This window comes from Heloderma suspectum, chromosome 5, assembly GCF_057233095.1.
Source record: "Heloderma suspectum isolate Gila_16-S chromosome 5, 16-S_ref, whole genome shotgun sequence".
Taxonomy (NCBI): domain Eukaryota; kingdom Metazoa; phylum Chordata; class Lepidosauria; order Squamata; family Helodermatidae; genus Heloderma; species Heloderma suspectum.
In genome coordinates, this window is record NC_139462.1 from 232,893,891 (window position 1) to 233,102,928 (window position 209,038).

The following is a 209,038-nucleotide window of genomic DNA, read 5'->3' on the forward strand; positions in this document are numbered from 1 at the left end:
TGTAGCAAACCCAGAAAATGTATTAAGGATGGTGAAGGGGGGTTGGGTAGGACAAAGGGAAATGCAAAACACTTGCAAAGCAAAAACAAATGTGTGGTCTTAGTTTTAAGAATGCCGGGGTCACCTGCTCTTGGGACCAGTCTAGGGAGGGTGGGGGGGGGTGCGCACGCATGTGCTGAAGCCTCTTGTGATAACTGAACAGACTGAAGGAGGGGACACCCCAGGGGCCAGAACACAAGACTACTGGAAGTAGGACAGCTGAGGAAATGTTTAATTTAAGCCCAACATGTTTTGGGTTGTAAGAACCCTTTCTCAAGGGCATTTTACAAAAAGAACAAATAAAGAACTCAATAAAATATTCTACATTCAGTAAAACCTAATTATACACAACTTGTATCCAAACAGAACATTGCATCCACACATAGTACAGAAGGGACAAATGCGAAGTAGTATTGACATTCATTTTGACTAGCAAAAAAAAGTCATCTTTGGCACATAAAACCTTTTTAGTGAAAAACCAGCATACTCTAATGCACAAGGAATTCTAAAAAACTGCAAAGAAACATTGAGAAATATGAGGGAAAACAAAAGAACAATAAACAAACTTATAACCTCCCTAGAATCTCCAAGGCTCTCTTGGCAACAGAACAGTTCAGAAACAGCCAAAATACAGCAACACCCTCCTTAAAAATACTGTTGCACTCTTTTCTACAATGGTAAGACGAGTTGCAAAGTAAACATACTGCAAAGGATACTCCACATGGAAAGGTCAGAGATTCTTATATATGTGGCCAAGGCATTCTAGGTGTGGTGAGCTACAGCACTTTTAAAGGACAACTCATTTCTCTTGAATAGCATCAGTAGTTCAGAGTTTACTCATGAGTAAAGAAACCAGGATGTGAAAGATTCTCTGCACTCATTATCATAGGTACTGGATCCTGTTACAGTAAGGCTGTAACTTCCAAATTTTCATTAAGTCCCCTAGGGGACAGGCTCCTTAACTCAAGTATCCAAAACAATTCCCTTCTTAGTAGGAACTTATTACCCATATGATTCATTTTATAGCCCAGAAGATTAAATCACTAGCACTGTCTGCAATCCTGGGAATGTGCCACTAAGGGAGAGCCGACTCTAATACTCCTGATGTTGCTCAAATGTTCACTGATACTTTTTTTTTGGTAAGTCTCTTGGTTTGCCCTATATATCATTTTCTACAGGGGCACTGGGTAGCATAATCACTGATCACTGTTACATGTGGAAAAATGCGGAAGAACATCAACCCTTTTGACAACAGGATTAACAAATGAATGGCACCCATCGATGTATTTGCAGAACATCGACATGGGTGGTGCCCGGTAGGTACAGAGGCCCTGCTTCAGACTTGTTACTGAGATCCAGAGAGAAGGCTGGGATTGATATGAACCAGTCAATCCTTAAGATTTCTGGTTCGTCTAAAAGTGAATAAAGCTTTATTGCACTGAGGGATGTCATTTAATAGGTGCCAACATTTTCTCACACTTGGATACATTTTTTTTGATGGAATCAAAAGGGCGGCTACACACGAGTTTATCGTGTGGGGGGTGGATTCTAGGGATCAAAAGATCTGTTTCTTGGGGTGGCCTTATTTCTAGCTTCCTTCGACACTTCTTTTGCAAATTTGTGTGCAAAATGGAGGCTTTGTATTCAAAATCTCTTTCCAAGGAGCAATAGAAATTGCCCATAAAGAGTATCTTGTATATCGTGGGTGGTGGCTACCGAATGCTAAATAGGAATTCCTGTCAGTGGGCTTCTTACACAAAGAAATACACAAAGAATTATGATACTTGCAACTATAACACCTAGAGAGTTTATATGAGTATTGCCATAATGGATCTCAAATTGAGTATGGCTATTGCAAGAACTGACCCATTCAAAAAACTGGTTCGTAAGAGGCCTCTGTTCCTCTCCCAATGAAAGGCCACCCCCTTCAGTCTGCTCAGTGATTCAGGGCCTTCCCTCTGTTGTGCTTTCTTTGCATCTTATGACAAGAGACTCACTGAAGTGGTCTTGCCCCAGGTGAGTGGCCATGAAGTTGCCTACAGCTTCTGAGCTCTTGTCCCTGAAAACCACACGTCTTCCTCCCCAGGAGTGGCTGTGTGGTTTCTACGTCTCCCGTTGGCCCCGCCTCCTGGAAACCTCCCCGGCCGGACTGCCGCCCCACCCCAAGAGCGGAGTTCACCTTTGCAGCCCTCTTCTTCCAGGACTGAGTTTACATATTGGCAGGACGTTGCCAGGGAGGGTGAGCTACAATATGACTCATGCACTGGCTACTGGTCTGCTCCAGAATCTCATCAGAGAAGAGACTGAGCAAAACTGGTCTACTACTGAGCCGGATTGAGGGTCACGGGGGGGGGGGGGGTCACAACATGGAACTGCTGTGGGGCTTTGTTCCTGTCAAGAGTGCTGCCTGACGCTTAGCATGGCTCAAGGCTGAATGGAGAACGAACCCCTTGGCCTCCTCTGAATTTCTGTTACAGGCCTTGTACAGATCACCTGTGAAATTACTGTAGGCCCAGATCCTGCAGTAATGCTGAGAAGACACTAAAGCAGCTTCCCCCAAACTCTGTACCTCCAGCTGTTTTGGACTACAACTCCCAGGATTCCTGGTCATTGGCCATACTGGCTGGGGCTGATGGGAGTTAAAGTTCAAAACGTTTCGAGGGCTGGGGAAGGCTGCACTAAAACACACGTCCTCCTTCCCAAGGGCCCAAGAATGGGATGCCTGCTTGCTCGCTTTGTCGTTACAGCAGGCAGATGAGCGTGATCTGAGTGAGCTGCCGCGGACTCTGTAGTTCTGCCTCCCACAAGGGCAGCGATTCCACAGAGGGCCTGGGACAGAGCGCTGGCAGGCCCTCAGGGCCCCCTGTTTGCAGCACCGTGTGGCTAATGCGCTGTTTCAGCTCCTGGGAACTGTTCCGCAGTTGGTGGGAATGCAGAAAGGCCGTACGGCCCAGCAAGAGGCTTTGGCAATTGTGGGAATAATGGAGCGCTAAACACTCTTTTACACATAATGAATAACAGAAATCTCTCAGTCTCCTGTGATCATAGCTGCCTATTTTTTTTCCATGCAACTAAAAAACATTTCCATTATCTTGAGACATGCTAAGCCCAGGTATGACCCCCTCCCCGCAAAAATGTGCGTGGAAACTGGATTTCCAGACTGCCAAAGGCTGAAAATGCCCACAAAGCGGTGCTTGTTTGGACCTGTTGCCTTCCTGGCGATTTACCCAGGGTGCCTCCTGCCCCCTTTGCCATCACCTGAGCTAGGAAAGTCTGTTGTGCTCTGGGTCCATCTGAAAAATACGAGGGTGGAACTAAGGATGCGGAGGTAGGCAGTGGAGGCTGGTGGCTCCCATGTCAGTGGGGTGGTGAACGCCTTTAGGCTTCTGACTGAAACCCGGAGCAGATTCACTGTCCCAGGGACAATGGAGCCACCAGCCTCTGCTGGAAATAGGAGAAATGGCCACAAAGAACTGTGCCTCCGTTCTCAACCACCCTATTAACCATTCCTATAACATGAAGCAGCCTTCTGCAGCTGGGTGCCCTCCAGGTGTGTTGGACTGCAGCCCCCATCATGCCCCAGCCAGCAAAGGCCCAGAACTCTTCATTGGTACATAAAAGCCGCGTGCTACTAGGTAATGGGCGCATCTGTTACGGTTTGTCTGTCCTGTAAAGGAGATGCTCTTTCCAGGAAAGCTTATGCCAGAATACACTGGCTCACCTTCAAGGTGCCACGAGATGCCTGGCTGCTCTAAATTCAGATGTCTCTTCGGGCCTCATCCTGCGCCCACTTACACCACTGGACGCTGCCAGACCTGTGGGGGCTGTGGCGTTAACAGTGGCAAGTCGCCGGGGCACATCTGGGGCGGCTTCCCTGAAGAGAGCAATGTGCATGCAGAACATGCATGCCCCATGATCTCCTGATGAGCAAACTAGCTAAAAGTGGGCTAGATGAAACAACGATCCGGTGGATCCACAGTTGGCTACAGAATCGGACTCAAAGAGTGCTCATCAATGGGACCTTCTCCAACTGGGGAGAGGTAATGAGTGGGGTACCGCAGGGCTCAGTCCTGGGCCCAGTGCTCTTCCACATTTTTATGAATGACTTGGAGGAGGAGGTGCAGGCAATGCTGATCAAATTTGCAGATGACACCAAATTGGGCAGGATAGCTAATACTTTGGAAGACAGAAACAAAATTCAAAGTGATCTGGATAGACTGGAGCGCTGGGCAGAAAACAACAGAATGACATTTAATAGGGATAAATGCCAAGTTCTGCACCTAGGAAAAAGAAACCAAATGCACACTTACAAGATGGGGGATACGTGGCTCAACAACACTACAAGCGAGAAGGATCTTGGAATTGTTGTTGATCACAAGCTGAATATGAGCCAACAATGTGATGTGGCTGCAAAAAAGGCCAATGCTCTTTGGGGCTGCATTAATAGAAGCATAGTTTCCAAATCCCAGGAAGTCCTAGTTCCCCTCTACTCAGCAATGGTTAGGCCTCATCTGGAGTACTGTGTCCAGTCTGGGTGCCACACTTTAAGAAGGATGCAGACAAACTGGAGAGGGTTCAGAGGAGGGCAGCAAAGATGATCAGGGGACTGGAAAGAAAGCCCTATGAGGAGAGACAGAAAGAACTGGGCGTGTTAAGCCCTGAGAAGAGAAGACTGAGGGGAGATATGATAGCACTCTCCAAGTACTTGAAAGGTTGTCACAGAGGGGAAGGCCAGGATCTCTCCTTGATCATCCCAGAGTGCAGGACACGGAATCACGGGCTCAAGTGACAGGCAGCCAGATTCCGGCTGAACATCAGGAAAAACGTCCTGACTGTAAGAGCAATACAACAGTGGAACCAATTCCCCAGGGAGGCGGTGGGCTCTCCCACACTGGAGGCCTTCAAGACCTGGACAGCCACCTGCCAGGGATGCTCTGACCTGGATTCCTGCACTGAGCAGGGGGTTGGACTCGATGGCCTTGTAGGCCCCTTCCAACCCTCCTGTTCTGTGGTTCTATGAACTGTGGCAGGGGCCATCCAGTTGAACGCCTTCGCCTGCGCTCGAGCTAAAGCACCAGACTTGGGTTGCGTCCACGCTGGTCTGGCGCCAGTCCCATTCATGTCAATGGGCCTGCTCTAAGTAGGACTACCGTCGGCGACAATGTTGCCAGGGTTCCTGACACTCGCGACCGGAGCGGGGCGCAGAGCGCTTCGGACCCCTCGGGAGGCGGCCGGGCGGGGGGAGGCGAGCGCGCCGCTGCAGGCCGGGCGCGCGGCGGTCGGAGGGCGTCTCCTGGGCTTCGCCTCCGCCGGCCAAGCGGATCCGGTTCAGCAGCTCGCCGTGGCCTTCCGCCCGGGCAGCGGCGCTGATCCGGCGGGGAGGCCTCGGCTGGGCCGGCGAGCGGCCGGGGCGCCCCCGCCCGCCTCGCTGCCTGCCGGCGAGGGCCGCCCCCGCGGCGCGCTCGCCCGCGCCTCTCCAAGCGCCGCCGGCGAGGGAGGCGCCCGCCCGCCCCGGCTCTGCAGCTCCAGCCGCCGCCGCCCAGGCCCGCCGAAGGAGACAGGCGATGCTCGGCGCTGCGGTAGGGCCCCTGCCTGCCCCGACCCGGGCCCTCCCTGCGCGCCTCCCGGGGCCGGAGCCCAGCGCAGCTCCCGCCCGAGGAGGCCGCAGGCTGAGGCCGGCAGCGCGAGGAGGCGCGCCGGGACCGGGGGACGGGAGGCGCGCGGCCAGCGGCGGCCGGGCCCCCTGGGCTGGCGGGGCGGGAGGCAGGGCGGTGCTCGGTGTCCGGGGAGGCTGCCCGAGGAGGCGATCCCGCTGCGCGCGTGCCTGGTTGTGGGCGGACTGTCTGCCCCAAGGGGGCTGGGGACAGGCGGGGGCCGCCGGCGCGCTCGCTCCCGACGCAGGGCCGCCTCTGCATTCCGCCCTGGGAGCCCGGTGGCGGCAGTGGCACAGTAGGGCTGGGGAGCGCTCTGGGGATTGTCAGCGTGAGTTTCGCTCGAAAGTCTGGGATATAAAGGGTGGGTGGGTTGCAGGGGGACGGTGGCTGTTCAGGGGGCTCTCTTCCGTTCCCTGCCCGAGCTGGCTGTGCGCGATCTGCAGGGGGTCCAGAGCAGCAGCCTCTCCAACGCAGGAGCTCTCGTGGGAAGCGCCACCAAAATTTTACGGGCTCGAAATGATGTTTTGCTCTTGCACAATAGTTAGGCATGGGGTGGGAGCATGAACGTATGGAGTGCAGGATTTCTGACTTTGCGTTTTTCCTCTGACCTTTTCTTTTCTAATGTACAGATCTGTGCATGTGTTGTTGTATTGCAATCCACCCTGAGCCCCAGTGATGGCCGGCCGGAAGTTTAATAACATGCATACACTGGCGTTTCCTGGGCGCTGGGCAGGGGCTTTGCTGAGCTGCACTTGCTTTCTTCTTCCAGGCCTCGCAGGTGACGCTGGAGGACGTCACGGTCTATTTCTCCCCGGAAGAGTGGGAGGAACTCGAGGAATGGCAGCAGCAGCTTCACCAGGATGTCATGCAGGAGAACTACGAACTGGTCACTTCACTGGGTAAAGCAGATGCATTTATTGTGGCACACAGCTGTGGCAGGGCGCTCTGGAGCAAACCAGGGGTCCCAGTGAGTGCAGGCTGGGCAGAACCCAAGGCTGATCACAAGTCTGCCCATTGTGATGCCGGACCAGCTCCCACTTTGGCACATTGCCGCAGATGCTCCGGCATCCGGTCCCTCCAAATGAAGGGAAGTTATTTGCTCCCTCTCAACATTTAGAGTTCTCCATCACTGCAGGAAAATTTCCTGGCTTTTAGTTCAGGACTAATCCATTGATTAAAAAAAACCAAACATGTTATTCATTCATTTTGGAACAGCACAAAATGTGTCAAATGCACCAGGCGATGACCACCAGCTCAGAGTGCTCTGAAAAAGGGTTGGACAAATTGAGGATGGGTCCATCACCATAAAGTGGCCATATTAGCAAAATCCGTGTATGCCAGCAAGATGCCTCCAATTATGGGAGAGAGAAAGGACATGGGGGGGGTGTTGCCTTCCCACCCTGCTGAAGGCATGATGGAACATAAGGACATATGAAGAGCCCGGCTGGATCGGACCAAGGGCCCATCTAGTCCAGCATTCTGTTCACACAGTGGCCGACCAGCTGTCAACCAGGGACCCACAAGCAGGGCATGCCCACCCATGTTCCCCAGCTACTGGTGTACATAGGTTCCCTGCCTCTGGTACTGGAGGGAGCACAGAGCCATCAGGACTGGCAGCCATTGATAGCCCTCTCCTCCAGGAATTTGTCCAGCCCCCTTTTTAAAAGCCATCCAAACTGATGGCCATCACCACATCTTGTGGTAGTGAATCCCATAGTTTAACTCTGTGCTGTGTGAAGCTGTCCTTCCTTTTCTCTGTCGTGAATCTCTCACTAATCAGCTTCATGGGACGACCCCGTTGGGTTCAAGTGTTTTGAGAGAGGGGAAAAATGTCTCCCTATCCACATTTTCCACACCAGGCATGATTTTGTGCACCTCTATCATGTCTCCCCTTGGAAGTGTCTGCGTGGCCACTGCGGACTAGATCAGGGGTGCAGAACCTCTTTCAATCTGAGGACTGAATCCAATTTCAGAGAAGCTCTCGGGGCCGCATGCTAGTGGTGGGCAAGGCCAAAGGAGCGGGGCCAAAAATACCAGTGTATTTTATATTACAGCTTTGCTGTCAGTAACTCAGCCCTCAGAGAGGCATTTCAGCCTTTTTGAGTGGGGGAAAAAGGCAGACAAGCCAGGAAGCCACCAAAGGACTGGCAGTGGGGGGGAATGGTGTGGGGCCAGGGGAAGGGGCATGGCCATTGGGGGAACCCTGGATGGCCAGATTGGGACCAGAGGTGGGCCAGATGTGGCCCAGGGGCCTGTGCTTCTGCACTCCTGGACTAGAGGGACCTTTGGTCTGGTTCTTCTGTCATGACAGGTGATGCTGTGTTGTGGGGGGATGCCTTCTGTCCCCTGCCCAGCCGCAAGGGGGGCTCAACTCGAGCAGGTGGAGGAGGGCTTGGTGAGGAATTGAGAGAGCCTCTGCCTAGCAAAACTGCCCTATATAACCTGGACCCGCTCTTTCTTCTTCTTCCTTTCGGCAGGCTGTGATATCAGAGTAAAGGAGGAAGAGGAGACAGTGGCCTGCCACGGCAGGAGATACGTCCAGGCCGTCTTCTTAGAGACGCTTCTCCTGCGGGGCCTGGAGGCCGACAGGGAGGGCATCCACCAGCAACCCGGGAGGCTGGGCGGGGCGCTGGCGGGGCCGGGTGTGGGCCGGGTGAGGCTGGCGCAGCAGCGAGCGGCCGGCGGGGCGCTGGCGGCGGAGGCGTGCCCCCTCACCTGCCCGGAGTGCGGGAAGCGCTTCAAGAGCAGAGCAGCCCGCCTGACGCACCAGCGCATCCACACGGGCGAGCGGCCCTTCGCCTGTGGCGAGTGCGGGCGCCGCTTCACCCAGAGGCAGCACCTGGGCACCCACCTCCGGGTGCACGGTGGGGAGCGGCCGTTTGCCTGCGGCGAGTGCGGCAGTGCCTTCCGCCTGCAGAAGCTGCTCCTGACGCACCAGCGGAGGGCCCACTCCGGGGAGCTGCCCTTGGCGTGCGCCGACTGCGGCAAGCTGTTCAGCCACAAGCACCACCTGATGACCCACCGGCGCGTGCACACGGGCGAGCGCCCCTTCCCCTGCCCCGACTGCGGCAAGCGCTTCACCCAGAAGCACCACCTGCAGACCCACCGGCGCGGCCACTCGGGAGACCGCCCCTTCCCCTGCCCCGAGTGCGGGAAGGCCTTCAAGGACCGGGCCGGCGTGCTGATGCACCAGGTCGTGCACACCGGCGCCAGGCCCTTCGCCTGCCAGAGCTGCGGCAAGATCTTCAGCCACAAGCACCACCTAGTGATCCACCGGCGTGTGCACACGGGTGAGAAGCCCTTCTCATGCGAGGTGTGCCGCAAGCGCTTCACCCAGAAGCACCACCTGCTGAGCCACGCGCGCATCCACACGGGCGAGCGCCCCTACCGCTGCGAGGGCTGTCCCCGCAGCTTCAAGGACAGGGTCACCCTCAAGCTGCACGCGCGGCTGCACACGGGGGAGAAGCCCTTCTCCTGCGCCCGCTGCGGGGCGCGCTTCCGCCTGCGGAAGGCGCTGCTCTCCCACCAGCGGGCGCACGACGCCCCCGCCCAGCTCATCTGCGCCGAGTGCGGGGGGAGCTTCCCGCGCATGCGTAGCCTGGCTGCCCACAGGCGGCGGGCGCACCCCTCCACGCCCCAGGGAACGGCTGCCCGGCCCAGATCGGAGCCGCAGCCTGACGCGGGGCAGGCCCCAGCTGGCCAGCCCAAGGACAGCGAGGCTGGGCTTCAGTCGCCTCGCTCGGGGTGTGGAGGAGCAGCCCAGCCGGGCAAGGGCTGCCTGGGAGTCGCCCCGGACCTCCAGGGGCCCACAGCTGTAAAGATGCCAACGCCGTGAATCGGACCACGCCAACATCACTCGACCGGGCTCCCGCATTTTCCCCGTTGGCTGTTTGGTTCCAGAAACTGCGAGAGACGCATCTCGCACTTCCATTTCAGGTCTTTTTCGTAGAACCTGAAGACTTCCCATTTCCTGGCCTCTCATTTCGATGATTGCAGCACTCACTGTATGGGGCTGCCCAGTTACCGCAGAGCCAACCAAACCAATTAAAATGGAGTGATGGAGACCCCGTGACGGATTCCGGTGGGAACTGACCAGATCCGCCAAGATTCTCAGTGAGAGCCAACACAGATTCCAGGGCTGGGGACAGAGACCCCGGTGCTGCCACCCACCAGGTGGGATGGATTCCTTGCAGGCTCCTGTGCCCCTTTCCATCACTAGTAAGAAGCAGGCCCGGAGCATGTCCCCCTCCAGCTGCAAAGGAGCCTTCTGGTGACTCATGGGAAGTTAGGGAGCTTAATTTGGGCCTGGTTTGGATGAGTTCATGCTCCAGAGCGACACCCAGAGCCCCTGATTTTCACCGCACCAGATTGGGGTGGAGCAGCTGTGCCTCCGCCCTTATCCTCTTGTCAGCTGCTTAATTCATGTTCCTTCCTTGCAGGCCAAACTGTACACTACGTTAAGTACATAGCATGCAGCTCATCCACACTCTTGTATTTACTTCCATGTAAGTCTCCAATCTGGATTGGGGCCCCTGTACATGGGGTGGGGAGGTTTAAACTTTCCCACCCAACTGCTTCCTTCCTTTAAATTGATGACCCCTGACACACACACACCCCGCCCCTGTGCGCATGTGCAAGAGCTGAAAATCGAAACCGATCTCAATTGATGCCAGTTGAGTTTTTTCTTTTTCTTCTTTTAGCCCCCATAGTGGTAGTGGATGGTGAATTTAAATGGAAAAAGCAACTTGGTGGGAAGGTTTAAACCTCCACCACCTGTGCACAGTGATCGCAATCCACGGAAGTGAATAAGAGAGTGTGATTGAGCTGCATGCTACATGTTTGACATAGCAGGTAGTTTTGCCCTGCGAAGCAACGTGAGAGTCCTGTTAAGAAAATGGTTGGGGAAGAGGCAGCATATCCTAGGGTGTGTCTAGATAAGGTTTTTATCAGCTTTCCCCAACCTGGTGCCCTCCGGATGTGTTGAACTACAGCTGGAGGATGATGGGAGTTGTAGTCCAACACATCTGGAGGGCGCCAGGTTGGGGAAAGCTGTTTTATTGTGCAAGCGCCCTGCCTCATTCATGTCTGTTTTATGCGGGGATCCGACTGATGTCGTCTTCTATCTGTAATCCTCGTGTGTTTTCCACTGCTGCTGCTGTCTTTTTTCTTACCAAAAAAATATCCCTTAGGGTGGCAAAGATGGACGAGCCGCACAAGGCCTTTTGGTTAGTAAGTACTAGGAGCTCTCTGTCCAGAAGCAACCCTAGAGAGAGAAGGGATGTTGTTCCCCCGGGGCCCTAGAGAGTGCAGGGTTTGCTGGGTAGGACCCCAAGAAGGTGAGACACCAAAGCAACCCCAGGCAGCGTTGCTACTCAGAATAGTTCCCGCATTAAAGGGGGACCCCCCTCGTCAGTACAGAGGGAATTTGGAGAGGAAGGAAACAGGCAGCTTTTCCCTTTCGAATTTTCCAGAGGGCCCCCCCACATCTTGTCCAGTGCCCCAGTTTGGGACTGGCAGCCTTCTAGCGCTATATGCCACCCCAAGTGGACTGGCAGGTGGGAGAAAACAAGATATTCTTTTATCTCTTCCCCACTCTTGAAAGCAGCCTGGATGAGAAGGTTCCTGTCCCAGACATGCTGGGGCATTGAACAGGACTGCCCCCCTTTGGGCTGGGGGGCAACATTATTGTGGCGGCCTCCTTTCGTTTCAGTCATACGTCACATGTGTATCCCAGTCTTCCTTCCTCTAGAGCAGGGCTGGGCAGATGGTGGATCTCCAGATGTTTTGGACTTCAGCTCATTCCTGATCGCTGGCCATGCTTGGCAGGGGCTTCTGGGAGTTAAAGTCCAAAACATCTGGAGAGCTACCATCTGCCCAGCCCTGTTGGGGAGCCCAGCGGGTTGCCGCCCAGGGTTCTCTACAGGCTGAAGCAGAGCAGGGGTGAGAACTTCCAGCCACATCAGTCAGGCGCACACCTGCAGCGCCAGTTGGGGCCGGTGGAGGGCTGGGCCCAGGAGCTGCTTATATGGGCTCCTCTCTTGGCCTGAGCTGGTCCCCATGACGGGCCCGTTTGTAGTGTAGCTACGCCCTCAACATTGTCTCCTCCTGTCCTAACCAGCTTCAGTCACTAGTTGCCGCGTTCCGTCCTCCGCTATTTTGTCGATGTGTTGAGAAAGTGAGATGCGGGAGGAAGAAACCATTTTGATGACGATCTGGTGGCTGGCTTCATCATTTTGCTGCAAGTGACTTCCTTTAGCTGAGCTGGTCGCCGTCACCCCCCCAAACGCGTTTCTCCCAGAAAGCATTTGACGGAAGGATATGGAGAGGGTGGGTAGTGGCTGCAGCAGCCTCTCCTCCCACATACGTAAACCATGGTGTTGGGAACAAACTGCTCTGGTGCGCTCTTCCCCCTTTCCCGCTCTGCCTCCACCTGTGGAGGTCTTGCTCTAGAGTCCCATATAATAATAAAAGAGGATGGGTGTCTGTCTGTCCATCTGTGCCATAGCACCAAGATGGTGAATCCCAGACACCAACTTGGCATGCACACTAAGGGAACCCTAGGGGTATGCACCCGGGTTTATTTTGTTTTTAAAATGCATGCATTAATTTTAATTAATTTAAATGTGTTGATGTGATCGAAGCCTGCAGTAACATCTTCAGCCACCAGCAGCAGACTTCCTTAGCCAGCACATCGCTTTGCAGCCCATACAGTTTGAAGCCAGGGGAGATTAGGAGGCCGAGGGAGAGAGTTCTATGCCTGCCCCATCTCTTCTGCAGGGCAGCAGCTCCCTCTAAGGGGAATGGAGTGGACAGACCCCTCCCATAGGGGGCTTGGGGGTGGCAGGCACAATTTGCTTCATTCAGCCAGGGCAGGCACAATTTGACAGCTGTGTAAGTTTGCTCAAAGGCTTCACTGCATCAGACTAAGGCCTATTCCAGCCCTTGCAAAGCCAGGTCTGTTTGCTAGTGAAAATGAATAAAATGAGCCCCGTGTGAAGCTGTTGGCTGATTTTATTGCATTGCAATTTTTTTAAAAAAAATCCATGCAGAGGAGTGGGGGTTGAGAGGCAGGATCCAGAGAGGAAACTTGCAGGGGGCAGAGCTGCATTAGGAAAAGAGAAGTTCCATTCCAACGCGAAGGGGCGTGGTCTTGCACCTGCAGGGGTGTCGTCAGCGCTTGGAGAGGTCGCCGCCTGCAGCAGAGAAGAAAGGAAACCAGGAGGGTGGTGAGACCAGGAGACTGGGAGATGGACAGCAAATTTGGTTTCATGGAATTGGAAAGCAGCTTTCTCCCAACCTGGTGCCTTCCAGATGTGTCAAACTACAACTCCCAGCAGCCCCCAGCGGGCCATGTATAGCTGGCTGGGGGCTGCTGGGAGTTATAGTCCAACACATCTGGAGGGCACCAGGTTGGGAGAAGGCTGGTATAAAGTAATGCATATTGAAACATAAGATCCTAACATCACATATTCGCTGATGTGATCTCAGGAAAAGGGTCTTGGGGTCATGGTGGGAAGTTCAATGAAAACGTCATTCCATGCCAGCGATCATTAGAAAGCAATTCTGAGTATGAAAACGGTGAATTCCACAGCAGGCATCATTGGAAAGGGCCTGAAAATGAACCTGCCAGGGCTGTGGGACCCTTATGCAGATCTATGGGGCAGCCACATTTGGAACGGCGTGCACAGTTCTGCTGTGCCCCACCTCCCAACGGTTACTGAAGAGAGAGGGAGAGAAATCAGTCTGTGGCTTGAAAGAGTGGCACGTATTGTAGAAGATGGAGCCAGGGCTGCTGCCGCTCCTCAGAAGTAGAGGCCCCGTCATGGCAAAATGGGCAGGCTGGAAATAGGGAGGAGGCGTCGGCTGCCGGATCTCATCCTCCGCTGAGGGAGAGCACATCACTCACCCAAGGAACTTGCTGCCGCAAGATGTGGGGATGGCCACTGGCTGAGGTGGCTTTGAAAGGGGATTAGGCACAGTCACAGAGGACACGTCTGTCCACAGGATAGCCAAGGAGAACCCCCAGGCACAGGAGTAGTGTAGCTCTGAACATCAGTTGCTGGGGACAGGAGGGCTAGTGCTTGCCTGTGCTGCTTAGGGTCTCCGCAGAGCCTTCTGGCTGGTCAGTGTGGAAACGGCAGTGGGCGGGCGGGCCTTCAGCCTGGTTCAGCAGGGCTCCTTTTATGTCAGCTTGGGGAGTTGGCCTTCAGGCCGTGAGTCAAATTGGGTCCCTTGGGGTCCCAATCCAGGGCCCCCCAAAGTTCCCCAGAAGGCCACACCCCGGCTCTGCCCAAACCCCCTTCTTCCACCGCTGTTGTGAAAGGTGGTTATCCTGATTCAGTTCAGTGCCACGCAGCTGCTGTTGCTGCAGGTGCTGTTAGTTCCAGGCATCGAGCGCTTCAGGCTAAAAGAGGCTGGTGCCTTGTCTCCTCCCCTCCTGCCTCCGGCCCTTCTCACCCTGGATGCGGCCCTCAGGAGCGCCTCTGGAATGGGGCCCGGCCCTCAGGCGGAACGAGGCTTGGGCCCAGCCCCCCCAGGGCCCGCGCATTCGTCTCACTTTGGCAGCTGCTGCACTCGCAGCCGTGGATGACGGGCAGCACCACGGGCTCCGTCTCGCCGCCTTCACACTGCAGGTTCAGGATGCGGACGGGGCTGACCGGGTCCAGGCGGTAGCTGCAGCAGTCGCAGAAGGTCTGCAGGTACGGCTCCTGCAAGGGGACGGGCGCCATCCAGCAATCGCTCCCGGTTCTGGGAGAGGGGAGCGGGCATTGCTGGGAGGCAAGACGGGCCACGCGGGGAGACCTGAGGCCCGGGCTGGGAGGGACGGGATCTTGGTTGAAAACGGGTCTTGAACCTCAGGCCTGTGGGCCAAATTCAGCCCGCCTGCGGTCCTAATCCCCCCAGGATGCCCCAGATGGCCACGCCCCCTTCTGCGGACCCCACCCCATTTCCCCCAGCCACCGATCATTGGTGGTTTCCAGGCTTCTGCAGAATTCCCCCTCCCCTTTCTAAAAGGTGAAATGCCTCTCCTAGGACTTGGTTACGCTTTAGGCTGAAATAGGCAGGTGTTTCTGGCCCCGCCCCATCACGGGCAGGCAGCCCACCCCGCAAGTGCATCTCTGGATTTTAATCCGGCCCTTGAGCTGAATGAGGTCCCACACCCCTGATTTAAAAGAGATGCACGGCAGGGGCAGCGTCAAGGGTAGGCACAGCTGGGTATCTGCCGGGGGCCCACACCCCAGCAGAGCCCCCCGGAGTCGCTCCTCCTTTTCCTTGCTGCAACTTGCTAGTTCACCTCCCTCTCGCCTTGGCCCAGGCGACAGTGGTGGGGAGGAGGAGGAGCAGTCGGCACGGCCTGTTTGCTCTCTGTCTCTCTGCCTGCCCTGATACGTAGACCCAGCAGGGACTTATCTGAGATGGGCCTGAACGAGGGAGGCCAGGGAGGGGAGGCCCAGGAGGGTTCTTGGTGTCGCCCTGACTTACCTCAGGGATGACGTTGGTGTGGGAGGCGCACCGCCCGCTGCAGTAGCTCACCTCCACGTCGGCCAGGAAGCAAGGCCCCTTGGAGATGTTGCGCAGCTCTGTGTAGTGCTGGCAGTCAGGCCGCGGCTCCTCTGCATGGGAACAGGAGGACAATGGGATGATCCCAGCCAGGCCGACTGGGGCGCAGGGGACACGGCCAGCAGCAGGGGGGAGAGAGGGGCCACGAGCAGGAGGGTGTGAGGACCCGCCAGCTCCGCTCAGCTTCATCACCTCCAAACGCTTTCCCGGGAAGGGCCCTGCCGTTACTGAGACGCACAGAGAACCAAGGTCTGATTTGGGGGAAGGGGCCCTTGCTTGGGGTGGGCGGAAAGGAGATCTGGATCTGCTGGGAGATCTCTGGTTGATCGGCAAGGGATCCGGACTCCCAATCAGTGGAAGCTGGTGGCTCCGCTGTCAGTGGGGCGGTGCATCCGCTCCGGGTTTCAGTCAGAACGCTAAAGGAGCTCTCCAAGGTGCTTCTGCACCTTGGAGAGCTCCTTTAGCGTTCTGACTGAAACCCGGAGCGGATCCACCGCCCCACTGACAGCGGAGCCACCAGCTTCCACTGCTCCCAATTATTTAACAGCAGCAGCAGCAGCAGCAAAACGACCCCTTGTCTGCCTGAAAGTATACTGCTGAAATGAAGAAAACTTGGGGTAATCAGGAGTGTGTTTTTACGTAGAAGGACTGAGGTTCCATTCAGTTCTCAGTCCAAACAAACGCCTGCCATCATCATTCCCTAATTCCGTGTGTGCGCCTTTTGAGCAGTTGGTGGATCTTGGGGCTCAAAAACACAGACAGAGATCCCATCATTCTGCCAGCCTGAAGGCCCCCCCACGCACACAGTGTTGGCAGTAAAGGCACAAGGTCCTCGCAGCCTGGAGAGTGAGCTGCCTCCTGCGGGAAGCCGGCTTTGGCTCTGTGGGGCACAGCAGCCCTGCGCCTCCCACAAACGCACGTACCAGGCAGCTCCTTCTGGCAGACAGGGCAGCAACTGCCGGGCTCCTGCACTTTCGCTTCTCCCTGAGGAGAGAGAGAACAGATGCGGGACTTGATGTGGGGCAGGACTCAGGCCAAGCCCCGGTTCTAAATTCCGGCGACACACTGGTGCCACTGAACATGTGCAAACTGCGTTTCCCCCCACTCTTCAAGCAGCCACAGCCAGCCCCGAACACCCCATGTTAGGGGACGGGTGTTTGGTGCCAAAAGGCGCAACTTCCGCTCGGCGTCGGTTCCCCCCACCCGCTGCTTTGGCTTCCCATGGATTAATTTCCGTGCGCTGCAGGGCCCTTTAGGAGCGGTACCTCCAGGCAGGTGAGCGTGGGGCAGCCGGCCTCGCACACGGCCCTCCCGTTCAGGCAGCGGCAAGATTCACAGCCATCGCGCCATTCAGCACCGGCCTGCGGGGTGGGGGAAGGAGGAACAATGCTGGAGGGGCTGGGCTCTCTGAGGGCGGAGGCTGCAGCAGCCCTCCTGGAGCACAGGGGAAGTGGCGGGTGGGGATCTGAGGCAGAATTCCCCAAGCGGGCACCCTCCAGAAGGGTTGGACTACAACTCCCATCCTCCCCAAAGGAATGGGGAAAAGTGGGCTTGGAGGAGGGATCTAAAGGGAGTCAGAAAGGTGGCCGCAGGCCGGTGTTCTGGGAAGCAGTTCCAGGCGGTCTGTGGCTCTGACAGGTAGCCTTGGGAAAGCACAGGGCTCCTGGCTGGGTTGATGGGAGCTGTAGTCCTATCCATCTGGCAGGCACGGGTTTGGGCAGGCTGGGCTGGGGCATTCGGCTGTGTTTAAGCTCCCCTCCCGCTCCGCCACAAAAGCGGCCAGTGCTCACACTCACCAGGTACACCTGGCCTCCGTGCTCACACTCGCAGTGAGCGGCCAGGACGCAGCGGCCACTGCTGTTCCGGTAGTGGCCCAGCTGGCACACGCAGCCCTGGGCTGCCCCCGCGCTGCAGTTCTCTGGCGGGTCCTCATAGATCTGGTGGCAGCTGCGCTCGCAGGGGGCCGAGGAGCCAGCTCGGAGCCAGTGTTCGCCGCCAGGGCAGGCTGGGCCAGGAGAGAGCGTGTGAGGCCAGTCAGCACCCCGGCCTGCCCAGCTGCTAATCAGAGAGAGGAAGGGGGCTCCTCTCCCCGCCTGCTCGCAAAGCCTCCAGGCCAGGAGGCAGGACGGGGGGCGGTCTGCCCAGGGAGCCCACGCCTCCGTGGGCCAGGTGGCTTGTCTCAAGGGCCAGAGGTTGCCGGCCCATGCGCCACAGCCCTGCGTCGATGCCCTCCCAGCACGCACTTGTGCAGGCTTCCCTGGCCCGGCAGGCCTCCCATCTTCCCTCCGGGATAGCTCTGCTCTGCAGCTGCCCCTCCGCCTCCTTTCCGGAGGGCAGGAGTGGGGCTGGGAGGGAACTGCTGCGGGTGGGAGGGCTGCGAAAGTCACTCTGTCTCACCACAGTCCGGGAGGGCGCAGGGCGTCTGGCGCACCGCAGGCCCCTCGCATTCTGCCCCACCGTACAGCCGCAGCTGGAGCCGGTGCCGCCAGGAGCGCTGCTCTCCCATGCCACAGCTCACGGAGCAGGGCGACCAGGGCGACCAGGGCGACCAGGCACACGGCACTGCGGGAGGGAGAGCGCCTGGCTGAGGAGGGCTGGCCAGCACGGAGGGGGAGGTTGAGCCCAGGGCCCGCAGGGAGCCCAAGATGGCAGAAGAAAGCAGGGGTGGGTGGGAAGGAAAAGCCCAGATACTGCCCGAATGGGGACAGCACCCATGGCCCGGCCCTGGGGGGCAAGTCCTAAAACGAGAGATTCCAGAGGTCAAGGCAGCTCTCTAATCTTAGAGAAGGAAATTGGCTAAAGGTTCGGGGACAAGAGAAATGCACTCTGCACATGTTCAGAGGCAGTGTTTGCATGCCTCAGAGCTTTGCACGGAAAGCAGGCTTGCTGAGAGGAGCCCTCCCTTCAGCCTGGCTTGCCTGCTCTGCAGCTGGGCCGAGCCAGGTGGAGGGAGGGCGGCAGCGGCAGAAAAGAGCCAAGAGTCCCGCCCGCCGTTGCTCCCTCAAGCTCCCAGCTCCCTTCCGGGACCTGTGGGTGTGCGAGGGCCACAGCCTCTTCCTCGGGGCGCCTCCCTCATCCTCTACAGCGGGGGTGCGGGGAAAAGGAAAAGGGGGCGGAGGGTCACAGCAGGATGGAGGCCCCAAATGCGCAGCCCCTGCAGAGAGAGTGTTCGGGGAGCGGCTGGCCCACCGCCTGCCTACAGGTCTGGAAGGGAAGCCCAGCAGGCCGTGGGGAGGCAGGGAGGGCCCTGGCGGCCTCTTACCGTCACAGTCCTCCTGGGTGCACCTGAAGACTCCCCCCCGGCAGACACTGTGGAGCCAAAGACAAGTGCAAGCGGAAGAGAGCCGGGGCAGACCAGCGATCAGTGTGCGGGACTAGGGCCAGGGAGACCCAGGTTCGAATCCCTGTTCCGTCACTGGCTGACCCTGGGCCAGTAGCTCTCTCTCAGCCTGACCTTCCTTACAGGGTTGTTGAGAGGAAAAGCGCAGGGGAGGAGAACGACATACTGAGCTCCTCAGAGGAATGGTGGGATGTAAATGTATCAAACACCTTAAAAGCTGGCCTCCCCACAAAAAACAGACGCTCATCCCGCAGTCCTGAGCGGAGGGATTGGACAGGCACCCCCAAAGAGAGACGGACCCTGCTCCAAGTCAAGATCTCCCAGCCTTTTCGCAGCTGGGATGGAGTCCTGGGGCCAAAGCTCCTTTAATGGGAGGTTTAACCCTTTTTTTTTTACATGCAACCAGCCTCTAAGCTCCAGCCTCTCCTTTTGGGTTGTCACCCCCGCCCCTCTGCTCGCCTCTCATTTCTGATCCCCCAAGCCGACTTGTTCAGGGATACGGCCCCTCCCTCCCAGCTCACCAGCTATTGCACTCGTGCCGAATGAGGCTGCCAGGCGGATACTCGTGGGCCCACTCCTCTCGGGACATGTTGGCAGCCCAGGGCGTGGCTGGTCCCGGGCCGAGCGAGCAGCGGCACTCTTCCGGGGGGACGCACGTCCCATCCTGCAGCACCTGTTGGCCGAGAGGAGGCTCAGGCGCAGCAGACCCAGAGTGGGGCAAGAAAGACCCCCCAGGAGAGATGTTTGGGCTGGGGGGGGGGCACAGGCACGCCACTCACCTGGCCAGAGGGACAGGTGCAGCCAGGCTGGCATTCCTCCTGCAGGCACTGGGTTTGCGGGCGGAGGTCAGAGCACGCCTGAGGGCAGGAGTTGGCGCAGTCGCTGTGGACTTGGGCACCTGGGCATTCTGGCATGGGGAGCGGGGAAGAGGGATAGAGGAACACGTCACGATACAAGGAGTGTCCCATGGCCCAGATTCACTCCTCCTTGCAAGCGCCTGGGCAAGGCCCGGTGGCGGAGGTGCCGAGGCCTTCCCCTCCCCTCCTCCATCACTGCAGACTCCAGACCCCCCTGCCCCCCCGTTCACACATTGTGAAAAGCATGGAGCGACATGCCAAAGCCACCAGCATTGGGACTGGTCCTGTGACCGTAGGTTCATGTGATCCTGGGCTCACATGGAATTGGGCCCCAAAATGGCGTTTGTGTGCGCAGCCCTTGAGCACGCGAAGGAAAGAAAATATGCAAGAGCTGCAAATTCTAAACCAAGGGTATTGAACCTCAGGCCTGCAGGCAAAATCTGGCCCTCCTGGGGTCTCAGTCTGGCCCTCTGGGGTTCCCTACAGGCCACGCCCCTTCCCACGCCCCCTCCCACCCACCCAGTTTGGTGGTTTCCTGGCTTGTAGTAACTGGCGATAAGAGCTTTACGCTAAAACATGCTGGTGTTTTGGGAATGTGGGCCCCACCCCTTTTAATTTGGCCTTGCACATTTTGCCTTCTGCTCCACCCACCCCTGAAATGTGGCCCCCGAGAGCTTCCCTGAGATGGAATCTGGCCCCCGGGCTGAAAGAGGTTGAGCGCCCCCACTTCAAGCGGACGGCAGCCCCGGGGCCGCAGCGCAGCCGGGACCCCCGGCGTCTCACCTGGGGTGCAGTTCTGGGGGCTGCAGATGTGGTGCTGCAGCAGGGGGGCAGGGCACGGCTCCCCTGGCGGGGACAGCAGGCTGCGGCTCCTCTCGGACACGCCTCCCCCGCAGCTGGCGCTGCAGGGGCTCCAGGGGGCCCACTGGCTCAGCAGGCAGCCGGCTGTGCAGAGGGTGGGAAGGCGTTAGTGGCGCAGCCGGGGTGGGGAGCGGGAGAGACGCCCCAGCACGAGTCCTGGGAGAAAGGGGGATTCGGAAGCGGAGGGCTGTCCTGGCCGCAAACGGGGCGCAGCGCTGAGGCGGTGCGGGTGAGCCTTGCTGCGGAGGAACAGAACGATGGCCCAAGGTGGCTGCAGCAGGGGCTGGCATTCACTGGGACACACCCAGGGCGGATGGAATCGTGATTCTGGGCCTTTGCATAGTGGGTGTGGGATTATTATAGGCTGCAGCACAGGGCGAAGGCGAAGGGACATCGGTCGCGGCCGCCAACCCTCGGCTGTGGGCTGTGTTGCCCCCACCCAGTGAGATTAGCAGGGCAGGGACAGCCATCTAGATATAGGCCACGGGGGCGGGGGGGCTGTCTTCGGCCCTAAGCAGGGAAACTCCATTTCTATCAATATGCAGCTGGAGATAAGAAGGATTTAAGGGCATTTGAAAGCTAAGGGAGCGGCTTTGCAAAGACCTTTACATGTGAAACGTATTTAAAGAGCAGCATCATGGAACTGGTCCCGCAAAGGGAAGGCCTGGAAGTAAGAGGCCTGTGCGTTAGAAATCTGTCCCCCCGCCCATCGTATTCCGTGTCGGTTCCTTCTGAACAGGTCTGGAACTGAGCTGTGCTTTGTGCGCTTGGTGGGAAAACGTCCCAACTGGTCAGACGGCGCTGGTGTCTGTGGGCGCGGCTATCTGTGCGTGCGCCCCCTGCCCTCACATGGGGCCCTCTGGGCCGAAGATGCTGTGCAGCCCTGCTCTCCAAGCCAGTTCGCCGGTCCTCCTCCACATCGAGCAGGTGCCGCCGGCCCACAGGCTCCGCCCCCACCGCCAGCACCATCCAGGGGTTCAATAAGGCAGCAGGAGGGGAGGGTGCAGCGGGAATTCGCACAGGGCTGCCCTCCTCGGCAGGCGTGACTCTCCTCAGAGCTGGGGGTCCCTCGGGAATTACAAGCCTGCGGGCTCCCACCAGCGGGGTAGCTGGGAGCAGGGCTGGGGGGGCATTCGGGGGCTGGCACTCACCGGGACAGGGCTGCGGGTTGCACTGCACAATTTCCTCCATGGCGTCAGCAGCACAGGGGGCTCCAGCAGGGCTCTCGCGGCAGGGGCGGTGTCGCAGGGCGCTGCCCCCTCCGCAGCTGGCTGAGCAGGGGCTCCAAGCGGACCACTCCCCATAGGATGGGCACTCCTGCTCCGGACACGCAAAGGTGCCGTTCACACAGGTGCTGCAGAAGGAGAGGGGCAGGAGCCTGGAATGGCGCAGGGCATCCATGCGCCTTGGCCCACCTGGCAGGGGGGCCTTCGGTTGTGATTCGTGGATTAAAGGTGCCATCACAGGTGACGAAAAGCAGAATTCCCTGGCTTAGGGCCAGCCCAAGACATGGCTGACATTTGTGGTGGTGGAAAACCTGAGCCCGGCCTCAATCCCCTTTATGATGGGGCACTGTCCCCAGGCCTGCCTCTCCCTCTCCAACCCTTTATGGAGAGCAATACCCCTTTTTTATTCTGTTTTAAACTTTTAAAGCTTTTCCATTATGTTTTGCTTGTCCATAAAAAGGGAATTCAACGTGCCAAAATCCAAATTCAGCCTTCCCCAACCTGGCATCCTCCAGGTCTGTTGGACTATAATCCCCATGATCCTGAGCCAACACTCACATTGGCCATGGGGACTGGAGATGTTGGGAGTTGTAGTTAAGCACATCTGGAAGATGCCTTGTTTGGGAACGCTGAATTAACTGAATAAGAGCTGAACACTTAACTAGCTTAATGTTTCTAATTTTTAAACATTTCAAAAAAAGATCTAGGGGGTGGATCCAGGAACTGCCTTCTGCGAGAGAAAGGCCCCTCTGCCCAATTTTGGGGGATCCCACCCTCCCCCCATACCACAGCTCCCCCCATTCAGCAGGGCCTCCTGACTCTCCACGTAGCATTTGCAGGGAGCTGGGGGTGGGGGCTGCTGTGTGAAGGAGGGGCTAGGGACATCCCCTTCCGTCAGTGGAACTCTGGACCCAACCCGGAGATTGTTCAGGGCATTCCTTTGTCCAGGAACACAGTCCTCTCCCTGGACGGATCCCTTACCAGTTGTGGCAATCCAGTTCCACTGACTCCCCGGGTGCAAACTCCAGGGTGCTGTTGGCTGTGGGGAGCCCGCAAGGGCAAGCTGGGATCGGCACGCACGCCCCGTCCTGCGAGAGCTGCCCGTCGGGACACCGGCACCCTGGGGGGGGGGGAGAAGCCCATGGGGCGAAAGGAGAACATTGCTTTACCTGGTCTTCCCCAGCCTGGGTCTCCCCAGATGTTTTGGACTCCAATTCCCATCAGCCCCAGCCAGCACAGCCAATGGTCAATGTTGATGGGAGTTGTACTCCAAAACATCTGGAGGGCACAACATGTTGCCCCCCTCCTCCTGAAATTGGTTGGCGAGAAGCCTGACTCACTTCTTCAGATACCTCACCAGTACCCTGTGGAACTCATTGACGCAAGATGCTTCGATGGCACCAGCAACAAAGACTTTTGGGTGGATGTGCAGGGATGGGTGGGGCATGCCAGCTGGTGGCTCCTAGCCAAGGCGGTCTGAAGAATGGCCTCCTAGGAAGGTTATCCACCTCTAGCTACGGGATGGGGAGGACAGCAAGCTACCCAGGGGTGACAGCCCACACAGGAGACCTCTGGGCTGCTCAGGAGGGCGCTCCTTCAGAGCGTGCACGTATGGATGCACAGATTTCGCTAAACCGTTCTGCCTGCGTTTCATGAGTAGTCAGGCATCTTTCGTTTTGCCACTGGATCATTGACCGAATCAGATTTTGCTTTACCAGGATTTTGTTCTAGCGTCAACCCACATTAGCGCGAATGCGCACTTGCACAAATGCACGAATCCACATTAGTGCGCATTAATGCCAATGAGCAGTAGCTAATGTGGATTAGCGCATTTGTGCAAGTGCACATTCGCGCTAATGCTCATATGCACTAATGTGAATTAATGCAAATCCCGCCCCAAAGTTAGAAACCGGTCCACGGAGTCTATGCGACTCAGGAAAAGGATTCGTAGAAATCTGAACTCATTTGAATCAGTTGATTCCTCCGACAACCCCACCTGCACGGAGGCGAGGAGCAGTCTGGGTGGCTGCCGAAGGACAGGGTGAACAGGAGCGATGGGCCTGGGGCCCCGGAAGGGGAACTGTGCCAGCTCTGGGGCTGCATGTCTACGAGGATGGTGAGCGCCCCTCTCCTGCTGTGAGGGCCAGATGGGGCAGAGGCTGGGAAGAGACCAGCGCATGGGCGGGCAGGGCCTGGCAGGGCAGAATGTCGGGGGGGGGGCATTACCTTGCTGGCACTCTCCGTGCAGGCACTCCACGTGTTCCCAGAGGTCCACGCAGGTGCGTGGGCAGCCGTTGGCGCAGGTGGGGGCGCGCACCTTGCCTCGATCCTCACACTCTTCTCCTAGGAGAGAGAGAGAGAGAGACAGAGGCCTGTGAGGAAGGGTAACTCCTGGTGTCACATCTGGGAGACGACGGCCACCATCCGCGCCATCCGTCAACCCTGAGCTGCTCAGACACGCGCCGGCCGGCCGCCTAAGCGCAGAATTCGGCATTCTGAAAACCATCCACCCACCCATCTGCTGAATTCTTCACGTCTGTCCTTTCCCTCCATCGCTCTCTTGGGCACAGGAAGCTGACAGCATCAGACCACTGGTTCCTCTAACCCAGTATTGTCGACACTGGCTGGCAGCAGCAGCTCTCCAGGGTTTCAAGCCAGGATCTTCCCAGCCCTGCCTGGAGTTACAGCCCCTGCCTTTTCATGCAAAGCCGGTGCTCTACCACTGAGCTATGGCCCTTCTCCCTCTTACCCCACAAAGCCCAACTTATTTGATGCCTCCCCATTGTGGAAGCGGAGAAAGTTATTCAGAACTAAGCAAAGCCATACAAATATTTTTCATGAGTCATTCATATAACAGAATTTAGAACATAAGAGCATAGGAAGAGCCATGCTGGATCAGACCCAGGGTCCATCTAGTCCAGCATTCTGTTGACACAGTGGCCATCCAGCTGCCCATGGGAAACCCACAAGCAGGATATGAGTGCAACAGCACCCTCCCGCCTATGTTCCCCAGCAATTGGTATAATAGGCGTACAACTTCTGGTACTGGAGGCAGCACACAGCCATCAGGACTAGTAGCCATTGATAGCCCTGTCCTCCAGGAATTTGTCCATTCCCTTTTTAAAGCCATCCAAACTGGTGGCCATCACTACATCCTGCAGTAGCGAGTTCCATAGTTTAACTATGTGCCGTGTGAAGAAGTCCTTCCTTCTCTCTCTCCTGAATCTCCCACCAGTCAGCTTCATGGGACGGGTTATGGGAGAGGGAGAAAAATGTCTCCCTCTCCACCTTCTCCACACCAGGCATCCTTTGAGCTTCCTAGCTGCAGAATTTGGCAGGGGGGTGAGAGGAGATGCACAGAACAGACCACAGTCAAGTCAAGGACTAAAACAGATGCACCTCAACTGGTCAGGATTCAACATCCATCTGACTTATGCCTATAGTAGCCCCATAATCACAGGGGGAGGAGCGTGACTGTGGGGCAATGCTTGAATTACCGGGTGGCCAGAAGGGACTTGGTTCCCTTACCTTTTCTGACAGCCCCTTGCCTACTATTTTTTAAGTAAGCGCAGGGGAGAGGGTATGGTTTGGCTAGAATTGTGGGGAGGAGTCGGGATGGGCTTGTGGATATCATTAAGGACCTCCCTACGTTTCCTGCCCCTTAACTCGAGCACTGCTGTGGGGCACCCAGATTGTGCTCCACCAGGCCTCACCTGAATGGGTCAGGGAAAAGGCCGTAGGGTGGTTAAACCCAACATCAAGCAGAGAAAACCCAGGGAGAGGCCACGGGGTGAGTTGGTCTGCCATGTCAGAGGGACCCACGGGGCATGGCACTGAGCCCCCTGAGGATCCTGAGCTGCGGACAGGGAAGGGGGCAGTTGCAGTCAGCTCCAGCAGGTTTACCTGGGCAGGCGGCCATGTTGCAGCTCTCGGACTGGGATTGTGGCCCACGGCAGCGAGGCTCCCCTGCCGGGTGGTGGGGGAAACGCCGACGCACTCGGAAGCCCCCACTGCAGGGCTCGCGGCACGGGCTCCAGGGCCCCCAGTTGCTCCACAGGCAGAAATCTGGAAAGGTGGAGTAAAGCACGGGGAGAGAGGGAGCTCAAGACAGCTGCGTGGGGGGTGGGCAGCCCCACAAGCCCCCCCCTCCCGACATCAGGGTCCTGTTGCCCTCCAGCTGCCTTGGGCTCCAACTCCCACCATTCCTGACCACTGCCACGCTGTTCCATTGCGAGCCACCCTCCCCACGTCCATCAGGAACTGGGGGGCAAGAAAAGGAAGGGAGGGACGCCTTGAGCCATGACAGAACAAAGGAGATGATGTGGGCCAGAAAATCTTTCACGGGAAATATTCCCAAACGGAAAATCTTCCAGTGCTTAATTCTGTTGTGGAACATTTTGCGTTGCAGAAGTTCATTAGCAAGAATGAATGGATGCCAACTGCACATACAATGTTTAGGCGAGCTCGGCCCTTTCAGAGTTCTAGATGAGCGGCTGTCCGCATATCACGCACAGCTGTCTGGTTTGCTAAAATGCGTCCATGTGTCACCAGTTTTCAGCACCTTATTTTTTCCCCTTAAATGTAAACAACGTAAGGGAACGACATGCTGTTGTCCTTACAATTTTAGTTCTACAAAATAGAACATCTCAATCAGATTAAGTGATGAATGTGATTAATTAATGTTGCTACATACAAGTAGCAAAGTAAACATACTCTATTAGATCAATCTTTAGGGAAACAGGAAATTTTCTAATGCAGAACATTTTCCCATTCAAAATTTCCCAGGAAACCCACATCGCCAAATGTAGGCACTGTCAGTGATTCAGATGGGAGGGGTCCCCTGCTGGGACCTTCCCCCTGGCCATGTCCCTCCATGTTGCCCCCACAAGAGCCAACCCACCTTGGCAAGCGTGAGGATCCGGGCACAGCCGCTCCTGCTGCAGCTCGGCTGAGCAGAGGCCTGCCCGGCCTGCCCAGGGCTTGCCTGTCTGGGGGTCCAGACACACCCGGTAGCGATGCTGCACGGACACCAGGGCAGGAGGCGAAGGGCCTGCTCCGGGCCAGCCATCGTGCGGAGCCAGGAGGACGGAGGGCGCGCTGGTGCCGAGGGCCATCAAGGGCAGGCAAGGGGAGCAGGGCGTCCACTCCGACCAGGCGCTTAGCGGAAGCAGCCCTGGTGGGGACAAAACCCAGACTGAGCCCAGCCCTGAGAAAGGGGCCCCCTTTGGTGCAAGGACATTCTCCTGGGGAAACAAGGGTTCCAGCCCCGTTACGGGCTTGCCTTGCATAAGGTTTCTTAATGTGCAAGAGGGGGCTGCTATGGAAGTGCAATTGCTCTCTGGCTGAAACACCACATATTCCAGCCTTTTCCAACCTGGTGTCTCCAGATGTGATGGACTACCACTCCCAGAACCCCCCAGCCAGCTATTGTAGTCCAACACATCTGGAGGGCACCAGTTTGGGAAAGACTGGCATAATCGATACCATTCATGAAGACAGAACTCAACTGAACTGGAATAAATGGACAATGGGAGATTTTCTCCCATCACAAAGAGCAGGCGTCCTCTATCCACATCCGATTTGGAGTGGGACCATGGCTTGAGCAAAGTATTAAAGCCCCCCCTAAGCCCACTACGATCCTGATCCTGTTTGCTCCCCCCCCCCAAGTCCTGCACTGTAATAAAAAGGGAAAAACCATTTGGCAAGGGCTAAATTTCACTTCTGGTCTGGCTCTTGTGCATATGCAGAGTACCTTTTCTTTGCCCGCCCCCAACACCAACACCCACTTTTCCAGGATTAGGAGGCAGAGCCTGAGCCCCAGAACCTCTCATCTGAGGAACTGCGCCCTCAGTGTAGGGGTACAGGGCCTCAGGTCTGCCCTCCCAAGCCGCCCTCCGGGGTTTCCCCTGGCTATGCCCTGTTGGGTGGCTTCCTGGCTGCTGTGCAGTTTTCCCCCCACCCTGAAAGCTGAACTGCCCCTCCTGATGCTTCCTTACTGGCAGGAAGAGCTTTACGCTAAAAGAAGCTGGGGTGTTTTGGTCCCCTTCTGCCTTTGGCCCCACCCACCTCTGGAATGCGGCCCCCCGAGACCTGCTCCAAAATGGAGTTTGGCCCTGGGCTTTAAGAGATTCAAGACCCTCGTCCTCGTGCCAGGCCAGACGCCAGAAGGATCCCCTTTCATCCCCATTTAAAGAGGAACAACGGGAGGCAAAGCAACTATTCCTTGGAGCTGTCCTGAACCAGTACGAGGGTCAGAGCCCCCATGTGCACTACGCACGGGACCTGTGCATGCCTCTGGCCCCTGAGCTCAGCCCCTCCCTGGCCACGAGCAGGCTGTCCCAGGCCCGTGGCCGTGCTGTGGAGCGGGGGGGCGTTTCCCTAGCCAGAATGGCAGCTACTCACCCTGGCAGCCCTCGCTGCTGCATTGGAGCACTCCCTGCCGGCACACGCTGCGGAGAGAAAGCTGCAGGTTAAATCTGGCTCTGTGGCACTGCTGGGGGGGGGGGTTGTCTCCCCAGAAGTGCCTCCCCACTGGTGGCAGGGACTGCTGTGGGCTGCCTGACAAGCCAGGGGGGCTCCCAGCATCCCTGCTCTGTCATTGGGACCCTTTAACATTGGAATAGTTTGGAGTACACAGAGCACTCGGCTCGGCGCTGGACGGACACCAGAAGGGACAGGGTTCCCCCTCAGAGGGACAGAGAGAGACCAGCTGGATCAGACCGACGGCTCTGCCTCATTCATGGATTTTTACAATGGAATTTGTCATCCACCCATGTTTTCCCACCGCTTCTTCCGTCTTTTTTATTAGAAAAAAAAATCTGTTAAGGAGGAGAAGACGGAAGAGCTGTGCAAGGGCTTTGGACTGGGCGTGTGGGAGCCACGCCACCTGCACGCAGCCCCCGCCCCCATCAGCCTGCGTGGAGTCAGGGGGCGCGGGGACTTTTTTATCAGCAGGGACGCTGCTGACGTCATCTGCCTCCCCCCTCAGGCTCCCCTGCTCCCCCTGAGCTTTGCTGCGCTCCTCAGAATAGCTGAGAGGAAACGGATTTTCCCAGCAATGATGCATGGGTCCCAGTTGTAAGGAAAGCATTAAGGTGCCACAAGACGCTTAAGTATTCGGGGTGGCTTAGTCTCGAACAGGCAATTAAGGCCATTCACTTTACAGAAGACCTGCTCCCAGAACTGGCTTGTCAATATGGATCAAGACAGCTCCCAGAATTTCTGGACTGCCCGTGAGGTTGTGGCTATGGGGCCCATCCTGAGGGGGGGGCTGCACTTCCGAATTCACCACACCGCCACGGATCGGAGCACCACTGCTCCATTGCCATATGGATCTGAAGAACCTCCTGAGGCCACTTCAGTCTCGCCCTCAGTCCTTCCCTTTCACTGCCTGCTCCTGGGAGTAGAGCCCCTCCCCAGGACAGAGCCCCCTCCCCACAGGGGCTGCTGGCCCTTGACTCACCACTCCTTGCAACCGATCCACACGGTCTCTCCTGCTGCCAGGTACATGGTGCCTTCGGACTGGCTGAGGTGCAGGCAGCCACAGTGTGAGGGCCGGACACAGGCCCCATTCTGCTCCACCAGGCCCTGGAAGAAGGGAAAAAGATGGAATCCTGAGCAGCTTCCCCATGGCATCCGTGCCCACAGAGCAGTCAGTGGCTCAGTGGGAGCTGAGCTCAGTGGCTTAGTAGGAGTTTCTGCAGGGAGGAAGGGTCTGCTTTCGACAAAGTGCCCCATGATCTCCTGATGAGCAAACTAGCTCAAAGTGGGCTAGATGAAACAATGATCCGGTGGATCCACAGTTGGCTACAGAATCGGACTCAAAGAGTGCTTATCAATGGGACCTTCTCAAACTAGGGTGAGGTAACGAGTGGGGTACCGCAGGACTCAGTCCTGGGCCCAGTGCTCTTCAACATTTTTATGAATGACTTGGAGGAGGAGGTGCAGGGAATGCTGATCAGATTTGCAGATGACACCAAATTGGGCGGGATAACTAATACTTTGGAAGACAGAAACAAAATTCAAAGTGATCTGGATAGACTGGAGTGCTGGGCAGAAAACAACAGAATGACATTTAATAGGGATCAATGCCAAGTTCTGCACCTAGGAAAAAGAAACCAAATGCACAGTTACAAGATGGGGGATATGTGGCTCAACAACACTACAAGCGAGAAGGATCTTGGAATTGTTGTCGATCACAAGCTGAATATGAGCCAACAATGTGATGTGGCTGCAAAAAAGGCCAATGCTCTTTTGGGCTGCATTAATAGAAGTATAGCTTCCAAATCCCGGGAAGTCCTAGTTCCCTTCTACTCAGCACTGGTTAGGCCTCATCTGGAGTACTGTGTCCGGTTCTGGGCACCACACTTTAAGAAGGATGCAGACAAGCCGGAGAGGTTCAGAGGAGGGCAACAAAGATGATCAGGGGACTGGAAACAAAGTCCTATGAAGAGAGACTGAAAGAGCTGGGCATGTTTAGCCTTGAGAAGAGAAGACTGAGGGGAGATATGATAGCACTCTTCAAGTCCTTGAAAGGCTGTCACAGAGAGGAAGGCCAGGATCTCTTCTTGATCATCCCAGAGTGCAGGACACGGAATCATGGACTCAAGTGACAGGCAGCCAGATTACAGCTGAACATCAGGAAAAACTTCCTGACTGTTAGAGCAATACGACAATGGAGCCAATTCCCTAGGGAGGTGGTGGGCTCTCCCACACTGGAGGCCTTCAAGACGAGGCTGGACAGCCACCTGTCAGGGATGCTCTGACTTGGATTCCTGCATTGAGCAGGGGGTTGGACTCGATGGCCTTGTAGGCCCCTTCCAACCCTACTCTTCTATGATTCAACCTGGCGCCCTTGAGATGTGTTGGACTACAACTCCCATGCTGGGTGATGGGTATGGTAGTCCAACACATCTCAAGGGCACCGAGTTGGGGAAGGCTGGTTTAGGACTCTAGGATGCAACCAGCCAATGCCAGGCACAAAGATGTTCTGGGGCATTGCAGGCACTGAAAAGATTTGGGGCCCAGGCCCATAGGATGCAAATCTGCATAAAATGTGCACATGTTGATTTATATCTAGGCGTGCAAATGTAGAAATAATTCCCAGGATTTATTTACATTTCACAGGAGGCAAAGAGAGCCAATTCATTTCTCATCCAAATCATCGCAAAGAAGAAACATTCTTTAGTTAATTTGCACCCTGCCCCAGATCATCTGAAACTAATGGCAAAAGTTCTTGAACTCAAAAAGTTCTTTTGTAAGCTTAATTGCCATCCAGGGAGAGATCTTTGTTGGCAGGGGCGGGGTGGGGGTGGGTCAGTGTTAAGAACATAGGAAAAGTCCTGATGCTGGATCAGACCCAGGGTCCATCTAGTCCAGCATTCTGTTGACACGTGGCCATCCAGCCCCCGCCCACGTTCCCCAGCAACAGGTGCACACAGGCATACTGCCTCTGATACTGGAGGTAGTCTTGAGGACTAGTAGCCACTGATAGCCTTCTCTTCCTCCATGAATTTGTCCAATCCCATTTTAAAGCCACCCAAACTGGTGGTTCTGACTACGACTTGTGGAAGCGAATGCCATAGTTTAACTACACGCTGTGTGAAGACTTGGGAAGGGGAGAGTTAACCCTTCCCTCCCCAGCTGCAGACCCCCTTGAAAATCATCCCCTGCATGGCAATTAAGCTAAGATAAAGAACCTTCCACTGGCACCAACGGGTTCTCTGGGCTCTGAGAAACAGATCTGGCGCCAGGGCGCCAGGAGCCCAGGCCTAGCAACGCTCCTGGCTGGCCGTTTGGAGTATTGGGTCTAGGCAGGCTGCCCTTTGAGCCTGAGCCTGACTCCAGAACCTCTTCCCCATCTGATTACTCAACAAAATAAGAACAGAATTCTCCTGAGCATGAGCAGCGTGTGCCTGTCCCTCACAATGCTCCTGAAAGTAGGAGACCGGGCTTCGGGGGCTCCGTTTGCAGGCAAGACCTGGGCCCCAGGTCCTCTCTGTCTAGAAAACCAGCAGCAGGGCTTATGGCTGGCAGGCCTGCCTTTGCTTCACCCAAATCCTGCAGCAGAGAGTTCCAGAACGCCGGCCTCCTCCAGAAGCATGACGATGGCTCTCACCTTTGGGCAGTAGCAGCCAGGCAGGCACCGGGGAATGTCCTTGCACAGCTCCGGGTGCCGCAGCGTGGAGCAGAGGCTGTCGCAGGGGGAGCCGCACTCCTGGAACTCAAAGGGCGCCTCGCAGCTGGACTCTGGAACGAGTGGGGTGGGGGCGGTGGAGCAGGTCAGCCCTGGGTCGTCAGGGGGAGGTGCTGTTCCCGGAATGCTAAGGGCAGGGCAGGGGCGGAGATTGGGGAAGAAGGCCCCGCCCACATACCACGACTAGGCAAAAGAAGCAAACCGACAGACCAGCTTTCCCCAACCGGGTGACCTCCAGATGTGCTGGACTGCAGGTTGGCTCTTCTTTGTACAAGAAACTGCTTACATTATGCTCCCCCCTCTTTGGGCCTGCCATAGGGGTAGCTGCACAGAGGGACCTCCACACCGGAGGGGCACTCATCTCCTTGACTCACCTGAGCACTGGGAATAGTCGCACATGCGGAACTGCCCATCCAGACCCACACAAGGCTCCCCGTCAGCCCCTGCGCCCTGCTGGTTCCGGTATCGCTGCTGCACCAGAAAACTGCACGAACACCTGGTCCAATGTGTCCAGGGACTCCAGGGACACTCTGGAGGAGAGGAAGAGGAGGGCTGAGAGCAGAGGATCAGTGTGCCAGTCTGGAAGCACCACTTCTGTTAACAGCAAACTCGGGCGATGAGTGCCAACAGAAATGATGCCAGAACAGGGCCACGGAGAAGCAACAAGGCGGTATCAATGCACTTAGAGGGACTCTGAGTCTTGCAGAGTTAAAAAGAAGTGCTTAAAAAATACCGACGGGAGCAAAAAAACCCCAAACAAACAAAAACATCCAGCCAAGTGAGGATGGAGCGTGATCAGGAGCCACAGAATTTTGAATGACAGTTGAGAAAAAACCCAGAAAATGAGGGAGAGATCGGAATATTTTGCTTGGAGGGATTGGCTGGCTAAAATCCTGCGAAAGATTACTCCTGTGAGGAGCTGAGGATTCACCAGCACGTTCTGCTGCAGGTCCCACATGGTGCTGTTCTTAAAATTATGGTTTTAAGAGTACAGCTTTCTGTCTCAAGCAATTGATTGAGACATTTAAAGTAAAGTAAGACAGTTGATTAAGACATGTAGTGTATTGCATTAAAAATCCAAATGGAACAATAAACCCTCATAGAGCCACAAATGTCCCAAGACAGTCAACAACTGTCCCAGACTTCCCCAACTGGCACCCTCCAGTTGGACTACAAATCCCGTCATCCTCAGCCACCTCTGATTTGTAGTCCAACACATCTGGAGGGTGCCAGGTTGGGGAAGCTGCCACAGCCAGTTGACAAACACCTCAAATATCTGGAAGGCCTGCCAAGGCTGCCTGAGAGACCGGCACGCCCTCAACTCTGGGAGAGCTCAGAGTCCCCCGTCCCTTGCCTGCATGCAACACCCCACCTGCCCCATAGGAGGTGCGACATCCCCACCTTTGCAAGCCTGAAGGTAGCAGGCCTCCACCTGCTGGCGGTGGCTGGGGTTGCAAGGGGCCCCGCCCGCGGGCGTCGGGCAAGCGCAGCTCCCTGTCCGGGTGGCCAACCCAGTTCCGCAGGATCGCGAACACGGGCCCCAGGGGGACCAGAGGCAGAGCTCATCCCCTGTGTGGGAAGACAAGAGGGAATGGGATGCAAAGAGAAATGGGCACTCGTGCTGTGTAAATGGAAAGTCCTGATCATTTGTCATTTAAGGAGAATTGGCCAAGTTTCACACAGCTCCCCAAACCTTCGGCTTTGTCTCTTGGTCTCAATCCCCAGGACCTGCTAGACTGCTTCTGAATGTGGCGGTTCCATTTTTAGAAATTATCGGCAAATTTTGCCATCGGCAGACCTGGACTTCATGAACTGGTCTACCACTTCATCTTTCCATTTTTAAAGCCACTTACATTACTGGCCGCTACCATCACCTGCTGGCAATGAATCCAGCAAGTTGAATCCAACTGCGTCCTTAGCCCCGCCTCCCCCAACCTGGTGTAGTGTTGGACTACGACTCCCATCACTCCACCAGCCAGCACAATGGGAGTTGTAGTCCAACACAGGGCATCAGGGAAGGGAAGACTGCCTCAGCCTATCAGGCATCCATTTGTTGGAATGCCTCTTGCGTTTTAGCCTTTGCAGAGAAGCGGTCTGCCTGTTCTCAGAGGACTTTCCTGGATTGTCACATCCACACAAGAGTCCTCCAATCCACTGTGGTCATCATGAGGCCACCTTGGGTGGGTGGAACTAGGGGCACAACTGTTTTTTAAACGGTTTTTGGAGGCAAGGAGTAAGAGGGGGTAAAACAGAAAGATTTGGGGAGGGGCACAGCGACACACAAGAAAAAAGTAAGGGGGGAAAGGGAGAACACGGCAGTGGAAGGAAGAACGGAAGAAAGACAGAGAGACAGAGAGAGACAGAGTAAAAATTAAAAATGTGTCCCATCTAGCAGCTGGAGGTTAATGGACAGACCCGGTTGAATCTGACTGCTAATTATAGCACCCGGGCCTCCCTCCCCATCCCCGGACTGTAAGCCCTCTGGCCTTGACTTCTAGTTTCCAACACACTGTGGCACTAGATAAATGCTACAGGGAAATATGCAACAGCAACAGGGGTAATTGCATGGATGCCCTGAGATGCCCTTACCTGGGCAGCGCGAGGTGGAGCAGTTCTGGGCCTGTGCCTCGGGGCCCGCACAGGGCAAGCCTCCGTTGCGTGGCGGTGGGTTGACGCAGGCCCGGGTGCGGATCTGAGTGCCATGGCCACAGGTGGCAGGGCAGTCAGACCAAGGGGACCAGGGGGTCCAGGCACCGTTCACTGTCAGCAAGGAGGGCAACAGAAGAAAGAACCCAAGTCAGAAGATCCAAACAGCGGACCCCATTGGTGCTACATTCATCCTGACTTAACACTTGTCAAAAAGATATTTGAACTGGAGAGAGTTGCATGCAAAGTCTTCAATGCTGACTTCAGATCAAGATGTGAGGTTCAGTTTCCTTCCATCACTGCTTCCTTGGCCTTCCTGCCTTATTGGCGTCCGAGCATTGAACTTCCCTATCTCTCCAACACCTTCGCCTCTTTTCCCCTCATTATCCTGCTAAAATTACACTAACCCTCTCTCATTTTTAGGTCCTGTGTGACGTTTTCCTCTTGAAAACTGACTCAGTACACAACCAATACTGTTGATCAATATTCTATGACTGGCTCTTATTCCTCACCAGTTAACAAACGAATGTTCGTTTGTGAACACTCCATGACACCATGATGTCAGGTTAGGAAAGATGGGTTGGCTCACCTGCGCATGTGACACCCAGGCAGAAGATGCCCTCCGGAGTGCAAATGCTGGGGAAAGCGGCAGAGAAAGGCATCAGTGCTGCCCACAGGTTGCCCAGCCTTGTTCTGGCTTCCAGTCCCTCCCCAGCCCAGGAGCTCAGCTTGTCCTGCAGGTTCTAGAGAGCAGCCAAGAAGGGTTGCAAGGCCTGGCCAAAGGCATTATGCCGGGTCAGACACCTGGTCCATTTAGCTCAGTATCGTCTATTCTGATTGGCTGTGCTTCTCCAGGGCCACCAGCAGAGAAGGGTTCCAACCCCTGTGATCTGATCCTGTTAACTGGAGATGCCAGGGACTGAATCTGGGACCTTCTGCCTGCAAAACAGGTACTCTGCCAGCAAAGTTTAGTCCTTCCCACATCCTCTAGGTTCTAGAAACTGGGAACCACCAAACAAGTGGCAGTTGAGGAAAAGGGGTGGATCCAGGGGAAAGGGGTGTTGCCATATGGGGAACCTGGGAGGGCCGGACTGGGAACCCGGGGGCGGGGCGGATTTGGCCCGTAGGCCTGAGGTTCAGCGCCCCTTCTCTAGAATAAAGGGTGCTAGAATAGTTTGCCTAACACAGTTTCTCCTAAACACCAAGGAGATTTTAAAAGGGGAGCCATTCCGACTGAGCTTCTGTGGCCGTTCTGTGCTGCCCCAGGCCTGACCCTTGATGGTGGTGTAAACGAGCCCTCTGGGGCAGGCACTCACCATTGCTGGCATTCCCCCAGGAGCCAGGCGCTGCCCAGCTCCATCTCTCGGCCCTCGTGCAAGCACAGAGGGGGGCAAACGCCCGGGCTGCAGGGGCGGGTCTGCAGCTGCTCCTTCAGGCATTCAGGGCTCCATGAGCCAGATGTGGGTGTCCTGGGGTGGGGTGGGGGGAGAATGAACATACGGATGTCATTTCATGCTAGGCTAGAGGGCAGCAGTTTGCCACAGCAACCAATCAAACGAAGTATGCATTCCACATGAAATAACGTATGCACTCCACATGAAATAAAGAATGCATTCCACACAAAATAAAGCAGGGAGAGAGAGCGAGAGAGCAAAGCTAAAGCGTACTGCTGAACATGGGCTGGGAGCATACGCCGTGCTGGATCAGACCAAATGCCTATCTAGTCCAGCAGTCTGTTCCTGCAGTGGCCAACGGGATGCCCACAGGAAGCCCCCAAGCTGCCTGCTGCCCATGGTCCACAGCAACCCATGTTGGGAGGCACGGTGCCTCTGACTGTGGAGGGAACGTAGGGCTACCCTGATGACTGGCAGCCTCATCTGCCCTACATTTCTTTCGCCCCTTCTCAAAGACGCCTAGGCTGGTGGCCGTCGCCCCACCTTGGGGCAGCAAGTTCCACAGACACGCTATGTGCTGTGTGAACTCTCAAATCATCCCCACTAAGATGTCCCCAAATCAACACAGAAAAGCCCTGGTAAAGCCAATCTTACCCACCGTGCCCCTTTCCCAGCCCGGCACCACTCTCTGGACTCAGGAAAGAGCCTCTGCCCACCAACCCAACTCTCCCCATGGTTCAGCCTTCCCCAACCAGGTGCTCTCCAGATGGCTGGACTACAGCTCCCAGCGTCCACCAGCTAGCCATTCTAGGGGGCGCTGGGAGTTGGAGTCCAACCCGTCTGGAGGGCACGGGGTTGGGGAAGGCTACAGGTCATCCTCCTTCCATGTACAGAGGGTCCCTAGTGCCGTCTCCGCTTTGCTCCCCAAAGAGGCCGTCACTGCCTTCACCCGTAACACGCCCCGCTAACCCCAGGGGCTAAAAGGACGGCCTGCCCACCCAGCCGTCCTGGGCCCAGGTTCCGGGTCTTCCCGTGGCCCTTGGTTGCCCAGCGGCACCCGCCCCTGCTCTCCGACCTCAGCCTTACCTGAAGCGGGTGCTCAGCCCGTTCCCACAGGTGGCGCTGCACTGGGACCAGCGGGACCAGAGGCTCCAGGTGCACTCGCCGGCCGCGCAGGTGTGGTTGGTGCAGAGGAGTGTCCCGTTGGCACAGGTGCAGTTGTTGCAGCCGTCGTCCCGGAGGCTGCCTGGCGCCCAGCTGTGCCCCTGGGCGTCTGTGCACTCGCAGTGGGCAGGGGAGACGCAGGTGCCGTCCTGCTCCAGGGTCCCTGCATGAGGAGGCAGGGAAGGCCTTATGGCACCGGCAGCAAGAGCTTCAGACCAAAACATGCTGGTAGTTTTGCCTGCCCGCTTTGCCTTTGGCCCTGCCACCACTGGAGTGCGGCCCCCGAGAGCGACACTGGAAGGGAACTTGGCCCTTGGGCTGAGAGGGGCGCAACACCCTTGCTGTACAGCGAGGGCAAGGCTCAGCCGTGGCAAATTCAGAATTAGTCAACCTGGATTTCTCCCTTCATTTGTGTCGATTTCCCCCTTTTGATGCTTTTTCTCTGCCCTGCATAAATACTTCCACTCTATCTGTGCTTAGGGACATCAGGGAAATCCACAACAGAACCAAATGAGTTTGGATTTTCATGAATCTGATCTAGGGATTCTGCAGCGGACCGGCTTTGCCCCCATTGGGTGGATTCCGTGGACTTGCGGGCCGATTTTCTAGCTTTCCCCAATTTTGCACGTATTTCTTTATAGAAATCACTTAAAATAAAAAGGTGCATTTCCCCCATAGGCCAAAGTGTGAAAATGTCCATTTCAGGGAATGTGCGCACTTTTACACGCGACCATTTGCGCAATTGTGCCTTTGCGCAAATGTGGATTTCCAAAAATTTGGAGACAAAAAAAATCCGATTCCATAGATGGGCAGACGATGGAAGGAAAGGTGCCTGACAATAAGCAAAACGCAGACGGAACGGGTTTTACACAATCGGTACATCCCAAATGTTTGGTGCTGATCCATCAAGGATGACCCAGTCATGGGCAAAGCAGCCCCTCTGACTTCCTTAACCGCTCACAGGAGACCCTCTCTAGACCCTAAAAGGAGGGGGGGCTTGACTGCTTTCAGGGGGTCTGTGAGCAGTTCTGTGAGTTTGTTTTAATTCATCCACAAGCAAAACGCACACAGAGACACAGACGCAGTGGTGCTGTGGCAAAGGTGGACATGCCAGCACCCATCCTGGCAGGCCCCGTAGACACACCCCAAAGGAGAGTCCAAACATGCAGGCCACTGTAGTGGCTCTATCTATATATACACACAGCAAAGAGCAGCAACACAGCGCGTAATACCCGATCCATCATCATCAGCTGGCAGTCACAGAAGAGTTTGCTGGCAAAGGGCAGCGTGAGGGTGAGCAGGTTGGACTTGGGCTGGAGAGAGCTGAGACTGCATGCGACGGGATGCAACATGTCCCCAAACAGCACTGGGGAGAAACCGTTTATTTCAAAGTCCGCAAACCAGTCCTAGCAGTTCTCACCTCCACCAGGAGCAGGCCTTTTGTCACACTCATGGGTCTTAATTGCCCATTCAAGAGCCATCCTGAAATGCTTTGCATTACAAAAGGAAACAATATATTGTTGCTGGGGCAATCCATCTTCTCCCCAGCTCCCGCAGGATTGCAGCTAAGCTGGGAGGGAACAGGGAGCAGGGCAGGGGGTGGGGGGGTGGACTGGGGAGACAAGGTCACTGTCCTCGCTGGTCAGGCAGTCCCGCCCTGGTTCCACCACACCGCTGCCCAGAAGCCTCCCTTACCATCCGGGCATCGACAGCCAGGCTCACAGGCCTCCCCGTCTTGGCACACGATGCCTTCCTGGAGGTCCCAGCAGTGGCGCGGACAGGCGTTGGCGCAGTCCACCAGGTGCATGGCGGGGGGGCAGCCCTCCTCTGCTGGAAAAGAGCGGCTGGTTATCTAACACTACAGTAGCCCTGGGCCTGCAAGGGCTGGCATTGGGGTGGGACTCACCCACGGTGCACGGCCATGCAGGCCCGGTGCAGCTGGGGAGCGGCTGGCTGGTAATGTCACCTCCCCCTGGGCCCTGGCAAAGCCCCGTCCGTCTCTCCACTCACCGCAAGGCTGGGGGTTGCAGACATGCACGTGGTACTTCTCACCAAGGCAGTGGCGCCCCCCGTTCTTGGGTGGAGGGCTGGTGCACGTCCTCGTGCGTGCTGAGCGCCCCCCACCACAGAGGCGGTCGCACCACGACCACGGGCTCCACTTGGACCAGGCGCCATCCACTGCAGCAGGGACACGAGAGAGAGGAAGCATCATGTGGGGTGCCCGGGGTGGGCCACTTCTCTTCCTTGCCACCTGCCTTTGCCCGGGGAGTGCCAAGGAGCTGTCTTCTTCACGCCCAAAAGACAGTTCACCTCTGGAACCCCCTGCCACAGGGGATGTAGAATCATAGAACAGTAGGGTTGGAAGGGGCCTACAAGGCCATCGAGTCCAACCCCCTGCTCAGTGCAGGAATCCAAGTCAGAGCATCCCTGACAGGTGGCTGTCCAGCCTCATCTTGAACACCTCCAGTGTGGGAGAGCCCACCACCTCCCTGGGTAATTGGTTCCATTGTTGCATTGCTCTAACAGTCAGGAAGTTTTTCCTGATGTTCAGCCGGAATCTGGCTGCCTGTCACTTGAGCCCATGATTCCGTGTCCTGCACTCTGGGATGATCAAGAAGAGATCCTGGCCTTCCTCTCTGTGACAGCCTTTCAAGGACTTGAAGAGTGCTATCATATCTCCCCTCAGTCTTCTCTTCTCAAGGCTAAACATGCCCATTCCTTTCAGTCTCTCTTCATAGGGCTTTGTTTCCAGTCCCCTGATCATCTTTGCTGCCCTCCTCTGAACCCTCTGAATCCTCTCCAGTTTGTCTGCATCCTTCTTAAAGTGTGGTGCCCAGAACTGGACACAGTACTCCAGATGAGGCCTAACCAGTGCTGAGTAGAGGGGAACTAGTACTTTCTGGGATTTGGAAGCTATGCTTCTATTAATACAGCCCAAAAGAGCATTGGCCTTTTTTTGCAGCCACATCACATTGTTGGCTCATATTCAGCTTGTGATCGACAACCATTCCAATATCCTTCTTGCTTGTCGTGTGGTTGAGTCACATACCTCCCATCTTGTAACTGTGCATTTGGTTTCTTTTTCGTAGGTGCAGAACTTGGCATTTGTCCCTGTTAAATGCCATTCTGTTGTTCTCTGCCCAGCGCTCCAGTCTATCCAGATCACTTTGAATTTTGTTTCTGTCTTCCAAAGTATTAGCTATCCCGCCCAATTTTGTGTCATCTGCAAATCTGATCAGCATTCCCTGCACCTCCTCCTCCAAGTCATTCATAAAAATGTTGAAGAGCACTGGGCCCAGGACTGAGCCCTGCGGTACCCCGCTCGTTACCTCTCCCCAGTTTGAGAAGGTCCCATTGATAAGCACTCTTTGAGTCCGATTCTGTAGCCAACTGTGGATCCATCGGATCGTTGTTTCATCTAGCCCACTTTGAGCTAGTTTGCTCATCAGGATATCATGGGACACTTTGTCGAAAGCGTTGCTGAAGTCGAGGTATATGATGTCTACAGCATTCCCACGGTCCACAAGGGAGATGACTTGATCAAAAAATGAGATCAGATTAATCTGGCAGGACTTGTTCTTGACAAATCCATGTTGGCTTTGAGTAATCGCTGCATTGTTTTCAAGGTGCTTCCAGATGGATTGCTTTATCATCTGCTCCAGAATTTTCCCAGGGATTGATGTCAGACTGACTGGTCTGTAGTTCCCAGGTTCCTCCTTTTTACCCCTTTTTGAAGATAGGGACCACATTAGCCCTCCTCCAGTCATCTGGCACTTCCCCCGTCCTCCATGATTTCTCGAAGAGAATAGACAGCAGTTCTGAAAGTTCTTCTGCCAGTTCCTTTATTACTCTAGGATGCAGTTCATCTGGCCCTGGAGATTTGAACTCATTCCAAGTCATTAGGTGTTCCTTGACCATATGCCTATCGATCTCAAGCTGCAATCCTGCCAGTTCAGCCTGTACTTCGCCTTTGCCAGTGGGGTCATAGACCCTCTTTTGGGAGAAGAATGAGCCAAAGTAGGAATTGAGCACCTCTGCCTTTTCTTTGTCATCTGTTATCGTTTTGCCATCCTTATTTAATAGCTGAACCACCATTTCTTTCCTCTGCCTTTAACTATGCACGTAGCTGAAGAAAGCCTTGTTGTTGCTTTTAGCATCCCTCGCTAACCTCAGCTCATTCTCAGCTTTAGCCTTCCTGACACCATCCCTGCAATTCTGTGCTACCTGCCTGTACTCTTCCTTTGTTACTTGGCCTTCTTTCCACTTCCTGTATGTGTCCTTTTTTGTTTTCAGGTCATCCCTAAGCTTTTTGTGAAGCCACACTGGCTTCTTCTGTTGTCTTCCACCTTTCCTTCTTGTTGGAAATGTTCAGGGCCACAGGCGTGAGTGGGCTGAGACAAAGACTGGGCAAATGCATGGAGGGACACGACTGTGGGCTATTCCTTTTTAAAGACATGTGACCTCTAACGGCTGGCAGGGGGCACCTAAGGCAGGGATATAGAACCTCAGGCCTGGGGGCTAAATCCAGCCTGCCTCAGGTCCCACTCTGGCCTTCCGGGGTTGCCGAGAGAGCCACGCCCCTGGACCAACCCTCCTTTCCCCAACCACCGATTGCTTACTGATTTCTCAGCTTTTGTGTCCTTTCCCTGCCCCGTTCTAAAATCCTGCAGTGCCTCTCCCAAGGCTGCGTCACTGGCAGTATGAGCTTTACCCTAAAACAGGCTGGCATTTGGCTGCCCCTTTGGCCTTTGGTCCTGCCCCTTTGGCCCGCCCCCAGAATGCGGCCCCCAAGGACTCCTCCGATGTGGAATGCTGCCGTCGGGTTGGCACAGGTTCAGCACCCCACTCTAGGGGAGGCTGGGGTGGGTCCTGCTCTTTTGCTCTGCTCATGAACTTCCCAGGGGAGGGAAGCTGGCTGGGACCCGAGCTCGCCGTCACTTGTCAGGAGAGAGCAGGACCTCCCATCTGCCTGGAAGCCCCCTCTCCAGGGGGTTGGACTCGATGGCCTTGTTGGCCCCTTCCAACCCTACTATTCTATGATTCTATGATTCTCATTGGCCTCAGCCAGGGCCAGATGGCCGGGTGCCCTGCAGATATTTTTGGACTACAAGCTCCATAATCCTTGGCCACTGGCGATGCTGGTTAGGGCTTATGAGATTTGCTGGCCCAAAACATCTGGAGGTCCCCAGGTTGCCTAGCCCTGACCTCGACGCACCTGGTCCGGCTGTAGCTGGCCAAGGGGAAGACATGGCCCAGTCAGCGCCAGCCAGGGTGTGTGTGCGTGTGCGAATCCTACCTTTGCAGGCCTGCAGGTTGCAGAAGCGCCTCTCAGTGTTGGCCGTCAGGATGTCCGGGCACCAGCGCCCTCCTTGCCCAGGGGGGTGATAGGTGCGCAGGCGCTGCTGCTGTCCGACCCCGCAGCTGCGGGAACATGCGCTCCATGGGGCCCAGGCATTCCAGGTGCAGTTCAGACCCACGCACGCCTCACCCTCGCACACCGGGGTGTCTGGGGGGCACCAGAGGAAGGAAGAGACGGAGATGCAGAATGGCTCTGTGGGTCACTTTAGGGCAGGGGTGCGAAACCTCAGGCCTGGGGGCCAAATCTGGCCTGTTGGGGTTCCCAGATGGCCACGCCCCCTTCCCCAGGCCCCACCACTTTCCCCGGCCACTGACTGTTTTGTCACTTCCTGGCTTTGGCACAACTTTCCCCCTTCTAAAAGGCTGAAATGCCTCTCCGAAGGCTGAGTCACTCGCAGCAGAAGCTTTAAGCTGATACTTTGTCTCTGCCCATTTTGCCTTTGGCCCCGCCCACCCCTGGAATGTGGCCCCCAGAAGCTTCTCCCAAACAGAATTTGGCCCTTGGACTGAAAGCGGTTCGACACCCCTACTTTAGGGAGTCAGGAAGCCCTGCAGCTGGGAGGAGGTGCTGGGCCTTCATTTGTGCCCAATGGAGGGCGGGGGCTTCACCCACTTTGGAAGCCCCTGAAGCCCAGATGCATGGAGAGACAGGCGTGGCTAAGGGGAAGGCACTCTGTACATGCCAAGAGACACCCTCTTCTTGAGAATCAGTACAAGTATTCCAGGGCTGAATCGAGATACCCCGTGTGGGCTCTTTCTCTAACCACTTTTGCTCCATTGGCCACATTGCTGAATTGTTCCTGTGGCCTGTTAAACACAGACTGCTCTACTCAGCCTTTCATGCCTGGGGCAATGTCAGAGTCAAAGTCATGCATTTAATGCCTGAAAACATTTGTGCCCTCCTCTTCTTTAGGAAACTAACACAGCGTGCGATGGCACTTATTACATGTCAGACATTGTCATTATCATTATTTCTTAGATTTCTTAGATGCTTTTCTCAAAAAAGACTCAAGGCAACTTAGAAGAAAATTAAAACATACAAAGTTTAAAACAGTTAAAACAATTATCTGCTAAGAATCCAACCACCCCATAATAGATGGACAGGCACAACCTCTGGAAACCATTTCTCACCTGTGCACTGTGGCAAATTGCATTCGCGCTCCTGGAACGAGTCTCCCGTGCAGTTGGCCCCTCCCTGGCAAAAGCGCAGGCGGGTCTTTATGGCTGGGAGGGCTGGATCAGTGCAGGTTTTAGAGCAGGGTGTCCAAGGAGACCAGGGGCTGAAGCTGTCCTCCTCAGAGACTGGGGAGTGGGAGGAAAAAGGTAGGAGAAGTAGGCACCCAGTGGAGGCTAACTTCCTAGGCTACATGGGTTTGATCTAGGGATGGGGGAGAAATTAACCTAATTTCGCTCATTTAAACCAATACACAGCCTGAAACTCAGTTATCCTTTGGCCTTCACCAAAATTCTCACTTCCCCAAATTTTGCAGTGCAGTTCTCCAATCAAACTATACATGCAGAAATATGAGAAACTGAAAATAATGCTCAAAAAGGCATTATGTTAGAAAAATGGGTTGCAAAAACTATATATTTGGCAAAAGCAGGGACAAAAATGCCTGTCTTAGGAGAAATGTGCTCAAAATATTATGAATTTTCATACAAATTTTAAAAAATACATTCTCAGTGTTTGGGAAGAACCAAACCTGAGACTGGAAAAATTGAGAAGCTGAGAAAAGCCAAAATGGACAGATTTGTCTGTCCCTCCACACCCCCCATGCCCCCCCCCCCAGGGAACATGAATCAGGCAGAAGGGGAGGCTTCTAAACCAGACTTCCTCCTCCAGGAGTTCCTGCCCCTTACCTGCGATGCCAGAGACAGGCTCCTTTGTGGGTCCAGCCACTGCTGTGAAGAAAAAAGACATGGATGGACTGGGCTCAGCAGATTGCAGCAGGCTGGGAGTGCCCCCTTCTGCCATCAAGGCCGGCCTCCCTGGGCTCAGCCACCGGCTGGGGACAAGCCCCCCATCACTAGAGGTGGGCAGGAGCCTTTGGGGGCCTTTATGGCTTTGTTGAGCCTCAGTTTTCCTTGCAGAGGGCAGGAGAACTCAAGGATCGTGGGGATTAGCCCACCTGACGTGAACCCTATGCTGCACATATGGGTGGTGGTGGTATGGGAGAGGGCCTGGGACCACTTTCCCACTGTGTGTGTGTGTGCGTGTGTGTATTTTCCCCCAGATCTAGGGTGGTGACGTCCAGGCTTGGTAGGCTGTATGCTCACTGGCGGCCACAGATTGCATCGCTTGTATCAGCCGTAGATCACGCTCATCATCCCCAGCCAGCATGGCCATTGGGCATGCTGGCTTGGGACAATGGGACTTGTATTCCACACATTTGGAAGGCCCCAGGTTGGCGAAGGCTGGCTCGTGTATGCCTTAGAACAGGGGTGGGCAGAAAGCAGACCTCCAGATGTTTTGGACTTCAACTCCCAGCATTCTTGACCACTGGCCATGCTGGCAGGGGCCTCTGGGAATTGAAGTCCCAAACATCTGGAGATCGGCCTTCGGCCCACCCAAGCTTTATAAGATCACTTAGTACACTGTAGGCATTCAATGACCACTGGAGAGAAAGAACGGCAGACAGACACTCGCTGATGGCGCCCTTGGGCAGAGCGCAGGGTCATGGTGCCCACCGCTGCCTCTTACCTTTGCAGTCCAGTGCCTGGCAGTACTTGAGGTCAACCCGAGGGCCGAGGCATTCCTTCCCCCCATTGGCGGGTGCAGGACTGGTGCAGTCGCGTAACCTGGTCATGTTCCCCAGCCCGCCACAGGTCAAAGAGCAGGGCGCCCACGGGCTCCAGGGTGTGAAGCCCCCATCCACGGGGCAGAGGGAGAAAGTGCAGGCCAGCTGTCCATTGTGACAGGAGCTGCATGGAGGAGATGAAAGAGCAGGATGCCGGGTGGTTCCTCCAAGCCCCAAGTCCCAAACTGGGTCCAGGCCTCTCACACTATCGGATTTAGGATTCAAATTCTGGCTGCTCTTAAGGGAGGCTCAACACAGGATTCTCAACTGCTGGACAGGAAAGATCCAGGAATGGGCCCAAGGAATTACCCTTTGCTGGCCAGCAATTCAGAGAGGTGGGAAGATGGTCAGGTGCCTCAAAGCAGGGGAGGGACCCAGGAAGCAGCCTGATACCACCAGTCCGTCTAGCCCAGTATTGTGGACACTGACAGGCAGCGGCTCTTCAGGGTTTCAGGAAGGGGTTTTTCCTGCCCTACCCGGAGATGCTGCACGGGATTGAACTTGGGACTTCCTGCAAGCAAAGCAAGCGCACGGCCGCTGAACTACAGCCCTTCCCCTAAATACACCAAAATATGTTAAAAATCACATATGTTATTTCTGCTCAGCTGTGATGGCCAAGCCATGTGACTCCCATATTTCTACAGGAGGGCAAAAAAGCTCCACCTTTTGGAAAACCAGGGAATGGAAGCTAGGGAGGTTACCAGCTTCAGGAGCAAAAGGGGAGAAGACCCCAGAAAAGGTGCACAGGGGTCAGCTATTGTCCAGCATGTATCATGTCTCCTTGAGACTCTGATTTAGTTCTTTCAAAGAGAAAGCAAAACAGTCTTCCTCACCATCTCAGAAAAACCAGGACCAAGAAAAAAAACAAAGGTTTACTCCAGGCGAGATGCACTGAAGTGGGACCAGAGGACGAGAAGATCCAGGTGTGTAGGCAGATGCCAAACCTGGACCCAATGGAGACTATAAAGCTGATGTGCCACTGCTCTGCATGCCAGGAGCTGCACGCGGGTAAGACGCTGTGAATATGGCTCTCCTTCCCAGCACCACTGGCACAAGTAAGGGCTTCTCTGCAGCCTGTTCCTGGATGAAAGCACCCTGAGATCAGGATGGACGCTCACCAATTGCTGCAGGCGGAATAGATGGTGCTGTCTGGGGCTACCTCCGCCCCTGGGAAGAGCCGCTGGCCCTCAGTGGTGAGGCTGGGCAGAGTGCGGCTGGGATCGGAGGAGTAGTTCTGCAGCATCTTGAGGTCCTCCTCGTTCAGGACGCAGGGGCACTCCTGAGCCAGAGACAGCGAGAGCGCGCGCACGTGAAGGTGTGCATGCGTGGGGCCATGTTAGTGCTTCCTCTGTCCCCCCCCCCAGGGGACAGCTGTTCTTTTATTTTATTATTACATTTATCAATCGCCCATCTGGCTCGTCACCCAGCCACTCTGGGCGATGTACATAACACTGCTGCCCGTTTTGTCCTAGACTGTAGAATATTTATGTATTTAATTTATGCACCATCTTTCTGCCAAAAATGGGTGCTCAAGGTGGCTAACAATAAAATACAGATTAAAAATAAAACCTTAATTAAAACACAACATAAGAAGAATTAAAAAGTATAAAAGAAACAAGCATTGCCTAAGCCATTAAGCCCCCCTTCAGCAAGAGACCAGCTTAGAGGCCAAAGGCCTGCCTGAACAGAAACGCCTCTGCCAGCCAGCAGGACAGGAGAGAGAGAGTGAACCCAGCCTCCCATGGGAGGGAGTTCCACAGCCTGGGAGCCGCCACCAAGAAGGCCCTCTCTCAGGTCTCCACCAAACGTGCCTCTGAAAGCAGCAGTCTTGAAAGAAGGGCCTCTCCAGAAGGTCTTAAGGACCGGGCAGGCTCATATGGGAGAATTTATTTATTTATTTATTGCATTTATACCCCACCTTTTTTCCTCTTGCAAGGAACCCAAGGCGGCTTATATTATCCTCCTCCTCTCCATCTTATCCTCACAACAACAACCCTGTGAGGAGGGTTGAGCTGAGAGTGTGTGACTGGCCTAAAGTCACCCAGTGAGCTTCCATGGCCGAGTGGGGACTAGAACCCGGATCTCCCAGCTCCTAGTCCAACACTCTTGCCACTACTTCATAGATCACAACCAGGACTTCATAGATCACAACCAGCACTTTAAATTGTGCCCGGAAACAGCCCAGTAGCCAGTGAAGCGGTTGTAACAAGGGAGTCACGTGCTCCATGTAAACGACCGCGGTCAACAGTCTGGCCACACAGCATTCTGGACCAGATGAGGTTTCTGAACAGTTTCCAAAGGCAGCCCCATGCAGAGCACACTACAGTAGTCTAAATGGGATGGAGCTAAGGCAAATGTGGCCATGGCCAGATCGGACATCCCGCCGTGTTACAACAGGCCCTGGGAGCATCTAGTCCCCGCTTTCGGAGTCGGGATATCCCACCCCTAAAGCTTCCTTCTCCCTAGGCCAGCCCTTCCTTCAGTGCTTCCAGTGACAGGAGGTTCTGCTGCACACTCACTGCAACCCACCTGAGGAGGAATGGTTCTTCCAGCATGGAAATTATTCTTAAAGGGCTGGCAGGTGGAGATGTGGCACAACTGCCTCCTGCACATGGGCATGAACTCTGATGCAATATTTGCCTTCCCAAGAGCTCTGAGCTTTCTCATTACAAGAGCAAGTTTCAAGTCCTCATGATTCTGAAGGTATTTGGCAAAAGCTGCAGGTTGCTGGGGGGGGGGGGAAAGCTTTCATACCTTGACCAGCTCCTAGCCAGTCCCTGCTCCTGCCTCTAACTCCCCAACCAGATGAGACACAGAGGTGGGTCCCAAAGGTGAAATCAGGTATGTCCCAGCTTAAGACCTCCACATGCATTCAGAAATGCCACCCCAGAGCAGCCGAGGGACAGAGGCCCGGAGCTCCAACCTGGACACAGGCTCCATTGTGCTGGTAGGTGCCCGCCGGGCAGTGGCACCCCTCCTCACAGCCATCGGAGAAGCAGTCCATCTGGTGGGTGAGGTGGGCGCAGCTGTAGGGACACCCCTCTTCCTTCAGGCACTCCCGGTACAAGCGCCCCGCCGGGCAGCCCACCTCTGACAGTGGAGAAGACGGCAGCATAAGACTCAGATCACAGCCAGGTGAGGTTCACAACAGGAGGAAGCATCACTCAATGGGAGGTCCCAGAATATCACACACACACACACACACACACACACAGACCAGCCCACTCCAGGTGGAACTACTAGGTCCATTCAAGGGATGGATCTCCCTCGCGCGTTTATGGCTCCTCGCCTGTGCCCCTCAAAATCCGTAAGATCGACTTCGCCACTGCCCCTGCAAGGCCTGCCGTGTGTGCTGCAAGGTTGGAAACCCCAGCTCTTCTCCAGACCCCAAGTCAGCGTGGTTCCTTGGGATGCTCCCATAGCCCAAACCACAGTGCCCACACGAGCCTTTACAGCAGGGGTCCCCAACCTTTTTGGACCCGTGGGCACATTTGGAAATTTGAGAAACTGCTGTGGGCACCACCACAAAGTGGCTACCATGATGGATGTGGCTAGTCACATTGTGGCCGTTGTGGGTGGCCTGGCTAGTCAAAAGTGAACTAAAGAGGTGTGTTTGTGGGGAGGAGAGAAACAGTGAGGCTAGAGGTTGGGAGGGAGGGGGAAACAGCAAGGCAAAGGGGTAGACGGGAGAGAAAGAGCAAGGCTACAGGCTGGGAGGGGGGAAGAAACAGCAAGGTAAAGGGATGAGTGGGAGAGAAAGAGCAAGGCTGGGGCTAGGAAGCGGAGGAACAGTGAGCTAAAGAGGTGGGGGAGAGAAATAGTGAGCCTAGAGGCTGGGAGGGAGGAGAAATAATAGGGCCAAGGGGAGAGGAGAGAGAAAGAGCAAGGCTAGGGGCTAGAAAGGGAGAGGAAGAGGACAGCCCTAATGTTTTCCAAGGTTTTTATTAAATAATCATCTTTTTGAAAGGGGGAGGGAGCAGAGAGCTCCCTGGGCATGCTGGAGGTCCCTGCCATCCATGAGCACCACGCTGGGGACCCCTGCTTTACATCATCCACTAGCTCAGCCTTCCTCAGCCCCGTGCTCTCGGGACGTGCTGGATGACAACTCCCATCTTCCCCAGCCAGCTGGCTGCTGGCCACGCTGGCTGGGGATGATGGGAGTTTTAGCCCAACACATTTAGAGGGCGCCGGGGTGGGGAAGGCTGCCTTCGCTCACGTATCCCCATGACAACACCTTCCCCAGGGCCACGCAAGCCTCTGGACCCGGGTCCCTCAGGATCCCCCTAGACTCTTGGCAACACAGCAGATCACATGGCAGTGCGAGAAGAGGGCCCTGGGGAGTGGAGGGACGGGGCGGCTGGTTTCCTCTGGCCTCTTCAGACCAGGGAAAAAGTTTTGCAGCAGCGGCAGCTGACTCACCGAGGCAGACTTGGGTGTTGCACATCTTGCTCTGGGCGGCCAAGCCCTGGCAGGCTGGCTGGCGACACTGGCGGCTGCGCACCTGCTCTCCCCCACCGCAGGACACGCTGCAGGGCGCCCATGCTGCCCATGTGCCCCACGCTTCCTCCTCTGCGGGAGACCGGGAAGGAAGGACTCGAGTACACGCCACAGGGTAGAAAGCCCACTCTCTTTTCCTCCCCACCCACCATTAATTTGCACACGTCAATGCACTGGCCCTGACACTGGCTGGGCTAAGGCCTCGTTCGGAGGCGAGGCAGCACAGCCTCTGGGGTGCGGGGCCAGACGTTGTGTCCTGCGCAAACGCTCTGTTGCCTCGAAGCAGGCAGGACTAGGAACTGGGCGAGGCCCCTCCCACCAGAGTTATTTGCATAGCCCTGCCTCTGAAGCAAGTGGGAGGAGTCAGCCCCCCCCTGCACTGCAGAAGTATTCCCTGCCAATAGAAAAGAAGCACCGCAAGGAGAAAAGGCCTCGCCTCTTCCCTGACACGCTAGCTTTCTAGGTGGAAGAAATTCCTTTGTATGGCAGTACATCCAGTCGCGTGAGGACTCGGCCTCTGAGAAAAGGCAGGCCCGCTAATCCTGGCTTATGGCTTCTTGCCACGAAGACAACACAGCCTAAAGCACAGGTGCAGAACCCCTGGGCTGCAGGCCTAATCCGGCCTGCTGGACTTCCCAGTCTGGCCCACAGAGCCACGGGCTCCTCCAGGGTGTGGGGCTGTTCCCTCCGATCCAAGATCTGTTTCCCCCACAGGACACCTCAGTTCTTCCCCATCGCCGCTCCCTTCAGCCCCGCCTCGGCAGCCCCCCCTTCCCACCCACCCCTCCTCACCTGGGCAATCCTGCTGGGCTGGGCAGGGCCGCCGCTGCTCAGTGCCACCCGCACAGCCCCGGCCTCCGTTCTGGGGGGCCGGGTTGCTGCACTCCCGGAAACGGAACTGTGCCCCCTCCCCACAGCTCTGGGTGCAGGGTGACCACGGCCCCCAGGTGCCCCAGCCGCCGTCCAGGCGACACGAGGGCTCCACGTGACACTGCAGGAGGCCAGCCACGCACGTGCTGGGGAAGAAGAGCGGGAGGAGGTTTGCTCACGGTGGCACTTCTCCATTCAGGGAGACGTTTATTTCAGGCCAAGAGCATTTTAAAGGCTTGTAGAGAGACCAGGGAGCCAGGAGACGGCACACGCGCAGCCAGGGGTGGTGTGGAGGAGGCTCAGGTGGTAACGGGGGTGGGGAGGCGCTTTGCTGACCAAATGGGTGTTGAGGAGGGCTTGAAAAGAGAGGGAAGCAGTTCAGGGTGTGGGCAATGGAGAGGAGGGGGCTGGCGTGTGAGGGGCTGTCCTGGCACGGAGTGAAACTTGACCAAAGGCATGGGACTGCCGCAGGGCTGGGGAATCTCCAGCTGCAGGACTGTCCAGCCTGCAGAAGTTCCCCATCTGGCCCATGGAGTCCTGGGTTATCCCCGTAGGCCCCTCCCCTGAGCCCCAGCCCCTGGCCTGGAGGCTTCCGGGGGCTTGGGGAGGAGGCGGAGAGAGGAATCCCCGTTCTCTCCCATCTGGGAGCAGAGGATTCCTGCAGAAGGCTGGAGGGGACATCCAGCCCCCCACCCAAAAACAGTTCCCCATCCCTGAGTGAGAAAATTAAAGGCCTCAGGGGACAGGGGAATCTGTGGCCTAGGCCTGTCGCCAAGCTCCGCGCCCGCTCACCCCGGCCACACTCCTCACCAGTTCTGGCAGGGCCCGTTCACCGTCTCCCCCGGCTGGGCATACTCCCACGGAGGCAGGACCGGCCAGGAAGAGAGATTCCGTCCTTCGGGGGCACCTGGGGGAAAAGAGGAGACCGTCCAGCGGGCCGCCAACTTCTCCCCTGCCCACGCTGAGCAAGGCCGCACCGCCCATGTGGCCCTTTCCTGCTCTAAAACGTTGTCCCACAGCTGCCTCTCCAAGGTCAAGTGCTCCCTGGAATTATGACCCCCACCCCCAAAGACACCGTGACTGAGGCAGACTCCCCCCACTGGGCACTCTCCAGATGGATGATGGGAGTTGTAGTCCAATACATCTGGAGGGGGCCAGGCTGGGGGAAGTTGGACGGAAGGGACGAGGGAGGACCAGGCCAAGCCCGGCGTGAGAAGATGCTCCACCTGGCCAGCCCTTGCGTTGCCTGGCAGGTCCCACAGGGCTCAGCACCCGCCCCAGGATGCTGTGGAGGGGAGGCGCCTGGCAGAACTGCCTTGACCCAGCCTCCCTGCACTCAGCACAGCCTGCCTCACTAGCTGGTCCTCCCACGAAGCCGGCCCACAGGAGGCAGCAGCCATCCTGCCGCAGGGCAGGGGCACGGAGGCCTCACTCACTCGCTCGGGCCTCTTCTTATCCTGGGACTGGGCCACACTCACCCAGCCAGCTGTTCTGGTACTTGCAGCGGCACCGGGCCGGACTAACGCACGCACTGTCCTGGAGCAGCTGTCCGTCTGGGCAGGCACACGCAAACTGGCACTGCAGGCTGTCCAAGCAGGTCGTATCCGGGTGCAGGTCCTCACAGGTGCGCGGGCAGGCCTTACCGCAGGGGAAAGACACCTGGCCCCCGCCACAGTCTGGGGAGAGGCGAGGAGGCACTCAGACCCCTTTGCACACCTCTGGACGAGTGTCCCCTCCACGTCTTCCCTCACTGGTGCCTCCCTGATCCTGGCGGAGGAGTCACGTCACCCCTTCCAGAGCAACCAAGTTTGGATTTAGAACCACTCTTCCCTGAGTTCTAAGCCCACTGCTCCCCAAGCAGCACCACAGGGCCATGGCATTTTCCAATGCGGGGGCCACCTCTGGGTAGGAATTTGTGTGACTGCCATGCATTATAACATGCAATGACGATCCTGCAAACAGTTGATTTTAGCACCTGTAGGATCGTCATACAGCAGAGGTGGGGAACTCTTCAAGCCGCGGGGCCGGATTTGCTTCCTAGTCAGTCCCCAGGGGCCGGGTGATGCCAGGGGCCGGGCCCCTCCCTCCCTAGGCCCTGCCTCCTTTCCTGACCCCCTCCCTGACCTCATGGGGCGACAATCCTACAAGGCTGCTTTTCTCTGGCCTTGGAAGAGGAGCATGCCTGAGAAAGGGGTGGGGCCTGAAAGGAAATCTCCATGGACCAGATGGGGAACTACCATGGGCCGGAGGTTCCCCATCCCTGTCATACAGGCTGTACATGCAGGATTTGTACGGTTTCCTACACAGAAGTGACCTCCGTGCAGGATGTCAGTAATCGCACAAAACAGTCCAAGGGTGACCCAAATTTTGCATTTTGTGATGCAAATAATAAAGTTCAAACGGCGGTCAAAAGTCAGGCTGCCAACTCTGAAACTTGCCAAACTTCTTGCCAAATGAAGCTTTGGAAAAATGCTGTTTCAACTCGAGGTTCCACAGTGTGGAGTCTGTTGGCTCTCTGGCCAGGCCAAGGACAGCAGCTGCTCCAAGTCAACCTGGTGCCCTCCAGATGTGTTGGATTACAACTCCCAGCATGGCTGGCTGGGGATGCTGGGAGTTGTAGTCCAACACATCTGGAGGGTGCCAGGGTGGGGAAGGCTTCTCCAAGTAGTGTCCCCACCCCCTCCTCTGTGGGGGGACGCTCTCTCTGCCCGACGCGGAGCCTCACCTTCGCAGACGGTGTTTCCGTCGTGGCATGGGTGGCTCTGCTGGGCTTCCCCAGGGCAGGGCAGGCCCCCAAAGCGGGCCGGGGGGTTACTGCAGTCCCTGCTCCGCACAGAGTCGCCGGCGCAGGCATCGCAAGGAGACCACGAGCTCCACGTGCTCCAGCCCCCATCCACTGCAAGGGGCAGAACAACAGGGGGTGTGGGTGGGCCCAGTCTGGCTGCAGTCATGGCACAAATGGGGGGGAGCCACAGAACCCCAGCTGTGGCTGGAGCGGGACGGCCTTCCCATGTTGGCAGCCCAGCCCGGGAGACTGCCAAGGGCAGATCGGCACTGCTGCAGCCTGAACATGGTTTAGTCCCACATCTAGAGTTCAGTTGGATCTCTGGATCTGTCATGGTGCCAGGTGTGCCCCCACCCCCCGAAATCTGATGGGGGAGCACCTTGGGACATCTGTCTGGGTGTCAATGCCGCGAACCTCAGCCTATGTGCAGCCCGTATCCTTGTACATAAATGCAAAGATTGCAAAATGAGGTCTCCGGTGGCCTCATTCAAAGGAACCCGAAGCCCAGAGTAAATGCAGGAGCCCCCCGCCCCCCTTCTGAAACTCCAGTGCTCGGGCAATTCAGGGGGGCAGAACACTACCGCTCTCCACTGACAGAGGAGACGCACTGATGGCATGGTGGGAGTTTGCATAACATCTCCTGCTCTCCGCTGGGACAGAAGCCACAGCCCCCCTGCCCCCAGCCCCCCTTGCTCCAGAGGTTGTACCTGGGCAGAAAGCGGCCGTGGGGCAGCCTGCCCTCTGGATCTGCACACCACTGTCGCCGTGATACTCCTGCAACCCCTCGCACGTGGGGCCCCCGTGCTCCGGCTTGGGGCAACTACAGGTCCGGTAGCGGGTGACCATCTCGTTGCCGCACGTCCTGGAGCAGGGACTCCAGGGGGCCCAGTCACACCAGCCGCCCGGGACTAGGAGCAAAAGAGGGCACACGGTCTCCAGAGCAGCCTGCCCCATTTCCACAAGGATGGGCTCAGTGTCTGCCCAGCGAGGGGGCAGAGCTGGAGAAGGGATATCAGGAAAGGTCATTCCTCCAAGTTCCACTGTGGCTTAAGCCCAGCGACTGAGAGTTGGGATTCCTCCCAGCATTTTCGGGAGCCTCCGGCTGTGCGGATGCCAAGGAAGGAGGCGAGGCATTGAGACAGGAGGCCTCCTGGACGAGCACTGAAACACTGTGACGAAGGCAGAAAAGGTGCCCATCTCTGGAGGCAGGTGCCTCTGACTGCAGCCTCCCCAAACTCGGTGCCCTCCAGACCTGTTGGACTTCTACTCCCATCAGCTCCCACAGCCATGGAGTCCAGCACCAGCTGGAGGGCACCAGGTTGGGGAAGGCTGTGTCCTACTGCACACAGGAGGCGAGGAGCAATCTCCCAAGGAAGCAAAGGTTGCAGGTGGAGCACCCTTCCTGGAGGAGCTCTGGTGCAGTGGCAACTGTCCGGCGTGTGCCCGGCCTCCCTCCCTCCCTCCCTCCCTCCCGCAGGGCGCGCCCTCCCCTGCCCCCTGCTCACCCGCACAAGGCTGGCTGGTGCAGATCAGCTTCCCTCCGGCACAGGTGCTGCAGAGAGAGGAAGAGGCAGGCCGTGTGAGACTCCCCTGGCCACAGCTGGGAGGGTCTCCCTGGCGCTCCTGGGACACTGCCAGACCCTCCTCTCCTCCTGGCCGGCCTCACCAGCTGTTGCAGCCGTCAGAGCGAGGGACCCTCTCTCCCGGCAGGTGCCGGCGGCCGGTGAGCAGGTCCAGGCAGGTGCAGTCGCGCGTCTCCACGCAGGCCGTGCTGTTCCCATCCAGGACTTTCCCGCTGGGGCAGTAGCAGCCAGGCTCACAGGTCCACATGCAGTGCTGGGGGGGGGGAGATGAGAGTGATCCACAAGGAGGGGCCACGGAGAGAGACGCGGACACACGGGAGGGAGAGTTATGGGGTTCCTGAGGAAGCACCATGATCTGTGTCAGAGGTGCTGAACCTCTTTCAGCCTGAGGGCCAAACTCCATTTCCGAGAAGATCTTGGGGGCTGCATCCCAGTGGTGGGTGGGGTCAAAGGCAAAAGGGGGCAGGATGGGGCCCAAAATACCAGCAAAACCAAAAACACTAGCGTCTTTTAGCTGAAACTTGTTACTGCTGGAGGCAGGAAGCCCCAGAAAAGGCCTTTCGACCCTTTCGAATGGGGGGAAACTGTGTGAGAGCCAGAAAACTACCAAATGATTGGCAGCCAGCCAAATCCCGCAGGCCACGCCCAGCCTGCCAGGGGCCACGCCCAGCCCTCCGGGAGCCTCCCCTGGCCACGCCCTTCCCCCCAGCCACCGGTGGTTTCCCAGCTTCTGCAGAGATTTCCCCCGTTCTGTGAGGGTGAAACGCCTCTCTGAAGGTGGAGCTGGTGGCAATAAGAGCTTTAAACGGAAATACAGGCCCCTGCCCCTTTTGCCTTCAGCTTCACACACCATTGGAATGCGGCCCCAGACAGCCGCTCTGGAATGGAATTTGGCCCTCGGGCGCAAGGTTCCCCATGCCTGCGATTGGTACCTGTGAAAGCTGGTCCTCAAAGGGGGGGGGGCTATGATGCGGAGAGAAAAGTCCCATTATGATCCTTCCCATCATCCCATCCATCCACCCTCTCTCTGCTAAAGAAAACCGGGGGGGGGGGGTTGGCTCTTTGGGGGTGTCAGAGAACTTGGGCTTTGCCCTCAGAGACAAAAGCCACGGGGTGGGGGCAGGGGTCATGTGCACAGGCATGGGGGGCTCACCACAATGTCGTCACAAGAGCGAGGGCACGGGGGGCCACAGTGGCTGTAGGCGGAGCCCTCCACGGCAGAGCAGTTCGGAGCTGCACAGAGAGGCGCAAGGTGAAGGCAGGAAAGGCTTAGAGGCACACCGTGAACCAGCCGCCCTCTCGCTGCAGGTTGTTTCCGGACTCTGGGCAGGAGATTGTTCATCGAAGGAGACCCCCCCCCAAGGGAGCACTTCCTCTCATTACAGTTACGGGAAGGGGGCAGACATACACCTTGTCCAGCTCCCTGGCCCTGCAGGCCATTAATTCCCAGAGACAGAGTGGTTAAAAACATGTGCTGCAGAGATCTGGGTTCAAATCTCCATTGAGCCATGGTTCACTGGGTGACCTTGGGCCGGACACAAACTCTCAGCCTAACCTACCTCACAGGGTTGTTGTGAGGATAACAGGGGGGGTGAAGGGGGGAGTGTTCTAAATGCCACTTTTGAGAAACATGGACAAGGAAGGGTGAAAGAGGAATGTAAGAGATCCGACTTCTCCAACATGGTGCTCTCCAGATGTGTCGGACTACAGGTCCCATCATTCCAAGTCAGCATGGCCATGGTGGCTGGGAATGATGGAGGTTGCAGTCTGACACATCTGGAGGCCGCTGGGTTGGAGAAGGCTGTAACAGAGAAAGAATACATGAAACTGACCGACCGCCCCCGTGGGGTAGCAACAACCCCCACCCCAACACACTTCCCCAAAGCTGTGGGAGCTGTTCTCCGTCCAGGTGGTGCTTCCAGCTGAGGGGGTGGGAGAGAATATGGCCCCCAGCCAAGGGTGGCAGAAGCATTTTTACTGCACAACTTACACATCTCCCACCAAGTTCGGGATCTCCTTGCCCCTCCGCCAACTCACCTGGGCACGGGTTCAAGCTGCAGGCCTCCACCTGGGTGGGGGGCCCCTCGCAGTAGTCCCCACCCCCTTGTGGGGCGGGACTGTCGCAGGCTCTCGCCCGGCTCCGCATGCCTCCCCCGCAGCTGACGGTGCAGCCAGTCCACAGGCTCCATTCCCCCCAGCCCCCACTTCCTGCAAAAAATGAGCGGGGGGGGGGAATCAGCACACCCACTCGGACCTGCAGTAGCGCTCTGGGCGGAGTCTCCCTGCCACCTTCTGCCCGATCCTTCCTCACTGGAGATGCTGGTGGGAGTGAGCTGGGGACCCTCTGGGGGCAAAGCAGGGGTCCCCCCCACAGCAATGTCCCCTCCCTAAAATGGCAAGTTCCTGGAGCCTCCGGACTGGTGGCAAGTGAAGTGCCATTTTAGGATTTCACAGAGGGTGCCCACAAATGTTCTTGGAAGGGAACACACAGATATCCCGCTACTTTCAGCTGTTTTAAGTGTTGTACATTTTTAATCCTGTTGTAAGACGCCTTGAGTCTTTTTTGAGAAAGGCATCTGAGAAACCTAAAGAGTAATCAGCGTCGTCGGTGTCAGCGTCACCATCACATAAAAGACCCTCTCTGGAATTCTCTGGTGGCAACGAAGACACTAGCCCAGAGACTCCTGCCTTTTTGGGAATGCCCGTCTTTGGGGCCTGTTTCCTAGTGACCGCCACTTCCCACACCACAAGGCCCAGAGGGCCAGCCACAGGTTCCATTTGGTTTTGCAGCAGGTGCATCAAATCCGTCTGCTTGAGTCCGGGACAAACCCACCCCAGGGGATGCCCACGACAGGCCCTGTCCGTCCACAGGGAGGGCTTCCTGGGCCAAGGTGCCCTGGCTTGGTGCCTCTGAGACCCACGATTCCCCGCGGGCTGTGCTTGTACAGGCAGGGGGTGAGTGAGGTCAGGGCACCGTGGAAGGAAGGGCCCGCTGCACCAAGCAGGCATGCACCCCGCACCCCATTTCTGGCCGGTCTCCACGCTCTGAAGTGGCACAAGTAACACTTACTGGTGCATGGCTGGACGTGGCAGGGCTTCTCCTCATGCTCAGGCCCCAGGCAGGGCACTCCCAGGCCAGATGGAGGGGGCTCCGTGCAAAAGTGGTACCGGTTCTGGAGTCCCAACCCGCAGGAAGCTGAACACTCGCTCCAAGGTGTCCATTCGGACCAGTGGCCATTCACTGAGAAGGGAGGAACACGTACGACAGGGGTGTTGAAGCCCTTTTGGTCCAAGGGCCGAATTCTGTTTCGGGGATGCTCTAGGGGGCTGCATTCCAGAGTCTGAAGGTGGAGGATGGGGCAGCAAAGCCCCCAGAGAGGGGGAGGAGCCCTTGATGTTAAATATTTATGCATCTCTTTGAGTCCACCCCATTCTGGGGCTGCTGGGGACAAACCGGGGCGGGGGGATCCTTTCCATGCCCTGCTTGTGAGTCTTCCACATTGCGATCCTGGGCACCCAGACGGGCAGAAATTCATTGGACAGCCCACTGTGAAAGCCCACGCTGGCACCGCCGGTACTACAGTTGAACCAGACCCTTGCACAGCACCTGCTTTTCCGCTCTGAGAAGCAGCTGGATTTGCACATGCTGATCAGCTAGTCTTGTGCCAGTCCCAAGGGCACCTCCCTCCCTCCTGGTGCCAAATTTAACGGGTAAAAAGAGAGTGTGGGGGGCTAAGACTTATTGTTCTTATCCTACCCAAAATAGTCTCCAAGGGTGTGTTTCCAGCTATCAGCTTCACTTTGTTCGCAACTTTGTTGCGATGTTTCCCCAATCACATCCTCTCCTTTTCCCGTTTCCACAGTGCTTAAAGCCCGGCTCATCATTGCTGTAGCCTGGGGGTCTGTGCTGTTTCCACTGAGCTCTAACTGAATTACTTTCTTGATGGCTGGGTGGCGTCTGGGTTGGGTCTGATGATCTTATCAGTGTTCCCGCCTCCCCGCCCCCGCTGATGTTGCTCTTCCCCCTTATTCTGCCTTCCCAACGACCCTGCAAGGTGGGCTAGAAGAAGGAGTAGCTGGCTGGCTTCCCAACTGAAGGCACTTTTAATACCCATTGAAATCCTAACTGTCAAGCCTTTCTCCTGTGTGGCTGAGAAGGGAGACCCCAAGTAAATGCACTGAAGAGGATGCACTCCTATGCATGCCTACGCAGAAGCAAACCACACAGATTTCAGTTGCACTTACTCCCAGGAAAGGAAAGCTGTACAGCCAGTGAGTTTACTCAGAAATAACACCCCCAACACATGCCCACACAAAGTGGGACAAGGTGCTAAAGGGGAAATACACAGGGAGGAAATAGCGAACAGGGCCAGTGGATGGTAGGCTAGTCGTGCATCTCTTCATCCCTTCTGCTCTGCTCCAGCCCTTTTGTTTGTTTTCCCCTTTAAAGTGAAAAAGGGAAAGTTTCCCCCGTTTAAATAAATAAATAAATAAATAAATAAAATAAGTGGATTTTAAAGTGTATTTTCGCTTTAACGAAGAAGCAAAAAAGCTGTGTGCAGCATCTCCTCCCCTTTTAAACCCTTTCTTCCCCTAAAGTGGGGATGCGACTTCAGGGCTCTGACTCTCCATCAAGGAATACAATAATTTCAGCAAGCCCTTCAGAGAACCTTCCATAACCTGATGCCCTCCAGTTGGACTAGAACTGCCATGATTCCATCAGAATGGCCATGCTGGCTGAGAATGATGGAAGTTGTAGTCCAACACATCTGGAAGCCACCAGATTGGGGAAGGCTGCCTTGGAGTATGAAGAGTGCACTGAAAGCTGGGCCTTACCGTCACCACAGGCTGCATGGGAGCAGTTGCCCACCTGGCCAAAGATGCAGGAGCTGTAGAAGGAGAAAAGCGCATGGTGAAGGGTGGGGATCAGCTGGCAGTCTGGGAACGGAAAGGGCCAGGCATGCGGGGTAATCAGAGAAGAACGCACTGACCAGTTCTCACAGCCTTTGGGTATGACATCTCCCGGGGCATAGAGCATTCCATCTTCAGCACATGGGCACTGCTCCCTCGGCACACAGAGACTGTTCTACAAGTAGAGAAGTAGGGCATCAGCATTAGAGGCAGAAAAGCCCCATCTCCCTGCCCCCCATATGCTTAAGCAGCTCATCCACTGTGCTCTACGTTCTTTGTCCCCCGCTCACCCCATCCCGGTAACCAAATCCAGCACCTGGGAATGGGAAAAGCCACATTCCACAGCCAATAGAAAGCCTGCAGATTCAACACACGTGCTTAGCTCCATATCACTGATGCAATTTGGGTTTCCAGTTGTTTCAACTGCAAGAGCAGTGGGCAAGGAAGAAAACATCTGGGTAGAACAGAGGGACATTTGCCATGCTCACCAGCAGGACGGCGCCGCTGGGGCAAAAACAGCCAGGTTGGCAGGTCCTGTTAGCCGCACTGGGTTCCATGCTGAGCTCTGCACAGGAGGCCGGTCCATCAGCACATTCCTGCCACACTTTCCCCTCTGGGCAGACACCGGGCACCTCACCTGGTTGAAGAGGATGAGGCAGAGGTGGGAGTGTCTCGAGGTATCAGAGTCAGAACCGGCAGCCTGCTACTGTAATGCGCTGAGGTTCGCAGTTACAAGAAGAAGCTTTGGGCTTGTGCACTCCCCGCCCTGGCCCCCCCACCCTCGTTACCTCCTATCCTCAATCGCAGCAAACCAAAATCATGTCTGAACAGGCATACTCTGGTCTGCGTTTCCACGCAAAGCTGGATTGCAAGCCACCTTTCTGTTCACTAAGGACCCGTAGTCTAACTCCTGCAGCCAAAGAACTGCGCCAGGAATTACTGTGGCATCCAAGGGTGTGTGTGTAGAATTGTCTCTCTCAAACTGCAGCGCTCTCTGAGCCCCAGCCAAGTGAGTAACTGTCTTGTGGGTGGGGAGGACAGGGGTCAAACGGTGGCAGTGGCAGCAGCAGCGGCAGGAAGGGGTGAGGATAACTCGTCACTTGCCAGGCCCTGATGCCACCTGTCCTCCGTGTCTTGATAGTCCCCCAGAGGCACCGCGGCTTCTGAACACAGAGGATGCCGCTTTTCATTAGAAAACTGACTACTTTTCGGATCATCACAATGTCCAGTATTTGCCTGCCAAGCCTGCTGTGATGGTTTCCATGACCAGGCCAAGGGCTCACCTGCACAGGGGTGAAGGTTGCAAGTGGCAAAGTCGATCCTGCGCAAGACGGTCGTGCTGCCTCTTGTGCGGTTCTGGTAGCCACCCCCGCAGGGCACGGAGCACTCTGACCAGGGCCCCCATTCCATGCCGGAACCTGGGGGTGGGTGGGATGAGAAAGGGAGGGAGATTTAGAACGGGTGGGAGACTTAAACCCAGCAGAGCTGAATCGGAAGCTCTGGAAGGGAGCCCAGCAGCCTCACCTGGCAAGTCTCCTGTTGCCAGCCCTCTTGACCCCAAGCCATGCTAAGGCCAGGTCCCTCCAAAGGCATCCTCCTCCTGCTTTGGGAATTCCTTACGGGCTGTGCCCAATTGTCCCCCCACCCACCAATGCCCCCAAACCCTAGCATCCTTGGGGACCACTTGTAAGGCAAGGCTGACTTCTGTTGTCGATCACAAGCTGAATATGAGCCAACAATGTGGCTGCAAAAAAGGCAAATGCTCTTTTGGGCTGCATTCATAGAAGCATCGCTTCCAAATCCTGGGAAGTACTAGTCCCCCTCTACTCAGCACTGGTTAGTCCTCATCTGGAGTACTGTGTCCAGTTCTGGGCACCACACTTTAAGAAGGATGCAGACAAACTGGAGAGGCTTCAGAAGAGGGCAACAAAGATGATCGGGGGATTGGAAACAAAGCCCTATGAAGAGAGACAGAAAGAACTGGGCATGTTTAGCCTTGAGAAGAGAAGACTGAGGGTAGACAGGAAAGTGCTCTTCAAGTCCTTGAAAGGTGGTCACAGAGAGGAAGGCCAGGATCTCTTCTTGATCATCCCAGAGTGCAAGACACAGAATAATGGGCTCAAGTGACAGGAAGCCAGATTCTGGCTGAACATCAGGAAAAACATCCTGACTGTTAGAGCAATACAACAATGGAACCGATTACCTAGGGAGGTGGTGGGCTCTCCCACGCTGGTGGTGTCCAAGACGAGGCTGGACAGCCATCTGTCAGGGATCCTCTGACTTGGATTCCTGCACTGAGCAGGGGGTTGGACTCGATGGCCTTGTAGGCCCCTTCCAACCCTACTATTCTATGATTCTACTATTCTATGATTCTATGTGCAGGTCCAGGGAAATGTCTCCCTGCCCCCTCCCCAAGCCTCAGTAGCCTCCAAGCCAGGGGAGGGAGCCCAAGTCTCTGTGGGCCGGATGGGGAACCTTCCCAGGCCTCATCAGACGTTCCCCACCCATTTGAACGAGGGAGGGGGCCAGCCGCACTCAGAGCTGCTCAGAAGCCCCACCGTATCCTCCCAGTCCTATGCACATGTGGGTCAGGGCAAGGCCGTAGCTCAGTGGTAGAGCCCCTGCTGTGCATGCTGACGGTCCCAGGTTCAATCCCCAGCAGCATCTCCAGGTAGGGCTAGGAAAGACTTCTGCCTGGAACCCTGGAGAGCCATTGCTGCCCATCAGTGTTGACAGTACTGGGCTAGGTGGACCCAGGGTCTGACTCAGTACAAGGCAGCTTCCTATGTTCCTATGGGCTGACATTAATAAGGGAAAAGCACTCTTCACGTACTCAAAGATAGCCTTTCTCAGCTAATTCCTCTGGAATTGAAAACTTGTCTGAGGCTGACCCTGGGCTCAGTGTCAGCTCTGGGCAGGGGGGCGTCTCTCCTCCCCCACTCCCCGAATTTCATCTCCTCCTGATTCTCTCACCCTGGCAGGGCTGCAGGCTGCAAAATTCAATCTCCATATTGGATCCCTGGCAGAGCTGTCCTCCGGCAGTGGCAGGGGGCTCAGAGCCGGAGCGGTAGCGACGCCTGGTGCCGACGTTGCAGGTGCGGCTGCAGGAGCCCCAGGCTGTCCAGGCACTCCAGCCACAGTCAACTGTGGGGGGGCAGGGGAGAGAACTCAGAGGGCTTTGCAGGAGCTGTCCCAGAGCCAGCCTTCCAACCCCTTGTGGTCCTGAGAAGACAGATGTGTCTCCAGAGTAGACCCGGGGTCTTTATTTTACTCACCTCCCCCCCACCCCCCGCATGAGGTCAGGATATCACCCTATCTCACTGCATCCTTACAACAACCGTGTGAGGCAGGACAGGCTGAGAAAGAGGCCGACCCAGCCAGCTTCATGGCTCAACAGGGACTCTAACCTGGGGCTCCTACATCCAAGCCCCACCCCCAGCTATACTCAGAGGAACTTCCAGTTTAAAAAAGGGTCCGGCAGCAGTTCCTACATTACCTGGGCATGGATCGGTGCCACATTCCATCTCCCCGTCAATGCAGGTGCTGGAAAGGAAGCACGAGACGTTCAGAGCGGATCCCCTTTGCCGGGGCGGGGGCGGACAGTCTCAAATGGGCTGGTGAGGGCGAAACTGGTCTTTATAGGGAACAGGCACAGTGGGGATCAAAGAGCACCCAAGGGTGCCTCTCGGGGACTGCTTGGAAACGTCCACTGATGCAGAAGGCTGCCACCCACAACTTGGTTAGGCAGGGCTGACGGAGCCAGGCCTCCCGGAGAACCCCGCCCCTCTGGAGCAGGCAGGGCCAGAATGGGCCTCCTCTGATGGCAGCATCACAGCCTGCATGGACAGACACAGCCCTGCTGACTCAGGACGACCTCCTCTGCTGACGAGGAGTGGCGGCTCCACCACCGCGGCCCCCTCTCTGCCCTGGGAGGCCAACTGCCCCGTACCAGTTGTTGCAGGGGTCCAGGGGGACGGTGCTGCCCCGCGGGTGCAGCTCCCCCTGGTGGTAGCAAGGGCACTCGCTGAGCGGCACGCAGGCGGCGTCCTGCAGGAAGAGCCCGTCGGGGCAGTAGCAGCCCTCGCGGCAGTGGGATGCACACTCCACGCGGGGGCCCTGGTCCAGGCAGAGGCGTGGGCAGGCACCTCCTTCCCGCCGGCACTCCTCGGCTGTCCGGTACACCATGTTCGCCGGGCACAGCGCTGCAAGCGAGGGAGAGGCAGAGACCTCTGGTGAGACAGCAGCAGGCGAGTGGGGGCCGTGGCCCGGGTGGGAGCGGAGGCGGCAGACGGCAGGGAGGGTGAGAACGGAGGAAAGGGAGTATCTACTGTGGTGGAAACCGGCAACTCCCCGAATGCTGGAGTGCAGCTCCCACCACCCCTGGCCACTGGCCATGCCGCGTGAGGCTGATGGGAAGTGGAGTCCAACCACATCTGGAGGGCCACAGGTTCCTCACTCCTGATTGGTCTGGATTTGTTTCCCAATCTACTGACATGGGAAGGCAGTTGATTTAAGATAAGCAGAAGTCATTTCTGAACATTCTTTGTTCCTTCCTTCCATTTATATCCCACCTTTCCTCCAAGGACCTTCGCCACCATTTTATCCTCCCAGCCATCCTGTGAGGCAGGATAGGCTGAGAGAGAGTAAGTTTCACAGCCAAATGGGGATTTGCACCCAGGTCTCCCAAGTCCTGGTCTGATACTCTAACCACTACACCGTACTTGCTCTAAGAGTCAGCCCGTAGAACACGTTGCCGGGGGGGCGCCCAGACTGTCACCTGCATAAATGGCTTTTTATATCTGTATTCCCTCCCACAATCCAATGCGTGCGCGTGCGTGCACACACACACACACACACCATGGCAAACAGGATCCTTGGGAAGTAGGACTTAGATTGGAAAACAATGCAGGGGAAAGGGTTAAACAACCTCCCCCGCTCCCCGTGCCACTGCTCTGATCAAATGTGGCTCCCCTTTATCCATTTTAAAGTGGAAAGGACAAAGAAGAAGTCGGGAGATGAGGTGGGGGCTCTCCCATGTCACCTGTTTGGCCCTTGGTCACAAAATGTTGTGTCCTCAACCCACAATCCATGAGTGGGCAACCTCTGGCCCACAGGCCTAATCTGGCCAGCGGAGGTTCCCAGTCTAGCCCACAGGAACCATACCTTTGCAGGGCTGAGTGTTGCAATCGCGGGTCTGCATGAGGGGCCCGGAGCACTCTGGTCCCCTGTACGCAGGGTTGGAGCAGGTGCGGTTGCGGGTTTGAACACCAGAGTCACAAAGAGCTGAGCATTTCGACCAGGCTGTCCAGGGAGTCCAGATGCCTTCCACTGGGGACAGGGGAGAGAGGGAAGGACCAGTAGCAAAACAGGGCCAAGGCTAAGCACACGCACCGTCACACCTGGGCAGGGGTCTCTGGGAATGCAGTTCAATTTCCGGAGGGTCACAATCATTTCCAAAACGTATGGTGAGGAATGTGTATTGATACTTAAGCTTTATTTGATGTTAACTTATTAAAGTGCAACAAAATGTTTTCCCTAAAGATTTTTTGTACTTCTGCAGAGGTTGGGGCTCCTCTGAACCTGCTGATACCTCTTCCTTGGGAGTGGATGCTGCCGTTTTGGCCTCAAGGGGACAGGCACCCAGCCCCAGACATCATTAATAGAGGGAAAGATATATTGCCTGCATATCTGCACGCAGCCCTGAGGTGCCCTGCAAAATTAAAACTGCAAACAATGAAACAATTACCCAGTATGTCTCCTGAACAAAAACTAATCACCAGGACCAGAAACATAAAACAACAAACGAATCCACAATTAGGTTTCACTAACAGCTAAGGACAATAGATCAGCCTTCACCATATTATGATCTTTGATTTCCTATTGGACCTCTATTGAGCCAAATGGTGACCACCTTTTGCTCTACTAGAGGTTCAAGGGGAAAGCGAGTTGGATTCACTAAAAGGGAAAAACAAATCTAATTCCCATTTGTTGGTCGTTGTTGTTGTTCAGTCGTTAGTCGTGTCCGACTCTTCGTGACCCCACGGACCATAGCACGCCAGGCCTTCCTGTCCTCCGTCTCTCCCGGAGCGTGCTCAAGTTCATATCCATTGCATCGGTGATGCTATCTAGCCATCTCATCCTCTGCTGTCCCCTTCTCCTTTTGCCTTCAGTCTTCCCCATTACATCACCTCTGGAGTGACTTTCTCCCTCCTCCCTTGGTGTAAAATGGCCAAACTGCACGTGGCATTAAGTGTTTAAGCATTTGTTTTAAGCATTTGTTTTTAAATAATTCTTTAAATACCAGCTTGGGGAGAGACAGCAGGATCAGGATCCTGGCATGCAGGAAGGGTTAACGTTTTACACATGCACACACGCACACTGCTGTCCACTGACACCAATGGAAGCTTTCCTATTGGAGCAAATATCAACTTCCATGCAAGCAACTTTTCTGCAGTATGCAGGGAAAGGGTTAACCCCCACCTTCCCATGCAGCATGGTCCTGATCCTGCCCTCCCCGCACAGCTGATGTTTGAAAAATAAAACACACCCATTTAACATGACATGTAAATTGATCCTCAGGAATCTCTTTGGTGTTTACCAAACATCAAAGACTGGTTCCTGAAAACAGTTTGTTCCTGGGACCGGTGGGCTGCCTCTGTGAGGTTAAGGTTGCTCTTTTGTCCCCCTTGCAACAACCCCTTTGTGAGCAGGGTGGGTGGGGAGCTTAATGGGTAGTGGTCGTTATTCAGGCGCAGTTAGCCAAGTCCTTGATGCAACAGGCAGTTGAATTGAAAACTGTCAAGTGGGGCCCAGATTTGGACTGTCTAGAACCATACCCCCTCCTGCACCCTCTGGCATCAAGCCACCACCAAGGGCCAGCACGGTCAGGTCCCTGCAGAGCGGCCATGCCCCAGCAGGGGCCCACTGACATGGGCCCCCTGGAACTGCTCCTCCTCTTCGCCATGGCCACCTGCTCGTCCACCTGCCTCTTGCTCAGGCCCAGCAAACAGCAGTGCTGAGGAGGAGGAGCAGCAGAAGCTGTGGCCCCCTCTCTCCCTGCCTGTTGAGCAAGCGGCAGCAATGAGGGGAGAGAGGCTGAGGAGCAACGGGGGCGGCGGGTGACAACAGTGGCCGTGAGTCAGACTCTCGGAGGGAGGCTGCCTTGCCCAAGAGCCCTCAGAGACCTGGGCCGGCCCTGCCGAGCCCGGCTGCACCTCTCACCTGGGCAGGGGGGGGTGTCGCAGGGCTCCTCCTGCACGGTCTCCCCGTCGCACGCTGCAGCCTCCGCGGTGCCGTTGCAGCGCCGGAATCGCTTCCTCACCCCCGCCCCATCCGGGGCGTAGAAGCAGGTCTTGGAGCAGGGTGACCAGGGCGTCCAGTCGCTCCAGACAAAGGTGGTCTCTGGGGACAGGCAGGAGAGAGGTTCGGGAAAGGGAACGGTGTGTGTGTGTTTTCACAGGGAGGGGTCTCAGCTGGCATCCTAGCAGACGAGGGCGCAAGGTGCCCTCTGCAAGCAGGAATGCCTGGACCCGGGGACAGCTTCCATGTGGCTGTGCCAAGACCCCTGCTGGCCCCAGGGCTCTCCTCCTGCCTCCGAGACATTTGAAATGACTGCATCGCAGGGAGAGACGTGAGCAGCAGTCACCAGCTCTGCTCAGGACAGTCCGCGGTCCTGGTGCCGCTGCTGGACGCCCCCCTCCTACCTGAGACGCAGGCTGTGTGGCACTCGCGCACCTCCTGGGCATCCCCTTGGCACGGGGCACCGCCGTTGGCAGCCGCTGGGTTGGATGGGGACCTGCGAGAGAGGCCAGAGGATCCTTTTAGGGAGGGGCTGAGCAAGGAGGAAGGGGGCCAAGGGGGAACCTTCTTGGCCGCTCCCAGCTGTACATGGGGATAGTTAGCTCCAATTTGCATCGCCCTGCCGGCTGGACCAAGTGGAGGAGACCGCCTACGCAAGGACACCCTGCGCCGCCGTAGGGAGCTCACACAGAAAAGGTTTACCCCACTCCCTTTGGGCCTCTGGGGGACAGAAAACAATGTGTTTCGTGGGCCACGAATGGCCCACGGGGCCCTAGACGAGCATCGCCGAGCAGGATCATGCCGGGGCCCGTCCATCTCTACGGTTCTTTACCTGAATCTCTCCTGCATCCCAATCCCACAGCTTCGGCCACAGGGTGTCCAGGGAGACCAGGCTGACCAGCCACACTTCACGGGGCAGGCCACGGAGTCACAGGTCACGACACCATCCAGGCAGACGCTGGAGGGGGAGGGAGAAACCAAGCGCAAGGAGGACTGCAGCTGTGCCCCACAACTGACTCCACCCTGCCCCATTTGCAAGCCTCAGCATGGGCCAGTACTGGCCACGCGCATGCACTGCGGACAGGCCGAGACTCCTTTTCATCAGGCCCATCCCAGATCAGGGGTTGCTGTTACCCCTGCAGAAGGGTGGTCACGCGAATCTCTGCGCCAGGTGCACAGTTCCGCTGAAACTAGTTTTTGATGTATCACTGCAAACCACCCTAGGTCCGGGGCGCAAACCATGGGAGGAAAGGTGAGGGGCTTGGCTTCCCCACTCCACCATCACCCAAGTGCTGCCTACATCACGAGAAGCGGACCTGGACCTCGCTTGTCCAAAAGGAATTATGGAATCTATCGTGCGTTGGGCCCCTTGGACAAAGGGGTTCCATGGGATTCTCAACACACAGTAGCTCCAAAGGGCAACAAGATGGGGCACCAGAATCCCCCTGCCCACTTTGTCCTGCAGCCTCCCATCGTTCCAGAAGGTTTGGTTGGCTTTTTATTTTTATTTATTATTAAATTTATTAATCGCCCATCTGGCTGATCACCCAGCCATTCTGGGCGATGTACAACATACAATAAAACAGTTTAAAACCATAAAATTCTACAATAAAAACATTTTCTAAAATACCCTAACCCACCCCAAATGCCTGCCTGAACAACCAGGTTTTTAATGCACGACGGAAGCTCATTAAAGAGGGGGCATGGCGGAGTTCCCTAGGGAGGGAGTTCCACAGAGTGGGGGCCACCACAGAAAAGGCCCTCTCCCTCGTCCCCACCAGTCTAGCTGTCCTGGCTGATGGGACAGAGAGAAGGCCATCCCAGGCTGATCTTGTTAAGTGGCCTGTCTGGTGCTGCTGGAGGCACTCCTTAAGATAGGCTGGGCCGGAACCATATAGGGTTTTAAAGGTCAAAACCAACACCTTGAATTTGGCCCGGAAAACAACTGGTAACCAGTACAACTCCTTCAGCACTGGAGTGATGTGATCTCGCTGGCGGCTGCCTTTAATCAGGCGAGCCGCTGCATTCTGTACCAGCTGCAGCTTCCGAACCGTCTTCAAGGGTAACCCCACGTAGAGCGCATTACAGTAGTCTAAATGAGAGGAGACCAGGGCATGTACTACCGATGGGAGCAGATGGTCGGGAAGGAAGGGGCGCAGCCGCCGTATCAGATGGAGTTGATACAGCGCTGTCTGGCTCACAGCTGACACCTGAGCTTCCATGGACAGCTGGCAGTCCAAAATGACCCCCAGGCTGCGGACCTGGTCTTTCAAGGGTCTCTCTTCAGTTGGCCACCCTCTTCCAAACCCATGGCAGATGGGATGAACGTGGGGTGGGCGGGAAGCAGGGAGTCCTTCCTAGCTCAATGGCAGCCTGGGTGATCTGCAGGGAGGGCAATCCTTGGCATTCCCAGGCGGAGCGCCTTTAGGGGGTGTTCACAGGGCAGGGGGGCCACATCTGCAGCTAATGCAGTCCAGAGACAAGGTGGCGTCCATGAGGCTGTAACCTGAGTCGGCCGGGGGTCAGCCTGGGCACTCAAAGGAGCAGTTGGGGGAGGCTCCGTTGCTGAGTGACAGAGTGAGGCCTGGCATGGCGAACGGGGTTTGAACGTCAGGCCCGTGGATTCAACCCTCTGGGGCTTCCGATCATTTGCTGATTCCCTGACATTTGTGTGGTTCCCACCCGTCCCCGTTCAGAAAGGCTGAGATGCCTCTCCTGAGGCTTAGTTACTGGCAAGAGGGGCTTTCAAGAAAAATATGCTGGTATTTTAGCCCGGCCTGCTTTGCCCCCCCCCCAGAATCCCCCCCCCCACTCTCTGAAATGGAATTTGGCCTTGAGACTGAAGGAGGTTCCACACTCCTCATGCAGAAGTTCCCTGCTTCAGTCTGCAGCGTCTGCAGCTGGAAAGGCAGCGGGGGCAGGAGAGGGCTTGCCCCAGCATGGGGGAGGCTCATTCCTTTACGGACCCACTGAGGGAAACAGAGGCTGTGAGTGCTCTCCCTCCCCCTCAACTGACAGTGCCACCACGGCTCTTACGACCATTTTTAAACCACTGTCTTTTTCTGCAGGCAAAATGTGTTTGCTTTCCCAGCAAAGCCTGCAAGGTAGGCCACTGGGATCCTCACTTTGCAGTGGGGCGCTCAGACCGAGAGGGGTCATTCAGCCAAGGCTGCCCAGTGAGGCTGCAGCAGAGGCGGGACTCAAAGACGGGCCTGGCAGAGCAAAAGCCGACTTTCTAGGCCAGGCTTGGCTCCCGTCTGAGGTTGAGGGGTGGAGAGGCAGGCACCCGCATGTGCTGGACCGCCAACACCTCTCTCCCCGCTTCGGCATCTGACTGCTGGATGGAGCCTGAGATGGTCCCTGTCAGGGGTGGGGGGCGCAGGCAGTGCATGCTGCGCAGTTGCTGTCTGGAGAGTCAGCAGAGGGAACATCCCAGGAAGGAAAGAGCGGCCTTCCAGAAGGCTGGCACAGTGCTGAGCAGACAGCCTGCTCCTCCTGCCCCGGCCCAGGCTGCACCGTGACAGCCTGCGGATGAGCCTTTGCTCGTGTGCCAGAGACCCGTGCAGCAGGGTCAGCGTCCCCGGGAGCAAGAGAGGGGGAGAAGCGAGCCCGGCGCCCGGCTCACCACTGGCTGCAGTTGTCTCGGAGGAACATCTCCCCGGGCAGGCGCCGCTCGCGGTCAAAGAAGCAGTGGCACTGGCTGATGTTCACGCAGCCCCCATCCTGCAGGAAGAGCCCTGGCGGGCAGCGGCATCCTGCGGGAACCAGAGGGATTTGAAGGCAGTGGGGAGTTCAGGCAGGGAGTGTGGGGCCGGGCCCTGCAGATCCCTCCTCTGGGCCCCAAGAGACTCAGAGCTAGGGCAGTGGAGGCCAAAAGGCAGGATGGGCTCCCCTTTGCTGCGAGGACGCTCCAGCTCCACAAAGCCAGCCTACTCCTATCGCAGCAAGAAACACCCGCACTGGCCTGCTGCTGTCCCACGCCCCATCACCATCGCCGTCTCTGTGTGGCCGCCGCCGCCCTCCTGGGGTGAAGCAGAAGTGGCGCTAAACTGCCCCTCCGGGCACTGTCCAGTCTCTTTACCCTGCTGGGAGGAGGCACGGAATGCCCTCAGCACGAGGAGAGATGCGACGTCATGGGGTGGGCCGTGCCCTCGGACATCCCCTGACCCGCGGTGGGCCTGGTGGGAGGGAATGCACCCCCCCAACTGTTCTGCAGCACTGCACAAATGGGTGGCCCCTCCCCGCAAAACCCAGAGCTGGCTGTGGAAGAGTCGATGCCTGGGGAGCAAGCTTGTGATGGTGACAGGAGTGGAGCTGTGGAGTGGGGAAGGGGGCCGGACAGTGGAGGGCTCCATAGCTTGGCCATGGGCAGCGGGAGCGACAGGGGCTGGTTTCCTGCTGAGAGGAAACCACTGGGTGGGTGGCCTGCTTGTAGAAGGACCATCGCTTGGCTTCTGTGGAGAGAGCCCCATTGAAATCACAGTCCCCCCCGCCCCTGCCCCTCAGGACCACACGCTCACCCTCGACGCAGCTGCTGGGACAACTGGTCTGGGTGCTGAGTTGCCGGCATGTCTGGGGACAAGGAGCCACCAGCCCCCGCTCGCAGTGTCCGGCTTGCACGTAGACCATATCCGGGCCACAGTCTGTAGAGGAGACACATTGGGGAAGGGATCAGCACAGGGCAGAGCTAATGATGGAGGATGGCAGGAAGGGAGAGGGCCTTTTTGGTGGTGGCCCCCCTGATCTGGCCACAGCCAGCCCTGCCACTTACCACGGGCATCTCCGCAGGGCTGCTGGTTGCAGGTCTCCATCTGCACAGCGTCCCCGGGACACGGCTGCCCCCCGTTCTTGGGTGGGGGGTCAGCACAGGTCCTGGTGCGGCTCCGCACACCACCCCGGCACTCGGCGTCACAGTCAGACCATTCGCCCCAGGAGGCCCAGGCACCATTCACTGGGCAGAAAGAGGCAGAAAAGAAGAGCCACGATGGAGCAGCCACAGCTCAGCCAGGCTCCCCGTGGCCCATCCTGTGCAGGGGAAGCCCCCACATTCCCCAGCCATGGGGCGTTAGAAGCAGGGCAGCAAGAGCAAGGGCCTGCCCTGCCCCCTTTGTCCCTGTGATCATTTCCTTCCTATTTCCTGATCTACCGGCACTCCAGAAAAGAGTCCTTGATTTATTTACACCAGGGGTGCAGAACCTCACTACTCTGGGCCAGCTCCAGACCACCCAGAAGGCCACGCCCTGACCCCATCCCCCCCCCAACTGGTTGGTGGTCTCCTGGCTGCTGGGCAGTTTCTCCCCCCTCCTAAAAGGCTGAAAGGCCCCTCCGCAGGCTGAGTTCCTGGCAGCAAGAGCTTTACGCTAAAATATGGTGGCAGTTTGGGTATTTTGACCACACCCCGTTTTGCCTGGGGTGCACCCTTTTGCCTTCAGCCCCCCGCCACTGGAATGCACCCCCCCGAGAGCTTCTCCAAAATGGAATTCAGCCCTCGGTCTGAGGGGTTCGCCCCCCGCCCCCATTGACGCAGCGAGGAAGGATTTTTCTCCCCAAAGCATTCGCTAAGGGAGCTCGCCAAGGCCTCTGTGGAGGTTCAAGTACGACGTGTCCACGGGGTCAGCCCAGTCCACGGTCCACAGTCTAAATGACCGAAACCCGCAAAAATGATTTACAACCACACGAAACACGATGAGATATGATTTGCAACCCTGTCGGGTGTCAGTGCTGATTCCCTCCTCCACCCGCAGCCTATTTGTCATGTTTTGTTCTGGTTTACATGTCCTGCTTCTACCGATAGTTTATAATGGAGGGCTCAGCTGACACCCCCCTCCCCACCATTGTACAGCCCACTTGCAGGCAGTGAAACGGAGGGGCCATTTTGGAACTGCGGGGGGATGACTGTGGTTTGGGGAGGGGCAAAATGTGCGAGCAGCTCTGGTCAGCTAGCAGCTGCCATTGTATCCCCCCCCCTCCCCCAATGAGAGCCACCAGCCAAGAGAAGTAGCGATCCTCCACTCTGGGGTGTATCGGGGTCCCAACGGCTGACTCATCCAGCGCTGTCCCCCCTGCCACAATGACCCCCACCAAGGCGTTCTCTCCCCCTGCCCATTTCAGCAGTTTTTATTGAGAAGCATTAAACTTTTCCCTCGATGAAGCCCTCCCTTGAAATGCATTGGGAGCCACATTGATTGTGCAGCCATCTTTTCCCCTGTCTTTCCTCGCCCTACCTGGAAACGCCAGGGATTGAACCCAGGGCCATTTGCATCCAAAGCAAGGTGCCCTACCAGAGGTACAGCCTCGCCCCTCATTGCTCAGCAAGACTCAAGACGTTCTTCTAATGTCTGCTACCATTACATTTTAGTGCAGACTCTGCACTAAAACATTCATTTCAGGATTTTTGGTATTCGGCCAAGTTCCAACATGATGCCAGGGTCTGGATCTCAGTTTTGTCTGAACGGTTCATCTGGAGCCCAGGGCTGGGAAAGCCAACGAAGCGCTCGTGACCTTTTTGCACACAGCCCACTGGGGACCTGCTGCCAGCCCCAGGGAGGTGGGAAGATGCGTCTACCTGGGCAGGCCCGAAGGAAGCAAGAGCGGCTGTCGAATTCATCGCGGTCACACTGGCCCCCGGGAAGGGCGTTGCGGAGCAAGTCCCGGCGGCGGAAGGTCACGCCCAGCCCACACGACCGGCTGCACTCGCTCCACATGCTCCAAGGAGACAAGATGCAGTCCACTGGCGGAGAAGGGAGAGGCTGAGATCAGCGCAGAGCATGACCACGAGCCGCAGACCAGAGCCCACCCGCCGGAAAACAGCCCGTGTCATTACTGTTGTCGCTGTTGAGGGTGTTGTTATTTCAATTTATGAGTCGCCCTACGGCCGAAGGTCTCAGGGCGACAAATATAATCCAGATAAATACATTACAACCAATGATAAAACACATTAAAACAATTTAAAGAAAAGTTTTAAAAGCAGAAACAATAATTTAAAAAACTTTTAAAAGAAGAGAGAGACATCCAAGCAGCTAAAGCATGGGAAAAGACTATTTTAAAATGCACTGTTAAACATATCATTAAAACTAAAAGGAGCAGCTGTTAAAAATCCCTTTAAAAGGCCTGGGAGAATAAAAAGGTCTTTTTGCCTGACACCAGGCAGACCTCTTTAGCGAAGGCACTCCACAATGTGAGGGCCACCACGGAAAAAGCCCTTGGTCTGAAGTGGGGCCCTTTCGCCAGGGCCAAATCCCAGCCACGCCCCTGTTGCTGAGCACACGTTAATCAAATACGGGGGGGGGGGAATTACCCCCCCCATCCCACCGCACAACATACCGCAGTTGGCCTCATCTGATCCATCCTGGCAATCGTGGCGGAGGTCACACTGCCGCTCCAGCGCCAGGCACTCCCCACTGCCGCAGGAGAACTGCTTGGTGGAGCAGGCGCTGGGGGGCCCCACAGGAGGCAGGGGACCCACGGTGGGGATTGTGGGAGCTGTCGGGCCCCCTGCAAAAAGGACAACATGGAAGAGGAAGGTGAGCTCCAGGCTTGCCGAGACACTGAGAGCAGCAGTGGTGAGAGCCAACTTGTCAATGGCCCAGCCTGGTTTCGGATCTGGGCAACAGTGAGACCGAAATGAGTTTTTCTACATTTTCCAGAATTACTCGTGGCCCCGAATCCACTCACCACAGTGCATCTCGTCGGAGCCGTCCAAGCAGTCCTGCTGGCCGTCGCAGACAAAGGCAGCCTCTACGCAGCCAAACACCTCACAGGTGAACTGCCCCTGCGTGCAAAGGATCCTGGGCAACCCGGGGCCGGGGGTGTGCGAGGGCCCTGCCGGAGGAAAACCACAGGCGCGCATGCGTGTGCTGTAGGGGAAGCGCCCCCTGTCCGGCCAAGCTGCCGGCCTTTCTGAGCCAGGGGTGTTGAGCAATTTTGGGTCCGGGGGCTGCATTGCAATTGCTCCCCCCCACCCCCGGACCAATCCAGCAGGCCAGTTTATGTCAGGTGGCGGGGGGGGGCTCCCCCAAAGCCTGTCCCCTCCCCTGACATCGCCCCTCACCCTCTTTGCCTTTCTCTGTGCTGGGAGTGCTCCCCGCGTACTGGCCAGGCTGGGTGCCTCCTTCGTGCGCCGTCTCAATGGGGACACTGGCGGCACACAAAGCAGAATCCCTGATGTGCTCTCGGACTAGAAGTAACACTGGGGGTTCTCTCCTGCAGAGAGGAGGGGAGGGGAGCGGGCGGGGCTTGGGAGGGAAACCTCCACAGGCCGGATGCCAGAACCCCTCCATGCCTGTTCCAAGCCCTGCTAGTCCCCCTGAGGCTCAGTCTTCAGTTGGAGATGCCAGAGACTGACTGAATTGGGGACCGCCTGGGTGGCCCCTCCTCTTTGGGCCCGGGAGGTCTGGGCTTACAGCTGTGGCCACATGAGGCAGCCTTGCAGGACCCACGGCAGGAGGGAACAGCCCTTGGGTGCAAGCTCCGCCCACATCTGCCTGCCCAGATCTCAGGAGCTGCTTTGGGGCAAGATATGCCGAGCTCTGGTTCCCTCCTCCTCCCAGGAAACTGCATCAAAACCCTTCCTGTTAGCAATGCTATTTGGCAAGCTGGATCTTTCCCACTACTCCTGGCTGGATCTGGCTATCTCTCAGCCATGCTGCCCCCACGCCCCCCATCTTCTCTGCTCGCTTTCCCCCTTGCCATGTGGCCTCAGGACTTGCACGGGGTCATGGAACTGGTCTAATTCCCAACTACTTCACAATGGATTGGGCCACTGCCAGTGGGTGGCCAGGCACCAGCCCCCCCCCCCCCCCCCGTGCAGGGCGTGCCTTTTCCTTGCTCCGGCTCCTGGCAGCACTCAGCACCCCTTTGCTGTCCCGCAGAGCTGGCCCCCAAGCCTACCTGGGAGTGTGGGTCTCAAGCCTGGAGTTCCAGGCTGGTATGGGAAGGTATGGACTGCAGGCAGCCCTGTAATGCCAGGGGGTCCAGTTGGCATGACAGGGGCCAGCCGCTGAGCAGTGGGCCAGAAGAAACCAGGAGTCCCTGGGGACAAGCCAGTGGGGGCGGCTGTCTCTTGGGGCGGCTTGGAAGGACTGATCCCGGGCACGCCCGGCGGAATGCCAGTCCCAGGAGCTGGCGTTGCCCCTGGCTTCACGGATGCTACTCCAGGGTACTGGGACTCCTGTGTCCCGGTGGACGTCGGTGGAAGAGACGCTGCCCACATGTGGGGGGGCCCCGTGCTGGCTGTCCCGGGCACTCTGCCGCTGGTGGTGCTGGTGGAGCTTGTCACTCCCGCTGCAGGCTCCCTCTCTGCGTTGAATTGGACACAAGTGGACACATGTGGGGCAGCAGGGGAGCTGCGTCACAAGCAGGGGTGAGGGGGCACCGCCGTGCTCCTGGAGAAGGCCGACCCTGCCACGCCTCAACCCGCTCCTCTCAAGCACGGCACTCCCTGGCAGCAACAGGTAAACGAGCCGTGGAGCACAGCCACCATGCTAGATGGTGGGTCCAGCAAATGGGCCGGCTCTCCATGGCAGAACCCGTGCATCTGACAGGCTCCCAGTGCCCCTGAGTCAAAGCCTGGCCCCCAACTCACTCCAGGGGCAGCCAAATGCCTCCATGCGCAGGGAAAGGCGCCCACGATACTCGGTGGGTGAAAGGCGCAGGACACGTGCCAAGATGGCTGGGCTCAGCTCCTGCCGCGCTGGAGTGGTGCTGTCGGAATTGCCTTCCAGGACCTGGGAGGGGGGAAGAGGGAGGGCGAGATGAAGAGGTGGGGACGACAAGATGGCGGCCTGGAGAGCGTGTGGCCTGGCGGTCCCCTTCCCAGGGGAAGAGGAGCGCATGGAAACAAGGTCCTTAAACACAGATATAAATGTGTAGGCGCGTGTGGGGTGGGGGGTGAACGGGGTAAGAGTAAGATGCAGCTCTCCCAACTTTGCACATGGGGAAAAGACACCATTAGGTCCACTTTCCCCTGCCCCACATCATTTGGGGGGAGCCCACCAGTGGTGTGATGGTAAGCTTTCAAGTGCAGGCGCTCATCACGACAGTCCCCATAGACACCCCACCCTCCCAAGGAAAATCCAACAACGGCAGCAGCCGTGTTGATCCCCATCACCAAAACAGTTCCGGGAATTTCCATCTCCACCAGGAGCAGGTCTTGTGAAAAGCTGAGGGGTCTCAGCTGCCCGTTCCAGAGCAAGCCCCCCCAGAACACTCTGCAGTGCAATGGGGAACCGTATCTTGCTGCTGCTGGGAAGGTTCACCGTGCCCCGCAACTGAGGACGGCAGCGAAGCCCCGAGGGGACAGAGAAGCTGCGGGGGGGATGTCTGCGTCCCCGCTGCTCAAAAGGTCCCTGTGTGTCACCCCTGGGAGCCCTGGATCTGAGGCCCACACCCACGGCATGTATTTGAAAACCCAGGAATGAAATGCAGGCGACAGTGTGTGTGCGACTGACCCCACTGAATGGCTCTGCTTTCTTTGGGGCAGACGGTCCAGAAAGTCTTTGGGGGTGGGAGGCAGGAGGCACTGACTCGGGGCACGGGACCTGCTGCAGGATAGCAGCGGGTGGAGGCCGGTGGCTCTGATGCCGGCAGGGCGGTGAATCCGCTCCGGGGTTCAGCCAGAACCAGCCACAGCTCTAAAGGAGCTCCACCCCGACGGGGGGAGGGGAAGGCAGGCAGTTGCTGTACCTGGGCCGGCAGGGCTGTTGCCGGGCCATGTCCGGCCCTGGTGTGATTCCGAAAGCGGACCCCGTCGTTGCTGTAGACCAGGCGGTACCGGGAGACATAGCCCCGCGACCGGCCCCCACCTTGGGTGACCACAGCAGTGATGAAGGTGGGCTGGAGGAAGTCCACCTGGAAGTAGGGGCTGGGGTCAGACGGGCGCGGGCTCCACCCGGGCTCCATGTTCTGTCTGGGGAGGGAGAAGCATCAAGGTTTGTTCTGTCCACACTCCTGCGGTGTAGCGGCCGTCATGGGTCAGGGCCCTGGCAGGTGGCGAGACCTGCCCCGGAGGGGCCCCCCCCCGTGCCAGGAGATGGGCGCACGCTTTGCCTTCTTGCCTGAGAATCAGCACTAGAGCAGCCAAGGGTTGGGAAGAAGCTCCACCCTTTGCCCTTTGGGGTCCTTTGTCTGTCTGACACCGCCCTCCCGAAATGCGCTTTCTCTCATGGGGGCAGGGGGGTGGAGTACCTCTGAAAAGTGCTCTGCAGGAGCCGGAGTTTATTAGCATGATCAGCCTACACCAGGGCTGCAGAGCAGCAAGCCTGGAACTCCAGATTGGGCCTTCCGGGCTTCCCCCGCCCCCCCGTCACCAGTCGGGGGGTGGTGGCCCAGCTTTCTGCTCTTTCCCTCCCCACTTTTAGAGGGCAGAAACGCCTCTCTGATGGCTTCGGGGCTGGCAGGAGGAGCTGTGGGCTGAAACAGGCTGGGATCCCTGCTCGTTTTGGCTCAGCCGCTTTGCCTTCGGCCCCTGCCCACCACTAGGGATGCGGCCCCCAGGCTGAAAGCGGCTCAGGACGCCTGACCTGCGTGATGCGGGGGCCTCCTCCAGCACCACGGCTGGCATGGGCACTTCCACGGCCACACGGGAGGCGATGGGCCCTGCTCGGGGCTGTGGAGAGCCCCTGACAGTCAGGTAGACCAGGGGTGCGGAGCCTCAGGCCAGCAGGCCCCTGAGGGCCACGCCCTTTCCCCTGGCCGCTGGGTGGTTCCCGCCTTTTGTGCCATTTCCTCTCCCGTTCAAGAAGGCTGAAATGCCCCTCCAAAGGCCCGGAGCCTGGCGGTCAGAGCTCTGAACTCAGAGATGCTGGTACTTGGAGGGTTGCCCTGCTGCTTCTGCCTCTGGCCCCGCCCACCACTGGAAAATGGCCCCTGAGAGCTTCTGTGGAACGGAATTTGGCCCCCGGGTTGAAGGAGGCTCTGCAACCCTGGAGTAGGGAATAGTGGCCCAGATGAACTCGTGGTCTGACGTGGCAGAGGGTGGGTTCACATCCAGCGGCGCCACCGAGAAACAACCAGATCAGATCTCTTGGCTTCCTGCCGACATTTGCCAACATCCCTCCCTGATCACACCCCAGCGCCTCCCCCGCCATCCAGACTCGCCTACCCCACTCCTCGCTGCTTCCGAAAGGGAACCCTTCACCAATCTATCCCTATGCTCCTACACGCAAGGTGGGCCCAGCTCCACACGGCCTGCTGGCCTCCGGCACTTACACGCTGGGAATGAAGTTGAGCCGCCCAGCGCCAGGGGGATTTCTGTCCTGGTAGGAGGAAGCACTCAGCTGCTGGTGGCGAACGCGCCCGTCTTCCAGGCCCAGGGGTTCACTGCAGGGACCTGGGCAAGAGGGTGCACAATCCCAAATAGTTAGGGGGGACCGTTGCTGCACCTCCGCATCCCCGTGGATGGCACAGCTGTCCCCCACTAAGGTCTCTTGGAACAAGCTCTTCTACGAGGACACGGAAAGCCTTAGCACTCCTAGAGCAAAACACTTCGTATACATTATTCTAGTAACCGTTACAACAGCCCTGCGAGGTAGGCCAGGTTTACCACTGCCCCTGTATTACAGGTGGGAGGAAAAGGAAGAGGCAAGACCAAGGTCATCGAGGGAGTCAATTGTTGAGGTGGGATTCGATCCACAGACATCCGGACTCACACTCAGCTGCCACAGCACATCAGCTCATCCACTGAGTCACACGGGGCAGCAGAGACAATATCGGGGAGCCCCTTGGGGAATGAGAGCTGCTTGCTATCGATCTGGGAGGGGTTGCAGAAAGTCCCCTGGGCAGATGAGGGTTGTGGGGAGAGGTGCACAGTACCTGGTGGGGTGGGAGTGAAGCCCTCAGGAAACGGGAACACCTGAACAGATGGAGAAGGAGAGACTGTTTTTATTTATTTTCATTTTAAATGCTTATTTATTGCACATGTTAACTCATTCTCTGGGAGCTTTGCCAAATTTAAAATCATAAGCACTTGAAATCTAAACATCGCACTGATTAAGCCCCACGCCGCGGGATGAACGAAGCGGGGGAAGCAAAAGCAGCAGCAGCCACACAATGCCCACAGCAGAGAACTGAGCGCTGGCTGGTGATTTCAAAAAGTCTGGAAAATGCTCTGAGACGGCCATGCTGGCTGGGAGTGATGGGCATTGCAGTCCAGCAGATTGGGAGGGCGCCAGGTTGGGGAAGGCCGGCTTATCTTACCTGGGCCAATGAGCAGCCCGGGGTGACTGCAGCACAGGTGGCCTCCTGCACCCAGGAAACAGCCAAGCGCAGGGGTTCAGCTGGTGTGACAGCAGGCGGGTTCAGGCTGCCGCCCCCCAGCAGCACCGTCAGTGCAAACTCACGACGACACGGAAATTTACCCCCAGACACCCCCCCCACACACAAAATGACCCGCATGGCTCTTTGGGCCCCCAGCACATGGTGGCATTTGGCCCCTCCCCACCACCGCTGCACGCCAGGCCGCCCCAGAGGTCTGCGCTACTTATTCATGAGACGCATCTCCTTCCTCTCTTCCGAGGGGTTCACGGTGGCAAACATTTTGCCCTCTGAGGAAAGTCAGATGGAGCGGGGGGGCGGGCTGTTCCAAGGTCACTCAGCAGTGCCGGCTACATGTTCTGGGGGCCCTTGGGCAAGACCCCCTCAGGGGCCCCCTCCGTCATGGACGCTGCCTCCATCGTGGTCACCATTGACCACCATTGTCACCAGTGGCTCCTCCTCCTGATCACCTGCTTGGCGTGGCGTGGCTTGCTGTCTGGGCCACAGCAAGAGGTCGGAGGAGAAGCAGGTTGCAAAGACAGAGGAGGAGGAAGCCCAGGACCCTCTTGTCGAGGGGGACCTGGCCTGGCCCATGCCCGACCGTGCCTACTCGTGACATTGCCCTTGGCACCCAGTGAGCTTCCTGGCTAAAGGGAGATTTGAACACAGGTCTCTCCGATCCCGGTCCAACTTTCTAACCACTTCACACCCTCCCACAGCCAGATGTCCCTGGCAAGGTGCGTTCTCAGCCGCCAGCCCGCTCCTCTCCCAGCGCCTGTCCTCGGCAATCTTCTTGCCTGAGTCGTGTGGGGCACTGAAGGTCTCAGCGACGGCTTCTCCGGGCTCCATGGACTGCAAGAAACATTGCAAGGAGTTCTGTTAGTGGCCTTAGAAGTGGGGAAGGGGGAGGGAGAAGCAGGGGAGGCCTCCCTGAGCAAACCAGGGGAGCTCACATCACAAGACAGATGTGCCCCTGGACATGGGGTGGGGGCTTCCCTGCTACTCCTTTCGCATCCTGGGATGAAATAAACGAATCCAGGGTAGAGAAAAGCTGCAGTTTAATTGGCAAGGCTCTGAGTTCCATTCCCTGACATACCACACAAAGGCTGGACCCTGGTACAGAACTGGGCTTCCTAAGAACCTAAGGATTAACAAAACAGGACTCTAGTCCTCATGGATAAGGAAGGCAAAAACTTATATGTGATGCCTACCAAAGGCAGAGCTCAACAGTTTAGTCCTCAGGGAACGTTTGCATGAAAATGGGGCCGCTTCCTCTGACCGCGCAGTACCTGACAGTGCCGGCTGGGGGCGCTTTGCTTGCAGGCACACAGCCGATCTCATCGGAGGCATCGGGGCAGTCGGTGACCCCGTTGCATCTCTGGGACGCCTCGATGCAGACGCTGGATAAAGCACAGCGGAACCGTCCAGGCGGGCACCGCCCCGGGACGGAGGGCTCTGGTGATGGGGCGACTCCTGCCGAGAGGACACAGAGCAGAGATGTGGTCAGGAAGCCATGGGCTGGCAAGCTTCCGCAAAAGGATGTTCCAGCTAAATCTGGGGTGGGGGAGGCTGTGGAGAGGGCAGCCCATGGAGCTCACGCCAGAGGCAACATGGTGGGGCTGCCCCACCAGAGGAAGACTACCAAAACCTGATAGCAAGCAGCCCCCCTGCACTGCCCACTATCCCAGCTTTGTGCCCCAGCGGTGGTGTGTCTAGCAGGGAGCTCTTTTGGCTCTGCTTTCTTCTATGTCAGACAGGGCCATCACTCTGTTTCAAAACAACTTGGTTGATCAGTCGTACAAGTTTCGGCCAACAAACTCAGGGATGGAGAACATCTGGCCCTCCAGATTTTGTTGGGCCATTTCCCCCCTCCCCTTTCCTTTTTTCCTTGTATGTCGTGTCTTGTTAGAATATCAGCCTGCCGGGGTCGGGGGGGAACCGTCCTGTTTTGCTGATCGTTTGTAAGCTGCTCAGGGAGACTTTTTGGCTGAGGAGCAGGATAAAAATACTCCAAAAAATAACGGTACTCCCATCATCCCTCATCATGGGCTGTGCTGGCTGGGGAGTTGATGGGAGTTGAAATCCAACAAAACCAAGAGCGCCACACATCCTTCATCCCTGAATTGATGGATTCATCCAGTGGCATAAATTCACCTCAGTTTTCCTGAAGCAAAAAATAATAATACTATCTTTGTGTTGGGTTCTATCCTGAGAGCCAGTGTGGTGCAGTGGTTAGGGTGTTGGACTGGGACTGGGGAGATGTGGGTTCTAGTCCCCACTCGGCCATGAAGCTCACTGGGGGACTCTGGGCCAGTCACTGACTCTCATCCCAGCCTACCTCACACGGTTGTTGTGAGGATAAAATGGAGAGGAGGAGGGCCATGTAAGCTGCCTTGGGTTCCTTGCAAGAGGGAAAAAGGCAGGATATCAATGTAAATGTCATAAATCTATCTGTACATTCAGCCAGGACCTCTTCCCCAATGGCTTCATATACACTTGCTGTGTGCACTTGCAAACACCTAGCAATTACATTTATATCTTGCTTTTAATTCAAGAAGCTCCTGGTGGTAGACTTCCGGCCGGAGCCATGTCATCCTGGCAGTGACTTCCGGAGCTCCGCAGGTTGCTTATCTCAAACAGCTATGAAAAGGTTGAGAAACCTTTTTATCTTCCCCTGGAATTAAAAGGGGAATCTTACAGTACCATCCGGTTGAAATCTTGGAAGAACAGCTGCCTCTGTGGAGGAGCAGGGGGGCTGGAATCTAAGGTCAGTGGCCGGAGTATCATCTACTGAACGCTGTTTGAAACTCCGACGCAATTAGGAGACTACAAGAATGACGAGTTCTAAAAAGTATTTGTGAATTTAAACTACCAGCAATATCTGGGGACTGGCAATTAAATCTAATTAGGCATTTGTTTTTTCTGTTTCTGCAGTTATACTTGTTTGCTGTGCTTTTGGAAGTGGAGGATGGCAGTATCAAAGGGAAAAAAGAAAGGTCTGGGAACGCCACCTACCCCAATTGCTCCCTCGGCAAAAGTTTCTAGAAATGCCGGAGGTGAAGAGGAGTTGCTTGCTTTGATAAAAACTATGTCTTCTCAGCTATCAGTGCAGTCAAAGAAGCTTGAAACAATCCAGGACTCAATCACTGCCCTTCAAGGGGCAGTGGATTTATTTATTTATTTTATTTATTGCATTTATACCCCACCTTTTTTCCTCTTGCAAGGAACCCAAGGTGGCTTACATTATCCTCCTCCTCTCCATTTTATCCTCACAACAACAACCCTGTGAGGTGGGTTGGGCTGAGAGTGTGTGACTGGCCCAAAGTCACCCAGCGAGCTTCCATGGCCGAATGGGGACTAGAACCCGGATCTCCCAAGTCCCAGTCCAACACTCTTGCCACTACACCACACTGGCTCTCATTAATTAATATCTCCCTTCAAAAGATGGAATTGAAGGTTAATGCTCTCGAAGATCGGATTATTGCTCATGAAACTGCTATGCAAGCGTCTCACAATATTTTGTCTGCTCGAATTTCCCAATTGGAGGCTTTTACATGCAGAGCGAACCTTCGTATTCTTGGTATTAAAGACTTGGCTACTGATATACATATGGCTGAATTTATGGATAAACTCTTGCATGAGTTATTGGTTTTGCCATCTGATTTTCTACTGGATATTGAGCATGCATGTCGTGTTCCTGGCTTAATACATGGCACTAAAGGGACTTGTAGGACTGTTATTGTTCAATTTTCACGAGTTTCTACAAAAAATTATCTTATGCGTCTGGCAAGAGAATGAGGTGAGCTTAGGTGGGGACCAGCAAATGACAAGATTATGCTCTTTCCTGATTATACTACAGAAATTGCTGACAGAAGAAGGCAATTCACCAAAGCCAGAAGTTTGGCAAAGCAAAATAACCTGCAGTATCATATTAAATATCCTGCTACATTTTGCATTCTTTTTGAAGGCCAAATGAAAAAGTTTTTAAATCCTGAGGCGGCGGAATCATTTCTCATTGGTATTAACATTAAAACAAGGGAACCAACTTTCTCAGCCTCCTGAGCTGGAATTTAGCCATTTTTACTGTTCCTCTGAAGCTCTGTTTGGGGTTTAGCTGATAGGATGTCTGGGAAGTTTGCCAGGCTAAATGTTTGCATATTTCTGTTTTCTTTCTCCTTTGTGTGTTGTATTGTATAAATTCTTGTTGGTGTACACATACAAATATATTTTTAGATACGATATTACTTAAAATAAATAAATGGTTTGTTTTTACTTTTTACTTTTATCCTTTTCTTAAACTTTTTTTCTTTTTAATTATCACTAGTATTATTATTACTATCATTATTATGGGATTATGATTATTTCTTGTTGGTTAAACGTTTAGTGTTTACTAATATGTGTCAATGGAATGGTAATATATGGCTAATGGAAATGGACTGTTTGCTTCGGTTTATCTTCTGTATATATAAGTCAAAAATTGTGTGTGGGTTTGTGGCTGGCTGCAGGGCCATCTGTAACGCAGGGAATAAGGGGGAGCTGCCCTGGGTGTAATCACATCTGTGTGAGGTAGGCTAGGGTGAGAGATACTGACTGACTCCAGGTCACCCAGTGAGCTTCATGGCTGAGTGGGGATTTGAACTGGGTCTCACTGGTCCTGGTCCTGCACTCTAACCATTACACCATACTGTCACGCAGAACCGCTGCTCTATGTTCTGAAAGCCATCCTGGTTGGAAGGACAGGACTCCTGGTCCCCCACCCCCGCTGCTACTCACCACAGCGCAGCTCATCGGAGAAGTCCCCGCAGTCGTTGAACCCATCGCAGATGGCACCGTCGGGCCCAGCTGGGACACAGTGCCCATTCTGGCACTGGAACTCGCCCGTCCAGCAAGGCCTCCAACCTGGGGGCGCCGTTGGCATCCCAGGTAGCTCTGGGGACACTGAGGGAGGGGGAAGGTGTTTGGGGGGTCAAAAAGGAAGGCTGTGAAGAAGAAAGCGGAGCAGCACCTTCCAGGGAGTCCGACACGAGGGCCTTTCCTCAGTCTTTCCTTTGATTTCTCCCCTGCCACCAACTACTTGGTCCCGACTCCAGCCCATTGCTTCTCCCCTCATCAAGTCCCTGAGCCAGTCTTACGGGGGTGCCACAAATGCACTATCTGAAGCCAGTCTTAGGGTGGCCCTCAGAGCCACGGTTCTTCATAGCAGCCAGGGACGTACAAAGACAATGGACACGGAAGGGCCACGGAAATACACGGGCTCCTTCTGAATGGACGTAGGGAGGCTGCCTCTTTGTACAGGGCATGGTTAAACTGTGGAATTCGCTACCAGGAGATGTGCTGATGGCCACCAGCTTGGATGGCTTGAAAAGAGGATTCCAGAAATTCATGGAGGAGAAGGCCATCAGTGGCTACTAGTCCTGATGGCGACAGGCTCCCTCCAGTATAGAGGCAAATAAGCCTATGTCCACCTGTTGCTGGGGAACATGGGCAGGAAGGTGCTGTTGCCCTCATATCCTGATGGTGGGTTTCCCATTGAGGCAGCTGGTTGACGGCTGTGGGGACAGAACACTGGACTAGACAGGGCTTTGGTCTGACTCCGCACAGCTCTCCTTCGGTTCTTAAGAAGAGCCCTGCTGGATCGGTCCAAGGGTCTATCTACTCCAGCATGTTTCCTGTTTGCCACAGTGGCCACGATGCCCCCATGGGAAGTCCACGAGTGGGAGATGAATGCACGAGCACCACCTCCTCGTGCTCCCCAGTCACACCTATCCATGCTTGCACAGCTGACAGCAGCATTCGCCTCCTCAGCTAGCCCTCCCTGCCTCAGAGACAAGAGGAGAGTAACAAAGACAAAGAGGCTTCCAGTTTTCTGGCAGGTGAGGTTTTGGCTCCTTGCCTGCTGGCCTACGCCCCTCCACTCTTCCCCCTCAAACCAAGCAGCTGACCAGTGATTAGGGATTACAGCAACAGCTTTGCATGGTATTGTGTATTAAATACACCTCTGCTTTGAATACTTTCTGCCCGGCGTGCGCGTGTGCATGCACGTGCGCGCGCACACACACACACATACACACACACAGCTCCCTTGAACTCAAGCGCTGCCTTCTTGAGCCCTCCTGCAGTGCACCTTGAGTCTGGTACAATCTGACAGTCATACCCCATTCACACACCCCTGAGTCCAGGGCCGGCCCTACCATGAGGCAGAGTGAGCCCACCACCTCAGGCAGCTGATGCTGGGGGGCGGGGGGGGGGAGCAGCTGCAAGACAGTGAAGTGCAGAGCTGTGTGTGTGACTTGCCCTTGTGCCCTGACACTGACTGGCAGCTGACTGAGCTAGCCTGCGGCCTTCAGGTGTGATGGAGGATGCTGTTCTGTCAGCAGTGCTGAGGTAAGTTTCGACTGCCAATCGGGTCAGCTTCAGTACATGGAATGCGGGGTGGGCACCATCTTGTCCTTTAGTGCATGGAATTGGGGGTGGGGAAGGCACCATCTTGTCCTTCACCTCAGGCACAAAAATGCCTTGGGCCGGCCCTGCTTGGCTCCCCAACGCCAACTTCTGTCGCCTTCCGTGCCCCACCAGAATGATACATTCCAAGCCCTACCTTTCCCGCAGCCCAGCATTTCCATGCGCAAGAAGATCCCATTGTGGAAGTCGCGGGGCAGGATGCGGACGTGCTGGGCATGGACCATGCGCTGAAAGGTTCGGACCACAGGGGCTGAGTCATCGGAATTCCCCTGGAAGAGCTAGAGGGAGGGGAGGGAGGGGGAGGGGCAGTTGAAGGAGGCCTGTCATCTGAGGGGGCACGCAAGAGCGCTTTGAAACGACAAAGCCCAGGACGGGGCACACGCCAGGACCTGCATGCTCCAAACATGCTTGTTCACGTGGAGGTCCCCCATTCCGATGGCCTCTGAACGGTCCTGCCCCCTGCCTTAAGAGACCCCAGCCATCACACCCGGACTAGCCAGTGCCAGATTCAGCCAAAACAAAAAGAAAGGAACATCTCTCCAAATGAACTGGGTATGCAAATTGCCCCTCGCTTTCACAATTTACAGCCAGCCTGGTTTTATGACAGGAAATCCTGAGTTTTAGCACAGGGTTGCCTTGCCTCATTGAGCGAGCACCAGAAGCTGCCTTCTCCCAGGTCTGCGTGGGCGTGGGTGTGGGTGTGCACATTCCCGCTAATCTCTGTGGGAGGGATGCATGACATTAAGGCTGTATGAGATTAAGCTGGAGGCCGCACGCAGCCTGTGGGCATCAGGTTCCTACCAGCCAGCTCTAGTCCAATGCTGTCTACTCTCGCCTGGCTCCCCAGTCTCTCAGGCAGAGAAGGATCTCCTTCCCATCACTTGATCCTTTGGACTGGAGCAGCTGCCAGGGACTGACCTGGGACCTGCTGCATGCTACGGTCCCTCGCACAGTTGTATCCACAGAAACTGCAGTCACAGACACAGGTACACCAGAGGCGTGCCTCTGTAACCCTGCCCTCGCCTGGGGGCTTCCATCTCCCTCAGCAGCCCACCCACCCACATTCTCTCGAGACGACATGGGATTGGTACCTTTGGCACAGGCACAGTGCCCGTGGAAGGCACCTCGCGGTAGTCGTGCCACGCCACACCATCCAGGCTGAACTGCAGGAAGAAGCTGGCCACGTAGGCGTCCGAGGATCCAGCCCCTTGAACCACCACTCCTGCAGAAAGACGCAACAAGGCCCTGAGCAGCTGGTTCAGGGAACAGCTCCTGGCCTGCGATGCGTGCAATAACGTGGAGGCGTGCCATCCCAGAGCCCCTGGGTGCGGCCAAAACCTAAGGAAGTGTGTTTTAGGTTCTGTGTCCCCACGGATTTGCCATTTTGTTTAGGGGTCACGGGAGCAGGCACGATGGGGGTGAAGCCGCAAGCGCACAGGCCAATTTGGTCATGCTGTAACTGACCCTTTGCAGCGCGATGGGGAACTCCTGTTGGCAGAAAGCTGGATCTCACACACACGCCCACTCTGCAGGCTGAATGATGTCAGGGAGTCAAGTTTAAAGCCTGCCTTGAATTTCTGGCTGTTCGGACAAGAAGGACCCAAGCAAGAAACTCTGGACAGATGCTAATGACCATACTGGCTGAGAATGATGGGAGGTGTAGTCCAACCATGGAAGAGAATTGGGCGGGGCAGTCAGAAACCGTTGCCATTCCATTGCAAGTCACCTCGAGATCTACCATTGGATCCCAAACCACTTCCTCCCTGCGCTTGAAGTCCACAGCGTGCCACCTCCAGGGCGGCACCTACCTGTCAGGTTTCTGGGCTCCCCCAAATCCACCTGCAGGAAGGGGGGCCGGGAGAGCAGCTCTGGATACACATCCACTTGGGGGCCCCAGCCCTGTAAGTCTGCGTGGGGCAGGAGGCGGTTGAGGCGAGCGGCGTGAGCTGGGTTCTCCGGCTGCTGGGAGGAGGCGCTGAAGCTGGCATCTGGCAAGGAGGCGATGCCCAGGGGGCCGTAGCAAAGGTCTGCGGTGGGCACAGAAGGGTGTGTGTGTCAGGACAGCCTCTGGCATCCTGTCCATCCTATTTTTGAGGTGTCCCCATTTATTAGGATAACTCTTCACCCTTTTCCACTCCACCAAATATCCCATTTGCTCCAGATCTTGTTTGTGAAATCGTCCCCAAACGTATCAGTGACATATTAACAGTTTGGGCTCATTCTTCCTGCCCCTTTTCCTCACTGCCGCTCCATCTTGAGATGAGGTGGCTGAGATATGAATCCTGAAACCCCCAGGTCCAAGGGACGATCTATCACAGCTGGTGCATCCCTGCCCAGCACCTGTCCAGACTCTCTCCATGGCTCAGAGGCTCAAAGAACTAGGATTTTCTTATGGTTGAATCTAAATCCACCTCTCTTTGGTTTAACTGCTTTTTGTCCTGCCCACAGCAAATAGTTCAGTTGATTTCATTTTTATGCTACCTTTTTATTTATTTGGTCACTTTATAGACTGCTTGACTACATCTAGCAAGTGATCCCGAAGTGGTTTACAACGTAAATGTTTAAAATACAAAATGTCCACAGTTAAAACATTTAAAAAGAGAATACAAAATGTCTCTGTTAAAAACATTTATTGGGGGTGGCGGGCGGGGGGAGTCTTTCAATTAAAACATTTAAAATCAGAGAAGTAACAATCAACAAACTGGGCAGCGCAATCAGTCGGGGAAGGCCTGAGCGCAAAAGACTTTTGCCTAACACACACTGCAGTTGGCCCCTCCCGCATGTCCCTTCTCATATAACGCCCCAAGGCAGTTCATACAAAATGCCTGCCATTGCAAAATATGACACAGTCATCAATGCTGCTTAGGAACCTGCCTTATACTGAGTCAGACACCCCCCCCCCCATCTCACCCAGGGTTTGACACTGGAAGAACTGGCAAGGAGTCAGATATGAACGGACACAGTGTCCTATATGCCGTCTGAGTGCATAGAGACATGTTTGGCCTAACCAGCAGCTTCGTAGTTAATTCGGGAGGCCTCTCACACAGGCCAGCAATTTACAGCTTCACCTTGAAGCTGTTTTGGCCAGCTGGAAGATCTCATCCTGGGAGATAAGTTTCACTTCCTGTAGGAAGGAAAGCACCCCCCCCCCCATCCCCTTGTCAGCTCCTTAACTAGAGAGATGCTCGGAAAATCCATCCCGTTGGCTTTGCTTGTTGGTCTCGCTCCAAAGGGAAACGCGCGTGCTACCAGCCTGGAGAATTTGCTGGTTCTAGGGGAGCACCTTGGACTCTGTGGGGGCCCCAGAAATGTGGCAAAGGACTGCTGTGTCAACTGATGGGACTGGAGCTTTCTCTGCATATCCTTTCTGTCGCCATTGATCATCTGTGTGTAACCAATCACCTGTTAAACTGATCCAGCTGAGACTTTGTCTCACTGTAGCACCCACGAATCTGGTTTGATTGGGACCTAAGTAAATCAGGCTCCCAAATCAAGACACCCAGGATTGTCGACACTGACTGGCAGCTGACTGAATTCAGGAAATGAGATCAGGCCCCTTGACACCCCCTCCTTCATCCCGGATTATGCAACGGCAGGGCTGCTGCTACCCCTCGCCTGCCAAAGTGGGTGGAATTCAGAGCTCATCTGCAAACCAAAACTTTGAAGCAGGTAGGACTGGAACGGGGGAGGCTCCTCCCACTGAAGGGGCCAATGGTCAGGGCTTATGGGAGTTGTAGTCCAGAATGCCTGCAGGGCACCAGCTCGCCTGCCCCCGGCATTAGGCACGATGTGTGGAGACTCACCTCCGAGTGGCGGCAGGGGGAAGGTGCTGAGTGGTGGAGCGGTGGTGACGGCAGCTGGGCTGGACACCGAGGGTCCCAGGGGTCTGGCGGCTGGCAAAGTGGGCACTGCGGTTCGGTTCTCACCTGAATATGATGGAAGCAGGAGGCCACATTACAGCAGCAGTGTAGAATCCCTTTCAGCCTGAGGGCGAAATTTCGCCTTGGAGAAGCTCCCTGACCACCACGTCTCCAAAATGGAAAGCAAAAGGGGCAGGGCCAAAAACAGCAACATACTTGAGCTTAACACTCTTCCTGCCAGTGGCCAGGAGAGGCATTTCAACCCTTCAGAATGCAGGAGAAAATTGCAGAAAAGCTGGGAAACCAGCCAATGCTAAGTGGTTGGGGCTAGGGGAAGTGGGTGTGGCCACCTGGAGAACCCCACAGGGTCAGATTGTGACCCCCAGAGGGCCAGACTTGGCCCCTCGGTCTGACGTTCTGCACCCCTGTGTTAGATCCAGCGCCATTGGGTTGTATCTAATGTTAGTCTAACTTAATCCCCATTCATTTCAGTGGGTCAACTCTAAGTAGGACTAATGCTGGATACCACCCATGGAGTTCAATGGGGCTTACACCCAGATAAATACAGCCCCAAGGTTTGCACACACACATGGACACACGGATGTGCACCAGACAAGATGCATCCATCCTCCGCTTGGAGATTTAACTTCTATCCAGATACTGTCAGGGCGGCGCTAAACCCCGCAAAACAAGCAGTCCAGTAATTCACGCAAATAAGAGGTGAACAAGGCATCCCCAAATGGCCAGAGACAGAGATGTACCAGGGACCAGAAAATAGCTCATTAGGGCCAGCCAGAGCATATGGTGTGGGAAGGATGGGGAAATTACACGTATTTACATTCACAGCCCAGCTTATTCTGCACTCAAAGCAACGAACGATTCGAAATCACAGCACACACAAACGCCTAGGCCCCGGAGAAAGTACGCAGCAGGGCCTGGCTGATGGGGGTGGAGGGAGGGATACAGGGTTTGTGTGTCCCCAAGCTTGGGGGGCTCACCGGCCTCCATGCAGTAGCAGCAGATGTCTCCTCGGCCCTCCACCAGGACTCGGCCCTGCAGGAGAGAGGGGCGAGCGTCAGTAAGGCAGTCAGCGCATGCCCAAAGGCCCCCTCCCCACTGGTTCACGGAAGAGGTGGCGGTGGAGAGTGTGCTGTGCTCACCTCAGGGCAGGCCACTGTGCTGTAGGGACAATACTGGGAACACTGCACTGTCAGGTTGGGCAGGCACTGGCACACCTGGCACTGCCCCGAGCGCCAGCGGTCGCCCATGGCGTGGGCTCGGCCATGGTGCTCACACTCCTCGCATGGCTCCGTCTGGCACCTACAAAGGAGAGCGGGGGCGAGGGGAGGTTGGTCCGCGGGAGCTCACAGGCACCACACCAATGGGGAAAAAGGACAGGGGGAGCAAGTAATGGCACAATTCACATCACATCCAGGTCCCATTCCCACTCCTTTCTTGGGCTGGCAGATCTTGGCTATGTCTGTTCTGTAGGGAAGCACGAGAATTTAATTTCTGTTCACAAGTCATGCAAAAATGTCGCGTTCCCATCCCAAAGGCAAGTGTGAGCAGGAGCTCACACTTGCCTTTGACGAGAAATGTTTACAAATTCCCGAATTTGCACTGCGTTCGAAAAATGCATATTTTTAAAAAATGTGCACTTTGAAATGCACATTTTTTCAAAAAGCATGCATTTTCACGGTATAGTTAATGGGAGGAAAGTGTGCACTTTGGAAAAATGTGCACAGAAGTGTGCACTTTTCCTATTTCAACGAGCTGAACACCAGGTTGAAATAAAAAATGGGAGCAAGACAAAATGAGCTTTGACATGATTTTTGGAGAATTTAAGCGAGCTTGAAAATGGCTGGTTCTCTCATCCCTACTATTCTGTCTCCCCAACACAGAAACACCTGATTCTGCATTGGGCAAATATCCCCAGGAAGCTCATTCCAAGCTCTGGAAATGGGACGTGCCTACGTATTCATGCCTGGCTTGGGGCAGGGGGAGACCGGGTCCCACCCCCTCCCAGCCCTCTATGGGTTTTCTGTTTGTTTGCTTTTCCCACGATTTTTTAAAAATAAAGTTAAAAAAATATCGAGGCAACAAAAAAAGAAGAGGATCATGGAATCATGGATCATGGAATCATGGAATAGTAGGGTTGGAAAGGGCCTACAAGGCCATCGAGTCCAACCCCCTGCTCAATGCAGGAATCCAAATCAGAGCATCCCTGACAGATGGCTGTCCAGCCTCGTCTTGAAGGCCTCCAGTGTGGGAGAGCCCACCACCTCCCCAGGTAATGGGTTCCATTGTCGTATTGCTCTTACAGTCAGGATGTTTTTCCTGATGTTCAGCCGGAATCTGGCTTCCTGTAACTTGAGCCCATTGTTCCGTGTCCTGCACTCTGGGATGATCAAGAAGAGATCCTGGCCTTCTTCTCTGTGACAACCTTTCAAGGACTTGAAGAGTGCTATCATATCTCCCCTCAGTCTTCTCTTCTCAAGGCTAAACATGCCCAGTTCTTTCTGTCTCTCTTCATAGGGCTTTGTTTCCAGTCCCCTGATCATCTTTGTTGCCCTCCTCTGAATCCTCTCCAGTTTGTCTGCATCCTTCTTAAAGTGTGGTGCCCAGAACTGGACACAGTACTCCAGATGAGGCCTAACCAGTGCTGAGTAGAGGGGAACTAGGACTTCCCGGGATTTGGAAGCTATGCTTCTATTAATACAGCCCAAAAGAGCATTGGCCTTTTTTGCAGCCACATCACATTGTTGGCTCATATTCAGCTTGTGATCGACAACAATTCCAAGATCCTTCTCGCTTGTAGTGTGGTTGAGCCACGTATCCCCCATCTTGTAACTGTGCATATGGTTTCTTTTTCCTAGATGCAGAACTTGGCATTTGTCCCTATTAAATGCCATTCTGTTGTTTTCTGCCCAGCGCTCCAGTCTATCCAGATCACTTTGAATTTTGTTTCTGTCTTCCAAAGTATTAGCTATCCCGCCCAATTTGGTGTCATCTGCAAATTGGATCAGCATTCCCTGCACCTCCTTCTCCAAGTCATTCATAAAAATGTTGAAGAGCACTGGGCCCAGGACTGAGCCCTGCGGTACCCCACTCGTTACCTCTCCCCAGTTTGAGAAGGTCCCATTGATAAGCACTCTTTGAGTCCGATTCTGTAGCCAACTGTGAATCCACCGGATCGTTGTTTCATCTAGCCCACTTTGAGCTAGTTTGCTCATCAGGAGATCATGGGGCACTTTGTTGAAAGCTTTGCTGAAGTCGAGGTATATGATGTCTACAGCATTCCCACGGTCTACAAGGGAGGTGACTTGATCAAAAAATGAGATCAGATTTGTCTGGCAGGGCTTGTTTTGGATAAATCCATGTTGGCTTCGAGTAATCACGTCATTGTTTTCAAGGTGCTTCCAGATGGATTGCTTTATCATTTGCTCCAGAATTTTCCCAGGGATTGATGTCAGACTGACTGGTCTGTAGTTCCCAGGTTCCTCCTTTTTACCCTTTTTGAAGATAGGGACAACGTTAGCCCTCCTCCAGTCATCTGGCACTTCACCCATCCTCCATGATTTCTCGAAGAGAATAGACAGCAGTTCTGAAAGTTCTTCTGCCAGTTCCTTTATTACTCTAGGATGCAGTTCATCTGGCCCTGGAGATTTGAACTCATTCCAAGTCATTAGGTGTTCCTTGACCATATGCCTGTCGATCTCAAGCTGCAATCCTGCCAGTTCAGCCTGTACTTCGCCTTTGCCAGGGGGGTCATAGACCCTCTTTTAGGAGAAGACCGAGCCAAAGTAGGAATTGAGCACCTCTGCCTTTTCTTTGTCATCTGTTATCGTTTTGCCATCCTTATTTAATAGCTGAACCACCATTTCTTTCCTCTGCCTTTTATGATGCACGTAGCTGAAGAAAGTCTTTTTGTTGTTTTTAGCATCCCTTGCTAACCTCAGCTCATTCTCAGCTAGGGATGGGGGAGAATTTCTCCCCGAAACTTTGGGGGGCTGAGCGCCAACGCATTCGGTCCTCCGAAGGTTGTTCGGGAGAACTTCTCCGCCCCCCCCCCGGGATGGGACTTACCTTTCACGAATCTCCCTCCCGGAGGCGGGTCCTGGCGGCGGTTTTTCCGTTGCCCTTATTTTCGCCGTAGTCTACGTAAATCTTTACGTAGACTACAGGGACCAAATAAGGAACGCGAATGGCGGCTCCCTATGGGGGCCGCCATTTGCGTACGCGTTTTTTTTTTTTAAGTCACCCGTGATAGGCTACGTGACGATTAATGTAGCCTATCACGGCTGACTTTGCAGATCTAGCCGTGATAGGCTACGTAAATCGTCACGTAGCCTATCACGGGGGCGTATTTTTTTTTAAAAAACTTTTAATTTCGCGGCCGGGCGAGGCGAGGAGCCTCCTCCCCCGCCTGAATTTCGGCCGGGCGAGGAGGGAAGCCTCCCCCCCCTCGGCCTGAACTTCGGGGGGAGCAGCGAAGCGCCTCCCCCCCACCGCGAAGCAAGCTGCGAGACCAGGTAAGTGACTTTCGTGCACCCCTATTCTCAGCTTTAGCCTTCCTGATGCCATCCCTGCAATTCTGTGCTATCTGCCTGTACTCTTCCTTTGTTACTTGGCCTTCTTTCCACTTCCTATGTGTGTCCTTTTTTGTTTTCAGGTCATCCCTAAGCTTTTTGTGTAGCCACATTGGCTTCTTCTGTTGTCTTCCACCTTTTCTTCTTGTTGGAATTGTTTGTGATTGTGCCTTGAGAATTTCCTTTTTTAAAAGCTCCCACCCATCTTGGACTGCTTTCTCGTTAGTGTCGCTTGCCATGGGACCTTCTTGATCATCGTTCTGAGTTTATGAAAATCAGCTTTCCTAAAATCCAGGGTACGCGTTTGACTACACTCAGCTTTTGCTTCCCTTAGAACCAAGAACTCAAGTACAACATGGTCGCTTTCCCCCAGAGTTCCTGTAACTGCTACTTTCTCCACTAAGTCATCTCTGTTGGTTAGGATCAAGTCAAGGATAGCCGATCCTCTAGTTCCTTCCTCTACTTTCTGTAGGAGGAAGTTATCCGCCACACAAGTCAGGAATTTCCTGGAGGGGCCATGTTTTGCAGAATTTGTCTCCCAACAAATATCGGGAAATATGAACTTGAGCACGCTCCGGGAGAGAGCGCAGGACAGGAAGGCCTGGCGTGCTGTGGTCCATGGGGTCACGAAGAGTCGGACACGACTGAACGACTGAACAACAACAAATTACTACTACATCATGCTTCCTTAAAACATTGGCTATTTGCTTTTCAAAAGTTTCATCCTTGTCTTCTCCTTGATTGGGTGACCGGTAGTAGACTCCGACCACCAGGTTCCTTTTATTCTTTGCTCCATTTATTTCAACCCAGATGCTCTCGATGGGGCTACCAAGCTCCTCCTCCTGTATTTCTGTGCAGAGATATGTATTTTTCACATACAGTGCAACCCCACCTCCCTTTCTGTTCCTCCTGTTCTTTTTGAACAAGTTATATCCTTCAGTTGCTGTATTCCAGTCATGAGAGTCATCCCACCAAGTCTCAGTTATACCTATCAGGTCATAATTTCCCTCTTGTATTAAGAGTTCAAGTTTGTTCTGTTTGTTTCCCATACTCTGGGCATTAGTATATAGACATCGAAGACCATGTGCTTCATGGTCTGGCTTTCTTCCTACATGTGTGAAGACTATTATTGGGCGCTATCAGAGCTGTTCTCTCTGTTGCAGTGCATGCGCCTACGTCCATTGTTACCCCCAACATTACATCTCCCTTCCCTGTAGGATTCAGTTTAAAGCCCTCCTGATGAAGTTCTTCATGCTGTGGCCAAACATATTCTTCCCATCCTTTGTGAGGTGCAACCCGTCCCTAGCCAATATCACGCATATTAATTCAACAAGGTCATTAAAGAAAGAGAGACTCCCACGGATTATCATTCTTGGTCTATCACCAATATGCTTGTGGAAGAGCTGGCTCAGCCTCCCCCAATCTAGTGCCCTCCAGATGTGTTGGACTACAACTCCCAGCATGCCCCAGCCAGCACTGGGAAAGCACCAGATGGGGGAAGCTGCGCTAGACTAAAATAGCCTAAGTAGAAACTGACCATCTAATGAAAGAATGCAAATACAAGTACACCATATACAAGGCATGTGTTTGTGTTATTGTGCGCGTGTGTGCGTGTATGTATTAGTCAGAAAAAATACAGGCATCTATACTTGGTTGGAATTTGATCAAAGGTTCGCAGGGCTTCCACCATGGAAATAAAGGGAAACCACAGTGCAATAAGAGCTTTCTGAAAGCGAGGATTCCTTGCTGTCTGCGCTTGCTGAGCACATCTGCACATCATCAGAGTCTCCCAGGACTGCATCAGCCCGCTGCCCTTTACCTGCCTGCTGAAGGGACTTGCCGTGGCGTGCGACACAGGACTTTGCCGCTGCATTCCGCGGCTCGGGGGCCTCTGTGGACTCACCGGCGGGCCTTGCGGTAGATGCCTCGGCACTGGCGCCCGTTCCCGTGCTTGCTGGGGTTGTTGGGGCTGCGGAAGGACCACTGGATACTCTGTACCCCGCAGGGACCCAGGCAGTCCCCCCAGGGAGACCAGGTCGACCAGCCACAATTCACTGTGGATACAGGCAAAGGGAGCAGGGAGGGAGTTACGGCAGAGCAGACCCTCTGCACTCCTCCCCCAAGTCCCGGACGTGTGGGTCCAGACAATGGCTGAGTTGAGGTGTAGAAAGACGCAACTGCAGAATCTGGGGTAGAGTCCAAAGGGAAAATGCCAGGTTTGGAGAGGCGGGAAGGGGCGCTGCTCTGCCCACCTGTGCACTCTGGGTTTTGCCGGCAGCGCTTCATCTGTCCATCCTGGCAGGTGCAGATCCGACAGTTGACTTTCACCAGCTGGCCAGGCCAGTAGCGGACACCGTCCAGCTGGCAAGGGCATTCCCGGGCACGCACGCACCGCTGCTCGCTGTCCAGGACCAGCCCATCAGGACACCAACAGCCTGGCAGAAGAGACCGGCAGAGGAGGGGCAAAGTCGTTTGGTGCTGATGTGGTTTTCTCTTCGTTTCTTTCTCTTTTTTTCAGAGCATTTTAACATTTTAATATTTTAATATTTTAGAATTTTACATTTAATGTATTTTTAAACTGAATTGATTGTTGTATTTTTGTTTGACTTGAAGAATTCTTTTGTCTTTTAGTGTGTAATTGCATGGTTTTGATACAGGATTTCTTTGTTTTAATGTTATGCCCACGGCCCAGGGATCCCTGGTGGATGAAGGGTGTTTTAGAAATGTTAGAAATGAATAAATAAACAAACTGGGTTGCACTGGTCTGCTGCTTTGTTAGCAATGAATGCATTAAAAACATGGTTGTTCAGGCAGGCATTTGGGGTGGGCTAGGGTAATTTTAGAAATGTGATGTTTTTAATGTTAAATTTTATTGTATAAACTGTTTTTATTGTTGTACATCGCCCAGAGTAGCTGGGTGACCGGCCAGATGGGTGATTAATAAATTAAATAAACAAACAAATAAATAAATAAGCGCACCGAGTCTCATGTCGCCCAGCAACTGACCTAGACGCTGATCCCCAAAGACTGTTTTGCTCACCTGGCCTGCAGGGCCGGTCTTTCTTGCACCTCGTGCGGCTGGAGAGCTCGGCGCACGACGTGGGGCAGGGCGCGCACTTCCGGCTCACCAACTCTCCAGGGCAGGTGGAGGCGTTGAGGCAATCTTCCCGCTGACACATCTCTGCAAGATGGGGCCAAGAGGGGAGGGAGCATGCTGCAGGGGGTCATCTTGGCTGTGCTGCCATGGGCTTGCAAACTCAGCCGTACATGAGGACCTCCCCCCCTTGCAGCACCAGAGAACAGAAACACCCTGTACTCCAGGAGCCTTAGGCCTGGGAGCCAAATCTTGGCCTCCTGGGGTTTCCCAGCTGGCCATGCCCCCTTCCCCTCACCCCACCCCTTCCCCTCAATCACTGATCTTTTGGGGGTTTCCAGATTTTGCAGTTTTTCCCCCTTTCTAGAAGGTCGAAATGCCTCTCCTAAGGCTCAGTTACTGGCAAGAAGAGTTTTCAGCCAAAACATGCTGGTATTTTTGGTCCCACCCCTTTCACCTTTGGCCCTGCCCCCCTTCCTTCAGCCCCGCCCACCACTGGAATGCAGCCCTCGGGGGCTTTCCAAAACTGATTTCGGCCCTTGGGTCAGGCTGCAAGGGAGAATCTGTCACATGGCAAAGGGCAAGGAGAGCTCCCCCACCCTCTGCTCTTATCACATGGTCCCCATCGCCAGCACCTTCTTTGCTCAGAGAAGGGTCCGGTGCCCGCCACCCAGAACTGACTCACGGATCTCTATCGAGCTGGCCGAAGCATCCCCCATCTCTGTGCAGTGGCGTCCCCCATTCTGGGATGGCAGGCATTCCCGGTGCCGGACCACCACCCCACGGCAGTCCTGGGTGCAGTTCGACCACGTCGCCCACTCGCTCCAAGTGCCGTCCACTGCGGAGGAGAGAGGAACAAAGGCCATGGGGCAGAACAGTCAAACTGGCTTTGTGGGAGGAGCGGGTGAGCGGTCCCAAAGACGTCTCCCAGGAGGAGCGACCACCCCGCCTCCCACAAAGGAGGCACCAGGAGCAGCCACGCGGTTTGTTGCTGTGTGAAAGAGTCCATGTGGAGGCGACATTCTCATTCAATGGGTGGAGTGAAGTCCACATGCTACACCACTCTTGACCATCTGCCATCTTTGGGAGGCAGCCAAGCTGGTTTCCACTTGGGAAAATGTCTCCTCTCCGCACTGAAAACACAGTGAGGCTGCTTCTCCAGCAACTGGCGAGCCCGCCTCCAACCCAGGAAGGACCTCAAAGAAGTGGTGCTTCCCAGGGTGGAGGTCGGACGTGAGCAGGGCTCCTCGGTTGCTACTGTTGATGGGCTCCCTGTGCTGACTGGTTTTGTCCTGGGGTCTCCAATGCGGCACCCATGAACACCAGGATGCCCTCAAACACCTCCCTCTGTTCCCCGGACACCCCCTACCACTCCCTCATGGACTGAACTTTTTTGTAATCTTTTTTTTAAACCTGGCATCTGGGGCAGGCTGCAATAGCAGGGCCAGTCTCCAGCCGCCATCTTGTTCCCCTCGGGAAAATGAAGGTGGCGGCTGGAGGCGGGCCCCTGGCCGCCAGGTGACATGAGAAGTAAAGAAAGATAGAAAAAGCCCCACCGCCACCCTGCTGCCTAGCAAGATTAGGTGATGGCAGGAGCCACACGAGGCGAAGGGCATTTGTAGGGGTGGCGGGGCAATTATGAGGGTGGCAGCTGTGGAGATGGGGCGAGAGTGGGGGCATTGGAAAGGAGACTGTGGGCAAGTTAATTGTCTTTTTGCCTCATCAGTTTGCCTTTCTGTGAAATGGGGGCTGTGTTGGAGCAGAAAATCGTGGGTTCAAAGAAGTAGTTTCGTGTTCTAGGGGCCTGACGCACCTCTGCCTTGGACTCGGGTTCTTGGTTAAGTTGCTTCTCTTATAGCCCCATTGGTTTGCCTTTCTGTTAAACGGGTGTTGTGGCTGGCAGCCATTTCGTGAACGGGCATGCCCCATGGCAGCCATTTTGTGATGGTGCCAACAACACTTTCTCAGCATGCCACATGTATGCACCGATCCAAAACGTCGGTGTTGGGGGCCTGAGGGCTCTAGTCCATCCTCATGACCAGAAAATGGAACCAGGATTGGCAGAATCGCCTTCTGGCTTGCGGGTGATCCCGCTGACCAGTTACTCCCCAAGGCAGGGCTCCCTGCAGTCTCACCTGTCCGCTCACCCGCGTGCAGCTGCTCAGGCCCCGGCTGCCTTACCTGGGCAGGCCACCGAGAAGCACTGCTGGGCCTGCGCCTCCTCTCCGAGGCAGTGGCGCAGCACGTCGTTGGCTCGCCGGGTGCAGCTCCTCCGGCGCACCTGCAGGCCTGTCCCGCACGACCGACTGCAGCTGCTCCAGGGGGCCCAGGGGCTCCAGAGGCCGCAGTCCCGCTCATCCGACGGGAGCCAGCCCGAGGCCTCCGTGCCATCCGGGCAGTCAGCCAGACCATTGCACACCTGCAAGGAAAGGAAAGCGCAGGGCTGGGCAGGAGCAGTGGCCCCAGAAGACGTGGCGGAGGGGAAACGGGGTCTCCAACCATATTGGGTCGGTGGGCACATTTGGAATTTGGGGAGCATGCTATGGGTGCTCTCAGAAAATGGCTGCTATGGGGGGGGCTGCCGGTCACAAAACACCCTTTTCCCAGAAGGCAAACTGGTGAGGCCAAAAGAAAAGCAACTTCCCCAAAGTACAGGACAGAGGTGGGATCTGAGCTCCGAAACATAAAGCTTCTCTTTTGAACCCCAGTAATGATGAAGCTGGAGAGCAGCACGTTGGTTTGAAGCATGCCAGCCCCCCTGCTCAGACAAAGATAATAATTGAAACAGTCTTAAATAAAGGAAAAATCAGAAGGAGCCTGGCAGGCACCAAGAGTGGAGTCCAGGGACCAGACTGCTGCTCGTGGTCACCATGCTGGAGAGCCCAGCTCTGGGAGGTCCACTAGAAGGCTGTGGTCCCGATCAGTAGAGGCTGGAGGCTCCGATGTCCGTGGGGCAGTGCATCCGCTCCGGGTTTCAACCAGAACCAATCGGAACTCTACCCTGGGTGGCTCCTTGAGAGTTCTGACTGGCTCTGACTGAAACCAGCCCCACTGACATCGACTGTCAGACTCCACTGGTCAAGATCCCCTCTTCTCTTTGTTTATCCCAAAATCTGGTAATGAGAGAAGCGCGGCCTCTCGGAACATGGAAATGTGTTTGACGCTAGTCGCTACCGCAACATTCTGCACCAACCGGTTCCACAGATCATTAATTTTGCATTGTGCGACTGTGGCATAGTCACCGCTCGTTTCTTTCTCTTCCTTGCTGCCTATCCATTTCAGCAGATTGTTCTCAGGGTGTTCTGCTTACAGAAAGTGTGAATAATTTCACTCTCTGCGCCGGTCACGAATTTATAGAATTCCACTGCACCCTTCCAACACTACTTTTTTTCTAAGGGGGTGGGGGAAATAACACCAAATGAGCTCCCCATTTTTTATAATGAAGTTGCTCCGTTTCCCAAAATGTCTGAGACGCCTTTTGTTGGGCCTTCTCCAGTTGTCGGCCCTGCAATGACCAGATGGGAAAGCAAGATGGATGGATGACAGGATGAGGCAGGTGATGAGGACAGGTAGAAAGGGACAAAAGCAGCCCAGAGCTTTCAAGGTGGGGAAGACGAGAAGGGAGGCTTGGAGGGCCTTCAGCGGCCCCAGCCCCCCACTGCACCTGTCTGAAGGCAATGCAGGAGCCGTCCCCGCAGGAGTACTCTGCACAAGGTCCCACGGTCTGATTCTTGCCACCTGGAGGGACCACGTGGCTTCCTGAGTGGGTCAGAAGGAGAAGCTGTGAGGAGAACACGAGAGCAGGACAATCCCACAACCCAGCCCACCCAGGTGTATTTGAGGGCACGGGAAGCTCAGGAAAACACCCGTCGTTCTAATCAGCCCTCAGATCCTCCCACACTGTAGGGTGGCCAGTTGTCCTTCTCGAGAGTCCTCAGTTCGATGGTGTCCGCTGTTTGGGAAGTGCCTAGTCAAGTCCAATTTAAGGTCAAAGCAGCATAAGGTGGGAGAGTGGCAGGGGCCTGGGCGCTGCCCATCAACATTGCACATCGGCAAATGTTATGCAAGTTGGTGCCCTCTTTTGCCCTCCTTTTTGATGACGCCTTCCCTCTTTTGTGGCAATGCGTGCGGCCGCCCTACTCCACAGCCACATGCAAGAACAATCCAAATGATGCAGGGAGGTGAGCTGCATCTTACAAGCAGGACAAATCAACCGAGGTGCACACATGATGCGCCCAAGTGCAGCGTTCTGACATATTTGGATTTTTCCAAAGCTGGACACATCTTTGGCAGGAACAGAGGGGGGTGATGCAGGGAGAGGGATCCCCCGCATGACTCAGATAAAGAGCGGAGGGAGGACAGGGAAAGGCTTCAAACATCCCACCTCAACCAAACCCCTGGGACCAGCCCCCCTCCCTGCCCCATTCAGCAACCTTTGCCTGTACCTTTCCAAGACATTTCTTGAGAGGGACAGAGCCACTATAGAAAATGGAAGCGGAGAGTTGCGCTGGGCAGCTTACATGCAACAGATCCCTGGTGCAGTGCTCTGCCTCCCCGCAGCCCAGGAAGAGGGCAGAAGCGGCCATTTCCAGGCTCTCTGCAAGGCTGGCCCCTGCAGGATGGTCTCTGCTCCTCCAACTTCCCTTCCAACTGGGCCGGTGAGCCCCATCGGGTTCTTACCGCAGGCTAGCTCGTCTTCTCCCTGGGAACAGTCTGGGGAGCCGTCGCACACGCGGGAGACGTCAATGCACATGCGATTGTTGCAGATGAAGAACCCCGGGCAGGGCGGGATCTGAGTGGAGCCTGCCCCGGGAAAGAAGGAAGACTCCCTGTGGAACAGCACTGGGGACCACGCAGGGCTTAACATCAACACAGTCCCTTTGGGCGCACAGGTTGATGTCATGACCCCCAACCCTCGGGCCTTCCCACGTGCAGCAGAGATTTCTGATGAGGATGGGGCACAGGCTGCTTCCTTGGGGGTAGGACAGTCAGTGCCTTATTCAGGGCCAGCCAGAAGACACAGCCCTGCTACAGTCCTCTGGCTCAGAGGGTGAGTCCCCAGCAGAACCCCCATCTCCCCAGCCTCACATGTATTTCAGGCTACAAAATCAGGCAAGGGCCCTTTAACAATCCAGTCAGCTCCTCCAGGAGGGTCAGACCTGACCGCTACAGGTCTTGTCAACCTCCATAGGGCTTCAGTTGGCCTTAGCTCCCTGCTGAGACAACATCGTCCTATCATTCTGATGGGAGAGGGTTACAGTTGGCAGGACCCACTGGGAGCTATCCAAGGTCTACTTTCTTCCTGCCTTGATTTTGCTACCAGCTTCCCCTGAGAGCTTCAAGGAATCACAGAATGGGACAGTTAACAGGCATTGCCCTCAAGCTCTGGACTCTTGGTTTAACTGTGATGTCTTCCACCCCACCCCAACACCCTGGGACCTGTAGTCATGTGAAGAGGCTGAAGATTCCGTAAGATGCTTCCATCTTTAGGAGGGGTGCATACTAGGAAGTGGAGACACGACAGCTAAGCTAAGTGTGGGATGTGGGAAGGGCTTCATGCTGCCCTTCTTCACGTCGGAGGGGTGGGAGCCACTCACCACAGGTGTCGATGCTCTCGTCTGACTGGTCCTGGCAGTGGGGGGTGCCATCGCACAGGCGGCTGTAGTGGATGCATTCGCCCCCGAGGGCGCAGGGGAACTGGTCCAGGCCGCACGTCCGATTGCAGTGCAGCTCATCACTGCCATCCAGGCAGTCAGCTTCGCTGTCGCACACCCAGCCCCGTGGCTGGCACTCCCCGCTGTGGCAGTGGAACTCATAGCGACCACAAGGGGGCGCTGCAAGGAGGGAAGGACGTTCAGCTTTGCTCTGCAAGCACCGTCCTGAACGCCGCAGACGTCCTGCCCCCGCATTGTCCTGGAACAACTCCCCTTCTTCGACTCTGCTCTGTGGAAGCTCATGTGCTCTGTGTCCCGCTCCTCTCTCTCCCGCTCCTGTGCCCTCTCTCTTCTGCCATCCTGTTCCTCATGCCTGGAACAGTCTTCCATCCTCTGCCCTCAAATCTTTCTCTCTCTCCAAACCCCAAAGTTTTACCTGGACCACGTGGGTGGTGAGGGTGGGTTCCAGGTACAATAATGCCTAAGTCAGGGGTGTTGAATCTCTTTCAGCCCAGGGCTGAATTCCACTTCAAAGAAGCTCCCAGGGGCCACATTCCAGTGGTGGGTGGAGCTGAGAGCAAAAGGGAGTGGAGCCAAGGTACCAAAAATACCAGCATCTTTTAGCGTGAAGCTCTGTCTGCTGTAACTAAGCCTTTGGAAAGGTATTTCAATTTTTTAGAATGGGGAAAAAGCTCCACAGAAGCTGAGATACCGCCAAATGGTTGGTGGTCAGGAGAAAGGGAGTGATCCCATGGGAAGGGCATGGCCCTCTGGGGGACCTCAGAGGGCCAGATTGAGACCCAAGGAAGGGTGGATTTGGCTTGCGGGTCTGAGGTTCAACCCCCATGCCCAGTAGGGCTGGAAGACTGCATCATGTGCTGGGCCTTTCCAGGCTCTGCCAGTGGTTGGTGGTGTTCCAAACAGGGAAGGAGGTCTGACTTTCTGAGTTCCCTTACCCAAGGTCCTGTTGGCAGGTTGCTGGTGAGTCACAGGAAGCCTTGGGGAGACGGTGGTCACCAGAGGTGTGGGCTGAGTCCCCAGGCACTGAGCTGGTTTCTCGTCGGCACTGTCGGCACAGTCGGGCACACCATCACACACCCGTGTGTGGCTCACACAGGTGCCATCTGGACAAGGCAGCTGCCCGGGGGCACACGTCACTTGTCCTGAAATGAGGTGGAGAATACAGAGAGCTGCACTTTCATGTCTGTCATGAAGGAGAAACCCTCTTTCAGGCAGCACTCGTACGTAAGCCCTGCCTCTAGATCAAGGGTGGGGAACCTTTTCATTCCGAGGGCCAAACTGCACTCTGGGAAAGGACTCGGGGGCTGCTTTCCATCCATGGGCAGAAGCAAAGGCCGAGTGCAAGGGGCCAAAATATGATTCTTACCCCCTTTAAACCTACACAGAAATAAGCAGGGCAGGCCTCTGCACATCTGCTCAGAGGTAAGCAGGATCGAATCCCTCAGCAACACTTTCAAATAGCAGCCCAAACAGCATGTCCTTGTGTGTCTACTCAGAAGGAAGCATGAGCCGCATGCCTACTCACAAGTAAGCAGGGGAAGCATCTATGTGTCTGTTCAGATGTAGGACAAACCTCTAAAGAACAAGCCTCAGAAGAAAGCTGAACCGAATCACTCAGCAGCATCCTCCCCAGGCCTGACCTCCCCTCCCCATCAAGGTAACGCTCTTATCTCCAATCAGCATCCGGTCGGAGATAAGAGGTTTTCCCTGCTAAGCCCTGAGAAAGGGAGCCTTTTTCAGTGCTCAGCTGGGAAAAGCTCTTCTCTTCAATCAGCTGATCTCTGGTCGGGTAAGAGCTTTCCCCGGCTGCGGAGAGGGGGCGAGGTCTCGGGAAGAAGCTGGCGGGCAGATGGGAGAACCCCCATGGGCCATATCTGATCCACAGGCCAGAGGTTCCCCATGCTTGCTCTAGAGCAAGCGGAAAGAGAAAACCCACTCGGCGTACCCTCCTCTACCAATGGAGTTGTGACCAAATACACACCAAACTCAATCCTACACTATGAGCTGTCGGTGGTCTCACCTGGGCAGAAAGCCTCATCCACTCCAGCAGGACAGTCTTGCTTGCCGTCACAAACCAGAGCTTGGGAAAGGCACTGGCCGTTGGGGCACTGGAAATCTCCCATGGGGCACACGCAGCCATGCTCATCGCTGAAGTCCCCGCAGTCATCATGCCCGTCGCAGTGGTGCAGGTATGGCAGACAGTGGCCAACCGCACACTGGAATTCACTCGGCTCACAGGGTGGCCCACAGCCTGCGATGGGGGGAAGGGGGGTGCTTAGACCACTCGTGCCAGTGCAGAACTCTCGGGGCTTGTCTTCCACGGGGAGGCGCAACTCAGCTTAATCCAGATGGCCGAAGGGTTCCAGCCCTTCACTGGGGGCCCACAGGCTGCCCTCCTCTCCCTCACACCCCTTGCTCTCACAACTGGCCCAAGACTTTTCAAGTTGTCCCCTTCGTCAAGAATATCTCCAGATGCACATCGCCCGCTTCCCCATGTCCAGCATGGTTACCTCACCAGTTCCCTCCATCGTGGGAGATCTCTCCCCTTGACTGTGTCTTTGGGAATCCCCAGTCACAGTTTTCTCTGCCAAGATGGAGTCTTCAAAGGGGTCATCCCCATCCTCTCCTTCTATGTTTTGCGCCCGTGTCTTGTTCTCTCTGTAGCTGCTCTTGTTCTGTGCCTGGCCTGGCCTTGGCTTCTCTCTTCGGCCTGGCCCATTTGGATAACCATTCTGACAATCGATGAGACCATCTTGTCTCGTCAAGATTGCTCACCTCATCCGTGCCTTGGTGAGCCTGGAGCAAATATAGCTCCAGCTGGCAGTCTAGAGGAGGGAGTGATCCCACAGAAAGGGGATCCTGTCGTGACCTGTCCTCAGCTTCTCATGGCTGATGGGACATTCAAGATCCCTGAGGCAACAAGTAAGACCACATATTCCCAGCTCACAGAACACCGCCTATCCTGCGTGGCTGTGGCAGTAAGTGCCTGCGGTTCCTCCCCATCATGCGCTCACCTGCCTCATCCGAATGATCTGCAAAGCCGCAGTCCAGCTCTCCGTCACAGACGTGCTGACGAGGGATGCATCGGCCGTTGGCGCAACGGAACTCCTGCAGGGCGCAGGCGGGCAGGGGGCAGTCCTTTTCGTCCGAGTGGTCCAAGCAGTCTGTGGTGCCATCGCAGCGGTACCCCCAGGGCACACACTGCCCGCTGGCGCACTGGTACTGGTGCGGGGCACAGCTCAAGGCACAGAACTCATCCGAGCCGTCCCCACAGTCGTCCTCGTTATCGCACACCCAGGCACTGGGCACACAGCGCCCGCCTGTGTGGCAGGCAAACTCCCCCTCGGCGCAGCGGGAAGGGGTGGCGCAAGGCTCCAGAGGGGCAGTGCACTGCCACAGGCCTGCCTCACAGGAGCTGCGGGAGGAAGGAGTGTCAGAGGGACTCATGCCATGGGGGCAGTTTTCTGACACAGCACTGGTTAGGCCCAGGGACAGGAGGAGGCTGTCACCCAAAGCCTCTCTCTGCCTGTCTGTGAAGCCTCCATCATGTTCCTGCAGGCTCCTTTGCACCAGCCCCCATGTTCCATGCCCCTCTCCTTGTTTTGCTCTCTCAGCCTTCACCAAAGAATCCCACATTAAGGGATCCCAGCAAGGAATCCCACGTTAAGGGATTCCCTGCAGCAGAGATCATCCCAGCCAGGGCTGTGCGCGGGCCACGTTGACGTGCCAAGCTTGGAATCCAGCCCCTGGTGCAGAAAGCAGCATCCAGGGAACCTCACTGTTTAATTTTTAAAGTAAGCTTCTAGCTTTCATGCCAGAGGGAGAACGCTTCAGAACGTGAGAGATCTCAGAAACCACGGAGGGGGCTGAGTGGGAATTCTTGAGATAGCGGGGCAGGGAGGAAGGAAGGTTCTGCTGCCCTGTACAACCCCACACTCTTTCCCTGCCCCTAGAGGCCTCCATTTTCCATGTCCTTCCCTCATCCTCCTCTCTCAGCCCTTGCCCAAAACAGGCCAGGTCAGGGGGTGTGGAGCCCTTGACCAGCGGAGCAGGCTAAATGATGACAACAGATGCAAATGTATTTCATTAACAGCCAAACTGCATGTGGTGCTGAAGTTGATTTGTTTTGAAAAATACAACCAGGCTCCCCTCCTCACTTAATGGCATCATCCAGAAAAGGGGTTGTGTGTGGTGGGAGAAAATACCCACAGGGGCTCCAGACTAGCCTGTAGGACCCAAACTGGGCAGGGCGGGGGTCCCCTAAGGGAAGCTGAACAGCCGTGCCAGCTCCAGGTTTTGGAGGGCCGGCAGGCAAGACACCCTCCATGGCCTCCCCTCGCTCCGTCAGCTGCCTCCCTCGCTGCCACCGGCCACACCTGCTGCAGCTCCACTTCCTCCCCTTTTCCGCTTGCTTGCCCAGCAGAGACCCAGCGGCAGCTGCCGCAACTCCTTCACACTGCTGCCGTTTGCTTGCCGTACCTGCCTTTTTGCCAGCTCCCTCTCGGCCAGAGCGAGAGGTGGGTGAACAAGCAGGCTGCGGTGCTAAGAGAAGGAGCGGTTGGGGGGGCTCTAGCCAGCGGGCTCCTCGTGAGGTGTGGACCCTTTGCAGCTGCCCAACCAAGCCGACCCTTGGCGCCAGCCCCGCTGAACAGCCGGCATTGCCTGGCAAGCGGGGGAGTGACCTGCCTCAGGACCACCTCCTCCACGGAGGGAGAATGTCCTCCTAGCAGCTTCCCTGCCCCCATTTTAGATGCCTTTAAATCAGCTGCATTTTCTTTCTTGCTTTCTTTCTTTCTGCTGCAGTATTTGGGATGGGTGGTTTGGACTCCCATGGGCTGGACTGTAACCAACAGCCCCTCTTCCAATCCTGCTCTCGGCATCACCGCCAGATCCCAGCGCAGGGGAAGGGGCCCATTCCCACATGGGCACATGCACAGACGTGTGTGGGGGGAGGTGTTGACTCCCCCTGGCATGAGGAGTGCCCACAGCCAGCCTCTTGGGACTTACCAGTTCCTGCACTCCTGTACCACCACAGCACCCAGTGGGAACAAGATGCCCTCCCAGTAGCACGGGCACTCGGAGGGGTCGATGCAGTGGCCACCTGGACGGGAAGAAGCAGAAGCTGAGCCGAGGGTCATGATCCATGTGTGCGTCGCACTCCCTGCCCCACATCTGAGTGCACTGTCTGCCCCACCAGGGGGAGGACACAGGGCCCGGGAGGAGAAACACACTCTACCTAGGAAGATTGATCCACTCTGCAGGTCACCCACCAGCTGGGCCAAGCTGCCCGTCCGTGCTTGCTCTCTGCGGCTGCAGCCAGAAGGGCTGCAGGGCAAAACCGGCAGCTCCACCCCCACCTCCCTCCTTCCAGCCTCCCAGCCTCCCCACCTGAACCACTGGCTAAGCGTCACAGCCCAGCAGGGATTTCAAGCTGGCCAGACACATCCCACACCCACGCTGGCCTCCACTCCCTGCCGGGACAACAAGGCACGGGCCTGGTCTGCACAACATGCCATGGCTCGTCCTGAATTATCTCACCAACGATGAGCCACAGCACCCGCGGGTGACACTTTGCATATCCAGACCCCACTTGGGGTTTATCGTGTTGTGCAAACAACCCTTGCATAACACGTGGTCTGTTCTAGGGTTATGCGAGGGTCGTTTAACCTTGCATAGCCCACACTTGCCAGTTTTGCACAATACGACAACCCTCGAGGCAGCATATTCAAAATGGTGGTCACGTGCCCCCTGCACGTGCACCGCAGGCACCACAGCCTCACCATGGGTGAGCCGATTCACGCTGTCTCGTGCGGATTGGCTCGCTGTCTCTTAGGCTGCGTTCACGTGTAATGCTAAGCTGTGGTTGATGTTACCCAGATTTTTTTGTTTTAACATGAATTGTTTTGCAGATGAGCAAACAAACTGTGGACTCTTCCCTATTTCTGTCTTGTTTCTCTCCTGCTCATTTTGCAAGCCGTCACAGCAGTTTCATTTTCAGGCTGCTCTTGCCGGGCAACTTTGTTTCAGGGCAGACAATGGTACAAACATGCCAGGAAGAATCCACAGTTCTGGGTTCAGACATCACAACAAGCCATGGTTTAAACAAGCTGGACTTTCTAAGCAGACAACAAACTATGGCTTGTTTGTGGCTTATAGCTGGTTAACAAACCGTGGTTTGTTTGTGGGGATGGGTTCGGACACCATGGCAAGCTGGATTTCAACAAGCCACACCATGGCTTAGTGTTATGTGTGAACCAGGCCTTATGGATCAAAATGCAGTGGGTGTTCCCCTTAGCCCTTCCCCCAGTCATATTTTGTGTGCCCCATCCCACTCTTTGCTTAGCGCTTCCCCCCATCAGCACAGCATCCCAGAACTGCCTCTCTGCCAGCAACCCCTTTGCAACCTCTGTCCTTCCTCCGCCCAGAGACAGCCCAGGCCCCTCTTCCCTGATCCTGCCCGCCTCTATGCAGCAGCCACCTTCCCTGCCACCCGGTGCCTTACCGTGCAGCACCTTCCCATCTGGGCAGAAGCAGCCCTCCACGCAGGAAACACTGTCACAGTGGTCGGCGGGCTCCAGGCCAAAATTCTTGCAGGTCTGAGGGCAGGCTGGGCCGCAAGGGTCATACTCCAGCCCGTAGTCACACTGCATGGCTGTGCAGGCAGAGAGGTGGGGAGGTTAGGGTGAGGCATTGAGGGCAGGCCTGGACGCAAGTGGTGGGCCAAGTCTGGAGATCTGCAGGAGCAGGAGCAGCGCTACGGACAAATGCCCTTCAAAAGTGCCAGTGAGACCCCAGCTGGCCCTCCTGGCCTCCTGAGGGATCCCACAAAGGAGACTCTTGTCTCTGCTAGCCATGTCATAACACAGGGGTGTTGAAGCTCAGGCCCGGGGGGCAAATCTGGCCAGTGTGGGATCCCACCCTGGCCCAGTCCTGAGAGCAGTGAGGCTTCTGGGAAAGGACACCCCCCTGGGAAACCACCGCAGAGGAAGGCTGCTTCTGATGCAGCTCCTCTGCCTTCTGCAGACACCTCAAGACTCCCATGAGAGCAGCGCGGGGCTTACGGCACAGGTCCTGGCTCCTCCAGCGCACAGACACCCCGTGCTGGCTGCACTCCTCAGCATAGGTGGCGATGGCCGTGCAGAGGCACTCGCAGTCTCCTCCAGAGTCGCAGCTGTGCACGCATTGGGAGAAGTGGGACGGGAGCAACGTCAGCAGAAGGGAGGGGAAGAGAAGGGGGGGGGCTTGTGGGGGAACAGGGAAAACTTTGGACAAAACCCAGAAAAAACTGGGGAAAAACCATTATGGTCCACATTTTCCCCAAAACCCCTGGGGGAAAAAAGGGGGAGGGAGAATCCCCCCCCCCATTTTTTCCAGGTTTCCCCCATTTTTCCTGGGGCGGGGTTTCCCAGGCCTTCACATCTCGAGTGGGGGCAGCAGAGGGGCCTGCAACTTGACACGAGGCTGACAGCAGGAGTGCAGCACCTCAGGCCCGGGAGCCAAATCCAGCCTGCCTGGTGACCCCATGTAGCCCGCGGGGGTTTCCCAGATGGCCACGCCCCCTCCCCGGGCGTAGTTGCCGGCAGTTAAGAGTTCAAGCAGAAACATGCTGGTGTTCGTGGCCCCAGCCCTGGTACGTGGCCCCTGAAAGCTTCTCTGAAATGGGATGCAATCGCTGGGCTGAAAGGGACTCTGCACCCCCGGATTAGAGGGTGTGGGTCACACCCTGGAAGAGTTTCCTGGCAATAGCAAAAACCACCACTGGGTTCAAGAGGGAGAGGGCAAATTCCCAACAGACCCTTTTCTACAGCCTCAGTGGAGGCCGCCAAGGGTCAGGAAGGATTTTTGCATGTTTGTACATGAATAACTATCCCCCTCCCGCCCGCTGAAATGGCCAGAAACGTGATATGGGTGGCGTAGACCTCTGCCCAATAGAAGTCCCCCTTTGAGGATGACACAGAGGATGCACATCTCTCGTGCTCAGAGTCCTTGGGACCTTGGCCCCAATTCAGGCACAACTGGCACTATGTGGGCAAGAGCCCCACACTACTGGGGCCCCACACTGCAAATCGGAAGCACATCCCCGTCCCTGCCATTGAGTGCCTGGGCACTCATCCAGATGGCCCTGTGCAAAGGCGGACAGCCAGAGCCCAGGCAGGGAGCTTCAGCTGGGGCAGCTTTTTCTCACCTCGGAGTGACAGACCAAAGGCCTCTTCTGCACAGCTATTCAACCTGAGGCTCTCTGGATGTACTGGGCTGCAACTCCCATCATCCCCACCTGCATGGCCCTTGATGGGAGTTGCAGTCCAACACATCTGGGGGACACCTGGCTGGGGAAGGCCACGTTGAAGGCACAGGAGCCCCTTGCGCTTTACATCCACTCCCCATAATCCCCTCCCAGGCTGGCCCGGCCCACCCCCCAGCCACCTACCCGCAGGCGTCAAAGACGCACCACTCGTAGAACTGCTGGCATGCCAGTTCTTCGTGGCAGGGGGCAAACAGGTCCTGCAGGAGGATCCCACAACGCTTCCGAGCCCATGTCACACGGTGGGAGTTCACCTGGGGGCGGAGGGGAGCAAGGAGAGGGGGCGTAGGAAGAGCCACCCTGGATCACACCCAGGGTGCATCTCGTCCAGCATTCTGCTCACACAGTGGCCAACCAGACGCCCATGGGAAACCACACACAGGACACGAGCACCCTCCCACCCATGTTCCCCAGCAACTGGTGTATGTAGGCATACTGCCTGTGGTACTGGAGGTAGCACGTAGCCATCAGGGGTAGTAGCCATCGATGGCCTTCTCTTCTCCATTTGTCCAGTCCAAATGCTTTTTAAATGCTTTTTTAATGCTGTTTTTTTTTTATGGCTTTTTAAAGCCGTCCAAAGTGGTGGCCATCACTACCTCCTGTGGTAGCGGATTTCATAGCTGAACTCTGCGCTGTGTGAAGAAGTCTTTTCTTTTATCTGTCCTGAATCTCCCACCAATCAGTTTCATGGGATGGCCCCTCATTCTAGTATTTTGAGAGAAGGAGGAAAACTTCTCCTGCTCCACTTTCTCTGCACGATGCGTAATTTCGAACCCCTCTGTTCACCTCTAGTCTCCCCTCGCTCACCATTGCTCTAAGCTAAACAACTCCAGTTGTTGTAACCTTCCCTCATAGGGGAGCTGTTCCAGCCCCTTGATCGTTTCTAGTTGCTCTTTTCTGCACTTTTCCCAACTCTACAATATCCTTTTTGAGGTGTGGTGACCAGCACAGTGCACAGTATTCCAAGTGTGCCCCGTAGATTTGTACAAGGGGAGGATGACCGAGGCACCAGCAAGAGCCGCCACTCTTGCCACCATCCCTGATCCCCAGAATTCCCGCTGCCCAGGACACCCAGAGGCACCGGCAGGGACACCCAGGCCCTTCTGCCTGTCCTTGTCCGGCGACATCTCTCTCCACGTGACCAGGGACAGCACTGCATGCGCAGAAACCGAGACGGGCTCATCCCAGGCAGCAGACTGGGGCGTACCGTGCACGGATGCTCAAAGTCCTCACTGCTGACTTCAGGGCAAAGCAGGCTGACCCGCCAGGAGTTGCCAAAGAGATCGGCGGTGGGCTCCACAATGCCTTGCCGGCTGGCGAAATCATTCTCCGTGTCCCCGTCAAAGTTCCCGCACAGTCCTGACACACGGCCGCGGTACATGGGGTCCAACTTGACATAGACCCGTGTGCCTGGAGGAGGCGCCAACAGTACAAGGAGCTCAGTCACAGCCTCCCAGCCAAAGAAAGGGGGCGGGGCACTCTTAGTTATCTTTGATCCAGATTTGTAACTGACTATGCGCTGCTCTGTTCTACGGTTCTTGTTGTAACATTTTTAATACATTTATTATTTGAAGTAGTTTATACATAGTTTTTTAGATCGTATTATATGTATTTTTTATGTCTAGCGCTTAGAGATCTTAGGATATCAAATGGTATAGAAGTAGCTGATAAATAACTAAATAAACCTTCAGCCTTCCTTTTGTCCCCTTAATTGTCCTCTCTCCAAGTTGCCTTTCATTTAAGGAACAGTGGATGAAACAATGCAAAAGTAATACTCAGAATGCGAACAGTCACAAGCATAAGATAGTATCTTCTAATGATACCACAGGGGGAAAAGTGGAAGTTGCTGGGGTCTGTTTGGGCTCCTGGGAATCTCAAACAGAATTCGGGATTGCCTTCCATCAGGACCAGCTCAAGTTAGATGAGGCCTCACCACCACAGGAGCCAGCATGAGCTAGGACCAGGAGAAAGAAAGGCAGGCAAGGGTGAGAAATTCGCTCCATTGAGTATTCTTATGGACAGACCCAAGTTGCGTCTCCTGAGCTTTCAGTCAGCCAAGACAGAACTGCGTTCCAAATCCGCATTCTTGCAAGCTTTCTGACACAGCACACAAATAGCACTCATTGCAAAAAAGCGCACACAACATGCATACGTTTGAGGGAAATGCACGCAAAACAGCATTTCAGCAATGTAAAGTGCTTAGGGAAAATTGCATATGTTTAAAATGCGCGCAAAAATGTGTACATGAATGCATACATATGGAAAAATGCACACAAAAACGTGTGAATTTCCATACATAATTTCTGTTGAAGATCACAAGCTTGCATGAAAACAGGATGGAATCAGCCTGACCTCAAAAAAGCTAACATCTCAGCAAAAGCAAGACTGACAGATCCGTCTATCCCTCGAGAAAGAGGGAGCCCCTGACACTGTGCTGCCAGAACTTGGGGAACCTGCCCTGACATGTCTCAACTGGACTCATCTGCTGACTCCGGGCTCTGTTCACCCAAGAGTCAAGCCGTGTTTGGTGCTCGCACCTTGTGGGGTGGGACTTCCATGAAATACTCGGGGCTTAGTAGAGGCGTGCGATGACCACACAGCACCAAGGGGCTGGTGTTCGTCAGGGTAAGAAAGGGTGGGGGGAGAGAGAGGGGTCTCACCTCCATCCCAGAGCACCGTCAGCCCCAACTGAGAGATGAGAGCCAGGAAGAGCCCAGCTCTCTCGAGGGTCAGGCCGTTCCCACCATACGTCTTTGGGGGGTGCACTGAGACCCCGTTCACAGTCACGTCTTTTCCTGGTGTGGGCAGAGAGGTGGCGTCAGGAGAGTGGCAGAGGACTCGGGGAGAGTGGGGCGGGGACTCCCTCTTCCCCCAGCAGGCTCCCCATACCTCGGAGTAGGTGGACCACAGTGCCGCCAACGAGCACCACGACGGATTTGGTGCAGGTGGTGCCGCTCGTGCCGCAGGGCACGTTCTCGACTGTGACAGCGAAGGCGCCACTGCTCTCGCGGGCCAGGGCATACTCGCAGTCCCCCAGGAAGGTGTAGGCCCGTCCATCGAAGGTGATGTAGTGGGGGTCCCCGGTGGCGACACACGTCCCAGCGCAGTGGTGGCGGCTGCACTCCCAGTGCCGGCTTCGGCAAATGCTGCGGGAGGCAGATGGAGGTCAGCACCGCCTCCAGGTTTGGGAGGGCCGGATCCCCCTCGTGCAGCGCGCCTGACTCCACACTGCAGCTACTGCTTGCTTCAGTTGCTCAGCAGGCAGAGGGCCAGGGAGCCAGGAGGCTGCGCCAGCTGCTGCTGCTCCTCCTCCTCGCGCCACCACCGCCTGGGCCAGAGAGACAGGCAGGTGAGCAAGCAGGCTGTGATGGGGAGGAGGAGCAGCAGCTCCAGGGGGCTCTTGCCAGCGGGCCCCTGCTGTGGTGTGGGCTCTTGGAAGGTGCCCAGCCATGCCGACTCCGGATGCTGGCCTGACAGAGGGAGCATGGGACCAGCCTGGCCCGCAGTGCGTGTCCACAGCCGTTGTGCCAGGCACAGCAGCCCCGAGCAAGCATGTCCTTACCAGGTGTTGCAATCCTTGGCGATGGTGTCGTTGGGCTGGTAGAGCCGGCCATTGTGGTGGCAGGGGCACTCCTCCGGGGAGACACAACGCTCATCCTGAAAGAGGGAAGCAGCAGCAGGACCATGAGGACGCGAGCCCTCCTTGCCCTCGCATCCTGCAAATGAGGTGGCAAGTGGGGTGAGATGGGGAAGCGGTCCCCTTCAACTGCGGTCGAGGCAAGCCCAGCACCGTGCCAGAGCGAGCTGCATGACCTCAGGGATCCGGAGAGCAGAGGTCACTGCACCAATGGAGGACGTTTACAGAGCTGGTGCAGTCTCTGTTTTGACAATCGGGGGAAGCCCCCCAGGAGTTCTGCAATTAATGAGACACTTTGGAAAACAGGGCCTCGCACTCCCTTTTTCCTCCAGGCCCTACAGCAAGGGTGGGGAACCTCTTTTAGCCCACGGGCCAAATTCAATTTTGGAGAAGCTCTTCGGGGTGGTATTCCAGCAGTGGGCAGGGCCAAAAGCAAAGCAGGAAGGGGCCAAAGGCAACGGTGGGGGGGCTAAAATGGCAGCATATTTGAGCTTCAAGCTCTTACTGGCAGTAACCTAACCTTGGGAGAGGTATGTCAACCTCTTAGAAGCAGGAGAAAGCTGTGCAAAAGCCAGGAAACCGGTCAGAGGACAGGGGTATGGTTATCTGGGGAACCCTGGAAGGCTGGAATGGGATCTCAGGTGGGCAGGATTTGGCCCACGGGCCTGAGGTCCTGCATCCCTGTTCTACAAGGAGAAAGATCTAGATGGCAGGGGAAACCAGGGGCCCCATCTAAGGGGTGTTGCTGACACCACCTTCTGAGGCTGGGAAAGTCCTCTACCTTTGAGGCGGCCGTGCAACTCATCCTGACATCTCCAAGTAGGTGGGGACCTCCCCTTACCCTTCTTAGGAAGCGCTGCTCTTCCAAGGAGCCCTCCTGCTCTCTATGGACTTTGGAGAATGCCCGGCTGCTTCCATGTACCTGCTATATGAAACTGAATGCAGGGCAAAGCAAGCAAGGCCTTCTCTGTGGTGACCCCGCTACGGCGAAACTCCTTCTTAAAGGGACCCACCAAAGTCTGACGTGACAGGTTCTCAGAAAAAGTTTGATTATATATGCACATTGTTTTCTTATGAATCCCCCACCATATTTTTCAGAGTTTGATTTCTCGTTGCACTCTCACTAATTTGTTGCAAGCTGCCTTAATTACGAGCAGAAAGATGGGACAGAAAAGGTTAAGCAGTGAGGTGGCTAAAGGGGCTGCAGGAGATCTGGGCAACAGCTTCAGGAAACCTTGTCTCACGACCAGGACCGGACAGTGGGGAAGCACCGGGGAAGGGAGGGGAGCAGACAGCTGAGGGATCTGCGTTCCTCCCCCCTCCTCCCTGGGGTAGATGGGTGCTAACTCCAAATGCCCACCAACTCACAAGAAGCGAAATAGTCAATGAGGCTTCTGAGCTGAGCCGTGCCAGGAAGGACTCACCAAGAAGACGGTGCCGGGGGGGCAAGTGCAGCCATCAGAGGAGCCAGCACAGCTGAGGTTGCCTTCGGGACTCTCGCAGGTCCGGAGGCACGACCCAAAGGAATGGATGAGGTCCCCGGGGCAGAGGACCGCTTTGGGGCAGCTCTCATCCGTGCAGTTCCAGGCCCCGTTTGTGCAGACACTGTAACACAGGGCAGGCGCGGGAGGTTGGGGGGCAGCTTCTTCCCCCAGGTGCAGCAGCTCCTCTCTTAGGGTGGTGATGGAGACCCCAGCAAGCTCTCGGAAATGCTGTGCTCCCCCCACCCCGTGACTCCCCTTCCCAAGCTCAACAGTAGAGGCAGCTTCACTGAGTCAGGAACAAACTGCAAGGAGGTGGAATCAAAATTTGGCATCCTAGGCGCAAATATATCAACCCGATACTCTGGCGGCCATGATGGGTGGAAATGATGGGGGTTGCAGTCCTACACATCTGGAGGGCACCGGATTGGCAAAGGCTGTGCTACTTCATTGCTGGTCCTCAAGCATCTCTCCAGTTCCGCAATCTGCAGCCACCGGTCTCTTCAAACCACACTGAATGCCACGAGCGCTCCGTGGACGGTCACGAGGCAGCCGGAATCACATGGCAGAGACATTCAATGAAATCAACCTATCCTGTAGGACACTCACAGACAGGTCACAGGGTGATTTCATCAAACATCTCCCACCACTCCACTGAGCGGCGAGAACCCGTGGATTATGCCTGCGTGCGCAGGCTCATGCACACACCTCCCCAGGCCTGTGACCCTACTGACAAAGGCATTTCTCTGAGCTAGTTTTGACCTGGAAGGAAATTCCCCTCTAATCTCGAAGGGAAACACTCCGTGTCCCAAGCCACAAGAGCAGAGGGGAGCTCAACCTGCAATCACGTGGCACCTTCTCAGATCCTCTTCTTGATTTTCTGTCACACCTGAGCTGGATTCCTTTGGGCACAAAGACTCAGGGCCCTGAAGGCGTTTCCCACTTGGGCCTTCCTGGAAATCTCTGACTGATTCCCACCGGGGCCTGGGAGTTGGTTGTCCCTCGCGCTTCCTTGATGATCGCAGTTCCAGGCTCCCTCTTCACTTCCTGCTTCGCCAGACGTTGACTTTCCTCTTCTATATCACCTCCCCAGTTACTGCTCACAGCTTAAGCCTGTTTTATTTGGGGTTATTGCTTCTCCTTGAACCAGAGATCCCTGACCTTTTTGAGCTGGTGGGGAGATTTGGAATTTTGAGGGAGTGCTGTGAGTGCTCTCACAAAATGGCTGCCATGAGGCTTCATTCATAAAATGGCTGCCATGGTGGGCAAGACCGGTCACAGAACACTCATTTCCCAGATGCCAAACTGGTGAGGCTGAAGTGAACTTGGCCAAGAACCAGAGTGCATGGCAGCGGCAGGGCCTGAGCACCAAGCGCAAGGCCCCTCTTTGGAACCCAAATAAAGACGGCGCTGGAGGGAGCCCTTCACTTTGCAGCTTGCCAGCCACCCAGTCTAAAAATAATAACAACTGTTAAAAAATTTTAAAAGATAAAAATCAGGAGAGTCAGGGAGCCTGGTGGGCACCACACTGCAGAGCACAGATATATGCTAATGTGCCCTGACTGACACAGCCTGCATAGAAGGAACCCATTCAACGTTAACCCCTGGGCTATAAAAATCTGAAGTCTGCCTCTATTTCTGCCCGGAGAAAATCAGAATTTGGTAAGCTGCATGCATTATGCAAACTAAACCTATCTGCATATCTTTGTTTGTTTTGAGCCTCATGCAAGGAAGACATGCTCTGCCCCCTGACTCTGCCTTTTGAGATTTCAGCAAGTGCTGCTGCCCAAAGGCTTTCATAAATACATGAGGACTAGAAACTTCCTTTTTAAAAAAGAGGCTGATTTCCTGCACCCAGGACCATAGAACACCTCGCAAACCATAGGCACAGAATACATGTTCAGTAGGAGAGGGACCTACCAGGTATTGCAGCTCTTCTGGATTTTGCTGCCAGGGCGATGCACCTCGTCCCTGTGCATGCAGGGGCACATGGCCGGCTGGACACACTGCCCGTCATCATCCAGCACCAGCCCCTCCAGGCAGTTGCACCCGGCCACACAGACGTTGTCCAGATCCTGGCAGGTGCCAAACGCTTCTGTGCGAAGGTCAGTGCAGGTCACGCGACAGGGGGCAGCGCATTCTCGATAGACTTGGCCCCCCGAGCACAGCACCGCTGTGGGGAAAGAGGACAGGCCACAGTGCTGGGGGAGGAAAACCACGATGGCATCTCTGGATCTGCAGAGCAGGCGGGCTACACAATTCAGCCGGTTCCAAGGCGGGCAAACGCCACCAGGTTCCCCCGAGGAGGACACCTAAAGGCCCAGGAGCCCTCTCAGACAGTTGACCTGCCACCCCTTGCTCTAGCCACGTGGCAGGTGTGAGGAACCGTGGGACCCATGTGGGACGGGCCAAGGCCAGCTTCTGAAACCTTCTGCGCCACATAGATTTAAGCCTGTGCCCAGCTGGCATCAGTAGTTGTCTTCCTATGAGGGTGGGCAGTAACCTGTCAGCAACCTCACCCCCTCGCTCTTCTTGCGTGATATTAGTAGAAATACTTTCTACCACTACAAATTCCTCTCATACGTTGTAGTATATCATATTTATTTGTAATACTTCTCTACCACTTCATTTAATAAAATCTCTAAGCAGCCCCCACCAGAATGCATATATTCGTACCACCTTTCCCCAACCTGGCACCTTGCAGATGTGTTGGACTACAACTCCCAGTATGCGCTGGGAGTTGTAGTCTGACACATCTGCAAGGCACCAGGTTAGGGAAGGCTGATAATACCATATGCAACGTATCTCAGTTCTCAAGCAACGGTGTGAATTTATCTCTCTCCATCATCTCCCCGCCCGCTCTGCATCGATTCCTCGCCCCCTGCTCAGCTTGCACCATTTGCCCCATCTCTTCCACCCCAGTTCCCCTTCCCCCCTCCCCCCTTTCACACAGGTTTTGTCATCTTGGCACTTGCTGCAAAGGCAGCATCATGCACACAGGCGTGCTCCCCTGCTGCGCTCCCCGATCTTCCAATGGGAAACTCACGGCAGAAGGTCTGGTTCCTCCAGGACACTGGGGCCCCCTCCTGGGCGCACTGTCTGGCGTAGGCAGCCACGGCACTGCACAGGCAGTCCTTGCTGGCTGAACAGCCACACACGTCATAAAGGCAGAGCTGGTAGAAAGGCTCGCGTTCCACCAGGTCATGACAGGGCTGTGGGGTGGGGTGGGAGAGACGTTTGTTAGGCTGTGTGGTTTCCAGGACTGAGAGACCGCTTGACTTTAGGGATGACTCAGTATGCCACCTCAATAAACCAGAAACGTCCCCTCGCCCTCCCCCCCCACACAGCTGATATCATTCTGAAATCCGATTGTGCTGCAACACTTCAAAGGGAACAGAATATGCAACTGCAAAGGGCTTCACCAAGGAGAAGCACGTCAACACATATAATGGGGCAGTGGGGGCAGGGAGTGGAGGAGAAACAAAGATTCATAGCCACTTCTGAATATCTGGTCTCAGAGATCCAAGCAGCACTTATGCATACCTTGTCCAGATAATGAAAAATGTAGAGGTTAGAACGTCATTGTTCCCTACTGTTCGTTTCACCCGTATTCATAGAGTCAATATTCAATGGAAGCATTTGGGCATAGACCTTTTGTCCATAAAATACGGCAGCCTGCGATCCCTTGTTATGCAAATTACTGGGAATGGTGGAAATAATTTCAATTGTGATGTCACTTCATAAGCAAAAGTGTAACACAAACCAGTTTGGAAGGGTGATTGGACAGGCTGCCTCAATCATCCTGATTAAAATTAATCAACATTATTTTGTCTGGCAAAAGGGATCAGGGTGGGGTGGGGGGAAGGACGATGTAACATTTCAAGAGGAACTGAATTGGCAAGTGTTAGGGGCTTCACCCTGGAGAAACATACACACATACATAGACATAGACACTTGCGCACAATTAGAGGGAGAGAGAAAGGGAAAAAGAGAGATAGAATCAAATACTCTGCTAAAAAAAGCTGCCAGCCACTGAGTTTTTGCTCAGATAGAAAGCTCGTCTTGGAGGATGTCCAGGCTTTGGTGCAGCTGAAGAGGACAGTAGTCGAGCCCTGGGCAGCCACCACCAGGAGTATCTTCTTCTGTGCCTTTGCAGCTGGAACATGGAGCGAGGCCAGTGTAGAGCAGGGGCAGGCAGCCTGGTCTCCTCCAGATGTTTGGATTACAGCTCCCATAAATCCTGACCACTGGCCATGCTGCCTGGGGCTTATAGGAGTTGCAGTCCAAAACAGCTGGAGGGCACAAGGCTACCTGCCCCTCGTATAGCAAGAAGAGGATGTGGTTGCTTGGCTGATTGGGGGGAAGATGACTGGGGGTGGGGGTGGAGGGGGCCCTTAGGATCAGAGGCCAGGGTCCAAGCGCTGCCTCGGCAAATGTCCTGCCCCTCACCCTGGCTCCCGGGCTACATTCCCTTCTCCCTGACTGGCCACGTGCCCCTCTCTCCGACCTGGAAGGCGGGGCCATGCAGGACGGTGCAGGCCGTCTCGGCAAACTGCCTCCGCTGGGCGTAAGTGCTGCAGGGGTCGAAGGTGAACGCGCCAAAGGAGGGGCAGTCGTGGGAGAGCCGGAACTTGTTGGCGAAGGCAGCCACGCCGGCCTCCACGTCTCCCTCCGGCGTGGTGAACTCGTCCTGCTGGTTCCAGTTGTAGGTGCCGCAGAGGCCTCGAACCTGGAGAAGAAAGGGGACGAGCTAGGAACACAGGAACCTAGGAAGCTGCCTCGTACTGAGTCAGTCCACCTAGCCCAGTATTGTCGACACTGACGGGCAGCAGAGGCTCTCCAGGGTTTCAGGCAGGATTGCTTTTCCAGCCCTACCTGGAGGTGCCAGGAATTGAACCTGGGACCTTCTGCATGCAAAGCAGGGGCTCCGCTGCTGAGATCCAGGATATCTCCAAGTGGTAGCGGGGCAATAAATCCCCCCCTCTCTGCCATGTGTCCTGGGCAGGGCAGATGAGTTTCTTCTTGATGAGCTAAAAACTCTCACCTGGCTTACAAGTTACCACCCGGACTGAATTCTCCTCTTCCATCTGCTCACGCTTCGTATTTAGTCCAGGCTAACGATGCACGAAGCACTGCACAGAATGAAAATGCCCCCCCCCCCTGCCCTGCCCCATCCACTGAGCTTACTGGCCACATTTGACAGACAAGGAAGGGTTGGGGAGAGAGTTCTGGGCTCTGGGAAGGGTGGGGTGAATGAGGATGGGGTAGATGGAAAGCCATAAGACAGTGGAAGAGCAGATCTGGGGAGACTGAGCGGGCTGGGGAGGCTGAAGAAGAGAAAAGGGGGAGAAGGAAGCACCTGGATGAAGAGAGTGGGGAGGCAGAGGGAGGAGAGAAAAGGGGCTGGCTGGTGCAACAGGGGCAAGAGGGAGGTGTGGCAAGGAGGGGAGACGGCCGTGGAGGCTGGTGGCTCCGATTTCTATGGGGCGGTGAGTCTGCTCTGGGTTTCAGTCAGAACTGGTCAGAAGCACCTTGGATACCTCCTTTAGAGTTCTGACTGGTTCTGACTGAAACCTGGAGCGGACTCACCACCCCACGGACATCAGAGCCACCAGCCTCCCCTGGGAGATGCTGCCGGTTAAGTCTGTCTGCTCCCAGTCATCTCTGGCTGCTTCCGTCCTTGTCCTCTCTCTGGTGCTTGCGCCCTTACAAGTAGCTGAGCTCTCCTCAGGTCTCCTGCTCAGTCTTGACAAGGACATGAGCAAAAGATCAGGTCTCTGCTCCAAGGAGCTTACAGTCTAAATGTCAGCAGTAGGGGGAGAGAACCAGGGTGGCCACTTCAGAACTGCCAAAAAAGAGGACCCGAATCTTCATAAAATGTGCACGTGCTGACTTGCCTGGACAGATGCAAATTTAGAATTCACTATCGTAATGTAAAGAGAAACACCACCCACCTCCCCCTCGTGGGGAAGAAGACAGGGACCAGGGCTCCTGCCTGCCTGACAGCTCAGCCTGCTCTTCTCTGTGGGTGGGCAACAGTTCGGATGGTTCTTTATCTTTCAGCTGGAATTGGCCAGGACAGCCTTTCAAACAGAGGACCGCCCCCTGTCAACCCTTCAAGCAGAGGACTGCCCTCTGTAAAAGAGGACACCGGGCCGCCCTAGTGAAGGCTGCAATCCTACACACACTTTCCTGGAAGAAATCCCCACTGACCTCAGTGGCACTTGTTTCTGAGGAGATGTGTATAGCCTGGCCCTATTATTCCCTGCAGACACACAGCAGAGGCGCAGACAACCATCACCGAGCAACTCGGAAACAGTTACTGACGCATCCAACGATGCAAACGAGTGCTATCTTATCAAGAAATAATGATTAAGCATAAACAATGGGAAGGATTCCGTTGGGATGCCTTCTTCTACAGTCTCACCCTGCTCTCTGGCCAAGCTCTCTTCCCTGGCTGGCTGAAGGTGTTCAGTTTTCACTGAGGACGTTTTTATTTATTTTTATTTATTATTGCATTTATATCCTGCCTTTTTTCCTCTTGCAAGGAACCCAAGGCGGCTTACATTATCCTCCTCCTCTCCGTTGTATCCTCACAACAACAACCCTGTGAGGTGGGTTGGGCTGAGAGTCTGTGACTGGCCCAAGGTCACCCAGTGAGCTTCCATGGCCAAGTGGGGACTAGAACCCGGATCTCCCGGCTCCCAGTCCGTCACTCTCACCACTACACTACACTGGCTCTCTCATTCAACGTTCATGGATCCTTGACCTTAAGCTGCACCTGGGGGCGCTTGTTTTGGGGGAAAGCCATAGATGTCAAGCATTGCCAATCAGAATGTCTGTCTGTCTGTCATTTAGATTTATAGACCACAGTTCACCTTACGGTCTTAGGGTGAGGTATATACATATCAATAAATCTGTATAAAAGAACTTAAAACCCCCATAAAAGCCACCATAAGAAATATTATTATTAATAACTACAGTAATAACAATGACCTCAGAAGGCCGGAAAAGACAGAAAGACGCCACCATAAAGACACCGATGGCGCCTCCCCTCTGGAAGGGGCACGACGCCTCCCGTGAGCAGAGGAGACACCTCCCCCTGCAACCTGCAGGTCTGGCGGCAAATGGAGACCCTCCCCATGCTATGGAGCTGGAGGCAGCGGTGCTGGAAGGAGGAGGCGCGGGACTCCTTCCCTGGCTTACCTTGTTGGCAAAGCTGGGCTGGAGAGTGATGTAGACCGCAGGGAACTCCAGGCCCCACAGCACGTGGGCCCCAAAGGCATGGAGGAGCAGGAAGGACGAGGAGGCGCGACGCACGCTCAGGTCAGCACTGGCAAAAGGGAGGGCCGCTTCCTGGCCGTTGACAGAAACCTCCCCTGGGAAGGAACGGAGAAAAGGTGACTGGGCGGGGAAAGGAGGCGCAACGGAGCCCCCTCCCTTCGTATGAAACCACCCCAACGCCTTGCAAAAGCAGTTCAGCAGAAGAGGGTAGAGGGCAGAGCAGATCCGTGACGTGCAGGACACCCCAGGTTCGATCCCCAACATCTCTAGTTGCAAAAAGGACCTTTGGGAAGGATGCTGGGAAGAGCCCCTCTGCCCAAGACCCCAGAGAGCTGCTCCCTACTGCACGAAACAGGGCTGGGCAACGGGTGGCACTCCAGATGTTCTTGGACTGCAACTCCCACCAGCTATCGCCAGCGTAGCCAACGGTGAGGGACGATGGGAGTTGCAATCCGACAACATCTGGAAGGCCCCAAGTCCCCCCCATCCCCCACCTCAGCGGTGTAAACAACTGCAGGTGAGAGGTAGCAAAGGCCTGACCCAGCAGGGGTGATCATTCCACAGCAAGAGGGCGGCACCTGAGCCCGGCAGGCCAAACCCAGCCCGCGCGGGGTTCCAATGTGGCCCTCCAGGGTTCCCCAGATGGTCACACACCTTTCCCCCAACCCCCAGCCATTTGTGCTTCCCTAGTTTTTGTGCAGTATTTCCCCCATCTTGAAAGGTTGAACTGCTTCTCCTGAGGCTTAGCTGCTGGCAGCAAGAGCTTTAAGATAAAATACGCTGGGCTGTTGGCCCCGCCCCTTTTGCATTGGCCCCGCCCGCCTCTGGAATGCGGCCCCAAGAGCTTCTCCAAAATGGAATTCAGGCCTCAGGCTGAGAGAGGTTCCGCACCGCTGCTCCCGGGGCAATTCTGCCTCTTTCAACTGCCTGCAGCTCCCTGGAGAAACCAGCTCCAGCCTTGTTTCCCAAACCTCTGAGCTGCCACACAGGGGAGCAGCAGACTCCTGAGAGCCACGTTCCTGGCTTGGGTCTGCTCGGAACCTCTCTTGCCATGAGCGTCATCTCACTTGGCCCAAACGCTGGTGTGCAAAATTCTGACCCTGCTCCAAGTGAATGCATGAAGCTAGGCTGGCGGTGTCACTCCCACCCACCCCACTTCTTGCAGTCTCCCTGTGGCTTGGGCATTCATCCATGGAGACCCCCTCAGCAGCCCCTTCCCACTCTCACCTGACAAGGACAATCGGGCGGAGACCTTCCGCACGGTGACGGTCACGGCCCGGAGGCAGCTGACGGCTCCCTGGCTCCCGCACGCCTCGTTCTCTGCAGTGATCTGAAGCTTCCCGTCCACAAAATCCTGTGCGGCAAAAACAGGCCCAGCCCCAGGGAGGTTTGGGTTGGGCCCTACAAGGGTGATTGCCCTGTATCTATTCATCCTGCCTCTTGCTTGGCAATTGTGCTGGTGGGACGGCAGACTGCATCCCCTGTGGGCTAGATTTGGCCCAGAGTCTGCCAGCAGCCAAAACCCTAAGACGGTAGGGTGGTGAGCATTTTGCGTGATGTTTTGAAACAGTTTAGAAAGGCAAAAGGGAGGAACAGCATGCCTTGGGCCAGAGGAATAAGGGTGACCCAGAGCAAGGGAAACCTGTCCGAGAGGTGCATTCCCTGGGGGATGCTCCTGGGAAACCCTCCCTCCCCATCCCTCATGCACCTTTAGCCTTCTTAAATGGTCTCTTCCCATATATACCTGCCCAGATCCTAAGATCATCCTCATACACCTTTCTCCAGGTGTCCCTGCCAAATGCAGCAAGGCAAGTAGCTACTAAGGAGAGGGCCTTTTAGGTGGTGGCACCCTGGTTGTGGAATGCCTCCCCACATTGGCTCGCCTCACACCTACACTGTGGTCTTTTTGGTGCCAGGTGAAGTCCTTTTTATTGTCTCGGGGTTTTCAGTCCTCCAGTTTTAAAAACCAACGGGATTCAGTGACGGTGCTTAAAACCCAGGCGGAGTGCCACCATCTCTCAGTGCCCCTGACAGCTGCCTCACCTGCACCAGGATGTACTGGCAAGTGCCATGGAAGGAGTAGCGCTTGCCATCAAAGGTCAGGTAGTGCGGGTCACCAAGCACGGCACACTCCCCAGCACACTGGTCTTGGGAGCAAAGCCAGCGGCCTCCTCGGCAGGTGCTGTGGGGACAAGGGCAACAGGAGTCTACATTAGGGGTGAGAGCAAACGATACTTCACCGTGTGAGCCATTCCCTGCTCCCCAAAGCCCTACGACCCTCTTGAACTTTGGCCAGCTCAGATTGAAACCTCCAACATGGTCCTCAACATGTAGGTCTTCCCTACTTCTCAGCACACGGCTGATTCTGTTCCTGCAAAAACCCCACCCCCATTTCTTAGCCCTCCTGCCACTCAGCATCCCAGCCCTCTGCCTACTTGGTATCCCTGTCTCTGCTCTTGTGTGTCCCACCAGCAGAACACAGCTACACCTGCCCTAGGACCTGATGCATGAAATCTGTCAGGGTTGCCCCTGAGCGCAGCGATTGGCAGAGTAGCTCAGAGTCTGAAGAGGAACCACAAAATATGGGGGAGGAAATTTCCCAGGCCTGGACAGAGATGGATAGGCCTATTCCTCGAGCTGGATGGAGAGGGCCCCTCTTCACCCATCCCTTTGAGAGACAGTGAACAGGGAGAAGGGGGGCTGGTAGAGCCTGAATTCCTAGATGCTAGACGCAGAGACAAGAGAGAAATGGCGGGGCGGAGCTTAGGCGATCTGCCCGACTGGCTCGGCGGGAACAGCTGCGCTTAGAGTCCTCATGAGATAGGGGCAGATCCCCACCCCTTCCCTTAAGTTAGGACAGCAAGCTCGGCTGTTCCTCAAACCCTGGGCAACTTTCATAGTTTTCCTTTGAACTCCCTGAAGGTATTTCCTTCGTAGACTGTGGGTCACTGACAATTAGCATCTGAATGACCTATTGACTTAAGTGGATTAAAAGCCTTGGAACTGAAGTCTCTTGTCTGTGTTTTGATTTGGCTTTTGAAGTTTTCCAGCAGGGGCAAAGGGAAACGTGACAGCCTCCCACCACAGCTATGTCGACCTTGTCCATCAATCACGGAACCTGCAGCATTTGTCCATGTTCCGTTCCCTACAACCTGAATGTTCATGAACATCCTGTGACATCGCAGCAGCTCAGTCAAGTGACTGGCAGGAGACTTGCAAGCAATAGGGATTCTAGTCAAGCTGACAGAGGAAGTTAGAACATTCCCCACTTTTCTTTCCACTATGCCCCCTTCCCACCATCAGCCATGGGCTAATGATACCAACTGGCTCAGAGGAGGACTCAGAGAGTGGGGAGGCTCCATCCAGTAATCCCTCATCTACTATTCCAGGACCTTTCAGCCTGGAAGACGTGGCTTTACCAGACTCCTCAGACTCTGGGGACACTCCTCCAAAGCAGGCCTCACTGCCTCCACCCCACAGGGGCCAGCAGCTGTACAATCAGACAATGATCCTTTAAGAAGTAGATAGCTCCTCAGAGGGGGCAGAGTTAACAGCAGGTCCAGGCCCGCCAACCTGCATAATGGTTCAGAAGGCCTCTGCATGTTGCTGAGACAACAGCTCTTCCTGAGTGAGTTCCAGACAGCATAGATCTGTCCGGGCTCCTGAAAGACCTTGCCTTCCTCTGCAATACTGCAGTGGTCTCCAAAGTGGGATGCATGCACCCCAGGGGGTGCGCAAGACAATCCATTGGGGTGCACGAGCTACCTGATAATTGAGCAGCCTCCCGCTGCCCTGATGAGCTGCTATTGTGTGCAATGACTGCAGAGGCAGCAGGATAGGACAGGAGCCGAGAGGGAAGTTCCATGTCTCTCTCGGCTCCAGTCCTATCCTGCCTCTGCTGCAGCAACAGGCACAGCAGAGGAAGCCACACCAGAGCAGCTGCCATCCTGCCGAAGGACAGCGGGGAGTAAATTAACCCTTCCCACGCTGCTCTGGCAGAATGAAACAGAGAAGAAAGTGCGTGCTATGACAGCAATGTCAGCTATGACAGCCATTAAAACCAAGTATCGAAATAAACTGAACTTAGAACCCGACCTTCGAATTGCTGTATCACAAAGTGTCAAACCAAGATTTTCAAAAATAATGAAGCATATTCAGCCACAGTGCTCTCACTAAAAATGTTATTATTATTAATAATACCTTTTTAGTGAGAGCAAAAAGATTTTTTGTACTGTTAATAAACAAAAACAATTGTTTTAAAAATATTGTTTATTTAATCTTTATCTCATCCTTTTTTAATTTCTACTTTTTGTGTATGTTTTATAACGTACATAATATATTAGTACAGTAGTGCATGTATATAATTTATAAATATACACGTATGGTGCATGCTCAAAACACTTTGGCTGACAGGGGTGCGCGATCAAAACAGTGTGGAGACCACTGCCATCCTGCATGGCTGGACTTGACTCTGCTCCACCCTTCCAGTCAGTGCAACTACTTCAGATTGATCCCCCAGGGAATCTTGAGCCAAGCGAGATAAGAACCCCCTATTTTTTGCAACACTAATCTGAGAGTGTGCCTTCAGCCGACCCAAAGAGTGCCCCCCGCCCCGGCTTCTGCCCCTGTGTGAAACTGGAAAGGTGGAACTCACCACTGGTTGCAACGCTGCTGAAGCGTCTCCCCCGGGGAGTACTTCTGGCGCCGGTGAAAGCAGGGGCATTGGCTCTCTGGGACGCAGGCCCCCTCTTCCAGGTAGAGGCCCGGTGGACATTCGCAGCCACTCACACACTCGTCTCGGCAGTGCCCCTCCTCCGCAGTCCCCACAGCTGCACAGCTGGCAGGGCACGAGGACACACAGTCTGAGTAGCGTTTCCCGTGGACACAGGGCTTTTCTGTTGGGAGGGAGGCACAGAAGAACCCACAAGCATGAGATCCCCTGGCACGGGAGCAATCTGGAGAGCACAGGACGCTGAAGTAAGCGCCCCCCGCCCTCTCTCTGGGCAAAGCGGCTTCTTCTGTAGGAACTAGCAGACAGGAAAGATGGTTCAAGCCTTAGGTAGGTCAACTCTGTAGACCACTCCCCAGCCTGTGGGGGGTGTAAGGCACATGTGTAACATGACCAGAGGTCATGGGAGCCGGAATACTGTCTGCTGTTCTGGTCACCCCATCTCAAAAAGGACACCACAGAGCTGGAAAAGGTGCAGAAACGGGCAACTAAAATGGTCAAGGGGTTGGAGCAACTCCTATATGAGGAAAGGTTCTATCTGGGACTGTTTAGCTTAGCAAAAAGGCAAGTGAGAGCAGGCAAGAGAGAGGGGTACAAAATGATGCCTGGTGTGGAGAAAGTGGAGATGGAGACATTTTCCTCCCTCTCTCACAATACTAGAACCCAAAGGGGTCATCCCAAGAAGCTAGTTGGTGGGAGATTCAGGGAAGATAAAAGGAAGGACTTCTTCACACAGCACATAAACTATGGAATTTGCTACCACAAGATGTAGTGATGACCACCAATTTGGACGGCTTTAAAAGGGGATTGGACAAATTCCCGGAGGAGGCTATCGATGGCTACTCATCCTGATGGCTCTTTGCTACCTCCTCCAGTATCAGTGGCAGTATGTCTATGTACACCAGTTGCTGGGGAACATGGGCGGGAGCATGCTGTTGCATTCAAGACCTGCTCGTGAGCTCCTGGTTGACAGCTGGTTGGCCACTGTGTGAACAGAATGCTGGACTAGATGGACCTTGGTCTGATCAAACACGTTTCTTCATATGTTTCTCTTAGGTTCTTATGAGAGACAGGCTTAAAATTCAGCTTCTTGGGGGAACCACTACAAGACGGCATTTTGCTGGCATGCTGATGAAGCGATATCACCCATGTTGGGACCATAGCTTTATCATGCCCTGGAGAAACACCCTTATTGTACAACGACATGGTGGGTGAGAAGGAACTTGCTTCCTGGGTGTCCTGCTCTCCTCCCCTTACCACAGAACCCGGAACGCCTCCAGTCGACAAAGACGCTCTGCTGGGCGCACTCGCGGGCGTAGCTGGCAAAGGTCTCGCAGATGGCCCTGGTCCCGGCCCCGCTGCAGTGCGCGTACATGCAAGTGTCATAGAAGCCACTGGGGTCCACCTGTCGGAAACAGAGCAGTCATGCAACCTCGCTGAGGGTACAAGTGTGTGTGGACTCTGTTGAGCCTCTTTCAGCCTGAGGGCCAAATGAAATTTCGGAGAAGCTCCCAGGGGCTTCATTCCAGTGGTGGGTGGGGCCAAGGGAAATGGGTGGAGCCCAAATACCAAAAATATCGGCATCTTGTAGCTTAAAGTTCCGGTAATGACACTTTACAAGAGGCATTTCCACCTTTTAGAATGGGGAAAAACTGTGCAAAGCCAGAAAGTCAGCCAATGACCGAAGGTTGGGGAAAGGGGTCAGGGGCCTGGGGAAAGGTGCATGGCCATATGTGGAATCCTCAAAGGCCGGATTGGGGCCCCAAGCAGGCCAGATTTGGCCCCTGGCCTGAGGCTCCGCACCCCTGGTTTAGGCACACCCTGAACGGATGCCAGGGGGAGGGGGGGCTGTGTCCTCACCTCCGGGTGGCACTGGTGGAAAGGCCCAGACAGCAGCTTCTGGCACATGGACTCCGCCTCCTGCTGGGCTGTCTGGCCTTGTGCCGCATCACAGATGAGTGCTTCCTCAGCGGAATCCTTGCACGGGCCCTGGGGCAGGCAAAGGGAGAAGGTGTTTCTGCAAGCAGCGGGCATCTTGGCCCATCCTGGTCGACTCAACGGGCACAAAACCAGGAAAACAATGATGGGTCCCCACATGGGCCAACTTGGCGAAGCGCCCCGTCCAGACTATCCCATAGGACTTCCTGCAAAACGCACAGCACGACACCCTCTAGTGCAGGGGTCTCCAATGCGGTGCCCGCCAGCGCCACTGCACTCCCGAGGCCAGGCTGAGGTGCCCGCCAAGCTATTTTCCCCCTTGCAAGTGAATGGAGTGGTTCCTCCATTCACTTGCATGGGGGGGGGGAAGCCCATTGCCAAAAAATGGCTGGAGGAGAGGCAAAGTCCACCCTCTATCAAGGACCCTTGGGGCAACAGGGTCTTGGATGGGGGGGTGACCTTCGTCCCCCTTCTGGTCGATTTTTGGCAGGGGGCCTTTTCTTCCCTCTATTAAAAACAATGGACAAATCGCTCCATGGGGAGGAGAGAGAGAAACAGGAGAAGGAAGGAAAAAAGGGGCCAGAGAGAGAGAGCGAGAGAGAGAAGCCAGAGTGAGTAGCACACACACCGGTTACACCTTCATGCACACACGCAAACACCGCTAAGGGTGCGTTTGCTCCCAGCATTTCTGCATCTAATCTGCAGCAACTCTGTGGTGGTACCCAGGGCACTTTTCAAAATGCCAGAAATGGTCCCACGGGCCCCACAAGGCGGGGGGAGGGCCCTGCTCGAGTGCATGACTCCAGCGCTACAGAGCTTGTCGCTGACCATGGCTAGCTGTTAAAGCAGCCATCCCCAACCTGGTGCCTTCTAGATGTACTGGACTGCCAGTCCCATCATTCCCAGGCAGCTGAAAATGATGGGACTTGCAGACCAATATATTTGGAGGGCACCAGGCTGGGGAAGGCTGCATTAAACCAACGTTCAGGATTTCTATCCTGCGATAACAACCCTGGGTTATTCAGACAACGATTCACTGACAGGGCACGCAAAGGTGTCTGTCAGTGGAACTATGAGCATGGCACCTTCCAGAAGTAGCATCGTTGCTACTGTTCACCTGACTGTGGAAGAGAGCTACCCCAGGAGCTCCTGATTTTGCTCCTTTGTTAAAAGCCCCGAAGAGCTGCCTGCCCTGGTCAGGACATGCTACCCTGAGGACTAAAGATGACTGTGGACCAGGTGAGAGATCAGGGCAAGCGGTTGCCTTACAGCACCCTAGGACACAACCGGAAAGAAATCCAGAGGTGCACCTCTCCAACTGGGCACTGTTGCATTGGCACCCCCAGAACCACCGCTGCCAACCGCTTGCACAGCCAAGCCTCACCCGAGCCCCGCAAGACCTTCTCCTGTCTCTCGCAGCCTTGTTCAGTTTGGCTGGGCTAGGATACAGAGTCCAGTGCTCCGGGGTCCTTAATGTGGTGCCCGTGGGCACCTCCACTGGCACCTCCAAAGCTCTTTATTCCCTGCCCCTTCGGTAAATAAATATTGAAAAATTAATTAATAAAAAATGGGAAAACATTAGGGTAATAGGTTCTCCTTCCTGCTCTAGAACCTGCTGCTGATCAGTTGTTCAGTTGGCAGAAAGAGAAAGCAAGAGACAGAGGGGAGAGAAAGAGCGAGGCTAGAGGCCAGGAGGTGGGAGAAACAGCAAGGTGAAGTGGAAGAGAAAGAGCAAGGCTAGGAGTGAGGAAGGGAGAGAAAGGAAAAGGCTAGGGACAGGGAAGGGAGATAAATAGTGAGGAAAGGTGTTGGGGAAGAGAAATAGAGAGGCTGGGGCTGGGGAGAGAAAGAGTGTGCAAAGGTGAAAAGTCTGTGTTGACAGAAAAATATTGGGCAGATCAGGAAACAACACTTTCCATTTCTCCCTTCCTCCCAGCCTTGCTTTTTCTCTCCCCCCATGACCTCTTAACTAGCCAGACCCTCACAGTAGCCATTATGTGACTAGCCACATCCCCCATGGAGCCATTTTGTGGTGATGCCCACTGCAGTTTCTCAATTCCCAAATGTGCCCTCGGGTCCAGAAAGGCTGGGAACCCCCTGCCAGCGCTCCTTTCCCCAAGCACGCAGCCCACTGTGCGAGTCCTTCCCCCACCTGGTGCCAGCTGACAGTGCTGAGGGCCACTGAGGAAGCGTGCATGCATGCAGCAAGAGACGCCCCCCAACGCTTGCCCCACACCTACCGACCCGGAATCTGGGATGCGCCATGAATTGCCAAAGCTAGCTGCCAACGCAGCCACGTCCCCTCCCACGCGGAGGAAGTCATCTGTGGGCATATAAAGAACAGGCACCGCGGGTGGGGAAGAATTCCAGCAGAGAAGGAAAATGCCACCCCACGCCCCTGCAGATGTGAGAGAGGAGGGCGCTGGAATGTCCTTTCCGTCACAGCCAGTACAGACAGGCAAACCACAAAGAGGGCACGAGAAGATGTCCGAGGATAATTTGGCCAACGGAGGCCCTTTGAAAGCCTAAATGCAGTGGGGGAAGCATGATTTTTCAGGTGGGGGAGAGGTTAGCAGGGTTGGGGATGGCAGAGTTAGTTCTTCCCTCCCTGGTAGTGACCTCCGAAATGCTGACATCCCCCCCCCCCCCCGGGTAATTAGACTTGGTGACAATGGAAGCTTTTTAGGGGGAAACAGGAGGGGAAAATCCTTGATACCTCATATCAGGCCGACAGGCCGAAGTTTCCTCACCCTGCTTTAAGATCTTGCTCTTATTAGAGCCTGACCAGAATTCATGGACCCAGTTTGCTCGCCGCCTTCCATCGACACCCCCCACTTCATACAAAACAGTTCCCCCTGTCTAACGTTGGCAAGTATGGCAGAAGTGTGAGGTGTCGCATGTCCCCTGGCAGAGTAAGGTGACAGGGCCTCCGGTGGGGATTCCCCGCAAAGGGGCCCTGACCGGCTCCCTCCTTCCCACCCTCGCTCTGCGGATGAGGGGCAGGGGTGAGTCAGCTTCCGGGCTGCTGACCTGCAGGATCGTCGTTGTAGACCCCACACAACCCTCGGGTGGCTCCCCTCAGATCAGCCCCGACTGTAATGTAGGCGGTGTCTTGCCCATCAAACTTGACCCGAACGCCCAGGCCGCTCTCCACGAAGAGGAAGTCGCCCAGCCACCAAATGCTGATCCCTAGAGAAGCACAGCAGAAGGGACCCATTTGGAAGGACGAGTCAGAACAGCTACACAGCACCGTTTGATTCGTAGCGCCAGGAGCCGCCTGTCCGGACGCGCCCACTGTGCGGAGCCCACAAAACCAGACTGTGCGAGGTGCAGCCGTCCCACACGGAACACCCACTGGGGAAGCCGCCCTGGGCTCTTGGGCCTGACCGAGGGCCAAGTGAGATGTCGCTTTGGCCCACACCTCTGCTCCAACTTTTGCTCAGCGACTGGAGGATAGCGGGTGCAAAAGGACCTCGCAGGGAAGAATCCGTGGTCAGGGTCGAAGTTCGGGTGGCCCAACTCCTCTTGCACTTGCTGCAGCCCCACTGCAAATGCCCCCCAAGGGCGTCCCTGCCCCATAGCCTGGCTGATGTCCCCTTTGGGAGCTCAGTTGGAGGAAATAACTGGTGGAACGGGGGTTGGGGAGCAATTGCAAAGGGGAACTGGCAGGGCCGAGTACCTCCTCCCTCTCCTTGAATCTCTTCTCCAGATGTCCCCCACCCCCATCACGTTAGGAAGGAGAGATGAGAGTGGGCACCCCGCGCTGACCTCCCGCCATGTGGCTCCCTCCCAAGTGGCCGCTTGGGGTGTGCCACGATTTTTAGAGGCCTCAAAGCCAAGATGTGGTCCCAGGATCCCCTGCAACAGTACGGAGTACCCTGGCTGGGGCACCCCTCTTGGGCAGGGCACAGCAGCCCCTGGAGCATCCTGGGAGACACCCCCCAGATCCCTGCGCCTGACCTGCTCAGGGCTCCGGGAGACCTTGGGCCCGCTCCCTGGAAAGAGCCTCCTCGGGTAGGGCTGCCAGATGTCTCCCTCTTCGGGGGGTTGCCCCTTGCAAGTCACTGGGGATGTGGCTGGAAGAAGAGGGCCACCCCCTTCGCTCCCCCACCTTTTTGCAAGCGCGGCTCCCCCTCTGGCACGGCAGCGCCGTTCACCGAGATGTTCCGTCCCTGAGCCACGACCAGGTCGAGGCCAAACAGCATGCGGAGGGCCTGCCAGGAGAAGAAGGTGCCGTGAGCGTGCGCCCCTCCTGCTGCTGCCGCTGCCTGTCTTGGGGGGCCGTTCATGGCTCAGGCAGCCAGGGCCCAAGCGCTCCGTCACAAAGCGGCCAATTCGCCATTTCTTCATCTGAGGTATTTCTATGCCTCTCCTCCGCCAAAATGGCTCCCCCAGCAGTGCACGTACAGTCAATTGCACAAGATGGTCCCCTGCCCTCAGGCTCACAATCCGGGAAGACCCAACAGGCAAGGAAAAGGGGAGGGGGAGGGAAGAGGGGGACAAAATCCTTTTAGCCGGTCTGCCGGAACGGCCCTGCTCTCCCGCAGCTCAGCCTGCTGCACGGCTGCTGCGGGCGGCAGTTGAGGAAGGAGCCAAAGGAGCACCCTTCCTAACCTTTCATCCCAGACGGTATTTACTCAGGGGTGAAGTGATGGGGAGAGGCACTCTGCACATGCTCTGCAGCACCCTCTCCTGCGTCATGGCCTCACCAGACAGGAGCAAGCCCTGGCTGTCTTCCTGGCAGCCTCCCTGCAGGATGTCAGCTGTTGGGCTGCCTCCAGGGGTTGGGCAGAGACCCAGGAGATCCGCCCGCCCCGCCCCTTCCAGTGCGCTGATCTGACGTCTCTTACCCTGTGGCAGCGGCCGGGTGTGCAGCCCCCGCTGCCTGAGGAGATGTAGACGGCCCAGGTGCCGTCTGAGGCAGCAGCCAGGGCGTAGACGCAGCTCCCGTGGAAGCGGAAGTGTTTGCCGTCGAAGCTGCGGTAGTGGAGGCCGGCCCAGGTCATGCAGGTGGCAAAGGGGCCCCGGCGATGCCCCGAGCGGACCAGCAGCACGGTGGGGGCTGGCGGCCGGAGCAAGAAAGGCGAAGGCAGGTCATCTGGGGGAAGGAGGAGGCCGGGTGAGTAGAGAGCGCCCTTCTGACAGGAGCATCTGGCGTCAGGATCCTGGCCTGAGCGGGAGGTTGCAGGAGCTGAGCACTGGCCTATGAACCCTGGTCTGCGGAAGCTCAACTGTGGCGTTCAGCCTCCCCACAGGCGGGAACTGCAGAGGTGCATTCTGCATAGGTTATATATCCCGCTCTCTGGCAGGGCGCTTAACACAGGCCTGCAGTGGGATGCCTCTTAAGCCAAAGGAAAAGAGGGAGTCTGAGGGCTGGGCTGGGCTGGGCTGTTCTTAAGGAGCAGCGAACAGTTAGTTCACTGTGCCCAGGTACAACATAGCCTGCCTTTGCTGGCTGGGGATGATGGGGTTTGCACATGGGGTGGGCACCAGGTTGGGAAAGGCTGGCATGTGGAGACTAGACTAGACTAGACTAAAGCTGCTGCTGCAGCCCATCTATGGCAGACAAACACTCCCACATCCAGTGGACACCTGGCTGGGGGGGACTGATCTATGGGCAACGTAGCAAACAAAGAGGGTTGCCAACTTTTCAAGCAGCTGCAGAAGCTGTGCCTCGAGCAGCGGCTGGATCCGCAGGCAGGAGCGGGCGATCCTGTTTCTCCCTGAGCCCTGAAAAGCTCCACCTGCTACTTTCTGCACATTGAGTGGAAGTGAAAAGCACAACAGGAGGCCGGCCCGTTTTCCCACAACACCCCACTCCCGAACAGCTGGGAAACCCTACAGCCAAAGTGAACGGTGCCAGCTGGGCCTATGCCTGGTTTGCAAGGTGCCCTGATTTGTTCTCCAGCAAACCCTGTCGAGGCATAAGAACAGTCCTGCTGGATCACACCAACTGTCCTTCCAGCCCAGCGCTCTGTTTCCAACACTGCGCAGCCGGTGGCCTTTTAGTGCTCGCACACAGGGCAAGAGCATGAGGCCCCCGGAGCGACCCGACCTGAACACGCAACGAGCGTGCGGTGTCTGCCGTGGGATTCCACTGGCTGCCTTGGGCTTCTTGCAGGGCCAGCACTGAGAGTAGGCGGGCTGGGCACCCGCTGGGGGCCCACACCCCAGCAGGGGCCCACGGGCAAGAGCCCCTGGGCTGGCTGCTCCTCCTCCTCTTCCCGACCGCACCCTGCTCGTTCCCCCACCTCTCGCTCTGGCCCAGACAAGGAGGAGGAGTGCTAGATGCCTCCTGGCTCCCAGCCCATCAAGCACGTGGGGGGGGGGGATGACGGGAAGGAGGAGGGGGCGCCAGAGCAGCAGCGACAGGGCTGGTGAGAAGGAGCAGCATGGAGGGAGGGGGCCCATGGAGGGTGCCTTGCCCAAGGGCCCGCAAAGAGCGGGAGCCTGTCCAGGCCTCCTGGGGCCAGGAAGGAGGTTCTCCTCCTTGCGCTCTGGAAGCCAGCTGCCATCTCCTTACTGTTCTTGCTCTTTGGCCCAAAGATCCACAGCAGGGGTGCACAGCCCTTTTGTCCCCAAGAGCCTGACGGGACGCTGGCTCAGGGGTCGGGGGCCACGCGCACGCATATGCACGCACACGCGCGTCCCAGCAATCCTGATGCAGATGGCCCTCTCCTCGCTGGTAGGAGCAGCGATAAAAGAACCATCTGCATGAGGATCTCTGGGGAGGGAGTGGAGAGTGGCATTGATGGTGGGAAACTGGTGGGGAGGGGCGCACAGTGGTGTTGGTGGCGGCCAGGCACCCTTGGTCGGCTGTACACGGCTTGCGAGTTGCACACCCCGATATACACCACAAACTTGTACATTGGTTTTCTTATGCCAGTTTAGCTGCATCGGCTATTATTTCTCTCTCCCCAGTTCTGTACTTGCAGAGGGCTGGATGGTGCCAAAGAACAAACCCAGGAGACGCAGAAGGCGGCCTGAGGCCACCCACCTTTCAGGAGCCGGGAGGAGCAGCTGAAGCAGAGCTTGGAGGAGGTGTTCTGCCAGCTGTGCCCCCACGGGCGGCTGCAGCACACCTCCATGCTGAGCAGAGACAAGTTCTGCAGCCCCGGGACGTCCTGGCACTGCTGGCTGGCAAAGCAGCGGCCCATCGACCCTCCTCCTGGAAGCGGCAGGGGGAAAGGAGACAGAGTCCCAGAGTCGGAGTTGGCCAATGGCCATGCTGTCATATATCCATGTCACCCACCCCCAATTAATCAAATGGGGGAGTCCCCTGCGTTGGTGGACCAAGGGACTGAGCAGGGGTGTATACAGGGAGACTTTGGAAATACAGCAAAACTGTGGGCAGGTGGGAAAGGATAAAAGAAACAAAAAGCGGGGGGAAATATCTGGTCCCAAAATATGCCGGTGGTGGTGAAAAGAGAAGGAGAGGGGAGCAAGAAGGAAGCCCATGTTCGCTTGGCATCCCCATCCACTGTCCTCGGCCCGTCCCTCACCCTCAGAGCAGTGGGGCCCGCTCCAGCCCTCACAGCAAGCGCGCACAGTGCGGTTCCCCACGACAGGCCTGGTGTCTTCGGGCCTGCGGGAGACAGAAAGGCCAAGGCGTTGACCTCTCTCTGAGGAAGAAGGCTTCATGGTGCACATAAGCTATCCAAATAAACGCCAGTAGTTATAAGCACAAAATTAAAGCCCTGCTGGACCAGACCGAAAGGGCCCATCGCGTCCAGCATTCTGTTCACACAGGGGCCAACTGGACGCCCCAATGTGAAGCCCAAAAGCAGTACAAGGGCACATTGGCACCTCCTGCTCATGTTCCCAGCAACACTGCTGGCTGCCTCCCATCCAAGTACTAACCAGGCCTGATCCTGCTTAACTTCCAGGATCAAACAGGACCAGGTGCTTTCAGGGTGGTATGGCTGTAGGCGGCTGTGGGCAGCTATTGAAGCTGAACTTGCAAAATAGCGGTGATGAATGCGTGCAACAGAAAAAACAGTTCTTTGCTAGGTGAACTTTGCTAAACCTGTGAGGTCGCTGCTCAGGTTTTATGTCCTGCACAACAAACCTTGCTGGGACCGCTTGTGTCCATTTCCCCACCAAGCTAAACAGGAGGGACTCAGATTAGAGTGTAAGAATATTGAATTCATCTCCTTATCCATGTCCCCACACGTGGCAGCACGAAACATGCTCATATTTTGTTTTCCATATAAAGGCAGGAATAGAATCTGAATGCATGCAGGTATCTGAATCTGTCTGTCTCCTTTAAGATTTTCTCTTAAAGGAGTACAATATAATTTCTCTTTCTGGGTACACACCCAGTTCCATGGTGGGTTCCCACCCGCCACCTCCGGATGTCTGCAAAACATTTGCAGTACCCGCAGATGTCACCGCGTATGGAGTAAAAACAAAAACGCTGCTTGCCTGGATCCAGATTTTTGGTTAGTGCCTGGGCAAAGACCATCCGTGTGGCCCTGACTCACCTGCTGCTTCTCCGTCCTGAAGTGGGCACCTCTGCCCGGGAGGAAGAGGGGTATTTCGCCTGCAAGGCTATCTCCAGAACAAAATGGTGGCCCACCCTCTGGCACCAGACATGCCACCCCTCCCTGCTTCTCCTACCCTTAGGCATCCTCCGGGCACCTTCTCTCTTCTCCCCTCCCCAGTCTGGGTTGCCCCACTCACTTGTAGACATAGCACATGCCCTCTGCTCTGCCATAGGCCTGGCGCATCCTGTCCTGGTCAAGGAGCCAGCCCGCCATGTTGTACTGGTAGACGTCGGAGCAAGGCACCGCCTCCTCCCGCCGCGGGGTCACCACTTTCTCTTCCGTCACCTGCACCAGCCTCTCGCACCACCGCCTGCAGGAGGCAAAACGGCAGCCCCCGAGTCATCAGACAAGGCTTCTGTCCTGCAGTCACCCTGCCTCCAACGCAGCATTTTACAGGGGATCCAGACGTCATTGTCTTCCATTTGCAACCCTTCCCACCTCTCTTCCCATCTCTTTTTTCTTACTGCAGAAAATCCGTTATGGAGGGGGAAAAGATGGAAGAGCTGCATGGGGTCTTCTCCTTGGTAGCACTCAGAGCCCTCTATCTGCAAGCCCTCCTGGGGTTGTTCTGCTCCAGCACATAGACCAGCTTCTCCTTCCCACCGTGGAATCCAGCACCGGACAAGGACTGGCCGGACCAAGGTCCATCTTGTCCATTATTCTGTCTCCAAGAGCAGCCAGCCAGCCAGCCAGGCGCCCACGGGGGCTCCCCAGCAGGAAGGGGCAGCGACAGCCATCGCCTCTCCCTTGCCGTGAGCGTCTGCCAATCAGAGGCCGACTGCCCCCGAGCAGCGCCAGCTCCAGGCTCTGGAGGGCAAGACACCCACCACGGGCCCCTCCCTCGGCGAGTCTCACCTTCCCACTGCCATGGCTCTTGCTCCTCCTGTCCCTCCTCATTGCTCCAGCCAGGGAGCAAGGAGGCCGAGGCATCTCCTGCTCCTTTCGCCACCTCTGTCGCCTGGGCCAGGGCAAGAGGCAGGTGAACGAGCAGTTGCAATGGTGAGGGGGAGCAACTCCAGGGGGCATTTGTCGGTGGGCCCCGGCTGGCGTGAGGGCCCTTGGCAGCTGCCCAACCATGCCCACCCTTGACACTGCCCCTGCCTCTGGGTTAGTGTGTGGGTGAGTACTGTGTGTTTTGGAAATACAACAAGGACTTATGTAAATACACTTGTCTCTCCTATTCGAAATGCTTGTGTAGCATTTTGTGTATTTACACTAGCCTTCCCAGCCTCGTGTCCTCCATGGCCATGCTAACTGGGAATGATGGCAGTTGTAGTCCAATATCTGGAGGGCACCAGGTTGGGGAAGGCTGATGTATAATTGTTACTGAGTCCATCTAGCCCAGTACTGTCAACACAGACTGGCAGCAGCAGATCTCCATGGTTTCAGGCAGGATTCTTTCCTAGCCCTACCTGGAAATGCCAGGGATTGAACCTGCACCTTTCTGCATGCAAAGCAAGGGCTCTACCATTGAGCCATGACCCCTCCCCTATTACTATTTTATTGTGTTATTATTTTATTGTACACCACCCTTAAAGTTTTGAATGAAGAATGACAATTTCAAAATAAATAAATTAGATATACAGATAGATATACAGATGATAGACAGACAGACAGACAGACAGACAGACAGACAGGAAAATAAACAATAAAGCCATTTATTTGGCCCAGCTCGGAAGAAAGGGAGGAGAAGAAATGATGGTCTAGGGTCTACTAAACAGCCAGTTCCTGTCCCAGCCCCTGCCTGGCTACATATTCATAGAGATTGTGGGATGTGCATCCCTTCCTTACCCATTATCCAGCGCCAACGCCTCCCAGAGAAAGACCCATGCCAGGATGCCCAGCAACTTCCTGGGTCGAGGCCCTCCTGGGCGTTCTGCCTTCCACATCTCATCCAAGAGATCCCTCCACCAGCTGAGCTTCGGCAGCCCCAGCCTGACCCTGGAGAAGGGGAGAGTTCAGAAGGGTGCAGATCGGAAGGGACCGAGCAAACTCAGAGCTCCCACTCAAGCCACGCCAGAAGAAGGAGCAACTCTGGTATGACCAAAGGGAAGAAGAATGGTCAAAGTACGTATATTGATTTGGCAAAGATGAACCAGGTGCCGAAACCCACTTCAAACACTAGGGTGACCCAAGGATCCCAGCTCCGATCCTACCGGCCTGCAGCGCACAAATGGAGCAGAAATGAATTTATTCCCAGAGAAATGTTCCTCTGCAAATTTTGATGTGAGCCATGGATCATCATCTCTGAATATTTTATACTGGTGACTGGCATCCAATTATATTTGATTCCAGTATCTGATAGTCAGCATGCAGTGGTCTTTGCATTTAATACATGATATTCAGTGAAATGTGGTATATGACAATATTTGACCGCTGGCAATTTACAAGAATTCACAATTGACACATCCCAAAATCAAAGGTTTCAAGCCCATTAAAAAAAAATCACTAGATTTTTTCTTAAGGGAGGTAAAATTCCACATTCAGTGCTCAAGTTTCAACTTTGAAACTTCACATTCAAAATCTGAATGCCATTTGGACAAATGTCAAATTCTTGTCAAAATTCGTTTCCGTTCTAGCACTGATGCACATCTGAAGCTCAAGCAGCCTGAAAGTCCCACTCAGACTCATAGGCCCATCATACCAGAAATGTCAGTCAGAAAGTACCCATTGCAGAAACCAGTTAGGAGGAGACCACATGCAACTGATGCATTTCATGTGCTTGCAAAATATAAAATTCTTATATTATGTAGCTCTGCACAGCCTCTCAAATATGAGTCTTGGTGAACTGTAAGCTGGGGTCAGGTGCACCACAGAAAAGGCACCTGTGGAATAAACAACTCCATCTTTGTTCCAGCAAGCCAGCCAAGCTGCAGGGAAATTCCTGCCTGAGCCCCCAAGTGGCAAGCAGGACAGTGCTGCAGAATTAGCCCTCTTTGAAATGAAGGACTTTCGCCTCTGTAGTACAAAACTCTGTCTCCGTGGCATTTGCCATGTGTGGCTGAAAACGACACAAAGACTAAACATGGGCTGCAGACACCAATGCGTGGGGCTTGTAGGTCATCACCCCTACCCCACAGCAGGTCCACTCAAGATGCCTGAGAAATTTGTCTATATAATAGGCAAAAACAGTGATGGCTAGAAGTCTGGTGCAGACAGTAATCATACACAATTAGAAAGCAAGAGGGCTGAAGGAGCTCGAAGGGTAGGGCTTCCCTTGAGCCACGGCTCAAGATTCTGAAGCATTTGAAGTACTAGCCAGGAAAAAGAGAGCTTCTCTGAGCATGGACAGAGTGCTTTCTCCGCACCACTGAATCATCACTATCAGTATAGTGGAAGAGGCAGGACTGTCTGGCAGGTCTGAATCCTACCACGTTGCTGTTTTTAGACATTCCTCCTCTGGAGGAGTCCACAGCAGGGGTGCGGAATCTGTGGCCCTGCAGATGTGGTCGGACTCCAAGTCCCATCAGGCCCAGCTAGCATGTCAAGTGGTCAGGGATGATGGGAGTTGGAGTCCAACATCCAGACTGCTATAGGTTCCCTATAGGTCTAGAGAAACAAGTAACTGGCTTGAGGCTACAATCCTATGGAATTACTTGGGAGTAAACCCCATTGAATTAAACACACCTAGGATTGTATGGCAAGTCTATCAAGACAAGCCCAATTTGTTACATGCAAGGGGGAGGGTGGAACTTCCTAAAACTATCAGCCCAGCTGACCAGAGCAACCATCCCCACTGGACCAAATGCGGCCGCTAGTTATTGCGAAATTTTCAGCACATTGGCATCCACCTCCAAGAGGAGTAGCGACTTGCCATATCCTGCTAGATCGCTCTCTTCACATGTTTTCCCCAATGGGACAACCACTTAAAAAAGCCCCCTCCCTTTCAGAACGGGACAGAAATGGGACTCCATTCTATCCCACCAACTATCCTGAGAACTCAGCCTCCCCTTCCGGAGCGCCCCTCCTGTTCTGTAGAGCCTTGCTTACCTATGGGGGTCCGCTAGTGCTCCAGCTTTGCACAGGAGGGTCAGGGGTCTGGAGCTGAGGAGAGGAGCCGCTGCCTCCTTGGGATGGGGGCATTTATACCCTGCAGGATTACCCGGCTTTGGAAGCATCTGGGGGCCCCAGGATTGGAGAATCGCCTCCCACGAAAATGAGGCATTGTGAAGTTGCTCCGCCCATTCAGAAGGAACCCCCACTGGCCCCCCTCCCCCCCATCACACAAGATTCAGAGGCTGCATCCAGGAAAGAACCTGCCCAGATGTGAAAGAGGGTTTAGCAGTGTTTGGCCTTTACGAAGACTTTGACCACAACTTGTACCTCTGTGGGGCCAAGACAGACTGTAGAGCAGCCTTCCACAACTGGTGCCCTCCAGGCGTGCTGGGCTACAACTCCCAGAATCCCCCATCCAGCAACTAGACACAGATGAAAAAAGATGCAGCTGCTAGACACAGATTTAAAGTAATGTCTGCCCTGCCCCTGAAAGGTGTATGGGAGAGGCGTCGCTTCCCAGGGTGTACGGACACATTTCTTTTGTCCCACTTTTGCCAAATAGGTTTGGCAGGTTTTGGAAACAGGCTGGCTCTGAATACCAGTAGCTGGGAACCCGGAGAGTGCTGCTGTGCTTGTGTCCTTCTTGTGGACTCCCCGTTGGGGGATCTGGTTAGCCAGTGTAAGGACTGGATGCTGGACTGGAGAGGCCTTTGCTCTGAACCAGCAGGGCTCTCCTTTTTATGTATTATTATTTGATGATTAACATTTATATACCACCTTCTTTGCTTAAACGGTACTAAACCCCGTCAAATCTCTGTACCAGAGAGCTGAAAACAGGACGAGCGTATATACAAGACATGAACGAGAAAACACATTTCACACAGAGCCTTCAGCAACCTAAACACAAAGCAAAACTTATGTCTTTCTCAAGCCGCAAGGCAGGGCTGTCAATCCTCAACTCATTGCTGTTTGTAACTAATTGATCAATTAATTACAGAATTACAGTGTACGTTGCAAAAACGTGAGCTCCCAGTTAGGAATGTAGGAAGCGGCCTTAGGCGGAATCAGACCATGTAGCTCAGCATTGCCCTGCACAGGGGTGGGTAACTTCTGGTCCCCCGGATGCTTTGGCCTACAATTCCCATCACCCTTAGCCAGCATAGTCAATGGGGAGGGGTGATGGATGTTGTAGGCAGTGGAGGCTGGTAGCTCTGATGTCAGTAGGGCAGTGAATCCGCTCTGGGTTTCAGTCAGAACTCTAAAGGAGCTATCCAAGATGCTCCATCTGCACACCTTGGATAGCTCCTTTAGGGTTCTGACTGAAACACGGAGCAATTCACTGGCCCACTGACATCAGAGCACCAGCCTCCTCTGGTTGTGGGCCAAAACATCTGGAAGGCCACATGTTGCCCAGCCCTGATCTAACAGCAGCTCTCCAGGGTACCTTCTAACAGCAGGTGGGCGGGGGGATGTTTCCCAGCCTTATCTGGAGATGCCAGGGATTGAACCTGGGGCCTTCTGCTTGCAAAGCAGGTGCTGTACAACAAAGCCAGGGTTCCTCCCCCTTTGCCAGCACCTCTCGCTCTTTCCCCTTTAGTGATGGAAGCAGGCGCAAGAGGGAAGCGAAGCAATGAACTGGGATGCCTCGTTTCTTTCTTTAACCACTAGTCCTGCTGTCTGTTACGAGGAGAGGGACATGAGGTGTTGGAATGGCCACAAGCTCACCTGTTCCCACTTGCATCTCTGGTTTGGAAAGCTGGGGCAGGGAGGGCAGGGATGAAGGAAGCCCCCCACCTGCTCCATGGGCCAGAGATGCTTGTGCGTAACCAGGATGTGCCTCTGAGCCGCTGACCCAGCTGTCCCCTTTGTGTTCAGACATCACCTGCTGGTTTCTCCAACGCACCTCGTCCCACAGGCGGATCTGGTTTATCCCCACTTCCTGGTCTCCAGATCCTCTCGCCAAAGAATTCCAAGCCCCCAGCAGCTTGCTGCCCCAGGGCTCAGCCTCCAAAGCGTCCCGCCCTTCGAAGTTACACACTCCTCCATTGCTTCTCAGTTCAGATCCGAAACACGCACTGCTGTTCTACTGGGTGCATTTTCCATTGTGCTTTTGCAGTCTTCCATTGTGTTAGCCTTCACAAACATGACGTGAGGGAGCTCACTCTTGATCCCAGTTTCTGTGGGGAGGAGTGAGGCTGGGAGAGAGCGACTTGACTTAGGTTATGTGGTGAGTCTACGGCAGCAATGGGCCTTGAACTCATATCACACAGATCCAGGGATAATGCTGGAGTCCCTAATGAAACCTCAGGCATGCTGGAAATTAGTGCATATAACATCGGGCAATTCAGTATTAATACTGTGGCCATGCTGAACAGGAAGCAATAAAAGGGGCAAAAGCTACAAGGAGGAAACTGCTAATTAACATTGTAGAGACCTTTCCTGAATTTACTTTCTGAGAAAACATTATAGAAGCGTAATGGCCATGGGGAAGAGCACTGGTGGATAATTGATTATGTTCAGTGTTCCTAGCTGAAAGCAGAAAAGCAACGGCTCAGCAGCACTAAAGGGACCTATTGTGGAAGTAGCCAGTCAAATCTCGGACGCTTAAGCAGGGTCAGCCCTGGTCAGTGCTTGGATGGAGACCGCCTGGGAATCAGGCTTCCTGCACTGAGCAGTGGGTTGGACTCGATGGTCTTGTAGGCCCCTCCCAACCCTATGATTCTATGAAATAAATACTACAAGCATTTCAGTTTCTCCACACCTATGTTCCTCTTCCCACACAAATTGCCCTGTGCTTTCCCAGAATGTCCAGGGTTGTTTTTTTTTACAACTCTAGGCAGAGCACAGCTGGGAGGTTTACTGGAACTCTGGCTTCTCTCCCGTCCCCACGGCATGATTTGCTTCTTTTTCTCTGAGGCTGTCACTGGTTCCTGTGTTTCCAAGCTCCTGATTCAGTTCCTGATTCCTTACCGAGGACAAATGCATTATTAATCGATGAACAAGCATGCATTACACAATAAAACTCAAGTTTGGGGGTCAGTAGGCACATTTAGAATTTTGAGAATGTATTGTGGGTCCTCTCACAAAATGGCTGCCATGAGGCACGGCCAGTCACAAAACAGTCATTTCCCAGGAGGCAAACTGGTGAGGGGAAAAAAAGTAGCTCAGCCAAGAACCTAAATACAAGGTAGAGGTGGGGTCTGAGTTCCAAAATACACAACCACTTTTTTGAAGCCACAATTTTCTGCCCCAACACCCATTTCACAGAAGGCAAGCCCACCATTTTTAATTTCTATGAATAACAAATGAGAAGCTGAGTGTCATTTGTTTCTCATCTGAATCAGATGGTGCCTCGAGGCCCAGCTGGACACCAGCCACGAACCAGCAGGAAGCCACGAGAGCCAGTGTGTAGTGCTTAGAGTGTTGGCCTGGGACTGGGGGACGCGGGTTCTAGTCCCCACTCGGCCACGAAGCTCACTGGGGGACAACGACAACAAAGTCCGCCTGTGCGAGGCTCCTGGAAATGAACGAGAACTTGAGGAGGTCATTGCCTGTGGCGGAGAATGTCCTGCTTGAAAGTCTCTACAGTTTCTAGGGATCCCAGATGGAAGGTGTGTGCATTTTCTTTTCATAATTAAGCACAAGAAGATTGCTGTCTCTGCCTCCCCACAAATCCTTTTATCTCTTCACTTTACAGAAGAACACCCAATGCAATGACACCCAAGGGAAACACGCTCATTTCCTCATCACATCCCACCACTGATGCAACTCACACCATGGCTGCTTCTCCCTGGGCGACTGAATAGTAAGACAAAAGACTATGTTGAAAGGTGGCACTGAATGGCTGGTGGGTTGCTGGGGAAAGTCCTGTCTCACTTAGCTTTTAGAAAAACAAAAACAGACAGCAGTGTTGGCCATGAGAAAAAATCCAAAATTCATATGTAGTAATGCCTTTATTAGGCCAACTTGAAGATCACAAAAAGTGTGCAAGCTTCTGATATCTCCAGATCTCTTCTGGGGGTTGGACTCGATGGTCTTATAGGCCCCTCCCAACCCTACTATTCTATGATTCTATGATGCTTCATCAAGCAACATGTTAGAAAAAGCAGGTTGGTGCCAATAATGGGCCTAATAAAGGTGATGCACTGTATGGATCTGGTAACCATTTAGAGTTCGTGGAGGGTGTCAATAAATCTGCAGACTGGGGAATCCAGTAGACATTGTTTACGTGGTGTTTCCAATGTCCTCACCAAAGATGCCAGAGTCAACATAGAAGTCATGGAATAAGAAGAGAGGTCCTCTCATGGATCGGTAACTGGTTAAAGAGCAGAAAGCAGACAGCAGGAATAAATGGTAAATTCTTGCAGTGGAAGGCTGTAAACAGTGGGGTCCCACGGGGATCTGTATTGGGACCAAGGCTTTTCAACTTGTCTGTAAATGATCTAGAGTTAGGAGTGAGTTGTGAGGTGGCCATGTTTGCTGACGACACCAAATTACTTGGTGTGGTTAACAGAAAGGGATGGCAAAGAGCTCCAGAAGGAGCTCTCCAACCTGGGGAAATGGGCATCAAAATGGCAAATGTGGCTCCATGTAAGCAGATGTAAAGTGACACACCCTGGGGCAACGATCCTAATTTCATGTGTGGCTCATGGGATCTGAGCCGGCAGTGACTGACCAGGAAAGAGCTCTTGTAGTTGTAATGGACAGTTCGACTGGAGTGTCGGCCGTGTGCAGCTGCAGTTAGAGGTGGACATGACAGAGGCATACAAAAGTATGCATGGTGTGGAGAAAGTGGATGGAGAAGTTTTTCTGCTTCCTTCATATTACTAGAACCCAGAATCATCCAGGAGCTGAGTGGTGGGAGATTCGGGGCAGACAAAAGTAGTTCTTCACGCAGCACGTAGTTAAACTATGGAATTCACTAGTGGGAGGTGTAGCAATGGCCACCTTGGATGGCTGCTAAAGGGAATTAGACAACTCATGGAGGAGAAGGCATGCCTCATGGCTATGCCTTCTCTCCTGATTTAGCATCAGCTGCCTCTGTTTGCCAGGCAGCTGCTGGGGAACAGAGGTGGGGGGTGCTCTTGCCCTCATGTCCTGCTCGTAGGCGTCCCATTGGGGCATCTGGTGTCCCCTGTGTGAACAGAATCCTGAACTGGCCAGGCCTTTCGTGTGAGCCAGCATGGCTCTTCTGATGCTCGTCTTACCTCACAGGGTTGTTGTGAGGATATACGCGGGGGAACCACGTCCGTGGGCTTTCGCTCCTCGGAGGCACAGCCTGCTATACACGCAGTAACTGTTACACAATCGCCTGTTGCTCACCGTGTGGATCTTGCCTACATGTGAGCTTGCAACCGCCCAGACTCGCTCTTCCTTGGCGCCCCAGCTGTGCACCCTCTGTGCGTGGGCTCTATCTCGTCTACTCCCTGCGGCTAACCCTTCACGACACCGAGGGAGCCACCAGCTCGCGCGGGCTTCTTTCTGCTGCCCTCAAGCTGCTAGTCCTTAAGACCAGCCACTTTCCCTCGCCCGACGCAGCGCGTCCGCGGCTGGCTCAGCCCTTGCCAGTCCTCGCAGGCGAGGGCCGCGCATGGCCGCGCTCCCGCCCGCGCCCGCGCCCGCGCCCGCTGCCCGGCACCCACCGGCCCTCCCACCCAGCGCCCCGCCCGAGCCCGGCGCGCCCCGGCGCCTGCTGGGAGATGTAGTTCCTGGCCGCCTTTCCCGAGCGGGGCTCCTGTGCAGGAACAATCTGGCGGCGCGCACGGCGGCGCGAGCCAGGCAGCTCGCGAAGTCCGCCCGGGCGGGGCCGGCGGAGAGGGGCGCGCGGCTTCTCCTGCGGAGGGGGGCCCCGATCCGGCTTCGCGGGACCCGCGGGCGGCCCCGATCCCCTCGCCTCCCCGTCTGCTCACGCGCCCTGCCTGCGCCGCCCCCCGCACACGCTCTGCTCCCCCCCCGGGGACGGGGCTGCTTCTCTGGCTGGACACCCCGAGATCGGGCAGGCGGAGTCGGGGCGCTCGTGCTGGGGCCGATCCTGCTCCCACCAGGATCCGGGCCCACGGATGGCCGTGGGGGCTGCCGCGCAGGTGAGGAGGAGGAGGGGCAGTTTGACACCCGCCGCCGCTTTGATGTGGCGGAGAGAGGCAATTAGTGCTCATCTGCATGTCTGCCGGGCCAAAGGCGGGCCGGGGCGGCGCGGGGAGCAGCCTCGGGAGCAGGCCCGGCGCGGCGGGGACGGGCGCGGCGCAGACCGGGCTGAGCGGGATCCCGGGGCGGGGGGCACCGGGGAGGCCCCGCGGCTGGCGGGAGGGCACGGGGGGGAGGCGCCCCTCGGCCGCGCAGGGGAGAACGGGCGGGGCGGCGCGCGGGGGACCGCGTCCTCTCTCCGCTGAGCCATTATTCGCAGCGCGTAACAAAGGCCGCGAGTCCGTCGCGGAGCTCCCTCGCGCAAGCCTCGCTGGAAGGCATTCCGGCGAGGCTTTTGCCGGAGGTCCGTCCGCTGGATCGCGGCCTCGGGTGTTTATTCCCCCCCCGCCAAAAGCATTCGAAAGAAGTCAGCTCTTTAAAAACCCCACAACCCGCGGCCAGCGCTCTATCTCTAAGCAGAGAGGCGCCAGAAACTCCGGCTCGCCTGCCCGCTGCAGCGCTCCTGCCGAAGTCCAGGCGCAGGAAGGTGAATCCCCGTGGTAAGGGAGAGGCATTTCGCGCGTGGCCAGAGACCCTGGCAGCTCTGTTATTGGGCAGAGGTGCGCCTCGGAGGCGGGCGCGGGGCCCTGGGTGCTGCCCCGACCGGCGCAACGGTGCTGCGCGACGCTGTGAAGCGGCCGCGGGAGAGGCGGCCGGCCTGCGAGCTCGCCTGGTGGCGGCGCTCCGCGCGCGGCGAGGCGGCCAGCCGAGCGGTGCGCTACCGCGCTTCGGACGCCCCTCAGAACTCCAGTGCGCTTCCCAGTGGGCGCCCATGTCTGTGCGAACCCGCCCACGGGCACAGCTGGTTGAAGGGAAAGAGGTTCTAGGTTGGTGAGGGTTGAGTCGGTAGGAACCGTGGCACTGGCCGCTGCATCGAGCTGTGATATATGGCACAGGTGGCGATCCGGCCCTCCCACAGCTGGTGAGCAGAGAGAGCGTTCCTGTGCACCAGAACATCCCGCCAGTCTGTACATCGCCAGCTGCCGGCTTGCCTCTGCACAAATTCACCCATGTGTTGTTGGGACTTTCCCTCTCCCAGCATCCGCTTAAGGCCAGCCATGGTCCTGAGAATTGCCAGGCAGGATTAGACCATCTCCTCCAGCACTCTGTCTTCCATTAGCAGCTGCAGCGATGCCCCAGGCAAGCTCACATAAGCAGGCGTTGTGGAGATACCCACCCTCTGCTTGTTTGGCCTTTGCATTTGACAGTCACAGATAGACTGCTGCAGAATGTGGAGGCTCACCACATGCCCCATCTCAGTGGCAATCACAGCCCCTTGTGGCAAGGAGTTCCATGGGTTACTTGTGCATTGCCTGAAGAAGCGCTCCCTTTGGCCTCACCCAAACCTGCTGCTAAACCTTTCCGTGGGATTGAGCTTGTCCTGAGCCGCCGGCATTCTTGCTTTTTGAGGTGCAACATGCTTTGCAATCCTTTTGTTTCCCTGTTTCTTGCTATGCTGGAACAGAGGCAGGGGACAGTGTGATGCAGAATGGGCTTATTTATTTGTGATGCTGATATACCACTGAATATAATAAAATCCCTAAGCAGTTCACGTAAAAACATTAAAAATCAAATTTAAAAGACATTATTCAAAACCATTCCAGCTACAATAACAACACAAAACAATACAATGCTGCCTGCCGAAGCAGAGGACCTGCCGCAAACTTTTAAGGATGGTAGATCAGGGCTGGAATTGGGGTGAGGTTTGACCTTCACCTGGAGCTTCCCCTAAATCCCTTTCTTTAGCACCATTTGAGTAAATTGGGGATCTCACAAAAGTGGGTACATTTCCTTCATGCTCCCGCTTCCTCCCCAGGCACCCTGGTCCTTTAAGCCAGGAAGAGTCCTGCCTGAGCCATCCCTTTTGGGCAGGCTGCCAAGACCAGCTCAGCTGCAGGAGGATTGTGGAGGACCCCATTCCCAGAACTTAGAAGGGGCCCCTCGGAAAAGGCTGGACAGATGTCTGTTGGAAGCCCTTTGAGACCCCCCTTTTGTCCCCCAAGCTTCATTTCCAGGAGCGGATACCTTGACTGCTGTTGTCGGCACCCTTCAGCTGCTCTTTTGCACTCATAATACCAGTAGTTAAAGAGTAGTAAGGAGGAGAAGATCCACCCCCCACCCCCCACCGAATGCATCCTTATGGACAAAGGTCAGGCTAGAAACCACAGTATTGGCTGTGGGTTGAAACCAGGAGGCGTTGCGTATTTATTCCAATTATAGCGTTTATAATTAACGTCAAATATAAAGGGCTGGATAAGGAATGCTGATGGAAAAGCCAGAGGGGCCACAGTCCATGAAAGCTTCTGCCCGAATGAATGTCTTTGTCAGGGCCACGAGACTGTCTCGGCTGCAGGGCTTATGGTGTGATGTCAATGTCAGTAGCACACTCTCTGCCCTGGAAGTCCTCACCCTTTATCTCGCATATCTGTGTGTGTGTGTCGGGGGTGTGCGTGACTTAGTTGCAAGGAAACTGCACTTTGCATGTGTTCAGAGACGTGCTTTGAGTCACTGTGTTGTTAATGAGCCCTGGCATTCCAGCCAAGACCCGTGGCTGAAATGGAATTTCTCGCCACACTGCGACAGAAGTGGCCGGATGGGCCTGCTAGCGAGGTGCAGGGTTCTGTCCCGTCCCGCATGCTGTGGATCTCTCTAAGAGCCGCTCCCAGCTGTGGGGTGGCAGGAGAAATTGGGGGTGGGGGGAGAGAAACCAGGCCAGCGTGCAAAGGAGAGGGAGGTGACGTGGAAGGGGTGAGAGTGGTGTGGCGGGGGGGGGGGCAGATTACAGAAAGGAAAGGGGCTGGGCGGAGTGGGGGGAGACGAGGCCCTGCAGGAAGGGGTGGGAATACAGCAACAATTCCGAAGGCAGGGAGGAGAGGAAGAGGCGGCTATCCAGGAAGTGATGGGTGGTCTGTGCAGGGGGGCGGATAAAACCGTGGGCCTATGGAGTGGAGCAGAGCGGAAGCGGGAGCAGGCAGGCAGGCAGGCAGGCTTTGCAGCCCCCTCTCTCTGATCTCGCCAGTCGGATATGGAGCAAGGAAGCTGGATCGAACATGTCCAGAAACTGGTTTGCGGGTTTCCCTCCTTTCACCCAGCCTGGAAATGTTACTCGGAAGCAGAGCAACGTACTGTTGGTTTAAGAGAAGAAAAGAACAAAACAGATAAACCTTTAAAAAATCTAGTAAGACCAGTGGAGGCTGGTGGCTGTGATGTCAGTGAGGTGCTGAATCTGCTCCAGGTTTCAGTCAGAACCAGTCTAAAGGAGCTATCCAAGCTGAGATGTTTCAGTAACTATTTCCAAGTTGCTTGGTGATTATTGTCTCTGTCTCGCCTGTATGTGATAGCGCCTTGGGCAGCTCCTTTAGAGTTCTGACTGGTTCTGACTGAAACCTGGAGCGGATGCTGCCCCACTGACATCGGGGCCACCAGCCTCCACTGACTTAAAGCCTTTTGGGACTCTGAGGAAGGAAAAGATGCCTCAAAAAACAAAGAAGAATCTTGTGGACCTTAAAGACGTACAGACCGATTAAGGCCGAAACCAGCCTTCCCCAAACTGGGGCCCCTCCAGATGTGTGGCACTACAACTCCCAGCATGCCCAGCCAGCGTGGTCTCTGGACGATCGGGCTTGTAGTCCAACCTGTCGGGGAAGGCAGAGAAGTTCTAAGGAGAGGGAGCACCATATTGAAAAGTGACAAATGCCAGATGGGCATCTCTGGAAAGCATGCAGCCCAGCTGGACAGGCTCTTCGTTCCGCACTACCCTGTCCACGCGCAGCCTTTGCAATCTAGCAAAGCCCCCACCTGGCAATAGAGTTCTGGTGCATCAGTGCTGCCCGTGTCTGAGCTAAAGACTCTCTCTTTGGCCCCACCACTCAGATGGAGGGCATAACGTTCTGCATGCAGAAAGCCCCCGGTACGCACCCCGGCCTCCCCAAGGTGTGAGAGAAAAACTGGAGGCTAAAATGTCAGGGTCCCTGGTACTGGATACCTAGGCACACTTACTTTAAATAGCCTCAGCTTGGTCCTGATGTTGTAAGCAAGGCTCCTTTGGGGACTGAGACCAGAGTGTTCACATTCACTCAGATGGACTTAAATTCTACAAATAAGGGCTAAAACCCAAGCTAAATGCGTTTATTAAAGAAAGACGCAGAAAAATAAAGTTTAACAAGCACACAAACCTTCCACTCAGCAACAAAGCAAAGATAAGACATACTCGCACATACGTACTTTACCAAGACAGGTGAAGGGACACTCTTCTCCACTCCAGACCCCGGCTTCACCCAAGGCCTAAGGAATAGACCTCAGAGTAGCAGTCCCAACCCAGAGTGAGAAGGAAGACCCCAGATCCGTGTAAGGCAGCTTCATATGACCCGTTAAAGGCAGATGTTGACCTGGTGAAGCCCCGAGCTCAGCTGAGCCCTTGCCGGATGTGATGACAGCAAGAGCCCTGGCCGTCAGAAGCACAGCTCGAAGGGGCAGTGTTTTGCTTGGACCGTGCGCGTGCATGCGTGCGTGTGTGTGTTAAGCCTCTTTCAGCCCAGGGAGGAAATTCAATTTTGGAGAAGTTCGGGGGGAGGGGGTGCAGGGAGCACATTCCAGTGGTGGGTGGGGCTGAAAGGAAAATGGGTGGGGCCAAACTGCCCACCCAAACACTAGCCTATTTTAGGTTCAAGCTCCTGCTGCCAGGGACTCAGCTGCAGGAGAGGTAGTTCGATCTTTTAGAAGGGGGAACAACCCTGCACAAGCCAAGGGAACCTCCACTGAACTCTTGGCAGTTGTGGAAGAGGGTGGGGCCACAGGAAGGGGCACGGCCACTGGGGGAACCACGGAGGGACAGATTGGCACCTAAGGGAGGCCAGATTTGGCCCACTGGTCTGAGGTTCCACACCCCTGGTCTTGGCCCGCAGATTGTGGCAGCATTGAATGGACTCCCGTTCCGCCGCCTCCAATGGGGACACGTAGGAGAGTCCATAATCTTTTTCTTAGGGGGGTTGTTGTTGTGCTTTGCATCTAGACGAGGGGGCTGCCTTGCTGGGCTCCGCTGGGGGTGCCAATGCAAGTTAAGGAAGCCGCACGCCCCCCCCCCCAAGCCTGACTCATCCTAACGTGCCACCTGGTCGTTGGCTGTTGCAGGTGCCAGTGCGGTGCGAGGACGCGGCTCTTTATCTCGCCCCAGAGCGGTGGAGAGGCTGGGCAGCGCGTGAGGACGCCATGCGGGAGAATTACGGCGCCACGATCGCTCTGGGTAAAAACAGGCCGCCTTTTCAGACGCTCCTGGCCTCCCAGATGAGGTCTGAGCTGGGCAGCTCCTCTGCAAGCATTCCCATTCTTTCCTCCTCTGCAAGCATTCCCATTCTTTCCTCCTCTGCAAGCATTCCCATTCTTTCCTCCTCTGCAAGCATTCCCATTCTTTCCTCTTCTGCAAGCATTCCCATTGCCAGCCATCAGGTCCCTGTGGAAAGGATGTCTGTTGTGGAGAGAATATATGAGACGTGGTTGTTGACTGAAGCATGTTCCATGAGTGAAGCGAAAATGGGACCTTGGAGACGAAAGCTCAAAACATTTTGGGCAGAGCGTGGCCAAGATGCAGCTGAGCTGCGAACGCCTGAAGCTGCCTGTGTGCCTTCCTTCCCGGTGGCGGCAGGGGCCCCGGACTGGGAAAAGGGCAGCCTTCCAGCTGGACAATCCACAGCTGTCCTGGTTGCCCCTGGGCACTGCCTTGGCTTCCGTCACCAGTCGGAGGGACAAACCACATGTGACATTAAAACGGCCTTCCGCAACCTGGTGCCCTCCAGATATGTTGGACTACAACTCCCATACTTCCCAGCCAGCATCGCTGTGCAGCCAGGAATGATGGGAATTGCAGTCCAACATGTCCAGAAGGCACCAGCCTTGGGGAAGGCTTTTTAAAAGTGTGTTTAAGCCGGCCATTTTTATTTCAAAGGCAAAACAGCCACGCGTGACCCCCATCTGGATCACGCACCTGATCCGGGTCAGGGCCCCATGGTGGCCAAAAATCTCCCCCGTCCCTGGGCTACTGTTTGCCCCAAAGAGCACTGCTTGCTGCGTACCGTCTGTCCCTGTGAACCAGCAAGGACTGAAAGCCTCCTGCCGCATCTGCGCTCACCGGCCATGGCGGCTGCCCGCCCCCCCATGCTAGAAAACGGCACCCGCCCAAAGGAACATTGTTCCCCTTTGACTGTGTGCCAGACATCCATTGTGACGTCACTGTGCACTCACACTGATACTCTGCTTTCGTGCTCATCAAATAATCCATGGCGACTTCCAGTGAAAACAGGCAAACGTTAATGTATGTGAGGCGGTCTCTTGAATACCAGATGCCAGAAACAAAAGACCCCTACCGAACTCCATCAAAATGCCGCTCTTGAAAGAAGAGGAAAAAGGGGAGTGGGCCTTGGGGAGCGGAGCTGGAGCTGTGCCGTGTCCTCCCTTACAGGGAGCGGAGCGGAGCTCAGGTTCACACAAACACGTTGACTTGATGGCGGCAAAAGACAGGCGCTGTTTTTTGTGCTGTCAGAAACGCTTTGAAGACACCTCGTCTCGGCAGATACAGTTTATGTGTTCAGAGAGGAAGTATTCCACTCAGAGGTGGTTCTGGTTTCCTGGCCTCCATTATCTTCAATCCAGTAGACTACAACTGGTAGTCCAAGACATTGGGAGGGTGCCAGATCGGGGAAGGCTGTACGCGCCGTATCCAGCATGCGAATTGCATCCTTTTCTGTTTTGCAGGATCCCCAGTCGCCAAACCTGAGATTGTTGCCCAGGCTGAGGAAGGCGGGCCACTTCCCGTCAAGGGTCAGGGGGAAACTGAGCCGAGGGAGCCACCCGACGGCGCTGCCGATGCAGGTCAGACAGGACTAGCATCCTTATCATGGCAGATTTCCGAGGGGGAAAGGCCAGCGTGTGGGACAGCTTGGCTGGAAACAGGACAGGTTACTGCAGGGTGAAATGATCAGCATGACAGGGAGGCAAAAGGAGAAGGGCAGCGGGCTTCTGAGCTTGACCAGCTTGGGGCGTCAGTGTCTGTAGGGGTGGTGGTGCAGTGGGGCGTAGGGTGTGAGGGGTGCGCTCGGCATCTCTTGCCATGTTGTGTGACCCGAGCACCACCCCAGTGTCGTCCGAGGTGTGGCAAGAGATCTTGGGCCCGCCCCTCAAACCATGCGCATGCACCCACAAGGGGCTTAGCAGTGGGCATGGACTGGTACCCATGTGTCCTGTTTCTGAGGTGGCAGCACATAAGAACATAAGAAGAGCCCTTCTGGATCAGACCAAGGGTCCATCTGGTCCAGCATTCAGTTCACACAGGTGCCAGCCAAGAGTCACAACCAGCTCAACCAAACCCCGGCTCAACTGCCTGTTTCCTAAATTCGGATGCCTATCTTTAGGAGCGGAATATACACAGTCCCTGAGACATTCTCATTGTAGTTGCCACCATGACCTAAAATTGTCAGACAAACACGGGGCTTTTGCCCTCCTTCTTTCCGCCTTTTTTCTCCCTGCAGCAGGATCTGTGCCTCCGGAGACTGGAAGCGCTGCAAAGAATGAGCGGCAGCAGCAGGCTGGGGAGGACCAGAGAGAGGCAGGGGAATCGAAGGGCCCCGAGAGAAGTTGCCCGGGTAAGGATGCGGCCTCCTCACCTACGGGAGAGCCAGCGTGGTGCAGTGGCGAGAGTGCTGGACTGGGAGCCGGGAGATCCAGGTTCTAGTCCCCACTCGGCCATGAAGCTCACTGGGGGACTTTGGGCCAGTCACAGACTCTCAGCCCAACCCACCTCACAGGGTGGTTGCTGTGAGGATAAAATGGAGGAGGAGGATCATGTATGCCGCCTTGGGTTCCTTAAGGAGGAAAAAAGGCGGGATATTAAATAAATAAATAATTAAATTCAGGGGTTGACCAGCACTGGGGTACGTGCTGCCCCAAGTCTCAAGGGAGGCCCATCAGAGCTCTGCCACAGCCTTCCCCACCCTGGTGCCGTCCCGATCTGTTGACAACTCCACTACAACTCCCATCATCTCCAGCATAGCCAAGGGCTCAACTGCATATCCAACACTAAAAAAAAAAACACTATAAAAGACCCAACTGTTACGCAGAGCAATTTCGAATGAGCAGTTTATTGCGTAGTAAGATCAAATTCAGTTGTGTGGCGCAGCGCAAGAAGCCCGTGCGCAAGGGGAGGAGAGAATTAAATTGGGACTGAGCTTACAAAATGCACAGGAGGAGGAACGTTCTAAGGCCACACAGGGACGGGCGTCCAGTAGTGAACCCGTGTCATGAATCTTCTGCTTCTGGAGCTTCCAGAGCAGGGCCCAGCTCCAAAAGCCTGTTTTAGATGCTGGCCCAGGTGAAGGGTAGCACTGAAGAGAGCTCCTCCAGGTATATGCTGAGTGTATGCATCTCGCCCCACACTCCTGGAAGCTGGTGCGTGCGCAGGATGTAAGGACGCTCAGCGTTGTGTGCCTGGCTCCTTGAGAAGAGCTGGACCCTGGCATCTCTCAGTAGCCCTATTCGCATGAGTGAAAGGGGCCGCAGGGCCACGCATGGAGCTCCGCCCCCAGGGTCGCTCCTCTCACCCCACAGCATCAGTCCTCTGTGACGTCTGCGGCAGGGGGCCCTCCTGGGGAGTCTCCTGCGCAACTGAAAGCACTGCGTAATCCTGGTTGCAAATCATGCCAGGCGTCTCCGTGAGGACAGGAGCACCCCCTCCCTGGGCCGCAGAGATTGTGGAGGGCACAGGGCAGCGATGGTGGGGGCTGAGAGGAGCAGTGCAACTTTGGGAACGGGGCCAAACCACCCCTTCCGCCACAGGTACTGCGCAAGGACTGCGCAAAAAGAGTGCATTTGTCAGAACTGCCCTCTGCTTTCAAACCTGGTCATGATAAACAGAGAGAGAGAGAGCACCGCTGTATTCTGGTGGGGTCCAAAGGAGCCCTCCCCCATCCTCCCTTTTTTGCATGGAGATCTCCTTGGTGTCCCCCCCGCCCCCGTGCATAGGAATCCCAGTTCTGCCCTTACCCTCAAGCCTCCTTCAGCCCCGTCCACCTGACGCGCCCCCCTCCGTCTCTCCTGACCTCTCGCTTTCCCTCTTTGTCCCCTGGTCCCCACAGGGGAGTGGCTGATCCGGACCGTGAAAGTGGAGGCGGAGGACTACTCGGAGTGGCCGGCGGGGCTGAGCGCAGAGGTGCTGCTCTCTGGACTGCCGGTCGGGGGCGTCTGTAAATCGGAAGGCCTGAATCCCGGGGAAGAGTGCAAAGGCAGCGGGGGCCTCGGGGAGCTGTCGGGCCTGGCCCTGCAGCAGTGGCAAATGCTGAGCGAGGAGAAGCCCCTGGGTTGCCCCCGATGCGAGCACCCTGGGCCCCCGCTCGGGGGCAGCCACGGGGACCCTCGGCCGCGCCCCTTTGCTTGCTCCCAGTGCGGCAAAGCCTTTGGCAAGAAGGCCCACCTGACGCGGCACGCCCGCGTGCACACCGGCGAGCGCCCCTTCGCCTGCGCCCACTGTGGCCGCCGCTTCTCGCAGAAGATCCACCTGGGCTCGCACGAGCGGGTGCACACGGGGGAGCGGCCCTTCCCGTGCGACCGCTGCCCCAAGAGCTTCCGCAAGAAGACGCACCTGGCGCGCCACCAGCTCACCCACACCGGCGAGCGCCCCCACGCCTGCCCCCTCTGCGCCCGGCGCTTCGTCCACCGCCGGCACTTGCTGCGGCACCAGCGGCTCCACGAGGAAGGAACGCCGCCCCGCGGGGACAGCTCGGGACCGGGGCAGGCCGCAGGGCCCTGTGCGGGGGGCCCCGAGCACGGGCAGGCCGCAGGCTTCTGCGCGGACCACGGCGATCCGGGGCAGGCCGCAGCAAGCTCCGGTGGAGCGGGGCAGGCCATCGCCCCCTGCAGAGAAGGGAGCCAGCTGGGACAGACCAGCCCCTTGTTCCGGGATGAGACTGACCTGGGGCCCTTCCCCGCCTCCTGCCCGGGGCACGCAGAGCCCTATCAGGGCTCCGTCCTCTCTAAAGCTCGGGCTGAGCCGGACCTGGGAAGAGCCCCTTGCATAGAGCGCGCCCTGCGGAGGGAGGCGATGACGCTCGCCCTTGCGTACCCGGCGCAAGGGCACTGCGCAGCCCTCTGCGGGGCGCCGGCCGGGGCCGAGGAGAGCGCCCCCGGCGTGGAGCAGGTGGTCGGCAAGACCGAGCCCGCGGAGGACGAGGCTGCCCGCCCGCGGCCTGAGGAGAAGCCGTTCCTGTGCTCGGACTGCGGGAAGGCGTTCGCCTGGAGGAAGAACCTGGCCTCCCACCAGCGGCTGCACGCGGAGGGGGGGCGCCCGTTCTCCTGCGCCGAGTGCGGCAGGGGCTTCAGCGATAAGCGCCACCTGACGGCGCACTTGCGGGGGCACATGGGCTTGCTGCCCTACGCTTGCCCGCACTGTGAACGGAGCTTCGCGCACCGGGCTGGCCTGGCCGCCCACCAGTGCGGCGGCCACCTGGGGCAGCGCCCCTTCGCTTGCGGGGAGTGCGGCCGCTGCTTCGCCCATAAGAGGCACCTGCAGCGGCACCGGCGCAACCAGCACTCGGCAGAGCGCCCGTTCCCCTGTGCCCAGTGCGGCCGCACTTTCACCACCCGGGCCAGTCTGCTGGCACACGTCAAATCCCACGCCGGCCAGCGCCCCTTTGCCTGTCCGCTCTGTGGCCGGGCGTTCAGCCGGAAGTCACACCTGGCCCGGCACGAGGCCGTGCACACGGGGCTGCGCCCTCACGCCTGCACCCAGTGCCCACGGCGCTTTAGCTCCAAGACCAATTTGGTGCGGCACCAAGCGGTGCACACCGGCCTGCGCCCGTATATTTGCACCCACTGTGCCCGGAGTTTCAGCCGCAAGACTCACCTCTTGCGCCACGAGCGTACCCACACCGCCGCCCCCCTGCCCAGCGCCACCAGTTGGGCAGCGGCCTTGCCACAGAGCTCTCTGCCCCAGCAGCAGCAGCAAGAGCAGCCGCTTATCTTCCCCATGGCTTTTGAGGCCACGTGGCAGTGACAAAGTAGCCTCCTCCTTCTGCTGTAGGCAAGCGTCCGCTCGTCTGTACTCTGTGCTAAAAACGTAACACGCACACACACGCAAAAGGGGCTCTACACACGGAGGAACCCATTTTTAGCAGCCTCCATGAAGTGCAAATTCAGCATTTGCTTATTTTGCACAGTTCTTAAAGCAAAGACAATACAACTAAAAGTTAAAACGGAACTTTGCATAATGTTATTATTGCTAGTCATGTGTACAGGCAACAGAGTCTCTAAGGGCACAATCCTACGCATGTTTAGACTGAAAAAAGTTGTATGACTCACAGCATGCCCTGCTGGCTGGGGCAGACTGGGAGATGTAGGACTTTTTCCTGTCTGAATATGCATCGGGTTGTGTCCTAAGGCACTGAAGTCTTGCGTTATGGTGGCTGGAATTTGTTCTCACCCCTCTCATGTAGTTTCTTAGGTTTCACCAGGTACTGCCTACATACGTTCAAGCCTATCTTAACTGCCATAAGGGCTAGAAACGTGGCTTTGCGGGGAAAGAACGGGACCTGAGATCCTTAGAATGCTAAGCAAAAGTGAATGGTGTGCTTGCAGAGAATCGTGGAATGCACACAGACCTGAGTGTACTTACCTGGCAACTGGCTTGTATTGGACAAAACACCTCAATATCCCAACATCTTCAGCTTTAAAAAATAATGGAAAAGGTTCTTTTTTTTTTAATTGAACAAATCATTTTAGTAGCATCGTAAGGCAAATGTAAATTAACGTTTTGTAAAACCTCTTATGTAAACAAAAATAAAGTAATTACATTCTGCTGCTGGTCCTGATTCTTTGAGGGTGGAAGCAGTACGTGGAAGTACCCCAGTCGTGTCTTGAATGCATCTCGGAAATACATGGATCTCCAGCTGCAAATTTCTGTCTGCTTCAGATCCAAGAGATGGGAATTGGATAAACTGGTAAAAAAAAACCCTTGATGGAGCGGATTTCTCACATATCCCTACTCTACAGGCATTTGTTAGTATGTGCCTAGGGGCCTTCCTGGGCCGTGTGGATGGTGGAGGACATGGCTGCCCGGCACGCTGGTGGCGGGATGCTGGGCTTAATTCTGCAGCCTTGTGAGCCCCTTGTATCCTCCTTGTGCTTCCTCGCTTATTAATATGTGTGTGTGTGTGTGTGTAGCACCATCAGTATGTGTGGAACTTTGCACTAGGGAGGCACTAAGTAGACTGGTAGATCTCCAGGTGATTTGCTGTAGATCTGAGTTATTGGTCCCAATCTAGCCCTCCAGGGTTCCCCAGATGGCTACACCACTTCCTGCAACCATGGATCGTTTAGTAGTTTCCCAGCTTTTGTGCGGATCCACCCCCCAGTCCTTCTAAAAGGATGAAGTGCCTCTCCTAAGGCGTAGTTATGGGCAAGAAGAGCTTTAAGCTAAAAGATGCTGGTGCTGGGTGGTTTGGGAATGGTGACCCCCCCCCATTTTTGCCTTTAGCCCCATGCACCACTGGATGGTGGCCCATGAGAGCTTCTCCGAAATTGAATTTGGCTCTCCGGCTGAAACAGGTTTGACACCCCTGTTGTAGATTGCTTAGAGGTTTCTGGCTCCCAATAGTTTAACAATAGCTATAAAAAAGTCCTCCCGCTCCCCGCCTCTGACCAGGCTGTTGAAATCAAGAAAATTTGGGTGGGGAGGGAAACAGGAGTAGATTTGTGTGAGAAAGGATTTGTGTGCCAGCTCCAGTTGGTCTGAAAACACATTCCTGGGCTGAGCATGTGCTCAGAGGCACCTTGTTCTGCGATCCTAGGCCTGCCTTCTTGAGCCACGATGTTGCACTTATTTCCAGAAGGGTGGTCTGCTGGAGCAAATGCAATGCAGAGTCTTGTGGCACTTTAAAAGACAAAGGGTGCAATGCTATGCATGTTTAGACAGAAAAAAAAATCCTACAACTCCCAGCATTCCCCAGCTAGCCATGCTGTCTGGGGCATGCTGGGAGTTGTAGGACATTTTTTTCTGTCTAAACATGCATAGCATTGTGTCTTACACTACTTTTCCTTTAGTCTCACTATTTACCTTCTGGGAAATGAGTGTTGTGACTGGCCATAACACCGTGGCAGCCATTCTATGAATGGGTAACTGCCCTGTGGCAGCCATTTTGTGACAGTGCCCACAACAGTCTCAACGTTCTGAATGTGCCCACCAACCCAAAAAGGTTGGGGACCCCAGTATGAGAGATCCTGTCCATGCCCTGAGGATTTATAATCTTCCTTTAAGATGTATTTATCTTTATTTAAAACTGGGCCTACACAGTCAGGACATTTATAAGTGGCCCACTGTGGGGATTTCTGCCCATGTTGATGCTTTTGAACACAACCAGGTAGTGGTACTTGAATAACACTCAGTATTCCCTGCTGTAAAATAGGAACAGCAATGACCTCAAGGGATTATAGAAATGCTTATGAAGGGAGTGGGGTGCGAATCTCACACGAGCATGGCTGAGCTTTTGCAATCAAGGTTGACACAATCCAGTTCAGCCTGGACTCATGGCAGAGTGGGGTGGAGGAGGAGGAATCAAAACGAGATCGAGAACATCAGATGGAACAGAGAGCCTCTGCTCTGCGAAATCCTTCTCTTACTGTCTGCGGACACTACAAAATGTATAATGAACTGCATGGCCGTCTGTACGTGAAAACGTCTGGACAGAAGCGCTCTCTCCCTTCAGACATTCAAGTCGCTCTTCTCATAAGCTCCCCAGCCGTACAGTCATCCCTTGGATGTTTCCAGAAGAAGAAAGGAGATAAGAATTTGTACTTCAAAACTGGCAGAAAAATAAACGAGCTGGGACGCATTTGTTCTGTTTTTCCATATAACATAAACAAAAATAGTAAATTAACTAGTAAGGTTTTTCTGCTAAAAGCAGATGGGGGGCTGAAAATAGCATGAAGAGGAGACCTCCACCAGAAACCTACACATTGGTGCTGATGAATTGTTGTCACATAGAGGCCCCTCTATCAATAGGGCAGAATGTGGCAAACAAAAACTCATGTTCCTGCAGATGGACTTCTCAGTATGGGAGTGTTGGCCTCTGAACAATATATGCAAGACCTTTTCATGGCATTTTTAAGGCCTCTGATCACACTATAATTGTAGTCCCCATCCCCCGCGCAGCTTTCCCTGGTTTTAAAGGTGTGTTGACTTTATAATACTTGAGCAATTGATATTGTTCCACTTCCTCAGATCAGCTTTCCTTTTGGAAAAGAAAATACTGGAGATCTGTTTTGTGCTTCAAAATATTGTATTCATATATATATATATATATATATACGCACGCACGCGTGCGCACAAGCAGATTTTATCAGGGTGTGGTGCAGAAAGAAACACACTGCAGGTGATGCCAGATCCACAACCACATCAGTCCCAAGCTGCAACATCCCTAGTACTTCTGCCCACCAGCTCCAAAGTGCGTAGCACCACTGCCTTTCCCCTCTTGCATATCTCCCATTTCAAAGGGGATTGTGCAGGAAAACTTCCCTCCGGTTTTTATCTTATGTATACTACATGCTGTTCTGTACTCCGTTTGTAGCTAATGCTACAGAATGTCCTTGAATTGTACCTATAATCCCTGCATTCTCGATTTTATATCTTTAAGCTTCGAAATTCTGACAATTCAAAAATATATTTTGGGAGCTAGAGACTTAAGACATATTTAAATTGTTCTAATTACTACTTACAGTAATCTTACAGCATTTTAAATTTACAAAATACCTGATCGCCTTTATTGTGGACCTCACCTTTATTGTGTTGGCCCCTGCAACAACTTTGTGAGATAAGTCCAATAAAAGCTTCCAGATGAGGCTTTTATTGTGCAATCATCCTGCCTCATTCACAAAATTTCACAGGGATGTCCGCATGTCATTATAACCCTCTCATGATTTCCACCGCTTCTTCCATCTTTTTTTTCTCACCAGGAAAATGTATTAAGGAAGGAAAATAGCTGCACAATGTCTTTTAATTGCTAGCGCTAGATGCCCTTTGTCTGGAAGAACCCTTCGTGCTAGTCCTAAGGCCACATAAGTTCCTGGCATAATCCCCAAACCAGAATTTGTCAGATGATAAATCTCCCTGTGTTTGAGGCTTCACAGATTTGGGGCATGTCGATTCTATAGATGTACAGACAATTTTAGTTGTTTTTTGCTGATAGATAAATGCACTTTTTGGAGTACTTCTAAAAATCGATGGGACTTGTCAGCCACGCAACTTCATGAAATCACCTTGTTTTCGCTCTTCATTCTTTACTGGACTATGAGAAATTATGCCTTCATTTTATAATATGCCAGCCTTCCCAGATGCGTTGGACGGCAACTCTTCTTTCAGGACTGCCACCTTCAGAGGTGTGTTTTGTGGGGATGCAAGTGAGAGCCTTCTCGGTGGTGGCTCCCAGGCTATGGAACCCCCTGCCATGGGAGGCAAAGTTGAGCAGGGGGTTGGACTTGATGGCCTTGTAGGCCCCTTCCAAACCTACTATTCTATGATTCCCTCTCGTTTGTTCTTCCGCCAGCAGGCAAAAATATTATTATTCAGGGAGGCCTTTGGCGTGTATGCGGGTCTTTAGGGTTGGATGCTGCTTTTATTCTGTTATTGCTGTGTTTTTATTGTGCCTTAATGCATTGCTTTATTATTGCTTTTAGCAAGTTCTTTTTTGTTCCTATGATTGTAAGCTACCTGGAGTATATTTTCTCAGTAGAAAGGTGGAGTACATCACAAATAAACAGTAATAATACTAATACCTCCCATCATTCCCTGCCAGCATGGCCTTGGTAATGATGGGAGTTGCTGTTCAACACATCTGGAGGGCACCAGGTTGGGGAAGGCTGTGATATGCATTCACTACAGTTAAGTTCATCCGACACATTTGGAGGGTATGACGAGAAGGAAAAGCAGAGGGAAGGAAGTGCAGCTGTTGGAATGCTGGTGGAGGAGCCATTTCCAGGCACAGACAAAAGAAGGGATGCTGTGCAGTCAGGTTGTGATGCTTCCACGCAGAAAAGGTATGCAGTGCGCATCAGAGGAGGTTGATATGTGCGCCTGTTTGGGAACACTCAACAGTGGCTACAAGACTGGAAAAGGTCAGTTTACATTCCAATTCCAAAGAAGGGCAACACCAAGGAGTGTTCAAACTACCGTACAATTGCGCTCATTTCACATGCCAGCAAGGTTATGCTCAAAATCCTACAAGCTAGGCTACAGCAGTATGTGAACCGAGAACTACCGGAAGTACAAGCTGGGTTTCGAAGAGGCAGGGGAACTAGAGATCAAATCGCCAACATTTGCTGGATCATGGAGAAAGCAAGAGAATTCTAGAAAAACGTCTATTTCTGCTTCATTGACTATGCTAAAGCCTTTGATTGTGTGGATCACAAACAACTCTGGCAAATTCTCAAAGAGATGGGAGTACCAGACCACCTTACCTGTCTCCTGAGAAACCTGTACGAGGGTCAAGAAGCAACAGTAAGAACCGGACATGGAACAACCGATTGGTTCAAAATTGGGAAAGGAGTACGACAAGGCTGCATATTGTTGCCCTCCTTATTTAACTTATATGTAGAGTACGTCATAAGGAACGCTGGGTTGGATGAATCACAGGTCAGAATTAAGATTGCCCGGAGAATTATCAACAACCTCCGATATGCAGACGATACCACCCTAATGGCAGAAAGCGAAGAGGATCTCAAGAGCCTCTTGTTGAGGGTGAAAGAGGAGAGTGCAAAAGCTGGTTTGAAACTCAACATTAAAACAACTGAGATCATGGCATCTGGCCCTATCACTTCCTGGCATATAGAAGGGGAAGAAATGGAAGCAGTGACAGACTTTATTTTCTTGGGCTCCAAGATCACCGCAGACAAAGACGCTTGCTCCTTGGGAAGAAAGCTGTGGCCAACCTAGACTGCATAGAAGAAGCAGAGACATCACCTTGCCGACAAAGGTCCGTCTAATCAAAGCTATGGTTTTCCCAGTAGTAATGTATGGCTGTGAGAGCTGGACTATCAGGAAGGCTGAGCGCCGAAGAATTGATGCCTTCGAACTGTGGTGCTGGAGAAGACTCTTACGAGTGCCCTGGACTGCAAGGAGGTCAAATCAGTCCATCCTAAAGGAAATCAACCCTGAGTGCTCACTGGAAGGACAGATACTGAAGCTGAAGCTCCAATATTTTGGCCACCTAATGCGAAAAGTCACTGGAAAAGTCACTGATGCTGGGAAGGACTGAAGGCAGAAGGAGAAGGGGCCGGCAGAGGATGAGATGGCTGGACAGCATCACCGATGCAATGAATATGAGCCTGAGCGCGCTCCGGGAGAGACGGAGGACAGGAAGGCCGGGCGCGCCACGGTCGTGGGGTCACGGAGGGTCGGCACGACTTAGCGGCTGAACAACAACTCCGTCCGCGGTGTCCGGGCGCCCACCTGCTAAAGGCCCTCGCGCGTGCAGCGGGGCGCGTTATGCACATCAGCACAACACCCGGGACGAGCCCTGCGGTCCGCCCCGGCCTGCCCCGGAAGACGGGCGCCCCTCCTGTTGGCGCTTTGCGTACAATGCGGCGGCTCGGGCGAACTCGAGGCCGCGTCCCGGCGGCGGCCTGCTCGGGCCGCCCCTTTAACTGCGTCCAGGCCCGGCCGCCGCATCAACTGCGTGTTGCCGTGGCGACGCGGCCGGGTCGCTGCGCAGGGAGGGACCTGGCAGAGCAGGAGGCGCGGCGGCGGCGGCGGCTGTAGCGTTGCGGTGGTGAGCGGGAGAGTGTCGGGGGAAAGGGGGGCATGCGGGGGCCCGGGCTGGTGGTGTGGGGGGAGCGGGGCCCCCCCGCCCCCGCCCCCGCCCCCCACACTCCCAAAGCCAGGCCCTTCACGGTGGGGGAAACCTCAGGATGCAGTTCTGGTCCATGTTGTCGTGGATGCCGGGTGGTGCACACAGAGGAAAACGGCGGGGATGCGGGGCCCCGGGGAGGGGTGGGACGAAAGCCCCGGGCGCCGACACTGGGATGGAGAAGACCTCGGTGCATCTTTTGTGTGTGTGCCTGTGTGTGCTAGCGTGCATTTCATGCTGTGCATGCTGCTTGGTGAATGATAGCAGGCAGCCTATAGGCAGAGGCGCCCTGTGCACATTTACTCAGAAGCAAGTCCTGCTATGCCCAGCCGGGCTTACTCCCACGGGAGTAATCCCACGTACATGAGATTAGCCTTCGATCGGCAACAGATTTATGTTAGAGAGGGAGAGAGAGCATTATATTATGGTGACAATGATTATTGTTGTTCAGTCGTGTCCGACTCTTCGAGACTCCATGGACCATAGCACGCCAGGCCTTCCTGTCCTGCGCTCTCTCCCGGAGCGTGCTCAAGTCCATATTCATTGCATCGGTGATGCTATCTAGCCATCTCACCCTCTGCCGTCCCCTTCTTTTGCCTTCCGTCTTTCCCAGCATCAGGGTCTTTTCCAGGGAGTTTTCTCTTCGCATTAGGTGGCCAAAATATTGGAGCTTCAGGTTCAGGATCTGTCCTTCCAATGAGCAGTCAAGGTTGATTTCCTTTACTGAAGCTGGAGCTGAAATATTTTGGCCATCTAATGCGAAAACTCTCTGGAAAAGACCCTGATGCTGGGAAAGACTGAAGGCAAAAGGAGAAGGGGACGGCAGAGGATGAGATGGCTAGATAGCATCACCGATGCAATGAATATGAACCTGAGCACGCTCCAGGAGAGAGCGCAGGACAGGAAGGCCTGGCGTGCTGTGGTCCATGGGGTCACGAAGAGTCGGACACAACTGAACAACAACAACAACAACTCTGCATATAAATTAAATAAGCAGGGCAACAATATACAGTCTTGTCATACTCCTTTCCCAATTTTGAACCAATCGGTTGTTCATGTCCGGTTCTTACTGTTGCTTCTTGTCCCTCGTACAGGTTTCTCAGGAGACAGGTAAGGTGGTCTGGTACTCCCATCACTTTAAGAATTTGCCACAGTTTGTTGTGATCCACACAATCAAAGGCTTTAGCGTAGTCAATGAAGCAGAAATAGACGTTTTTCTGGAATTCTCTTGCTTTCTCCATGATCCAGCAAATGTTGGCGATTTGATCTCTAGTTCCTCTGCCTCTTCGAAACCCAGCTTGTACTTCCAGTAGTTCTCGGTTCACATGCTGCTGAAGCCTAGTTTGTAGGATTTTGAGCATCACCTTGCTGGCATGTGAAATGTGCGCAATTGTACAGTAGTTTGAACACTCTTTGGCATTGCCCTTCTTTGGGATTGGAATGTAAACTGACCTTTTCCAGTCTTGTGGCCACGGTTGAGTGTTCCAAATTTGTTGGCATATTCAGTGCAGCACTTTAACAGCATCATCTTTTAGGATTTTAAATAGCTCAGCTGGAATACTGTCATCTCCGCTAGCTTTGTTGTTACTAATGCTTCCTAAGGCCCACTTGACTTCACTCTCTAGGATGTCCGGCTCAAGTTCAGTGACCGCACTATCACGGCTATCAGGGACATACAGATCTTTCCTGTATAGTGCTTCTGTGTATTCTTTCCACCTCTTCCTAATCTCATCTACTTCTGTTAGGTCTCTGCCTTCTTTGTCCTTTATCATGCCCGTCTTTGCACAAAACGTTCCCTTGAGATCTCCGATTTTCTTGAAAAGATCTCTAGCCTTTCCCATTCTATTGTTTTCCTCGATTTCTTTGCATTGTTCATTTAAGAAGGCCTTCTTGTCTCTCCTTGCTATTCTCCGGAACTCTGCATTCAGTTGGATAGATCTTCCCCTTTCTCCCTTCCTTTTCACTTCCTTTCTTTCCTCAGCTACTTGTAAACGCTCATCAGACAGCCATTTTGCTTCCTAGCATTTCTTTTTCTTTGGGATGGATTGAGTTGCTGCCTCCTGAACAATGTTACGGACCTCCGTCCATAGTTCCTCAGGCACTCAGGTCTAATCCCTGAAATCTATTCCTCACCTCCACTGTATATTCATAAGGCATATGATTTAGGTCATACCTGAATGGTTTAGTGGTTTTCCCTACGTTCTTCAATTTAAGCCGAAATTTTGCAAGAAGCAGCTCATGATCTGAGCCACAGTCAGCTCCAGGTCTTGTTTTTACTGACTGTATGGAGCTTCTCCATCTTTGGCTGCAAAGGACATAATCAATCTGATTTCGATGTTGACCATCTGGTGATGTCCATGTGTAGAGTCGCCTCTTGTGCTGTTGGAAAAGAGTGTTTGCTATGATCAGCGTGTTCTCTTGGCAAAACTCTATTAGCCTTTGTCCTGCTTCATTTTGTACACCAAGGCCATGCTTGCCTGTTATCCTGGTGATTTCTTGACTTCCTACTTTAGCATTCCAATGCCCTATGATGAAGAGGACATCTTTTTTTGGTGTTAGTTCTAGAAGATGTTGTAGGTCTTCATAGAACCGATCAACCTCAGCTTCTTCGGCCTCAGTGGTTGGGGCATAGACTTGAATTACTGCGATGTTGAATGGTTTGCCTTGGATTCGTACTGAGATCATTCTGTCGTTTTTGAGATTGTACCCCAGTACTGCTTTCCCCACCCTTTTGTTGACTATGAGTGCTACTCCATTTCATGTAAGGGATTCTTGCCCACAGTAGTAGATATGATGGTCACCTAAATTAAATTCGCCCATGCTTGTCCATTTTAGTTCGCTGATTCCCAAGACGTCGATGTTCAATCTTGCCATCTCATGTTTGACCACCTCCAGCTTACCTTGATTCATTGATCTGACATTCCAGGTTCCTAAACAATATTGTTCTTTACAGCATCGGATTTTCTTTTCATCACCAGACACATCCACAGCTGAGTGTCCTTTCGGCTTTGGCCCAGCCGCTTCACTCTTTCTGGCGCTACTTGGAAATTCCCTCTGCTCTTCCCCAGTAGTATATTGGACACCCTCCAACCTGAGGGGCTCATCTTCTGGCATCATATCTTTTAGCCTTGTGATACATTCCATGGGGTTTTCTTGGCAAGAATACTGGAGTGGGTTGCCATTTCCTTCTCCAGTGGACCACATTTTGTCAGAACTCTCCGCCATGACCTGTCCGTCTTGGGTGGCCCTGCACGGCATAACTTATGGCTTCACTGAGTTACGCAAGCCCCTTCGCCACAACAAGGCAGTGATCCATGAAGGGGGACAATGATTATAGTTGCTTGTAATTATAGTTGTTTGCAAAAATAGTTGTTAAACAGCTATAGTTGGCAGAAAATAAAATATCCCCCCCCCCACCTCCTCAGTCTGTGGGAAAAGCATAACAATAATCTTGTGTTTGATTGTGTGTGAGAGATTGAGAGACTGGGTTTCTGCAATTGTTTTACCTTTCGGTTTTCCACATACTCTTGTTTATGCTGCCTGGAGGGAAATAACTGCATGGCAGTAGCTGATTGTAGTGGATCACTGAGGAACATCTGATGTGAATGAAGTGGATAGCATTTGGCAATGTGTGGGTACAGGTGTTGGTTGTGAGGCCATTTTCCACACATCACCTTGCATGTTGAGAAGATGGATTTAGTGCAGGGGTGTGCGTGCACGTGTGCACCACTGGCAAAACCGCACAATCAATCCAAGGAATCACTTGAGATGGCAATGTATTTAGGGGTACAGGTGAAGCCATGTGTGATCTATGGTCGCATCTCAAGATCTTGTCTCCAGACTGTAGCTGGTTAAGGCAGCAAAATAATTTCGGCTGCTGCTACATGAACTATGTACTAAAACCATGATGGTTGGGGGGTACCAAATTGCGGAGCACTGTGCTTAAACTGATTGTGTTATTGCTCCAACCTGTGCTCAGTTTGCCAACCAAACCACACTTATCACAACAACATTCAAACCGCATCTGTCAGATTTGTGGAGGCACCATTGAGGTTGAGAGGTATGACTGAGTCCTAACAAAATAGCATTTTGGACCTAAGATGTGAGTTCTGCCTCAGCAATGGATTCAAAATGGGGGTGCGGTGTGTGTGTGTGTGTTTCACTTTGCTTGTCAAGGCAAGCTGGGTGAAGACTGCCAAGGTTTTGCTTATGAAAGCTGCTGTGAAAAATGAACGATTGCCAATAAAAGCATATTTTCATCTGTGCTAGCTCAGCTGTGGGTTGGGCGAGGTTGGATCTGCCGAACTTCTGGCTGCCTCTTCCCCAGTTTGCAGATGAGGCATGTTTCTTTGGCAGTGCCCTCCGCCCCACATGGAGCGCCATTTTGACATAATCTACTGAACCCACTTTTAGGGGGCTGACAAAGGAGATGGGTGAAGCAATCGGGCACTGTTGTGGAGTGATCCCCGCCCACCCATATTTTTACTTGGTTGTCTGTGTGGCTCTTTTTCCTTCTTTGAACTCAGACCTTAGTGTTGGGGAATGTGGAGTTTTAAATATGCATACATTTAGTAAAATTAACCTTTGCAAATTAGCTGTGGCCATGGTTTCTTCCCCTGCCCACTTAAGGGACAGATAAGTACTTTTCATGGAGAAGCTTTCCACAGGGTAGAGACGTGACCTCATGTGGAGTTTAGGACTGCTCTGGGGTGAAGAGTGAGAGAATCAACACCTATCCAGATAACTGGGTCCACTGCTTGAGAGAGGCAGGCAGGCAGTCAGAGAGAGGCTGTATTGTGCATCCAGACAGAGGGGTTCTAGACTACCAACCAGAAGTCACTGTGCAGCTGTTCCGGCTCCTTTTCCTTAACAGATTTTCTGTGTTAAGGAAAAAAATGGAAGAAGTTGTGGGTAAACATAGGAGGGCTACGACTCGAAGACAACATCATCTGCTCCCTGTTGTAAATGATCATGAACGAAGCAGGGATTTGGCGCTGTAAAAGCCAGAGAGCTTCGGCTATTGGGCGGCATAGAAATGAAATGAATGAATGAATGAATAAATAAATAAATAATAAAAGCCTCACCTGGAAGCACCCAAAGTGGAGAGGGGGCTATTTGTTTATTACTACTGGTTTCCATTTTCAAGACTCTGGCACTTTGAGTCTCCTTTAAAATGATGGCTGTGGGTGCTTTAAATGCATTTCATCCTTCTCTGCTGGGGACTTTTTCCACCAAGTACCCCCACCCCAAGTTAGAAGCATGTCAGTGCTTTCTTCCCAGCAGAGGACGTGTTTGTCATTCCATGCATGAGCTGGTCGGCACCACCACTGTGGCAGGTCTGGGTGGCTGGCGAGCTTTGGCCACCCCTTGACCCTGCATCCTTTTCCTCCCTTCCAGGAGCTCTGTTGACTAGTGCCCACGGTCCCCTTAATGAGCTGCATTTGGAGCAGAAGAAGCGTCGTGCCCCTGCCAGGCTCCATCTGAGGAGGCAAAGGGTCTTCCCTACCCAGTTCCCCTCTCCTGGGCAACAGTCACGTTGGCCGTGAGAAGATCCTGGGGCTGTGAGGCTAAGCGAGGGCAGTAGACATCTTCAGGGCGGGGCCGGCCTCAGCGGCCCAGGGTGCCTTGCCCAAGATGGAATCGCGGACAGAGAAGGGGGACGAGGCTGAGAACGTGAAGATCACATCCCAGCTGCTGAAAGCCAAGACAGGCGAATTTGACCTGGAGTCGATCTTGCTGCTGAAGCTTAGAGGCCTGGGCATTGTGGACCTCGGCTGCCTTGGGGAGTGCGCCAGCCTGGAGTGGCTGGACCTGTCTGGGAACGCCATCACCCACCTGGGCCCCCTGTCCTCGCTCAAGGCTTTGGCTGTCCTCAACGTCTCCTCCAACCGTATCACCAGCCTGGAGCCTCTCGGGGGCTGCGAAAACCTGCAGAGCCTCAATGCGGCCGGCAACCTGGTGAGCAGCCTCCAGCAGCTGCAGTGCCTGGTCGGGCTGCGCCACCTGGAGAGCCTGCGCTTCAGCAACCCCATGGGGCGCCTCAGCAACCCCTTCTGTGCCTCCGTGGGCTACCGCGTGGCCATGGCAGAGATGTTCCCCGGGGTCAAAGTGATCGACGGCGAGAGGGTCTCTGGGCGTGGCAGTGAGCTCTACCTGCTCTGCAAGGACCTCGACAACTCTCTCAAGCGCTTCCACAGTGCCAACGGGGCAGGCATTGCTGAGCTGGCGGGCTTGACCAAGCCCTGGGTCGAGGAGGGCTACTGGGACGTCCGGCCAGCCCGGAGGAGCTCTATCATGGAAGAAGCCTACAAGCAGTTCAATGAGGTTCTCCAGGAATGCCGGGAACTGAGCAAGCGAGCGGATGACACGATTTCCCAGGCGGAGCGGGCCCTGAACATGCGCCCTGACTCAAGCTCCTACCTGTTTTGAGCAGCCCTGGGCACGAAAAACCTTCCCGTGGTGCTGGCTGATCCGTTCCTGCCCTTGATATTACTGCTGATCTCATGGGGCCTGTGGTACCTCTGTTTCATCCAGATCCCGGCCCAAAACCAAGTGACTTGTTTTAGTATGAGATGGACCCAAGCCCTTTGCTGAACTCCTCACCCCTTTCCCACACAGCATCATGCTGCCTGGTCCCACTGGAAAGGAAGGACAGGCATACCCAACCAACCCCAGTAATGTGTAAGAGGTGCCTATTATCCTCCACCTCAGTTTGAGCCTCAATTCAAAGAGAATCAGGATCAGGCTTTAGACCGATGGCATCTCAAGGCAGGATGATCAACTCTGGATCATCACTGGCAGCTCAGCTCCCATTGGAGCTTTCAGGCTACATCTGGACTACATTTAAACTAGTTTTAAAACAGCTTTCATGGTCAGGGTGCTCCCCACCCACCTGTTTATGTCGGGGAATCATAGCTAGCGGCCTGAGACTCTTAAACAGAATTCTTGGCACCTACATCCCACCTCTGCGCCACTTTGCCATCCAAGAGTGAACATTCCACTTGGTTCTGTGGGTTCAGGGGGAGCGATCTGATCATAGGAGCATTAAGAGGTGATTTGTGAGCCTCTGATTGCATGTCTGTGCGTGTGCGGAGCACCAGACAAGATCAAAGATGATGGGCTGAAAGTGCCCTGGAAGAGAAAAGGGGGAACCCCGAACACAGGCTATCCAAGGGGGAGGGGATTGTACCACAGGCTTTTGAAGAGGGGGTGTTGAGAGGCCAAGGATGGCTTGAGTCCAGAGGTAGGAGGTGTGCCAGCGCTTGGGATCTGGGGCTCCATAGGTTCCTCCCTGGGGTTGCATGCTGTGTTGAAGTGACATGCTAATACTGTGCAAGTTTTGCCTGTGGAATAAACCTGATGTTTCTTTGCCCTGCTCCTTGGTTCCCTTGCCTTTCTGCCTCCGCTGTGTAGTGCCTGCATTGGCCCCTGTGTCATGTGCCCCACTTTTCACACTCTCCCACTCCAGATTCAGACATGCTCCAGGGCTGGATGCCCCTGGCCCTTTGAGAGGTTGATGCCTGCCCAGGCCCTGCCTGCCTGTCCCTTGGTCCTGTGCCAGGGGTGTGTGCGCACACGCACGTGTCCTCTCTGGAAAACAGCAAGGCCAATGCCTGCAAATTAAGCCATCTCCATCTATTTTTGTGTGCCTGGCTCTGTTGTGAGGGGGAAGGTGCTGTGAAGAGCCCTGAAGCCATAGGCCCCCAGCCAGCATAAAGTTCATTCAGCAGCCTGTCCTGGGCCCCTGGCTTCTGTGATTCCACCAGCCACTGTGGAATCTTCTCGGGCCTGTTTCTGTAGCTATAAGGGCTGCCAATTCTGCAATCAGAAGAGATTATACAAACTAAATAGTTTTGCAATAAAACATGACCTTTTGTTTTAATAAAATAAAAACCTACATGCAACATTTTAAAACGGAAGGCTGAAGCTCGCTGGATGCTGACCGGACAGAGCAGGATCGGCCCAAGCATTTGCTACCCTAAGCCAATTCATATTTGCCACCTTCCCCATGCTGAGCAGAGTAACAACAGCCAATTAACTGATCAGCTCTTTCTCCATTTTCATTTTTCACATATGACATTCCTTTGCTTCCTCCCCTTTGCAACTTTTTTGGGGTGAGCGGTGGTGATCAAAAGGACATCAAAGGTGATCCGCCCAGCCATTGAGCTGCTGAGCCAGCCTTTCCCAACCTGGTGCCCTTCAGATGTGTTGGACTGGAATGCTCATCATTCTCAGCCACCTCAATCCAGGAATTCCTCTTTGAAATCACCATGTGGCATGAATATGAAGCCTCCACGTACACTTTTATTATGTAGGAATAAACAGAGACAAAAGAAGAGCTGGGCTGAGGAAAGAGTGGGCAGAAGCAGGCTCCTCTGGCACCAGTGGTCCCACTCCTACCGTGCTGAGACCCAAACTGGTGGGTGGGCTGCTTGTCTCCAGTAGGAGGACAGTGGCTTCTTTTGTTGATAGTCAGGGAATAACCCATTCAACATGGGACCCATCTAGATGGGGAGAAGGAGAGGAAATCAGAGGGTTATAGTTGATGAAGGCTCTGGAAGGATTCTGACCTTCCAGCTGGTCCTCTATGGATTTACCAACATGGTTCCATGCAGAGCATGAAAGCACCATGTGCCAAGATAGTGGCTGACGGAAGCAGTGAGCAGGTGCCTCACTTGGCACCTTATTTTCTCTTATCTAAGACATGCAGCACCTTGCTTTTGAACCCCAAATCATCTTCCCAGCTCCCTGCCTAAGTCCTTTCTGGCAGCACAACATCTTACTTGAACTAGGGGATGCCCAGAAATGAACAGGATGCTCCAAAGCAGTTTAATCAGTTCTTCCATCTCTACAACAGGTTCATCACAAAACTTCCAATTACGTTGACTGCTCTCACCACCACTCCTCTGGCCACCAAACCCACCCTTGTATAAAAAGCTCCTGTGCTGCTTCCAGAAGACACCCAAGCTAAGGCTCAGAGTGCGTCTCTGGGGGAGAGTCGAGGGGAAGCCACTGGCATTGCCCTCTGCACTCCCTCGCAGTTCTGATCTGGCACAGAGACAACTTTTGAAGGCACTCTTGGTTGCCCTCAAAGGACGGGACGGAACATGGGGGTGGGGGTGCTTGTGGACGAGGCTCTGTTACTGCAGACCCAGCGGAGGCTGGTGGCTCCAATGTCAGTAGGGTGGTGAATCTGCTCTGGGGCTCAGTCAGAACTCTAAAGGGGCTCTCTTGCACCTTGCATAGCTCTGTTAGAGTTCTGACTGGTTCTGGCTGAAACCTGGGGCAGATTCATGGCCCCACTGACCTCGGAGCCACCAGCCTCCACTGGGCAGGCCTCTCCTTATGGTCAGCCTTGAAGGATGGCAGTCCCGAAGTGTCTAGAATGATGCCTCAGACGCCTGGCAGTGATGCCCCAGTTTCCCATTGCAGTGCACAAGACACATCCCCTCCCTGGCCATGTGGCATAATGCTGGGATTTGGCCACGCATGTTCCTAACAAACCACCTTGGGGTCACATGCTTCTCTCAGAGGCAGAGCACTTACCATGCCAATGCCTCATGGGCGTCCTATGGAAAAGGCAAATATGCCAGGCAGGTAATGATCTTCATGCGCATTCTTGACTCTTTCACAGTCCTGGACTTGCCTCCTCTTCACCTCCTGCAGGAGCAATCAGAAGGGCCCAGGGGGGCTGTGAGCAAAACATCTAAAGGAGGGCAGAGGTAGGAAGCACGTGTCACCGGAAGCCCCCTACGAGGGGTTTGGTGTGCAATGTCACACCACTTTCACCACAGTGTACCTAAGGGACTGCTCTAGCAAAGGCTTCACTCACCTCTTTGAATGGGTCGCCCACCCTGACTTAAAGCTTAGCAATCACACTTGGAAGTAAAATTGCTTCTGTGTTTTGCCAAAGTGCTCAGAGTCAAACAGAGTCTTGACGAAATAAAGCAAACAAAAGAAAATAGGATGACAATGAAAAATGTAATTTCAACAGAAATAAAATGGAGACAGCTAGCTTAGAAGCTTCCTACTAAGGGTGCAAACGATTAAAGAAACCTTAGTCAATCCATTCATTAATCGAGTAGACTTGCATACATCTGCACTGTGAGTAAAACAATAGCTCAGCTGCACCCCCCCCAAACTCTTGTTTTTCATGTCTGACACGTCTTTGCTCCTTCCCTTTGCAATTTCCTCAGCATGTGAACATTCACAGAATTGCATCCATGTGTCCAGGAGTATCTCATCACAGTGTGAACATGCACCTGCTCTGGATGAATTAAGTTGACCGTGGCCTTGTACTTTATAGGATCTCAGAGACATTAGGTCCTAACCTTTTGGGAGCAATGGGCACATCTGGAATTTTGAGAGTATCATGGGCACTCTCACAAAATGGCTGCCATCAGGGTTGTTGGCCATTCACAAAATGGCCGCCATAGTGAGCATGGCCAGTTACAAAATGCCCATGTCCCAGAAGACAAACTGGTGAGGCAAAAAAGGAGTAAATTTACCAAAGAACAAGTACAAGGCAGAGGTAGGGTCTGCGCTCCAAAATACAAAGCCATCTTTTGAACCCACAGTTTTCTGTACAAACTGATGAGGCTCAAAGACAAATAACTTGGCCAAGAATGCTCTGTGTGGCCCAGAGGCATTCTTGGAAATAAAGATGATGCTGGAGGCTGGTGCTTTGCTTTGCAGTGTGTCAGCCACTTTTTAAAAAAGGAACTAAAAATATATTTTTTTAAAATCAGGGTGGGGGGGACAGGAGCCTTCGGGGTGCCAAGAGAGGTGTCTGCAGATACAGTGGTGTTGATGGGCACCATATTGGAGACCCCAGAGTTAGGGCAATTCCCAGAAATAATCTAGCTGCCTCACCTCCTTGTCTCCCTGGCCCAGACCTTGGAAGTGGGGTTGGGGGACAGGACTGATGTGGACCTTTGCCAAAGAAGGCCAGGGCTGAAGAGATGGAAGTGCACATCCCACCTGGAAGACTGGGCTCTGGTTTGACAGGCAGTGCAACGATTTGTCCAACACTTTTTCAGGGTCAGTGGAGCCAAACTTGACGCAAGCCAGGCACGTCTGCCTCCTCTGAACAGGAAGAGAGAGAAGAGAGACCAAGCAAGGGAGACGGTGGCAACTTCCACAAGAGATGCTCAGCAAAGTTTCTGCTTTCCCCAGATGCGTGAAATCAGTGAAACACCAATGGTGGGGATCTCAGTTGGCGGGGAAGGGGCTCTAGGAACAGTCCTCAGGATTCCTTGTCGGCACCTATGGCCGGTGAACAGGCTCGGCATCTGCTCTTGCTAGAAGAGATTCCAGGCTTGTACACAAACTGGATTTCTGGACTCTCCATTTGGAGCTGCAATGCACAACCAGGAGTACTGGAAATGTGGCCATGGCAGTGGTATAGTGGTAGATTTTGAAATGCTCATCAGGACAGTCTCCACAGCCACGCCACCAAGGAGAGTCCAAAATGCAGCCATCTCCATTGAGCTATATCTAGCTAGGTGTGTGTGTGTGTGTGTACACACATATACACCTCCCAAAGAGCAGCAATACATATCCTAATAACCAGTATATTGGAATCCACTGAAAGTAATAGAATGGTGAGCTGGCAAAGGGCAGCGTAGTGGTTAGCATGTTGAACTTGGGGTGAGAGACCCAAGATTGCTTGAAGAAAGGAAAGGGAGGGACACTAACATATCCCTAAGCAGCACAGGACCACCAGCTCAAAATATTCCAGGAGTTTCTTTTCCCAGCCCCAGGGAGAAACATTTGATCTCCCATTCAAGAAGCCAGTCCTAGCAGTTTTCCTCTCTACTAGGAGCAAGTCTTTTGTAAAAGGAATGGGTCTTAATTGCCCATTCAAGACTAGGCCACTCCAAAATACTGTGCATTATAACAGGGATTGGTTTGTTGCTAGGAAAATCAATCCCCCCCACAACTGTGACAAGTTCAGCTAAGGGAACAGATATGGGGTGGGGGCTGGCAGATGCTGTCATTGTCCCTGCTAATCAAGTCTTGGTGAAAAGTCTTAGCTAATCCAAAAATCTTTGCCCTGGCGAGCCCTGACTCCACTACACCACCACCCTCTGAGGCAGACTGGGTACCCTTTTCCCCAACACACCCTACACCCACTGTAGAATGTCAGAGGTGTGGACATTCAGCCTGCCCTTCTCCTGGTGGCTGTGTGGACGGGCAAAGGGCCAGCCTGGGCTGGAGTCTTCTTCAGGACCTGGCTGTGGTCATTGAGAGGGATTAGGTGAATGAGACCATCAGGAAACATGGAGGATGGGACTGTGCTGTCCCTGACCCAAGAGTAACACTGGCCACAACTCCACAGTTTTAGAGACTGCTATTGCTATGGGGGATGAGATTCCTCAGCATTTATAGATTTGTGTTTTTCTAATTGCCTCTTACATTATGATAGTTTGGACTCCCCCCAAATAGGTTTATTACATTGTTTAAAAAATCTACAGAGGATAATGTTAGCATCCCAATGGGCGTTATGACACAGAGGGTTCTGGCTCACCCCGCCTGGCTTGATGTGGCAGGTCTGTGTCCTCCGCTGCTGTTTCTTGCAGTGAGTCTGCGCAAGTTCAACCTCCAGTCGGATAAAAGTACCCGTATCAAGCACCTGCGACCAAACAGAACTCAGGTGAGTGCAAAAAGGTGGCCACACACACCCTGCCAAACTGTAACAAGATGGGCGCTCCAAGGAGCACCAGACATTCAACCCACAGAAGCCTTCTCCTATAGAAGTGTTCAGTTGATGCTAGCAACTCCATGCAATTGGCGACTGGTGTCCCCTGAGTCCAAACGTTTCCAGCAAAGAGTAGCTCAAAGAAGGGTCACTGCAAGCAGGCAGTGCAGTCGTGGCATTTCAGCTTCTCACTCTACTCAGGTCCTGCATTCTTCAGGGTAAGGGCTGTAACTCAGTGGCAGAGCACCAGCTTTGCATGCTGAAGATGTCAGGTTCAATCCCTGGCATCTGCAGGTAAGGCTGGGGAAGACCTGTCCGAAAGCTGGGAGAGCTGCTGTCAGTCACAGGAGACACACCAAGCCAGATGGACTGATGGTCTTGATGCAGCATATTTATTGATTGATTTGATTTGTTCCCTGCATTTGTACCAAGAAAAATGGCCCTCAAGGCAGCGTCCTGTCTTGCTTCATCCATGGAAACTTCTGCCACAATAAATCTGTCAGGATGTCTCCCAATCCTGCCTCTCCCTGCAATCCCAGCTAAATCTGGCTTCCAAGAGCCCTTATTCTTGGCTATTGGGAAGCAGCTGGAAGTGAAAATGAACAGCATTTGTTTAATTACAACACTTGCACTTGATTACAAAAAAAATACACGTACACACATAGATAGATACATGGCAAAAGCACAGCTGTTAGAAAGTGATAGCCAATGAGTGATGAATATGAAGACTGCCAGTGGGCCTGTTCAGACATCACACTAAAATGTGACAGTTGGCGTTTTTGAGCTAACCATGATGGCTGAGCGTGATGTCTGAACAGCGTTTTCCCCAACCATGGTGGTTTATTAACCACAGACTAACCATGCTGACTAACCACTTGCTGCAAGATGGTTAGTAGGCTCTACCATGGCGTAGCATGATGTCTGAACAGCTTCCGTGGTTAATTGACAGCTGCGATAGAGCTCCGTGGGAAGAGTGGCCAAAGAAGGAGTAGCTGCAAATGCCTGAGCAGCAGATCTCTATGGTCAAGGTCTGCAAATGGTGCAGCTGCCATGAGCCCACCAATTCACCGCTCCCAGCAACAGCCCATTGCATACCAGCAGAGCAATGAGCATAGAGCCACGGCTTGTGGGCACTTGTGCCTTGGCCCGCTGCTGCTATGGGCGTGCTATAGGCATTGCCAGACACTGCCATGTGTGATGGCAACTGTCACATGCAACTGCAGAGGCAGTATGGACTCCGGCACTGTGCCTGCAGTGGCATAAATTATCGGCGGAAGTGACGGAAGCTGATTCCTGATGGCCGCCCATGTCTGTTTGCGTCACGGGGGGCACTTGAATGCGCTGTGCATCAGGGCAGCGGATTGCGGCAGTGAGCAGCAATTATAGGCCTCCAGAACAGGCAAGATGGATCTCAGACCATGCTGCGAGACATGCCCGGGGCCCGTATATTTCCACAAATATGGAAAACACTGGAATGAAACCAGATGGTGATGCTGTCAACTGGATTCTCTTTTAAAAAACCCTGAGTGGATGAGGGATGCCAAAAGTATGGAAGCACCCTAATATAGCTAGCCTGCTGGAATAGCATACAAAGTAATCCTAAATTCGTAACAGAATATTTTAACTCAGGCTTCCTCTGGGTGTTTATGCTTACCGAGGAGACCATTCTGGTCAGTGGAACATCTCGTCAGGGAATATTTATTATTTATTTTATTATTAAATTTATTAATCGCCAATCTGGCTGGTCACCCAGCCACTCTGGGCGATGTACAACATACAATAAAAACAGTTTAAAACAATAAAATTCTACAATAAAAATATTTCCTAAAATACCCTAACCCACCCCAAATGCCTGCCTGAACAACAACGTTTTTAATGCACGACGGAAGCTCATTAAAGAGGGGGCATGACGGAGTTCCCTAGGGAGGGAGTTCCACAGAGTGGGGGACACCACAGAAAAGGCCCTCTCCCTCGTCCCCACCAGTCTAGCTGTCCTGGCTGATGGGACAGACAGAAGGCCATCCGAGGCTGATCTTGTTAAGCGGCCTGTCTGGTGCTGCTGGAGGCGCTCCTTAAGATAGGCTGGGCCAGAACCATATAGGGTTTTAAAGGTCAAAACCAACACCTTGAATTTGGCCCGGAAAACAACTGGTAACCAGTACAACTCCTTCAGCACTGGAGTGATGTGATCTCGCTGGCGGCTGCCTTTAATCAGGCGAGCCGCCGCGTTCTGTACCAGCTGCAGTTTCCGAACTGTCTTCAAGGGTAACCCCACGTAGAGCGCATTACAGTAGTCTAAACAAGAGGAGACCAGGGCACGTACTACTGATGGGAGAAGATGGTCGGGAAGGAAGGGGCACAGCCGCCGTATCAGATGGAGTTGATACAGCGCTGTCCGGCTCACAGCTGACACCTGAGCCTCCATGGACAGCTGGGAGTCCAAAATGACCCCCAGGCTGCGGACCTGGTCTTTCAAGGGTAGCCGTACCCCATTCAACACCAGGTCAACATCCCCCAGCCTCCTCTTGTCTCCCACCAAAAGTACCTCGGTCTTGTCAGGGTTCAGCTTCAGCCTATTCCTCCCCATCCAGCCACTCACCGTCTCCAGACATTTGGACAGGGATTCTACGGCCAACCTTGGTGAAGATTTAAACGAGAGGTAGAGCTGCGTGTCATCCGCATATTGATGACACTGCACCCCAAACCTCCTGATGATAGCCCCCAGAGGCTTCACATAGATGTTAAATAGCATCGGGGAGAGGATGGAACCCTGTGGCACCCCACAAGTAAGTGGCCACGGGTCTGAAACCTACTCTCCCAGTGCTACCCTCTGGTACCTGCCGGAGAGGAAGGACCGGAACCACCGCAATACGGTGTCCCCAGTGCCCAACCCCTCCAGGCGGTCCAGGAGGATACCATGGTCTTCGGTATCGAAAGCCGCTGAGAGGTCGAGGAGAACAAGGAAGGAGCATTCACCCCTATCCAGAGCCCTCCTCATATCATCTACCAAGGCGACCAAGGCCGTTTCTGTCCCATGCCCAGGCCTGAAGCCCAACTGAAATGGGTCTAGATAATCAGTTTCTTCCAAGTGTGCCTTCAACTGCACCGCCACCACCCGCTCAATCACCTTGCCCCAAAATGGCAGATTTGAGACTGGGCGAAAGTTGTTCAAAACTGGGGGATCCAAGGAGGGCTTCTTTAAGAGCGGTCTTATCACTGCCTCCTTGAGGGCTGATGGCATCACTCCCTCCTCAAGGGAGGCGTTCACCACCGCCTTGATCCCCTCACCCAGTCTCTCTCTGCAGCTCATAATGAGCCAAGATGGGCAAGGATCAAGTAAGCAGGTGGTCGGCCGTACCGATGAAAGCACCTTGTCCACTTCATCAGGAGGAAGAAGCTGGAACCGATCCCACAAAACCGGTTTGCCACAGGCCGCCTCTTGCTCACTAACTGTATCCACAGCGTGCAGAGTAACACACCTAATCTGATCAATTTTATCTGCAAAGTGCCTTGCCAAGGCCTCACAGGAGGCCTTAGAATGCTCAAGTGGTTCTGGAGCCACAGGACCGACCAGGCTCCGGACCACTTGGAACAGCCTCCTGGGACAGCACTCTGCAGACGCGATGGAGGCAGCATAATATTCCTTTTTTGCTGCCTTCACCGCCACGTGATAGGCTGAAGATATAGCTCTAGCCCGTGTCTGATCGTCTTTGGAGCGAGACTTCTGCCACCGGTGCTCTAGCCGTCCCACCTCCTGTTTCAGAGCTCGTAACCGCGGATTGAACCATGGTGCAGTCCGAGCCCTGTTCAGGGGGAGAGGGTGTTTCGGAGCCACCCGATCTAATGCCCCAGTGATTGCGGCATTCCAGCCACCCACTAGGGTCTCGACTGAGTGGCCGTTGGCATGCCCCAGAGAATCCCCAAGTGCATTCAGGAATCCATTTGGATCCATAAGATGCCTGGGGCGGACCATTTTAATGGGTCCTCCACCCCTGCGGAGGGGTTGTGGAACCGAGAAGTCCAACGTCACCAGATAGTGATCTGACCATGACAAGGGGGTGGTGGATATACCCCCGACTTCCAGATCACTCCCCACTTCTCCAGAAACAAACACAAGGTCTAGTGCATGACCGGCTACATGGGTGGGCCCAGTTAGAATATGGTGCAGCTCCCAGGAGGCCATGGTCTCCATGAAGTCCCGAGGTGCTCCTATGAGGATGGCCTCCGAATGTACGTTGAAGTCCCCCAACACCAGTAAGTTAGGGGACTGTACACGCACATCAGAGACCACCTCAAGCACCTCGGCCAGGGAGTCAGTCGTGCAGCGGGGTGGAATAGGTATTAAATCCAGAGGGAGAGTGGTACCTTTAAGACTAACAAAAACATAAGAAATGCTGTGCTGGATCAGACCAAAGACCTATGTAGTCCAGCATTCTGTTCACACAGTGGCCAACCAGAAGCCCCAATGGGAAACCCACCAGCTGGACATGAGTGCAACAGGACCCTCCTGCCCATGTTTCCCAGCAACCAGTGTACCTAGCATACAGCCTCTGATACTGGTGGTAGCACATAGCCATCAGGACTAGTAGCCATTGATAGCCTTCTCCTCCATGCCTACTCCCATTTTAAGCCATCCAAGCTGGCGACTATCATTTCTTGTGGTAGCAAATTCCTTTGTTCAACTCTGCACTGTGTGAAGAAGTCCTTCCTTTTACACGTCCTGAATCTCCCACCACTCTGCTTCATGAAATGACCCCAGGTTCTGTTATTATGAGAGGAAGGAAAACGTCTCCCTAACAACTTTCTCAATGCCATGCATAAACCTCTATCATGTCCCCCACTTTTTTCTTCTAAGTTAAAAAAGACCTTAGGGAGTTGCTCCAGCCCCTAGATCATTTAGGTCATCCTCTTCTGCACCTTTTCCAGCTCTACAATATCCTGGGCAGAATTGTACACAGTATTCCACGTGTGAACGTACCGTAGATTTGCATAACAGCAGTATGAAATTTGTAGTTCTATTTTTGAGTCCTTTACTTATGATCCTCAATATGGGTTTTGTTCTTTTCACATCAGCCACACGTTGGGTTGATATTTTTTTATCAAGCTGTCTGCCACAACCCCAAGGTCTCTTTCTTGGTCAGTCACTGCTGCCTGAGACCCTATCAGCGTAAACATGAAGTTAGGAAATTTTTTTTGCATCAATGTGCATCACTTTATACTTGCTTACATTGAAGTGCAATTGCCATTTTAATGCGCATTCCCCCAGTCCAAAGTGATCGTTCTGGAGTTCTTTACAATCCCTTTTTGTTTAACCACCCTAAATAATGTGGAGACATCAGCAGCCTTCCCCAGCCTGGTGCCCTCCAGATGTTTTTGACTTCGACTCCCATCAACCCCAGCCAGCATGACTAGTGGTCATGAATGCTGGGAGTAGTAGTTCAAAACATCTGGAGGGCACCAGGTTGGGAAACGCTGGGTTAGTGAGACAGGAATTACCTCTGCAGAAGCCTATTGATTTTTTTTCCAGTAGGAGGATCCATCCTTTTACATGCCTGATAATTTCACCAATTTATTCAGAACAGGTGTTAAGTTATGTGGATTGTAATTTTCTGGATTCCCCACCCCACATAGATCCCTTTTAAAAAATCCAGTCCTCTGCTACAGAGGCTAATCTTAGGGACATGTTAAATATTATTTAACCAGCTGCAGTTTATTAAATTCGACCTTATTGGAATTTGTCTTTTAAAAAAATGTTTTAACTGTTTTCACTTGGTGTTTTATTTTTTTATCTTTGTTGTTCACCGCTCCAAAATCTTCTGATGTGGAGCAGTATAGAAATATTCTAAATAAAATAATAAATAAAATTATTGTTAGAAAATCAGCAATTTCCCATTTGAGTTCTTAAGAACTCTTTGGTGGATACCATCTGAACCCAGTGATTTCTTAGCTTTCAATTTGTCAAAAAGATCTAAAACTTCATCTGTTGTCACCACTGCTTGTCTCTGGTATTTTAAGGCTCCCTTACTTAAAATATCAGTGCAGGGACAAGTATCTGTCCTACATCTTCTGCAGTGGAGATAGAGGCAAAAGAATTCAATTTATCTGCAATGTCCTTTTCCTCCTTTAGTATGCCCTTAAGTTCAGCAATCCCCGCATTGCTTTTTGCTTTGGGCATCCGTTGTGGGGTTTCCCATTTTCTTGGATTCAACCACCCACCTAGCCAGTTTCTTGCTTGTGATGTATTTACATACATACATATAAACTTAGTCTTAATGTTGGTAGCAATATGTTCCCTGTGTCCCTTATTGCTTGCCTGTATGTCTTTTGTGCAAGTTTGTCTTCCTTTTTTGTTTTCCTTGTTTGGGCAAGACTTCCATTTTCTGAAGGAAGCCCTCTTTTCTCTAATAGCTTTCTTGACACTGCTCGTCAACTACGCTGTGACCTCCTGGACGTGGTGCCACCTTTCCTGAGCTGCGGTATGTAGTCTAACTGAGCTTCTTTTGATGTGACTTTGAGTCCCAGAGTAGCTGATTGGTTGTGTCATAAACTTATCCTAACAAAGTGATAGATTCATTCTCTTGCCATTGCTCGCACATGGCTGCTTTCACCAGGCATGCATGGGTAGGATTTCAAGAAGTTTTGTTGCTTGGAAGACCCCTTGCCATCCCCTGCATGCACGTTTCCCCTCTCATGAGGACACTCACCTCTTCGAAGACATCAGTCATGGCTTCTTCCTTGAACACTGACTGCACAAGGTTTCTGTTGTGGAAGTGCTCCAGCACTATGTCCAGAGCCTGTTGCTGGGTGGGTGACCCGCTAGCATCAGCCAGGGCCAGAAGGCCCACGCACAGCACAATCAGCCTCTTCATCTTCATGTGGCCCAAACGGATCTGCTTCCCAGGCTGCACGCTTGTGAACTCCCCTCTGGATCTGTTGATCTTGGTCGGTCATTAACTTGTTCCCTGTAGAGATGTCCCAGGCACAGCTTCCTCTCCTGCCCTCTGCCCTCTCCAGTGGTTGTTTGTTGATTTATGCCCAGGAGATGAAAGAAAGGGATGAGCAAAGGGCATCGAGAGCTGACTACAGAGAAGGAAAAGAACAACAGAGGAAGGAGGCTGCTTTGGGGTGGGAAGTTCAGGTCTGGTTTCCTTTTGGTGTTGTTCATGGGTGTCCAACAAATGTGGAAATAAATATAGGGGCCTTTCTCAGTGGTGTGGCATGCACACACAGAGGATTATGAGTTGTACTCCAACAAAATGGGGGAAATAGCGTCTTCAGATGGGGACAATGGGCTTGAGAACAACTATTAAGAGGAAATGAGACAAGCTTTATTTTCACCGCAAATCTTTTACAGACGAGAAGAATACTTTGTTAGTATACTAACCTCCTACCACATGGCCTGGCACACAATTCTCAATACCAGTAATACAGACAAAGACGGAGGCGGAGAATTTGCATTTGCCCAATAAGGAGTGGAGAAGGCACTAGGGAAAAGGAGAGGCAGGTCTTGGGAAGCTTACATGGGAAAACCCGAGCAGACTACTGTAACAGGCTCTACATGGGGCTGCCTTTGGAAATTGTTAAGAAATTTCAGCTGGTCTAGGATGCTATGGCCAGAGTGTTGACTGGAGCCTATTCTAGGCAGTGTGTGACTTCCTTGTTACAACAGCTTCATTGGTGTCTGGTCTGATTCTGGGCACAATTCAAAGTGCTGGTTATGGCCTAAAAAACTCTATATGGCTTGGGACCTTCTCCCATACGAACCTGCCTGGATTTTAAGATCTTTGGCGGCGCCCGTCTCTTGGTACCGCTGTCATCAGAGACAAGTTTGGTGGGGATGCAGGAGAGGGCCTTCTCAGTGGCTGCTCCCGAGTTGTGGAACTCCCTGTCGAGTGAGGCTAGGTTGCCCCCCGCTCTGTTGTCCTTCTGCCTCCAAACAAAGGCATTTTAATTCAGGCCTTTAGCGTATACACTGGTCTGTTGCTGAAGGGCTTTTTAATTGGGTAGGTGCTGTTGATTTCTTTCATTGCTGTTTTTAATTGTAATTGTAATTTGTTTCTTTTTATGTTGTTTATGTTTTAATTTATGTTTTATGTGTATATTTTAATTAAGATTTTGTTTTTAATCTGTATTTTATTGTTAGCTGCCTTGAGCATCATTTTTTGGCAGAAAGGCGGGATATCAAATAAATACATAAGTAATCGTATCTACCTTTTTCCAGCATAAGGGAAATACAAAGGATCTCACTTCCTGGTTGGTCATGGGCAGGTGTAAAGTCACGGTGGGCACAGGCTACCACAGCCTTCCCCATTGGCCATGCTGCCTGGGGAGGAAGGGATGTGTAGTCCAAAACATCTGGAAGGCACCGCACTGGGGAAGGCTGATCTTCCAGCTTTTGGTTACAAATTCAAAATGGGGCAATCGCCCTGACTGCCTGGACACGCCTGAGAACCACTGTCCAAAAACAGTCAAACCGACGATATACCCGGATTGCTCTGCTGGACTCCTGGTGCTCCTGGGGAGACTGAATGAAGACAGAGGGGACCTGAGATAAGAAAAATAGAATGTATAGTGGAGAGCCTAAAAATGCGGCCTTAGACTCTGGCTATTGTGAGGAAAATAGTGAACATGGAGAGAAGCAAGGGAGCCAGGCATGGCAAAGAAACTAGCTAAACTAGCATAAAACTCTTCATAAATAGCGAAATAAGACTGTTTTGTAATTTAAAAAGAAAAGAAATATGAGAGGAAACCAGTCATTCAAGCCCCAACCCCTCCAGCAGGGAACAGAAACAGATTAATTGAGGGGCAATTCATCAGTATCCAACAGTGCCACTGAGCAGGAAGAAGCAAAATGACCAGAACTTGCAAATGGGAAGCTTCTATTAACTTTGGAAGGGATCTCTGCTGAATTGTGAGCAAACATTAGAGAAGGATCTTGGCCGTGGGGAACGGCATGACTGGTTAAAATAGTGCTTTTTCAAGAGCTTTTTTTGAGCCTCTGTTTCAATTCCACTTCCAGGCTAGTTCTAGAGAAGCAACACCTCAGGAGTGCTGTGAAATAAAAGCCCATAGTTGAAGACAGACATCCAGCTTGTCTCTGCAACGCCTCGGAGTAGAGTACAGGCCATGTTTATCATTCAAGGTTCTGCCTTCACCACCCAGCCTCCTCCTCCTCCTTTTTAATTTCAGGAATTGCTCAGTGTGTTTGATCTGCAAAGAAGCAGAGTCCCCTCCAGAACTGAACAAGCAAACGACACCACTGACCCCACCCCCTGCGAGCCTCACGTTTCCCAACATGGCCGGCCAGGCGCTTCCCTTGTGGCGTTGCTCGCTGTGCTGGAGGTCAAGTTGCAGGCCACCAATTCAGTCCCTTTCTCCTCCTCTACTGAGGATGGGTGACAAGGCCCCAGTGAAGGACAAGCACGTTAATTTATTTATCAAAGCACAAGGATTTCGTCAAAAGATTGAAACTGGTTTTTGATTATAATGGCTGTTGAATGTTATGTAGGCCATGTTGTCAAATTAAAATATTTGGTTGTTTACTACTGGAAAAACGTAAGCGACCAGTAAGTATCATGCAAGCGCTATGAGCAAGGCAAGTTTTGAGGAAGGGCCCCGACGCTGTGGCAGAGCGCGTGCGTTCCACGCAGAAAGTCCCAGTTTCAATTCCTGGCACCTCCAATTAAAAGGGGCAGGTAGCAGGTGATGGCAAAGAGCCCTCCCTGCAGGGGCCTGGAGGGCCACTGCCAGTCAGCGGACGCGGTACTGCCCCGGACTGGCACTCCCCAGCCTGGTGCCCTCCAAATGTGTCGGACAATGCCCAGCATCCCCCAGCCACTTGTGTCAGGCTTCCCCACTGCCTGCCAGTCAGACAGCACTGGGCTCGATCAACCAAAGACTGTCAGAGTACAGCAGCCTTGGCCCAGCCTGGTGCCCTCCAGAGGTTTTGGACTTCAACTCCCATCAGCCCCAGCAAGCATGGGCAATGGTGAGGAATGCTGGGAGTTGTAGGCTAAATCGCCTGGAGGGCACCAGGTTGGGGATGGCTATGACAGGCCGTTTTGCTTGTGTGTTTGGAGGCAAGGAGGCCTTCATGATAGGCTTCGGACACTCAGCGCAAAACTACATCTCCCATGGCGCCTTGCGAACCAAAAACATCTCGCGGGAGTGAGGTCGGGTGACCCATAAACCATCGCGAGATTTCGTTCTCGGGTGAACGGAGCGGCGCAGGGTTTCCGGCGCTGTGGTCCGCGGGAACTCTCTTTCCCATGACGACGTGCGGGAAGGTTGTTTCCGCCAATCCCTGTCAGGGGAGGCGAGCAGGTGTGTGTGTCGGGAGGGAGAAGAAGTACATAAAGAAAAGGAGGCGACGGAAGTGCGTGTGCGAGAAGGGGCGGCGATTACGAGGGCTGCCGTTTCCGGTTCCTTCATCCGGGCCTTTCCCCTCATTATAAAAAAAAAAAAAAAAGCGTGGAAGGAGAGAGGGAAAAAAACGTAGCCTCGCCCCTCCGCCGCGCGGCGGGCGCGTGACGTCATCACGTGAGGTCACCGGGCTCGGCGATGATGCGACGGTGACGCGGGCGTCGCGTCCGCCACGGCCGGGACCGTCACGGTGTTGCTATGGCAACACCGCCTGCCGGGTCAGGGGGTCACCGCGCGGCCTGGTGAGCGGGGCGGGGGAGGCGGGCAGCGCCGGCGGGGCGGGGGCACGAGGGCGCTCGGGGCGGAGGCGCGGCGCGGGGCTCCCGGGCGGGCGGCGGGGGGCCCTCGGCGAGGCGGCGGCGCCGGCGGCGCGGCGGGGGATCGCTGCTGGGCAGGCCTGGGCGGCACCTCTGCGGGCTCCGTCTGTGGCCGCAGCCCCGGCCCCGCCAGCCCCCTTCGCGCAGCCGTCATGCTCTCTCGTCGGGGGCGCGCTGGCGCCATGGGGCGAGCCCCCCGCCCCGTGGCAGCACGTGCTTTGCCCCCGGCCCGCCCGCCCGGGAGTGGCCGCCCGCCCCGGAGCCTGTTCCGGGGCCTGCCGCTCAGCATTCCCGCAGCCGCGCAGAGGAGCCGCTCCGGAGCCAGACCTCCCCGGGCAGCAGACTCCTCTGCCCTTCGGCAGCCCCCCAGCCGGGCCCCTCCGGGTGCGTTGGACTACGGCCCCGAGCCACCGGGGGCTGCGGGGGGCTGCAGTCCAACACATCCGGAGGGCCCGGGGTGGGGAAGCGGCGGTAGGGGGTGGGACGGAGGGGGAAAGCAGAACGCCCGCCTGAGGTGGCTGCGGCGGCACCCATCCGCCTGCCCGCGAGGAGGCTGGCTGTCTCATCTCGGGGGCGCGTGGGACCAGAGCTTCCTGGGCAGATGTAACGTGGAATTGTTTCATTATCGTGCCGTAAATTCTGGACTGTGGCGGAGGGCTTTGGGTCCTTTTAAAGCTCTAAATAGGATTGATGACATGTGTAAGAGGGAGGCAGGCATTTCTTTTGGTTCTAGTGGAAAATCCTAGAAATATGGCCTGCGATCCAAAATAGCTGCTTTTAGTTCTATTTTCACATTCCTGTGATCTCTGGCAGTTCGGTGTCCATTAAAATGAGGATTATTTGGTACCAGTTTACATCTTTTCCATTGATGGATGGATGTAGCATCTGGCTGGTTCTCCTGGAAGCAGGTCAGCAACATTATACTTACTGCAGAATCTTATATGCATCTACTCAGAAGTAAGTCCCATTAAATTCAGTGGGGCTTTCTCCTAGGTAACTGGGTATAGGATTGTAGCCTTTGGGTGCAAACATGCAGTTCAAAGATTTAGGATAGAAATGGGTGTGGTTAAACTTCTAGAGATGTGAGCGTTTCAAAAGTTGACATTTCGCACAATCCTGTGCATGTTTATTTGGAGGTAAATTCCATTGTTCCTAGTCGGGCTTCCTAGTTAGTGTGCCTAGGATTGCAGCCTTAGATAGCCTACTTTTCTGACTTCGATACGTCATGATTTGCCAGCTCAGGAGGATCAGGGCCAAATAGAGGGGCTAGGAAAATATTTCAAAGTCTTGGTCACTAGCCTCACATACTTGGGCACCTGGGTGACTAAACATCAGGGTTTCTTCTGACCTGGCACAGAGGCATGGCTGGAGAGGCTGTGAGGACACCGTTGGAGTGGCAAGAAAAAAAGACCTCACAAGCCCTAGGGCAGCCTTCCCCAGTTTGGTGTCCTCCGGATTTGTTGGATTTCAACTCTGTGGGCTGGGGGATGATGGGAGCTGTAGTCTGGCATATCTGGAGAACACCAGGTTGGGGAAGGCTTCCCTGGAGCCATGTTGCCCTTGCGGTTCAGGCTGGATAGGCTGTGGACTTGAACCCAGCAGGGCGGCAGAGATCAAAAAGAGTTTTGTAGCCTCTGGGGACACATGAGGGAATTGCTGTCATATTTCTGGGCCTGCTACTAAAAATGGCTTGTTTTCTCCTTTGTGGCTTCTGCTGGGAAGCCTGCAGTGTGGCTGGCTGGTGGGTGTGGTTTTGGTGCTGCGTTGAAGGGGCTAGGGCTGTGAGGAGTGGAAACTTATCCGTCCTCCGGGTGTTCCTCCGATTTCTTTCCCTGGATCTGTAACTGGCTCCTAGATAGTTGTTGAATGCCCCTGGTTATGGTCTGGCCTTCCCATCTTGACAGCAAAGGGTGGCAGGAAGTGATTAACCTACGGCTGTTGAGGTTAATTGAGCATGCAGTCAACAAACTTTAGATTCTATAAACATTTCATACTAGGAAGGGATGCCTTTTCTAAGATTAAAAAAACTGAAGGTTTAAAGTGCAAAGCTTTCATCTGAAAGAGAGAGCTTTTCCCAAGTAGAATTTAGCTTATGTGGAATTTTGTTTTCATCTGATGATGATCGATATCTGTCTGAAGCCATCTTGGCCTCAACAGATCCCAGTTTCTCTGGCTGTGGAATGGGTCCAAGCCTTTGTCACAGATGTATGAGGAGAACTGTGGAATGTCAACAGCACCCTTTCCTTCCTGTTTTTCCAAAGAGGGCAGCCTTGGAATTGAGAACTCCAGAACCTGAAAGGAGCTGACTAAGAAGGAGGCTAGGCAGCTACTTATTTCTTATCCTCCCTGCCAGGTCTAGCTGTAGCTAGATAGAAAGTGGGGTCTTGGAGGGTGTTGTTGGAGGCTCCTGCCCTGACCCACTTCTCCATCTATTTCTCTAGACCATTTGTTGTGCTGATTCCTGTCCTTGGAATAACTTCTCCCTCTCTGTTGGTCAAACTGCTACTTTGTCCTTCAAGTCCCTCTTCAATATCTATGTCTTCTGCAAAGCTTCTTTGGCTTTCTCTGCACCCCTGCTGTTGCCCTATTCTGGTGAGGTCTCAATTCCTGACGTCCTACCTACCCCCATCTATCTAATGCAAATCATAAGCCCTTGGGTAGACATTCATCTGTGTTCTGTTTTAGTATGTTGCACGCTGTTTAGACTAAATACCTGTTAAGAAGGAGTAATGTTGAGCTTTCAGACTGGTTGTGAAGGAGGAGAGGGGGCTTTGCCAGCCCTAAGGTCCTAGCAATTCTGAGAAGAAAAGCTGGAACCATTCATCTGGCAGAATTGCCAGAAGTATCAATGGATAGAAGACATTAAAAAAAAGCTGCACGAAAATAATTCAGGAGATGCATGTTCCTAGATGGGCAGAGGTGTTCCTTCCAAATCAATAAAGCAGTCGTGCAGGTGACTACTTACCTGGACAAGTAACAATTCCCTCCAGGCAAGTGACTCGCCAGACTTGCTGCCCTAACTCACCCTGAGACACATGGACAGTTGAAGGCTTTTTTGCAGCCTGATACATTTTCCCAGTGGTTGTGTCTACTGCTGGAGCTAGATGCACCCCTGTCCTTACCTAGCGGCACTCACTCTTGGGCAGCCACAGATGTCCTCTCATCATTCCAGGTGAGTTGTAGTTGCTTAGGGGATGTGTTGGGATGACTGATTGGATAAGGCACTGCCACAAGTGGCTGACCGGGGCAGGAGATGAGGGGCTGGAGAGTTTTGCAAGGGCTCTCTTGTTCTCTTCAGTGGCATGGCAGCTGTTCAGTGAGTGGAGTGTTGAGTTTGAACCTGGAAATCCTGGTTCAGATCCCTGCTCAGCTTTAGAGTTTGCCGGCTCACATTGGCCACTGCGTATCTTTCAGCCTAACCTAATGAAGTGAAAATAAGCTTTCTTAAGGGATAGGAATGTGAATATTATAAAAGAAAAAATCATTTCAATCTTCAGGATGCTGTAACTCCCTCTGCATTATTGGGATAGGGCTGGAATCCCAAGAATGGAACAATTAAAAAGGTGACAGTGGCGAACACTTGAAGGAGTCTTCTGTTCAGTACATACCGTAGTCAGTTGAAGGAAAGAAGTGTCTGCTGAGAATGAGCCAAGGTGTAGGAATATAAGAAGAGCCTTGCAGTCTTGGCCCAAAAGCCTGACCAGTCCAGCATGTGTGTCCAGCCAGATGTGTACAGGAAGCCCGCAAGCTAGGCATGGAAGCAACCGGTCTTCAGAAACATGCAGCCTCTGAAGATGGAGGTTCCATAAAACCAAGTCCTTTCTTCTGTCTGTCCTGAATCAAATACTCATCAATTTCATCAAATGAATATCATTAGTAGTAGTCATTGTTATTATATCCTACCGTTAATTAAACAAATCCAAGGTGGCTTACAAGTAAACAAAATGCAATAATATCACAATAACACAATATCAAAACATATTTCCTCAACCGGATTCTTCTCACAGGGGGGATTTGGTGGTAGGTAGTCTTATGGAGGGAGGGAACCATCTGGCTGGAGCAGGAAAGGGGCCAGGAGTTACCTTCACCTTCCCTCTCCTGTTCCTTCCCACAGGCAGGAATCCATTGGTGGTAGATTCTCTCTTGGGAGGAGAAGGTATAGTCCATCTGGGACATGAGCAGGTTCCAGGTATTAGCTTGGCCTGTCCTCCCTCCTCTCTTCGGGGTACTAGTATTATGAGAGAGTGTGGAAAGCTTCCCTCTACCCACTTTCCTCACACAATGCATAATTCTGTAAAGCTCTGTCATCTCCCCCCCCCCCCACGCTTTAATCTCTTTTCTTAACTAACTTGTATGAAAGATGTTCCAATATATTAGCTTTTTCTTAACTAATTTGTATGGAAGGTGCTCCCCTGATAACTTGGACCTTTGCACCTTTTCTAACTGTACAATATCCTTTTTGAGATACTGTATATAGTCTTCCAAATGCAGCCACAGCATAATCTGCATTTCTGGGAAGTGGGGAGAGCTAGAGCAGTGCAGCCAAACCCTTCACCCTGGTTCTCAGGAAGTGCTGTTCTTTCCCTTCATGTGAACTGGGCCTAGCGTGTCTCTTCCCCCGGATCCCAATGCAGGTGAAGGCTACAAGGAGGCCTTTCTGGTATTTTCTCTCTCTACATTTATGTGAAACAGTGAAGGGATGCCTTTATTGGGCCAGTTTGTTTCTCAAAGACTGCATATGAGCTTTTGAAGTGTATATTCTTTGACAGGCTTCAGTGTTCAATGTACAGATGAAAGATATTCTCAAGGTAGCGGTATGCAGTGCTTTTTAGAACAAAAGAGCAGTAAGGTTTGCACAGAGACTAAGCAAACTTGCAAATAGTCTAGCAGCCTTGCTCAGAGGGCTCGGGTTATGTTGGCCCTCAGGACCCAACTTCCTCAATTCTCTTTTTCCTGACTGATGTAGGCAGGGGGCTTTCAGAAAGTCCAGCAAAAATAAACTTGTAGAAGGACAGTCCAAGTGGTCAGAGTCTCAGGACAAATCCCCCTTTGCCTTTCAGCCGTTGAGGTGAAACGTGGTCTCCCCTGCCTAGAGAACTGTCCCAGGAAATGCTTTCAGGGGATGTTGCCTGGATAGGAAGGGTGTAGGGGTCACCTGAGCCGTGGGCTGGAGAACTCTTTGGCTGCTTCACTGGCAGGCTTGCTACCTGTGCTGGGGAGGGGAGGGGAGCCCCGATCCCTGCGCAATTTGATTTGATTGCCATTTCCTGTTTCTAGTTGGATGCAACCATTTGCTTGTGGCCAGTGCCTAAGCAAGTAGGGCTTGCCCGGTAGAGCTGGTGAATGGGGAGGAGGGGGGAGGTGGTAGAGTGCCTCCCTCTGTGTCACAGCCCTGGCTTTCCAATGGGAATCAGAAGTGAGGACTGTGCATCACTCTAATCTTATTTTTCTGCTGTGAGAGGTGCTGCATTTGATCTTTCTTTCCATCACAAAGCTGTGGAGGTCTGTGCTGTACAGGTCTCTATCTGCAGAAGTCAGGTTTAGGGCTGTTTCTCAGTGTTGTTGCACCTGCTTTGCATGCAGAAGCCTCAGGTCCAATGCTCAGCACCTCCATAGGGCTGAGAAAGACCTCTGCCTGAAACCCTGGAAAGCCACTACACAGTCAGCGTAGCCAATACTGAGTTGGATGGACCAAGGGTCTGACGTGGTAGAAGGCACCTTCCTATGTGTCTAACTTGAACCTTGTGGTTCATGGGGGTGGGTTACTCTGAGTGGGGCAGTGCTGACCAGCCAGGCTTTGTCGTAGCAGGTGACGTTTGAGCCCCCCCCCCGGTCTGCGTCTCCCTGGAGGAGCTCACGGAGAATCTGCAAGGTGTTGGTGGATGTGGTGATGGAGAACTACGAGCTGGTCACTTCACTGGGTAAGATTTCATCAGTCTTGTCTTGGGGAGCCAACTGCTGGTGGGAGAGCATCATTAGCCTGTGTGTAGTGCATCAGGGGAAGAAGGCTTGGTGATGGCTGGACTCAAGGCAGGTGTTCTCCCCTCACGATGAAATGCAGAATGGGGCTGGTCCCTGATGGAGCAGAGCCACAGAGGCTATCATCTGGGCGAGAGTGTTGAGCGGCCTCTGAGATGTGGCTGGGGCTTCCTGGCCAAGTACTGCATGGCATATCATGTCCCTACTCCGGACGGCAGGGGCCCACCGTGCTCTCTAGTGTCTGAAGATTCCATATAGTCAGGGCAGCCCCCATGTAGCATTGGCTTATTTAAAATATTTCTTCGCTGCCTTTTGGGGCAAAAGCCGTCCCAAGGCATCGAACAGCAATGGAACACACAAAACTGGTGTAACACTAATTGCTGCACTCTAGCTTTGAATTTCCAAGCGCTGGTGGTTGCATCTGCTTGGTAGAAGAGTCTGTCTGAATTGCTTCAGTGTGGACTCTTCTGCCTGAGGATGTGGCTTTGGGGAGTAGATCATCTGCCAGAATGGAGACCCCTCCCTGCCATTGAGGTTCTGCTGCGGGGAGGGAGGTGGAAGTTCCTCTCTGGCTCAGAGAGGACGAGCTGCCTCTCTCCTGTGCCAGCTGTCAGCATCCTGAGAGAGATGGAGCTGGTCTCTTTCTTGTTGGCTGTTTTAAAGCCATACAAATGTCCCTTGGTGTTCTTCTTATTAGGCTACCCGGTTCTCAAGCCTGATCTCCTGTCTCGGATAGAGCGTGCTGGAGAGCAGTGTGTTGGCGATCAGCTGGACTCTAGCAGAGGGATTCCAACGGATCCCTGCCCAGGTAAACCATTGGGCTAGATCCCATACACAGTTTTTGCACCTTTTCGAGCAAAATATTTTTACTGTTTATGATGTCCTTGGAACGAGTGCCCACCATTTGCCATACCCTTTTCTTAGTTCAGTAGAGGGACTCAGGCTACGTTTAGAGACCTCAGTTTGGAGTTGAGTGAGAAGATTCCCTCTTGTCCTATGATTTGGTGGTTCTTAGTAGTTCCTCCAGTGCACCTGGCTTGTCTCTTGGCAGAGCTGTGCTGGAGCCGGGCATGAATGAGCAATCTGCATTTTTCCAGAGCCTCTGCCTGGAGACTGTTGTGTCACTTTTGGACAGCCCACACATGTGTTTTTTTAGCTTACTGGGAGCTGAAATAAGCACTCCTTTTCTGCCAGAAACTACTATTTTGCCAGCTAAAAGTGCTGCAGTTGCTTTGGAACTATAGCACATTGATTTCAGTTGAGTTTGATTCCTGCTAAAGGCATTTTGGATAGGGATCTGCAAGCCCCAGTGTAGTTGCTGTCCCACAGTTCTTTCTCCTCACGGACTTACGGTGCTGATGTGGCTCTGATCACCTTCCCCATATCCTTGAGTTTCTTTCACTATTGACAGTGTATGTATTTGTAGCCAGAAAATGTCAGTTCTGTAGGGTGTATGTGGGAGGGTATCATATTTTGCTTAGAAAGTGCGCAGATGTGTTTTGTTTTAATTTTAAATCAATTTAATAGAAACATTCAATTGCAAACTTAAACATATTTGTAAGTTTGCACATTTGGTTTTGGTTGTCAAAACTGGCAGGCTATAAAACATGGAATTGCATTTTCTTTTGCACCAAAGTGGGGTGGCGGGTGTACATGGAGTTTGGCACAGAGACTTTAATCTGTGAGGGCTGTGCTGAGTCCTGAAGTCCCACGTCCAGATTTCCCTTCTTGTTTCTCAGTCCTCAGTGGCAACTGCCCGTGCTTGTGTTGTGCTTATTTCTCTACAGCTGCAGGGATGAGACACTTGCCTCTTATTTTAAGAAGCTGGGACTGTGCACCAGTTGAGGGCATGCTTTTCTCTTTTTGGTTTGGTGGTCACCATGGTGGTGACTGAAAATATATTTCATAATTCTGTGTTTGGCAAGGCAGGCTGCTAAATGTTGATGATGTGCTTAAGCTGTGGGTGGAGTGATAGATTTGTTAAGCCAGGGGTAAACAATTAGCTTAATAATTAAGTATGATGCTGGTTATGTGCTTGGCTGTCAGAACAAGGAAAGACCCCTGGCAGTTCCTGTCCTTCCTGCTGCTCTCTTGTATTCAGTTGTATTTGCAAGTGTGTGGTGCGATATGCCTGGCTGTCTCTGTGCGGTGCACTTCTGTTCACTTCCTACTTCTCTCCCAGGTGGAGAGAACGGCCGCACAGGTGATGCAGGAGGCTTCTTGGAGGCACTCGGTGCACAAGGCTGCTGTGGTATCTTTGGCTTCAGCTGCCCCTTCATGTCCTGCCAAGAGACTCTGTGAGCCACAGAAGCAACTGCTGCGCCTGATGGAAGAGAAGCAGGCTAACCCGCTGTTCTCTCTCCCCTGTGCCAGGCTACCGTTTTTTCAAACCTGAGAGCTTGTCCTGGATTGAGCGGTGGGAGGAGCTTGGCGTCACTGACCGTCAGAAGCTGGAGGAAGGCAAGCTGTGCACGGGCTCCTGTCAAGGTGAGGAAGGTGTCGCTTTGGAGCCATCAGGCGAGGCACAGAGTGTTGCTTGTTAGTTTAGTCTGTAGCATAGTAGAAGTTTCTGTAATAAATAATGAAATGTATGCCCAGCCCAAATGTACAGGCTGGATGTTGCCTTACTTTATGTGTGCTTAAAAATATGAGCATATTAGTATACATCCCCGCTCCCCACCCTTTCTCCTTTAAAAGCTCTCAGTGTTAGGAGGTCTCTTAATTTTTAGATGAAGTCTTCCTCCCTGCCATTTCCATCCATTGGTTCTAGTCCTGTTCCCTGGAGCCTCAGAGAACAACCTTGCTCTATTTTCTTTGTGACAGTACAGCCCTTCGGGTATTTGAAGGCAGCTATTACGTTCCCCCTTACTCGTCTCTTCTCTAGGCTAAACACACCCAGCTCTTTCAACAGGTCCTTATAGAACTTAGTTTCTAGACCCCCTCCCCTTTCCTCCTTGGATATGCTCCAGTTTTTCAATGACTTTCTTAAAATGCAGCACCTCGAACTGGAGACTGCCTGCCTCCAGAAATCTAGTTGCTGGGGGAAAACAGCAGGGGTAGGGGTTGTTTTCCTGCCTGGGCTTCCTTTGGTTGATCATGGTGGGAACCAGGATTCTGTGCTAGATGGGCACTTCGGCTGCTCATATTCTCCCCCTTCTTCCCATCCAGGAGCAGCTGGCCGTGGCAAGGCCATCAAGGAAGAGGAAGGTGGTCAGAAGGGCTTTGTTGCCAGCTTGGAGCGCTACCAGCTCTTCCCTGACAGTTCCCGAGCAGGGCTGTTCCTGGCCCCCAACGCTGCACAGCTGAGAAACCAGCCCCGGGTGAAGAAGGAAGAAGCAGCCTCGTGTGAGCCCAGCCTTTGCGGACCGGGGCGCCCGTCCCAGGGGCTGGGGTCAGGGCCATTCGCCTGTGTGGTGTGTGGAAAGTGCTTCCGACAGAAGCAGGGCCTCATCACGCATGGGCGGATCCATACAGGCGAGAAGCCCTACCCCTGCCTGGAGTGTGGCAAGCGCTTCCGCCAGCGCCCCAACCTGCTGACGCACCAGCGGGTGCACACGGGCGAGCGCCCCTTCCCCTGCCTGCGCTGTGGGAAGCGCTTCAGCCAGAAGGCCAACCTGGCGGCTCACCAGCGCACCCACGCCGTCCAGGAGGGGCTCATCAGCCCTGAGCCCAAGGTGCCCGTGCCGCGGGGGAGCCGCCAGACAGAGAAGCCCTTCCCCTGCAACGTCTGTGGGAAAAGCTTCAGCCAGCGGCCCAACCTCATCACCCACCAGCGCATCCACACGGGCGAGAAGCCCTTCGCCTGCACCGAGTGCGGCAAGCGATTCAACCAGCGGGCCAACCTCATCACCCACCGGCGCATCCACTCCGGCGAGCGCCCCTTTCCCTGCGCCACCTGCGGCCGGCGCTTCAGCCAGAAGGGCAACCTCGCGGCGCACCAGCGCACCCACTCGCAGCAGCGCCCCCATGCCTGCACCTGCTGCCCCAAGCGCTTCAAGGGCGAGTCTGCGCTGCGCGCGCACCAGCGGACCCACCGGCAGGTCTTGGGCACGGATCCTTTGAGTGGCACCCTCCTGGCCACCCCCACCCTTCAGCAGCCCCTCCCGGGGGATCCTGCTGCCGCTGCCACTGCAGCCGCACAGCGGGCGACGCCAGTCCCCCGCCAGGAGCTGGCCGGGGATCCCCCCGCAGGGGTCCACCGGGCAGCTCCGCCTGGGCAGCATGGGGCCCCTCACGGGCAGAGCCTTCCTGCGGACCCTCCGCCTGGCCCACACACCGCAGGCCCTGCTGGGCACCTCCAGGGCGTGGCCCCCGGCGCAGAGCAGGGGCCGAAGCTCAGCGCCCCGCCGGCGGGGATGGACCCCCACGCAGAGATGCTGCACTGCCAGCGCCGGCTGAGCCTGCCCGCGCTCCCCCCCTCGGGCGCCCACTCTGCAGCTCCCATGGGGCAGCCCCAGCCGATCACCACCAAGCCGAAGAGCGTCGGTGGCCCCCGGCCCCCGGCGGTGGATGCCCCGAGTGAGATGCTCCACTGCCTCTGTCACGCTAGTCGGGCCTCCCTGGTCATCCCTCACCCGCCGCATCTTGGGCAGCTCCAGCCGGGGAGCAGAGATGCCCCTGGCCGAGCCTGGCTGGGCATCCCTTGCCCAGCCCGTACCCTTCAACTCCAGCAGGGGGCTCAGAGCCATCCGGCAGCCCCGAACCCCAGACTGTGTTCAATCCCGGATTCCCTGCGATAGCTTCCCCCCCCCCACAGAGATGGGCACTGTGCAAGCACAGACTGTGTGGGGCTGGGCTCCCTCTTGATCCCGCAGACACAGCCCTTTGGGGGTAGGCGGTGGGGCTCATGCATGTATCGTGGACAGGAGAGCCCTCAGCCTGCACCATTCCCCTCTTGGGACACTTGTGAACCCCCTTCTTCCTGCATCTCCTGGCACAGGACTGGCATGGCCGTTTGGGGAACCCTCAAGAAAGATCACTTTTTTTGCAAGGGCACCAAGTGTGGAGCGGACCCCTCCCCTAGGAAGCTTATTGTGCCAAGTATATTTTTCTTCACTGCAACACTGCATCATCTTCCCCTCCCCCCTGCCCCCCTCCAGAACCAGCAGAGCTAGGCAGCTCGTTCTCTGTGCAGCGGGGGTCTGTCAAGAGAAAGAGACCCAGAACTGGCAGCCTCTGCGGTCTCTGGGCTGGCGGGCCACAGCCTGGCAGCCGTGCCCATTCCAGTCCCCCTTGCTTCCTTGGAAAGGTGACAGTGGAGGACTCCCTTCCTCCCCCATCCCTCCACATGCCTGCTGCTCTCCGTGCACAGATCAAGTCACAGCCGGAAGCTTGTCCTTGGGTTCTAGAGCCAGCAAGGCAGAAGAGGTTTGCTGGCGCTTGACTGAAGGTGACAGCCTGGGCGAACAATGGGTGGATGGCTGAGCTGCTTGGCTTGGGTGCAGCCCTTGCTCGCTTGGCGCTTCCCAGTACACCTAAGCAGCAGCAGCAGCAGCACTTGGGGAACCCGAAGCGCCGCTCCTACCCGTCCCCTGGCCCCTTTTCCTTGGGCACTCGCGCAAGTGTTGACCTAAATGCACCATGTAGGAGATGTGCCCAGCTGGATCCAAGTGAGAGCTGCTGCAGAAGCCATCTTGATGGCTGAACGTCCCTGGAGGAAGGGGGGCAAGGGAGAGGCAGAACCATGTGGACTGGTGCCAGGCTGCAAGTGGTGAACAAACCCCGTTGCTTCCGTCACAGTCTTGCATCCCTTGGGCAGTGTCAGGGGCAAAGCAGACTCCAGTGTGTTGGGACTGGGGGGCCTCCTGCCTCCCCCGCTCTGCCCTTGTGTGAATCGGGGCAGGGGTGGGGAGCCAAGGCAGCTGTGCCTCCAAAGACAAGAGGAGGGGAATGGAGCCGGATATTCTTCAGAAGCAAAGTGCTACTCCAGAATTGTCCTGATCCTGCCATGGGCTGAGTGGGACTGAACTCCGAGAGCTGATGAGGCTGCCAGAAGCAAAGCTGCCTCTGAAAGCGAAATTCTTCCTTCCTTCTAGCCTGAAGCAGCCAGCCAGCTCACTCTGTGCAGATGCAGAGTGGGAGGGGGCTGCCTGACGGGGCGAGCGAGGGACACAGCTGTGCCTGTGCTGTGCCACAGTGCTGCCCCCCCCGTTCCTCTTCCTCTCCAAAGCGTGAGCACAGCAGCAGGTGGCCTACAGAGCGCCAAGGCGTGTGAGGTGAGGTGTGGCAGCAATGACCAAAGAGGGGGGCATGTAAGCGGGACTGGCAGCGCAGGGCTTGCTCTCTGGCTGTCCCTCCGGGTGGGTGGGGGTGTGGGCAAGAAAAGAAGCAGAAGCACTTTACAGATGACCCCCTTTTAAGCGTAGGTCCACTTCTTCCTCCCCAATGTTACCTTGGATGTTGCCTGCTCCAGTTGTGTGACTGTCTTGCTTCCCTGTTCACTGGCGCCCATTGGAGGCTGCTGGGCTTACCGGACAGCTCAGCCCCTGGAGGGCTCCTCGCATTGGCACAATGGATGGTTGTGTGGGTCTTCGTGTCTGCTTGTTCCTCCCCTGCCTGAAGAGCAGCTGCCGACGCTCCCCCGCGGATGCCGCCTGTTCTGCTTCAAGAAGTACCCCAGCCGATGATGGGGGAGTCTGTGCCTTAAGCTCTCAGTTCTGTGCGGAAGCCTCTACCGGAGGCTGAGGTGCTCGCTTCTTTAATTGAATTAGGGTTGGAGTGATGTTGGGGAAATAATTGACTGCACACAGACAGGTCAGGTGCTCTAGTTTAGGATGTGGGATGATCAGGTCAAAGAGGACCCAAATTAGGAGGGCTCCTGCCACCTCCATCACTCCTAGATGGCCACAGAGGGGTATACTCAGTAGGGAGGGGGAGGCATGAAACTCTTCTCACACAAGCTCCCTGCTCAGATGGATTCCTTATCTTGAGTAGCTTCGGTGCAGATTGACCCATGTAGCAGAAGGAAGATGACGGGTCCTCCAGATGTTAATATGCCCCAAGGAAGAGAACAGCAAGGGGAAGCAGGGGACAAGGAGAAGTGCAAGAGAAGATGAGGGGTAGTGGGGAGAAGCAGAACTACCGGACACCCTTGGGGCTAAACTGCATGTGATGCAGGAAATCAGTGATTGGATTGCCTGGCATTTTTTCTTTTACTCATATGCAGATTTGTGTATGCTGTGGGGAAGCCAGTCAGCTTGTGCCTGCATTCCTCCCCTCACCCAGGGCTATTAGCAGTTTGGGTGTGGGGTTAGATTGGAAAAACGGCATGAAGGGAAAGGCGTGACACATGCCCATAAGAATGGTAGAAGAGCCATGCAGAATCAGACCAAAGGCCAATCCAGTCCAGCACTTAGTTTACACAGTGCAAAAAATGGCTCCCCCCCCCCCCCCTGCAAACATACGAATGCTTGCATGCTGGAAAAATATGGTATCTCAGCAAGAGGCACACAACCCTACGGGAGCGTGTGTGGGCTACACACGGCAACAAATATGTAACAAATGTGTTTTTATTGCACGTTTTGGCAGTTTTATATTCCATGCCTTTTCTAATTCTGCCCAACATGGAATTTGCCTTTCTGAAAGCAGCCACACACTTGGTCAACATTTTCATCGAGTCGTCCACCACAACCCCAAGGTTTCTTTCTTGGTCAATCAACAGCAGTTCCGATCCCATCAGCATGTACATGAAGTGGGGAGTTTTTGCTCCAATGTGCATCCTTCACATTTACATTGAACTGCGTTTACCATTTTAATGTCCATTTCCTCGGTTTGGAGAGATCCTTTTGGAGTTCTTCCCGATTCCTTTTTGTTTTAACCACCCTAAATAATTTGGTGTTCTCAGCAAACAGCCACCTCACTGCTCACTCTTAATTGCAGATCATATATGCTTAGTTGAAAAGCAGTGGTCCCAGTACAGATCCCTGTGGGACCCTACTGTTTACATCTCTCCAGGAGGAGAATTTACTGTTTATTCCTACTCTCTACTTTCTGTTCTTTAACCAGTTACAGATCCATAAGAGGACCTGTCTGCTTATTCATGACTGCTAAGTTTGCTCAGGAGTCTTTGGTGAGGGACTTTTTCAGAAGTCTTTCTTGACACTGTTCATTAACTGTGCTGGTGGCCTCTTGGACTTGCTGGTACTTTTCCTGACCTGCAGTATAACACATGCCTGCTGCCTGTTGCATTCATATCCTCCTCCTGGGCTTTAGGAAGGCAGCTGGTTGGCCACTGAATGAACAGAATGCTGAACTAGATGGACCTTTGGCCTGATCTAGTATGGCTCTGCTTATGTTCTTATGCTTAAGCAAATTGGCAGGCAAAATTGCTGTATTTGAGTTTCAAGAAAGGGGTGGGTGGGGAGGGAATCATCAACTGCAGTTTGGCCCTGACATAGGATGGGGTGGAATTCTGCTCATTCTTTAATATTTTGGCTTGCCCCTGTCCATGCAATTCAAGACTCCTCAAGAAACATAGCCTTGGCCTTATAGTGACACAGGCCCATTCTATATAGTGTCAGCATTACTGATGCTTTAGAGAAGGAAAAACATACCCTGGATTCAGCTAGAGGAGACAAGAACCCAAACACAGGGTAGTATCCAATGTTCTGTGTAGAGTTGATCCATTGAAATGGATGGGACTTAAGCTGTGACAAAGTTAAGGTCACATTCATTTTAATGGGTCTACTCTATATAGAACCAACATTGGATACTACCCAAATATCTCCCCATCTCTGGTTTAAAGGAGTGTTACCTCTTTGCCCCAGGACCAGAGGAAAGGAGCAGGCCCCAGCTCCTGCCAGGTGTGTCTCTGGAAGCAAAGAGTTGAAGGATGTGCCCTCTGCATTAGTCAGTGTTAATCATCAGTGCACAGAGGAAAACTGGTGCATTGTGTTGAATGGGATAGGCTGACCCTGCTTCCTGGCCTGAGTAAAACACCCCTGAGAGGTTGGAGAGAATCTTGATTTAGCTGTGGCAACAGGAAGTTGGAGCCCTCCCTCTGAGAGCCCCTGTCCCCAGTTTTTACACCAGATGAAGGCTACGACCCCAGACACCCTTACTGGAGTAAGGCCCCGTGGCGAAATGGGTTCTGAGTATGTATGTGCTGTAAATCTTATAGGGGCCCTCCTGGTTTATGCTGGCAGGGGTTTAGAGCAAAGCTGTGCGTGGCCATCCCAGGGTTAGGGTAGTGCTGCTGGTTGACAGGTAGGCCAGCTTCAGACCACACATGAAAAAAAGATCTGTAGCCGTTCAGCCATGTAGCTTTAAAGAAAAAAAAATGTGGGGAAGATTGGCTGAGGAGACTTTTTTTAGTCCTGTGTTTGTTGTCCTGTGGTTCTCATGCCTACAACTTGGTGTAACTCCACAGCAGGGAAACCCAAATTTGGTGTTGGGGGGAACGTATGTGTGTGTGTGTGTGTGTGTGTGTGTAAAAATAGCAGATTGCATATACATGCATAACTTGCATCCTGGCTGCTTTTTAACACACACATTGCTTCTTTTGACAAGGACTATAAATGTGAGGCCGGGGAAGAGGTGGCTGCCCTCTTCCCTGATAAGGGAGATGCCCTGGCCATCTCCCTTATCATCAGCCACCCCTTGGGGCTTCCCCAGTTTCTTGGACCTGTCTGGGTGCTGGGAACAGGCTGCTCTGCTTTGGGGAGCACAAGGAGGTGGAAGGCACTGCCCAGCCAGCCTGATTGCTCTGTGCAACACAGTTCTAGGCGACTTTGGAGAGCAGAGGCTTCTTCAGACCCAAATGGAAGGCTCTGTCTTGCATGTTGGTGCTTGATCGTGGTGACGAGGGCAGGGTTGGAGCAGGCCACTCACGTTCTTCCTCTGGGGCGATACGACAGCAACCGGAAGGATGTTGGGCGGACTAGACTCTTGTGCCCCAGTGAAACTCCCTGCGACGGGGCTCCTGTTCTGCCCTCCTTGTGATGTATTTGTTTACCCTGCTTGCTGAGTTACCCCTGGGGCTCTCTGCTCTGCAGATACCTTTCTGAAGTGTCCTTGCTCTTTGCTTGTAGTCCAGATTAGGTAGGCAATAGTTAGGGCTGTGAGGAGTGAACCCTCTGGCCTTGATGGTTGGTTGGTTGCTTGCACCTTCTGAGTTTCTGGTTCCTTTTCCAATTCTTCCCTCTCCATCAGCAAGCGCTAGGTGATGGTGAGAGTGGGGGGAGAGAAGAATGGTCAGCTCCTGGATCTAAGCCCCTTTGAGATTAGGCTTCTGAGGGAGGCGCCTAGGACACGCTATGCAGATGGCCTACCCCTGCCACTTGCCCCCGCCTGGTCTGCAAGGAGTGTGTGCCTGCCCCAGCTGCAGAGATGCGTATCCACCTGCCACACCTCATGGCTCTCCCCTTCTCTTGTGGGTAGTCTGCCGTTTCAGGCAGCCTTCAGTGGCCCACTCCTAGTTGCCTTCTTACAGTGTTGTGTACAAGAAAAAAATGTGAGTCGGGACTTGCAATGGCAATAGTGGCAACTACCAGGAGCAGGCCTGGGATGGCCCCGAGTGCTCTACTCCTTGTTACTGCTGTGAGGACCTTTTGGCTGCTCTCTGCTGAAGGGTTGGCTGTGGAGTTGCTGCTTTTTTCCTGACAGCTGTGTGAGAGGCAGAAGTTCAACAGATGAAACATTCCTCATCATGTGCCTGAAAAACCTGCAGCGGCTAAACTTCTGCCTGTTTCAGGCACAGAGTTTTTGTCAGGAGCAATGGTAGCAACTGGCATGGGCAGTGGCAGCTGGTGTGGGCAGGCCATGGGGGCTCCATTGGCCCTGACTTGGTGATTCCTGGTGGTGGCTTGGGCAAGATGCAACTGATCAGTGTTCAGAATCAGCACAGATTTCTCACTGAGGCTGCAGAGCTGAGGATTCTGTGTGGACAATGCACACATCCTCCAGTGACTGTAACCGGAAGATCAGGATGGGCCTCGTTGGGTCACACTGGCGCCCCCTTCAGGCCATCCACTAGTTTGACAGACAAGATGACGTGTGGTGGTTGGCGAGGCGGAATTCCTTGAAGGAAGTGTGTAAGAGCGTTGGAGAGTACGCGTCCCTCTCCAAGTACCCCCAGCCTTTAAACTACGTATAGGTGCTCTCCAAATGTTTTGGACTACAATTCCTATCAACACCAGCCATTGGGGCAATGCTTGGGGATTATGGGCATTATAGTCTAGGCATCTGGAGGGCACCTGGTGGCCTTCCCTGCTTTGAAGGTTTTGGCTGCTTGGTAGTAGGCCTGCGTTTCAAATCTAAGCCCGCTTGGAGCCGCTTGAATAGCCGTGGCTCCCAATGACGGAGCCCCGTGCAGTGTAGACTGTGGCCCTGGTCCAACTCAGGCTGGTCATGACAAGCCCCATTGGAAACGAGAATGTATCTGTGGCTAGTGAGGTCCACTGATTGGAATGGGCCTTAACCATGGCTTACTTCAGCTGGATCTGGACCATTTGCTCTGTGAAAGGGCTAGGCTACCGAACAGAATTCTCAGCACCTCCACAAAACTACAACTTGCGGGGGCTCCTGTGCAAGAAGCCACGAGACCGACGCTAGTTTAATATGGGCTTAAGATTTGTAGCACAAACTCAGGCTGATGAAGTTCACCACAGAGTTTCTTTCCAGAAGAGGCTGGAGTTTTTTGGCCAAAGTGTGAAGGTTCCCCTTGAGAGGTACATATCCTGC

At 54.5% G+C, this 209,038-nt stretch overlaps 6 protein-coding genes across 12 annotated transcripts; 4 read left to right on the plus strand and 2 right to left on the minus strand.

The window, feature by feature from the left end:
- The first annotated feature begins 3,173 nt into the window (after window positions 1–3,173).
- Window positions 3,174–9,996, plus strand: LOC146345338 (uncharacterized). The gene is made up of 5 exons (XM_084859842.1): window positions 3,174–3,367; window positions 3,801–3,927; window positions 5,235–5,618; window positions 6,463–6,592; window positions 8,171–9,996. The coding sequence occupies exons 1-5, from the start codon at window positions 3,174–3,176 to the stop codon at window positions 9,526–9,528; spliced, it is 2,193 nt and encodes a 730-aa protein (XP_084715968.1). The 3' UTR covers window positions 9,529–9,996.
- Window positions 9,997–12,685: 2,689 nt separating this feature from the next.
- Window positions 12,686–145,848, minus strand: LOC146345339 (SCO-spondin-like). Its single transcript, XM_084859843.1, has 120 exons — window positions 145,786–145,848; window positions 141,678–141,827; window positions 140,023–140,196; window positions 138,843–138,925; window positions 138,338–138,508; window positions 137,295–137,495; window positions 136,226–136,510; window positions 136,105–136,115; window positions 135,452–135,554; window positions 134,371–134,529; window positions 133,581–133,663; window positions 131,263–131,391; window positions 130,660–130,807; window positions 129,328–129,568; window positions 126,717–126,855; window positions 125,901–126,027; window positions 124,596–124,768; window positions 121,897–122,118; window positions 120,436–120,601; window positions 119,310–119,562; window positions 117,333–117,513; window positions 115,834–115,928; window positions 115,161–115,417; window positions 114,932–115,066; window positions 113,479–113,681; window positions 112,398–112,525; window positions 111,031–111,140; window positions 110,472–110,621; window positions 108,977–109,070; window positions 106,984–107,384; window positions 105,990–106,220; window positions 104,905–105,111; window positions 103,892–104,128; window positions 102,975–103,097; window positions 101,959–102,053; window positions 100,476–100,713; window positions 98,980–99,132; window positions 98,241–98,381; window positions 97,453–97,635; window positions 97,104–97,254; window positions 91,772–91,931; window positions 91,610–91,664; window positions 90,555–90,677; window positions 88,560–88,778; window positions 87,876–87,973; window positions 86,888–87,029; window positions 85,063–85,227; window positions 81,569–81,762; window positions 80,989–81,141; window positions 80,233–80,370; window positions 79,246–79,478; window positions 78,558–78,656; window positions 77,722–77,944; window positions 77,097–77,306; window positions 76,622–76,763; window positions 75,928–76,477; window positions 75,089–75,240; window positions 74,713–74,859; window positions 74,362–74,532; window positions 73,604–73,768; window positions 71,810–71,989; window positions 71,559–71,681; window positions 70,664–70,793; window positions 67,871–67,996; window positions 67,443–67,534; window positions 67,385–67,387; window positions 66,961–67,140; window positions 64,903–65,067; window positions 63,689–63,941; window positions 63,236–63,282; window positions 62,713–62,883; window positions 61,023–61,157; window positions 60,228–60,376; window positions 59,820–59,914; window positions 59,665–59,717; window positions 57,899–58,069; window positions 55,982–56,061; window positions 54,912–55,081; window positions 54,751–54,797; window positions 53,953–54,153; window positions 53,186–53,356; window positions 51,939–52,136; window positions 51,271–51,367; window positions 50,383–50,606; window positions 49,513–49,662; window positions 48,017–48,183; window positions 46,212–46,372; window positions 44,997–45,217; window positions 44,573–44,725; window positions 44,156–44,197; window positions 43,427–43,597; window positions 42,234–42,443; window positions 38,948–39,115; window positions 38,633–38,764; window positions 36,860–37,100; window positions 35,696–35,848; window positions 34,969–35,015; window positions 34,323–34,493; window positions 33,871–33,935; window positions 33,106–33,354; window positions 32,108–32,263; window positions 31,656–31,916; window positions 29,001–29,125; window positions 27,941–27,987; window positions 26,439–26,711; window positions 25,442–25,603; window positions 23,765–23,881; window positions 22,520–22,658; window positions 21,464–21,666; window positions 20,235–20,396; window positions 19,374–19,501; window positions 19,116–19,267; window positions 18,517–18,563; window positions 17,652–17,816; window positions 17,051–17,259; window positions 16,520–16,615; window positions 16,178–16,238; window positions 15,177–15,307; window positions 14,251–14,401; window positions 12,686–12,886 (listed from the first exon to the last, which is right to left on the minus strand). Exons 2-120 carry the CDS (start codon window positions 141,773–141,775, stop codon window positions 12,864–12,866), a joined length of 18,588 nt encoding a protein of 6,195 aa, XP_084715969.1. The 5' UTR covers window positions 141,776–141,827; window positions 145,786–145,848; the 3' UTR covers window positions 12,686–12,863.
- Window positions 145,849–149,566: 3,718 nt separating this feature from the next.
- ZNF467 (zinc finger protein 467) lies at window positions 149,567–162,984 on the plus strand. 2 transcript variants are annotated; one of them, XM_084860052.1, is made up of 5 exons: window positions 149,567–149,965; window positions 155,196–155,307; window positions 156,813–156,929; window positions 157,586–157,699; window positions 159,188–162,984. In XM_084860052.1, exons 1-5 carry the CDS (start codon window positions 149,942–149,944, stop codon window positions 161,098–161,100), a joined length of 2,280 nt encoding a protein of 759 aa, XP_084716178.1. In that variant the 5' UTR covers window positions 149,567–149,941; the 3' UTR covers window positions 161,101–162,984. The 2 variants fall into 2 exon arrangements, with proteins under 2 accessions (XP_084716178.1, XP_084716179.1); XM_084860053.1 differs by having other exon boundaries at window positions 149,577–149,965; window positions 157,589–157,699.
- A 4,835-nt stretch (window positions 162,985–167,819) lies between these two features.
- LRRC61 (leucine rich repeat containing 61) lies at window positions 167,820–175,319 on the plus strand. The gene is made up of 2 exons (XM_084860141.1): window positions 167,820–167,863; window positions 173,339–175,319. The coding sequence occupies exon 2, from the start codon at window positions 173,576–173,578 to the stop codon at window positions 174,368–174,370; it is 795 nt and encodes a 264-aa protein (XP_084716267.1). The 5' UTR covers window positions 167,820–167,863; window positions 173,339–173,575; the 3' UTR covers window positions 174,371–175,319.
- Window positions 175,320–175,796: 477 nt separating this feature from the next.
- On the minus strand, window positions 175,797–187,533 carry RARRES2 (retinoic acid receptor responder 2). Its single transcript, XM_084860157.1, has 5 exons — window positions 187,346–187,533; window positions 180,471–180,575; window positions 178,922–179,026; window positions 177,488–177,601; window positions 175,797–176,445 (listed from the first exon to the last, which is right to left on the minus strand). Exons 1-4 carry the CDS (start codon window positions 187,514–187,516, stop codon window positions 177,500–177,502), a joined length of 483 nt encoding a protein of 160 aa, XP_084716283.1. The 5' UTR covers window positions 187,517–187,533; the 3' UTR covers window positions 175,797–176,445; window positions 177,488–177,499.
- Window positions 187,534–190,867: 3,334 nt separating this feature from the next.
- LOC146345343 (uncharacterized) lies at window positions 190,868–206,793 on the plus strand. Of its 6 annotated transcripts, none has more exons than XM_084860066.1 (5): window positions 190,868–190,964; window positions 197,187–197,301; window positions 198,057–198,167; window positions 199,733–199,846; window positions 200,528–206,793. In XM_084860066.1, the coding sequence occupies exons 2-5, from the start codon at window positions 197,271–197,273 to the stop codon at window positions 202,096–202,098; spliced, it is 1,827 nt and encodes a 608-aa protein (XP_084716192.1). In that variant the 5' UTR covers window positions 190,868–190,964; window positions 197,187–197,270; the 3' UTR covers window positions 202,099–206,793. The 6 variants fall into 6 exon arrangements, with proteins under 6 accessions (XP_084716192.1, XP_084716191.1, XP_084716189.1 ...); XM_084860065.1 differs by having other exon boundaries at window positions 197,190–197,301; XM_084860063.1 differs by lacking the exon at window positions 190,868–190,964 and adding an exon at window positions 190,973–191,305.
- The last annotated feature ends 2,245 nt before the right edge of the window (window positions 206,794–209,038 follow it).

Bases quoted from the DNA above. Each gene is read 5' to 3' on its own strand.
- LOC146345338 (XM_084859842.1), top strand. From the start codon at position 3,174: ATGTGCGTGGAAACTGGATTTCCAGACTGCCAAAGGCTGAAAATGCCC. The intron at 3,368-3,800 runs GTAGGCAGTGGA...CTCTAAATTCAG, and splicing joins GTGGAACTAAGGATGCGGAG to ATGTCTCTTCGGGCCTCATC. The intron at 3,928-5,234 runs GTGCATGCAGAA...TCGCGACCGGAG, and splicing joins GCTTCCCTGAAGAGAGCAAT to CGGGGCGCAGAGCGCTTCGG.
- LOC146345339 (XM_084859843.1), bottom strand. From the start codon at position 141,775: ATGTGGAAGGCAGAACGCCCAGGAGGGCCTCGACCCAGGAAGTTGCTG. The intron at 112,526-113,478 runs GTACGCCCCAGT...CTCCGCCCCCAG, and splicing joins ACTTTGAGCATCCGTGCACG to GTGAACTCCCACCGTGTGAC. The intron at 56,062-57,898 runs GTAAGTGTTACT...CTCTCTGTGCAG, and splicing joins CCACGTCCAGCCATGCACCA to CTCCGAACTGCTCTGCCGTG.
- ZNF467 (XM_084860052.1), top strand. From the start codon at position 149,942: ATGGCCGTGGGGGCTGCCGCGCAG. The intron at 149,966-155,195 runs GTGAGGAGGAGG...TGGCTGTTGCAG, and splicing joins CCGTGGGGGCTGCCGCGCAG to GTGCCAGTGCGGTGCGAGGA. The intron at 155,308-156,812 runs GTAAAAACAGGC...TCTGTTTTGCAG, and splicing joins CGGCGCCACGATCGCTCTGG to GATCCCCAGTCGCCAAACCT.
- LRRC61 (XM_084860141.1), top strand. From the start codon at position 173,576: ATGGAATCGCGGACAGAGAAGGGGGACGAGGCTGAGAACGTGAAGATC.
- RARRES2 (XM_084860157.1), bottom strand. From the start codon at position 187,516: ATGAAGATGAAGAGGCTGATTGTGCTGTGCGTGGGCCTTCTGGCCCTG. The intron at 180,576-187,345 runs GTGAGTGTCCTC...GTTTGGTCGCAG, and splicing joins TGACTGATGTCTTCGAAGAG to GTGCTTGATACGGGTACTTT. The intron at 177,602-178,921 runs GTGGGATGTGCA...TTGCTCCTGCAG, and splicing joins ACCAGAGCCCAGTCTTCCAG to GAGGTGAAGAGGAGGCAAGT.
- LOC146345343 (XM_084860066.1), top strand. From the start codon at position 197,271: ATGGAGAACTACGAGCTGGTCACTTCACTGG. The intron at 198,168-199,732 runs GTAAACCATTGG...CCCCTGTGCCAG, and splicing joins TCCAACGGATCCCTGCCCAG to GCTACCGTTTTTTCAAACCT. The intron at 199,847-200,527 runs GTGAGGAAGGTG...CTTCCCATCCAG, and splicing joins GTGCACGGGCTCCTGTCAAG to GAGCAGCTGGCCGTGGCAAG.